Source organism: Schistocerca cancellata, chromosome 10, assembly GCF_023864275.1.
Source record: "Schistocerca cancellata isolate TAMUIC-IGC-003103 chromosome 10, iqSchCanc2.1, whole genome shotgun sequence".
NCBI classification, from domain to species: domain Eukaryota; kingdom Metazoa; phylum Arthropoda; class Insecta; order Orthoptera; family Acrididae; genus Schistocerca; species Schistocerca cancellata.
In genome coordinates, this window is record NC_064635.1 from 67,322,929 (window position 1) to 67,611,286 (window position 288,358).

The 288,358-nt window shown below is 42.6% G+C and overlaps 2 protein-coding genes across 4 annotated transcripts; one reads left to right on the top strand and one right to left on the bottom strand.

Annotated features, from left to right (window-relative positions):
• Positions 1 to 18,242: 18,242 nt before the first annotated feature.
• On the bottom strand, positions 18,243 to 126,394 carry LOC126106703 (eukaryotic translation initiation factor 5). Of its 3 annotated transcripts, none has more exons than XM_049913082.1 (11): positions 126,261 to 126,394; positions 125,988 to 126,116; positions 65,358 to 65,469; positions 64,773 to 65,139; positions 56,870 to 57,154; positions 54,682 to 54,842; positions 47,478 to 47,771; positions 34,126 to 34,263; positions 26,218 to 26,406; positions 26,006 to 26,135; positions 18,243 to 18,891 (listed from the first exon to the last, which is right to left on the bottom strand). In XM_049913082.1, the coding sequence occupies exons 4-10, from the start codon at positions 64,927 to 64,929 to the stop codon at positions 26,010 to 26,012; spliced, it is 1,350 nt and encodes a 449-aa protein (XP_049769039.1). In that variant the 5' UTR covers positions 64,930 to 65,139; positions 65,358 to 65,469; positions 125,988 to 126,116; positions 126,261 to 126,394; the 3' UTR covers positions 18,243 to 18,891; positions 26,006 to 26,009. The 3 variants fall into 3 exon arrangements, with proteins under 3 accessions (XP_049769039.1, XP_049769040.1, XP_049769041.1); XM_049913083.1 differs by having other exon boundaries at positions 126,213 to 126,296; XM_049913084.1 differs by lacking the exons at positions 125,988 to 126,116; positions 126,261 to 126,394 and adding exons at positions 69,679 to 69,778; positions 79,410 to 79,538.
• Positions 126,395 to 126,548: 154 nt separating this feature from the next.
• On the top strand, positions 126,549 to 157,939 carry LOC126106704 (zinc finger protein 622). Its single transcript, XM_049913085.1, has 3 exons — positions 126,549 to 127,583; positions 128,005 to 128,121; positions 157,227 to 157,939. Exons 1-3 carry the CDS (start codon positions 126,730 to 126,732, stop codon positions 157,336 to 157,338), a joined length of 1,083 nt encoding a protein of 360 aa, XP_049769042.1. The 5' UTR covers positions 126,549 to 126,729; the 3' UTR covers positions 157,339 to 157,939.
• The last annotated feature ends 130,419 nt before the right edge of the window (positions 157,940 to 288,358 follow it).

The following is a 288,358-nucleotide window of genomic DNA, read 5'->3' on the forward strand; positions in this document are numbered from 1 at the left end:
TTAAGATTTATTTGTGCAGGTGTGCAGGGAATTTGTGGCTTTAGCTGTTGTAGTTTTACAGGGGGGGGGGGGGGGGGGGGACATGCAGGGTGCAGGTGCAGTCAGTTTGGACCAATTCAAGCAGCCAGCTGAAAAAATATCTTTTAGAAACTAACTAACTGTAGAATGTGTTGTCATCACATACTCCTGCTCTCCACAAATCTCTTTCCATCATTCCGAATCGGAACCGGCTCTGAAAACTGAGTACCACCCAGATGATCAGATTTGGATTAATAATAATAGAATTTTGAGCAAGCAACCGTCGCCGTTTGGTGATATTTTTGGTGATCAGTCTGATGTGTGGACAACACAGTCAAATCCAACTGTATTTTTATGCACTGATTTTAGTTTACCACTCTGCTGCCTTGTGAAATACTGAAATATTTCAACCGATAAGTTCTACCAGTCTCCAAATATCAACTCCAGCGCAGACTCATCTTTGCAGGGACACGAGAATTAAATTGGGGTAGAACGCCTGGGTTTTTCTCTGAAAAGGAAAATTTGAAAACGGATTTATGAACTTCTAGTTTTGCTTCGTTACCATTAGTCCCATTCCTCCTCTCTCATCCATGAATGTCGGGACACACTTTTTGTCCCAGCTGGTGCGTCTTCAGTTTCTAGTGCAGCAGACGTGGACACATTACACATCTGAATTGAAATCATCGTAGAACGAAAATGGTATGTTTGTGTACATAGCTTCCTGTTCAAAATATTGCATAATCACTCCTCTCTACAACTTGGAAGTTAGTAACGGAAATTTTGGAACACCCTGTATTTGTAACTTATTATAACGCTAGTGGACCAATCAAAATTGGTTTTCTTCACTCTTGTTACAAACTTACACATAATTAGAAACTAAGAGAATAGCACAAAGCAATAAAAAAATTAATAATAATTACAAATGACAGCTCTTATATTACATTAAACTGCAAGTAAGAATTGAACTGTTAACAAAACAAAAACTGAACTCAAGCAAGGCCAATAATTTAGAATAGTTAAACTAAACTCCTCCCGCACATCCAATGAAGGCCCAAAGGTACCCACTGCTCGCAGTGCCATCCTCAACCCACAGGCATCACTGGATGCGGAGATGGAGGGGAATGTGGTCAACAGACTGCTCTTCCGGCCTTATGTCAGTTTCCGATACTGGTACTTCTCAATCAAGTAGTTCCTCAGTTTGCCTCGCAAGGGCTGAGTGCACCCTGCTTGCCAACAACGCTCGGCAGACCGGATGGTCACCCATCCAAGTGCAAGCCCAACCCGACAACGCTTAACTTCGGTGATCTGATGGGAAATGGTGTTCCACCGCAACTAGGCTGTTGGCTGTAGAAAAGTTGGTCTTAGCTAAAGTAGGGATAGGTGTAATCCGATAGCGCTGTCGAAATATCGATAGTTTAATTGCATCAATAGCCTCGTTGCTTATTGATAGTGTGTATCTATTATTCGTTGTATGACTGAAAGACAAAATATAAGAAGTGAACAAGAAGTTTCCGTTCGATGGCCGTACAGTCCAGAATAAGTATGCCACTCAGGCAAAACACCGTGGCCAATGGAGAAGTCCCATCGACGCACCAGGTTGAAGATTCCCATTTGGTAAGGCGCTGCACACCATCGTCCGACAGCAATCGTCGACCCTTCAAGGGCTTTTGTAAGCGACTGAAGCTGTGATAACCACGTGAGGAGAGATCAGAGAACTATAGGCTGGGTGCTCGAGTGTCTCCCACTTGTTACCGTAACTTCTTCGTTATATTTGCGATGTGGGGACGCGTGATTTCATGAACCAGCAGCACCCCTCGTCACACAATTTCACAGCTGTGTTTTCGACGGACATACTGTCCCACACACACATTCTTCATTCTCCGGTGGTTGTCAAGTAATATCCGTTTTTCACCAGCTAAGAAAATAACAACAGCACATTGCTTTTGTTTGGACGCATTTGGTTATAACATTGCCTTAGTTCACGGTTCCGCAATTACTGGCCGCACGCCGGAAAGATGAATACCAGACTAATCACTTGCCTACACATCGGTGCTTGTATACCGGCATCGGAGCCGCGCTGCTACAGCAACGTCCTCAGATGAAAACTTTTTGATCGTCCCTACACACTGAAGATGCAAAGAAACTGGTACACCTGCATAATATCGTGTAAGGTCCCTGCGAGCATGCAGAAATGCCGCCACACGATTTAGCACGCACTTGACTAATGTCTGAAGTAGTCCTGGAGGGAATTAACACCATGAACCCTGCAGGGCTGTCCATAAATCCATAAGAATATGAGGGGTGGAGATCTCTTCTGAACAGCATGTTACAAGGTATCCTAGGTATGCTCAATAATGTTCATGTCTGTGGAGTCTGGTGGCCAGCAGAAGTGTTTAAACACAGAAGAGTATTCCTGGAGCCTATTCATAGCAATTCTGGATGTGTGAGGCGAAGCATAGTCCTGCTGGAATTGTCCAAGTCCGTCGAAATGCACAATTGGCCTTGAATGGTTGCAGGTTATCAGACAGGATGCTTACGTATGTATCTATATGTATCAGTGGTCCCATATTACTCCAACTGCACACGCCCCACACCATTACAGAGCCTCCACCAGCTTGATTCATGACGTCTCCATACCTGTACACTTCCATCTGCTTGATACAAGACTCGTCCGACCAGACAACATGTTTCCAGTCATCAACAGGCCAATGTCTGTGTTCATGGTGCCATACGAGGTGTGAAGCTTTGTGTCGTGCAGTCATCAAGGGCACATGAGTGACCTCCCAGCTCTGAAAGCCCATATCGATGATGTTTCGTTGAATGGTTCGTAAGCTGACACTTAATGATGGCCCAGCACTGAAATCTGCAGCAATCTGTCACGTTGAACGATTCTCTTCAGTCGTCTTTGGTCCCGTTTTGAAGGATCTTTTTCTGGCCGCAGTGATGTCGGAGATTAGATGTTTTACCGCATTCTTGATATTCACGGTACACTCGTGAAATGATCATATGGGAAAATCCCCACTTTATCGCTACCTCGGAGATGCTGCGTCCCATCGCTCGTGCGCCGACTATAATACCACGTTCAAAATCACTTAAACTTTGGTAACTTGCCATTGCAGCAGCAGTAACCGCTCTGACAGAGCCAGAAGCTTGTGTTCTCTACATCTACATCCACACTCCGCAATGCATCTGACGGTGTGTCGTGGAGTGTACCTTCAGAAGCTCTATCAGTTCTCCCTTCTATTCCAGTCTCGTATTGTTTGTAGAAAGAAAGATTGTCGGTATGCCTCTGTGTGGGCTCTATCTTTCTGATCTTATCCTCATGGTCTCTTCCCGAGATATACGTAGGAGGGAGCAATATACTGCTTGACTCCTTGGTGAAGGTATGTTCTCGAAACTTCAACAAAAGCCCGTACCGAGCTACTGAGCGTCTCTCTTGCAGAGTCTTCCACTGCAGTTTATCTATCATCTCCATTACACTTGCGTGATTACTAAATGATCCTGTAACGAAGAGCACTGCTCTCCGTTGGATCTTCTCAATCTCTTCTATCAACCCTATCTGGTGCAGATCCCACACCGGTGAGCAATATTCAAGCAGTGGGTGAACAAGTGTACTGTAACCTACTTCCTTTTGTTTTCGGACTGCATTTCCTTAGGCCTTATATAGGCGTTGCCGACCGCAGCGCCGTATTCGCCTGTTTATGTACACTATGTGATCAAAAGTATCCAGACACCCCCAAAAACATACGTTTCCCATATTAGGTGCATTGTGCTGCCACCTATGGACAGGTACCCCATATCATTGACCTCAGTAGTCATTAGACATCGTGAGAGAGCAGAATGTGGCGCTCCGCAGAACTCACGTGACGGCACATTGTCAGCAGTGTATCCTGGAGTGGGCGTACTATATAGGCCCGCACCGAGGTGCGGGAGATGTTCATATCGAGTGAGCTTCTCCTGATAGGAGCCGAAGCGCCATCCACAGTCCACGTCGATCGCTGGAAGTGTTCACGTCGTCGTCACGGTTACGTGGTCTCCGATGGTGCTCGTCCTGCCTTGCTCGAGTAACTGTTTCGTTGATTAACTTTTACGGCTTGGTCGAACTTCTATCTTGCGTAGTGATATTAAGTTGTGTTTGAACTAGAACAATTTTCTGATTTAATTTATTTATTGTTGGCCTCGGAAGTAGTTAGCAGAACGGTTACATTTTGTGTCTGAAGAATCTTTCTGTATGGACATTAGACATGTAATAAAATACTTTCTTTTTCTGTTCTTAGCCAATTGACATAGCACCCTCAACTTCCGAACCCCCCCACCATCTTCTTTGGCTACGTCCTTGCACTACATTGCAGATTTTTTCCCCTTCAATTCACAGTAGCAGTATGTATGGACAACCTATGTTAAGTGGTGCTGCATGTAGAAAGATGGCTGAAGAAAATAGACACAGGGATAACAAACTTTTATCGGAAATACCACGACTGGATTCATACTTTAGTGTTAAAATCGTAAGTTAACCGTGTCGTGTGACTGTGAACATTCAGGGAAGTTGCGATTCAAAACAGTAACAATGAACAGAGTAGCTCTGTAAGTGCAGCCGAGATTAGAGTTCTAAATGGTAAACAGAATGCAATATTTCTAACTTTCAGAGTTCCAGAAGGATTTCAAGAAGTCACATGTTCTATTGGGCAAACAGTGACCAGACATTGGATTATTTGGTTAAAATGGTAAGAATCAAAACAAAAAATGTTCATTTTTCTATGTCCTCACAGCGATACACTACCGGATCTCGGTGATTTTGCAGCAAAAAACTGTTTCGGAAGGTTTTCGTGAGTGAGGAAATTATCTACAATGAATATCTTCTATGTTCTCCTAGCCAAGGATCGTGGTTCTGTGCATATTGTAAATTTGTTAGTGTAGCATCTCAATTTGCAACATCTGGTTTCAGTGATTGGAGCCGTGTAGGAATACAAATAGCTTAAGTGTAAAATTCTACCTGGTCCTTATTGAAATTGAAAACTAGAGGAAATAGGATGAACAGAACTGACAGACGGTCAACAACATGGAGTTACAGATTGGAGAAACGTGCTAAAAAGAGTTGTTTCTGAAGTTAAGAAGCTAGCTACTAGGGATCTAGCATTTCATGGAGGCAAAGAGGTTTTTAGCTCTGTGCAAAATGAAAATTTAAAAATTTGTAACAATAAAATGAATCAGCCATCTAAAAAAATTTTTATCTCAACAATTGAAAGGTCTGGTCATATTTCGTTCGGCGCCGTCCTTGAAACGGTCGCCATTGAATAGTGGCAGAATAGGTGGGCGGATAAATAATGGAAACTGATTAATAATTGCTGCTTGAATAATTAAAAAAATAATTGGGAAGAATAAGTGAAAGAAATTGGAAGGTACACATATCCTGGGTGAACTATAACTGGTACTAATATCAACAGACCTTCAATGTCAATACATTTAAGACCAATATTCATCATTGAAGTTATGTACTTCTTCACATTAACTCCATTGTGTGTACTCCTGATTATAGCAATGCCGATGCAGGGTTGCTCGTCCGTTGCTGCAGCAAATTCCTCTTGTCTCCTCCGAACCTCCTGATGCAGGATTCTCGGCGCGGGCGAAATGATGAACAGACAGGTGTGGTCGATGTGAATATGTGACGAAAACTTTACTTTCCTAATAACTTTTTCTAACACTTTTAATGTACTCTTGAAGTACACATTTTAAAATAAAACTGGTGAGGTGGATCTCGTCATACGTCCGCCTGCTACCACTTACAGAAACAAACAGTTGAAGGTACACAAATTAATCAATTGAAGAGCATATCTCTTCTCTTTTTTTGTATCAAAACATTATCTCTTCCACAAAGCGACTCGTTAATTTACCTTTGGCTTTGTGTATATGTAGCTTACATATACAACAGGAAACGAACGAAGAAAGAAAGCCGGCCGGAGTGGCCGAGCGGTTCTGGGCGCTACAGTCTGAAACCGCGCGACCGCTACGGTCGCAGGTTCGAATCCTGCCTTGGGCATGGATGTGTATGATGTCCTTAGGTTAGTTAGATTTAAGTAGTTCTAAGTTCTAGGGGACTGATGGCCTCAGAAGTTAAGTCCCATAGTGCTCAGAGCCATTGCTCTGTGCTTGAACCATTTTTGAAGAAAGAAAAAATATGATTTATTATACCATATAGCAAGGTTTGGTAACCCTGGAAAGTATTTACTTTATACTTGTCACCAGCAAATTATAAAGATTTAATACATCTTATGAGGAGGTTAGTGACCCAAAAAATACATAATGAAGTTATTTCTTCAAAATATTTTTCAGTGATAGGTTCTGTACCAGATTTATCACTTAATGACTAGTTCACTGTAATAACTGGATATGTAAATGAAGATGGACTCGCAGTTGGAAGATTCCTGTGTTTTCTAAGAAATTTTGGTCACACTGGAGAAAAGCTTTCTGAAGCAGTTATGGATTGTTTATAGTTACCAGTCTCGCATCTTGAGGAGGAGGGGGCAAACCAGAGTATTTGACCCTGGCGGCAATTTCATGGGGGCGTCAAATTCGTATTCTTGAAGGGAGAAACCTTGTTTCACAAAGTGCCTAGCACCCAGCGCACATTCGTCTATCGATTGTTCAAATGATTTTGAAACGCATCCCTGTTGATTTCTGAACACATTCTAAGTTGAGATCTGGACGAATCACGAGTTGATTTTTGAATGCGTGTCTAGTGTTACGTGATGTCTCTGCCAGGAGAATGCCCCTCACATCTAGAAATAAAAAACTTTACCGCAGACAAAAGGGGACAGGGCTACACGAGCTGAGCCAAATAGATACGAACAAGTGAATGCTAATCGCTGTGTTTTATATGGTTTATTGGGCGGGCGAATGATAAGCATTGTTGTAATTACGAGGGTAATCCCGAAATTTTTTTTATAAGTACGGAACTCTGTTTGTGTGGCAGTTGGTCAGACTGTTACGAAGAGTGCTTCACGCGCTGTGTGTAAACACGTGCGCGCCGCGCTGAAGCGCTGTCTTGGCTTGGCAGCCATTGAGAATGGAGCTCCAGTTGGATGTTACCGCCAAGTGCGAATTGCGCGCAGTTATTCGGTTTTTGAACGCAAAGGGCACTGCACCGATTGAAGTCCATCGCCAATTGACGGATGTGTATGTTGAGTCGTGCATGGATGTCAAAAATGTTCGTAAGTGGTGTAGAGAGTTTGCAGCTGGTCGGACAGAAATTCACGACGAACAAAGGAGCCGGAGACCGTCAATTTCTGAGAAGATAGTGTTGAAGGTTGAGCAAAGCATGCGTGAAGATCACTGCACGTTGGTTCCTGAGGTTTCCCGAAGCACCGCTCACAGAATTTTAACGGAAACATTGCACTACCGGAAGGTGTGCGCAATATGGGTGCCACGCATACTGCCTGAGGACCACATGCGGCAACGAGTTGATGCATCCCGCGCATTTCTTCACCGCCTTGCAGCCGAACAGGACAACTTTCTGGACTCAGTTGAAACCTGGGCATACCACTTTACACCTGAGACCAAGCAACAATCACGCCAGTGGCGTCATGCTTCTTCGCCAAAGCCGCTGTAAACTGATGTAAACCATTGTAGAAATAAACAGGTGTATGTATAAAAAAATAGACCTTATTTTTGGGATTACCCTCGTACTAGCGAAATCCATGGATTCAGATTACCAGAGTGGAAATAAACGAATAACCGGTAAGAAAGATTACACATTAATGTCTTAGTGTATCCAAGAAAATGAAATTTTGACAGATCGCTACAGTGATAGTCCCCGGTTAGCAGCCGCTAATTCCATTCTGAGAATAGCGCGGATAACGCGTTGTGCGAACACGTAATATCGCCTAACCGGAGAATAAACGCGGGATAACTAACAGGCGATTCTGGTGGATTAGTGAAGTTAACCGGAGAATATGTTTCACTGGCAGGAAAAGTTACAGAATTTATGATGACAAGATTGATTGTAAGAAAGAGGAAAAACAGGGACATCACACAAATTATAGGGAAGAATATGACGATTCCAAATTCATATAAAAACTTCGTACTACTACTTGTACTTTTCGATATCGTGTTTGAGAATCTAGAGAATATGAATGAAATATGAAACTATTTCCTAATATAAAACTTTTTGCTTGTTGCAGGCCTAATAGGCATTTGATATGGGTACTTCTTGAATTATATTCTGTCGTGTTATTTATGTAAATGAAACAGATAAAAATGGCCATTTGTGCCAAAGCAGCCTCCCTTATTTGGCGTGTGTTACAATTGCTGCAGAATTAGAAAGGCCCATTTCGTTTTATCTAGCAGATAGTGACAAAATAGAAGTAATCAAATTGAGGAACCACACCAGTCTTGAGTACTATTCGTATTAACAGATTTTCAATATTAGACAGCGACATTTTCATTTCTCATGTAGCAAAACTTTTTTCGAACTTTGATGAGGTCATAAATTCTTCCACAGAAAGAAAAGCACTCAGTTTAAAAACTGTAGCAAGATAAGAGAGAAAAAAGTGCTGAGACCTAAGGATTGAAGAATTGTGTACTGTCTTACTTGTCTCGTCTTTATTGCTTTTATGACTCCTATATTTAATTTTGTCACACAGAAGAGAAAGTTATTAGCTAATAATAAAGAGTGCAAATTTTTTGAAGAGTTCTTATTCTTCCAGTCAAAAATAATCCCATCCAGTATTAATTGTGAGACATTTTCAGTTCCACTGTCCTGAATATAGATTTGATGGCTTCCTTTACAAAATATACACGTTTGAATTCCACAGAGTGAAATACAGTGACGGGTGATAGAAGAATGTTGTGTGCAGAGATGTGGCACTGCACTTTGGCACAATTAAGACCCTAACATGTATGTTTTATATATCAAACTCTCCAGAAAGATTTGCGCCAGAAAATGAAGATACTTTTGAAAAATCGATTATTTTTTAAATTTTTGACATTCTATCTCAAACGCTTGAAGGGGAGGGGGGTCGCAATTATCGAGTTTCCGCCCCAATTTGGAAATGTCGTAGATCTAGGGCCGATAGTTACACGAACTGAAATTTGACTATCGGTACCATAGAGGTCAGGCATACATTAATGCAGCAAACATGTCTATACACATTCAGACTTGCAAGCAAAACTCTAGGACTGAAACACTCTAGTTTTCTTCAGTTTGTGTTGGGGTCACTCACTGTATCTAGTTGGCTCACGAGATGTAAAATGTTGCACATCTGCAACGCGGTTTTTTGAGTTAATTCAAGGTATATGCAACTTATTTGCAGATTCTACAGGCCGATAGAACGTCTTCGAAAGTATTTTGATCCTGCGAGTGTAACAATGAAGTCACTGTTTACAACACGATGGTGTGTAAGTGAGGATGCTTGTAAGAGTGCGAATGCAGATTGGAAAGCTGTGTGTGGTATCGATAACTACGATGCCAGGGTGTGGGTGCAAGTTTTTAAGTTTGCACTACGACAAACACCGATGACAGCACCCTCTAGCTAGCACTATGGAGCTCTATGAGCTCCGCTCCAGATTCAGCCCATTTGATCAAGAGCAGACGGTCGGGACACTCTGCTTCGTATATAGACTTTACACTACTTACGACAGTTCTAAGGCTTACTCATCATTGCAAAGTTATTTAAACATTTATTAACTTGTTTTTGCCTATAGTAAACATCTGTAATTTGACACACAGTACCGACGTGTTTTACCTTTTCCTGCTCCCACTCACTTCCTACATTCGGTCTACCCTCCAGTTTACAGGAGCAGACCCACGCGCCGCCTTTCAGGTGGGATACAAAACTGTGTTTTATGCACTAAGAACAATTTCAGAAAATGAGTGGTAGTGTTAGATGTGAAGCACAAGATATTCTTAGAAAATTAAGCAATATTGAGGGAACTTTCATGACATCAGTGAAGGGTTGTGTTCCGCAACAGTTTGGCAAAGCAATAAAAAACTGAAAGCTGAGGATGTAGACATTTCTACTTCTGCTGAAGTGGATGAAACTCTTGCAATGTTTTTAGCTTAGCTTCTCAGACATCTTTTTTATTTCTCAAGGATTGAACGGAAAAGGAACTTATGGAGATCAGGAATTCAGACTCAGTTCCACTTCCTTCCGCTACTGCGAATCAAGAAAGGAAATGTCAAATTAAACATTAGAGGTTCTTTGATGAATCATCTGACTCAGAAGATGACCACAAATGCCATGGATTAGATTTTGTTGAGATCTGGAGGAGAATGAAAATCTCATATTAAGATTATGCAAACTCTTCAGGGTAAATTACAGAAGAGTTTATGTGTACAGAGAATATTGCTTAAGATTTTCATTTCTCTCGACCATCATCACTGAACTAGAAGCTTTTCAGATATATGATGCTGCATAGAAACATTGAGCCCTCTATAATTCTGTCATAGAGAATATCTTTGGTGAAGAATGAATACATTTTAAAAGCTAGCTGTTTTCTATGAAGAAAAAAGATAGTGATTTCTGTAGAATGTTGGTTAAAAAAAAAAAAAAAAAAAAAAGAGAGAGAGAGAGAGTATGCCTATTCAAGTGTGTTCACAGCACCCAAGATTCACAGCTGTATTCCAGCAACGAACTGTTCAGCTGAAATGTCTTTTTCTGTTTTAAAACGGATTTACGACTGACTTCCTACAGACAACAGAAAAGAATTACTGGTACATTCTTTAGTACTAGCCATAGAGTCAGCCATGTTAGTGTGGATTTTTGGAAAGTGGTAAATGAATTCGCAGATGCAAAAGTGGGAAGGAAGTTATTTCTCTAAGTTCGCTAAATTTTGGAAAAGGTCAGTTAAATGGTATTGTATCATGTATCTGGGACTGACTAAATTTCACATTTAAGTATTTTTGGTATAGCATATTGAACTGTAATATTTTCTTAGTATTTTTGTCATATATTGTTTCCAAGTTTGATGTTTCTGTGATAATTTTTCAGTAAAAAGATGATACTGAAATGCAGTAGTTATTTCATTATTTTTTAATATTCAACTCGGTGCACATCCTTTGTGTTCCCGCACATGTTATTTCAGTACTTCAATAAAGTTTAGAATTGAAGTTAATGATTGCACAGCTTTAATTTCTGGCAGTCCATAAATGATTAGCAATGCTGAAGTTTAGAAACAGGCGGCATAAAATAAATAACAGCAAAGAGGTGTCGCATATCCTAAATATGACCCTGGACAGGAGGATAATGTCCACCTGTAGAACAACCCCACATTAGCTGTTCAAAACTTGATGTATTTCACAGTCAATGTAACCAATACACTTTGAATCTTCGGTGTGGTTGTACCAGATTTCACTATAACAGCCTAATAAATAACTCTTTACAGCCATTTTTATTGTAGATACAAAAAGTTACATGTAACTGAACCAGCACCAGCTAATGTATCTGACTGACCACGTGACAACTCGTGTCAACCTTCTATGAACAAAGCTATCAGCAGAGGCCACAACACGTCTTCCCAATTAAACTTCACCCTTTGATTTTTTGTTGTCCTAGTAAGTGTAATTTTATCCCCATGTAGTTTAGAAATGTTTATTTTTTACTTCCAACATACCAATAGTTAGGCTCTCCATTGCTTAAACATAGTATGGGGATGTCCGTTCAAGCCTCCGATGCCATGATGCTGCCTGTAGATACGGACGCAACCAGCTGCTGCTGTTCTGGATTCTTGTCAAATACAAAAAATCGATTGAATACCTGATTGGATAATCAGGTAACGTATCAGGACAATCGTCACCTTGTCCAAATAATACACTAGCTATATTTCCTTACACTAACTGTTCGAAGTCAGCTCTGCGACCACTGACAATTTGTTCAACAGCGTCTCGAGCAGTGTTAACAGCAGAATTGCATTTACCAGCCAAAGTTTCAGTAACTGATTCTCATCTACAGTCATCATCATCATCTATCTGATGTACCAAAAAGAAATGTATTGGAAAGGTCTATCCAATCTAACCTTCATAGAATGTCGTACTGAGTTACTGTCCTGAATGATTTCAAAGTGGAACAAACACACAAATCCAGCTGTGGCAGAAGCAAATGCCAGACTGATTTATTGTAAGAAATCTCAGATCCTACTTACAGAATAAAGTAATTTCATAGAATGCACCCATTCAACCAATTTTCGATGGCCTGTGGCTGTTTCCAGCAACACGTCTTGCCAATGGTTTTTTCAACAGTTATTACACTCCAAATATGTCATGAAATGTGCTACTTCCTCACACACAGATTTCTGAGTAAGGACAACACTGAAATTGGATAAATTCAAGCTCAGACAGGTATTGACAATCTCACTCCCTGTGTACCATATGTGAATGGATTAAGAACAGAGGGTAAACAAAATTACTGGTATGCCATATACCCGCTACTAGTGTGTGTTGTGGAGTGCAGATTTCTATGATCTCCACATTTCTATGAACACTATCACTTGCATACTGCACTTACTTGCACTGCTGTAGAGTAGGCCAGGCCACATTTTCCCTCACGCAGTTATTGGCACCCCGTGAGCACAGCAATCTGCTCAGTGCTCCAGCTTCCCCAGTCACTGTGCTATATGTGAGAGAGACATATATGCCGAAAGAACACTTGTTTGCAACACAGTGCAACTACTTCAGATAGCTGAATATTGCAGCATACTTTAAGGAGAAGCATTTTTATCCCACGTGTTTGTTTATTTTCAACTTTTTACGGACCCATCTTTCACATGTTGAATCAAACACTGAAATAACATTAGGGCCCCGTGTGCAGTCGAGATGTTTAGGTAGCTGTATATCTGTATAGACAAACTAGATGTAACAATTCATACAGGCGCCAGCTGAATGCGCCAAAAACACATTAATTTATTTTACCCGTATTAATGTAATCTGTGAGGGTGGCGGAAAAATTAGAAACGATATACACTATGTGATCAAAAGTATCTGGACACACCCAAAAAACATACATTTTTCATGTTAGATGCTCTGTGCTGCCACCTACTGCCAGGTACTCCATATCAGCGACCTCAATAGTCATTAAAGATCGTGAGAGAGCAGAATGGGGTGCTCCATGGAACTCACGGACTTCGAACATGGTCAGGAGATTGGTTGTCACTTGTGTCATACATCTGAATGCGCAATTTCTACACTCCTAAACATCCCTAGGTCCACTGTTTCCGATGTGATAGTGACGTGGGAACATGAAGGGACACGTACAGCACAAAAGCGTTCAGGCCAACCTCGTCTGTTGACTGACAGAGACTGCAGACAGTTGAAGAGGGTCGTAATGTGTAATAGGCATACATCTATCCAGGCCATCACACAGCAATTCCAAACTGCATCAGGATCCACTACAAGTACTATGACAATGATGTGAGATGTGAGAAAACTTTGATTTCATGCTCAAGCGGCTGCTCAAAAGCTACACATCATGCTGCTAAATGCCAAACGATACCTCACTTGGTGTAAACATTGGACGATTGAATAGTGAAAAACCATCATGTCAGTCATTCATCAGAAGACAAATGCACATCATATCCTTGTAGATGATGCCGTATTGACATTCCAATAATTATTTTTCCATCTCATAATAGGTGGCATACTAAATACTTTGCATGGCCTTGAAATGGCACAAAAGTAAAGCACAGCTATTCCCACGTGGCACTGAATGAAGTGACTTCACTTTTTCTTCTTTGGATTAATGTGAAGTATAGAGCCATAGCATTCCTACTACAGAACAAATCTAACACAAGTAGTGTTATCGGCTAGCTGCACAGTATCTCGTAAGCAACTGCTTTGCTGTAGCAGCATCCGGCTGCATCCTTATTTTACAGGTCGTCCTCAATCTTCAACCCTCCCTCACCACTGTGCTATGAGGCTAGGTACGAGTACAGCCTGAGCTGTCGTGCTCACAGAGTGTTGTTTGGTCAGGCAAAGTGCTTATTCAGGACTCAACGAAGAAAACAGTGAACAGTCCATGAATTTTGTATGTGTCGCAGTCGATGTGCAACTTCAAACACCCACTCCTGTACATATATGGCATAGGGAGCATGACAGTGCTCTGTATCATGTGCAATATTCTATAGACAATGAAAATTGTGTTTGTTGCCTTACTAACACTAAGAAGCTTTGGGTACACATAACACCGATTAATAAGGCATAGGTGAATAATCCTATATCAATGAACTCAGGAGATCTATATAGCTATGTTACAGGGGTATAAGCAGAGAAGAAAAGATTTCCGGATTTTTCCCAGTTAAAAATACACTATACCCACGGTCAAAGTATATTTTTCCATGTTAAGTGACAGTATACTTATCCTTGGAACTGTAAAACTTACAAATCCTCTGAATGGGCAAGTTTTTATATCTTTGTATATAATTTCCTGGCACTGTAGGAAACTAACCCCAGCAACTGAATATTTCTGACAAGCACTATCATAAACTTCAATGCTATGCACCTAATATTTCTTCAGTTACCCAGCAAAATAAATGTTCCGTCCAGTGTTTCAACTTCTCTGTAGTTAAGGATAATTATACTTTTTGCCACTGTTAGTGTGTAATTTGTAGTCTATAAAAGAACTAAAATAAATATGGAAAACTCTCCTTGAAGCTTGGTCTTTGATAGCATGCATTACCCCTTAAGAAATATCAACCACAAATGCACCAATAACTTTTAAATACTGCCATAAATGGCCGGTCCTCAGTGTTAAGTTTTGAATCAGTTTCAAGCAGTTTGTGCTTTAACATATTCATGGCATATTCTTAAATGTAACAACTCATCTTGTGTAAAAGCAATTTTACTTTAAAAGTAATGCTTCTCAAACGACCATACCCAATATTTCCCCATGATCTATCAGAAATTTAAACAGTTTTAACATCATGGTCATTGATAGTTCGTTGTTACAAAGTATTGCACTCTTCATCCTAAAGCCTTTAACACATTTTGCTGTTGGCAGTCACTTTTATGTGCACCTTCTTTTATTTATGTAAATGACACGTTTTCTTGCAACTAAAGTTTTATTTTGGTGTTCTCTTGTTTATCTTTTATTGCTGCCATATTATCGTGTAATAGTGGACTAATGTAAAATTCTTTGTTAGCGCATCAGTTCTTACCATTCAAAACACAAGCATTTAACTCAAAATTTAAACAATGAAAAATTACCAGAATTCTAAAAATTCCCATGTTTTTCCTGGATGAAAAAATTTCAAGAGTTTTCTTGTGGTGTATACACCCTGTATATTTTCATGTCAGCACCAATCTTACAAAAAAATCTATAATAAATTTTGAAGTTCCTTTTTGGAGGGAAAAAATACAGACACTAGAGTTGGGTGCAACACTATTCTGATTGTCATCTTAGTAGCGTTCATGTGGGCTATATTTTATGGCAATATTTGGCACCAACAGCTTTGCTGTCAACACCAGTGCAATTTAATGATATTGCCAGGGAATAATGCTGATGTTGCAGGTTGTCTGCATAGGGCTACCGTTTTCTATTGCAGGAAACAGCTCTGTTCTTGTTGTAAATGCTACCCTATTACTGGCAGTACTGCAGTCGTATGTCAGTGAAAATGGATATTTTTTTTCACTTTTGTCCAGAAGTTTGTGTACATAAATACAATCACCTGTTTTGTCAGTCGCTTGATGTGAGTTCATTATGTACTGCAATGAAGTGAAGTGAACAAAAAGAGAATTACGAATTGTGTGATTCGCTTACAACCAGAACCCTGGGATGTCAATACCCTTCCCTCCAGGGATTCCCATTTCAGTTACCAAAGCTTCTCTGTTACACTTAAATGTTGTTTGAACCTACCAGTAACAAATCTAGCAGCCCACTTCTGAATTGCTTCGATGTCTTACTTCAATACGACCTGATATAGATCCCAGACAATCTAGAATATGTCATCCCAGCATCTTTTACTGGTATGCTGTCTCCTTTACAGGTTAGCCACTCTTTCCTAAAATTCTACAAATAAACCGAAGCTGACCACTTGCCTTCCCTACCACAGTTCTTGCATGGTCATTCCACCTCATATCGCTTTACAACATTTTTCTTAGACATTTAAATGACTTGACTGTCAAGCAGTACACTAGTAACACTGTATCTAAACATTACAGATTTGATCTTCATACTCATCCACATTAACTTACTTTTTTCCACATTTAGGACCAGCTGCCATTCAGCACAACAACTGGAAATTTTGTCTAAGTCATGTAGTATCTTCCTACAGTCACTCAACTTCAACACCTTACCATACACCACTGCATCATCAGCAATCCCCACACTGTACACCAAATCATTCATTTACACAGGTAACAGCAGTGGTCCTATCACACAGGAGTGACCCACTCCTGATGATGCCCTTGTCTTTGATGAACCCTTGCCGCTGAAGACAACATACTGGGTTCTCTAATTTAAGTAGTCTGAGCCACTCATATCTTTGAACATATTACATATATTCCTTTGTCAACAGCCTGCAACAGGACGCCATGTCAAATGCTTTCCAGAACTTTACCTGTTGCCCTTCATTCAGAATTCTCAGTAGACCATGTGAGAAAAGGGCAAGCAGAGTTTCACACGAACGATTTCTAAAAACCATGCCGATTCATGGACACAAGCTTCTGTCTCAAGAAAGTTTCTTATATTCGAACTGAGAATATGTTCAAGGATTCTGCAGCAAACAGAAGTTAGGAATACTGGTCTGTAACTGAGGGTCCATTCTTTTACCTTTCTTATATACTGGAGTCACCTGCATTTTCTTCCAGTCACTTGGGACTTCTGCTGCAATGCTGTAGAGCACTCTGTGAAATCTAATTGGGATTCCATATCTGGTGATTTGTTTCCTTTCAGATATTTCAGTTTCTTCTCTACACAAGGTATGCTTATAACAATACCATCCATACGGGAGTCTGTCCAAAGGTCAAATGATGGTAGGTACGATTCTCTTGTGTGAACGATTTCTTGAATGTGAAATTTAAAACTTTGGCTTTCATTTTGCTATCTTCAACTGCCACACCAGATTGGTCAACAAGGGACTGAATGGGAGCCTTCGATCCACTTGGTGATTTTACATATCAACAGAATTTCCTCGGTTTCTCTACCAGATCTTTTGCTAAGGTGCGACAGTGATGGCAGTTGTACATTTTGTGCATAGATATTTTCAAAGATGCACAAATCTCTACTACCTTCGCTTGTAGTCATTTACACGTTTCCTTCTGAACCAGGAGTGCAACAGACTGATTCCTCAGCTTCTGCCAAATTTCATTACTAAACCAGGTGGGGAGGGGGGGGGGGGGGGAGAGAGCGTTTCCATCCTTTATCCATTTACTAGGTACACATTTCACAAGTTAAAATTTTTTACATATTTTGCTTGCTTAGAAATTAAGAACATATCCGCTAAGCCAGATTCCTCTTTTTCTTCCTAATGATTCCTAGTAAAAAAAAAAAAGGGGGGCTACGCACTTTTCACTAGCTCACATTCATCCATTTTGTAGGAACAGTATAGCCCTGTGTAAACACTTCTGACCACGAGATGTATTGCTTGGCAAGAATGTCTAGTAGTCCTGTCTCACATAGGCTGCAACTCGTGTACTGTAGTGTTGGTGACAACGTTGTCCAGTTATATTGTCAGCAATGTGGAATTTTTATAGTTCCTGAAACATACCTTTCCACCAGACCTTATCCAGCAATCAAAATTTCAGAGGCTAAAATCTCCAGCAGTCCAATGCTTAACTCAGGCTTAACTGTGTAAAAGCCTAACAAATTCAGTTCATTGTCCTGTTGCAAAGTATGAAGTTAATGAGATAAAAGTGAAGTTCTATTTAATGTTGGGTGACTTCTATGGGTATTGACTAAGACTTTCAGCATTTTAAAGTAAATTCTTAGGAAATGTACGGAGCCAGTTCTTGTGTTGCTGCAAGATGCTTTGTGTTGTTTCACAAGACCATTACATAGTACCATCACACAGTATTCTTTTAATTCATGAAAGGCGAATCAAACAAAAATTCCACACTATCCACATATGATCCCATGATATTTGTGTTCGGACATTGTTAAGACAAACAAAAACAACAGCCAATTTTGACCAATATTTTGATGTGTCCTTACTAGATGTACATTACATCTTCTATGAGGTATTTATTAAAGATAAAAAGCAAAAGTGGGAAGAGAGTGAATCTCCAAATATGCTGTTAGAACTATCTTTACTCTTGGATATTTCTGAGAAAAATTTTGTAAAATTTTACCTCAACACACTAAAAATATTTGGTCTATGGAAATATGTAGACACTTATTAACAGGCAGAACATTTATTTTGCTTAGAGCTCTTCCTCACATATTTCAGATTCTTCATGTACAGAACCTTTAACAGAAAACACACACTTCTCAAAAGGAATCTTCTACATTGTTTCAGTAAGTTTTTAAGTACATTTCCACAAAAGTTACAGCCAGTTAACCATAAATACTATGTCCTTTAAAACAAGTATATTAAATCTTGTCTGTCAACACTTAGGACAGCTTTCAGTGGTACTTTTCAATGATTCCAAACAGCAAATTTGTACTATTTAGTAAGGAGTACAATACATTACTATTTCACACTACACAAATGCCACACAGGTTTTAAGATGCAATAATCTTTATTGACAAATTAACCTATTCTTATGAATTACAATAAAAAGGAATCACCAACTAACGAGCTGAAGTGTATAAATGCACAATAAGCAACAAGAAAAACAATTGTGTGTTAATAAAAGTTTTACCAGTTAAAGCTATGTATATTTATATTCACTTTAAATATTTTTCGTAATTTGCTATGCAACCGTACAGTAATGAGGATTCCAAATGTTATCTGAAACAAAAAAGAAAATTACATTAAATTCATTACACAATTTAAGAGGTTCAACTGTAAAAATTTGAAAGACTCCAGAACAGAAACTTTCAGTAGACATGTTTGACTAGTTAAAACTGTACCAGTCCACCTAATCCAGCTGCAGATACTGGGAACACAATTACACCTCACAAACTGCTTTAAAGCTTAGCTTTTGCGAGGAACTCTGTAATGGCAAGCTGAAACTTTTACTTGTTGTCAGGCACAAGTGCCAATTCATTTCCTGCAAAAATCAGTTGTCTTGGTTAGAGAGAGTCCTGTACACAGTTCTGACCTGTGAAGATGAAGATCTGTAAAATAAAACAATTCCATCCATGAAGGCCTTATTAAAATGGGAGAGAGAGTAAATAAAACAGCAACTACCTACTTAAGAATTTTGTGAAGTATCTAATACAAAGCCAGTGCTTTTGCGAAAGAAGAAAATGCAAACAATTTTCACCCACTAGAACTCTCTTCATTCCACATGAATATTCTGGGACACGGTCTAGATGTGAAATATTTGTACAGGACAATCTCGCAAAACTGCATATAACATGCTACATTTCATGTCTGCATGAACAACAAACTAGATGTACAGGAGGCCCCACTTCCCAGACACGGTGCCACCGAATGAAGCAATAACTCTGGGAGAACATATTCGAAGTTGAAGATGCAATCAGTACACAGCAATGCAAAGTTCTTCGCAGTCTACCATGTGTAGTGGTTGCAAAAGTCTACCAGTTCACAGAAAAAAAGCTGTGCTAGGTGCATCATTGAAACTGAAATCCACATTGAAACAAGGGGCCGAAGCAACTGGTGTATCATTTAATTCCATTTGGCAAATCGAGAGAATTGATCTGAGTCCAGGAAGATGAATCTCGACATTTTCAACACCTTATAAGGAAAGGCTAAGAATATCTTGGAATGCCAGTTTAGACAGATTGTCATTTGCCGGATGGTGAATATTTCTACAGTTCAGATGAAAGACGACCCATTTGAAAGTAAATTCATACAAAGTTACAAAGCTTAATAAATTTTGAAGAAACTGTAACACTTCGCACTCTAAAATTTAGCTGGAAGAAGATGGCAAATAACCAATGAAGTCTCCAGGACCAGACCAAAACGTACTGCTTACTTAAAAACTGAGTGCAAAGACGAGTCATCCAACTGTCTATGTGGATGAGATATGTACACATTTGTCATACAACATCTGAAGGGTGGTGTGACAATTTACTACAGGGCCTCTTGAAACCTGTTTCAGAAGGAAACAACATCCATGCAAAAACTTCTTAAGGCATCATAGATCAAGCTAGATGTCCGTCACAGGACACAGATGGCACTGATCCCGAGTTCTGACACATTTTGGTGTGTCTGAGGTCATGGGGTAAATTGCTGGGCCTGTATTGTCAAGCAGGTCGCTGCATTGCTCTCTGCTTGGGAGTGAAGTGACAAGCTGTACCGACGGACTTGCACACGGGACTTTGATCTGATTTGGTAAGCCTATTAATTCTGTCTGTTTTGGTTAATGGTTACTCATTATCAGACTATATTCTGCTGGATTGCATGCACTCATATGGTTTTTTAAAAAAAGTGGGAGAGAGTGCCGTGTGCGCATCGTTTAATTATTAGAGGCAGTTATTTTTGTGCCTGAGGCAGCCATGTTGAGGTGCTCTCAGGGAACATTTAAGTCACATAATCTAACTAGACCTGTCCTCTGTTTTAGAAGCATGTGAAAATAGGTTGGCATGATACAAGGCTATGAAGGAACAGGCAATGTTTGAGTCTAGTGGTTGAACATACCGGTGGGAACCCTGTATCCCATCACTGCTGTGGGAACTCTCCTGAGGTGTCACCAACAGAGGATATTGGTTGACAATCCACACTCCATTTGTCACTGGAATGACAGTGTGTACACACAGACGAGAAGAAAATTTCCAGATTTTCCTGGTGATAACACACTATACCCCCGTCTATTTTGTTTTAGGGCACAATAACAACTAGGGTCATATGCGCCCATGTCAAAACTGTGAAAGACAAAGAGAAGAGTTAAAAATGACTACACATCAATCTTGATCAACTGAAGAGAAGATAGCTAAAAACAGGGATGCAGGGAAAAGTCTAAAACATGCCATAGAGAAATGGCAACCCAGAACTAAAAATTAAATGGCCTTCGCCATATTGCTATGATGGACAAAAACTAAAACGTTGTCAAGTCATTTGCTAAAATGGCCAATAACTAACATGGAAAACCCAAGCAGGAACGTAAATGGTTAAAAAATGGGTGTTCTGTCGTGAAATGGACAGTTAAAAGTTGGGCGCAATGCATATAAACTGGTGGGGGAGCACCACTTTAATTGTGATGGCTAGTAAAGTAGTGCCATATATGCAACTTTGTTAAAATGACTACCTCGTGGCAGGATGGCCAAAAGGAGGTCATCCAAGTTGCTGAGAGAGGCTTGGAGCTTATTCCTGGGAAGGGAGGACCAGTGGTGATGCCAATGTGACACCACCTCCTGACAGATGGCAACACGGGAATCACTGGAGGGAATATAACAACTAGTGGGCTGAGGTAGGTGGTCTGCAGCCTTGGCAGCAGCATCAGTAACCTCGTTTCCTGTCAGACCGACATGACCAGGGATCTACATAAACAGCACAGTGGACCCATCAAGAGTGAGAAAATGCCAGTTTTCCTAGACTCATTTCAATAAGGTATAGATGGTGTACAGCACACAGAGGCTTTGAAGGATGCTGATAGAGAGTGAGCAGATGACAATTGAAAAGCCTGTGTCACTGGATGTACTCTGTAACCTGATACGGGGCAAAGATTTCTGCTGTAAATACTGCACAGTGTACCTGAAGCCAATACCCGGGAAATGTGTGCCAATGACAAAGTCACACCCTACACCACAGTCAGTCCGTGGACCATCCTTTTACACTTTGTTTCAACCCTCCTGAATTCGATATTTATTTTTTGATCAGGAAACTTTTTCTGAATACTACTGGCCACAGCTCTCAGTCCGATACTTTAGGGTACCCAGCGTCTCCAGCACTTGTGTCTGACACTGAGTGAAAGATTGTATGCCATTCAAATTTTAAGGACACACAGACTGGCATTAACTTTATAAATTACATAGACTAGCTATTGTCGGAGATCCTTAAAGCCATGAACTTTGTACTGGTCAATATGTAATTTTCAGTCTCCCCAGGGACAACAAACATCAAGGTGTGGGGTGTATCCACACACTGTTCTCAGTGAACTGCTAGGGAGCCTCTGAAAATGACCATGGAATGTGCAATAACTATGCGTCCTTTAGTGACATCAGCAACTACAACTAACATCAAATCTTATGCAACTCCTTTATAGAAGTGGCTAATCGTCAATGAAGGCTCAAAGTGACCTGTTCTGCATTGTCTAATGGGAAACAGAAGTTTTGAACATTGTTTGAAAACTAAATATTCATTGTATTTGTATGGAGGAATAAGCACCGAGTTCTATTAGATGTGAAGTATTAAGTGATGACAGAGCACAGTATACAAGTCCGGTGATCAATACAGTAACAAAATCATAGTTGAAGAGAAAAATCAACAGCCGATAGTGTTTCGTTAGGGAAAAACTGCAACAGTGTCGATCCCTCACAGTGTCTACCGGTGTGCCTCCTCAGAGGATCACTAAGCTTTAACGGAATGTGCATTGCCACTTTACACAACATATCATCTACAATGGAACTTACCTGCTGTACTGGTTTGCACCAGGGCCGAAACATTTATACACTCTACTGCTGTCATGAGATGTAGACAACAGAAGATCTGCTTCGTAATGGTTTTCCAGTAAACACCACACACTTATTAGGGCTACCAGTTACCCTTGGGAGATGGGAATAGAACTGTGCACTGCTTTTTTGGAGGCAAGTGGAATGGCTATATTAACTCTTGACACTAAAGACTGTCTCGACACTGTCAGTTAGGCCTCTAGACGTCCACTGAGTGAAGTACACTTCCCACACCATCCACTGCAGTGTGCAAATAAGGTAGAAAGGGAAAGTTTGGAAAGTAATTTGGATCACTGGTATCGTGGCCTCTTCAGTGATGAGGGCAAGACTTTAATATTACAGTCTGAGAAGAGTGTTGAGGCAAGCTGGCATGACATATGTATGTATTGGGCGTGCAGCCCCCCCAAGTTTATCATGAAAGTGCGTTTGTGACATTTTGGGTCAGTACCATGTACAGGAGTTTTACTTCTCTCAGCACTATTGAGTGCCATCTGAGATCTGTCCAATATCTGGACAGGATCCTCAGTCATACCATTCAGCCCCACAATCTACAGATTAGTCTTTCAGTGTGACAGTGCAAAAGCACATTAAATCCACCTCCAGGAGGTGTGCATAAAATATCATACCAAATTGTGCTACACGTCTGAAAATTATTTCAAGCAGTTAGTTCACGAGCCCACGAGAACAGTAAATGGCTGTAAAAACACAAATAATCCTGAGTTAATAACAAGCATTAAAACCGATACAGGGATTGGTGAACACAGGGTTGTCTTAACGAGATTTAATACTGTAATCCCCAAAACATCCAAAGATAAGTGAAAAACATACCTATTCAAAAAAAGCAGATAAAAATTCACTTGACGCCCTCCTTAGAGACAATCTCCACTCATTCCAAATTAATAACGCAAGTTTAGACCAGACGTGGCTTGAACTCTAAGAAATATCTGCAGGAATTGAGATTTATACCAAATAAATAAAGAACAGAGCTGGTCCTTCTTGGTACATAGAGCGGGTTAGAACACTGCTGCAGAAGCAACAAAACAAACATGCCAAATTTAAACAGATGCAAAACCCAAGATTGGCTATCTTTTAAAGAAGCTCAAAATTTAGCGCAGACTTCAATGCGAGATGCTTATAACAGTTTCCACAACAAAACTTTAGTCTCTAAACCTGGCAGAAAATCCAAAGGGATTCTGGTCGTATGTGACGTTATGTTAGCGGCAAGAAACAACCCATGCCTTCTCTGTGAGATAGCAATGGAGATACTATTGAAGACAGTGCTGGCAAAGCAGAGTTACTAAACACAGCCTTCCAAAATGCCTTGACAAAAGACGACTAAGTAAATATTCCAGAATTCGAATCGAGAACAGCTGCCTACATGAGTAACATAGAAGTAAATAACCTCTGAGTCGTGAAGCATCTTACCTCACTTAATAAAAGCAAGTCTTCTGGTCCAGACACTATACCAATTAGGTTCCTTTTGGAGTATGCTAATGCATTAGCTCCATACTTAACAATCATATACAGCCGTTCGCTCAAAGAAAGATCTGTACCAAAAGACTGAGAAATTGCACAGGTCACACCAATATTCAAGAAAGGTAGTAGGAGTAATCCACTTAATTACAGGCCCATATCGCTAACATCGATATGCAGCAGGATTTTGGAACATATACTGTGTTCGAACATTATGAATTACCTCGAAGAAAACAGTCTACTGACACACATTCAACATGGGTTTAGAAAACATTGTTCCTGTCAAACACAACTAGCTCTTTACTTACACGAAGTGTTGAGTGCTACTGACAAGGAATTTCAGACTAATTCTGTATTTCTGGGTTTCCAGAAGGCTTTTGACACTTCACCACACAAGCGGCTTGTAGTGAAATTGCATGCTTATGGAATATCGTCTCAGTCGATTTCCTGTCAGAGAGGTCACAGTTCGTAGTAAATAATGGAAAGTCATTGAGTAAAACAGAAGTGATTTCTGGCGTTATAGGCCTTTTGCTGTTCCTTATCTATATAAACGATTTTGGAGACAATCTGAGCAGCCGTCTTTGGTTGTTTGCAAAGGACAGTCGTTTATCAACTAATAAAGTCATCAGACGATCAAAACAAATTGCAAAACTATTTAGAAAAGATACCAGACTGGTGCGAAAATTGGCAGTTTACCCTAAATAATGAAAAGTGTGAGGTCATCCACACGAGTGCTGCAAGGAATTCGTTAAACTTCCGTTACACAGTCTAATCTAAAAGCTGTAAATTCACCTAAATACCTAAGTATTACAATTACGAACAACTTAAACTGGAAGGAACACACAGAAAATGTAACAGATCTAAGGAGACTGCCTACACTACACTTGTACGACCTCTGCTGCACGATGTGGGATCCTTACCAGATAGGACTGAAGGAGTACATCAAAAAAGTTCAAAGAAGGGCAGCACGTTTTGTGTTATCGTGAAATATGGGACAGTGTCACAAAAATGATACAGGATTTGGGCTGGACATCATTAAAAGAAAGGATGTTTTTCATTGTGGCAGAATCTTCTCACAAAATTCCAATCACCGAATGTGAAAATATTTTGTGGACAGTGACCTACGTAGGGAGAAATGATCAGTATGATAAAATAAGGGAAATCAGAGCTCGTACAGAAAGTTATAGGTGTTCGTTCTTTGCGCGCATGTACGCGCATGTACAAGATTGGAATAACAGAATTGTGAACGTGATTCGATGAACCCTCTGCCAGGCACTTAAATGCGATTTGCAGAGTATCCATGTAGATGTATACGACACCTTCCTCCTGTAGGGAGAAATAAGCAGTTTAAACAAGAAGAGAATAGAAGCTTTTTAAGTGAGGTTCTACAGAAGAATGCTGAAGATTAGGTGAGTATATCTAACAGCTAATGAGGTACTGGATCAAGCTTTGGAGAAAAATTTGGCCCAACATGATTGGAAGAACAGATTAGTTGATAGAACACAATGAGGCATCAAGGAATTGTCAATTAGGTATTGGAAAGAAAGTGAGGGGGTGAAAACTGCAGAAAGACCTTTAGACACGAGTATAGTGAGCAACTTCAAATGGATGTAGTTTAGAGTAGATATGAGGATTGCACTGGACCAAGTAGCACGGACAGCTGCATCGTATCAGCCTTCAGACAGATGACACACCTGTCAATAACGAAAACTGAACCTCTTGCTAACTTCGGAACTCCGAAATCTTTCAGGAGAAACTAAAAACCACATTATCAAGCTAGTTCTCACAGCATCAAGTTACTGGTGTTTACTAAAGATTTTATTTAGTTACATGTAATCAGTGAATATGCTTACCGAATTAGATTGCATCAATATCAAGGTCATCTCCTTCCTCCTCTGATTCTTGTGCTGCAGCTACAGGCTTTTGCACCGGTTTCGGCTGCTCCTTCAGGGGTGATGCCTTTGCACGGTCATCATATTCAATCTGGTGAAATGAAAAATTTATAAGATTAAATTTGCTAAAAGGAGAAACCTGCTCATCAGATTGGTCTCTAGCAGACACGCACCTCCAAGTCATCTTCCTCCTCCTCATCGCTCTCACTCTCCTCCTCTTCTGCCTCGCGCAACCAACGGATGAATGGTTCTGCACGCTCATGGATCTCGTGGCTTAGTTCTTTGCTCACGTATTTCTTGCTTTCCTTGCCTGCCCACTCCAACAGAACCTTTTCTTCCAAGATATCAGCATCGTAGAATAGCTGCAAGTTAACAAATTGCCAAACATTACAGCAGCACTGAAAATCTTAAGCTAAATTAACAGGAATGGTGGGAGCAATCCAAGCCAAATGAACCAATTTCAAGGAAGTTGGCACACGACCATCAATGAATTTGCTGAAATTGTGTGAACATTTCCACTTGTTCCCAGTGAACATGGGTAAAGTTTTACTTTCCCCAATATCATACTTTTAGAGATTAGCCATTTGTTTGAGCCAATAGCACAGCTATCAATGCACCCTAAAGTCTTCGGCAACTTTGGGACGTAATATCTCTGGCAATATTTTCTTGAAAGAAAATTAGACCACCTTGTACAGCTTTTTACACTCCCTGCAGGGGAAAAAATAATGAAGATGGAGAAATTTTCCGACAGATAATTCGAAGCAAAGTCAGCCAAACAAAGACACTTGAGATGGAATGGAGTTTCAGTGACTTCTTGTCTAATGAAGATTATCTGAATTTTATGCTATGTTTAGCCCACTGATGTAATTGTAAATGGTAACTACCTGGAAAGCAAAAATGCTTGACTTAATTTCGTACATAATAACTGAAGCTTTTGTGAAGCCTGCAACTGTATTACTGATTATTTAAATAATCAAACAATGCACCATGTTCACATTTTTTCACGCACAGCACGACATGTTTCAGAAATTTATTCTCATTAGCAAGTGCAAATATTTATACAAGTATTTTGTGTGATGTTGGCATACACGCAGTTCTGTCCCTCGTGCACTGTAGTCTTTGAGATCCTCCAGTATCCAGAAAATAACATCCACACACAAACAGTCACACACAGTCTGTCTGCAGATCATCACAAAAAATATTTACATAGACGCCTGCACTTGACAATTTGCAAAATTTGTCTTTGCAAAATTTATCTCTGTAAGCATGAAAAAAATACATAACTGGTGCTGTGTTTCATTAGTGAAGGAGGTTAATTTGAACAAAAAACAGCAGTTCAAGGAACACAAAGGCACAAACTAGAGCTAGAACTAGCCATCCATCCCATCTAATGAACAAAATTTAAATTCAAGTAATGCAAAGGTGTCATGACGATCACGAGAATCTTAGAGCTGTGCATGTGCAGTAAAGAGTTTGGAAACTGTAGTGATTGGCCAGAACACCTATATGAATGAACGTAGTTATTTTCCTCAACCTCCACGTTGAGTAGAGCTTGGCAGCGGCACAAATTGTTCCAACTTACTGAATCGGATCAGCTGAGTAGAGCACCCTAGTGTCAAGAAACTTTGACACACAAAGGTTGTAAACATTGCTTGAAGCCCCACTTCCCGACAGTGTTATTTATATAAATTGAATCAATTTCTTCTCCAACAACATTGATAGGCAAATAACACAATGCGGGAAAATTATAAATATTTTCTTGCAAAATCAGGTGCAAATTGACATTGTGAATGTGGAAACTTTGTTGGGAGTGAAAGAAATTTTGTGAATGGCAGAACATGTAAATTCTGAAATTTAAGTTATCCTTTACCAAGGCACTGGAAATCATGGTAGTAAAATTCTTGCAAAACAGATGCAACACTTAACTGTCTTCGTATTTCACACCTTTGTCACATTGTGTAAGTTGTGGTAATTTGTCATGTTTTTGGACATAACTCATGGGAGAATTGAATATGTCTGCTGTGCAATGCTATTGACATGCTAGTTTAATTCTAATTTGAAGTATAGCATATTTTGTTTTCGCTTAGTCTGTGGTTTACGTAGAACTTACTGTACTTACAGAAAATTTTACACTCTATTTACCCCGAGTATAAGACAAACCCCCCCCCCCCCCCTTTCTTTAAAGGCTTCTTGAGAAAAATTATTTTTAGCGTATTCTGACTAATCAAAATTACATACCTTTATTCATGTAAGGGATCTCTCTAAAAAGTTAATATTACAACTACGCCAAATTTATGGCACTTTTTGATTGTCCACATTTTGATAGTACGAGAAACAAAATGATAAATGGTTTATATTAATTTGCAGACCATTTTCTTTTTTTTATCTCTTAATTATTAACTCTTGTCTGTGGTATCACTGTTTTTACAGTCATTGTCGCAAGTATTTGGCTCTTTCTACCAAATATGTGGCGATTTCCGAGGTGGTTGTTTCGGTGGGACCAGAGAACACAGCTTTCAGGCACATCTGCCCACCATCCTCACACTAGCTGCTTGGAACCAGAAGATGGCACACCCCATTCCATCCCCATCAGACATCTTACGATCATCGACAACATTACAGCATGAAAAACTTTTACAGTCTCCTGCAAAAATGAATATTAGTATTGAGCAATTGTTAATTTTTTTGACAATTCAGACTGCAAATGGATTCAGGTTAACTGCAGTTTAAACACGGTAGATTCTCCTAAAAAGCAAAAGTATGTGGTATACGTTCCCATGGTTGGCACCACAACAATTTCCTGCCCACTCACTGCTCCACTCCCTACACTAGTCGTAGTTCCCACCCAATCTAGTGCACAGTTCATCCTATAATCCTTCTGTAGGAATGTGCTTGAGCAGCTGTGAAACTGCTGTATCTTCTAGGGTGAAACTTGTGTAACAAAAGCAACTACATAACTGAAAGATCACAATTGCAGTTCAGTTCAGTCCAGTCCAGTCCTTGAACTTCCACTCTTCCCGCAAACTACTCATGCTACTTGAAAATAGGCTTATAACCCAAGACCTAGGTTGTGCACTAACATTAATAAAATATGTGAAAAAAGTGTTTAGTTGATTTACAACATTTAACCAAAAACCTACAATTCGTTCAATTGATATTCTATACTAAGCCATTGCATGGGTCGATGTTGCACATTTATTCCACAATTACGTCCCGAGATAAAGAAATCTCAACTTCACATTTTTGTATTCATATGAAAATTGCTCAACAAATAATGTATTATATCACTTTAAAGTAAGATAGATGGCCTAGTTTTGCTTCTTTCAAGAATATATTGCCAGAGACATGTATCAAAGTTGTCAGAAATGCAAACGAGCACTGTTTAAATCTGTGCAATGGCGGGTCAAAGAAATGACTATCTATGTAAGTACTGATATGGTGATTGTGCAACTTTAACAGTATTTATTGGGAATATGTGTAAATATTCACACAAAATATTGTCAAGAACCCCTGAGTCATGTAGGAACCTCTAGACCATCTGCCATGGAATGACCCAACAACAACAACAACAACAACAACAACAACAACAAAAGTCACTCAAAATAACATACTGAACATACAAGTCAATGCATATAAACTGTGGGTGAATGACCACATTCAGACTTCTGGCACCACAACGAGGCGCTAAGAGAGAGGAATGTCACAAAAAGCAACTAGCTAATAAAAAAGCTGCTAGCACATCATCCTAGGTTGGACTATGGAGAATGTTCAGAACTAAAGTAAATTCACAATGAAATCAATGTACAAATGCACTTCATTAAAGACTTAAGTAATTAAAATAATCAGACACAGCCTTAAGAAATAACTACAGAGAGCTGTTATGAAGTTGGCAATGATACACGTCAACTTGGTGTAATCCACAATCTCTCATTTCCAGGCTGCCCAATCTTCAGGGAGTAATATTGAAAAGTCAATAAAGAATACTCACACCATTAGAGGCCAATATGAAAAATACATTTGGGCACTGGATGTTCCCAGTACATGGTATACAACATACCTGGCAGTAGAGAACAAAGCTACTGTTTTTTTTAAAATCAATACAACACCACTGCTGAGACCAATATTGCACAGCAGGCAGAGAGATGGAGTGTGTCTAAGTAACAAGGCTGTCCCACACACAGCCAACAACAGACAGTATGTGGTAGATTCAACTGTGAGACATGGTGTCTCCAGATCATTACCTCACAACTACAGAGTTGTTTCGAATTCCAATATACAGCAAAGCCAATGACTAATGAGATACATTATGTGTGGAATTACCCGTTTCCCACAATATATGAACTGAGAATTTGATACCCAAGATGGTTTGTTGGGGAGTAATGGACCAAACAATGAAGTCATCAGTTAATCCACAAGTGGTATATCCAAAAGCAGATAGATTCGCTGCAAACATTTTCTGATCTAGTCAGGATATACGTAACAGTAAGAGAAAATGCTGAAAACTTAATGGATATCTTTTGTACTTTCAATAATAAAAGCAAGATGAAGGGAAGAAAGGAGTCTGCCGGGGGTCACCCCTCGGGGAGACTGCATTCAACACTGACTAGTCATGAGCACCCATTACTTGACAAAGTGCGACACCCAGAATACAAAATTGGGCATGGCAGAAAGGAAGCAAACAATCGAAGTTATTACAACAGTGCGAAAGAGAGATGAAAGAGTAATGTGGTCAAGGAGGTGTGGCCAGGGATTATATTATTATGATTAGTAATTAAGAAGAAAATGTATTTTATTGGAAAATTATCATTTAGTATTTGTTAATTAGCATTACTATTTGGAAAAAGTTGTGTCTAGCAATCATCAGACAAGTATCCTCGCAACTTTAAGACTAGAATAACACAGCTACACACGGGACTTTTTAACAAAAAGCTATGAAGCTCTTACACTTAACAACATTCTGATCATCTTGTCTTCCAAGTGTTTTGGAGACTTGCATGATGGCTGTAGAAGGGAGATGTCTGGGCACCATCATTTAAAACCTTTAAGTATGAAAGCAATGCAAGAGGGCCAATTCTTAAGCTGTCTCCCTGTATGAGATGTAGCAGGCAGCCAAATGGCTATCACAACTGAATACTCGAGGCTCTCGAGAATTGGTCATATCAAATTCCTGGTTCTGTGACTGAGGCAATTGGACCAGAATGCAGTCAACGTTCCGCCGAAGTTCGGCACATGACACTATTCAAGTGTCCCACAAAAGTCTTCGCCCTATTGCACATGGGTTTTCACTAGAGGCCCTACCATGACTAACTATTTCCGAGGATGTTGGTTTTCTGGCTCAGGAAGAAGACTGACTGGAGCAGTGGACTGAATGACATTTGTAATTGTTTCTGGCCAAGACATACCAACTCAACTCATTATTATTATTATTATTATTATTATTATTATTATTATTATTATTATTATTATTATTATTATTATTGGAATAAACTGCAGAACTTTAGGATCACAAAAGTTAATGGAGAGAAGAATAAATGAACAACTGGTACGCAGCAGGATTATCTGAAGTACTGCAAAGAAATGAAGATTGAATAAAACCAGAAGAGAGCCATAAATTTTACTATACTTCCCCATTTTCATGATGGAGAAGACATGACTAATTTGACTGTAGACCAACTCCAGTGGGAATCTTTCAGTAATGTATCAGCAAATACAGAGCTCACATACTGCTACAAATTGTCAAGAAAATCTGATTTTACTGAATACAACAAGTAAGGAAACAAAAGGAATACAGCAAGAACAAAATGGAAGTAAAAATGAACTAAGTTGTAATTTATCCAAGAATTAGGCAACTATACATATTTAACTGTCTTAAAGCTATTCATAATTTTGTTGGGCGAGGATCACAGTCAAATTTTAAAGGTCACTATTGTCATTTTTGACTGTTTAAATTACTTTATTTATAAACTAAAACTGCAATTTCAGCATCTGAGATATTTTCAAGCTGAACACTTTTGTACTTTGCATTTCTAAATAGACAAAGAAAACTGACTACAAAATGTCTCAAAGGCTGAAATTGTAGTAATAGAGTTCATTACAGTAATTTTAGCAGTCAATGGAGATGACGGTATTCAATAAACAAGGAATCTTTGCTTTTTTTAAAAAACTTTCAAGCAAATTTTCTTATGGCAAATCAATCATCTTTCTTTATTTTTTGTCTATAGCATAGATATTCTAATTTCAATTTAACGCTCCACTTATGCTGATCTACATAGTAATTAACATTGAAGGTTGAAAATTTTACATGTTATGAAGTCTTAATCATCCTAAAAAAGCACAAAATGTTTCATGAGGGCCATTCAATAAGTAATGGAACACTTTTTTACCTGAAAGCAGGTTGGTTTTATTCAAGATTCCAATATGCCATGTTATTCCCCACTTTTGGCTATTCCACCCTATTTTTCACAATTTTCATTCAATGTGAGAGCCTTACACCACCTTACAGGGAGGGCCCATATGTCCACATGGTACCATTCTGCTTCGACATCAGAGCTGAATTCTTGCTGCATCAGTAACCTCTGTTTACCACAGCGTGAATCCTTCATTGGTCCAAATAAGTGAAAGGCCAGAGAGAGAGAGAGAGAGAGAGAGAGAGAGAGAGAGAGAGGCAGGCATTTGTGATCTGTCATTCAGCTCAAATGAGAGTAAAAATGTTCCAATATTGCATGGCCGATCAGCACGCAGGTTTGCATGACCTTGTTGTGATGACAAACCCTGCCCAACAATGCAGCATTCTTTTGTTCACTGTCAGGAACCCTCTGAAATTCTGGAAGTGCCTATGAATATCTGAATCTCTAGTTTTCCAGAAAGGGGGGGGGGAGGGAGGGGGGGGAAGTGTGCAAAGTGGAACAGTCACCCTTGATGACACAATGACAGCTTTCTGCTTGCAACACACCTGTGTTACAACACCTTTTTTGAAGGTTAAGTAAAATGCTCCATCCACTGGAACTTCATCAAACTAAGAGCTGAGGCAGGAATAATCCTCTTATGTCCCACAACAAATTTTGCATTTTTTTCAACTGAAACTGACTGACTGAGAAAAAAAGAAGTGTTGCATTAGTTACTGAACAACACTCTTACAATAAGCATTTTTTCCAGAATGATTGGCCTGTTACATTTGACATTCCACCTACCAATTTTTACTATAAATAAAAGCAGCACACACAAGATGTAAATTACATGAATTTCTAAAGGTGTAACAAATTATTTTAAGTTCCATATAATACCAATTCAAATATTTATAGATCAGTTTGTTCAACCCATGGAAAAGCTGGAATGGAATAATGACAATATTATGAGAAGTTTAGTTGCTACTCTCCATATATCAGAGATGCTGAGTCACAGATCGGCACAACAAAAAGACTGTCAAACTTTTCGGTGAAACAGGCCTTCATCAGAACCCCCCCCCCCCCTTACACACACACACACACACACACACAACCACAACTACCAGAGACTGTGTGTGTGTGTGTGTGTGTGTGTGTGTGTGTGTGTGTGTGTGTGTGTGTGTGTGTGTGCGCGCGCGCGCGCGTTATATATTCTGACAAAGGCCAGTTTGGCTGAAAGATTTGTTTACGTCTTTTTGTTGTGCCTTTCTGCGACTCAGCATCTGCAGTATATTGTTGATTAGTGACTATCCTTTTCATAATATAGTTTGTTCAACCTGATGTTTCTGCTATTGCCCCAATGCTTTCTATAACTTTCGTGCATTTTTGTGTAAAAGAAGAGGAAAAGAAGGTTTACACACTAAATTCTCCATATGTTAACTGATTTTGTTGAGATAAATTTCCTCAGAATGCATACGTAATCTGATGCTAAAGCTACTCTGGAATGCAACACTCAACCAGTGATAATTGAAGTAAAAATACTAAATTTTTCTGTAAAAGAAATTGCAACCACTATCAATCACTTACATTAACATCTATTTTAGCAACCCTAGATCCCATACCAAAAGTTTTAACACAAGCCATTTTCAAGAGTTGCAGATGTAATATGTAATTATTAATAATCACACTGGAACATACCTTTAATATGCCAGACACTTTCGGTAAGAGGGCATCTTTGTGTAATCCTATGACTTGTTCAATGCCGCCAAGGAGGTACTTCTGGGCCTTGTGATCATCATGGGTAAAACGAAGAAACAGCACGCGGTGTTTTTTAATCTGAAAGTAGTAAACAACTTTCAAGTAATTACTACACATCACCTTACATATTCATTCAAATTTTCTGTAATTTTACACTTTGCACATCTTTCAACCACATGAAAACTGTGCACTCTTACTGCCCTACCTACTTAAACACAAATAATTCTCATGGAATGTGAAAACAAGTCTGTCAAAGTGATGAATTACTTTCATTCTATTTCTGTACTATATACAGGGTCTAAATGAACCAGAAAAAACACAGACAATACCAGTCGGCTGCTAAAATATCTGCCATTAAGTACTCTCACTAGTGGTGTCAAATATACACACTTTACATTTCAATCTTATTAGAAACTGAGTATCATTCTGTCCACTCCACTCTGTATATATTTATGCAAAGAACCAGAAGAGGAGGAGGAGGAGGAGGAGGAGGAGCCTACCTTTGATTTAAAAGGAATGTGTTTATGACACTCAGTAAAAAACAAGAAAATTCCAAATTTACAGTTTGCTGACTTGGAAAAACTTCACACACATACATTTTCTTTATTTATAAGAATAGTTCACACAAAATGGTGCATTCCTGGTAGTTGACCAAAGTGGTGTCACACAGCTTTTACGCACCCACACATTGTCAAAGTTCTGTCACCCTCATTCAAGAACTGATGTTAGAGAAATTTCACTGGAAGTGAGAATTTCAGACAAATGCATCTCATAAGATTTGTCTCTAAACACCAAGAAAAGTTAAGAAGTAGGTAATGCGTTTGCCCCTCAGTACAACCTTTCTCCCGTCAACCTTACATATTTACATTTGATGCAATCATACAGGGGAAACATGTTAAAGTCATTGTGGCATGCCTGGAACCACAGAAAGATATATCTGTCATCAACATGAATGTAGGTTTGAACATTTCAGTTCTTCACTAGGCACAGTTGTGTTGGAGGTGGTAGGCCGTTTCCTTTCTTCGACCTACATTTCCGAGAAAGTGGCCATTAGGTAGAATTATCATCTAGGGCTCTGCTGAGCAGTCCCACAGTAGCAGCTACGCATGATCGGAAAACTTACTGCAGTTGGTCCTACTTTCTGAATGTTTTTCAGCTTGACGTTGACGGTTTGCAGTTCACTGAATTAATGAGAATACACTTGGGTTGGTGCAGATCTGAATATCAACAGAGAGTTATTGGCATCAGGGAAGGATGGACACAATTTAAAAGAGGCAGGAAGGGACCAAACTGTTAGGTCATCGGTCCCTTGTTCCGAAGAAAATGCCATAAGGGTGAGAATAAACCAACGAGACTGACAACACAAAATGGAATGAAAGGAAAAACCACAACAATAATGGAGGGGCAACAAACACTTAGACAAAATGGAATAAGAAAACACAGAAATGCAAGAAACAGGTAGAGGATCTTAAAACAAGAAAGGTTACCACGGCTGGCTGACCACGAGGATAAAAAGGAGAAGCCAGCCACTCAGCAACACATTAAAGCCTCCACCCTAAACGCATTAGGGTGGAGGACACACACGGACAAAGGACACATGCTAAAATTTAGATCAAATGATAGAACATAAAACTATATTAGCCGACAAAGTGTTTTCAGATAAAATTAGCGGCAACGAGTACGGTAACCCAAGATTTGATCGCAGGGCAATCTAAGTGGGACAGTGCACCAGAATGTAGGCCACTGTCAACCAGGCACCACACAGACACTGAGGTGGGTCTTTACAGTGCAGGACATAGCCTAGTGTCGCCCAAGTGTGGCCAATGCGGAACTGGCAGAGAACCACGGAGTCCCTGCAAGAGGCCCGCATGGAGGACTTCCACACATTCGTAGTCTCCTTAATGGCACGCAGTTTAGTTTGCATACTGATGTTATGCCATCCCATCTCCCAAACCCAAAAAACCTTGCGGCTTAATACTGAACGCAGGTCAGTTTCAGATGCGCCAATCTCCAGAAGTGGTTTCCATGTAGCCTGTCGGCGAGTTCATCGCCCAGGATTCCAACGTGACCTAGGGTCCAGACAAACACCACTGGAAAACTGGACCATTCCAGGGCATAGATGGACTCTTGTATGGTCACTACCAAAGGATTATGAGGGTAGCACTAGTCGATAGCTTGTACGCTGCTGAAGGAGTCAGTACACAGAGGAAACAACTCCCAGGGCATGAGCAGATGTGCTCAAGAGCACGAGATATAGCCACCAGCTCTGCAGTGAAAACACTGCAGCCATCAGGCAAGGAATGCTGTTCAGTATGTCCTCCATGGGCATACGCGAAGCCGACTTGACCATCGGCCATCAAGCCGTCTGTGTAAACCACTTAATGGCTGCAGGACATTTTAAGAATCGAGAGGAAGTGGCAGTGAAGATCTGTGGGGTTAACTGAATCCTTAGGGCCATGTGAAAGGTCCAGGAGAAGCCTTGGCCTAGGTGTACACGATGGAGGCGTACATGAATGGACCTTAAATATAGGTGGTAAAGGCAAGGACTCCAGTTCGGATAGAAGGGATCGGACGTGAACTGCAATTGTAAGCCCTGACCTGTGCCACCAATGCAGGAGATGAAGTGCCGTGGGTGGGGAAAGGAAAACTACGATGTGTGCAATGTAACTGGCGAGAAATTGTGCACGCTTAACTTTCAATGGAGGGACTCTGGCCTCCACCAGGACACTGGTCACCAGACTTTTCCTAAAAGCTCCAGTCGCTAGTCAAACACCACAGTGGTGTACTGGGTTGAGTAAATGCAACACTGAAGGTGCCACCAAACCATACACCACACCCTAAAGTTAAGGCAGGATTGAACAAGGGCTCTGTAGAGCTGCAGCAGTGTAGAGCGATCTGCACCCCAGTGTGTTGCTCAGGTAGCGGAGGGCATTCAGGTGCTGCCAGCAATTCCACTTCAGCTCACGAAGGTGAGGAAGCCACGTCAATCGGGTGTCCAAAACCAGTCCTAAGAATTGATATGTCGCCACTACAGTGAATGGCTCATCATTAAGGTAAAGTTCTGGTTCCAGATGAATGGTACAACACAGACAGAAGTGCACGACACATGACTGTGGCTAAAAACTGGAAACTGTGGGCTGAAGCCCATTACTGGCCCTTATGGATGGCTCCCCTGTAGGCACTACTCAGCAACACCCGTACTGATGGAGCAGTATGACATACAGAAGTCGGCCGCATACAAAGAAGGTGAGATGGGCAACCTTACAGCTACTGCTAGACCGTTAATGGCCACTAAATATAGAGCTACACTCAATATAAAGCCCTGCGGGACCCCTGGATATGGGGAGGAACTATGGGAGGCACCAACTTGGAAACGGAAACTACAAAGCAACAGGAAATTTTGGATAAAAATCTAAAGTGGGCCTCTGAGAACCCACTCGTATAATGTGGCAAGGATATGACAATGCCAGGTCATGTCATATGCTTTTTGTAAATAAAAAATAATGGCAACCAGGTGTTAGCGTCCGGGAAAGGCTGTTCGGATGGCAGACCCAAGGGAAACAAGATTTTCAGTGGTAGAGCGACCTTTGGGGAAACCCCTGTGGCAAGGAGGCAATAGGCCACGTGACTCCAGCACCCAACCCAACTGCTGACATCATATGTTCAAGCGGCTTACGAAGAACATTGCTGAGGCTGATGGGCCGATAGCTATTCACATCAAGTTTTTACTGCGTTTGAGCACTGGAATGATTGTGCTCTCTCGCCATTGTGATTGAAAGACGCTATTGTACCAGATACGACTGAAGATGACTAGGGGATGTCCCTTGTAGTCATATGAGAGACGTTTAACCATCAGACTGTGGATCCGATCTAGCCCAGGAGCTGTGTTGGGGCAATGTGCAAGGGTACCGAGGAGTTCACTCTGTAAATGGGAAATGGGGTGTCGTAGGGTTTACTGTGGTGTGTAGTGAACAAGAGGACTTCTTTACTTTACTTTACATTCCATTCGCCATTTGCGGGTGCGAAAGGCTAGGGGGATAGTTCGCTGAGCACTATGCTCGGATAGCTCGCGCCTCTGTGTCAGAAGTGCTCGGCAATCGCGTTTGATAACGCATCACTGATGTTAACGCCAGGGACACTTGTTGGGGTCAGGTACCCAAAAACACATCCTATCTTCATCCAAACTTGGGAAGGTGACGTATAGCACCCAATGGTTGTGACTTATCTTGACCAACACTACTGTTTCTGTCTTTTTATAAGCTGGTGAACATGTGGTATGGAGCTGTTTATAAGGCTATTAGATGTTCTACAGAAGGGTGCTGCTTATGTCGCTGAAGAGCTCGCCAAAGCTCTTTAATGGCCTCAGTGACTTCTGAAAGAATGATGGATCGTGTTTTCCACCGCAAGAATGATCGTTTTAATGCCCTGCTCAACCACAACATCAATGGCACTATGGAGGGGAGATTCAATGGTGACAGCAGAGATGAAAGCGTCCCAGTGCCTTGTTGAAAGCCCATCTGGGTAAGCATCTATGGGCATGACACACGGGGAGCGACAGGAAGATGGGGAAGTAGTCACTACCGCACAGGTTGTCATGTGCTCTCCAGAGGACATGTGAGAAGTCCTGGGCTGCAAAGGGATAAATCAATGGCCGAGTAAGTGCCTTGAGCCACAATGAAGTGTGTGTGTGTGTGTGTGTGTGTGTGTGTGTGTGGGTGGGGGGGGGGGGGGGGTGGGAGGAGCAGTATTTAACAGGCAGAGGTCGAATTGACACAGTGAAGAAACTTACTGTCTGATTAAAACTGTGTGCCGGATTTAGACTAACTCGGGACCATTGCCTTTCTGCAGGCAAGTGCTCTACCATCTAAGCTACCCAAGAACGACTCACATCCCTTCCTAACAGCTTTACATCTGCTAGTACCTCGTCTCCTACCTTCCAAACTTCAGGCAATGGTCCAGAGTTTGGGTCTCGATCAGATGCACAGTTTCAATCTGCCAGGAAGTTTCATATCAGTGCACACGTTGCTGCAGAGTGAAAATCCCAGTTTGAGACAGTAAAGTTTCGACATCTCTGCCTCAGCCAATAAGCATGGTGCCACCTCACAAGGGGTTATGAGCATTAATATCACCAAAAAGTAGGAAGGAGATAGGAAGTTGATCAATTAGTGCAGCCAATGCGTTCAGGGGTACTGCAATATCTGGAGGAAGATATATGTTGCAGACAGTTATTTCCTGTGTCATCCTTATCCTGACAGCCCCAGCTTCAGAAGGGATGTGAAGGGCCACAGGTTCACTGCATACTGAGTTCTGGACAGACACAAACTCCACTTGACACTATTATATCCGGTATGGTTCTTTTAATAACCCCTATAGCCGTGGAAGGCAGGGAACCGCATTGTCAGGAACCAGGTTATCTGGATAGTGATGCAGAAAGCAGGTGTTAAGCTAAACAGTTTCTGTAGCTCAGCCAGGTGGTGGGAAAATCCGCCACAATTCCACTGTATGATGACATTCTTGAGACTGTAAAGGCACGAAACACTATGAGGCTGCTTACACCAGAATCTCCACTTCATCCTCAGACACAGAGCTTGTAGGTAGCAGTGGTATGAGTGCCACCGCAATATCTGGGTTTTGGTGTGGGTGGTCATCTTTTTGGTTTTCTCTTGCTTCACCTCTGGCTGTTCTGGCTGGGAGGGCTTCACTGAGTGTCTCAGGGACTGAGGAAGACTGAAGCCTTACGACCAGCTACCTGTGGTTGATTCAGCCACTGGCAGGTGTCCACTTTGCTACTGGTAGTTACGTGGGAAGGGAGTGACCCAATGGACCCCTTCCTAGCTAGAGGATCCGAAGAAGATGTGGGGTATGACAGCTGAGAGCTGTAAGCGTTAAGTGGATGTCATATGCACAGGACGTAGCCCCTCATATTTTTGCTTAGCCTCAGTATATGTCAGTCCGTCCAGGGTCTTTTACTCCATGATTTTCTACTCTCTCTGTAAGATCCTGCAGTCTGGCAAGCAAGACGAATGATGCTCTCCACAGTTGACACAGATAGGGACTTTCTCAGTAATGTGTCACCCTCTAAGGCCAAGATGAAGGCACCAGTGGCAACCTAATAGCCCTCTGAGCCCTGTGGACACACCGGATAAATGAAATGAACACCTCGCTACTCTAGACAGGTGTGCAGATCATCAACAGACTGCAAAAGAAGGTCCCTGCAGAATGTAATACCCTGGACCATATTTAAGTGCTTATGGGGCATGATGTTAACATACATCCCCAACTTGTCACAAGCTAGTAATACCTGTGACTGGGCATAGGATGCTGTTTTTGTCAAGACTGACTTTGACCGCATTTTGGACAAGCCCTCCACCTCTCCCAACTTGTCCTCTAAATGCTCTACAAAAAACTGAGGCTTCATCAAAACTAAGGAATCCCCATCAGCTCTTGTACATACGAGGCACCGGGGTGAATAAGCTTGGTTGCCATGCTTAGCCTGGCCTTCCTCTGATGGTGTGGCGAGGGAGATGAACAATTTGGGATCATATTTCTTAGCAATGAAGTAGACTGACCGTTTAGATACTGCTGGTGGTTGACCACCAGCAAGAGATGATGTACTACACTTCATGGCATGTCATCCGCCCTCATGCCACCCACTCCGACCAGGTGACCTTCCCACGGGTGTCACCCACGATCAGCAAGGGCCACCTGGCAGGATGGACACTGCCAGGAGTCCCAATGCCCCAGGGAGATGGGCATTTATTCCTTGGCATACTTGGGGAGTTAACGGTGCAGGCATCAGCAAAGCGATCCCTATTTAGTCAGGGGGCTACAACCAACAGCAGCCCCACCGCAACAGCCTGGCTATGAGGTGCAAAGAAGTCCATGGTCATCATTGTCACAGAAAACACTGCATAGTGGATGGAGGAAAACACACCCATGGAGGTGTCTCCACCCAAGAGATGGAGTACGAGTGGGACTGCAATGCCACGACGAGGAAGTGGGCAAAAGTCTCAATGCACGAAGGACACGATGCACCATGGAAGGCGCCCTTCCCCAATTGGCTCGATCTTTGGGAAAACTTTGAAGAATGGAGGTCAAAACCTACAGGCCATCACATAAAGGCCGAAAGGTGTGAGACAGGCAGGAATATCTTTGACCCGCAGGGTGGGGGGCCGGATCGACAGAAATTTCAAGACTCCAATATCTCTATGTGATTAGATTTTTTTCATCATCATCATCATCATCATCATCATATTACAATTTATTAATACGATGGGCTCAAGCAGAATCAGAATTTTCCTTGACTTGTCCATTTGTTCTAGGAACATTTTTCATTTGTCACACAACTACACTGTTGAAACCTTATTTTACAGCAAAGCTATCTAAACTGGTGCCAAAGATAGGGATTCACGAGACAGTGTTCTGGATGTGTTGTCCAAAAATTATTTTGGGCAGATAATAAGAAAACCAACTCTTGAGGGTTATATCTTAAGACGGGCAACAGACCTGAATGTATGTAGTCAGCTAACATTGATAAAGTACCAGTGATTAGAAGACTGTGTTAGCATCTATGACAAGGGGTCTGACAATGTTAAGGGTAGGAAGATATTTTTGCTTAGCAGGGTTGACAAGATACAAATTTCAGATTATCTTACAGTCAGCATCAAATATTTGGTGATGAGGGCGAAGATGTGGAAAACTAATGGAAAAAATTCAGAGGAATTGTGCAATAAGCCCTAGACAAGTATGTTCTGAATAAGGTGTTAAGGGATGGGAAAGACTTGCCACTGTTTACTAGCCATGTTAGGAAACTCTTATGTAAACAACTAAAACTTTCTGCTGACAAAGTTCTGTTTGCGTACACAGCTGTTTTCTAACACGGCTATTAAACAGTGGTGAGTCTTTCCCATCCCGTAACACCTTATTCTGAACATACAGAAGACTAGTAAAAACCTAGCTGACAGATAAAAGCTGAATGAAGCAAAAGGAGTATTGAGAGAAGCATAGAAACGTTCAATGACTTTAGAAGTAAAACTCTGTCAACTGATCTGAGTGAAAACCCTAAGAGGTTCTGGTTGTATGTAAAATTGGTAAGTGGGACCAATTCACCTATTCACTCACTCACTCACTCACTCACTCACTCACTCACTGAAACAGAAGATAACAGAGATAAGGCCAAAATACTTAATTCGGTCTTCACCATGGAAGACCCCTTCTATCAATAATTTATCATTGATCAGCTTGAGCAACAATGGGTACCTAGTTACTGTAAGGAAGTGCAAGTCCTCTCCAATTTAAGAAGGGCCATGAACAAATGCACACACTTTTAGACCTATGTTGTTGACATTGATCTGTTGCATTGTGGAACATGTTTTATGTTCAAAACGTATGACCTTGGGGAAGGAAAATCATCTCTATAAAAGTCAACATGGATTATGCAAAACTCTGCTCCTCCATAAGATCCACAGCACTGTCAACAAGAGCATTCTTGTTGATGCTGTGTTACTAGAATTTAGGAAGGCATTCGAAACAGTCTTGCACTGCCATTTAGTGGAAAAAATATGAGCTTATGAAGTACTACAGCAGATTTGCAACTAGATTCACGACTTCCTTGCATGCAAAACTCAACAGGTCGCTCTTAATGGAATAAGATCTACAAATGTAGCTCTTAATGGAATAAGATCTACAGATGTAAAGATTATACCCCTATTAAGTGTGACAGGAGCATTACTGTAGAAAGCGTCGGATGCTCCCTAAGGCTTTTTGCTGATGTGGTTGTCTGTAATAAAATGGCAATGCCAGAAGACAGTAACATTTTGCAGAATAACCTCCACAGAACTGACGAATGATACAAGCTCTGGCAGTTGATGCTGAACATAAATAAATGTAACACGTTGCACACACATAAGGAAATAAATCCATTACTGTGTAGCTACACTATCAATGACAACCTGCTGGAAATGGTATCTGTTGTAAAATAATATTCTGGAGTAACTATCCAGAGCGACCTTAAGTGGAATGACCACATAAAACAAGTAGTGGGAAAAGCAGATACCAGACTGATAAACAAGAGAGAAGATCCTACAAAGAGTGGATCGTTTCATCATGGGATTGTTACGGGGATGTTCAACAAAGTCTATTAGCAGATGTTACAAGAAAGGCATTGTGCATCATTGAGATATTTACCACTGAAATTTCAGAAGATCACTTTCCGGGAAAAGTCCAAGAACAAAGCGTATTGACCACGAGAAGAAAATTTGAGAAATTAGAGCCAATGCAGACGCTTCCCGACGATCATTCTTCCCACGCACTATTCACAAGTGGAACAGGGTTGGGAGGCTCAGTTAATCCTCGGCATACATCATTACGTGGCTTGCAGAGGATTATGTGGATATAAGGTGAAAGTATTTTTAATTTTGATTTGAAAATCTGTCTCGTTTTGTATAAATCACTTTTGCTACCAAGGATTTTCTTAAATTGCATTAAAAAGCAATTATTTATAGTGTAACCTTGTATAGAATCACTATAGACTGCATTAGAATTTAGAGTGGTAAGTGTTCACTTAAAAATGCTAATAATTAATACTAAACATGTATGGTAATTTAATTTCCTTTTGGGGACTTTACGTGAAGTTCTTTCTGACATGGGGCAGAACTACTTTTATTTTCTCCTTCACCAGTGCCATCTCTCAAGCATAACTAGTGCCATCTCTCAAGCATAAATAAGTAGTCAAACAAGTTTGCATTCTACCTTCTCTGGTATCTCTCTGCCCTCTCCTTTACGTTATTATGGAACTTTGGTTGCTCACAGACATCAAGAAGGTTTGCAGGAAGAAAATGTGGACCTAGAAAATGAAGCTTCAGATGCATGTTACATACTAATTCCATTAAACACTGCAGTATTCTTTTAACTGAGACTTTATAATTTGGATGTTTGATGTCCAAAAACTTGGCCATAACTTCTTTAAACAAAACCCAATCCCTTTTTTTACTGAATTCTTTGTACTTTCAAACTGCCTTTCATTAAATTTCTGGTCTGTGGCCCTTCGAAGATGCTTTCATTAAGTTTATAATAATATACTTTTCGAAATCTTGTTACCATGTACAGAAAGCGATCACCACCTTTTGGAAGTGTTTTAGTGAACTGTTTCATCAATGAAAGCTTTATGTCAAGAATAGTAGGAGTATCTTGCTTGGTTGAACAATCTGTTCATTTATTACATCCTGTGAATGAATTCAGAGGGTTCATCTTTCAGACCACCTAGTTAACTTCGAATACCTGTATTTCGTTACGCTGTCCCACTCACAAATTAAACTATGTTTTGTAGCTGGATTGTTGGCCAAGCAAAATGCCAACTACTTTCCAATCTCCACCGAGAGGATTCAGTGAACATCTTTATTACCTCATTGCTGGTCTTCAACGAAGAGAAGTACTGAAACCCCGACTCTTTGATAATAATCCTTATGGCTGTAGAAGAACTACTTCTATCGAAACCAGGACTCAACAACTCTGATTTATAGGAAAGCTTTTATTGTGCCTTTAATTACTACATTCAATTAATATTAATTATCTCTGTACAACTCTTAATGAAATCAAATCCCCCCCCCCTAAAATAAAAAACTACACCGAGCATTAATCAGTATGTACATTATTACAATCTTCTGGTCATTGGTATTCTTAACCCCATGGTTCATGCAGAAGATTATATGCCCTCTCCAATTACTTTGCATGTCGTGATGCCAAGTGCATCTTTTAACGCTCTTGGGATGGCACAGATCCCATGCAGAATACCTCTGACAAATAACAAAACTTATGAATTATGACTTGCTCCTTCATACATCCTCTTACATAATAATTAGTAGTTTAAGTTTTAGACAATTTTTTTTTGGATAAACAGAACTGCTAATAAAGCATGTTCATTTACATTTAATGTCTGTACGAGATTTCACCTTCAATCAATGAAATGATTTATTTCTAAAAACTTTGGCTACGAAACATCCTGACGATTTCTTACCTTCATGCCACATATTGTCTAAGAATTTTATCATACATAATTTTTCCAACACAGTTTTGAGGTTTCATGTATCTGCTTATGATTCAGTGAATGGATAACAGGTATTGAGCCAAGCAAATTCTTACTATAGAATATTACACTTCTCAGGCTACAATTTGTCGTGTGTACGAACAACCTCCTTAGATCCTAATTGGTTTTGAAAGTAGTTCAAAACCTCATATTGGTCTTTAAAGAATTTTATCAATTCCATTTCTCTAGGTACCTGAGAAAACAATACTCCACATACACCATTTAGTGACATTTTATGTCGTGCTCAAATCACGAGTCACATCATTCAGTGTGTTTTGACAAATTATGGTGAAGAATTTTCTTTCAGTTTGTAATCACCACCATTATCACATTCATTTCCTGATCTGCTATCTTGTTGCAAATCTTTATTTTGTATCTTCTTACTTTTTGCACTCTGATCTTCAATGTTAACAACACACCAAACCATGGAAATTCCCATTTTCCATAATCTCAAGCCTCAACACATGCATGGTATACTCTGTGTGGTGCCCAGTATGGTTTTTACTTTTTAATTTTTTTCAAACTATTAACTTTCCTGGTGTTGCATTTGATTAACTCTTGCCTTTATGTTACTGTTTTGGTATTATTTTGGTCTGGTCATGTAAAAACCTCCTGCACCCAATACAATTTCACGCATATGCTATGGGAAAAGCAAACAATCCATTTGCTTAGCACAGTGATTCCTTAATGTTCACTTCTAATAGCATTCATTTTATTTTCAGATTTACACGTCATTTAAAAGTGAAGGATCCAAATCGGCAGAAATGGCTGAAACGATATGGACAGCACAGCAGAAATGAAAGACATAAATGAGATTCTGTGCAAAATACCTCCTTTGAACAGGCAGACTGCTGGCATACATTGAGTTATATGATAAACTTACAAGAGTGACCAGAATGAGATTTTCACTCTGCAGCGGAGTGTGCGCTGATATGAAACTTCCTGGCAGATTAAAACTGTGTGCCCAACCGAGACGCGAACTCGGGACCTTTGCCTTTCGCGGGCAAGTGCTCTACCAACTAGAGCACTTGCCCGCGAAAGGCAAAGGTCCCGAGTTCGAGTCTCGGTCGGGCACACAGTTTTAATCTGCCAGGAAGTTTCTTACAAGAGTGAGCTGACCATATAAAGAACATAGAAAAAGGAAGCTCAGCTTTTTCCAGAACTTAAGGAATTCTTGTTATTTCTACACAGCAAATTTATGCTAAGGTTGACAACTCTCAAGTGTTCCAAAATTGTAGAAAGTTGGGAAATAAAATGCTTAAAAAATCTTAACATATTTTCAATATTATAAAACAGGATGGAAACTGGCTTTGCAGAGAAGACAAAGAACTTTGAAGAAATCAAACAGGAGGCCAAGTGGGAGATCCATCCATCAAAATGTCTAAGATGCTCATCAGATCAATCAACAAGCCAAGAGTTCAGTAATAGTAGCACTGAAGTAGACGATGCTAGTGGCAGCAGCATTGATCACGATATTGCTGAAAACTGTCTTACGAATTTAAAGTATCAACCTATAAAATCTGCAGCCAAGTTTGTGTCAAAAGTGTCTTGTCAAGAAGAAAACAATTTCTTAAAAACTTTGCTATTAGATGTGCCTACATCTTAACAATCTGGGACTTGGCGTAAAGTGATCCAGAACACAGAAGTAGTCTCTCAGTACTGAGAATACAGAATATCAGCTAGTCTGAGGAACTCTCCAAGAACTCTGCCTCTCTGAATTTTGATCTTTGCAACCGGATGATCTGAGGTCATGCATACCCGGTTGCAGGCCCTTATTAATGAATACAATGCCTGGAGGCATGTCATGGTTATTTCAGACACCAAAGCAGTCAATAGGGGGCACAAAAGTGGTTTAGTTCCTACACTTTTTTTAGATAGCTCAGACAAAGATGACTATAAGAGCCTCAGTTTATAGGGTGAATATCATATTCTGAAGCTGGTTCTATGGCACTTGACCGTTTCACAGTCACTGACAATCAGTCACCCCAACATTGACCACCAGTCCACTGAAGATAGTTTTGACATGATACGAAAACTTACAAAGAAGCTATTCTGGCTCTGAAAAACACACACACACACACACACACACACACACACACACACACACACACACACACAAAAAGAGAGAGAGAGAGAGAGAGAGAGAGAGAGAGAGAGAGAGAGGTGATGTCCAATTCCTATTGCCAACATCCTCCATGAAGAAGCTTACCTGCTGTGGCATGTTCTGGTTGAACAGAAGCTCTGCCAAGACCAGTGGTGCCTTGGACCGAATCTCCAACCTGTCAGCCTCTACGACAATTTCCTTGTCCGCTCCATCCAGTGTCCCGGCATCACGCTTGCGTTTCACCATCTCGTACAGCAAGTCCATCCGCTGCTTCTCAGTCTTCTCCAGGTCATCACTCACGGTGAGTCCTTTGGCACCGTCTGTAAGGTCTTGCATGCGTGCCCTAACTGCCTCTTCTGAAACGTCCACTGCCCAGTGCTCGTTGTCTTCTTCCTCTTCCTGGAAAACAATAAAAGATTTTGGCACCTCCAACTGGTATTACTCTGTACTGTCACTCACACTATGTATGTGCTAAACTCTTTAGATTCTAGTTTTACTCAAGCCGCACACATGTGGAATGAGCAATGCTCACACTATCAGACTTAGCACAAGTTAAAAAAATCCCATATCAAGCAAGTGATAATCACATGGCTATAATTAGTGTCACTTGCAGTTGCCAATTTTATAAATCAAGCAATGAATTTAAGATTATTGCTTTGCTGTCCACGAAGTTACCACCAGCTTCTAGTCACTTTAAATTTGCAACAGTGCAGAGTTCCCTTTCCAAGAAAAAAATTGAAGGTGCCTGAAAATATAACACCAGCAGCACCTAATGTATTCTCATCTGTCAAATTTGCCCAATGAAATGTGTGCACGTTAAAACTACCACAAGGAAGGAAAACTTCCAGCATGCAAGCTCCATCATAAGGGCAAGTGTTTTAACTGTTCCAAAGTGCATACTGCTAACACAATCTGCTGTTAATATAAGTTGAAATTTCCCTGATATTTATGAAGGTGAAAGCTCCAACGGATATCCAAGCTAGGGGACAAGGTGGCCTCTCAGAAGCCTAATATAATTTAGTTGAGCACAATCTGAGGAATAACCTTTCCAACATTTTATGTAATTTATGTGTCACCCACTAACATGCTAAATAGACACTGCTTTCTTTCAGGGATGTATCTCTTTTTTTGTTTTGGTTTTAGGGCGCAAAACTGCTATGGTCATTAGCGCCCGGTCTGTGACTTAGGAAGCAGTAAAAAACCGAAAACGGAAACCAGCAGCAATGGGAATGAAAGTCACAAAATTGGAGAATCTAAAAGCAGAAGGAAGGCTTAAAAATCCACTGCAGAAGGGGGTTGGTTGTCCCAAAAAAAACAAACTTCAAATGACTGACGTCATTTCACTGGCACGAATGAACTCTAGAACGCGATCGGCCGAGCACGTGTCATCTGCTAAATTTGACGATATATCAGGCGACAGCTGTAGACGGGCGCGTAACGGATTAAAATAGGGGCACTCAATTAAAAGGTGTTTTACCGTCCACAGCTGAGAGCAGTGGGGACAGAGTGGAGGAGGATCACCGCTTAAAAGATGCCTGCAATTTATTTTGGGGAAGTGTCGACCAATGCGCGTGCCATAAAAGAACAACACGACGACATAAAACGCTCCGTAGATCGGCGAAGGGAAGCGATTGAATAGCTGGCCGAAGAAGAAAGACTGCAGCCTTGGCTGCTATATCGGCTGCCTCATTTCCGCAGATACCAACGTGTCCCGGGAGCCAGAGGAACGCCACCGAGACGCCCCCAGGTGGAGCAAGTGCAGACAGTCCTGAATCCGGTGGACCAGAGGGTGCACAGGGTAAAGAGCTTGGAGACTGAGGAGAGAGCTGAGAGAATCGGAGCAGATAACGTACTGTATCCGCTGATGGCGGCGGATGTAGTGGACAGCCTGGAGTACAGCGTAAAGCTCCGCAGTATAAACTGAACACTGGTCGGGAAACCGAAAGTGATTTGGGGTGTCTCCAACAACAGAGGCACTCCCTACACCTAACTATGTTTTCGAGCCGTCGGTGTAAATAAATGTGGCGTCCATCATTTGTGCACATAGAGCAGCAAATGCCCGACGATAAACAAGTGAAGGGGTACCATCCTTGGGAAATCGACAAAGGTCGCGGAGCAGGCAGATCCGGGGACGGAGCCAAGGCGGTGCTGTACCCCAAGTTGTCAAGAAGGTTTTAGGAAAGCGGAAGGAAAGAGAATGGAGCAGTTGACGGAAGCGGACTCCCGGCGGTAGTAGGGAGGAGGGGCGGCCTGCATACCCTACATCAAAGGAGGTGTCGAAAAATATGTCATGGGCTGGATTAGCAGGCATGGAAGACAGATGGCTGGCATAACGGCTCAGAAGGACTGCTCGCCGATTGGACAGCGGAGGTTCAGCAGTCTCAGCATAAAGGCTTTCCACAGGGCTGGTGTAAAAAGCTCCAGACACTAAACGCAATCCACGGTGGTGGATAGAGTCGAGACGCCGAAGAATAGATGGCCGAGCAGAGGAGTAGACTATGCTTCCATAGTCCAATTTCGAGCGCACTAAGGCGCGATAGAGGCGGAGAAGGACCACTCGGTCCGCTCCCCAGGAGGTACCATTCAGGACACGGAGGGTGTTGAGGGATCGCAGACAGCGAGCCGAAAGATACAAAATGTGGGAGGACCAGCATAGTTTTCTGTCAAACATAAGACCCAAGAATTTAGCGACGTCTGAAAACTGAAGGTTGACAGGTCCTAGATGTAAGGAGGGTGGAAGAAACTCCTTACGTCGCCAAAAATTAACACAAATGGTCTTACTGGGAGAAAAACTGAAGCCGGTGTCGATGCTCCAAGAGTGGAGGCGATCGAGACATCCTTGAAGACGTCGTTCAAAAAGGCTGGTCCGTTGAGAGCTGTAGTAGATCGCAAAATCGTCCACAAAGAGGGAGCCCGAGACATCAGGAAGGAGACAATGCACAATTGGATTGATGGCAATGGCAAACAGTACAACACTCAGCACGGAGCCCTGGGGTACCCCGTTTTCTTGGGAGAAAGTACGGGAGAGAGTAGTGTTCACCCGCACCCTAAATGTGCGCTCTGCCATAAATTCGCGAAGAAAAAGGGGCAGCCGACCTCTAAAGCCCCAAGAGAACAGTATGCGGAGGATACCTGTCCTCCAACAGGTATCGTATGCTCTCTCCAGATCAAAAAATATTGCTACTGTTTGGTGTTTCCGGAGAAAATTATTCATGATATAAGTGGAGAGAGCAACAAGATGGTCAACTGCAGAACGATGCTTTCGGAATCCGCATTGGGCAGGTGTTAAAAGACTGCGGGATTCCAATCACCAAGCTAAACGGTAATTCACCATACGCTCCAAAACCTTACAGACACTACTCGTGAGAGAAATGGGGCGATAACTAGAGGGGAGATGTTTGTCCTTTCCAGGTTTCGGAACAGGAACGACGATAGCTTCCCGCCATCGTCTGGGAAAAGTACTGTCGGCCCAAATGCGATTATTAAGGCGAAGGAGGTAATGCAGACTATGGGTTGATAATTGCAGCAACATTTGGATGTGGATACCATCCGGTCCTGGGGCGGAGGAGTGAGAAGAAGAGAGTGCATGTTGGAGTTCCCGCATGGAGAAAACAGTATTGTAGCCTTCGCGATTTTGAGAGGAGAAAGCAAGAGGTCGCACTTCCGCTGCACGTTTCTTCGGGAGAAACGCTGGCGGGTAATTTGAAGAGCTCGAAATCTCAGCAAAATGCTGACCCAATGAGTTGGAAATTGCGACAGGGTCCACTAATGTATCATGCGCGACAGTGAGCCCAGAGACCGGGGAGAAAGTAGGGCACCTGAGAGCCATCGAAGCCGACTCCAAACTTCCGAGGAGGGAGTGAAAGTGTTAAATGAACTAATAAAGAATTTCCAGCTTGCCTTCTTGCTATCGCGGATGACACGATGGCATCGCGCTAGGAACTGCTTATAGCAGACACAGTTGGCCAAAGTAGGATGGTGGCGGAAAATGCGGAGAGCACGTCGCCGCTCACGTATTGCGTCACGGCATGCCTCGTTCCACCAAGGAATTGGGGGGCGCCGGGGCAATTCGGAGGTGCGTGGTATTGAACGTTCCGCAGCTGTAAGAATAACGTCGGTAATGTGTGTGACCTCATCGTAGACGCTGGGAAAGTGACGGTCATCGAATGTCGCTAGAGACGAAAAAAGTGTCCAGTCGGCCTGGGCAAACTTCCAGCGTCTTGGGCGCATATATGGCAGTTGAGGCTGCAGTCTGAGGACACATGGAAAGTGGTCACTCGAGTGTGTATCATCAAGGGCGAACCATTCGAAGCACCGAGCTAGCGGAACAGTACCGACCGCAAGGTCCAAATGAGATAAATTTGTCGTGGAGGCAGACAAAAATGTAGGGACCCCAGTGTTGAGGCAAACTAGATCCACTTGGTGGAAGACGTCTAGCAATAGTGAGCCACGTGGACAAGGATGTGGAGATCCCCAAAGCGGGTGGTGGGCATTTAAGTCCCCAACCAGCAAATAGGGGGGTGGAAGCTGACCAAGAAGATGAAGGAGATCAGCTCGTGCCATTGGTGTGGACGATGGAATGTATACAGTACAAAGAGAGAACGTGTATCCAGAAAGGGAAAGACGGACGGCAACAGCTTGGAAGGAAGTGTTTAAGGGGATTGGGTGATAATGGAGAGTATCATGGAGAAGAATCATGAGTCCTCCATGGGCTGGAGTGCCTTCAACAGAGGGGAGATCATATCGGTCGGACTGAAAATGAGGGAGAACAAAGCGGTCATGAGGACGCAGCTTTGTTTCCTGAAGACAGAAGATGACCGGCGAGTAGGATCATAAGAGGATCGACAATTCATCCCGATTGGCTCGAAAGCCGCGGATATTCCAGTGGATAATGGACATAGGGTGAACAGAAAATGGAGGAATGTGACCAAGGTTGCTGTCAACTCAACGACTGCTCAGAGCTTGCGACCGACAGCATGGAATGGCATTCAGCCGAAGGCAGAAGATCCTGATCCATAGGTTGTTCAGGAGCAGCTCCTGCCACCAGCTATCGGCCGGTTGATCGGCCGCCAGCAGTGCGCCTCGGCGACACAGAAGACGGCCGAGGGCGATTTCCGCCAGGTGGTGCTGTAGATGGGACACGCCTTGGCGGAGAAGGAGATGAACTGGGTTTCTTTGTAGCCTTCTTGGAATTATGATGGTTAGATGAAGGAGGAACCAATGGTTGTGAAGTTGGGGTACGTAAAAAATCTTCACGAGTATGCTCCTTTTTCGAAGTCTTGGTGTCTGACTTTTGGGCTCGAGATTTAGCAGAAGCCGATGAAGGGTGAGCCATAGAGTGGGCAGGCAAAAGTGGTGAGGTTGAACGAGCGATCTTTGCGCTGGCCGATCTGACGACCGTGGCACTAAAGGTGAGGTCGCAAGTCTGCCTGGCCGCCTCCTTTGTTGGCCGAGAAGAAGCAAGGACAGTGCTGTAGTTTCCTGTCTGAGGCACGGTGGGCTGTCGACTGGCGAATAATTTTCGAGCAGCAAAGGTCGACACCTTTTCCTTCACTCTGATTTCCTGGATGAGCTTTTCGTCCTTAAAAACGGGGCAATCTCTAGAGGAAGCAGCGTGGTCACCCATACAGTTGATGCAGCGAGGGGATGGAGGTGGACAAGCACCCTCATGGGCATCCTTGCCACAGGTAACACATTTGGCCGGATTGGAACAGGACTGGCTGGTGTGATTGAACCGCTGACACCAATAGCAACGCGTAGGGTTTGGGACGTAAGGGCGAACGGAAATTATCTCCTAGCCTGCTTTGATTTTCGATGGAAGTTGAACTATGTCAAATGTCAAGAATACAGTGCGGGTTGGAATGATGTTCGTGTCAACCCTTTTCATAACTCTATGAACAGCCGTTACGCCCTGGTCAGACAGGTAGTGCTGCATTTCTTTGTCAGAGAATCCATTGAGGGAGCGTGTATAAACGACTCCACGCGAGGAATTTAGAGTACGGCGCGCTTCAACCCGGACAGGGAAGGTGTGGAGCAGTTAAGTACGCATCAATTTTTGTGCCTGGAGGGCACTGACTGTTTCTAACAACAAGGTGCCATTCCGTAATCTGGAACAAGACTTTACAGGACCTGCAATTGCGTCGACACCTTTCTGAATAATGAAAGGGTTGACCGTGGAGAAGTCGTGACCTTCGTCAGACCGAGAAACAACAAGGAACTGTGGCAACGATGGAAGAACCGTCTGTGGCTGAGACTCTGTATACTTATGCTTGTGAGCAGACATAGTGGAAGGTGAGGAAACCATTGCAGAAGAATCCCCCATGATTACCGGCGTCTCCGATGGCGCGCTCCTCCCTTGTGGGGGCCCTCTCTGAGGGCACTCCCACCTTAGGTGATTGTTCACACCTCAGGTCACACCTCCCAACAAACGGACGAAGGGACCAATCGGCACTTTCGGAAGGTATCAGCTCGGGTAATCACCCCTCCTTGGGCCTGGCTGCTACCAGAGGGTACGTAGGAGTCCTACCTGTCTACCCGGGGCAGGAATTATGCGTTACCCCGTCACCAGCTACGCACAAAAATGCGTGGGTAGGCCTTCAGACACGCACAGGGAAGAAGAAAGAGAAAGGAAAGGAAAGGAAAGGAAAGAAGAGAGGTCTTAAACGCCGCAGCGGAGAAAAGGGTAAAGAGAAGAGGTAAGGAAAAGAGAAGGACAAAGGAAGGAAGAAGAGAGACAAGCAAAGAAGGCGAAGAATGCGTTACATTTTCGAGCGTCCGTCTCCGGACGTAGGCACAAACCATACTCCCAGATGGGGAGAAAGGGAAGGGAAGGAAAGAGCCAGAGGTGAGGTGAGGTGAGGGGAGGAGGGGCGAAGATGGGGGATGGGGAAGGATGCGGAAAGGGAAGGTATGCAGCCCGGAAAGGAAGGAAGGCCACATTAGCTCGGGGTCCCGTGCTCGTATCCACAGAAGAGTTGTGGACCCCCTGGGGGGAGGGATGTATCTCTGATTATCCAAATTAGAATAAGGTCAATCAGCCACTGCAAGCACCTGCATTTTGATCACTGTTACTTTTCTCCATGCAAACAAAGCCAAGATAGTAATATGAGGAAATATTTTATGTATTTTAGTTTGATGAATTTTAAGTTTTCCTTGCAAAAATAACAACACTTTCAAATTTGCTCACAATATGATTTTACAAATGTAACATCAACAGAATGTTTGTTACAATGTCATTTTTAACCTACCCAAGGATATTAATTTAGAGGAAAACATGAATGCTTTGCCTCATCAACAGTTATAGACTCACGTTTTCTTGGGCATGCTTTTCTGGTGCTTCCAGAGGCAGGTCTCCACCATCATCAGACAAACGGTTCTCACCATTTGTCTCACCATTTGTAGCACCCTTCTTACCACGTTTTCCTCGTTTGCCTTCTGTAAGTGATGAGCCTTGCGCAGCAGGGTTCAGGTCTGCAAAGTTAGTGAATAATGTGCAAATATACAACTTTAACTATTTGTCACTAGTTTAATCATATGAAACCGTGCCTCATAGTCTGCCTTATAGAAGGTGTCTTCACAGAGTCAGATATGTATTATAATCATTGAACATTTGCAAGAAATACCATAAGATCAAAATAGGAAGGTTACACTATCACTGACAAACCATTACCAACGCACCAATAAAGTATTCTGTTAATGTTGCACCTGATTGGCTTGGCACTAAAATTGCTTATATATAACTTATGTCAAAAGCATACAGTTAATCATCTTTACAAGTTTATGCCGACTTTAAGGAAACCTCAGACAATGTCAGTTTTTGGCATCCAAAAATCAGCTGACTTTCATTTTTGTGCACAATATTTAGACAGGTGTGTGTGTGTGTGTGTGTGTGTGTGTGTGTGTGTGTGTGTGTGTGTGTCTGTAAAACTCGACATTGCATCTTCATGGCAGGTAGCAATCTACCCTTTTTCTAATATCATTGATACTCCAACTTTGAGTTTCCAATGTACTTGTACGAGATAATTAATTAAGTTCTGTTGACACATACATTAGAACAAGTCTGTTCCAGATGTATGTAGGCGAGCAAGAGTGCTCATGCTCGCTGGCTATGTGGGGAGTGTGTGCTCGTGGTAAAATGGAGTGTCAGACCATTACACAGTGCAGGGCAATGCAGCCAATGTGCTTCCTTCAAAAGAATGAAAACTTAGTTCAGCATAGCCTCACATGTGAACATACACACTCTGAGCACAGTGCTTTAAGCGCATAGTAACTTACTTCTTTAATCTCTGAAACTTAGCTTGGTGACCAGGTTAGGAACTTCAAGGCAAAAATTCACTTTACGATTACATTACAGTACAGTACAGTACAGTATATTACAGTACAATACATTACAGTACAGTACCTTCCATGCAAAAGATTGTGGACAATTCAAGGCAAAGAGCAAGTAGCAGAGACGCATTATATAGAAGCAGAGGAATAAACATCAGTAATTTTTCCCTAGTGTTTTCATTATGAAAATACATTTTTGTTTTGAGGAGGAACTAAACAAATGGTTCTGCAGTTTAAGCACATTACCGTATTTCATTTCAATTTGCAAAATGTGCAGCTTCACTGATTTTCTGTTGCTGTTGACACTGGAAACTGAGCTCAAGCAACTTTTTCTGCAGCAAAGATAGTGAAATCCATCCACAGCCGCTCACTGACACACTTACTTATAAAACTTATCTTCAAATTAACAATGCTCAAGAAATAGTATCAGACAGCATTAGTGAGTAGCAATCAAGAACGTTTGTCATTTTAAATTTCACCCTAAGATGGCATTTATCAGAAAGCTCCACCAGTCTCAAGAAATATCCCGTTCATACTCAGCTGCCCTGTTTTCGTCCCTTCATCAAAATATTGAAAGGAATGTTCCATTTCACTGTTACTTCTCATTAATACAACAGTCTTAGATCATAAATTTGCCATAGAAACGAGATTTGTTGTGAAGCTATCTTCTTCAGATCCTCTTCCCCCCACAATACACCTATGTGTCACAGTAAGCCAGCCAGTTGGTCACTTATGTTGTAAGTAAGAGCCAGATCATGAGAGCAGATTAGTGAACAGGCCTGTCTTAGATTTTTAGGTAACTAGAATTGATAAATATCTGAATAAGTTTAAGAAGAAAATTTATTGCAATAAAATAACCACAAAATAAAATAGCTTAACCAGCTATGAAGTGAGTCATTTTCAACAGAAATTGCCATGAAAGTGGTACTAAAAAATGACTTCTGAAAGTAGGTTAGACACTGAAGTATGTTGTGCAAGTATTTTAAGAACACAAAAGAACATTGGCAGCAATGTGTTCAGACTTTTTCTGCCTTTCTGAACAAGCAAGCCTCAATAATAAACAAGAAGGATATGTAGTGCAAGGTGACAAGATGAGGGAGGAAACTACTTAAAAACTAAATATTAAGCAACTGCAGGACTACTAGCACTGTGCACAGCTGTTTACTCACTCGGAGGATTCTTCAGAATGAACGTGTTCAGCTTGTGGTTGAACTCCAAGGGCCCATGGAAACCGCAGGCCTTGCACGACTGACTTATCAGGCCCTTCTTCTGGCTTACTGACAGGATTGTTTCAGGGTTCTCACAACTGGGACACAGCACAAACTTGCGGATAAAGCCATCCAACAAGTCTTGCAGTTTTGCTGCATCGTGTGACCCGTTCACAATGAAACGGTCATTTTTGAAATCGAACTGTGTCTGGGCACCCAACTCACAGCCAAAGTACTTTGTTGGATCTGCAACAAAACAATGAAGGGTAAAATTAAATCTGTTAGAAGATACCAGCATTGTCATTTTTGTCCACAAATAAATAAAAATGTACAGAAAATAAGTTAACGAAGCAAAACAAGATTATAGTCTACTATAGCAAATGGCAAAATAACATTGACATTTTAAAACAGAACATAAAATAACTAACATACTTTTGTGTTCGGAGCTCTTAGACAATATGTAAATGGTGCAGAGAGAGTGCTCAAATTTAATATTCCTAAAAATTCATGTAGAAGCTGAAAGTATATGTACACATAGTGATTGACAATTTTTATATAAAATATACTTCAAGTAAAATGGTCTGCTTAGGTCCTTAGGAGAAGAAGGGACTTGCTTCTGAGAGCACTGACCTATTCTGTGAGGCACTGAGTCTCTAACCAGAATGGTTACAAAGGCATGTAACTCAAACTAGGTACATAGTAGGGGACTTCCCTCCCATGCCATCCCTTCAAAAGTGCCACATCAATTGCTTATAGGCAAGAAGGGGAATCATTTTTGGGGTTCTCACACAGCTCGATAAAACTAAGGATCCAAACATGAGGAGTTTTCTAAAACTGAAAGACATCTAGTCCAATGTCCTCAAAATAACACACAACACTCCAAAGCTGGGTATTGAGACCCGTATCTGCAGATAGTGATGCAACTGCCCCCAAATGTTCACCCCTTATATTCCTCTTCCACTCACTGAAGATGCACAAATAGTTCTCCTCTTACTAGGGTTGTTGGTCAACCAGTTACGCTGTAAACTTACGCAGAGGGGTGGGGGGAGAGGAAAGAAAGTAAAGGAACTAACGACATCACCTTTCTTGGGATTTTGCCAACTAACAGCAACGAATGAGAATGTGTGCCAGAACAGGACTCGAACCCATGATCTCCTGCTTACTAGGCAGTTGTGTAAATCACAGCAGTAACTGGACATAGTGTTTATCACAAATGCATAGACTGTCTCGGCATGCTTCCCAACCAACATACTTCAACCTAGCACCACCTATCCATATGTCCTCCATGCTCAATTATTTCAGATTCCCTCTTGAAGTCTAACGTAAATGTGCACCGAAACTGAAGGTTGTGGATTCACTGCCCATTGAGGCAAATCAATTGTGCATCATTCCGTGCCAAGTGATCTAGAGGTTCTGCATGACCATGGATTTTGATGGAATTTTGTATGAAGAATTATGTTCCTAACCAACACTGATAATGTTCCATGATCATTAATTCAATACCTCTGGAGAGAGTCATTTGTTCGATCCCATAGTGCAGGAATCCAAAGTTTATCCCCTAGTTTTTGGCAATTTGTGACATTATATTCTTGAATGCAAATAAACTAGGTCTTCTTATATAACCTTTGCACACACTGAAGTGAAATAATAAATATTTCCTGGGCAATTTGCATATGGATAAAGAAGTCCTGAAAAGAGTTTGCAGAAGTACCATGTTCTAAACCACCTAGAACACTATGCAACAATATAAGGCACCAGAAAACAACTATGTGTATTGAAAATGGGGCCCATATTCTACTGGTACGCAAATCTGATATCTTATTATGTTCTACAATTGTTTAGTACTATCTGAGAAAGGCAATATCAGAAGTATTTACGACTATGAAGAGAGAAAGTCACTGCTCATCTACATATTTCAGTTTTATCTGCTGTAGCTACAGAATGACAGTAGTTATAAACTTCACAATTTAACAGTATTACCAAGGCAGTGGATATGGTAGTCTAACTGTTGCATGACAGCTACAGCACACATCCTATATATAGCCTGCAGGTTTTATACCACTGCCAAGTCGTGTAAATTTTGGTGAAGTTCACACCAGTCTTCCTGACATTTTTTGGAATTTACACTGTTTACATGCTAGTTTTATTCTGGCTTAAAATATAGTTTACTTCTTGTTATTAAAGTTTGCAGTTAATGTGCAACATTACTACACAGAGGAAATATTGCATAAATGTGTCAGAATGGTTCGTGATGGCTTAACCAGTGCTCCTTCCTTTTTAAATGAGAAAACTAGCATTGCCATCACCAGAGAGGCCATGCCCATGAAATGTGCAACAGCAGGCGCAGGTGACTTCTTACTACAGGTTCCCGAACCTGATACGAATTTCTTCACATGGAATCCCAAGCTGATGACACATTTCTATATAGTGTCAGAAGACTAAGCTAGACTGTCTCTTTCAGGATCCTACACTTAGTTTAATTCGAGCTACTTTAATTTTTTTTTTTTACAGGTTTCATTAATCTGCTGTAAATGTCTTGAGGGTAAGTATACTGCCGGCCAGATGATTTCATTGATCCACTAAAGAGAGACCTATTCTTTTTAATGGATTTCTTGCTTATTCCATGAGTACCAGCAGAATGTGGCTCCATTATCAATTCACATCCACCTTGACAATCCTTTTTGGGCCTTATTATACTCACATTGCAGAACCGAATTAGTGTTTCAGGTAGTTTAGAACATTGCTTTCTAATGAAAGAACATCTTAAAAATTTCCCATAAAGTTTTTTTGGCATTTTTATAAAATCATCAACTTTGCCCTCAATTTGTAAACTACACAAAAGCAGTAGAACAATGAAATTTTAAAAGACTGTTTTGGTAAGTAAGTTGTTATGTGCAAAGCTTCGGGTTTATCCAGCAATCACTTTTGGAGACACAAAAATCTGAACTTAACGTCTATTTCAAGGAAATTTTTTCGGCCAACTTTGCTTCAAATTACCCACATGCACACCACTCAGGCAATCCTTTTTTATAATAAAATTTCACTTAAGAAAGCACAATATGTTAAAGATGTCCTAGTTTTGTTTCTTTCAAGACAATACTGCACACGAGTCCTAAAATTGCCGAAAACTCAAGAGTGCACCGTTTTTAACTGCACTGAGGAGTAAAACACATGCCCATCTCTCTGCAAGTGATAATTTGGCTAAAGTAAATCTTTCTAATGTTCATTGGGAACATTGTGCAGATGTTCACACAAAATTTCAGCAAAATCCAAGACAGTAATGTGCAAACTTTTTCTGAAATTAGACCACCAGATGGCCCTTATATAAAACCATGGTGTGTCTTTTGCATGTCTCAAACAAGAGACACTATGCATTCATGTAACTGATTTGCCTCAACGGGCAATGAATCCAGTCTTCAGTGCAGATGCGCTTCTACGTTTGACTTCCAGCAGGAATTTAAAATTAGCAAGCACGCAAGACACAGACAGGGACTGCAGATAAGTGGCGTCAGGTGGGAATATGAGTCTGCTGTGGAGTGCACCAAGATAGTCTGCACAATTGCGATAAACTCTGTCTGGGCGGCACAGTGATTAATGCAACTGCTTAGTACGTAAGAGATCCCAGGGTAGAGTCCCAGTCAAGCACACATTTTCATGTAGCACCACTGTTTTCTGTACAAATACTCAATGAAGCAGATATTAGTGCCTTCCCTTTTCTTTCTAAGAAAGAGAAGACACCATGCAGTCATAACATATGTTTTGGTGATTATCAGTACAAACAAAGTCATTTTGAATTGTGCTTAGTGTGGCAGCCAATGACCTTGAGAATATTTTCATAAAACTATCTGGAATAAAACAATCTGTAGTATTTAACACCTATCAGTGAAAGAGAAGAATTCTATTTCTACAGAAGAAGGAACTGGGTAGATGGCTTCTACTTGGTGAGTGGCAATTTGTATCTTATTCATATTATTATGTTCCATAGTTTCCATTGTCTGATTACATGTGGCTTCAGCAACATATCATCAGAATCCCAGTGTCTTCACAATTGGTAGAATCGACTTTCACACCCATATGCCCTAAAATCAAAATGCAGCTGGGAAATCTAAAAAGTTTTACGAACTGGAGCTGACTTCTGCCCCTCTTTATAATTCTTTACTAACTTGCTTCACTGATTTTCACTGCCTCCGCTGATCTCTAAGCTTTCCACTATAGTTGCCACTACAGGTGAAAATCAACTGAAAGATTAAATTAGCTAAAACACACTGAAAATTGTCAAGGAAAACATTCCAGATTAAAAAGTGCCTGAGAACTTGTTCTTTTACCATCAATGCTGCATCCACTGTGACTGCATTATCATTGATACCGGTTAAAAGTGACAGAGCAATTGACATCTGAACCATTCCATAAAACTGTTTATTGTGGATATAAAAAAGATCGATATAGCAGTACACTGTAAGATCATCCAAGTAAAGGTCCCAAAAACAGTATCATTTACTGACTGTTATAATGGCCAGATAATGTTAAGAACAGAAGTTGGTTGAAACCATAAGTGAATAGCAATTAAGTCCTAAGTTCAGATTAGAATATTTATCTTCAGGATAGGTTAGTCACCTATGGTGGCAGCATATTTATCGCAGTAAAGTAGTTCATAATAGTTAACAAGATTATCATGGATTCCAAATGTGAATTAATCTGGCTGAATTTAAGCAACAAAAGCCAGTCAAAATTGGTTATCTGATGCTTTTATAGACCACCTGAGGCAGGAGCTATAGTACTTGAGAGAACTTGCAGAAAATCGTCAACAGCTTTCCTGATTGGCCATTATAATGGAGGACAACTTCAACTAGCCATGTACAGATTGGGAAAGTCATGCTGTCAAAACTGGTGCTAGAAACAGATTCAAATGACATTCTGAACATCTTGACGTTTACTTTGGGCAGATAATTGTAGAACCAACTTGAGAAGGTAACATCTTAGACCTCCAGCAAACAAACAAACCTGAACTTGCACTCAGTTCACATAGAGCAAGGTATAAGTGATCCTAAGGCTGTGATAGCAACTATGACTACAGGTATTATAAGCCATGTTAAATGGTGAATATATTTGCTTAGCAAGAGTGACAATACGGATTGCAGAGTATCTGAATAGTCAACATAAAATGTTAAGCACTGAGGACAAAGATGGAAAAATTCAAAAGCATCACTAAGTCTTAGCCAAGTATGTTCGCAGCAAGGTCTTAAACCACAGTGTCTTTCCAATCTCTTATGAGCAGTGTTAGGAAACTTCTGTGTTAAATAGCACCAGATGTAAGGTAAGTCAACACACAGATGACGTAAGTTGAAAACAAAATGAGCATAAAGACAGTAATGAGACAACTGTTCCACAACTTGTGAAGTGTAGGCCTAATCGTTTCAACCCATCTGATTAAGAACCCTACGAGTGTTTAGCCTACACAAAAAACCCTAAGCACTTCAAAATCATGCATTCAGTCACACAGTGACCATGAAGGCACTGAAACAGAAGTCCAAAACACTGAATTCGGTATTCAAAATTGTTCTTCCATGGAACAGTGTTACTGTCCTTCCTTTCAGTCATTGTATGAACACCAAAATGCCAGAAATTGAGATAACCGATCGTGGAAAGCAAAAGCACCTACAATCCTTTTGTAGTGAAAAGACATGAGATCCAGTCAGATGTTACACAGATAATGCAAAAGAATTTGCTCCCCTATTAGCAACAGTTTATCATCCTTCACTGGAACAATGGAGTAAATCTGGGAGACTGGAAAAAAGCGCGTGTGTCATTTTTGAGAAGGGCTGTAGGGCAGATGTCCATAATTATAGGCCCATTTCACTAAAGATCTGTTTTAGAATTATGGAACATGTTTTACAACCAAGAATTATGACGTTTTGGAGAACAATCAACATAGAATCCACAAACAGAACTCTTGTTAAACTCTGCTCACCCTGTTCCTCCCCAACTTCCATAGTAACTTCCAGAAAACATTTGCGGACATCCTACACTGCCGTTTGGTGAAAAAATAAGACATTACCAAGTATAGGGCCAGATTTGTGACTGGATTCATAACTTCTTTGCAAATAGAACTTAACATGTTGCTCTTAACAGAACAAAATCAATAGGTGTACAGATAATTTCCTGAGTACTCCAAAGAAATGTGATAATATCATTACAGTTTACAATGCACATGAATAATCTAGTAGAAACTGTTGGAAGATCTAAGACTGTTTGCAGATAATGTGGTTGTCTATAAGAGAATAGCAGTACCAGAAGTACTGATAGGCAGAATGACTGCAAAGGATTGATGAATGGAGTAGAGGCTGGCAGTTGATCCTGAATATAAATTAAGGTAATTTCCAAGAATGCTTGCCTATAATAGCCGCGAGCTCCAAATGATAGATATCGAACATACAATACTAAATCGATCACGCACCTATGGTGGCGCGCGTTATGATAAATTATTTACGAGATGCTAGAAAACCCAAACAATTTATGATGGTAGTGAGTGGGATATCTGGTATTTTAGACGCTTCTAATTCCATGCTTATGCAATGTAGAAAATAGTTTGAATTTTTGTCGGAAATGTCCCATTTTACCCATATTTTTGCTTGACACTTTCAGAGTCTACCCAGGATACGGGGAATTCTTCCCATAGCATATACATCAAATGGATTTCCTCATGACGACGACGAGTGAGGTAAGTTGTTTCCTTTGTAATTACAACTATTATAGTAACACTCTTCTTTTGCCATTGCTGCAGTGACCACTATAAACAAGCTCAATGCGCGCCACCACAGTGGCATGATCGATTTTTAATCGCACATTCGATATCTATCGTTTGGAGCCCATGGCTTCGATAGGCAAACATTCTTGGAAATTACCTAAATTGAAGTAAGATACTGGACATACACAGAAAAAGAAAGATTGATGACAAGTTGCTGGAAACTACAGTAAAATATTAGAGTAACAGGCGGATTCATAGAAATGTTAATCATCCTTGAAGGAAATGGCTTCCAAGGCACTCATTCCACCAGTTGGTGAGTACTTTTCATCATGGGATCTTTGGCAGGTAGGACTGATGTATTATTTGATGTGAGAGTGTTACAGACATGCTCAACAAACCCCACAAACCACCCGACACTCTGTGGCAGAGGATACATCTGGTACCACTAACTGAACTCCCCCTCTTGCAAGAGGCTTTGTGTATCGCAGAGAGGTTTATACTGAAATTTCAAGTGAGTACTTCCTGGAAGAAGTCTGACAACATATTACTTCGTACCACATAGATCTCATGAAATGAGAACAGGGAAGCTCGAAAAAAAAAAATTAGAGCTAATGCAGAGGTTAACCAATGATCATTCTTCCCACATACCAATAGAACAGGGGAAAATGGGAGGGGGTGTGTGCGGAAGGGGGGTAGAGGGTGGGGAGTTCAGTTAGTGGTGCCAGAAGTACCTTCCACCCCACAATGTCTAGGTGGCTTGTGGAGTCATGAAAAAAGGTAACTTTTTTCTATGTTTGTTGAGCTCTGAATCTAAATCCCTAAAATTTCACATTGATGTTTCTGGAGGTTACCAGTTACAAGAATTATTTTTGTGTTATTTCTTCAAAGCTCTGAAGATTTTCTATGTTAAGAAGAATGAACTTACTACAAGTGTAATGGCCGGTAATAATTCAGAGGCAAATTTCCACAGCGCTTTTTAAGTAAAAATTGTTTTCATCTATAATTCTTGACTAATAAATATTCACATATATACTAAGCTGAGACAAGCTAATAAAGCCAGTAATTTACAATTCATATTCTTAGAGCAAACAGTTATTTAACATATATCAAAGAACTCACATGTTGCAGGACGTCCAATGGCTTTTGCAACTTCTGCCATATTTACTATGACTGTCTTGATGCCGTTGCCCTTGCCTTCGACTTTTGCCATAATCCGGGGCATCTTGTAGCGATAGAACGCATCGCTCACGTTCCTGTTTACGTTGACACTTCCCATCTTGCTGGGTACACAGTCGCGAGCAGGGGGTCAGATGGGACGAAATGCTGGCAGTTTTAGGTGTCGGGGATAGTGCAGGGTGGGGTTACCGCCTCAAGGCGTGTTCTAGCGCGTCGGCACGAAAGGAGGGAGAGAGCGAGAGAGAGGGGCAGTCACGTTTCTCTGAATGGCTGCAGCTTCCTGTGCCGATTACTGGAAAATTTTGATGTCCTGCAATTTAAATGAAAAAATTACTAATTGTAACACTGAAAATAGCACAGCAGCAATCGCACATTAATAAAATACATACAAATCAGTGTTACCATGCTTTAATTACTTCTAAGTCTCTCAGGCTGCCTTATCAAGTACATAAATCTTCATAGTATATCGGCCTGCCAGTATCATCAGTGAGACTACATAGGACAGGAGCCAACATCCATTTTACTTACCTGTAACTTATAGGTTCCTGCCGCTTAGATGAAATCATACACCTTGAGTCTAGGCCACGAACTGGCTCTAGGGCTATGTGGAAACTCCCAGATTTTCTTCTGGATAATGTCTCTGTAACAAAAGTGAAGCAGTTAACATTTCAAATTTAAATAAGGAGGTCACTGATTGTCATACACACTGACCTGAACTTTATTCTTCTGGTCTCTGTACAAAAATCTAGGCTATGGTGTTTCAAGAAAGTGATTATGCAGGAAGTCTACGGAGAATTATTTCAGACATTGATAAACTTGATATTTTTACATTTGGTTTAAAATAATATTAAAATCAAGCGCATTCTTTTGTCGAAGCTGAACATCGCTGTGTCCTCTCAGTCTATATCCTAACTGATAAAACGCCATGGAATTTTGTTAACTTGTGTATCTTTCTTTCATACGTGTAGCCGTTCACTTCAGTCTTTGCGTCTTAGTCTCCCCCAATTGCAATTAGGAAAATCTCCAATCGAAGTTTTTCCATCGAGATTTCGAATATACTCGCTCCGTCACAGGCATACAACTGCTTTTCGTGGCCACACTCATTCATACGCATCAACATTTATCGTATTAAGTCGACAAGAATATTTTACGGTGAAAAATGAATATCTAAATGAGATTGTTGTCAAAGATTATTCTTGCGTCCTAGCGAACATTTGAATCTTAACACACGAAATCAGAGATGTACGGATTAACTACCAGCAACGACCTATAACTTCCATGCTGAGCACAATTTTACATGAAAGTAATGCATAAGTCGCAAGGCGGAATTTGTTTTCGTTTGCGATCGAATTCTGGACTTTTTCTGTTAAAGCGCTAAGAGTAGAGTTAGAAATACTGAGATTAAGCGACCTCAACAGCGTGTTTGCAGCTGTCATGTGTCAGTGAGCAGTAATTATCTTGTTTGCCACGCAAACCCATAAATAAAATTTGCTGTGGCGCTTGCTCACGTAAGTTTTTATCAGTTTATTCAGACAACATTACGCAAGAATGGAAAAAAAATTCACAAAGCTCACGACATTCACTGAGGAATGCAATTGCTTGTGCGATTTAAATTTCATAACCTATTTTAATAATTTTTGAAGAGAAAAATCAACGTTGCAGGATCTGTGTAGTATTTTCAATGTATTTCCTATTTACAATATGTTACAAGCATTGTCTACTGTCTGTACTCGCCGACAATGCATGACGTCATTAGGGTACAGTGAAAGGTGTAAACTGCCTCCTAATTTAGCCAAATTACTGCCACGCAATTCGCAGTGTTACTTAATGGCGGCGACCCACGTTGCAACGGCCTTGGGCAAACCAGCTGGAATGTGAGATCAGGGCTGAACAAACTGGCGCGGCAGGCGCTCGTCCACTGTGGACTACGAGCACTGCGTACTTTTAACAGCGGAAAAGCCGGCCACGACAGTTTTAAGTATACCACATTTTTACAGCCACCAGGATCTTATTTAGTGTTGGGAAAACATGTTTTCAAAGGTGAATACAACAAGAGATAGGTAGTAAGAGACAGCATTAATGAAGGTTTCGAAATTAATTTCATGGTTTCAAACAAAATACTTGTATTCGTCTGCTCTTACTATTTTTTTTTAGTCCTCAGCCTGATACTGCGATTAAAAATCTTATCCATGGACTAAGAGAGGTGTTATAAAGGAAATAGCATTTGACAAGCAAACGGCAGTTTTAAATATTCTGCTTTAATGTAATATACCTTATGATTCTGTACGAGGACTTTCACGTCGAATGTTTGTTATGGAATTATGCATCTACTTGTCATTTACGTAAGTTACGTATAACAACTTAACGCTTCATATACTGTAACCTCAGGCACGTTTTCATTCTACACGCTCTAAACTCGCTGAAGCCACATACAAACACAACACGTTAATTTTTTGAAATATGGAAAGATTCCGTGACTTCACGATAAATACTGCATCGCAATTCGAAAAATGATAAAACGCTTGTTCAGGTGGATTGCTGCACGAACGTTTTAACAGTGACTAAATCTGCAGTAAATGCTTCACTTTTTACCCGACAACTGTTTTCAGATCGCTTCCATTCTTTTATGTGGTTGACCTGTTTGCCTTCTGAATGGTATTCATTAAAATGCACAACTGTATAATGGCAACATATGATTTGTTTACTTCGTAGAAAGAACTGGTATCTAATTAATGGATAAGCAAAATGTTTCGTTCCGCTTACATACGTTGCAAAATGTAAACAAATGTACGTTGGGGTTCATAACATTTGGGCAGGGTCTCGTGTTAACGGGACTTCAATTACTTGGCTGCTTCTAGCCATTGAAGGTAGTGAATTTATTAAACCCAAGTTCTCCTTTACCCTGTCTACATTATGCAGCAGCTACAGAAACTTCACATTTTGGAAGAGTGCTCGTAGTCTACATGCTGTATACGAGACCAAACCCATGCTTTAGATCATGGCAAACATTTCTTCTCAATACGTATATTTATTGCCAAAATATTACAGCATTGTTACCGCATTGGAGGTGAACTGCAGCTCTATAAACAGTTTTAAATACAGAAATTCCATCTTGCGCTTACAGAGACAATGCACACTTAACTCTGTCGACCTTTCGCATTTTTGAATTAACTTTCATTACAAGCGGAATTTTATGAATGACGAACACCAAGTGCCTTGGTTATACCCACACGAGCATAGACGGGGGCAGACTGTGTGGGAGGTGTTTGGGCACCACCCCGCCTACGGGAGTAGAGTTTTTATTTATTTAAAGGAGTCTAGAAATAAGTTCTCCGGGAGGCCGGAAGTTGGATATCATCTATAGACTTTGCTCTGGTGACAAGAGAAATGTCGACAATGTGCAACTCGTGAGAAATGTGTGTGTACCGAACCGTTGTACCGTTTGGGTACAACATGACCATCGACGCTACTGCAACGAAGTTTTTTGCAGCCGCTTCATTTCGAGAAATTTTTTGAAGGATAAAAATACATGCGTGGATGATGTCTCATTTACACCGCTAAAGGAAAGTGTATTTTCGTTTACGGTTGCAATTTTCCATGTTCAACACATGGCATAATTTGAAGTAGCGAATCATGCCCGCTGGGTATCTGCAACATTTAGGAGCGTCGTGGAGTCAGTATTCCAACTATCTCCCACCCCCGCGAAACATTGCCAATAAATATTTGCTAACCTCCGAGTGTCTCCAACAACTACATTCTCTATTTTTAGCCTCAAGCTGTCTTTGGTATTTCACGTATTATTCTAACTATCAGTTCTGGGATCTGTAATGGCCGTGTTCCCTCAATACTCATTTCTGTTTACTCCGCAGGGTACTTCGATCCCTCAAGTTTTGTAGCAGTAACTTTGTGAATTAGCACTTTCGCTTTTCCCAGTCTCTCTAGGTACCACGTGGCACCTTGAGGTACCACGTGGCACCTTGAGAACTATTACTCTACCGTATGCTTTTATTTTAAAGTAATCTACTGTAACGTGTTCAAGTTCGCTCACCTATTTTTATCATTTATTATGTTAAAAAGTAATGGAGGATTAGCATTTGTTTTTCTCCGCCGATTCAGTGGTTTTCATTCCTTTGATTGGTTTGAAGGCAATCAGGCTAGTCTACACAGTTGTGTGTGTGTGTGTGTGTGTGTGTGTGTGTGTGTGTTTTCATATCCACCGAAGAACGAAATATTGTGCTACGTACCTGTTTATCTGGCCATTTTTACTATTTTCAAATGTTATCACATCTTAAAGGCGTCTGTTCTCAATTTATCGTCTACTTATCTCTTCCCTGTTTCAGAAACCTATTCTTGCTACAGTTGGTCAAAGTTTTAAATCCTCTTCACTTCCACAGCCTCATTTTGCTACAAATATAAACAGCGATACTTGTTTGCTGCTTTCAACGTCTCACTTCCTCATCCAATTTCCTCAGCGTCGCATGACTGCTATTACACTCCATTACCTCATTTTATTTTGTTATTTTCAAATCACCACATGCTACGCGTTGGCAAAACTGCACTCGGCCACTACTTAGTCAATCACGGAATTATTTCACTAACTGTAATAGGAGAAGTTTTAACTGACGTTTTAGTCTTATTATATGCCTGATAGCGCCCGAATTTCAAAGAGGGTTCTCCACTTTCTCCAGGACAAACGGAATTTACGAAGTTACTACAGAAAGAAGAAAGATTTTGGGTGTGACGACGCGAATGAGCTTGCTGGCGCGGCCAGGCGGCAGCAGGCGGAACAAGCGCGAGCGCTGGTGCCCCATTTGACCAGACTACGGACCCAGACCCGTGTCCCGCTCACCTGGTGTCCGCATAGGACGGCGCGCTGGGGCCCGCGGCGCCGCTTGCGCAGCCGCGCCTCGCCGGTGACGCTGCCTGGAGCCTCGTCTCGTCCGTGATGCCTGCCCAACACATCCAGTAAAAAACCGAGCTCGCACTCACTACCAACAACACATCGGCCGCCCCGGCTAGGCTAATGCTGCTCTGCGCTCACTGCTCTGCTGCCAGCCACAGAGGGAAGTACATAATACCGAAAAGGGGCGACGGCTAGTTATTAAAGGTCTCTTCCCGATATGTGACGGCGGAACATGATTGCTTTGTATACATGATTGTATCATGAAACTCAGTAACAGCATGAAACTGTACTAGCTCTGTTCGTTCAGAAGATTACAACGGTATACACACATGGACTTTCGTACATTGCACCGTAGTAAAGTATGAACTACTGAATAACTGTACAGGAATGCGACTTATTGAAGAATCCCTGATTAATCTGCAATATAATACATTTGCTTATGATGTGGGTCAACTGGAAAGCCCAACAAGTGTTAATCCTTCCAGGTCTTCCTACTATTTAATTAAGTTTTCCAGCGTTGCTACTAATCCATACATAACAGTACATCAGAGAGAGAGAGAGGGGGGGGGGGGGTGCGTTGTATTTGCTATGCACACTCATCACAAAAAAGCTGGTCGGATATTAGGCGGCATCGCGGTTTGTCTCTAACGCCTTTTGGAAATCGACGAACATCAGCTTTAATCACCAGAATCTACCTTTGTGGGGGGTCTGACAAAACGGAACGACCTCAGTCTTTACACGATCGTTGTTTTCGAAATAAGTAAGGTTTCTTACAGGGGACAATTTTGTTGCAGGGTCTCCTAACATGCGAACATAACAAGCGTTGAAAAGTTGGCAACTGGGCAACGTCAATGATGTACACAGGTTTATAGTAGTAAGGGTAAGTCCGACGGTCCTCTTTCAAAACGGGAATTACGAGAATTTTTTGTATCTCTTGGTATACTTCGTTCCAAGAGCGAGTGCCACGATTGTTGGTATAAAAGGGAGCTACGTTCTTGTTATGGCGTGAAGTCAAGCACCGGCACGCCAGTCGGGAACGATAAGAGATGGCTGTGAGAAGACTTCAGCCAACCACACTCTGACCAGACCTCCGTGCAGGACGACAAACTCGACAGCAGCGGCCCCTATGTGAAGAGAACGTAAGCGCCGCGACAGACTAGTGACGGCCGAACCTATAGCAGCCTCAACTGTTAGTCACTTCGGAAATTTGTGGTAACGTCTTATGAGACCTAACTGCTGAGGTCATCGGTTCCTAAGCCTACACGCTACTTAATCTAACTTTAATTTACGCTATGGATAACCCACCCATGCCCGATGCCTAAGTGAGGACTCGAACCTACGACGGGGGGGGGGGGGGGGGGGGGGGGGGGGAAGAAGGAGACGCACGGACAAGGCGCCCTAGACCTCGCGGCGAGTCACTTCGCTGATTCTATTTAGCACAGACTTTGAATTGATTGTACTGAAGATTTATTATTTTGCATGTCGCCCTTTGCTTGCGGTACATCTTTGTAATTGCAAAAGTACTGTAATAATTCATTAATAGACTATTTGATTGATTGATAGCGAACCGAGTACGCAGGATTCCTAGACACCAGTTATTTTGTGTACTGCATGTAAATCGAAACAGGTATGCCATCAGTTCCACTTCCCATTGGTTTTTTGATGATTTTTCCATCCCGCAGTCACATATTTTGGTATTCGCATGGAGGTTCCAACTTTCAGTCATTCTCACAAATGCAATATACGAAAACAAAAGTATTGTACGCGCAAACAAAGTTGACACTAGGCGCGGTGGCGGATAGGAACGACTGCAAAGGCATTTCTCATTTACACCCGCTCCCATCAGCCACCGCGCCGAGTGTCAGATTTGTTTGCTCGATTAAAACACTATTTCCGCCTTCTGTCATCCTCCGCTTTGGGGCCAGTATGGTCTTGATAAGACTCCAAATTACAAATGTAATAGCATACCCTGGAAAGCCAATCTAAAATACGTTGGGGATGAGATACAAAATATACCCCAAATAAGCATATCGGTATACATTTGGCCAACAGGGAATTTATTGTGTCCAATAATAACAGCGTCAAAATTAAGAGAAACATTTTCAATGTATTCGTTCTCTCAATCAAGTATGGCCCAAATTTGGGTGCTTGCAGCTTAAAACCAAGTATACAAAACTGAGTATGCCTACCCATTATCACCGTAAAATAACAATTTGTTAACACTTAGCAACAGCTCGAAAATTCCTATCAACACAAAAAAGGAAACCTACTCCCAGAACCTCGCTCTTAACGAAACAGTGTCACAGGCAACATTCCCCTCCAATCCTAGGTTCAAGTTATCAGTTGTGACACGATGGTTACTATCATCCGACATTTTTCAAAATGAACTTTGATAGTGTTCTAAACTGGACAATGACGTGAAGGTATACATAGTTTACTGTTCACGGAGGGTCAAACCAAGAAATCAAGTTGACGATGGAAAAAGATACAACACTGATCTAGAGGATAGGGAAGAAAGAACAATGGTATAACCATGTGAGACTATGCATGCTAACAAAACTTCAAAGTCCAGTTCCGCATTTCAGTCCTTCCTAGAATTCTCCTCACCCACAGAGATTGTGCATAAACAAAAGACAACTGGAGGACGAGTAGATAAGCCTGGAGATTGAGTGGCGGTAGACGGCGAACGATGCTGTAACAACCGCTGCACTATCCAGTGTATGGTCCTACACCGCCCATTTAATAGATGTGAATATCTAACTCCCAGCAATAACCAATACCAACATCAATTTTTCGAACCGCAACCCTCCAATCCCACCCCGGCTCAGGCACGACAGGAGACAGAAGACTCCTCAGGTTTCGAAAAACACCTATGTGTGGTTGAGCTCAACAGACCTGAAGCTAGCGAAGCTGTCGAAATATCGCGAAAAATATGACAGCAACTCTGCTCCGAACTCCAGACCGCTAATGTTGACGAGGAAGTCTGAAAAATCTAAATTTGCAAAACAGGGCAATTCAGTACAGTATAAGAAAGGTCTGCACACAGATGAGGGAAGCTGATGCATCGGCCTGGACACCAAATGAGCTACTCTCACGGTATACGTCACGGCCGTATATTGATTGCGCCCGACCGCCCACGAACTGCTTCAAAGTCGCTTCACACTTGCCTTTATGCAGCGTGGCATTCAACACTTCCACTGGCCATACACTGTGCAACACGTTGCGAGAATGGGACAATGTGGTGCCTGCACCAAATTTTGAATTCACCAGACTGACAGCTTTCGTTGCTCCTTTAGAGAACTTTTAGCGTAGGTAATAATAAAACAGCTTCCAGTTTTTCAAAAATCCAGCAACGTGAACGAAGAAACGCCTAGTTGACGCAAGTTTTTTCGTTCACAGCCGAGTTCTATTTTCACTTGGTATTTTGACAATCAAAATGACATATCGAGATAGGTAAGTGACTGCAGGATAACCAACTAAAATCGCACAATGGAAATATCTAGACAGGTGTGTCTGAAGTATGCTAAAGAACTAACACCTGTTACCAGCGATCTGCAGAAGTTAAATGTCAGCATCATCAAGTGGCGACCAGGTCTCCCAGTAGCGCGTGCTCTGCGGTCCAGGCACCAGGGTCAACATAGGCGTTTCGAAAGCAGTCACTGCAGAATGAAGGGGTTGCGAGTGAAGTGTTCTGAATGGAACGCTGCAGGAGGGAAACTAAGAGCAGCAACCTTTTTGTACACTGTAGCTGCATTCACACCAAGTCGCGTTTCGGGTTTTCACCCCTCTTCAGTTTGCGTAATGCACTTCTCAACATTACTACGAGCTTGTTCCTATGGATTAGTCATCTGACACACACCTACAGGGCTATATCGTTGATAACCCGTTGTAGAATTTAGAGATTTTTTAAGCTTACCATGACATTTTCGACGGAAAATCTCTGAAGGAATCAGTGATTCCGCAACAAAGGATCCTGTGAAACTTTTCTCGCTTTGTTCGTCCACGAGATCCACAAGGCAACAAACAGACGCCCAGTTCGATGTTTAGTTTCTTTACTTCCTGAAAACGTCCGACAGTTTTGATGTGTCCGCTAAAGTAATACGGGCTTCTGGATTATCGGACCAGTTTCCTCTTTGGACTTTAGTTATTAGCAAAATACAGAAGTAGGGAAGCTGACGAAACATCGTGTAAATAAAAAAATGGCAACTCTTCTGCAGTTTGCAAATCAATGTCACGAGGAAAACGATCTCAAACAGAGCATCTTGCTATCTTTCATGTTTCAAAACTACGTTATCTGGGTACCGTTTTAAGAGTTAATGTTTTACCAATTTCTGACATCCAGATCAGCTGTTAACTAAATTTTCGTAACAGCCTTTATAGAAGTATTTTCTCGTCTGTTATTTTTTTTAAGTCTTTCTACGTCATTTGTCTGCGTCTGTCATTCATTCAGACAGTTCGCACTTGCTTAGCAAAGGCTTATCGTATCAGAGGTCTCTTACTGGCTGGTTCGTGTGCACTCCCGGCCTAGAGCGAACAGTTGTCGCTCGCAAAAGCGTTTATGGGGCGTACGCCATCTACCCACTTCAATGGTTTCACCCGGTAGGGGGATCGGAGCAGTCCGTCGCCAGAGCTTGCGCTGTAGAAGCAGAAATTAGTGGAAAATTGATTGTAAAGGTTACAGGATACTGGGCGATTTTTAGGTTTTCATGAAACAATGACACTATTAAACTTTTTAACTTCGAATTACAATAAAATGTAAATAAAATTTTAATTCTAACATTTTTGGGGCGTACGGCGGCAACTGTGGAGCTATAAGGCTATGATTATGATGGACTTAAGTCGTTCAACAGCCTCGGCATCAGCGACCTCAATGGACAACACAGACGTCTCGTGGTTGGAACGATATCTGTTCCCACAAGCCTAACAACTGCGACCATTGCCATGGAACATTTAGCCAGGTATTCTATACGTAAGTCCCTTTCACACAGTCTCCCCCCCCCCCCTCTTTTTTTATTTAAATTCCTAGCACTCAACTATCCCATCTATGCGCAAATCAACTGACACGTAAGTCGCAAAAAACAGTTTTTCTATTCCTTCACTTCCCTGCAGTGTGCAGAATAGTCAAATTTTATACGAACCCGATTACGAATTTTACTTTCATCTTAAATGAAACCACCTTTTATCACCGTTAATTCCGTAATGATGAAACAGACTCAACATTTGTGTTTACAACAGCAAGTGCCAAGAGTCAATGGATAGGTTCTCTGTTATCCAATCTATTCATAAAATCTGAGCTGCAATGTTTTCCGTCAAACTGACTCACGTCCTTCACTCAGAGGACGAGAACCGTAATGACTGACTCTTTCGAATGGGAATGAGTACAGGCATGAAACTTGTAAATTATGAACGCCATCATTGTCGAGATGAATGCTATACCAGCAAGCAATTTTGAAAACATTGTCTCAAAGAAAAATGGTGAATGAGAAGCATTAATTCTGGTGTGGGCTACGCATTTAAATTAATAGAAAAGGGTATAAAAATGTCCTAATTCGTAGCTCCATGGATGGATAACTTTTTTATTAAATTGGGTGGCTGATAGGAATGGAATTGAGAATACCATTCCAAAATCTGGATAATGGAGACATTTCCATCGCGAAGTGTAATTTGGGGAGGCTGGGATTGGGTGTATGTGGTTTCCCATGGGAGATGCATCTCTTTGGGTGTAAAGACCACGCTATGCAGTGCGTCCCGCGACGTGAGTTCGGAGTGCCTTTTCTCCTCCAACTGTTGTTCCCCTTCCCTCCCCAGCAGTGATGATACTGCGTACAGCAGCTGCTACGGCGGTCGCGTTTTACGTTTTGACGAATGGCAGGCACACGGTGCTAATGGGGTGTAACATTGCTATTTCTTTAGGAATGGCACCTCATGAAATGGCCGGGGACTTTTTTAGAGTTAGAGAGCGTTTAAAAACTGTCAGGACACTAACTCTGCGTGAAGTTTTCAATGGTTGAAAAGTTAGAAAGCTTTCGTGGTCATATGAAGTACTGCATTCGTAAGGTAGAAGTGATACCGTTGCTTAGAGTGGTGCAAAGTACTACATATATTTGATCCTAATTACTGTATTCAAGCCTTTGTCTCCCTCTAAAATTTATCCTCCCCTCACCTTTCATTATCAAAACTGACAATTACTTGATGCATCAGGATGTGTCCTGTAAATGAATCCGTTGTTTTACTGGAGTTGAGCTTTATCACTTCTCCCCAACCCACTGAGTATCTTCAAGAACTATACAATCACTCCGCATTCTCCTGTTGCTCCACATTTTATATGTATTCTCTTCTTGTTTCAACTTTCCTGGACCACATTTCACTTCCGTAGAAAGCTACATTGCAAACACCTTCGGCAAAGTCTTCCTAGCACGTAAATTTACATCTTAAAAATTCCTTTTTATAAATTTGTTGTTACTGTCAGATTACATTTTATACTCTTTCTACTCCGAACACAGTTACTTTGTTGCCCAAATAAAGCTCATCTATTACTTTTACTGCCTCGCTTAATCTAATTCTATCATAACCTGATTTACTTCGACTAAATTCCATTAATCGAGTTTAACAATTATCAATTTAATCTGAACAATTTTCAAGACTCTCCATTTCGCTAAAATGGTCAACGTTCAGATAGAATGACTCACTCACTCCGTGTTTGATGTCTTTAGACATGTCATAATCCTGGTTTCTGGACAAGCTGCAAATGTTCTGCTTCTTGTATTTTATCCTCGAAAACTGTACAATTTGGACGTCTCAGGAGCTCTCTCTCACTCTACAATGCTAAAAATATAGAGCTTGCGTTTTTCACGTCTAAGATTCGGCGTGCAATGACGTAACAAATGTCTCGGGATAGTGGGGCACACATGGCACACGTGAGTTGTATGCGCACCACACCACTACTTTACCAGCCAAAGCTATATAGAAGACCTTACAGATGGGAATTTCGATTTCGGCGGTGATGCAGGAATTCGGCTTCACCTGTTCAACCTTGTCCGAGGAGTCGTGAATGGTTGAATGAGGGTGTCACAGTCGACAACAGACTAACTATGGGCCGTCCAGCCGTGACCGGCGACATGTGTCCCAGTGGATAATCCGAAGAAACATGCTTTCCATGGCGTATGGGAGCCGACGCCGTACAAGGGTGCCACTGTCAACCCTTTCGTCATCGGGCACAATGGCTTGCATTTGTCGCAAATCACCAGTGTGTGGACACTGGAACAGATGACGTAATGTGATACTGTCGCACCAAATCACGATTTCAATTGCACCACGGCAATGGGAGGCACTGTGTTTGGCGTAGACCACGCGGATTGATGGATGCCACGTCAAGAAGGTGTGGCCTGAGGCTGTGGTGTCATGTCTGGGATACGTTTTCCTGGGACGGATTGGGCCCCCTAGTTCTGAAAGGGAGTTTGAATAGACCGCGGTATGTTGAGCTGCTTGGGAATCATCACCCATTATCGCCCTTCCAACACCCCGCCGGTTCTGCAGAGTTCGAAGACTATAATGCGCCGCCAAATAGCTCAACGTCGTCCGGGAATGGTTCCAGCAACATGCAGTGGAGGTCCAAAGACTGAGACGGCCATCGTAGAGCACACATTTAACCCTGTCAAGCATATCTGGAACCATAGATCCAGCACCCAAGAATACACCAGAATTGGCTGCCACTCTGCGAATTATTTGGTGTCCGCCGATTCCAGAGGAGTACCAGGGACTCTTAGACACACTTCCACGCCGTCTCAGGTCCACCCGATATTACGTGCCTATTTCCAAGACATGTGCTGCCATTGTAGTTTCCTACATGTCTCCTGAAACGCATCTTCCCCGATCTGCTACAAGTCTCAATTTTTGGGTGCAAAAGTTGATTGTATTCTGCAACCGTAAACAACTGATGGTTCAATACCATTCATACCTCTCACGACGGGGATAAGGAAAATCGTGGAGGATTTGCAAAAAATCGGGTGCGCAGCTATGGACAGACAGACTCAGTGTAAATGTCAAAAGAACGGCGAAACAAAACCAGGGAGGAGGAAACAGATACAGCTGAAAGTTGAACAAAATGGCTCATGGACCTCGCCAGAGCAGCTCGCGAGTGCAACGTTACACAAGGTTAGACAACTGTTTGTACAGACCTGCCTCTTGTGGCGCCAGTGGAGACATGCTGGCGCTGCCGGCGGCAGTGCCAGTATTGATTGCACGCGGCCAGCGCGTGGGAGGGAGTTGCTGCGCGTAGATCAATGGGGACGTGCCCGCCACTGGACACCGGCGCATCACCGGGCAGCTCCGCGACTAGATGGCAGTCTTAGCACGACCAACGAAACCATCTCAGCAGCGACTCGCTTTTCCTGACTTCCACGAACAGGACTGTACAGCGATTGCGGGAAGTTAGCGAGATACCGCCGAGATATAGACTTCTAGCAACAGCTGGAGAAGACAGTAGAAACGGTTCGTGTGCCCAGTTCAACGATCGCAGTGCTTCCTACCAGCACACAGTCGCCAAGAGAACCTCGTACAGGGGTTCTCAGTGCATAAAAACTGGCACTTACCTCTCACGAAGGAAACGGTACAATTCCATCGTGCACCACGAAAAGAAACCATCAGACGTGGGGAATCTCATCCGAAACATTGAGAAATAAGTAAGCTGATTTTGCAAAAAGCCTGTATAACACTACTAATTACGATTCAACCGTTTTTATCAAGGCTCCTACCAACTTCTGATATGGTTTCACAGTTTACTATAATACCTAATGGTTTTTATAGTAACAATGATATCCAAAAACTGCAGCAAAAATTAAATGACACGGTGTGCACTACTATGGCAATGGCTTAAACGAAATGCTTCAATTTCGTACATTTCTCGGTAACATTGACTATGCCCTCCTCCTACTCTGGGCAAAAGTAAGAACGTCGTACTAAAATGATTTTTCAGCCCAAGCACAGTTTAATTAAATGGAATGCAATACACAATACAGACATGTATTTACTTATACAAACGAAGTGGGTTGAAGACGCGCGGTAATAGGAAAGCTACGTCATTAACGAGAAGTCAAGCTTTTATGGAAAGAAGCTGAGAGCGAGCTACTGAGAAACACAAACTTATCCGCAGACAGGAGACTTTTCATTGTACGCCGAGACTGCAGGACCCACATGAGCTACCAGTTTAACTTTCGCCAGCGAAATCAAGCTGGTATGATTACCAGTTGTAGCGAAATTGGTATTCCACAATTCGATATTCTGGTGAAGTAATACCGGTTGGAATATTTCAACTTGTTGCTAAGTCCGATTAGCAGCTTTACTTCTCAGCAGCATTATTACAGACCATCATTCTGCACTATCCCATTGCGTTCTCTGTCATTAAGAAACCCGTATATGCATACGTACTACGCAATGGGCATTAGGTAAAGTGTAAACCAGATATAAGGAGGTAAAGAAGTCCGACGGTCCGCTCGCTAGCTTTTCTTGTGACAGATCCGCCGCGGATAGCGCGCTATTCTGGACACACGGAGTCACGACGAGGGAGAATTTCGCCTCCACAAGAACCGGCACGTTTCACGGCGAATACATCCGACTGCCTCCGCGCTAGCAGTGAGCGCAGCCGGGGCGGCGCCTACGGCTACCGGGCGCCAGCCAACCTGCTACATCCAAAGCCGCAGCCTTGGTCGCCACACATAACCTCGCTCCCGCGCCGGCCGAACGGACGGACGGTGGTGGTGCCGCTGACTGCTGACTGACTCGCTGCAGGCCGCCGCTCCGCTCCTGCCGCCACTGCCCTCCGCCGAGCCACTGGCCGCAACCCCCGGGGAGGCCTGCCGAGCGAGCGAGCTATCGATCCATCGACCGCCGCCCGGCCAATGGGGTGCCAGCCCAGGGGGCAGCACGGTCGACGGTCTGGAAACGTCGCTAACGCCCACGCTCCGCAATTGCCTTAAACGCTGTTTCCCGAAATGCTGCGCCAACATAAAAGGCACACAATCCTTTTACTACTCATTGTGTGGTGGGGGGTGCTTTGAGCAAATATTAGTCACTCCCGGCCTATTCTGTGTGTGTGGTGAGAGGAAACTAACTATCCGTGCGGGTCCCGAACAATCAGATTGCCTGACACAAACTAAAATCAATCAGTCAGGCTCTGGCTACGTCACTCCCCCCGAAATATCCTTCCTGCAAGATATGCAGAAGCACTACCGTTAAGTTTAGAAGGCGCTGGCGCTGTGAGGGCGTGTCGTTGGTCGTTCTTTCAAGTTTCCTCCAACTAACAGGTCCCCAGCGGCAGGATGGACTTTTGGAAACAACTTATACATACGGTGATGCAGGCTAAGTTCGCAGTTATCACAACCTGCACTCTGCCTCATTCACTCTTGTGGGCCCTCGTTTGCGAGTAATCGAGGAAAAAGTATTTTGGAATTTCGCGTGATGCACTAGAACTTTCGATTAGTAATGTTATTCTGACAACTGCCGTAGCTGGACGGTTATGCGGAGTTCAAACACTGAAGTTTGTTGGTTCGAATCTACTTAGGTGCATCGAAACTATTCTATAATAGTATCAACAAAAAATTGTTATTTATATTCAAGTAACTTGTTTAAATGACATTTTCATTTCTATTGCTTTGATACGTCATTTTAATCAGCGTGTAAACTGTTTCCATGGCTCATTTTTTCTTCCTATTTTTGTTTTTCCACTTGTAATCTTTGTGCATGTGACTTATTACTGTTATGTATTGATATATCACATTTCTCCGCTTTTATGATTTTATATTCTTGCCCATGTTATTGCATTCATTCATTCATTCATTCATTCATTCACTGTTTTTATTGCTCATTTTTCGGGGATTTCGTTTTACTTATAATTCCTTCTCACACCTTCACCTGCGGTATTTTGTGCACAGTGCAACAAGAATTTATGTTTTAAATGTTTATGTCCATTGTCACTCAAATATCTACGTAACGAAAATAACTTTTCTGGCACCACTGGACTGTCAATATAAACAGATTAGTTCGTATTTTGTTCTAAGCGATAAATAGACTTTTTTTAGATGTTTGGCTCTTATGACAAAAATAATGAAATTCACGTGGGAAAAGAGTGATAGGAAAAGATATGAAAACGAACAGTCAATACTCTTATTAACATGACGTGAGACCTACTGGCAGCCACGGGAGAGCCAGCCATGAAACTCTTCCATCTGCTGTGCAAGATATGAGAGAGGCGAAATACCGCCACATTTCAAGAAGAATGTAATAATTCCAATCCCAAAGGGACTGCCGATAGGTGTACATATTACCCAACTATCAGTTTACTAAGTCCTGGTTACCTAATACTAACTACTACTTTACAGAAGAACGGAAAAACTGGAAAAAGCCGATTTCGGTGAAGATCAGTTTGGATTCCACAGAAATACAGGTACACGCGAGAAAGTTGATTTGAATACTTTTTGAAATTCTGAAGGTAGCAAGAGTAAAATACACAGAGCGAAAAGTTATTTACAACTTGTACAGAAACCAGACGGCACTTACAAACCAGAGAATATGTGACAATGAATTAGATTCAGGACGATGAAATAAACCTCTGAGGTTTACCGACGGCATTTTAATTTTGTAAGAAAGCAAAGAACTCTGAAGAGCAGTCGAACGGAATGGGCAGTGTCCAAGACTGGGTATAAGAGGGACATGAAAGCAGTCTAATTAATCAGGCGATGCTCAGAGAATCAGATTAGGAAACGACACACTTAAAATGGTAGATGAGTTGTGTTTAGGTAGCAAAATAACTGATGATAACCGAAGTAGAGGGGCTATAAAATTGAGACTGCCAATGGCAAGAAAAGCGTTTCTAAAGAAAAGAGATTTGTTAAAATCGAATAGAGACATAAGTGTGAGGAAGTCTTTTCTTAATGTATTTGTATGGAGGGTAGCAATCTATGGAAGTGAAACATGGACGATAAACAGTTCAGACGAGAAGATAAACTTTTGAAACATGGTAGTACAGAAGAATACTGAAGGTTAGGTCACATAATGTGGTGTTATTGAATAGAATAAGGGAGAAATTTGTGGCTCAATATGACTAAAACAAGGAATCGGCCGATAGGACACATTCCGAGACAGCATGGAATCACCAATTTAATACGGGGGGGGGGGGGGTTAAATCGTAGAGGGAGACCAAGAGACGAATACAGTATGCAGATACAGAAGAATACCGGGTGCAGTAGTTATTCAGAATGAAGGTACTTGCACAGAATAGAGTAACATCGAGAGCTGCATCAAACCAGTCTTCAGATTGAAGACCATAATAACAAAGACAGTTTCTACAACTGTTTGGTTCCTCTTTAGTACTATCGCGATCTAACCATCTAATATTCAGCATCATTCTTTAGCAACATATTTCAAAATCTATATTGTTGTTGTCTGAACCATAGTCACGAAACTTGTTTTTAAAGGAGGGGTTACATTATTGGCTACAATTCCCATAATATATTCTCCAACTGTGTTACATTAGAAAATGACTTAGTTCGTTAAAACCGGTAATGTAACCCTTTTTTGAAGAAAAATTTTATTTGTCATGACTATGACTTAACTATTACAGTGTCAAACGTTTAACATATATTTAGTCACATTCGTTACGAATGTTATGTCTGAATATAGATTTACTGTCTAACTTGGATTTTCATGTAAGGCAACATTGCAGAAAGTAGTCTTCATATTGAACGTTGAAGAAAACTTTTTCGGAAGCGCTTTTGTTGTTACTTCCGATCTGCATTTTACATCGTTTGTACTTCGACCATGGCCAATTATTTTGTTGCCCAAACAGCGAACTCCATTACTTCAGTGTCTCATTTTGTAATCTAACTCCCTCAACGTTGCCTAGTTTTGGTTACTTTTTCATATTCCCCTTGTAATATCTTTTCAATATATTATCCATGTCAAGTGAGAGTTGACATGGTTTCATGTCGGCGGTAAATTAATTTTTTTCCTCCATGAACTCAATTCCCTTTTCGAAGTTCTCCTCTGTCTCCTTTACTACCTTATCAATGTACCAAAGGCAAACTACAACCTTGTCTCATTCCTTCCTGAACACTGCTATTTTATGTCCTTCCATTCTTATAACTGCAGTCTGGCTTCTGTACACGTTGTAGATAACCATCCGGTGTCCTGCAGTTTATTCCTTCTATCTTCAGTATTTTGGAAGATTGTATTCCACCCCACTTTCCCAAAACCTCTCACTAAATGTAATAATTGCGTAAATTTAGATTTTCCTTCTTTTGGCCAATTCTCCAAGTAAAGGTCTTAATTGTCGGCATGGCCTTGCGCGATCGTACAATCCTCCAGAACCGAAACTATCGCTCCAGCATGCTGCAGAAAATTCTTGTTATTTACAACCGTGGCTTATTAAACTAATGATTCGGTAATACACAGAGTCGACTGGGGTGATTTGAGTATAAATGAACATTTTTTCATAACAGTTAATCTGATCTTCCTATAATCAAAATTAATATATAGTCATATATTCTACGTTTCACATGTGGCTGTAATATGGTGTAAATAATGTGTTTGACACAGTGATAGTGCCATTTTGAAATATTTTTCTTAAAAATGGAATGAAGACATACAATTTTAGTTGAAGAGGCAGTGTTGAGAAACCATCTGGGATGCAGTAACCAAACATAATTCTAGTGAACTTAGTAATATCACTAATAGTTTGTTAGTTATTTACAGTTTATAAATGCGGGGTAATTTCGGTATGATTGCACGCTAGGATGGACAATGAAACTTTATTTTCGTTTCCTGATCATGCCACATGTATATATTAAGAAAACGACATCTACATATAACAAGTGATCTTGAGAAAGATAGGAAGTCAATGTCTTCTTCTTCTTCTTCTTCTTCTTCGTGGTCAATCCAAGGATTGGTTTGCAACAGCTACAAGGCCGCTTGTCTCCATTCTGTGAGTCTTTCAGCTTTTCTCTTCATTTCTTTACAGGTGTTACATCCCACATCTTTCACGATTTGATCCATGTACCTCAGCCGTGGTCTTCCTCTTGGACTTTTCCCTCGACATATCCCTGTATGATTGTGTTCAGTTCTTTATGTCTTAATAGATGGCCTGTAAATTGCATTGTTCTTTTAACAATGCAACTCCAGAAGCTCTTCTCACCTGCTCTTTCCAGAACTACTTGCTAAAAAATTCAAAATTCCATACGAAGTACTAAGATTTTCTTTGCTAGACCTAGTGACGGAAGTGATGAAACCAAAGAAAGAAAAATGCCTTAGGTTGAACTACAAAAATTAACCCAAATTCAGGAATAATAATAGTTTGTGTTCTAGAAAAAATTTTAAGGATCTGGAATCCTGAGCTAAAAAATGACAAAATTGAACCAGTAACTCTGGGAAGGAAAACAAATGGAATTAATGTAAACTGCTTAGCTTTTGCTCATTATTTTCAGAAACTTCTTTTGACTAATGGCGAAGTGAAGAAGCAGCACACTCCCCAGTACAGCCAGACTACTACTTTACTCCACCTATACTTGCTTCATGCAGCCAGAAAGACTGGATGTGATGAAATTTGAAGGGAGGCTCCTCCTAAAAGTGGAAGTAGAATGACGTTCATTACAGTTTCAGTAGAACAACTTCAAATATTTCTGGAAAATTGTGAAAAAATATGAAAATATAGGCACTCGATATTGCCAATTCGATATCGATATAACGGTGGAACCATCTTTTGGAAAAATGTCGATATATATTTTATCAAGAGCTCTAGTTGTTATTCCAGATTGACGAGCAATATGCAGATATTGGTACAACGAGTGCGTGTTGTAAGCTACTTCCTTTCTTGATCAACTGCATTTCCTGAGGATTCTTCCAATCTATCTCAGTCTGGCATCCGCTTCACTGGCGATAATTTTATGTGGACGTTGCATTTCAAATCGCTCTGGACGTATACTCTTAGATATTTAACGCCGACACCTTCACATTGTAACAGCTGCTTGCTCTAGCGTTTCTGCCGCTGACCGAGGAGGGCAGTTACGAGAACAGAGCGATAACGCCACCTTATCACTGTCCGTGACGTGCGCCCGTCCTCTGCGACCATACAGAACGCTGCTCTTCACGTTTCTCAACCTCCTACGACTCTAACCACTGCTAACTGGAGTAGCAAAGTCTACTGGCCAATGGAATGTTGCTGAAGACTTCATAAGCGGCCCCCTCAACCTGTTCGTATGCTAAACAGAATCTGTCTAACATTTCTACTTGGCTCAGAACATATCTTCACATCTTTCACTGGTTGGCAACAATGACGTTACCTGCACGGCTCCCGCTTTGTATTTATTACACCCGACATTATGGCTTGCCCTTCAGTGGTGTTCTGGTTACAAGTTCTACCAGAGAACAACATTTGTCTACAATCTCCGTATCGAGGTTGACGAATATCAAGCCTATACTCCCATTAAAATTACTTGATAGTTGACACTTTAGTAGGCATCGGAGCTGGTACCCATCACTCAACGTCACCCCCGAAGCGTTCGCCGTCGCCTAACTGCCGTAACAACTGGTCAGTTCTTGATGCGTTTGGATCCCAAATCATGGGACACACACACACACACACACACACACACACACACACACACACACTGTTGTCATAAGCACAAAGATCCGTTTACATCTGATAAGCTTCACACGACATTGTGTCAAGCCGAATTTAAGGCTACAATTTATCGTTGCAACAGGGTCACCATACTCATAAATATTACAGTAACTTATGCAAGATTGCGGCGTAGCGCAAGGTTAGCTTATTAACCCGACATGTAAAAGGTCGTAGGTTCGTATCTGAAACATAGCGAGTTTTTTTAGTTATAAGTATAACAGAGCTTGATAGTTACTTTTATTCAATTAATTGGTTTAAGTTCTTTTTTATTTCTAGTTCTTTCCTGCGTCATTTTCAACATAGTATTTTTCCTCTCATCGTTCCTTTTTCGTTTGGAATCTGCTCGTGTCGCCTATAAACCAAACGAGGACTGCTCAACGATTGATAACGTGGCAGCTCGTGTGGCCCATGTGAGGAAAGTTTCAGATAGCTAATGACGGCGAGAAATTCTAGTTTGCTCGTAAAGATTAGATTTAACCGCTGTGAACACAGCAGTAGTGATTATAGTTCTGCTGCATATTGTTGACCGCCGTTTTCTCGAATACATTACACTTCACGAAGTTATGGTTGGCTTAGGACATCAGTTTAAACTCGGGGCTACAATACGTGTCATCTGCCGTAGTTCAATCACTGGTCGACAAAGCATCCCATTTCCGCCATACCTCGAGACGGCCGCTTCCAACACTGCACAGCGTTACATGTAAGCGACATGTACTAGGTGAATCGCCGTGTGTGCGTGTCGCCTATGACCGAACATAAGCTGGCAGTGTATGTGGAAATATTGTAGAAGTAACGGACTTCAACTATCAAGTTTTTTATCAATTATAGAGCAGCTTGCTCACTGCATTCTTTTTTGTATGAAAACCTAGCGAGAGTACTATTTGTTGGCAATTCGCCACATTTTACCGAAGCTTAGAAATAGTTTTCTGAACTGGCGCAACGAAATGCTGGAAATACGACAGAGAAAATGCAAGAACTGTGCAGCAAGCAAGTGTTTGGATGTTCTGAATGGAAACCAGCAGTGGTTCGTCCGCGGAGTCCTTCCAAGGCAGTCACCACTTTTTTCTCCTGTTACAGTGAATGTTTCACGAATATTGCTCTAGAGGATAAAATAACATTTAGTACTGTGTGGTGAATGTCCAATTTTTGGCACAGTTTATAGACGAAATCAAGAAAACAACCGAAAACGTCGCATCATTCTTCTTCGTGAGAATACGGACGGCCACACGGCAGGCCGAACTGAATGAACACTCAACGGAGAACACACAACCAACGCCTCCCTGCCCACATTCATCTTATTTGTCGCCATTGGGTATTTTTTCGATAAAAAAGAGTGTGTAGCGATTTCATCACCTCCAGGCCAAATTGAATCCTTCGAAAACCATGGACATCACAGTGTAATAGGCGTTTTTCAGAACTGGTTCCGAAAAAATTGAGGGCGAATAATTTCAGAAAAAGCGATTTTTACGCCTCACTGTAGTGTGTTTCCGCGGTCGACCACTATAAGAGGGCTGCGACCAGGCGGCGCCACACGTTGCTGTCCCCTCCTGTTGTCGATGCAGCAACACTGGACGCTACTGCACCTAAGATTGAAGGGATCTACACTAGATCATAATGCTAACAGTACATAAAAGAACACACTAGAATACAGTTACCAAGGCCTCCGGAACGAAAAATGCTTACAACAGCATCTCACATTGTGATTAAACCGGTTTAGGTTATATAGGAGTCATCAGATCATGAACATCAACGCACAGGGCTGGGAGTCAAAGATTTTACAAGATCTGACAATGGACACGTGTTTAAATAGATGAAACTGCGACAAACTGTACTACTTCGTTTATTTAGGTATCTACGTTACTGGTGTTCCTCTAATGGTTCCACTAGCTGCCACCTCGCAAACATTCGGGAGGCTCTCCAGGAAACTAGTGGTCAAATTGCGGCCAGCATAAAGTTTTCTCAACGGTATTTAGTAATAATATGCGTCTACAAGAAACAATCTAATCCGAAAACAACTAACGTTAAGATCTTCCCAAAAATGCAGTTTCAGGGCTCAGTAACAAAAGCCATTCAAGGTATCACCAATTTAGTATTGCTGCATAAAACCAGTCTTCGGACTGGAGACGACACCGACAACAAATGCTTGCCGAGATATAAAGATGCGCTTAATTTTAATTGACGTCTGCGAATACGGCCGCGAGCTAAGTAAAGGTGATCTCGTGATAAAGGGGAATCTAGGGCGGCCTATGCGGGCTTAGAGGATGTGGTACGAATTTGGAACAGAAGTAACAGATTGAAGAACGAGCATTACAGAGACGAAGAACGAGCATTACAGAGACGATTGTCTTCAAATTCGGTATATATTTATAGCAAGAAATCTGAAATAAAGGCTATTGTAATAAAATTTAGCGAGTACAACAAAATTACTTTCTAGTCTTCAATAAAGATTTGTGGTTGCGTCTCCTGTAGCATAATGCATTTATAAGTCAGCACTATTATAGTTATTAATCATGCATTTATAAATAAGCACTACAACTTATTAATCATCCGCTCGCACACAACACCACAGTCAGACAGTGCCACAACTTTTGTATCGCTGTAGGTCGCAACAGTCTGAAAAAGAACGGTCGATACGAAGAATTCCGAATGGGTGCCGGCTTAAACGTCAGTACCTAGGGGTGTGTTCCACAATGCCAGTATTGCCTCTTGAGCAAACAGTGACGACCATTGTTCTAGCCCGTCTTCATTCTACGGCGGAAAGGCCATATGTTTACGGTCTTTGAACTGAATGTTTTTAACATAAAAATTACAACAGTTATCTTTCCGAGCAATTGATTTTGTGCAGTGTTTTCCCTGCAGTTCACAAAACTAAAAACTTAGCATCCTATGAATACAACATCGATGAGGAACAACTTCAGTCAGCAATATACTAACACGTAACAATCTTGGGGGGGGGGGGGGGGGGGGGAGATGATACGAGATGGCTCAGTCGTAGATAAGGCAGGTAGTTCGTTGACACGCTTTTAGGAAACACTAGAATAATGCTGTAATGTTGAGCTGTGTGGGATCTACATTAAAATAGTTCTAACGGGGGATGTTGAAGGGCGGCATAAACGGCTACTGGTTTATTTTACTTACGGGAGGGCGTCACCGAGATAATAGACAGGCGCCAAGTATCCTGCGAAAGTCTACTTGAAAAGTTTCAACAGCCAGCATTAAGTGATGCATCTAGCAATAAGCCACAACCTTCTACACATCGCTCCCGTAAAAGATTAAGAAAATTACAGTGCGCAGAAAGGCGTTTATGCAATCATTCCTCCCATGTTCCATACGTCAACGGAACTGGAAAAACCCTTGTAACTGGCAAAAAGTAACTACCCTATGCCATCTACTTCACCGGAAGTGAGTCTACCACGGAATCTCGTGACCAGAGTGTTGGCGAAAAACTTCCGGTTCCGCTTATCTGAATGCTCACTCCATACATTTTGTTACTGTCTACGGCCTTGAGGGTAATAAGGAATTTCATTTAATGAAACTTGTATGACGCGCTGAATCCATTGTGTACAGATCTGAGTGAGAGCACACCGTGACTAACAGAAGATATAAACTTTTTCCTTCAATTTTCTGAGCTCATTATTTCGTGTCACAAAGTTGTACTGCTGTTTCGACACCATGTAACAAACAGCAGCAGATGTCCTGCGTCTCAAACCTTGCGAACCGTCAACTCGGTCAGATTTTCCTTCACTTTTACAAGTTTTTCAGTCTGTTCAAGTAACATTCTACCAATGTAAGAAATGCGGGAATGTCTGTAAAGGGTAGCACTCAAGGAAGACTTACAAATCGTTGTCGACCTGATAGTTGAGACAAACCAGCGTCAGGGTCTCCACTACATCTGACACGATTCCTCTACTCAGTCGGTTCTTAAGGTCTGAACACGAAACCGACGAATTAGAAATAGGGCATCGAAATATTACGTGGCCGAAATTCTTCCAGCAGTGAAATACGGGTTTTGCAGAAAGAACTTTATAGACTCAAATGGCGGCTTTGACTTTAGGCAAATGACCTTTATGTGACCGTTCAGGCTGTAATGAAACGTCTGACTAACCCAACTCCTGTATTCTAAAATGTCAACTCATTTTTACACTGATCATTCGAATGCGTTCGTGGTTAACGGACGCATCATACGAAACTATGTCAAGTAACTCATATCCGCTCGGTGTCCCCTTTAAACAAATACTTTAATGCAACTAAATTGGATTTTAACTGCGATTCATAATGATCATAAACCTTAACTGATTACGCGAATGGTATACGCAAGCAACCTCCACAGCGGCCATGCTAAGTTAAGCACGTTGTCTTCTCAAATAGTGCGACAAAACTTTGATCACAGCGGACGAGTGTGAAGAATGGAATTACGTATGTTCATTCGTGCCGTTCACATCACGCAGGGCGAGTGAGTGCGAAAAAGCCGACCTCGCGATGGTGTTAAAACAACCTACAGCAGTGGGGCCACCGCTCGCGGCCGAACTACTCCCAGCCTGCCTATTACGGCTGCTACATCTTCCTATGTGTTCACTCGATAACCTCTTGCTCTTGTTTACCAAAGCCGTGGGCGCTGTTTGCTACGAAGTCACAGCACTGTAGATTTGCTTCATGTATGCGAGATTATACAGGCACACATCGGCAACACCTTACTTCTAAAGGCGGCTTCCGTCATGTTGCAGCCGTCTTAAGTATGAGTGCCTTCATGAAATGCCGCGAGGCTGGGAAAACGACACGACTAGGAAGAGGGAAGCAAGATTCGACAGAAACCTCTCACCGATGACGGGGAGATTACAAACGAGACGAGTCTAGATACGACGCGTATACGAATTCTCTTGTATTAAGAAAAAACACCAGTATCAGACGAGGCAATTCTATCACACCAACACTGCTCTCATGACCTGATTCTACTTTTGGTGCGTGTGCAGAGTATAAGAACAGAGCGAGCATGATGCACAGCGCACAGCGCCATCAAAACTTGTCCCGCGACTTAAACGTTTGTTTACATTTTGTGCTACGGCAAACTTAATATTACATGTATTGGAAGTGTTTTTACCGATTTCTTTATTAGTAATCTCAGTGGTGAGGAAATTACCTATTTCAGATGCAAATCACATACGTGAAAGGTAGAACAGTGACTTCACAGTGCAATATTTCTAGCTGTACGGCCATCATATTCAGCTACAAGAAGCTGCTCTTTGACGAGCTTAGAAGGCAGTAGTGGGAGGATGACGTAATATAGTTTGAGGTACCGGGTGACAAATGATTTATTCAGCAGGTGTATCGTGTGAAAGACCGCCTAAATTGTGCTGCTGCTCCGCGATTGCTGCTGTGTTCGGAGGTAGCGTGCCAAAATGACACTTTTGTTAATATTAGAAAAAATAAGCAGCGAATTTACTTGCATTTCATATAAAACCATCTCAATAGCGGGCTATCATTCCATTATTTCTAAAATGTTAATTGCAAGCAGAGTATTAAATGCAAAATGCAAAGGCAGAAGAATCAATTAGGAGATCTTCGGGTAGCGCCTGATTTGGATGGCGGGCAACACAGTACTTCTGAGCTGGTTCAACAGTCTGACAACAGCGATGTTGTCTGCCGCGGTCGGTATTGGTTAATATCAGCAATCTCTGGTTTTTGGACACGAAATTGAGAAAGTTTGACAGTACTTACTTACGCAAACACGCAGTTCACTATTTTGTTTATTCTCTGTGAAAGTGTGAAGAATGGAAATTAGTGATTCATAAATCGGACCATAATTGTGCAGTTTCTCGTATTCCGCCAATAAAAAGCGAGTAGCTCCTCGTTTAAACAAACGAATTCATACTTTATTTATACAAGTTGTTAGCTAACAGTTTATTACCTCGTCAAGAAAACTGATTCACGGCCTACGTGCTGTTTTCTGCGCAGGGGCGACAACTATGGAAGAATGCATATTTGTGAACATTATTCAGAACTTGGGAATTTCACTCAGTGCGGTGGAATCACCTAGGCACCATGCGCGTACTGCAATCTCAGTACAAGGTGTCTCAGAAGAAAGTTGATATTTGAAGAGCTCTATGCGCATGAGCTAGAAATCAGAATGGTGAGTACGTTAATCGCTTACCTGACCTTTTAGGAATTCAGCTGATGCAGAGGGCTTCTCGGCAAGGGATCGCGCGTTCTGTGTGCGAGAATTTTACACAAATGGCTATTCGGTGAATGTAGCACGGAGGAAATTTTGCACCGATCGTGTATTGCCTCATTTAAATTATTCTGGAAATGATCCCCTTATCGGAAAATGGATCGGAACGTTTTAGCAGAGCTGTTCTACATTGGCTAAAATCGAAATACGGGCGACCAACATCATCGTTACGATCCTAACCTCCCCATTCGTTGGCGAGCAAATTTTTTAAATGTGCGTTAATGACTGCATCGAATTCTGCAAAATGTTCTTAAACTGCACGCTTGCAAAATCCGAACTGGTGCAAGATTTAAAGCCTCAATATGACAAGACAGTACGTTAATGATAGTGACTGAGTGCTCTTCATTTAACCTCTGGTTTTCTGACGAGGCTCATTTTCACGTAAACGGTGACGTCAATAAGCAGAATTTCCGTTACCGGAGTGCAAAGAATCCTAAACAAATGAGCGAGAAACTCATTTGCCCAGAGGTTCTCTATGGGCTGCGATGTCGACTCGAAGTTATGTGGCGATGTTAAATGACTTTAGTGCCTAAATTCAAAACTCTTTATAACCAAAGAACATGGCTTCGAGATGGAGCCACTGCGCACCTCCAATGCGTCTATACTATGAGTTCATGAAGTTTTCCCTGGCAAATTTATCTCCAGAAGGATGACAAATTGGCCCCACTCAATGCAGATTTGAGTCTCATTGAGTTTTTCTAATGGGAATACACCAAATTGAGAGAGAGAGAGAGAGAGAGAGAGAGAGAGAGAGAGAGAGAGAGAGAGAGATTTCTCTGGAGCAACTGAAAGAAAATATCCGTAGCGAAGTGTCTAGATGCCGTACGTCATGCGACATTTTGTTCATCTGTTAAACGAGTGCCGTAGACGTGTTGGAAATCACTTTAATGACATTTTTAAGGAGTAAATTCCTAAACTGTACACTTCAATTACAAAGATTTAGTCGATAGACTTCAACCTCTTCGACACATCAAATATAAACTGAGACATTCTGTACAAATGGGATGAGTGACGTGACGTGTGTGTTAACACGAGGTGGTATGAGGTGAGGGAAGGGATTGGTGTCCGTGTAGTGACGCGTCACCCAGTCGTGGAGGCTGCCACGCCTGGTTGGTAATTGTCACCGTTATTCTCCCTTTCCATTGCGAACACAGCAGCTCTAAGGTGTCACTGCGTCCTTTGCTAGGAAAGGTTATGCCCTCCTCCACAATTGAGTCACCGTTACGTAATTTAGCCATACTGATCTTTGCACACAGTTACATACATATTTTAAAATAAGCTACCACCACCACCACCACCACCACCACCACCACCACCAAACCACCACCACCAATAAGCGGAGAATGTGTTCACCTACCTATACCACGTGTTGTCCGTAAGTTTGAAGCATCGCTACGTAAAATAATAAATGTTTTCAGGTCATGTGTTCTGTCTTGGTACATTTTCGAATAGCACGTCACCAGATTAGTCTACACAAGGTTCTTCGTTTACTACATTTGAAAAGTAAGGAAGCTGGGTTTGTGAAATTATACGGCAATATTACACCATCACGTGATGGTTTAATGTTTTCGTTGGTTCGGCAGCTGTATCAGTCCAGTCAACTTAGCATCGTAACCGCACGGACTAAACTTTGATTAGAACAGCTTTGTGAGTGACGTTGCAGAGTGTCGAGACGTGCTCTTTCTGCTGTCTATTTTGCAGGTATCTGCAGAGCCTTCTCAAGCATGGCTGGCGGCATGCCGACAACGCTGCTCCCCTACCACTGCAATCGGTTATAGTGCTGTGTGTATCAGTACGACCCTGAGACCAAGGAGCAAAACCTGGAGTCATCACCGCCGAAAAAGGCCAAGGTGCCGTCACAGTTTGATGTGGACAGATTACGTCTCTTAAACCGTCGGCACACGGACCGTGCTATGGAACGTCAACGCTGAGCGTGCCGAGTTCAACGTCTACTGAACTCGGAAACGATGCGACTTGTGCCTAAGTCTGCCTCAACGTGCTATACGCGATGGCAAAGCGCTCCAGCGACAGTTGTCGGCTCTGCGACAAATTCTTACTTTATCAGTCTTCCTATTCAGCAGCAGAATGTTTGCAACATGTGAAATACAACACTTAAATGAAGAAAGCGCAAAATATCTTACTGTAAGTATTGCGAGCTGTCTTTTAGATTAAGCCAATGGAAGAAAAAACCTCACTCCTCAGAAAGAGCTCACTTATTTACATAACATCGAATGTTATACAATATACTTTTAGTGCACTAATAATAAAGTATCACAACTTACTAGATAACACGAAAGCTAATAATTTTTCGATCTATAGGGGCGCGAAACAACACACAATTATTACCTTCCCATTTCACGACTACTAATTGCACTATAACGACAATGAGTGCTGAACGAACATACTTTGCATTTTACCGCACATCGCAGATATGTCACGGACTTTTAACAAATGGAATTAATAACATTGCAGTTACTATGGATGCTCAGTGTGCCATTGCCTTGAAACGGCAATTTCATACACAGAAGTTACAATAATTTTTAACCACCAATACAACGTTTCCTGTCATTTTAATACAACAAATCATACAATTAACGGCGGGTTTTCGAGAGATCAATCTGCTGATACTTAGACACGAGATATATACATATGGGCTTCAACTGAAAGCAAATATGGCGTCCCTCCACCTCATTGGTCAATGTTCCAACGCACGTTCAGAATATCTGTCACGCTAGATTTGCTCTGCACGTTCGGAAAGACTCCCAACGCGCCTTTTCCACGCTATGACGTCAGAAAGTCTGCACGTTCAACGCTGGAATGCACAGTACGTGTGCCGACTGATTAAGAAGCATAGGAACGCATTAGCGAAACAGCGACGAGATGGAGCGGATCCGTAAACCGCTTTTTCTCCTGGCATGGCAGCCGGTAACTCCTTTGATGAAGAACCACTGCGTGGCACCCATTTCCAGAGTGATGGCGAGCTGATTTTGGGGTAGATTTTTCCGAACAGCAAAAATTGTGACTAATATCAAAAGTCTCAGTCATCCATAGCTGTGAAAAATGTCTGTTTCTAGTGTGAGTATGTAGAGGAAGACTAGCCTCGACACCAAATTTGATCGTCTCAACTCTTTCTTCGAGGTGATAATCAGAATTCAACGACTTCCCCTACACTTACTAAGGCGTAATTTGTCGAGGTTCTCCTTTGTAAATTCTGCTCTATCCATATGAAGTCCGATGTAGAAAGTTAGAGAGGAACTACAGAAATACGTATTTAAGTTCCATAAACCGTACGAGACATTTGATTTGGAATGAGCCATTGGAATAAACCTTGTGGAGTTAGCCCTTTAGATCTTTAATGTACGGACTTCAGACATGGAGGCATTAAGTACCTGTAAACTGCCACGTGGGAAAGAAATATTTATCGTTGAATTGGCAACCATTTCAGAAATGCTGAAATCACAATGTAAGCGACATGGCGAGAAATGTGTGCCACGCAGGGACGACCGCTACCCGCGAGCACGCAGTCTTACCGTTGCGCTGTCACAGCACCACTCAAACTGTCACAGCCTTCCACTTAGGATTTGAGGGCAGTACAATCACGGGTTCTCCCAGAGGGTGAGAGAGTAGTACTACTGGAGGATGGCGTCTTATCAACGATATACACCAACTGACCGCGTTACATTCATTCAGTCGCCTACGCACCAACTTGCACCGTCTTGAAAATCGGTTCTGCCGCCCAGTGGCCCTTTTGTCCCTGACTAGCGTTAGCAAATTATTAGGTGCCAACACCAATGACAAGAAATGTGCGTCAGGTCTGGAGACTATTACATAGCTAGAGCCCTGCGTAGATAAGAGACTTATGCGGATATCGAAGCACTTTAATTCGTGTGATAGCACGCCTGAATTTTTTACTGCTACAATCTGATTTGTTGGTAATTAAACTTTGGACTCTTACATTGTTGCAGATGTCTGCAGTCCTCGACACACAGCGTAACCATTCTGAAGAGAATTAACAGACCATTGATAGAAGCATTTTGATTTTCACATCATGGTGTTCAAATTTGGTATCTTTGTGGTTACGCAGTTTGGATGATCAGCCAATGATTCGGTTTGCTCCAGGCCAAGTGCGCCATAAATTGTTTCTGAAGTTACTGTTGTCATTGCTGAGAAAGCTGGACAAAATGTGCAATATTCAAATAGTACACGGGTTGTCACAACACCGGTCGACCGGTCGAAAAGTGCTGCGATAATTATCTGCGAAATGGTATCTGTAAATTTCACATTACTCACGAACTTTTGCCGTGTGATGCAGACATTCGAGTAGACGTCGCTCTTACGTTTCTTGCAACGGTTTAGACGGGCTTGTGACGTTCGAATATTTTGTGGAGTGGTGACGCACACTTTACATCCACAGGTGCAGTGTATTTGGGAATCGTCACCGTCACCGTCAACGAACGTTTATGAAGTTCCCCTGCACAGTGAACGCCTCACTGAATTTTCAACTGCTACAGTTTGCTCTCGACTTCGAAGATTTGCTGGGAACTAAACGTTGGACACACACACACACACACACACACACACACACACACACACTGTTGGGGATATCTGCAATCCTCTACACATAGTGTAACCATGCAGTTCAAGTTCATGATCGGTCCATTTTTTTTTGGGGGGGGGGGGGAGGGGAGGAGACCATTACATCAATGACCAAGGACGTCCACGTTGCCGAGATCGGCTTCGCCAATTATGTGCGCCATGCTCTACGGGAGCCAACTGTTTTGGAGATCCACCTCTCACTGCTCGTGAGTTAACTGGTACTCCTCAACACATTTGGTGGAAACTTAATCATTCGCCGATCTATTCAAACCGCGTAACTACCAAGAACAAATTTTAACCACTCGTGTGGAAAATGTGTCTTTCAATGGTTTATTCGTTATTTCTCTTCCCCATGTCCTTACAAATGTTTCATTGTCCTACGATCGCTCGTTTATCATGGGTCATGCGGTGCCCCCTCTAATTAGGACCACCTCGTACACCTCGTGCCTTCGTGGCACCAGCCTGTAAACTCCAACGCGCAAACAGCACCGCCAGTCGCAGTCCGTACAAGCAGGGGCATGAGCATTAACCTCACGCAACAAACGACCGCCATCAGAAAATGGAGGCAACGGCCACGGGGTGGGAGACTTGGCTGCATTCCACCGTGCCGTGCCGTCTCGCCGGCAGTGCGGAGAAACTGCTGCGAGCAGGCGCAGGCAGTGTCCGGGCCGCATTCCTCCCGGTCTGGAAGCCAAGGCCACGTCACATTTGCTTCCACACTGCTTAACGACACGCTTATCGGCTTCTTGTAAGAATGTGACCAAAGAGTTTAGCCTAAGGTCCCTTCTCACAAGCAATATTCTTGGAGCAATGGTCCGTTCGACACAGACTTTGAAGGCTTTTAGGAAATGACGGCATACAACGGTGTTTTGAAACTGAAAGGATGGGGAGAGGCTGGCGTGGAAGGTTGGGGGCGGGCATCTTAAGTCATGCTTTAATAGCTAAATCTGTAGAGTACTTTAACATTTAATTTCAAACTAGCGCACACTGCCGCAGAGCCAAATATTTCTTGCTAGACAGTGACTGCTTAACACGTTATATAAGGAAGGATAAATGACAGGCATGGGAGCGTGTATGTCCACAGGCACGTCCATGATAGGGATGGGGAAACCGACTGATTAAAACAGATACCGGTATTTTAGTTCTGAATAACCGGTATTTTTCGGTATTTATATGACCTGTTACAACAGGTTTTAGCAATTAACCCGATGAAAAATTTTAATTAGCCATAGAGCAGGGTTAATTTTTTCCTTTTTACATAAACCTTGTTTTGAAAAAGAGTAATTTCTTTGTAAAATCTACATTGCTTTGAAATCTTGCGTTTTTTTATAATATCGGGCGTTTTTAGAGAAAACGGGAAAGCGATCAATGCTATTTTAATAACAATGCCGACAGAAACGAACACTGGGCTTAGAAAGGACAAGATGGTCTGATCCTAGACTGAAAGTGATAGTGTCTAATAAACCGTTACAGATGTATATTGCATAATCCAGTTATTAACATTATCAATTTATTAGTAGTTTACAATAAAAAATAAATTACCAGATTTACCTTTTACATGGAGTGACAACCACCAAACATCTTGGAACGCAATTTCTCTTATTTACTCTGGCGTTAATACAGGTCCAGTATCTTCAAACTGAGTCAAAATTTTTCACTCTTTGTTCGATATATACGTTTACAGGAGATAATAGAAACAACTTAAAATTGGTTACTTCACAAACCTGTTATTGTGAGAAATTTTAACAACCAGGTTAAACTGGCATGGAGAGAACCTATATAACAGAAGATAGTTTGTTTCAGCAGTAAACGCCATCCCTAGTCCATGCCCATTATTCACATTTGAAAATAAAAATAAAGTAGTATCAGCTGGAAAGTGCTACATGTGGCTGGCTTACCATTAACAAAAACATGGAATATGCCCGCCAATGTGAGCACAAGTAAATGCTCGCGAACAGTCCACACGTTAAAGTAAGAGGAGAATGGGGCCGACAACGGCAGATTAACAGGGAACACCTCAGCATTCGCATGGGAAACTAGGATCACAGAAAGGTCGCAAAATGTATTACTGCTCAATACGTATGTGCGGTCGTCCAAATGATTTTCACAGTTCTCACAGAAATTTTTCTTCGTTTATGTACTGCAGCGACCCCATTTCCCAATTTCTGTTCTATAGCACTTGCACTCACTCAAAAGCAGACTGAAAACATTAAAATTTGTTGCTATATATGTTCGCAGTACAGGTTACAAAAGACTAGTTTACGCCGTGAAAAAATTACGGGAAGATACTACAAGGTTTGAAATGCGTTGTGCCGTAATAAACATGTGACCGCTGCACACAATACGGTGGCAGTCACCGAACTCAACATTCGAATCACGGGGAAAATGGGCACGCAAGAAATAGGGAACTATTTCTCTGACTTCACGGCACATTTACGGTCATCGCAAAAAAGTGGACATAAAACAGTTATCTGTGCGCCTGTACAACACTAATACATCCAAGCGCCACGTGACTATAGCTAATTACGTAACTGTACCATGACATTGACTTCTTGTCGAGCACTAGGACGGTGATTTGTGTAATGCCAGCTGCGATATGGGCCTCAACGTTGCAACACTTATCAGCCGCTATCTATTTTAATATCTAGTCACGTTAATTAAATCGCTTGCCGGATAAGATAACAGCGTCGGCAACCATGTCCAATTTATAATACAGAACATGACCGTTTTACTTCACCTTTCTTACGCTGTTAAAATCTAACGCGATTAATCGGTGTATTTAGGACAACTAAACCTTCGCTTTCCACCACTCATAACTTCACTACTATGCGATACTGTATGACAAACTTTTAAGCTGTCAAGTAAGGTTCGGATCCGCTCAATGCTGATATTTTACAGCACGTAAGTGAGCCACAACCGCGATGCTCTATTTCTATGTTCCAGAGCTAGTGAAAGAGACGTAGCAACATTTCTTTCATAAACCCCAGGCATGTAGCAACAAGTATGACCTATTACTTAACAGCGATGAACATTGTAGCAAAAGCGTAGCTGTCAGATTCAGAGATTATCAAAGAGGAGCGAAGTTTTCAACCACTATCAACGTTGATACCACATCGCCTACACACGTCACATAACCGTGTGCGGCAACGAACACCGGTCCGCTAATCTGACCTCGCCAGGTGGTGTATTTGTTTTAACAGAAGTAGCGGCTTTCGAATTCTGAACTAGTCGCGCGATTCAGCACTGGCGTGGCCGTAGCGTCCGGTTTAAACCTTACAGACAAAGTGCACGGATGCTCAACGTCAGTCTGAAGCATTTTCTTCAGAAACACCTCCAGATGCCCTACCTACCTCTACAGTACCTCTAGCGCCGGTCTTCACGACTCACGTCGCACGAAGCATCCATGTCAGAAATTTCCTCGCTCACGCAAGCGTGAAGGAGAAATTCTGTGAGTGAGTTCTGGACAGCATCCTTTGAAGACGACTGAATTCCAAAAGGTGAACGGAGAAGTTCCTGGCGTCGTTCAGTTACGCCTTTGCACAACTAAAAAAAGAAATCAAGTGAAACTTCCATTTTCTTTGCAACACTTTGTCTAAAGGTTGACGATAGTCTGTTCCAAGTGTGGTATTCACAATAAACGTTATGAATGGAATGTGTCCGTAGAATGAAACATTGCGGAGGCGACCGCAGACACGAAGGTACTCCGCATGTAACGCGAACTAAAGACTACTTTGAAATGAACAGTTTTTGAAAAAGCCAAGTGGTGCCGTATAATACTATCCTGTAGTGAACGAAAACGTGCAAATGCAGAAGAACCTCGCAAATGCGTCTCCTGCGAGACCGGGAGCATGATCGGAACGCAAAACAGGTGGGATTATCAGAGCAATACTTTTCTTAACCATATCACCATACAAGCAGCGCAACCTAAATTTTCAACTGGAAGTACTGTCTGAAACACTGTTTCATGTCACAGCAGCTACAACACGAAATAAAAACGTCGACACACTGAAGAATCTTAAAAGTCTACTGTACAGTAATGCCTGTACTGTAAAATAAGTCTGTATCGTACAGTACGAAGTTGTCAATGTGGGCGAAAATTTAACAATATGTATTTTATTACAGTACTGCATTGACACACAACCGACTCATTTTCTGCAGCTAGATTTCTCGTGGGCAGCATTTTGTAGTTCAAGTCTGACTCGTGAATGTCATACAAATGTTCGGGGAACAGGTTTTAAGCTCTAAGTTTTCAGATTTCGGAACAAATTCATTGGCAGCTGTTTCGCCAGCAAACAACTCGCTGGAATTACATTTCGCATGCCATTTCTTCCACCGCCATTGCCAGCTTCCACTCTATATAAACTTCTCATTTTCACTGTCGCCATCTAATTTTTCCTACAAAATTAGTGCCTTTTATTACTGGTCCCGATGACAATTCTTTTCCATCTCTCCTGATAAAACCATCCTCACAAACCAGTGTGTTTCACTTTTAGGGTTCTGGCATAGTTTCACTTCTTTGTTGTCACCAATCGTCATCGTGTGACTTTCAAGTTTTCCTAACTTTTCTCCAGTCTTTAGGAGTTGTTACGCCAACCCTTACCTCATAGTGTTTTGAAGAGACTCAGCTTTGTCTAAGTTACAAATACTTTCTCCGTTGAAGACAGCTTCAAGTGTTTACGTTTAGTGATACCATAATTTAATTTTACACACTTTAATATGTAAGAACAGCCACTAACGTATAAAACGTGTGTGCACAACAAATTATTTCATACTAAAACTGATCGAACTACCGCACCTATCATCGGTCAAACTGCCTACTGATCCGTACCGCATATGATGAGTCACTGACAAATCCAAACATCGGAAATGGGATGGTCTGACTAAGGCTGCGTTCACAGTGGTACAGACAACGGTTGCCAGATGCCTTCGCCTGACGTCGGCCGACTGTTGTCAGAATGCGCCCTATCTCCGTCACTTTTTGGTGGCGTCAACGTTAGGTTAGACTAGAACCTATTCTATGTGTGAACTATGTTAGGTTTTAATCTCCAAGGGGCGATGGATACCAGAACTCCTCTGTGCTTTGAGTGCTACAACGCAGCTTTTGCCACTAAAAAGATGCTGAATGCATGTGAATGAGCTTTATCTTGGAAAGAAAATGGCGACAAATGTATACTTTCCGTCAGTTAATAGAATTACCAGATAAGTTTTGCAAATATACGGGGTAGAGGGAGAAACGTTCCGTTACATAATCGGGATGATTCGTAGAGACGCTGCAATACTCAAACACACTTTCGTTGAATATTTGCAGTTGTGCAGACATATTGAACCTTAAATGACTTGTTTCAGGATACATGTCAAAGACAAAATTGAGAATAAGATACTCTTAACACTTTTCGCACTGAAGAATGGAAAAAATATGCAACACATTTTCAAGCAATCTAACAGATTTACCAGCCAGTTGACAAAAACGCCAGTAAGCAGTAACAATTTACACGCAGCTAATGCCCACCAAGCACAACCCAAAGAAGATTCAATGCAGTAACTAAGATACACTATCCCTCATTTCAAGAAATTATTTTTTGAGGTTATAATTTATGCCTAATATTTTTGTTAAAGATTTTGCCTGCTTGTTTTTTCCAATAAACCTGCGATTTAAGTCCATAGATTCCGAACTATATCCCGATTGTTATATTTTTCATACTTCGGATACCACCACTCCTCTAAACTTAACAGTGAGACAGTCGCTGTTTTCATGTTTTGTGGGCCAATATCACCGAAGAAAAAACACTAGAATTTCACCTGTTGTCCGAAGTCTGTATATTTGGTCGATGAGACTGGGTGCAGTGTGACTGCGCGGGTAGTGGCGCACTAATTTGAACAGATCAGCCATCTCTGGCCGATGTCGGTCGTCGGCGGAATTCAGCGATATCAGTGCCAACTGTGACCGCAGTGTAAGCGGTGACTGATCATCCCAGATGGGATTAGTGAGGCTCTACTGTGTGTTACCTTGCCGATTTCTAAGTCGCCAAGTTGTCAGTTATTCTTACGCCAAAAGCATCTACTCGAGCCACTACAGAGCAGCAGTATTTAAAATGCATAGCGACATGTTACGGGCGCTACACGGGCGGCCCTCGCAGTGTCTGCTGCAGGCGAGGCGCCCCCTATAAATAGACGGCCTTCGCTGCCGCCGCCTGCATGGCCACGGAGGCGCGGCGCCCCGGTCAAAAGCACGCCGCCGCCGCCGCTGCACCGTCTGCTCCGGAGGCCTTTCTCTAACACAAGCACAACTCCTTTGGAACTACCAGCCTTTTCAAATTACACAATCCACAACATGATTCTCATTTCTTACGCTGTGCGATAAGCACACAGGGCAGATAGCCCTTAAAACGGACACATGGGTCGCTTCGAAGCGCCGTACGAGGTGTACAAATGGTAACAGGCGGCCACGTCAGCCTTATAGCGCTGATGTACGTCCAGAGAATGGTGTGTCCACTCGGGTAAAAGAGGTCATGCGATACGTCCTAATATCGCATCAAACCACCTTTTGCCCTGCGTAGTGAAGTAAAGCCGTCAGCACACGGACCGTGCATACCGACGTTGACCGTGCCCAGTTTCTGACGTCATAGCGTGGAACAACACGTTGGAAAATCTTCCCGAACGCGCTGAACAATACCTGGCACGTCAGGAAATCAGAACATGCGATTGATCGTTGACCAAGGAGATGACAATGTCACGTGCACGCCATCTCCCTTCTATGCAGAGTTGTGAGGCGCCATATTGGCTTTCAGTTGCTGCCCGTATGTATATAAGCCATTCCTGAGCACCACCAAACTGAGGAGCAACCGAAAACCCGCCGTTAATTTCAAGATTCGTTGTTATAAAATGACGAGTAACGTCATATTCGTGGTAAAAGAATTTATTGTAACTTGCGTATTATGAGAGTATACCCATTTGGAGGTGACGGCACGTTAAGGATCTATTAAAAACGCATTGTTCTTGGTACAATGTTATTAAATTTCAATTAGTAATATAGTTACGATTAACGCTTACAGGACATGTTAAGAAGCTAGATAAGGACATATTTGAACTGTCGTCGCTCTGCCGCAATAAGTTTAGTCACATTTTCACAACCGTATTTATGATCGGATAGTGGTAAGCGTCCCGCTACTTCCAAACAATTTTTTTCTAACCTTCGCATTTTAATACGTTCCATTACATTCTTACTAGTGTAATAGAAGTACATACTATCATATTCGATGTTACGTAAATCGAAGTGCGCTCCTTCTGAGGAGTACGTTCGATTGGCTTAATCTACAGAACACGTTCCATTGCTTTCAGTACGGTATTTTGCCTTTTTCTTTTAGGTTTCGTAATTCACGTCGTAAAGATTCTGCTACTGAGTAGGAACAGTGATCATGTAAGAATTGCATTGCAGTTTTAGTAAAAAGTGGGAATGATGAAAATTATTTCATCTTACATGGGGAACTAGACTTATCGCACTATTTGTAATGAAACATATAAGCCAATGTATAATTTGTTTTGAGCGGACATGGTACTTTTTGCCTTATAAAATGTTCACTGATATTTAAGTTTATGTACACAACAGACAAAACCTGACTAGCATACGGACAAGGGAGGAAAGTACGTTTTAACAGCGCTAATACAGAAAATGTACGCCCGTCAATTCCGTAAACAGTGTGACGCGCGAGCCAGATACAGCAGACAACTGCCGCTGGAGCGTGTTGCAATCGCGTATACCACGTTGGGACCTACGTACTGTAGGCACAAGTCGCATCGTTTCTGAGCGTTCTGCAGCACGTTGCGTTCGACAGCACGGTCCGTGTGCTGACGGCTTAATTCTTCGTGACGTGCACTCGATAAGTCGTTGAAACTTTTTTCGTAACAAGCAGAAAGTCTGCGACAGCCAGCACTTTACTGGTAACCAGCACGATCGAGCTGTTGCGGCGCGAGGAAATTTGCGAATGCCTGCGCAAGCACCAGCAGTTCCCAGCTATGCCGGGCCGGTGCAAGCAACAGTCTGGCTGAGAAGCTATGCCGCTGCAGTCGGAGCCAAGTAGGGCCAACGCTAAATATACTGCCCGGTCGCACTGCAGCCCTGGCGCTCTGCCCATCCCACTGCCCCCTCCTTAGCACACACCCACCGTTTATCTAAGCACGAATTTTTTGCAGTTTCGCAAATGCGGCATCAAACTTGCATATCCTGCTTAAAATATCGTCACGATATTTGTTTGTAGGCGCTCTAGAACTGTCCTCATCGCGGTCACAGAATCGTCATCCACGTGTGCTTAGGTTTGGAATTTACCTAGCGCTCAGCTCATCTAGATTACGCAGGATATTGCCAGCCTACGCGTAGGGATGCCCTCCCTTAATAGAAGCATCTATACTTTGCCGTACGCAAATGTCACGCGACCGATGCTCAGCCTGCTTAGATTTCTCTCCGTGCCAAGCACACTGCCTCATTTGTTGCTGTTAACCTCTTCCTCCCCACAAGCCAGCTGCCGCAGCCATCCCTCCGCTCGCCTCCGTGAGCACTTTCGTCTCCTTGACTCACATTACAATGAGACTCACTTCACACGAAGAGGGAAACAGTGTGTCTGCTACGTCATTCATAAAAACAACCCGTTCTAAAAAATTTTCGAACACTGTTCCAATAAAAACAGCGATCTATTATTACAACTTATTTAATAAACAGAGTTTCCATAGGTAAGAGATGATCAGATCTACATTACTCGATTACAGTACGAATCGATGACGTGGAGCATGTCCGCCTGTGCGGGCCTCGAGAACACTGCTGCGCTAACCACATGGCTCGTGTCACGTCCGGCCCGAGCCAAAAATGGTATTTTTCCTAAACTCTTAGCCATATGGAACTCACTTCTGGCCACTACTGTAAATTTGGACGAAATCTCTGATAGGGCGCAGTACCCTTGTGAACAAACAGTAAAGGAAGCAAAAGAGAATTGGGAAAATGAGTTAATTTCAATTCTTCTCCTTGAACTTAGTTTCCCCTGAGATAATCCTTTCAGGAGCTAAGCTGTGCCGTTCTTCCGAGGTTAAAAGCTTTTTTAACTTATTTAATATACACGGTCGAATATCATCGCGACAGAGGAGACGACCGTCAGTCGGCCATACGGCCGATGCAGAGCCCTCAAAGGACGATTGCGAGAGGGCTGCACGGACGACCTCCACAAACTTAGTCTCCTTTATCGCCCATTGTTTGGCGGAGTCAGAGTATGCCAGTCCGTATTGCAAATCTTTATTACTTGATGGCGTACACTGATTCAGGGCCTCATCCTGGAATACCAATCTTAAGAGGCAGCTTGCTCGTAGCCAATTTGGCCAGCCTGCCAGAGTTCATTTCTCGGGAAAAAGACCACTGAGCATCCACATTGCTTGGGGACAAAATCCCAGATAGTCAGGATAAAGGGGTGGCCACAAAACGGCTCAAGAAGAGGCTACAGATGAGAAAGGACTCACTGGTGCAGGAACGCATTTGCTCTAAAGCACGAGGGATGGCTACCGTCTCTGTAGTGAAAACACTACAGCCATCTGGCAAAGAGCAGAGTTCACTACGTCCCGCTTGAACGTAAGCGAAGCCAGTGTGACAGCAACGATCGAACCATGAGTATGGACTACTTCTGAACCCCGAAACACGCAGAGAATGGAAAAGAATTGGTGGCACAGGGCCTCATGTGGAACTGAGTCTTTTGCACCTTGTGGCAAGTCAACACAGAGCTGTTTGCACCATGGAGATTTACATGAAGTGCCTGGAGAAGAGGTTGTAGAGGCAGGAATGCTGCAGTTCCGAAAAAAACGACCAGTTGCAACTGGGACCTCCAGATCTGGGCCACTGTTGCGGAAGGCAGATCTCTGTACCCCGAAAGAAGAGAGTACTTCAAGTGCACCATGGAGCAGCAGATGCTCGATACATGAGTGATCAATTGTTGTCGCTGCAGAACATGAAACGGTGCAACCTCTGCCTCCACTACGAGGCTTATAATGGAGCTAGTCTTAAAAGTTGCCAGTCGCCAGTCATACCTTATAATGGTGTACTGGGTCCAGCATCTGTAACATCGAAGGTTATACTGAGCAGTATGCAAGACTCAATCTAGATTGGACTGGACCACTGCTTTGTAGAGCCGTAGCAGAGTAGAGTGGTCTGCACCCAAGATGGTATCACTGAGGCATCGCAGAGCGTTGAGATGAGACCAACATGTCTGCTTTCGACGTACACGGGGAAGCCATGTCCACTGGGTATCAAAGGTTAGTCACAAAAACGATGGGACCTGCCCCATCAAGGGGCTGGCCATCAAGCTACTGATCTTGATTGCAATGTACTGTAAGGTAAAGAGAAATGTCTGAAGCAGTTCTTAGAAGCCGAAAACTGGTAGCAATGAGCGAGAGTCCAGAATTGTGTTGCTCCCTGCAGTCTGCGTTCAGCAATGTTCATCGCGGACAAACAAAAATAAATGCGTAGGAAGGGGGACACGTAGGTCCTGCGCCTGCACCTGCCACCAGATCACTGACCGCCACTAAAAAGAGGGACACAAAAAACCCTGCAGAAACATTCTCCTCCGGATTGGAGATGCTACGTGCTACAGGAGGTGCCAACCTGTACCTGGAATGCGCACACAAAAGTATGTTTCGGATAAAAATCGGAAGCGGGCCACGGAGGCCCCAGTAGTGTAAGGTGGCAAGAACATCGTGGCGCCATGTGGTATCATAAGCTTTGTGTACATCAAAGAAAACTGCAGCAAGGTGCTGACACTGGGCAAAAGCTGTTCGGATAGATTCCAAGTGGGCTACAGTATCTGTAGTAGAACGACCTCTGCAAAAACCAATGGACGGCAGATGTCCATTTGAAGAGGCAGTTTACTCAATTTCAAAGCTGAAATAACTACACTGTCTCGCCAATGGCGCACGAGGAGAATGTGGGCCACAACAGTTCAGGTACTTGGGCAGTGGGGTGCAAGGACTCCCCATATGGAGAGGGCGGCTGCCGCAGTAGATGCAAGGAGTAGTCTCGTCACATCCGTAATATGTGAGACCAAAACGGAGACCCCTGAAGCAGTGCATGGGAGGTGGGATGCAGGGTTTCACCTCACAACGATAAATCTTAACTTTTTCCGGAAGGGTATCGCTCTCAAAAGTGGGGGTGGCAGCCTACATCCCTGTGACTAGTGCTTCACTTTCATGGCCGTGTGGTCTCCGCTACCTTCTGGCTTTCAGTGGACCGTGGCCACGACAGTAGATACGGCCGACTGACGCCCGCGCCGCATTCCTGTCCGCGCGGTACGGGCGGCAACGCTGCGCATGCGCACTCTTCCCTCCTGCCGAGGCGCCAGGGCTTCCTCTGCTGACGACAGCATAGCTCTAGCAGTTCACGCTAAGTCTCGGGCTCGGTTCGAGTCACTGTCTATACGGGACACTTTGCGATGGTAGCTATTTTATTTCTTTATAGCTTTCGTCAAGCGGCAAATTTCTGGTCTCAAACTTGGAAACGAGACGCTGGCACCGAATTACAGCAACAAAGGAATAAGGCTATTCAGGTTTCTAACAGAAAATAATCAGAGAGCAAAGTGATGACAAAAATGTACAAGAGACCACAGTGGAAACCAACCATACATTAAATCTTGTGTCAGAAGTTTAATTTTATAATTACGGCTGTAACTGAATTTTTCTGTAGAGGAAAAGTGCATCACTAAAGAAGTCCTGCATTGCTACTGATTTTCTAAATTTTTAGATGATACAGTTCCAGTGTTGTTGGAGTACACATTGTTCACTCTGAAGATTGCGAGGATACAAATTTAAAACTTTACAGCCCAAGTTCATTAATAATATCTCGGAAAGTAATTAACTCTAAGTTTTCTGTTTTCCTAATCATGAACAAATTTCTCGACATAAAAGCTGCACTAGCAATGTGTATCTAATTTACGACACTGTCCCAATGCTGTACTATATACACCATATGTGACAACCACACCTCGATGGTGTCGATGGTTATGGTAAACTACGTGAAATGTGGAGGTTTGGGACTTTTCCTGGAACTACAAAATCAGCTTGGTATGATGTATATGACCAATCTACGAACTTAACGCAATTTCCAATTCAGAACTACCAAAAAAGGCGCTATGTTGTCTGCTTTAGCCCCAGAATGATGCCTCCATAAGGAAAATGTTGTCCAGACCCCTCTATGCAGATTTCGAAAGTACCGCAATTTTGCGCCTTCTGTCGGTATTAACTCCACACCTCATCTTCCTTTATTTTATTTTCGCGATCGCATAACGAATCAATAGAATGCTGTTTTACTTTATTATATACTTAATTTCTAATTACTCTTCTTTCTCCTCCTCCTCCTCCTCCTCTCATGCCAATGTTCAGCATCTTTTTTCCAAGCCTACTTGTGTTTTTCTGCTCTATGAACAGAGGCCGCGTAATTTCTCTGCATCGTAGTTGGTAAATCTTAGGCGCCAGTAAACAAATGCAATGTTTTTCTTGTGCTAAGCTGTATCATGTGGTTTCCTTAGCTAAATTGTTTTTCCTTTGGCATTCACACATGGTGTGCCACACAAGCGCGAGGCATTTTCGTGGACTAAGACCGGCACTTTCTAAAATGTAGGTGCTGCTACAACCCTTGTGAGGAAATTGTGGCAACCCCTATGACTTCACAGGCCGGCGTCAGAAATCACACCTCGTATTATTTTTATTCAGGAATTTTCCTCCGTCATCTCATGGTAGGTTAGGGTGACAGACTAAAATTACAAGAAAAAGAAACCCTATGGGGCAGGCATGATAACATCAGCGACAAAGAATTTCCAGTATGCTTGGAATCCTGACTTCAGACGAAGAGTATTTCGAAATTTAAAAACATGAACAGTAGTAGTCACTAGCAGCTGAAGATAACTGGTAAGGAGTGAGCAGAACCCTCTACTGATTCTGTTTACATATTAACAGTTTCCTAGCTCCAGCAAATTAAGTTTCAGTAGTCCTTTTGCTCACCAAGTATCCAACACAATTTAATTTATGTGAAAAATGTTCAGATGAGTATATGATTTGTTTAAGTTGTTTCTTCACATGTACTGTGCTTGAATTACCTCAGATTTTTTTGAATAATTTCTGACTGCAAAGTCTCTTGAGACTAACTAGTGTAAGGTCACTCAAAATTTTTCTTTCTGTTATTGTCAATCTTATATTAGTGTGTGGTTTGGAAATCAGATGAAACTTGTTACAAAAGAAATTTGTCTTCAGACTCTTAGTAACAGAAACAATGATTATACAGGGTGTTCATTTGAACTGAACCAATGAAATAGCTCGACAACTACATATCAGATCAAAAAAGTTAATTTCTATCTGAGGACATCCAATGATACCACACACTACCCACTGCCCTATCCCCTGTATGGTAAACAAATCGTCATGAGAACCCCATTTTTATTGTAGAACAATTCTACAGTAAAATCTACTTCCCATTTTTCTGAAGAATTTTCTTCATTTCACCACAGATGGCACTGTCACCTGAGGACTTGAAATGGGTACACAATTTACGAAATGCTACTCTATGGCCCTTTAATATCCAATGGCTTGTGGGATCACATCTCCCATGTTATGAAGGTAGGACAGGCCACTATTTTGTAACTAAATATAGACCTGATATCTTCTTTAGAATCCAGTTCATAACCCATCCTTTTTTGTGCTATTATCTGTATCCATCACCCAACACATTCACAATACTAACACAGCAGCAAAAGCTGAACAGACTATAGTCTACTTTGACGAAGTAACTCTTTCATAGTCCACTTTTCACTATAAATCTCTAGATACTCTAGTCAGTATGAATTATACGCCTGACTAGTGTGGGGAGAGGGGGGGGGGGCAAATGCACAATTTCATATCCACACACTTTGGGAACACAGCTTTAGCTGATGATTCATTCTTGTATGTGTGTATGTACATGAGCATATCTTATCTGTGTTAGGGAGGCAGTGCTAATTTCTGGGCTGATTAACTTGTGCAGGGGCTGGGGAAGTGTTGTGGGAATTGGTAGGGTGTTGGATGCATTCTTTTGAGCACGGGAAGTGCATGTACAACATAGTGACAACAGTTCAAGTATTATATGGTACTACTCTGCAAAGGTTAACCATGATCTTATTAGACCCGAATAGTGCACACACTTATCTCTGCTGTGTTAAGGTTCGAAACAAATGTCCAAGTCATGTGGCAGAGTGAATAGGTGAGTTTTTGTCAGTGTACACTGAAGTTGAGCCAACTTAACATTTTTCATTATTTATAGCTGAAAAAGGGCAAATCCTTACCTCCATATTACATATGTAGTATTACAGCTAACCTAATTTCTCTGAAATTCTCAACACTAACGTACTGTGATATTATTCTTCTATACGTTTGGCCAGGTGAAATTGTAATAAATAGTTTGAAAGATTGTACTAACTGCTCTGAAAGATTTCACCACTAATAAAGGAATCTTTACTGTACATTTAATATAAAGGAAGGTTGAAGGCACTGGTGCAATAACAAGACAACTCCCATTTGCACACATTCAAGTAAAACAATTGTCAACAGGAAAAATTTAACTGGTCTTTTCCAACTTTTATTTAGTCCAGTAAGACACTAATAGCTTATTAAATAATGAAACAATGCTTTATTAAGATACTTATTTTTAAAGAACTGGACTTTATATTGTGCAAACAATTTATCATTTCACTTTGCCTTCTCCTCATGTTTCACTGTACATGTAGAAGTAACTCTTCCCGAATCTGGAAACAGTTCCTAATTTGCTATACTAAATACCCACACACGACACTTCAGAAGTACCTGCATTATATGATACTACTATCACATACCAGAATATGATTACTGTTTGGTGCAATAACAAGGCAAAGCCCATACACATTGTCTGGTTCTTGCCCCAAATAAGCAATGTTCATTCTCTACTTTATTCCGAATTTGCCACGTGGACAGGTCTCATTCTTAGACCATACGATCGAGCTATTTCAAACCAAGCAATAGTAATAAATTTGCATTATCGGCCAGATGTGTTATTGATTATTTTGCCAGTGCTCATAATTTAATTGTACTCCGTAAGTGTTCAGCAGAAGGGTGGCGCCACTCATCAGCTAATCGATATGGTTTCAATACAATGACGCCCTCTACTTGCGGAAGCCTACGTTGTTGGGTCACCGCCGAGCCAAAGGAAACTAACGTCAACAGCACGGCGGACGTACTGTGCCTGAATAACGTAGAGACTGCGAAAAACCACGCTCGGTAATTTAACAGAACAGCCTAGAACCGGTGGTTAGAGGACGGGAATTTTCGTGCAGGCACGTGCCTGGCTGGTCGCGCGGGGCAGAGGGAAGAGGCCCATCTCTCAGCTAATGGCATCCGCCGGCTGCGCGCGGATGTTGCGCAACGCTTACGTCATTGCGCGGGGCTACCTGCCCCGCGTCACAGCCTTCTGCCGCCACTCCAATTCTCTGCCCTTCTTTCATCAACCATAAGCGTCAACTCGTCTGCATATATACCTCTATCTTATTTGGTGGATTGTCAAAACCTGCGGAATACCAGAACAAGCATGATATCCGAGTAACTGAATCAATCCGTCAGAAACGAAGTGCCGCGTGTAAGGCCAGTAAACCTACGTATCTGGCATTTGTAGACTTAGAGAAAGCGTTTGACAATGTTGACTGGAATACTCTTTCAAATTCTGAAGGTGGCAGGGGTAAAATACAGGGAGCGAAAGGCTGTTTACAATTTGTACAGAAATCAGATGGCAGTTACAAGAGTCGAAGGACATGAAAGGGAAGCAGTGGTTGGGAGACAGGGTTGTAGCCCATCACCGCTGTTATTCAATCTGTATATTGAGCAAGCAATAAAGGAAACAAAAGAAAAGTTCGGAGTAGGTATTGAAATTCATGGAGAAGAAATAAAAACTTTGATGTTCGTCGATGACATTGCAATTCTGTCAGAGACAGCAAAGGACTTGGAAGAGCAGTTGAACGGAATGGACAGTGTCTTGAAAGGAGGGTATAAGATGAACATCAGCAAATGCAAAACGAGGATAATGGAATGTAGTCGAATTAAGTCGGGTAATGCTGAGGGAATTAGATTAGGAAATGAGACACTTAAAGTAGTAAAGGAGTTCTATTTGGGGAGCAAAATAATTGATGATGGTCGAAGTAGAGAGGATATAAAATGTAGACTGGCAATGGGAAGGAAAGAGTTTCTGAAGAAGAGAAATTTATTAACATCGAGTATAGATGTGTCAGGAAGTCGTTTCTGAAAGTATTTATATGGAGTGTAGCTGTGTATGCAAGTGAAACGTTGACGATAAATAGTTTGCACAAGAAGAGTATAGAAGCTTTTGAAATATGGTGCTACAGAATAATGCTGAAGATTAGATGGGTAGATCACGTAACTAATGAGGAAGTATTGAATAGAATTGGGAAAAGTAGTTTTTGGCACAACTTGACAAGAAGAAAGGACTGGTTGGTAGGACATGTTCTGAGGCATCAAAGGATCACAAATTTAGCACTGGAGGGCAACGTGAAGGGTAAAAATCGTAGAGGGAGACGAAGAGATGAATACACTAAGCAGATTCAGAAGGATGTAGGTTGCAGTAAGTACTGGGAGATGAAGGAGCTTGCACAGGATAGATTAGCGTGGAGAGCTGCATCAAACCAGTCTCAGGACTGAAGACCACAGCAACATTGTCTCATTGTAATGATACGTCGTTAAATTAGTGGTGCAATCCGTCGACCAAAATTTACGGATGAGTACTACATGGTGATATGTAGGCACAATTCACAGCGCTGCAAGTTCTTTTCCTGTGGGGCCCCTCTTTTTCTTCACTTTCGCGTTTTTCAAAATATGGTATTTCATTTATTTAATAGAGATATTTTCTGTAATATTCGGGAGCGCACTGTCAAGAGCGAGTTTGTTCCATTTTGTGAGTGTCATGTTTTCACGAAAAAGACCTTACACAACTGTAGGATACGCAACTCCTTTACAAATCGCACACACAAATTACAGATAATACTGCGGCAAATAAATGGTTATCTGACTATTTACAACAGATCTCTCACTACTTGTAGTACAATATTTTGCGCTTTAAATAAAGTCTTATTTTACATGTTCCAAAACTCTGCTACCGATTCGAAGCAGTCATCTAGGAAGATCACTGTTCTACTAAAAAGTGCTAGCAACGAAATGCTCGTCTTATGTGGAAGACTACTGTATTTTTATCCCAATATTTTTGTAAGAAGTTTTAAATTTTATATCCCCACTGACTGAGTATGGAACTTTACTTGTAGCCTTAGCCTTGTGTGATGTTCATGGGCATTGAAGTTTTTATTTGCGTGTAGTGAAATAATACAAAATCTCAAATTGCCGCCATATGTAGATTTACTGCTACAAGAATCAAGCCAGGAGATTACAGAAAAGTACCAGAAAATCGACAACCACGCACAGGAGACTGGGCTAAAGGTGAGTCAAGGCGAAACAGCAATCATCCAATTAGGAACAAAAGAGCAGCACAAATTTCTTACGATAGGTGTCATGAAGTTTAAGATAGCTCACCACTTTAAATACCAGCAAAAACGGCATAAAAATGGGCATCAAGGAAGAATATCAGTGGAAATCAAAACCATGTATTTCCTCAGGAAGACGATCAGCTCGAAATCAACTAATACTAATATAAGAACCTACAGTATTGGCCATTAAAAAAGCGACACCACGAAGATGACGTGCCACAGAAGCGAAATTTAACCGACAGGAAGAAGTTGCTGTGATATGCAAATGATTAACTTTTCAGAGCATTCACACAAGGTTGGCGCCGGTAGCAACACCTACAACGTGCTGACATGAGGGAAGTTTCCAACCGATTTCTCACACACAAACAGCAGTTGACCGGCGTTGCCTGGTGAAACGTTGTTGTGATGCCTCTTGTAAGGAGGAGAAATGCGTACGATCACGTTTCCGACTTCGATAAAGGCCTATCGCGATTGCGGTTTATCGTATCGCGACATTGCTGCTCGCATTGGTCGAGATCCAATGACTGTTAGCAGAATATAAAATCTGTGCGTCCAGGAGGGTAATACGGAACGCCGTACTGGATCACAACCACTAGTATCACTAGCAGTCGAGATGACAGGCATCTTATCCGCATGACTGTAACGGATCGTGCAGCCACGTCTCGATCCCTGATTCGACAGATGGGACGTTTGCAAGACAACCATCTGCACGAACAGTTGGACGACGTTTGCAGAAGCATGGACTATCAGCTCTGAGACCGTGGCTGCAGTTACCCTTAACGCTACAAAAGACAGGAGCGTCTGCGATGGTGTACTCAACGACGAACCTGGAAGCACGAATGGAAAAACGTCATTTTTCTGATGAGTCAAGGTTCTTTTTACAGCATCATGATGGTCGCATCCGTGTCTGGTGACATCGCGGTGAACGCACATTGGAAGCGTGTATTCGTCATTGCCATACGGGCGTATCACCGAGCGTGATGGTATGGGGTGCAACTGCTTACACGTCTGTCACCTTTTGTTCGCACTGGCGGCACTTTGAACAGTGGACGTTACATTTCAGATGTGTTACGACCCGTGGCTCTACCCTTCATAGATCCCTGCGAAACCCTACATTTCAGCAGGATAATGCACGACCGCATGTTGCAGGTCCTGTACGGGCCTTTCTGGATACAGAAGATGTTCGACTGCTGCCATGGCCAGCACATTCTACAGATCTGTCACAAATTGAAAACGTCTGGTCAATGGTGGCCGAGCAACTGGCTCGTCACAATACGCCAGTCACTACCCTTGATGAACTGCGGTATCGTGTTGAAGGTGCATGGGCAGCTGTACCTGTATACGCCATCCAAGCTCTGTTTGAATACCCAGGCGTATCAAGGCCGTTATTACGTCTAGAGCTGGTTGTTCTGGGTAATGATTGCGTGAAAATGTAATCACATGTCAGTTCTAGTATAATATATTTGTCCAATGACTACCCGTTTATCATCTGCATTTCTTCTTTGTGTAGCAATTTTAATGGTCAGTAGTGTATAACAGTTACATGCCCAGCAGTCATGTACGGCTCAGAAACCAGGAGCATGAAAAAACTAAACGAAAAAATATTAGAAGAATGAGAAAGATATGAGGACTAATCCTAGACAAGAGAATGAAGAAGGGGGGTGAATGGCGTAATCTACCCCTTGATGCAATTACCAATAATACCACAGAAGCAGAAGAGCAAAAGAATTCAGTGGGCATGGCATGTAGCCCGCAGGCCAGACGAAAGACAGGCTACGAAAGCATTTGAGGGGAAACCGAAAGCCTCACGCGCCACTGGTCGATTAAAGCAGCACTGGATGGAAGAACTGGCAGCCCTGGAGACTGAAGACACTTGGGGGACTGGGCACAAAACAAAGGAATGAAGGCGGTTTGTGAAAGCAGTGCGTGGTCTCTAGGGCTTGTGACCCCTGGATATGACTGACAAAACTTTCCCCGTGATGTGTACCCCAGTGTGCAACTACTAAGAAGGGAACCACGTCTGGCGTGCCCGACGCTGAGACACGCCACACTAGCGAGGGATATCGGAGCGGTGCAGTGGAAGTGTGCCGTCGGCTACAGCGATCGATACTACCCCGTGGCGCTGCATCGGTTGACGTCAGGCTCCGTGCCTGCAGCTGTGCTGGGCTAGCCGGGCATCACTAGCGGCCCTCTCTTCCCCACTCTGTACACTAACCCCACACGCATAGCATTGTTACCTCTAAATCATGGCCGACGAGTCCGCTTACATAATGGAAGAAGAGACTGATGAGCTCACCAACGACCCCATGCAGAAAAATCAATGAGATTCACTGAAAGGTTTCAGAAACCTTCGCCACCAAAACCATCAATTTTACTGAGCTCTTTGCAATTGGTTGCATAACAGATTAAGCCCCGATCAGAGCGACCACAAACACGACTGGAAACTTGTATGGGTGCTGCAGTGCCTGTCCAGATTTCGTCACAACATCTGTGTTTAAGTGATCATAGGAAGAGTTGCATACTAGACATAAAAAAACATGTCTAAGGATTTTAATGTACAGGCATTTAAACCGTGACTTGTAAACGAACTGAGTGAAGATATGCGAAAACTTCATCAGGCCTGTGGGTGAATGCTCGATGTCTTTACAACTCTTCCTTTAAGGGGAAACTTTCTCAGATGAGCGTTCAATATATAGCGGTGCAAAAGCGAGAAACTTATTTCTGCATTGAAGGAAACTCACATTTTTATGAAAAATAACTCATCTCATCTAGGCTGCAATGTTTGCAGCCCACTTTGTAGGTCCATATTTCTTTAAGGGTGCAGTGAATCACATCGCTTATCTCACCATGTTACGTGCTTTGTTTATGCCATATCTGCAAGGTATGTGACTGCTCAGTCGTGTATGGTACCAGCAGGATGCAGCAGCAGCCCATTATGTATTAAGAGAATTGCCTGTTACCCAGTACTCCATCTCTGATGGTCTTCCTACATTTCTTCTTCCAGTGCATTCGTAACAGACCTCCCATATGGTCTCCATGTTTCATTTTCCCTATTTCCCTTTACTTTTCGTTTAGGTTATTTAGGGTGGCACGGTTAAAAGTAGCCCCTCCCCTTTTGTATGCGAATGCAATATTTTGGCTTCTGAAATGAACAGTTACAACAATGGGCAGTTTTATGCAATGAGCGATTGTTAGTATTCTTCTGTCAACATTTCAGTTTATTTGACCAGTGAAGTTCGATGTTTCTCTTTGCAGTCTGCAAAGCCTCCTAGATAGCTGAAAGAACGGAAATTGTAGAATCAGGTTCAATTAAGGAACCTCACGAAATTTCTGGGGGTCAGGTATCCAGATGGAGGACTACCAGTAGAGAGCAATACAAAGTGTGAATAAAAGTTGGTGCAAGACTTCCTTCAGTTCACACACCAGAAATTATTGCAAACATTTGCCAAAGAATTATTCACAGCCCAAGGAATTCTACAAGTAAATTCGTCCAAATGGTGCATATAAATAAGAGTTGCCAGCAGATATTGAATAGTTAATTTGAAGCCACACTGTTTGACAGCCATACAGCAATTACAGGTGGATGACAGACATGTAGATTACTGCACATGGCCTTTGACTAACATCAACAATGGTTTGTTAGACCATTTCCATTGCATCATGCCTGATGACATGGTTTCATCTTTCTGGTCATGTGAATTCACAGTACATGAGGTAATGGACACCAGAGATCCCTAACACTGTGTCAGCAACCACTCCATGATGAAAAATCTGCATTTCATGCTGTGTAACAGGAACTCACATAACTGAATCAATATCTGATACTATCCTCAACACAGTCACCTATATGGAAATTTGATACATTTTGAGCTCACCTTACTGAATATGAAAGACAATACTACTTCCAGCAAGATGTAAAACATGCCACATGTCTAAGGTATCCCTGCCATGAGTCAACTATGTCTTCACTGAGGAACAATGTGTCAGCAAACATTTATGGCCACCATGTTTGTAAAATTTAACATGTGACTTTCTGTTGGGACACCTGAAGAGCAAGATCTGTGAAACAAATCTACACACAATACAGGAACTGAAAGACAACATCAGCCATGAAGTTGCTGCCAGTGATAACTTCACACTGGATGTACCTGAATTTGCTTACACATGTACAGCTGTGTATTTCCGTTGCAAGGGATCACTTTCAACATCTTGGATAAATGTACTTTTCACTGAATTTTTTCATTGTAAATAAATGGTAGGCCCATTTCAGCCCTTCATTTCTGTAATTTCACTGCATTTCCTTTATACTTACACAGGCTACTATTATCTGCACCCACCTGTATAATCCTAAATCTTTCCTTATATCTTTATTTCTTTTTTGATCTTTTCTTGTAAACCATTGCACTCTTCTTAGAAATCTTAGTTCTTCATGCAGTATACTTCCTTGGTGTTTTGTTCTTACCCATGTTTCCATTTCATAACTGAAGTTTGGTACTGCTACTGTTTTGTAAAACTTCAGCTGGGTTTCTTTCCTGGTTTTATTTTGCATACTTATTATGATGGTTCCACATATGGAAATAAGCTATTTAATGTTTGGCCCACACCATGGTTACATTCGTAAGTGATGACACTATATATATAAATTCAATGATAGGCTAAGTATAACCACGAGTAGAGCTGGGTGCAGATACCCCATCCCCCACCCCACCGGCAAACAAAGTGGCAGGAGGTGTCCCCTTCCAAACTGCATTCCATAGTAACTGGTTTAAATCCAGGAATAATGTTTGCATTCCCTTAGGAAGGTTAAAACCTTGACTGCTTTAACTGCATTGTCAGTCAGGATGTGTGGTAATGACTAGTCAAGGCATAATCTGCACCGTAGAGCTATGGAGTCTGGACATGCCTCAGGTACGTGGCCAACACCCATGGCCACACCACAGGTGCACTGAGGTATGCACCAATGTGTTGGTTATGACAAATGCTGATGGAACCTAAGACTACAGCTTTCTTGATTACTTTCGATCAAGTATTTGTGGGTCCGCAGCTGACAAAATGTTTCTTTTGGAAACATAAGTTCCACAGCTACACTTTTTATTTTATTTACACTTCACTCTTTGCTGCTAGTTTCTCAAGCTGCAGAACTTTTATTTCCAAAAACAATTACTTTTTCAGCTACCAGCTCAACAGCTTGGCTGCAATGAGTGCTTGAGAATCGTGCTGTGGCTATGGCACTTACTTGCAAAACAACTATCTTCTCGTTGTGAGAGGCAAAGTGCTGTTCACCACCTTAAGTAGTCTTATCCTCCTGGGTTTGTTTCTGATGTGTCATCCACTCTTCTCCCAATTTGTAACTTATGGCATCTGACATGAGTCCACAACTTCTGGGATTTCTACTGCCAGCAGGCCTATTGTAGGTTCTTTCTCACATAATGCATTAGGTAAGCATGATCACATCCCCAGCTGACTACATAGTTTATGTCCAGCGAAATACTGCGGTCATATGATGATCGTGAATAACAGACCAAACGATGAGTCAGTAATTTTCAATCCTTCACATAATATTGCCATCATTCCATCCTGTATTGCCTAAGTTTAGAAGTTTTTTCATATGTTCCCAAACTCTTCCAGATCCAAAAATTTCACAGCTCATAACAGACGGCAATGGAAAAAACGCTACATGCCATGTGTTTTGGGTGCAATGTACATCTAGCCTTTGCATTCACCAAAAAAAACCTAAGTTTGCGCACATCGCATTTTAATTGACACAGCATACCAGATATTCGTCACGCGAGGTTAAAAAATGCGTTCCGAAAGCGCACGCTATTCCGCACCTGCGTCACACCAGCACGAACGCACGTTAGCACGGCACGGTTACGTCACGGCTATTGAATTACAACGGTCACGTGACCACAGGTAGTCATTCACGCGCCGCATGTAGCAGCTTCTCCGCCAGTACACACACTTACCTTATAGTTCCTCCGTCAACATTTCATTCAAAGCATACAGTCGCTTCGAATGCAGTGACAGAACACACGGCAACCTAGTCCTACTGGTTCCTGTGGCTCAAAAATGAAATCAGATTGTGTAACTGTTTTACTCTTGCAGTTGGATATAGGCTCGGTCTCCTCTTACTTTATTCGACATTTTCTGAATTACTTCAGTTCTCTCTATCTTACGACGGGGAACTGGCGAGAATAGAAGTTCTTATGTGGTCTTAATAAAATTGCTAATTCTTGTAGTTTTTCAACTTTTTGCATGTAACAACGTCTTCATGTACCTTAAAATGCAAATGACAGGCTGAAATACGGGTAAATAAAACTACACGTTTATTGCAGTTTTCATTGTGAAATGAATTAATATTCATTGCTGCAAGAGTAATTTTTTAGGAAACTGTCTTTAAAGCAACTTCATCCACAGCTTCGGTAAAAATCGTTGCATAAACAGTACTCTTATGTACATAATAAAGTTGGCTTTAAAAATGAAAAACAATGCACTGATAAATCACAGTCTAAAGTTGTTTAAGTGCCACCACGATCTCAAAGTGAAGAGACTTAATGTGGCCTCAAAACTGGATATACCTGGCTTACTTTTGTACAAACAAAAGACTGCATATTGGGAAGAGAACGAGGCAGTGCGAACACATGCCTTCTTAATAACATCACAGAGATGGCAGGCGTGAAGTACATGGCTAAGTTTCATGACGTAAATTGTCTAGACCACTATTTAAATCTATTACTGTATATAACACGTTTCAGGTTTCTAGGACGCCTTTAACTCGTCTATTAGTTCAAGGTCAGTAACAGACGCACAACTTTTCTCTATCCGACCGTGACCGTTCTAATGAATCTTTCTTGAACGATTTCACATTGTTTCTAGACTGTTAGCCGAAGACTTATTCGTGCCTGTAACAAACTGGGTTGAAAGACCTACACCAACAGCAGAAAAATGTCTACGACCTGAACACGAAGGCAAATCGTGACAATTACAGAACCGCTTTTCCTTCTTTCTACGCCAAAGGCAGCATGTGAACTAGAGAACAAGGTTACAAAATGTGATTGATGATCCTGCAAAAGGCAGAAAACACCTTATGCGTCTGGCAACAGTTATGATTTAATTTTTTTTAGCTGTTTCGGTCCGTAAACTGATCGCACTTCACAGTATCAACGTTCTTCAGTCTATGGCTCTTATTCCCAGGATACGCTCTACATAAAGGCGTTATGAATATAATATGCAGTACGATTAATTCACCAAACAGCTCTTCGATTAAGACAGCAAACTTTGGCTAAAATGTCCTTGTTTACCAATGAAAATTGCAGGACAACGGGTACAACACACATTAATGCTTATATTTCCAACGACATTCCTTGTATCTATTAAAAGAGAAACAATCATTGTCTGTAAATTTATGAAATGCGGCTACTTGCATTTGGCCCGTAGGACGACTTCTTAAAAGAAAGTTCAGATTTTCACAACAAGCTTTTTATCAGCTGATGAAATAATAATCAAAAAGTAATTACGCAACCTTTCGAGTCCTCTCTGGGGAAGGCTTTCCAGCCAAAGAAAGATTACGCTTTCTCCGCGTAGCCACATCAACTTCCCAGAGAGATTTCAACCGTACAAATCAAACTGCGGCACGTTAAAGGGTTTCTTCAAATGGGTCGTTTCTTGCATGAAACTACTATTTACATAGGAAACTCCCCATCGCACCCCCTCAAATTTAGTGGTAAAGTGGCCCAGTGGATAGCCCTTCGGAAACTGAACACAGATCAAGCAGGAAAACAGGAAGAAGGTGTACTGAATTGCGGAAAAAAGCAGAATAGAAAGAGCGTACTATCCAAATTTAATATTTGCAATATCGAGTGATGTAAATGACAGCTGTGTACTGGTTGTGTAATCACTGTGTTAAAGCCTGCGAGAAGGGACATCCAGGTTCAAATCTCCCTCGTATCCAACTATTTTTTCACAAAATTACGAGCTGACCGTCCTGTCATTTGCGTCTCTGTTAGCTATATTAAAATTTGTGTGTCGTGGCGTCCGTTCGCAACAGCGACGTTTACCGATGGGACCTGTAGACATACGTGTCTCCTATTTGTTCTACACAGGTACCACACATTATACCTCTTGCGTTTCGTTTTGGAAGTTTTGACTAATTCCTTCGTTGTAACATAGTTCACTATCACAGGATGAGTCACGAGGTAAGAAGATCTTATCGTCGCAAGTAAATGTGATAAATAGTGAGAGCAGGCGAGATGCTACAGAGAAATGAAAACAAACGTGTGTATGCGTGTCAACTATGTCACAACGAAGAAATTCAACTTAGTTACACGTCACTGTTGCAAACTGACAATGACACGACACATACACAAAACTAAATACAGACATGGCAGTTCGTAATTTTGTGAAAAAATGGTGCACGACGGAGATTTGAACCAGGATCTTCCACTTCGCAATCTAACACCGTGACCACATAACCACTACAAAACTATCATTAACGTTGCTCGATATTGCAAATCATAAGTTTGGACCGATCACTATTTTTCTTCTTTTTTCCACAGTTCATTACACCTTCCTGTTTTCATGTTTGATCTGTCTTCAGTTTTTGACGGGCTATCCAATGCGCCAACTTCCCACTAAATCTGAGGGGTGTGCGATGGGGAGTTTCCTTTCTTTGGACGTCTTGGTATGTCGACAAGAATGTTTTCACGCGTCTCCTGGACGCAAGCTCGACATCTTCGAAATTTTCCAGAAAGTGCGTTCTCACTGCCACGGGACCTGTTTCCGTTGATACTATATCAACATGTCAAGAGTGACAGATTTCACTGTCATGTTCGGTTGGCTGAATTAATTTAAAAGCTTGCACTAACTACACACAAGATTTGAAGCAGCTGTTTTGTAATGACCGGCTGCTGTGTGTGTGTGTGTGTGTGTGTGTGTGTGTGTGTGTGTGTGTGTGTGTGTGTGACTGCATACCTATTCTGGCACTAGAAGACTGACTTTTCAGTTCGCAAGGAGTTTTACGATCAATGACTTAACTTACACCAACGAGGAGAGGTCCCGAGCGGTGGGATCGACATTGTGAAACGATCTATATGGCGACATACGTTAAAGATTCCAGCTATCGCACCCTACAACCTCTGGTGGGGCCTCGTCTGATGAAAAAATGGAGGTTTTGCTTGACTGGACATTGAAAAGGTAATGTGTAGGGTAACACCTTTGCGTTAAGGTCGTGTGTTCAAATCTTATTTTGAAATTTTTATCAAAATTACTTTGATCAGTTTTAGCCAATTAATTGGTTTAAGTATTTTTTATTTCCATTGCTTTGTTACATTTTAATCATATCAACTTTTCTCTTTCTTTGCTCTCATTTTCCTTCCTACCATGCTTTTTCAGTTTGAAATTTAGTTTATATGATTTAAATCAGTCTCATGTATAATTTTGGTTTAAATTCTATTGTTTTATTCTATTTTTGTCCATGTTACTGCACTAATTCCTATTCTTCATTTAACTTAAATTTCATTTACAATCCCTTCTGTCGTTTAAATCTTGATCTGCATTATTTCCTTCGTAGTGAAATAGGAATTTTGGTTATGTTTTATACCTTTTTAGGAGGCTTGTCATCCAAAACAAATTTACTTCTTGCAATGAAATATACATTCTGACACCATTGCAGTCAATATGAGTACATTATTCCGTCTTGTTTTTAACAGACAGATCGGCATTTTCAAATATTTAAATATTTGAACAGATGAATAATTAAATTCACATTCACAAAATTCCAAGTGGAAAAAGAACGACAAAGAAAAATGAGAAATGAAAATCCATGTGGTTAAAACGTTAAAAAGGAATAGAAATAAATTACGCACATTTAAACCAATTAATTGAATACAAGTAATGATCAAAGTCATTTCGATAGGTTTAATTAAAAAATTTTAAGCACCGGACGAAATTCAAACCCACAACCGTCAGCACACGAAGTCGTGAACCGAGCCACTAGCAGTCCTCACAATCCCTCCCTTTTAACGCTATTTCCGTTCACGTAAGATTCCGAATATATTTTCATCGATTACTCTCAGAAAGAAGGCCCGTCAAGGTGAATGGCAGCAGTATGTGATAGCTGGGATCTTCACTTACATCACCATACAGAGGTTTTCAAAAAGTCTGATCCCACCGCTGAGGACCTCTCCTTTTACGTTTGAATTTTTAATCTTTGAGTAAAAGAACCGCAGACTGTATAAGCAGCTGATTTTTGAATTTTTAAAGATACTTATTTCTTGCTTATTTATGTAGGTAGTCTGCTACACGATCTGTGCACTGGGGTATCCAAATCGTTGTCGTGGCAATATTACCTCGTCTGAAACAGATTTCCGTATAACACACGAAGTCCATTAAGGAGTAAGCTCACGAGGAAACTAAACCTAATAACAACCTGCGGAGGCCAATGCGAGGCGGACGATTATACACTTTCATAATGCAAAATGAGAATTCCAAGTGACAACGAAGGGAAACTATGCGAAAGAAGGCAGTAGTATACTTTTCTGCCACCAAGCCAGCACGGAGACACTGAAAATATGCAACAAGTTTAACATTTCTCCCCAGCAAAGGCAACCAACTTGTCAAGCGAACTGCACGCTCTGATTTCTAGCAGCTGGTCGGCTTTCACACGCGTGTCTTTCACTTTGGGATTCAGTCAGCTCACTAACCAGCCATCAACTTTTAAGTAATAAGCGTGATATTGCAATAGTTGGAGGTAGATGCTCCTCAGTTGTCTTTCCTTAATTACAGCTGCTAATTCACTGTTTCCTCTATATATTTTGAAAGTTTAAATCGCTGTCAAAGCGAAAATCTAAAATACATGCACACAAACCATGTTCTCGATACGTTTCTTTTGGAGTACAATACTGATTCGGACTGTTTTACAATGAGACCTAACCGTATAGGAAATTTTCCTGCCTGGGCAGGAGGCAGTATGGTAAGGCAAGCCAATTACGGAAGACCATTCCACCAGTTCAGTTCATGCATGTCTGGCTGGATTTGCAAGAACAAAAAAGCAAATTCTATGGGCAGTGGCATCAAGCATTTACGAAAGCCGCTAACTTGCTTTGCTAGCAGCAACGTGTCAAGTCGCCTGTTTCACGTTGGGCCACAGCTTTCTCCTGAGCGAGGCGTACTACCAGCTGTGCAACTAGTTTCAAAGCGCCAAGAATTTATCACGCCCACACAGCATTACAGCGAAGAAAAAACTTCAATACTGGTTTCAGCAAACCGATTCTACAACTGAGGGCTAACGCCCCATTGACTTAGTGGTGGGTGAACACTGCTTGTAATTTACGAAATCTATAGAGTAAGTTTGAGCAAAATCTGCCAACTCCAATTTAGACTCACATTTAAGCAGAATGACGTTTGGATCAGCAGTTATCCCACCAACTGTATTTATCCAGGAAAATTATCGCTTACAAAGATATAGGGAAAAACATTTTAAATGAAGAAGTGACTATCAACTTCGCTTAAGTTGGGGCTATTTATAAATATTATAAATTTCAGACTAGAGCTAAACTTAAAACTATTGCCCTAACTGATTACGGCTGCACAGTTTTAGAATCCCCTTACAGTACATCAGTTTTATGATACCTATATCATGATCAGCATGGTACCATCTAAACTTTTAAATCAACACTACATGTAAATTATGCGACTGTATAACTTCATGTATGACTCTCGACAGCCATCAAGAAAAATACCTAGCTTACGATGAATTCTTTGGCGAACTAATATCTCAACAAAATTTAATGCAAGAATAGGGAGAGGGCGGTGGCAGGTGATGACACTTTAACCTCAAAAATAAATTCTGCAACACCACTTTGAGTTCAACGCACACGACATCATCAAAACAGTGAGTCTGAAGCTAGTTACTAGCAACTCCACATCTAGAAGCCTTCCACATCAAACCTTATCAATATGGCATCTTAATAGGGCCTACTACAACGGAGTCTTTTTTTTTTTTTTTTTTTTTTTTTTTTTTTAAAGCCAAAAAACCTACTTGAGTCTTTCCAAAATTAGTCATCAAAATTTTAAATTACACAGCACATAAAATTAAGTAGCTTCAGTTTTGGTCCGATGTTAAAGTATTCCAGACTTTCCTCCAGGAAGAGTAATTACTAGTCTTTTAATATGGTAAGAACTAAATTTTTTGGACACTTACCTCCGCATGTAGGTAATAAAGTCATATAAAATGGTGTCGCCCAGCGGGACGGTAGAAAACTCCGATAAAAAGCAAACCCGGAGTCGAGTACCGAGATTAAATGGTGAATCCGTTAGGACCCACCTACACCTACAAAATAAGAACCTTAATCAGTAACTACTGCCACTATAAGGCTTCAGGTTCAGTCTACTACGTAGCACGAAGCATAACCAATTTAAATATTACTATTATTTTCTAAAATCGTTCACGTCCACTAACACACTTCCTACTCACTTTCCAGGTTGAGCCAGAAATAACACGCAATCTAACTTCGAGATGGTAACACGAGCACGCGATGGGCCACGTTCATAAATTCTCTGATACTGCTGAGTTGATTAAAGTACTTAAGCACTCAAATTCTGTTTAAATAAAATGCCATTGTTTCGTGTTAAACAATATAAAATAAATGTTTCATAGATGTTGAAACCATCTAGAGTTTTCGTAATTAAAAAATAACAATTCTGTAACATTTCAGAAAGCACCCAGAACAAAACAGCTTCGGGTGTCTACGTAGCGAAGTCTCTGGTAGTGTGGTTGCAAGTGATAACATCATTCATAACAAATGACTACGAGTGACAAAGAGTGGTTGTGTAAGAAGTGTGGAAATTGTGTTCAGTTTTTTATTTAATTTTTTTTTTAATTTGGGTGTGAAGCATAGTCTAAACTATTATATTCTCCGTTTATCGGCACCAAAACGTTTGACATGAGTGGAAAATACACATGTATCACTTGTCGTGTTGCGTTTAGCAGTGCGGAAATACAACGAATGCACTATAAGACTGACTGGCATCGATATAATTTGAAAAGAAAAGTTGCAGAGTTATCGCCTGTGACAGCTGAGGAATTTCAGCGAAGAGTACTGCAGCAGAGGGAAGAAGATAATGATTTAAATAAGAACTGTTCTTTTCATTGCGATTCTTGCAGAAAGCTTTTTAACACTAAGAATGCTTATGAAAATCATTTGAATTCGAAAAAGCATCAAGAAAGTGTACTAACTAATAGTTTTAGCAGTCCAGGAACCCCAGAAAAGAAGAAACCTGAAAATGATACAGATTCTGAAGATTCCGAGATCGAAGAGGTTGATTCAGACGAATGGGACGAAGATTCTGAAGATAACCCAATACTGAATAATAATTGCTTATTCTGTTCACATCATAGCAGAAACTTAATGAAAAACTTGAAGCATATGTCTGTTGCTCACTCGTTCTTTATACCAGATGCTGAATACGTTGTCGATTTGAAAGGTCTCTTAATGTATCTGGGTGAAAAGGTTTCACAAGATTTTATGTGCCTTTGGTGCAATGATAGAGGCAGAACATTTTATTCTGCTGAAGCGGCAAAGCAACATATGCAAGACAAAGGTCATTGTAAAATGTTGCACGAGGGTGAAGCACTGACAGAATACGCAGATTTCTATGACTACAGCTCAAGTTATCCTGACCAAGATAAAGATCCAGATGAAGAAGTGGATATCACAGCTTTAGATGATTCTGATTACCAGCTTGTTTTGCCTTCTGGGACAGTAATAGGTCATCGGTCTCTCTTGAGATACTACAAGTTAGTATTGAAAATATTAATTATAAATAAATTTTAAAAAAATATTTGTTCTATTTTGCTTGTTTCACACTTCTGAGTTTTAGTGTATGGTAGCATTGTCAAAAAGGAATTGTACTGCAGGAATTAAGTGCCTTCATTTCACAGCACAGGAAAATATCCTGTCTGTTGCATGTTTACTCTCACTTTCTAGTCCATTAGCCCTTAAAGCTTTTTCAAACTGATAATAAAAACATGTTTCACAGGAGCTGTTATTGACAGTTATAATACAAAAGTAACTGGCACGTGCACTTGACTATCTCTGTTGGCCCGAGATTTTTTTTCTGTAATGCGTTTTAAAAGTCATTAACAAACTGAATGCAGACACAGGAAAGAAATAAGCATTGCCACTCCTGCGAGTTATTTAATTTGTGTCATGTTCCAGGCAGAACTTGAAGCCGGAAAGTGCAGTTGTGACGCCTCACCAGAAGAAGCTTCACAGAGTTCTGGCACAGTATAGAGCTCTAGGTTGGACAGAAACACAGCAGGAACTGACTGCAAGGTAAGATGCTCACAGAGCTTACCCATGTTGTTGTTAGGACCTATGCTTGGTCCTCAGGAAATCCAGTTTTGCTGTAGCTGAAACTGTTGAGAATTTTATATGTAACTGCAATCAGTAGGCCTATACTATTTAATAATTTCAGAACATGGACATTACATCCTTCTCATATTTCGTTGGTACGTTAGGGTAAGAACAAGATGTAGTTTACAACAATAAATGTGCCTGAAAATAGTAATATTTGGACATCTCATTTGCACTATGAATGTAATAAGTGTATTGATTCCTGTATATTTAATATATCATTAATTTCAGACGTGTTCAAAAACAGCTTTTCCTTCTTCAGAGAATCTTAGCTGTTCTGTGTTGACTTACGTTCTGCACTATCAATGAGCCCCCAGTGAGTGTATTAGAAAATTAGACTTTCAGTCTGCAGAAGAAAGTACACCACTATTAAATTGTTGGGTAATTGAAATATTATTGCAGACTGAGAATCAAACCTACCTCTGGCTTTTGTGGGCAGTGTTTCAAGAAATACGCACTCCACAGTGGTCAATGGAGGCATCCAATCCCACCTGTCGGCTCTGAACCATGACATAAGGGTGTTGTTGTGTGTGACATCACGACGGTGTGGAGTTTAGTTTATGAGAGTGTTTGTAGATGTTGTTTTGTTGCAGTCAGTGGTGGTGTGTTTATGGTTCACATTTTATGTGGTGTATTGGGTTCATTTTTGTATCACTGCTTGAACTGTTCAGTTGTCAGTTGTGAAGACTTTTCAACAGAAATTGATTTCAGTGAGTTAAGAATTAAGTTTCTGTTGTGTTTTAGTTATTGTAGTGTTGTTTGTTGTATGTTGCGTGGTATGTCATTTAATTTAATTTGTGGCTGCTTTTGTTAGGTATGGATGTGACTGATAAATACAGTAGTGCTTGTTTGTGGGCTGAAATGGGGGATTAAATTCTTGCAATTATTCGGGCTGCTGGCTGAGATTGTGAAATGCAGCATGTGTCAGCAGAACATGCAGTTGGCCAGAGTTCCAACGTCTTGGACCGGGGACTGTTACATGTGGCGGTGCCAAAGGGACAACCTTTGGCGTTCTATAAGGCATGGTACCTGGTTCTAGATGTCTAGGTTGGGCATGAGAGAGATAGTTTTGATGACATATTATTTTTGTTATAGATCCTCCCATAGTTTTTGTGCACATGAGACTGGTGGGAGTGATAGGAAGGTCTTTGACTGGTTTTCGTATTGTAGGGAAGTTTATTCTGAATATATTAAGTACAGGGGTAAGTTGGGTGGGCCTGGGGTGGTGGTGGTGGTGGTGGTGGTGGTGGTGGTGGTGGTCGTCGTCGTCGTCGTCGATGAGTCGCAGTTTGGGAAGAGGAAGTATGGGAGCGGTAAGGCTCGAGTTGGTTTGTGGGTGTGGGGGAGGGGGGGTTGTTGTTTCTGGGATGGTTATTCAGATTGTGTTTTTAGGGTTTTGGAGGGACGTATAAAGAGGAAATCGATGGGATTAATTTTAGAGGAGTATATAGAGGAAGGAAGTACAATAGTTTCCGATGCTTTTCCATCTTATAGGGGATTGGGCCAGATGGGTTATGATCATTTAGCTGTTAACCACAGTTTGGAATTTGATAATTATGAGACTGGGGTGTGCACAAATAAGATAGAGGGGTTTTGGTTGTTAATATTTGTGGACGTAGGTGGGTGGGGAGTGGTGGTTGTTTTAGAGATTATGTTGTGGAAGATCTGTTTTGTTGCAGTTGTTTTTGAATTGTAGTGTGTGATTGAGATTTGCTTATTTTTTGGTTTTTATTTGTTGATAGATTTTTGATTTTGGGGGAAGGGTGAGGGTTGTTTGGGGGGGGGGGGGGTAGTAGGTTGTGGGTGGGTTGAGAGTTTGTTGTTGGGGGGGCTGACCTAGAGTGTAGCGCCGGAACTTTGTTGCGTTTCTGGGGTGTATTTTTCGCGTGTTATGATGTTTGGTGGAGTATTTCTGTGTTTGATCAGTGGTATTTACTGCATTTGTTGGTGGTTGATGTTTTGGTATTGGCAGTTGGGGTTGATTTATGTATCTTTTTGGAACTACTTGATTTAAATTTTTTTGGTATTGTTAGTTGTTTTTGAGCTACATAGGTCATTAGAAGTATCAGATTCCAACGTGTCGTAGCTATGTGTGTTTTCGTATCGTGAGCTGCTGTTGACCTATATAGGTCAAGGGATTCCAATGCGCCGTCGTAGCTATGTGTGTTTTGGTATCGTGAGCTGCTGTTCTTCTATATAGGTCAAGTGAAGTGTTCCATTCCAATTTTGCTTGTTTATGTGTTGGTTTTGTGGTATCGATGGTGGTGATGGAGTAATTTCTGGAGTTTTTGGAGTTTTATATTGCAGTATTGAGAATTGCGGTTGAGCTATGTAGGTGAAGGGAAGTGACCAATTCCTGAGGATATTGTGAGTGTAGTGGAATTTGGAAATTTTTTGTTCTTGATTTATGTTGTCGTTTTGTGTGATTTGGGATGCTGGTGTGTGTTTTTATGTGTTTGTACTTAGTTTGTCCCCACCCAAAAACCCCTAATTTCCCACACTGGTCCTGTTAGTTTGATGATATTTTTGGAGGAAGTGTTGGTTGTTTAATCCATTTTTGTTCTTGTTGTCATGTTTACGTAATGACGTCATAGGCGCCATATTGGAGTCGTCGTGAATTGTCGTTTCTGCCATATTGGTGATGTCATTGGTCAAAGCAGACAGGTGGAATTGGACACTTCTGTAATTCCCTCCACAGTTCAACTCAGTGCTTCAGTCTTTCCTTACAGCTCTTTTTTATTTGTTGCAAAACTTTTGAGTCACATCATGAGGTACAGTTAGGTGCGTCATTCGCAATTTGGTTCTTTGAAACAAATAGCACTTGTATGTACATATACAGAGTGAAGTAATGAATGAAAATTTGTGCGTGCGAAAATGTGCTTATTTTTCATAAGTTTCGTTATAGTATGACCTCCAGCTTGTGACCAGATCAAAGGAAATGCAGATGCCAGCCAAAACCTCGGTTAACTTAATTACATAGAAAATAAGACTTGAACTGTTTTATAATCTACAAATATCACATAGCAAAACAAAACTGTATCATCGTTGATTCCACTGAAGATGCCTTAAAGGAAAAGGCAAAACCCATCTAGAACAAATGAAATGATTGCAGCAAGAAAAAGGCTCATTTTTATTTACAAAACGAATAATCTCGTAATTGTCCAGCCTATGGCTGCACAGTATTTATAATCGGGAGAACTTTTTACACACTGCAGTCTTAAAGTCGCTAATGTATGTCTTTATTGGCTGCCCAAAACAATCTAAGTATTATTTTTTCTCGTAATCTAACAGTATGCTTACTAGCACAGAGCCTCAGATTGCTTCTTTACTTAAGTTTTTAACACATTATTATGCATATTCTGCTTGTTCTGTAGATGGTTGCTTTCCATCTTCCTTCCAAAGATCTAAGTAAAATTACATAGTTAACATCCTTCCATTTTCCGTAGTTAATGTACAATATATGTAAACAATGCTCAGAATACCCATGAGAATCTTGTACATAAGCTGAATTTGCCTTGCAGTGTTCAATTTTCCGATGAAACTTGTATTAAATATGGTAGAATTGTTAAATATGGCGTGAACATCAACATTAGGCTGCACTAAGGTTCATCAGATTACTGTAACCTCTATTTGTCATTCACATTGATTGGATTTGCCAGCATAAAACCCCTCAACCTACTCTAGACGTTGGGGTGCACTACAGGTAAGTCTGCCACCACAAGGAGGGGAGGGGGAAGGGGCTTCAATACCACACTCTATCCAAAATTGTTATTGTAGTGTATATTTAAGGTTAAAATCTTGATTATGAACCCTAGATCACAAAGCCTTTTTGTATAGTACATAAACACAAATCCACGTAAATTTTGTTTCTTTTTATTGGTTTCATAAAAACACACTACAGTAAGTTGAAGCTATAATGAAAATTGTATAATGAAAATTGTATGATTGAGAACAGAAACGTCTCTGTAAGTATTTTGTTGCACTTTTGCAGTTATTATTGTCTCATTTACAAGAGTTTGTTCACAGATTTTCTCAATATTCTTTGCAGTAAGCACAACATTCTCTGTGTGCAATACGTGACTCTCATTCTTTCTTTTTTAGAAGGGCAAATGTGACAAAGATTTCTCTTGCCAGTTGTAGGTTGTTCTTGCCTTTGTTGTGGTGAATCTTTAATTAGGACATATTGTATGACTACTCAAAGATGTGTTCATAGACTGGGCATTTCTAGCCTCCTCGTCATTCAGGGTTTGGCGAGTTCTTCACCTAGGCATATAAGAAAGTCTTTCTTTCTATTGACTCTTAGCTGCTGCTGATTGTGGGTGTGGATAACCCAAGCATTCACACACTCAATATTTTTGATGTCATAAATCACATGTAGTGGCCATTTCCTAGTTTTCCGACTACATGAATAGGTGCTGCACATTTTGTCCAGCACGTCTACTCCGAACTTCTGTTTTATAAGGACAGTAGCTCAGACAGTATTTCAGGTTGGAGCAAATAGTGTCAACCAGTGAGAGTTTATCTTTCAAAACATCATCTGCCAGTTTCACTGAAGTAAACCAGTTGTTTGCCGAGATGTTTCTATTTGACCTTCGAAGAGTCTTGGTCGTTTGCTCTACATAAAATTCCCCAAAAGGCATTCCATTTGTTTCTGTGCATTTTCCTAAGTAAGGAGACGCATCAACCATGTAGTTTGTTTTTGTGTCACAGGCCATTACTATTTTGATCCCATATTTATTTGGTTGATACATGCAGAAAGGACATTGTCCATGAAAACCCAGCAGTTTCTCACCTACAGTAACAAATGGGCTTGGCTTATAACAGATTCTGCATTTATGAGCAAACTGTTCCCAAATTTCGCATGTTGGTGCAAAATAATTGGTTTTTCTTCCAGCTTGACAAGGTTCTTTGTTATCAAATTTCAAGCATGAGACTAAAAGTTCAAACCTTTCGAAACACATTGTGGCTTTGCACAGGGGACCGCATACACTTTATTGAACATTTTTCTTACAGACAGATTTTCAAAGCTGCTGTTATTACAAGTATTCCAAGAATAGCATTTATCTCTGCTATGCAGGTTTGATTTTGTGTTTTTGTGTGTGATGCTGTTTTTGTATCTTTATTTCTACCTGTGTATTTCTTCATTGGTATGTGTCACTATAGCATTTACCATCTCAGCTGTGGCGGGGGGGGGGGGGGGGGGGGGGGGAAATCATCCTAAGTACCCTTCGCTGCCATAGCCTGTCTAATGGATGCCTGAATGAAGTGGATAATGTTTTTGCTTTGTTTGCGACAACTTGAGCGACTGGCAGATATTGCGGACCAGCACTGATTGTTCTTACCTTTTAGATCTTTTCTTGGTGGCAACAATATTGAGGAAATTCCATCATCTTCTTCACTTTCAGATGTGGATTCATTAGAATTTTCAGATTCAAGCTGCTTCTATTTCCATCCAGTTTGTTGAGAACACAATTGTCGGTAGGAGTGCTTCGACCCGTGTCAGTATTTGGCCAGATCTTTACGATCTGAGTCAGTCATTACTATTTCATCAGTCTCTACGCCATCAATTTCTTTGCTGGAGCCAGCATCACTGCCAGATCCATTTTCATCTATTTCTTCTTCAAGCCTTTCTGTAAGCTTTTCTTTGAAATTTTGGTTGTTTCGATGCAGAATACTCATAAAAATTCAAATACATACCAGCACATATTATGCACACTATACTATCGCATACATTTAGTCAACCAATATTATTCCTTGAAATAGTTCCTGCTGTTGCACTTATCTTACGTAATTCTGGATACATAGAGACAAACCCTCAAAAAATTTACAACATAGCAGGCATTACCACTGAATCAGACAAATGAATTATGACAGAGCATACTCACTGAACAACCACTGTGAAAGCTAGGAAGCTACAATGAAGTATGGCAGTGTAATGCAAAAAACATAACAGATAGAGCAATATTAACAATCGTGCATCATCAAAATGATGAGGCTTTCTTTTCTAGGGTCAGGTACTTTCGTGTTCTAATTTTTCAGAAGAAAATGGACCTTCAGGTGTGAAAATGCACATTGCCTTTTCAATGAAAACCACAACTGTGACTGAGGGGGATATTTTTTCCTTCTTTTTTATGATCATATATCAGTTTTTTCTTCAGCAGCAACCATCAGAATAAAAATAAGCTAGAATAATTAAGTAAAGCTTTCACTTTATCTTAATTGGTTAATTCTTACATGTACATCACCGCTCTGCAATTCACACTTTGGTGATTGGCAGAGGGTTCATCAAACCACTTTCAAGCTATTTCTCTGTTGTTGGGGAAAAACAAACAACTAAATGTTCCATACAAGCTCTGATGGTGTCTCTTATGTAGGTGGGAGTCAATGAAATATTTTGGCATGTACTGGAGGAAGCTTACTGAAGTTTTGTGAAAAGATCTTACTGAATTGAAAAATGCTTTTGTTTTAATGATGGGCACACCATTCACGTGTCACATTCATCAGATGTGCATCCCTATTTGACAGTAATAAGAAACGAACTGCCTGTTTTCAATTTTTTTTTTTTATGCCTTCTGTCATTAACATCTTTTAAGGATCCCAGTAGTGCATGGCAATCTTCCAGAAGAATACAGCCTAGGCAGTCTCTTTTATTAAGTTTGTTGCAACTTATAAGTGTTCTTTTAATAAAATACTCTTTGATGTGCCTTCCCCACAATATTTTCTGTACAATGGTTGCAATTTAAGGAAGGGTGTTAGATTTTTTTCTTGTTGAGGTTCAAGTGCCGTATTTTGCAACATGCAGGCAGCTTGTCTGCATTATTTTGCAGTTGCTTTTGATCTTCTGATGACTTCACTTGATTGGAAATGACAGCAACATCTGCAAACAGTGTAAGAAGGCTGCTCGATTGTATTATCGATTTGTAGGAAAATAAGTCAAGTTTTGTCTCACGTATTTCACTAATGCCGAATCGCACTGTAAGTAGCGCTAGCGGCAGTTGTGTTGAAGATGGTTGCCTTCACTGGACCTGAGTGTGCTAGCTGTGTGTTTTGGTTTGAAGAATCGAAGTCGGTGACAACAGTTCAGCCTACATTCTATACCAAGTACACTAAAGGTCCTCGTAACAGGCCTACAGTTTATGAGTGGCATAAATGTTTTGTTGATACAAGGTGCTCAGTGAGACATGAGAAATCGTCAGGTCATCCAAGCACATTTGACAACTTTGTTGAGCGAGTGAGACAATGTTTTGTCAACAGCCCTATGAAATCGACATGGAATGTATCTCGCGAACTGCAAATCCCACATATGACTGACTGGCATGCGATGAGAAACCATTGATGATCGTACAAGCGATAAAAGACACAGATAAAATTGAAACTTCCTGGCAGATTAAAACTGTGTGCCGGACCGAATCTCGAACTTGGGACCTTTGCTCGCAAGAACTTCTGTGGGGAATGGTAAATTGATTACATGAGGATGAACATTTCTTGGACAAAATCGTCTTTTCTGATGAGTCGACTTTTCACTTAAGTGGCAAGGTTAACACACTTAGTTGTAGGATTTGGGGCAGTGAAAGCCCACATCAAATATTGCAACACGTAAGTGATAGTCCTAAACTGAACGTTTTTATGTGCTGAGCAAGAACAAAGCGCACGGACCCTTTTTTTTTCCATGAGAGAACCATCAACAGGATAGTGTACTTGGATATGCTACAACAATTCTTGATTCCACAGATTGATTGGGATGATGAAGAACTAAATGTTTACTTCATGCAACGTGGTGCTTCACCCCACTACCTGGCTGATGTCTGGGATTTTCTCAGTGACCACTTTCCAGATCATGGCCCCCATGTTCCCTACACCTGACACGAAATTGACTTATGATGGGATGTGTGCAGGATAACCAGCGGAAGCCACGTACAACATCTTTAGTTTAGGGTATGAGGTAAAAAAACTGGATGTGTTTTCCTACAAAAAACGCTAAACCCAGCCATATATCTTCTGTCAATAAATTTATAAGAATTTTTAAAATCATAGTCCTTTCTGAAACACCCTGTACAGAATATGTTAACAACTGCTGTGACCACAAAAAATTAAGACAGGGATGTGCATTATTGTGTCTTCTGTTTAATATAGCACCGGAAAAGGTTAAAAGGTTAAAGTAGATGTGGACATCAATACAAGGGAGACTGTTGTGTAGGAATCAGTATAGGTGCTGGCATATGCAGAGATATTCATATAATTGAAAGAAAGCCAAGAGCAAAGAAAGTAGCTCCCACAAATCTCGAAAAGTGTGCTAGAAAAAATGAATCTACAGATACATAATGACAGAAAATGTAATAAGAGTGTTTACCAATAATTAAGAAAGGTTATCCAAATGAGCTCCCACTCAGAGTAATTAGTTCATGTAAGTTTGATATCTTGCAGTTTCACTTACCTTGGATCCAAAGTAAACTGTAAGAACAATGTCAGCTCGGAAAACCAAAAATGAATATTGTCCACCAATAAGTGCTACCAAGGTCTCAAAAAACATCTGAAATTTTTGCCACTGATTCAGGAAAAGTAAAGTTATGATGTATGGGGGTTGCCCACAAAGTAATGCATTGCACTTTTTCCCTCTGCCAAAAGCAGTGCTACAAATGTGAAACATTACCTATGTATTATTTGAAGTGTCCTGAGTGAGCGTGCCAAGTTTCTGTCACTTCTGACAGATAGCATAGCCATAGGACAGTTCCTAAATATCGTCTGTAGATGATGTACGTTACAAGCAATATGCCGTCATTGAATTTCTCAATGCAGAGAAAGGAATATTCACGGATGCTTGTGCAAAGTCTATGGAACATCTGCTGTCGACAGAACTACAGTTAGTCCCTGGGCACGGTGGAACTCCACGATCTGCAGTGGTCGGGGAGACCATCCATGGCTGTCACACTGGACAGGTACATTGTGACTCGGCAGTTGGTGCTGCATCTGTCAATCAGTTAAGGAAGTGGGATTCAATTATCTGCACTCTTAGATTCCAGAAGTGTGTGCACTATGGTTCCCGTGATGTCTAATGGTGCATCACAAATTTCATAAAAAAAAAAACATTTGTCTTGATTTGTTGCAAAGTTTTGAAGCTGAGGGGAAGGGCTTCTTGTCCCAAATTGTGACAGGTAATGAAACCAGGGTTCACTCTTTTGAACCCGAAACAAAATGACAGTCGATGGAATGGCGCCATTCCCACTCCCCAGATGGGCAGATATCACTTCTATTATTTTACTCAATGAGTTTGTGTCGGTTACTAGGAACAGATTGATGGTGACTGGTATTTGGAACTGTGATTAAGCAATTTCAGTTTTATACAGTATATTGAAAGTTAAAACTTGGAAAATGTATATTACAATACTAGACAGGATTCAAAGGTGAAATAATAGGTACTCTCCATATTACTTTGTACTCAATCGTTTGGAAACAGCAGTTGGTAGAACACCAGTGACCACCACATAGACAATGTTGGAATTATCGGTAGTAATTCTTGTCTCTCACAATGTAAGAGGCAAGTGAATCCAGCACTGGTCACCAGCCAAACATCTAGGTGTGACTCTGGAGTGCATCCTGACATTTGAATAGCATTGCATCAACACAAACAGCTCTATACTAGGAGCATTATCGTCAGGTGACTGATGGCTAGGACACGATATGCCACACATGACTGTCGCACATACCATGCTGTGTGAAGAGCATCTGCATGTGTGAAGAAGATGGACGTTGAAACTTTCTGGCAGATTAAAACTGTGTGCCCGACCGAGACTCGAACTCGGGACCTTTGCCTTTCGCGGGCAAGTGCTCTACCATCTGAGCTACCGAAGCACGACTCACGCCAGGTCCTCACAGCTTTACTTCTGCCAGTATCTCGTCTCCTACCTTCCAAACTTTACAGAAGCTCTCCTGTTAACCATGCAGAACTAGCACTCCTGAAAGAAAGGATACTGCGGAGACATGGCTTAGCCACAGCCTGGGGGATAGGCTAAATTGCAGGACTGCAGAGGGAGCATCGAGCACAACATAGGCGTAAATACCGGAGTTGTTCCACACTGGAATCAGTACCAGACAGTACCTGAATGAGACTGTGAGTCATGCAGTTGAAACATCATGTGGGAAAGACATGAATAACCGGCAGAAACCCAGTTATTCAGCATGACAATGCCTCATTGTGAAAGCCTGGAGAATTACGTTAGGCTAAACCCCCCCCCCCCCTCTCTCTCTCTCTCTCTCTCTCTCTCTCTCTCTCTCTCTATTTCTATTTCTTTTGCTCCCTATGTTTTATTCCTGCTGCCCTTCATAATTTCAAAGAGGACATTCCAATCAACATTGCCAAAGGTGTTGTCTAAATATGCAAATGCAGTAAATGTAGGTTTGCCTTTCTGTAACTCCCCCAAGTTGGCCCTTACTATTTATTCCTTTATTTTGTGGTTCATTTATTTCAGCATTTTAAAACCACGACTTACTAAATGGTGGTTTGGTAATAATCACACCTGTCAGTACCTGCCTTCTTGGGCACTGGTATTTCTGCATTCTTCTTGAAGTCTCTAGGTATTTCGCCTATTGCACATATTCTGTATGGGGAGAATTCATATGGTTGGTTCTCCAAGGATTTTAGTAATTCTAAGTGAATGTTTTTTACTCCAGGTGCCATGTTTCGACTTCTGTCGAAGCATTTTTTATACTTTCTTCTTTCATTGTTTAAATTTGGAAGTAATACAGATCAAATTTAATCTCTCTCTCTCTGTCATACAACCATTTTCACTGTCTCTTGTGGTTTTGACTGCTTGCTCTTCTATTGCCTTCACTCTTTCATCTCTTGAAGCTACCCGCCCATCTTTTGCCTGTTTCAGTCAGTCATTTGCCGATATTCCTTTCACAACTCTCTACAATATGTTAGATTCAACTTGCCATTGTCCCATCTCTTTGATTCCAACATTTTTGCAGTCTGCAACTTAACATGTCTAAAAAATTTTTAGAGTTTATATCTGCTCCTGGAAATGTTTTTCAGTTTAAAGTCTTCATTCCAAAGCTGTGAAGCCTTCCAGTGTGTCCAGGTCTCTTCAGTGTGTGCCAGCTTCTTTCATAATTCTTATAGTCTGCAAAATTCATCACCCTCTGTCGTACTGAATAATTTCTTTTGCAGTTTTTCAATCTCGTCATCTACAGAGCTGATAGTCATATATTCCCATATTTCTGAAGTCTGTCATACTTTTTATATTGTTCAGAGCAGTTTGCCTGAATTCCTCTTTTGTTGTTTATTATTAGATATGCTCCTGCTTTACCTCTGTTTGATTCTGCTGATAACCTCGTACTTAAGTGACCAGAAATCTATTTCTCCTTGCCACAACACTTCACTAATTTACAATACATTGAGCTTCAACTTATCAGTTTCTCTTTTCAACTTCTTTAATCTGCCTACCCAACTAAGGCATCTCAACACATCATACTCCAGCTCAGGGTATTCCAGTTTTGTTTCTCCTCATGTATGTCTAATTCGAGTATAATGACTTTTCTGGAGACTAGAAATCTACTCTGTAGGAATCAGCATGGGTTTCGAAAAAGACGGTCACGTGAAACCCAGCTCGCGCTACTCGTCCACAAGACTCAGAGGGCCATAGACACGGGTTCACAGGTAGATGCCGTGTTTCTTGACTTCCGCAAGGCGTTCGATACAGTTCCCCACAGTCGTTAAATGAACAAAGTAAGAGCATATGGACTATCAGACCAATTGTGTGATTGGATTGAGGAGTTCCTAGATAACAGGACGCAGCATGTCATTCTCAATGGAGAGAAGTCTTCCGAAGTAAGAGTGATTTCAGGTGTGCCACAGGGGAGTGTCATAGGACCGTTGCTGTTCACAATATACATAAATGACCTGGTGGATGACATCGGAAGTTCACTGAGGCTTTTTGCAGATGATGCTGTGGTGTATCGAGAGGTTGTAACAATGGAAAATTGTACTGAAATGCAGGAGGATCTGCAGCGAATTGACGTATGGTGCAGGGAGTGGCAATTGGATCTCAATGTAGACAAGTGTAATGTGCTGAGAATACACAGAAAGATAGATCCTTTATCATTTAGCTACAAAATAGCAGGTCAGCAACTGGAAGCAATTAATACCATAAATTATCTGGGAGTACGCATTAGGAGTGATTTAAAATGGAATGATCATATAATGTTGATCGTCGGTAAAGCAGATGCCAGACTGAGATTCATTGGAAGAATCCTAAGGAAATGCAATTCGAAAACAAAGGAAGTAGGTTACAGTACGCTTGTTCGCCCACTGCTTGAATACTGCTCAGCAGTGTGGGATCCGTGCCAGATAGGGTTGATAGAAGATATAGAGAAGATCCAACGGAGAGCAGCGCGCTTCGTTACAGGATCATTTAGTAATCGCGAAAGCGTTACGGAGATGATAGATAAACTCCAGTGGAAGACTCTGCAGGAGAGATGCTCAGTAGCTCGGCACGGGCTTTTGTCAAAGTTTCGAGAACATACCTTCACCGAAGAGTCAAGCAGTATATTGCTCCCTCCTACGTATATCTCGCGAAGAGACCATGAGGATAAAATCAGAGAGATTAGAGCCCACACAGAGGCATACCGACAATCCTTCTTTCCACGAACAATACGAGACTGGAATAGAAGGGAGAACCGATAGAGGTACTCAAGGTACCCACCGCCACACACCGTCAGGTGGCTTGCGGAGTATGGATGTAGATGTAGATGTAGATGTATGTGAAGGAGTACTATTTTATCCCCATAATATTATAGCCTAGAAGATGCCATCATCAGTAAGTCATACAGTACAGCTGCATGTGCTTGTGAAATATAATAGCTATAGTTTCCTCTTGCTTTCAGACATTGGGTACCAACGTAGCTAGGCCATTTGGTTAATGTTATGGGGTGAGACTGATTTATTTGTTCTCCATAGAGTCAGATTGTGCACATATGATGCAATCATGTCATAACTTTCTGGGATCAGTGACAAACCAGAGATATATCTCAGTATTACAAACAGCTGTCTTCCATAGTTGTTACTCCAGCTACGTTTCTCATGTAGACAGCAACAAATATTACATACCTTTGCAGCTGAATGTTTGTTTTGTTTTCAGTTGTTAAGAAACATTCAGTGGCAAAATATGGATAATATTTGCTACCGCCTAAGTAATAAACATAAACACTGTATCTCGATTATTTATAAATATGTACAGAATGTCTAAGGTAGGCGGGGAGCATCAGGATTGGAGGAGGGTTTAGGGCTAGTAAGAAGGCATAGATAATATTCATGTTGTTTATTCGTAAAGGGGTGTATGGAACCTACAGAAAATATCAGTCTCTCAGCCATCGGGATTTAGCATCAGTCTGTCCCTGGTTGAGACTGATGTCAGAGAGAGCTAGAAGCCTCCCAGGTAAACCTCGCACAAATTGATTGTGAGGAGCGGGCCCCATTTCCGTGTCTTGGCCTAGGTGGAAGGATCACAAGGTAATGACACTGTTACAGTATAGTGGAGATGTTGAGTCACAGACAGGCACAACAAATAGAATGCTAAACAAGTAAGTTTTTGGTCAAAACGCCTTCTTTTGAGTTAGACAACATACACACACACATTCACACAAATGCAACTCGTACATGCATGACCATTGTATATAGTTTCAAAATTTGTTAAATAATTTTATACCCATGTGATAGGGGCTCTTAGTGGCACCTTTTGTGTTATACCTTGGCAGTTATAAGCCCAATCACTCCTAGTGGTATATACACACACCAAAAAAAGTTTTGCATCACCCTGGTTGCCAGAACTCCTGAAGATAGACGTTGACTGTGGATGGTGTATCACAGACACAGTCCCTTTGACTGTTCAGAGCTGTCACTAAACCCACCCAAAGATGTAAACAACCAGCCACGAGCAGCACCTGTTAGTCAGAGGGGGTCCAACAGCCGATCAGTTCCAGTCATTTGACCAGGAAGGAGGTACATGGCTCATGTTGTCTTTAGTTCAACCATGCATAGATGGTCAGTACCCCAGTTTCATTGTGTTCGCATTGTTACCTTGTGCCAGGAAGGGCTCTTAACAAAGGAAGCATCCAGGCATCTCGGAGTGAACCAAAGCGATGTTGTTCAGACATGGAGGAGGTACAGAGACACAGGAACTGTGAGATGAAATGCCTTGCTCAAGCTGGCCAAGGGCTACTACTGCAGTGGTACCTACGGTTTATGGCTCAGAGGAACACTAACAGCAATGTCATAATATTTGCAATCATGACACTATGCAGCGCAGTACAGATGGGCCCAACAACATGCTGAATGTACTGCTCAGGATTGATATCATCTTCTCTTCACCGATGAGTGTCGCAGATGCCGTGAACCAGACAGTCGTCGGAGATGTGTTTGGAAGCAATGCGGTCAAGCTGAACACCTTACACACACTGTCCAGCAAGTGCGAGAAGGTGGAGGCTCCCTGATGTTTTGGGGTGGCATTATGTGGGGCCAACGTACGCCGCTGGTGGTTGTGGAAGATGCCATAACAGCTGTACGATACGTGAATGCCATCCTCCAACTAATAGTGCAACCGTATCGGCAGCATATTGGTGAGGCATTTGTCCTCATGGGCGACAATTCGCGCCCCCATCATGTGCATCTTGTGGATTAATTCCTTCAGGATAACGAAATCACTCGACTAGAGTGGCCAGCATGTTCTCCAGACATGAACCCTATTGAACATGCCTAGGATAGATTGATAAAGGCTGTTTATGGATGACGTGACCCACCAACCACTCAGAGGGATCTACGCTGAATCGCTGTTGAGGAGTGGGACAATCTGGACCAACAGTGCCTTGATGAACTTGTGGACAGTATGCCACGATGAATACGAGCATGCATCAATGCAAGAGGACATGCTACTGGGTATTAGAGGTACAGGTGTGTACAGCAATCTGGGCCACCACCTCTGAAAGTCTCGTTGTATGGTGGTACAACATGAAGTGTGTGGGTTTCATGAGCAATAAAAAGTGTGGAAATGATGTTTATGTTGATCTCTCTTCCTATTTTCTGTACAGGTTGCGGAACTCTCGGTGATGCAAAACCTTTTTTGATGTGTGTAGTACACTACAGGTGAAATGTTTTTCCTCACATATCACAACTATGGAGTGTCGTTAAAACAGGGATTTTGTTTTGAATATTCTGTCATATACCTCTTCTGATAATAAAATAATTATAAACAAGTAACGATGAAGTAGTGTATTTGGCTAGTAGTTAGCAAAGAGGGAAGTTGATGAGTATCCATGACAACACTGACGTGCCTCTACCTAAGTCAGTTCCATTCCAATAGGCCTCATCCAGCTTTCTATGTAGCAGTCTGTTTGCATTAGTTTACAGTACATAAAAAAAACACTGTAATTGTAGCTCTGCATCAGAAAGGCTATTCTAGTGGAACAGTAGCAACAAAAATTGGCGTAACGCAAACTGTAGTGCTGTATATACTGCAGTGGTTCAAGCAAACTGGTGCCAATGCAAGTATTTTGCAATCTGGATGACTCCATGTGATATATATGGGAAGTAGCAGTTCATATGTGCACAGAGTAAACATCAGAGAACTCTTACTGCATCTGAAATTTGCAAGGAAGTAACTAGTATGCAAGCAACTCCAATCTCTGTCTCACAGTGCAACACCATCTTCATGAAGTAGGCTTAACCCTTCATCAGGTGCACCCCAAAGAGGGATGTGGTTAGGCATGTGAACTACTGGAGTAGTCCAATTTAAAAATAAATATAAATTTTTACATACATTTTTTATTTTATTTTTTAAATAATGTCAAATATATTTATTATATCAAAACAAAAATGACAAACAAAAATAAAATCTATATAGAAGTGCAGGTGAATAAATAATAAGCCATTAATAATGATGTTATTCTTGTTGGTGAATCATTATGAAAAATGATGTTATTCTTGTTGGTGTTGCTACTTACTTCACCAAAGGAAGAACAATGTCTTCTCCTGAATTGAATTGCTCAACTGATAAGGCCTGGCTGGCTGAATTCCAGCATAGACTTCTAACTTGAATGTGTGTTTTTTAACATCGACTAATACAAACATTTTAATACCATATTTAGCTGGCTTGAAAAAACAGCACCCCCTAAAAGCTGATAGCCACTTATCAGTGGTTAGATATCCACTGGCAAAAAAATTATTTTGAAAATTGGATACAAATATTTCAAAAATAATTAGAGCCACTTGCCTGTTTCTTTCTTTTCCTTTCTTGTGTGAATGTCATCAAATCTTAGACATTGTTGGTGAAATCAAAATCCTTTCACTCATTATGAGGTAACACAAATCTATTCCTGATCTTTTGGAGCTGTCTCATATTTGTTGCAAATGTTTTCTTGAACTTTGGAGGCATCAAGTAATAAATAGGATTGCTACAAAAGCACTAATTTCTATTTCATCTGTACCTCTTGAGTCATGACACCATAAGAACTTTTCTCTAATCGAAGCTATGCAAATGTTGGTGCATGTCATGATTTTTATTACTGTGTCACCAGTCGAAAATAGTTTTATACATTGAATTTTATTTTTCACATTCCTAGTTTTCATTTTAGGGCCTGGGAAATTAATAATATTATGGGCACAGGTTCTCACATTAGCAATAGGTAGATCTGTGGTGTCACCGCCAGACAACACACTTGCTAGGTGGTAGCCTTTAAATCGGCCGCGGTCCGTTAGTATACGTCGGACCCGCGTGTCGCCACTATCAGTGATTGCAAACCGAGCGCCGCCACACGGCAGGTCTAGAGACACTTCCTAGCACTCGCCCAGTTGTACAGCCGACTTTGCTAGCGATGGTTCACTGATAAATTACGCTCTCATTTGCCGAGACGTTAGTTAGCATAGCCTTCAGCTACGTCATTTGCTACGACCTAGCAAGGCGCCATTACCAGTTACTATTGATGCTGTAAAACATGTACCGTCAAGAGCGATGTTCACCAAATGGATTAAAGTTAAGTATTCCAGCAGCTACGTATGTTATTGGCTATTATAATTACCTTGTCCTGTTCCAGACCTCACGCCAGCCTGCGTGGGCTTAAACGCCTGCCTTTCGGCTTCCTCCTAGTGGATTGGCTGTCTTGCCAGTCCACAACAGATCTTTTCTCCATTTTGTTTTTACCAAAATAATATTTATCAGAGTCACTATTATCTTCATCACTAGCATTATTACTTGAATTTTCTTGAGGTTTGTTTGTATTTCTGATCCCATATTGTGTTCACTTTCCTCATAACAGTTCTCATATGACTCATCATCATCATCATCATCATCATCATCATCATCATCATCGGTGTCCCATGCATTCGGCCATTGCAGAATGATATTTGAATCACTGCAGAATGATATTTGAATCACTAGTACCTTCAACTTACTATTTTTTGGAGTCTGACATGTCTTACTGAAAATAAGAAATACTTTAAATTTAGAAAACAAAAGACCCTGATTTTTCTTGGGGGGGGGGGGGGGGGTGATGGTACATGCTTAGTTTACAGAGAAAGAATGTGTTCATATTTACTACAGCTGACTAAAACAGAAATATGACCCAGAGTATTTAAAATAGAAATAATAAAACCCATTAATATAGAAGCAGAAAAATCATACTCATCAAAAATGTTTACTCTGAAATGCGTGTGGACTACAGTTGTAGCAATTTTATTTTCGAAGGGCACGAGTTAACTCACCGGAGGTCAGACCTACACTCGCTTAAACCTCACCCCTCTACAGGAAGCTATTAGATCCAAGACCTGTCTGTGCCTTTCTAGAGCAGGTACACTTATAGTCTGTGTGACTAACGGAGGGTCAAAGGAGTGCGAAAAGATTGCAATTGGCATACCAACATAAGAACTGGAGCATGCCTCAATGGTCCGAGGTGTTATTCACGGATGACTCTAAGTTTGAATTTGAAAGCTACTGTCAAATGTTTGTTTATAGACTTCGTGAAGGATGAGAATAAATGGAACATTACAGAAAGAAGGATATCACAGGATACTGATCAACAATGCAGTTCCATCTGGCAAGAGACTTATTGATTGTGGGCTTGTTCAACAGGAGGACCATGATCCCCAACATGCTTCTAAATTGTGCACAGGGTATATGGCAATAGATAAGACCTGAGGTCGTCTAATGTTGGAGATCTATGCAACAAATTACAGATGTTATACTGCAGTATCTGGAGAAACACTTCAAAATCCTATCTCCAGAATGCTACGACATTGTACTGCTGGTTCTGAGGGCAAAGGGTGAATGCTCTGGAGAGGCTAAAATCTAAACCATATTGTATTGTACTTAATGATGAAGAGAGAAAATATTTGTTTTGTTGGGCTGTTTAGTTTGTAAGGTGCGTTTGTAGATCGAAATGAAGTATGTAGTTCTTATTGATGAGTGATCAAAAACTTTTGACCAGTAGTTTCTGTACGTATTAAACACTGCTAAGGATTTGATGTGATTTCCTCTCATTTATTAAAATAATCACCAATCTAAGGCACCAGAGTATTGACACTGTTCAGACAATCACGAGAGATGCACGAGTAAATGAATTCCACTAAGCACCTGCACCCTCCACAGGTCATAGCAGGAGCAAACAAAAGTGCCCTTCGCATGCATAATACCCTTCAAAAGAAGCATAAACACCTGATGTGAGGAAGTTGAGATCACTTCCTGAGACCAGGGAACCACCAGATTCATTTATGCTAAACCAAGGTTCTGTCAAGGGCTGATTGTTACTACATCCCAGTGTACAAAAAGAGGTCATCAAATTAAAAAATGAATAAAAATCAATAATAAGTTTATCAGAGAACAGAAAAGACATGAATTATGACTGGCTGTAGTGCCAAGTAAAACTAACATAACAGCACCAGCTCTTCCACTGAATTGTTTCCGGGATGTACATAAAGTGTGACTTGATGATCTTCAGTGGTATTCGGATGGTGTCGCATCATGTTGTGCAGTAACAGATAACAGTTCACCTGTTTTGTGTAGAGGAGTGAGTAAAGTGCATATTGTATTCATCTTTTTAATGCACGGTCTGGTGCTTGACATCTCAGATATTGATCATTTTTGTACCTTTATAGTAATAGCTGTTTGCATGTAAAATTTCAAATTAAAATTTTTTGGGCCATTCATTTTTAGTTATTAATTTTAAAACTTCCAAAAACATTTGATTTTTGGTATTTTTTACAACCTTCAAATCATCATATCTCAAAAACTGTTTGACTTAGACCTTAAATTTGTACTATTTCTTTTTTTTTTCAGTTTCTCGTAAGTTTTAAAAGTATGGACTAATTAATGGTATTCATAACACTGCTGAATTTTCCCAGATGAAATTATTTATTATTTTGAAAATAAAAAATCAGAATTTTTATTTGTTTTGGAAAAATGTGTGTTACTTGTACATTATTTTTTAAGGTGTGTGCCAAATTTCATGATGGTGCTCCGGTGAGAACATACAGGGTGTCCAGAAAAGGGCTCCCTGATTTCAAAATTAAATATCTCGAAAACAAAGATCGATAGAGGAATGCAGTAAACGGTATGTTTATTGTGAAAGCTGTAAGAAGTTTATACAGCAGTTTGAAATAATAGTTGCAAAAGCTGCTAACAGATGGCGCTGTACACTGTACAGCTCATATCAGCATACATAAGTGAAATAATCGTATGAAAACAATCTTTGCAAACAATCACATCACAGTGTTTTCAAAATGTTCACCATTGGCACTACAGAGGTGGCACAAATGAAGAATGAAATTCGCCATCACATTTTGTAGTGTCTCAAGAAAGCGAAACACTTGTTCGGTCCGATGTGGTCGGGCTCCATCTTTCATAAACCATTCAGTACCTGGTCGATCCTCTAACGCTTGCTGTGTGGCGACAAATTGTTCCAAAATTACAACGTAACGTGCACCAGTGGCCGTTTCTCGAATGAAAAAAGGGCCAATAATGCCTCTGTTCATACTGCAGCCCACACGGTAACTTTAGGAGAATACAGGGGTTTCGCTTCACACCAATATGGCTTTTCGGAACCCCAAAATCGCCAGTTCTGCTTATTCACGTATCCATTCAGGTGGAAGTGTGCTTCATCTGTAAACCAAATGCAGCCAACATCAAATCCTTCACTATCAATCATTGTGAGCATCTGATTAGCAAAGGCAACCCTTTGTTGCACAGCTCGTACGGGTATGGCCTGGTGTGTTTGAATTTTGAATGGAAACATGTGTAGGCTCTTTCTCAGTATTTTCTGCATGCTGGAACGCTTCAAACCAGTCTCAGATGCAATTCTACGGATGGATGACATTGGATTTCGCTGAATAATTCCAGAAACTGTGGCGATATTTTCAGGCGCAAGTGCGGTTTGCTTGCGGCCAACATGCCCCACTAGATCATCAGTTACGCTGTCTGTTTGTTGAAATTTTGCGAAGAGCGTACGAATGGTTTTCGCGTCGGGTCCTTTTGGAACATTAAATCGTGCTTGAAAACTTCGCCTTGTTGCCGTAGGACTCTCTTCTAACCTGTGGTACTCTAGCACCAGAAAAACACGTTGTTCAATGGAGTACATGGTTTTAATCTCTTCCTTTGGTACGCTAACCTCCTTTCACGTTTCAATAGTGGAACTGATCGCTCTGGGCTTCGGATCACTATTTATACTAGGCATTATGTATGGCGATTACAGCGCCATCTGTTAGCAGCTTTTGTAACTATTATTTCAAACTGCTGTCTAAACTTCTTACAGCTTTCACAATAAACATACCGTTTAATGCATTCCTCTATCGATCTTTGTTTTCGAGATATTTAATTTTGAAATCGGGAAGCCCTTTTCTGGACACTCTGTATTAAAATAATTTGTATTTTATTGGGTAAGTGCAGTACTTTGTGCATAGTCTGTAGGGATTTGGACTTTTAATATGTCAAAAGCCAAATAAGGTTGTAAAATAACTATTTTTCTTTAGTTACAATCCGCTTATTACATTATTAGATTTATAAACTTAAATTGAAATTTACATTTGGCTTTCCAGTGTTAACTGTGAAAATATTTCATCATTATAACAACATATGCTCAAAAAGATTGAATAATTTACTTGATTATACCTTCATTTTACATGTACATTAATATGAATCATCATTATTAATTAAACAATCGTGTAGCTGTTAAATAATAAGTCTGTTATTTGAGTGCCTTGCAGAGAGAAATGTTTTACTCATCTTCAACAGAACGCAGCACAGTGGTTGCAGCTTGGTAGATCACATGACAGCCTTCTCAGATAGCCCTGAGTTTGATGAGAAAGGTGATGCTTGTGACTGGACTGGACTGGAGTAGGTGGTGGTGGTGGTGGTGGTGTAGAATATGTGGGATAGGTCTTACATCTATTTCTGTTACAGGAATATGAGGCTTGAGGTAAGGGGTTGGGAGGAAGAATAGAATATGGATGGAAGTGGATATTGTAGGTTCAGTGGGGAGCGAAATACCACTGTAGGAAAGGTGGGAAGGATAGTAAGTCGGACATTTCTCATTTCAGGGATACAAAGAGAGGCAGTCATAACCTTTGTGGCGAATGTGATTCAGTTGCTGAAGCCCTGGGTGGTACTGAGTCACAAGAGAAACACTCCTTTGTGACCGGACAGTGGGACTTCGGGAGGTGGTGGGTCACTGGAGAAACAAGGCACAGGATATCTTTTTCTGTACGAGGCTGGAGGGGTAGTTTAGGTCTGTGAAGGCTTGTATATATGGAGAGGGATGCTTGTCACTACAGATGTGACAGCTATTGGTGGCTGGGCTTTATGGAAGAGGCTTCTTGGTATGGAATGGGTGGCAGCTATTGCTGATGGTTGGCAGATTTGATATTGACGGAGGTACTGATGTAGCCATCTTTAAGAGGTGGAGGTCAACATCAGGGAAGGTGAGGAGGACCCGGTGAAGCAAACGCGGAAGGTGTTAAGGTTCTGGAATAATGTGGATAGTGTCTCCTCATCCTTTATCAAGATCACAAAGATATCATCAGTGAATCAGAATGAGGTGAGGGGTTTGGGACTCTAGGTGGTTAGGAAGGATTCGTCTAGCTGTCCCTTGAATTGGTTGGTGTGCACTGTGTGGTTACCTGTTGCTGCACCACAGATTTGTTTGTAGGTGATGCCTTCGAAGGTGAAGTAATTGTGGGTGAGGATATTGGTTACCAGGAAAGGTAGTGCTCAATAGTGGCAAGGCCACCGGCATTAGGGATGTTAGGTAAGGGGAGATGGCATCAGTAGTGACAAGCAGGGTGCTATGAAGGAAATGGTTGGTGTCTTGTATATGGGAGGTAATGTTGTGCTTGATGGGCTGAAGGTATTGGTCTACAAGAGCAGACATTCTGTCAGTGGGAGCAAAGTAAGCTACCAAAAATGGGATGTATTGAGTGGTTGGGTTTATGGATGTTAGGAAACATTTAGGAGGTAGGAATGGAGGGAGTGGTAGGAGTGAAGAGAGGGAGAGACACAGATGAGAGGTTATGAGATGCACCTAAGGATTTGAGGAAAGACCGGAGATTCTGTTAGATTCCTGGAAAGGGGTCACTGTTGCAGGGATTGTAGGTGGAGCCTTCATCAGCAAGCAGGATTATCGACCACGATCAGTTTTCAGGTGGTGGATTACAGTTCTTTCTACGGATATAAGGTTAGCATGCTTGTTGAGGGATTTGGAGAATGATGGCGAGGCAAGGTTTGAGGTTAAGAAATTTTGTAATGTTAACAGGTTGTGATTTGGGAGTAGTGAGGGTTTGTCACAGTTGGATGGAGGAGTGAACTGAGTCAGGTAGGATCCAGAATTGGTTTTGGGTTGAGTCTGATTGGGTAGGGTTGCTGGCGAAAAAGTGTTTCCACTGTAGGGACCAGGACGAGGAGAGGAGGTATTTAACAAATCCAGAATGATTGGAGTGGAACAAAAGGTAAGGCCTTTGGGAAGAATTACTATTTATGTGGGACTAAGGCTTTTGGATGTGAGGGGATGTGCAGGAGGTGTGGAGGCTGTTGTACAGTTGGTGGATAGTGGTAGCCCAAGGCAGGAGTAGGTGGTGAAGAGGAAAGAGGGTTTTTTGAGGTGGCATTGTGCATGCTGCTCTAGTTCATTGAGGGCAAGAGATTCAGTATGAGAGATGAGATACAGAAATTTGGGGTTGTAAAGAAGGAGAATTTTGCAGATGGAGGTGTTGCAATGAGGTTTGAGCTTGATTTGCATAGTTTTGCAGAACTATGTTGGTGAGGGCTAAGGACTGGCAGAATATGAACAGATGGAGGCCTTTCTGGAAGGAGATATTGCAGTAAGAGGTGGGTAATTTGATGGCAGGCCATTCGTGGAGATTCCATGAACCATATAACAATGCAGGAACAATAGTGGGGCTGGGTTCTGGCTAGGGATAAGGAAACATTTCTGTATTGACATTAGATGGAAGGAGCAAGAATCTATGGTGGAAGATGAAAACAAAAGAACTACATGTTGTTGTTGTTGTTGTTGTTGTTTTGTTGTTGTTGTGCTCTTCAGTCCTGAGACTGGTTTGATGCAGCTCTCCATGCTACTCTATCCTGTGCAAGCTTCTTCATCTCCCAGTACCTACTGTAGCCTACATCCTTCTGAATCTACTTAGTGTATTCATCTCTTCGTCTCCCACTACGATTGTAAATAGCCTTTCGCTCCCTGTATTTTACCCTTGCCACCTTCAGAATTTGAAAGAGAGTATTCCAGTCAACATTGTCAAAAGCTTTCTCTAAGTCTACAAATGCTAGAAATGTAGGCTTGCCTTTCCATAATCTTTCTTCTAAGATAAGTCGTGGGGTCAGTATTGCCTCACGTGTTACAACATTTCTACAGAATCCAGACTGATCTTCCCCAAGTTCGACTTTTACCAGTTTTTCCATTCGTCTGTGAAGAATTCACGTTAGTATTTTGCAGCTGTGACTTATTAAAGTGATAGTTCAGTAATTTTCACATCTGTCAACACCTGCTTTCTTTGGGATTGGAATTATTATATTCTTCTTGAAGTCTGAGGGGGTTTCACCTGTCTCATAAATCTTGCTCACGAGATGGTAGAGTTTTGTCAGGACTGGCTCTCCCAAGGCTGTCAGTACTTCTAATGGAATGTTGTCTACTCCCGGGGCCTTGTTTTGACTTAGGGCTTTCAGTGCTCTGTCAAACTCTTCACGCAGTATCATATCTCCCATTTCGTCTTCATCTACCTCCTCTTCCATTTCCATAATATTGTCCTCAAGAACAATGCCCCTGTATAGAACCTCTATATACTCCTTCCACCTTTCTACTTTTCCTTCTTTGCTTAGAACTGGGTTTCCATCTGAGCTCTTGATATTCATGCAAGTGGTTCTCTTTTCTCCAAAGGTCTCTTTAATTTTCCTGTAGGCAGTATCTATCTTACTCCTAGTGAGATAAGCCTCTACATCCTTACACTTGTCCTCTAGCCATCCCTGCTTAGCCATTTTGCACTTCCTGTCGATCTCATTTTTGAGACGTTTGTATTCCTTTTTGCCTGCTTCATTTACTGCATTTTTATATGTTCTCCTTTCATCAATTAAATTCAATACATTACCCAAGGATCTCTATTAGCCCTCGTCTTTTTACCTACTTGATCCTTCACTATTTCGTCTCTCAAAGCTACCCATTCTTCTTCTTCTGTATTTATTTCCCCCATTCCTGTCAATTGTTCCCTTATGCTCTCCCTGAAACACTGTACAACCTCTCGTTTAGTCAGTTTATCCAGGTTCCTTCTCCTTAAATTCCCACTTTTTTGCAGTTTCTTCAGTTTTAATCTACAGTTCATAACCAATAGATTGTGGTCAAGGTCCACATCTGCCCCTGGAAATGTCTTACAATTTAAAACCTGGTTCCTAAATCTCTGTCTTACCATTATATAATCTATCTGAAACCTTTTAGTATCTCCACAGTTCTTCCATGTATACAACCTTCTTTTATGATTCTTGAACCAAGTGTTAGCTATGATTAAGTTATGCTCTGTGCAAAATTCTACCAGGCATCTTCCTCTTTCATTTCTTAGCCCCAATCCATATTCACCTACTACGTTTCCTTCTCTTCCTTTTCCTACTCTCGAATTCTAGTCACCCATGACTATTAAATTTTCGTCTCCCTTCACTACCTGAATAATTTCTTTTATCTCTTCATACATTTCATCAATTTCTTCATCATCTGCAGAGCTAGTTGGCATATAAACTTGTACTACTGTAGTAGGTGTGGGCTTCGTATCTATCTTGGCCACAATAATGCGTTCACTATGCTGTTTGTGGTAGCTTACCCGCACTCCTATTTTTTTATTCATTATTAAACCTACTCCTGCATTACCCCTATTTGATTTTGTATTTATAACCCTGTATATAGACTTGACCAGTAGGGATCTGACATTCCACGCCAGTTTTCTTTCTCCTGATAACGACGTCCTCTTGAGCAGTCCCTGCCCGGAGATCAGAATGGGGGACTATTTTACCTCCGGAATATTTTACCCAAGAGGACGCCATCATCATTTAATCATACATTAAAGCTGCATGCCCTCGGGAAAAATTACGGCCGTAGTTTCCCCTTGCTTTCAGCCGTTCGCAGTACCACAACAGCAAGGCCATTTTGGTTAGTGTTACAGGGCCAGATCAGTCAATCATCCAGACTGTTGCCCCTGCAACTACTGAAAAGGCTGCTGCCCCTGTTCAGGAACGACATGTATGTCTGACCTCTCAACAGATACCCCTCCATTGTGGTTGCACCTATGGTACGGCTATCTGTATCATTGAGGCACGCAAGCCAAAATCCAATATATAATACAATATAAGGAAAAGGAAGAGAGGGATTAGGATACAACTGAATAAATTAGAGCTTTGGTGGTAAAAGTATGTAAATTAGCTTTTTATTTCTGTGTGAACATGGTATTTGGGAGGAGTGGATAATGTTAATGTTTGTATGTTCCAGTGACTTGCAAGAAGCCACAGTTACACACTTTACAGTTTGTGTTCTGAAAATGTAGTTTGTGTGTGCTAGTCACTTTAACAGTCAGCTTGGGAATGTCTTGAGTGCTGTCCAATTTGGACTTTGTTAGAATGTGCTGTGGGCACTGTGTGATTGTGTGTGGGGTTACATATTCAAATTTTCACTTTCTTCAAACTGAATTAAGTGAAATACATTTCTTGGCAGGGAGAACTGGCTTTCAAAAACACAAGCTGTTCTTATGGTAAACTTTGCTCTTTTTCAGTCGCTCCAGGACCTGCACAGTTACACTAGGATCTGTTCCACCTTATTGTGTATGAAAAGCGAATGATGGCTTTGACTGATGAAGAAATTTACCTATCAGATCAACCGAGGACTTATTTGATGAGCAAGTGTGACTAAATGCTTTGTCAAGACATCACTAATGAAACATTTATTTAACAAGTTTGAAATTGGACCACTGCAAGCTAAAAGTGGCAATAGAATCTCTTCCATTTTATGGCACGGACACAGCCAAATGTCGTCATCCACAGATGGTAGGACTACCAGAGGAACACCCAGCAGTAATTGTGACCACCTCAGCCAACGAACATCAGACTGGGTGTTTTAATATTTACAGCTCAAAGATGAACATTGTATATGTGCTGGCTCCAGCGGAATATTCTGTTAATGCCAGCATCACTGATGGTCGTGAAAAATGCTAAAGTTCTGAAATCCTTTTCTAGAAACTACATTGCCAACCACAGGTGAAATAAATAAATGAATGACTACAGTCCTCCACTAGTCTTGCCTGTGTGTCATTTGGTCCACTGAGATAAATACCAGAGATGATAATGAAAGACCAAATAAAGTTTCAGTTTACAATTCGATGATGGTACCAAATTAGTGACACAAAAGTGATATGTGGACAACCTATGATAGTACATAGTAAAGTTCAATCCGTTTCATCTGTACTCGTTTTGGAGAATATTCAGAACTAAGTGGCAAGGTAGAGGCCTCAACTTTAACATCTGTAAATAAGAGCACACAAGAAGCATCTACACAGCTAGGATTTGCTGTCAGTGGCAATGGGGAGGAGGAAGATGAGGGTGTAACACCTTATCTATAATGAGATCATTGTAGGTGGAGCACTAGTTTGAATTGTGGAAGAAAATTGACTGTGCCATTTTGAAGGAACTGCCCCAGAATATATTGTTCGTGATATAAGAAGTCATAGAAAACGTAAATCTGTTTGGCCAGATACGAATATAAACTGCCGTCGTAAATAAGAGTCCAGTAATGCGACTTCCCACTGCACCGTCTATCATTGTTTCCGCTGAGACTCTCGGGATCCCATTAGCGAGATTGTGTTGAAAAAACAGTCACATTTTGACAAGCGTTATATTCATGTTCTACTGGTGAAGTGATGAGTATCAGCATTCTTATGTCAGCTCACTTATTGCCCATAATTGATATATGATTTGTGTGTTTCCAGACCTATGAAAATATTGCACTTATTTATTCTTTAGCTACACCCACCACATTACAAATATTTAGACTTTTCTTATTATTTAACAGCCATTTGGTCCACTAATCGATCTACTCATAGTATTGCAAAGATTTAATATCCACGGGACCAGCACTTCTTAATCCTCTTATACAGCGCCGCCGCCCCCCCCCCCCCCCCCCCCCCCCCCAAGAAGAGAGACCTTAACTCCTAGTTACTCTTGGTTTGAAACAAGTCCTGTTTTAGAAGTATTAAATTTTGATAAAGAATATAATTAATGACTTAGCCAACTTCTGATACTTAATGGTTTTTGACTGTATAATTAATTATACGAATGTTTGCAGGCTCACCTCATTTGAGGAACAACGTCATAAGCAAGGATTTTTTTTTTTCTTTAATCACCACCAGAAGTTACTGTGCTATTCAGTTGTTGATTTTGTCAGTTGCTCACACAACTGACAATGATACTCAATTGAGCACTCAACCAAAATTGATGAACTGTTGCTTTCTGCTCTAGCAGTTCTATTACAAAATAAAAAGTTTTCAGCATTTTTATTAGTTATCTTCTGGTGACAGGCAAGTGTATTCTTTATAGTTACACAGTTTATAACTCATTCCTGCTCTTTTTACACCAAAATACTTTTCTATAAGAGCATCTCAGCGATGTGCTATGAAATCGCACATCTTTCAAACTTTTAGCAAATCTCGCAATTTTAGTTTTCAGTAAACACAAATATTATTTCAATAAAATCATTATTTATTATGTACAGTACCATACATGGTGTAGGTGGTGAAGTTCTTGGTGATAGTGTCTAAATTCTGTATTGCTACACCCTTTCATTCGTAAGTTCTGTTTCTCTCCAAATGCTGCTTTCTGAGAAATTTCAGATTGTAAGAAATACAAATGTGCGGCATACTGCCACCACCACAGAAATATTAATTACCTGTATATCCTTATAATTTCTCACCGATACAGCCTTCCACTGCTTTTCGGTGATGACCATACCAGAAAGTTCTACTCTGTGCCTGGCATCAGCACATTCCCAGCTGAAACGAGAACCTGTGAAATATAAAATCCTCTTCCTCCATATAACATTAGCAGACTTCCTACAGAGAGACAGTTGAAAAGTGTCAGCCATAGACTTGCAATTTTACCTTACACACACACACACACACACACACACACACACACACACACACACACACACACACCCTTAGAACCATGTTAACTGGCTTACATGCAGGCCACTATACAGTTCTACCATGCTGATTCTTTGAGAAGAACATCATAACCAAGGAAACCATGGAAGGTGTGTGTATGGAGAAGGGATTGGTGCTCCAGGAATACGTATGTTTGTTTGTTAGCATGTTTGTGGCGAATGTAGCATTTACTTCTTTCATTATTTGTATTACATCCAGGACTTCCAGATTGAATTAACATATTAACATTGAACACATGCTACAATTAAATACTCATTTATTAATTGAGATTTTTTTTTTATTTATGTTGCAGGAAAGCCCGGGATATACATTACATGAAACGACTGCAAGCAAAGTACAGCACCAAACTGGGTATGCAAAACAACAAGCTGCAGAAGCACTTCCGGCCACAAGTCAACTTCTGAGATGTTGGGTGTCAGTTGGATCAGTGCTGGAATGTCTTCAATTTTTTGTGTGTGTCTAACTGAACAGTAATTGAGCTAAGATTGCTTTGAACTAGTGTGAGAAAGTTGTGGGTGCTGCAGAGTCATCAGATGTGAGAGTGGTTTTTTGTCAGTACAGAGCCATACTGTGCATTTCAAACAACAGCACCCCCCACAGAGAATATTCGAGACAGTGATAAGTTTGCCATTCATGTATGGTGTGATGAGTTGCAACCAGGATTTAAATACAAGTAGTTTTTATATTTGGACAGTGTAATTATCAAGCAGTTAAAGGTGTTTGCAACATTCTTTCAGTTAGTACCCTGAAGATGGGTTCTTATATTCTGAGCGGTACTCTGTCATATGTTACTTCTAATTGTTCATAGTAGTATCATTACAATTATGTTAACTGTGTTTGCTTTTACATTACCTGAATTGTTGCACCTCATTTAAGTAGCTGTAAATGTATATATGAAACTGATGTATATCACATATTGTTTATTTATTGTGAGTGGAATTGTATGTTGAAAAACAACTCCCCAATCTGTAGACAAGGTGCTGAGCTGTAGGGAGATCATGGGTGGGAGGGGTGGGGGTGGGGGGGGGGGCCTTGTGTTCAGTAATTAGTTTACAGTGTTTCTCTTGTTGAGATCCTTATGTACTGCTTGTTGCAGGAGTTGAATGGCTATATTTTTTACATATTTGTCAAACATGTGTTCTTCAAAACTCAACCAATTGTTGGTTGTATTTTGTTGGGGGCTATTGTTATTCTGAATTGTGAAATCTTCAATTTTGGATTAATTAGCACATTGGTTTTGATGCTTCTCATATTGTTAAGACTAACATGTGAGTCTGCAATGTTTATAAGTTGAGCATTTCACAAACTACTGCATTCCTGGTATGGGTGTGTACTTAATCTGTTTATAGTGTGTGTGTTGCTGAGCTGTGCGCAACACATGTTAAGAGGTGATAAATATTTTGAAAGTTTTTGTATGTGTAAAATTCATTCTTGCTATTGTATACTTGGTACATGAGACACAATGTGTTCCTGATATTATGGTTTCATTCATCAAATACAGGATTAATGATGGTGCTGATTGTCACATGGATGTCATAATAAAGATGCAGAATTATTTTTGAATTGAATTTTTTATATGTATCTGATAATCTTTTATACTGTTTCCGAGGAGGAAACACTAAATAATGTGACCTGCTAAACCATCACTTCATAAGTCACACTCGGAGTGCACTGGAAACTGCTGGAAGTCTCAAAACTAAAGAAAGAAGAAGAAGAAGAAATCTCCTGTAGAACATTGGCATGTTTAAGTTAAACATACAAAGATCTTGCTTTCGTTATTTTTTTTTTTTATATATTGAAAGCACCTGAAGATCCATCCAGTTTATATGAAAACCCTTCTTTTGCAGTGTCACTCAGCAACTAAATGGTGATGATTAACACAGCTCCAAACAGGATCAGGAATTTATCTCACATTAAAGTCTTGAGGAAAATAGCAAAATCTCATAAAATATCTTGAGGAATGATAAACCATGTTGCCCTCTCTTAATGGGCATGTAATGTAAGAACTACCCTGGAGTGCAACAAATGGGTTAATTGTGTGTCAATGAGCTATCTGTCATGGTCTTCATGCAGTTTCCCGCGTGCTTGAAACGAGCAGTTGACATCTGGCTTTCACTCACACCTGATACGCTGCTTCAGACAGAGAGCTTCTATGAAGTTTGGAAGGTAGGAGATAAGGTACTGGCAGAATTGAAGCTGTGAGGATGGGTCAGGAGTCGTGCTTGGGTAGAGCTCAGATGGTAGAGCACTTGACCACAAACGGTAAAGGTCCCGAGTCCAAGTCTTGGTCCGGAACACAGTTTTAATCTGCTAGGAAGTTTACATCAGCGCACACTCTGCTGCAGAGTGAAAATATCATTCTGGAGCCAGATTTTTGGTACATTTGCCAGAACATCAGCTCAAAGTGAAAGTGGAAACAATGGCTTATTTACAAAAAAGGAATTATGTAGAAGAAAACTCGGTTTGGATGGTGATCAAAAAGATGTCCTAATGCTTAGTTAATAAGGCAAGTATCGCAAGGACACAGTTGAATAAGATGTTAATGAAACTATATACTATTTCCCATTGCAGAAATTTAACTTGCTGTTACAACAAACACATACAAAGCTGTAATCCGAACATGTATTTACTTTCCTTAATTATTTTTTCCACGAGATTATATTTGTGATATTGTATGTTATAATGATTTTAGAAGAAGCATATACCTTTTTGATACATATCAACATAAGAGTACACATGTCAACATAAGTATTAACTGTAACTACCGTAACACTGAATACTGTTGCGTTGTGGGCAAAATTAAAGTTAGATTTACAAGGAGGTGCCAAAAAAAACCAGTATTATTTTTTAAAAGCTACATATTTTCAAATTGTTTACAAAACAACCTTGTCCCGTTCAATGTACTCTCTATTATAACTAATACATTTGTCCCACCTGTTTGAAAAATTTTTTTATGGTCATCTTTAGAAATGGCAGACAGCTCCTCCCTTGTTTGTTTGTTTGTTTGTTTTTTTGCTTGATTTCTTCAATGTTGTCAAATCAGAATCCTCACATACCCCTTTTCATGCATGGGAATAAGAAAGAGTTGCACGGAGCCAGGTCAGGCAAGTAAGGTGTGTGGGGCAGCGGAACCGCGCCATTTTTAGCCAAGAACTGTCTTAACAGAGACATCTGTATGTGTAGGTGTGTCATCGTGGTGGAAGAACCAGTCTCCTGTCTGCCAAAAATCAGGTCACTTTTGACGAACACTGTTGTGCAATCTTCTTCTTAACTTCTTAAAACGGTCTGTGAGCACAAGCTCTCCAATTTTTTCAATATTTTCATTGATTTGAGCAGTTGATGGACGATCAGAATGAGGTTTGTCATCAATTGACATGTCGCCGTTTTTAAATCGAACAAACCACTTGTACCTTGAGTCTTTTGCATAGCACCATCTTGGTAAGCTGTTTCAACAGTAAAACTGTTTCAACAACATTTTTACCGAATAGAAAACAATCCTTGAATAACAAATTGTAGGATAATGTTCTGCTTTTGTAGTGCAAAATTCTACATCTAAAGTCATACAGTACAGAAGGACAAACCGTCGAAAATAATGTAGGAATTGCACACAATGAACAATCAAGTGTTCAATGAGAGCAAATGCATAGCATTCAAGTGAGGCAGGAGCTGTATAAGGTTAAATGTGGTTGAGTCACTGTGGAAGAGGCAGGTATGCAGCTGACCTCGGGACGGTATTGCCAACGTGTTAGTACGTTACTAGTGAGCTGTGTACGAAGTGTTTCTGGAATCCTGTTGGCAAATGATCCCAAACTTGAGATCTAGAAGAGTCCTAGGTGGCTGCCAATGTCTGCCAAATACGTGCCAGGTGTGCAAACAGATCCAGGTCCGAAGACCTTTTTGGTAAATCCGTGCAGCTGGTGTCTTTCTGTTGTGTCTGGCTTCTTGGAAACTGAGGTGGATAGTAATAACACAGTTAATTAGAACACACTGAATACATAATACTTTGTTAATTACAACAAAACTTATCTTTGCTTACCAGGCTTAGCTGTAGCCATGAAACTGCACACGAGACTTGCAGTTCATAACACACTAAAGGAGTCACGATTACTGAGTGGAGAATTGATACAAGTTCAGAATGGACATACTGTTGCTTCACTACAGTCACTAGATAACATGAGTTAGTAGACACTTGTTGACACAGTTCTGATAGCACTGGTGCGTAGGCCAGTTCATGGGAGATGGAAGTCTCTTCACTTCCTGACGGTCCGCACAGGCTGTGACATGGTGAGTAGGCAGCACAACACCACCAATCCGACAGGAATTTCCTGAAAGTGGGCAGGATCCGACCTTGACCAGAACTGCACTTCTGGGCTCTGGCGAACTATTTCGGTGCCGAGGTGTGGCAGTGGCACCTCAGATCTACGGGAGGCACGGATTCTTCCTAGCATCTGATTGGAGCCTCGTGACACTGCTTTGCCATGCAGTATCTGTGCAGTGGTCACTTCGCTCTCAATGTCACCATACTTTCCTCACGACACAATCGCCAGTCACAGCGGTCAAATGCTAGCAGGCGGTGTCATCCGTGAAGATGAAGGCAGTGCTACCTGCAGTTCAGAACAATTACAGACGTCAGCAAATTACATCTCCACTGGCAACTGACACATTCGAATCTACCCCTATTGCTCACCGTCTGCGAAGCCGAGGGGCTTGCCGAGCTGCCTTCGGGTTGTTTGTTTGGTTGGTTGGTTTAAAAGAGGGTGGGGAGGGACCAAACTGCTAGGTCATCGGTCCCTCATTTCGATTAAAATAATTCCATAAGGATGGGAGTAAAATAATAGAGACATACAAAACACAGATGGAAGAGAGGAGAAAACCACAAGAATGACAGAAGGCCAACAAACACTAAAATAGAAAAAAATGGACAAGAAAACCACAGAGAGATGCAAGGAACATGTAGAAGAGATCAAAACAAGAGCTGATTACTGTGGCTGGCTGACCATGAGAATAAAAACAAGCCAGCCATTATGCTACACATTAAAACCTCCACTCTAAAAGCACTGGGTTGGAGGACACACAGGGACAAAGGACATGGACTAAAATTTATATCGAATGATCCACCCTGACGAATCAAACATAAAACTAAATGAGCCGATGGACGACATTAGATAAAATTAGTGGCAACGAGTCCAGTAACCACAGATTTTGTCGCAGGGCAAAGTGAGACAGTGCACCAGAATGTGGGCCACTGTCAACTGGGCGTTGCTCCAACACTGAGGCGGGACGGGTCTTCACGGTGCAGGAGGCAGCCAAGTGTGGCAAATGCGGAGCCGGCAGAGAACCACAGAGTCCCTGTGAGAGACCTGCATGGAAGACTTCCACACATTCATAGTCTCCTTAATGACACACAGTTTGTTGTGCATACTTTTATGCCATTCCGTCTCCAGGACCCGAAAAACCCTGCGGTATAAGACTGATTGCAGGTCAGTTTCAAAGACACCCATCTCCAGAAGCAGTTTCCGTGTAGACTGTTTGGCCGGCCTGGGATTCAGACGTGTCCTGTGGTCCACACAAGCACCACTGAACAAAGGGGCTGTTCCAGGGCATAGATGTACTCCTGAATGGACGCTACCAAAGGATGGCGAGGGTAGCACTGGTCGATAGCTTGTAGGTTGCTCAAGGAGTCAGTACACAGAAGGAACGACTCACGAGGGCATGAGTGGATGTGCTCAAGAGCACGATATATGGCCGCCAGCTCTGCAGTCAAAACACTCCAGCTATCTGGCAAGGAGTGCTGTTCAGTATGTCCTCCATGAACATACACAAAGCCTACGTGACCATCAGCCATCGAGCTGTCAGTGTAAACCACTTAATGGCCGCAGTACATGTCAAGAATCGATAGGAAGTGACAGCACAGAGCTGCAGGTTTAATGGAATCCTTAGGGATTCCCAGAAGAATCTGCAGCCTAGATGTACACCGTGGAGGTGTACGTAAATGGACCTCGAGGAAGGGTGTTAGTGGGAAGGACTCCAGTTCAGACAGAAGGGACCGGACACGAACCGCAATCGTAAGCGCTGACCTGGGCCGCCGATGCGGGAGAAGAACCGTGGGAAAAGGAGACAGTAATTCAGATGTGCAGGAGAACTATGAACATGTGCAATGTAACTGGCTAGCAGTTGTGCATGCCTAATCTTCCATGGAGGTACTCCGGCCTCCACCGGGACACTGGTCACTGGACTCGTTCTAAAAGCTCCTGTCACTTGGCGAATGCCACAGTGGTGCACCGGGTCGAGTAAACGCAATGCTGAGGGCACCGCTGAACTGTAAACCAGACTCCCATAGTCAAGGTGGGATTAAACAAGGGCTCTTTAAAGCTGCAGCAGCATAGGGCGACCTGCACTCCAGTTGGTGTCTGGCAGTGGAGGGCATTCAGGTGCTGCCAGCACTTCCACTTAAGCTGACGTAGGTGAGGAAACCGAGGCAATCGGGCATCAAAAACCAGTCCTAAGGATTGATATCTCTCCAGTACAGTGAGTGGATTGTCATTAAGGTAAAGTTCCGGTTATGGATGAACGCACGACTTCGCAGCTGAAAACTGGAAGCCGTGGGCAACAGCCCGTGACTATGCCTTGTGAATGGATCCCTGTAGGCACCACTCAGCAACACCAGTACTGGAAGAGCAGTGCGAAATGCAGAAGTCACCTGCGTACAGAGAAGGTGAGACCAATGGCCCTACAGCTGCTGCTCGACCATTAATAGCCACTAGAAACAGAGGGACACTTAATACGCAGCCCTGCGGAACACCATTCTCCTGAATACAGGGGGAACTATGGGAGTCACCGACTTGGACACGGAAAGTACGGAGCAACAGGAAGTTTTGCATAAAAATTGGAATTGGCTCCCGGAGACCCCACTCATACAATGTGGCAAGGATATGATGTTGCCAGGTTGTGTTGTATGCTTTTTTTTTTGGTCATCAGTCTACTGACTGGTTTGATGTGGCCCGCCATGAATTCCTTTCCTGTGCTAACCTCTTCATCTCAGAGTAGCACTTGCAACCTACGTCCTCAATTATTTGCTTGACGTATTCCAATCTCTGTCTTCCTCTACAGTTTTTACCCTCTACAGCTCCCTCTAGTACCATGGAAGTCATTCCCTCATGTCTTAGCAGATGTCCTATCATCCTGTCCCTTCTCGCTATCAGTGTTTTCCACATATTCCTTTCCTCTCCGATTCTGCGTAGAACCTCCTCATTCCTTACCTTATCAGTCCGTCATTGGTTATTTTACTGCCTGGATAGCAGAATTCCTTAACTTCATTGACTTCGTGACCATCAATCCTGATGTTAAGTATCTCGCTGTTCTCATTTCTACTACTTATCATTACCTTTGTATTTCTCCGATTTACTCTCAAACCATACTGTGTACTCATTAGACTGTTCATTCCGTTCAGCAGATCATTTAATTCTTCTTCACTTTCACTCAGGATAGCAATGTCATCAGCGAATCGTATCATTGATATCCTTTCACCTTGTATTTTAATTCCACTCCTGAACCTTTCTTTTATTTCCATCATTGCTTCCTCGATGTACAGATTGAAGAGTAGGGGCGAAAGGCTACAGCCTTGTCTTACACCCTTCTTAATACGAGTACTTCGTTCTTGATCGTCCACTCTTATTATTCCCTCTTGGTTGTTGTACATATTGTATATGAGCGTCTCTCCCTATAGCTTACCCCTACTTTTTTCAGAATCTCTAACAGCTTGCACCATTTTATATTGTCAAATGCCTTTTCCAGGTCAACAGATCCTATGAAAGTGTCTTGATTCTTCTTTAGCCTTGCTTCCATTATTAGCTGTAACGTCAGAATTGCCTCTCTCGTCCCTTTACTTTTCCTAAAGCCAAACTGATCGTCACCTAGCGCATTCTCAATTTTCTTTTCCATTCTTCTGTATATTATTCTTGTAAGCAGCTTCGATGCATGAGCTGTTAAGCTGATTGTGCGATAATTCTCGCACTTGTCAGCTCTTGCCGTCTTCGGAATTGTGTGGATGATGCTTTTCCGAAAGTCAGATGGTATATCGCCAGACTCATATATTCTACACACCAGCGTGAATAGTCGGTTTGTTGCCACTTCCCCCAATGATTTTAGAACTTCTGATGGAATGTTATCTATCCCTTCTGCCTTATTTGACCGTAAGTCCTCCAAAGCTCTTTTAAATTCCGATTGTAATACTGGATCCCCTATCTCTTCTAAATCGACTCCTGTTTCTTCTTCTATCACATCAGACAAATCTTCACCCTCATAGAGGCTTTCAATGTATTCTTTCCACCTATCTGCTTTCTCCTCTGCATTTAACAGTGAAATTCCCGTTGCACTCTTAATGTTACCACCGTTGCTTTTAATGTCACCAAAGGTTGTTTTGACTTTCCTGTATGCTGAGTCTGTCCTTCCGACAACCATATCTTTTTCGATGTCTTCACATTTTTCCTGCAGCCATTTCGTCTTAGCTTCCCTGCAATTCCTATTTATTTCGTTCCTCAGCGACTTGTATTTCTGTATTCCTGATTTTCCCGGAACATGTTTGTACTTCCTCCTTTCATTAATCAACTGAAGTATTTCTTCTGTTACCCATGGTTTCTTCGCAGCTACCTTCTTTGTGCCTATGTTTTCCTTCCCCACTTTTGTGATGGCCCTTTTTAGAGATGTCCGTTCCTCTTCAACTGTACTGCCTACTGCACTATTCCTTATTGCTGTATCTATAGCGTTAGAGAACTTCAAACGTATCTCGTCATTCCTTAATACTTTCGTATCCCACTTCTTTGCGTATTGATTCTTCCTGACTAATGTCTTGAACTTCAGCCTACTCTTCATCACTACTATATTGTGATCTGAGTCTATATCTGCTCCTGGGTATGCCTTACAATCCAGTATCTGATTTTGGAATCTCTGTCTGACCATGACGTAATCTAATTGAAATCTTCCCGTATCTCTCGGCCTTTTCCAAGTATACCTCCTCCTCTTGTGATTCTTGAACAGGGTATTCGCTATTACTAGCTGAAACTTGTTACAGAACTCAATTAGTCTTTCTCCTCTTTCATTCCTTGTCCCAAGCCCATATTCTCCTGTAACCTTTTCTTCTACTCCTTCCCCTACAACTGCATTCCAGTCGCCCATGACTATTAGATTTTCATCCCCCTTTACATACTGCATTACCCTTTCAATATCCTCATACACTTTCTCTATCTGTTCATCTTCAGCTTGCGACGTCGGCATGTATACCTGAACTATCGTTGTCGGTGTTGGTCTGCTGTCGATTCTGATTAGAACAACCCGGTCACTGAACTGTTCACAGTACACACCCTCTGCCCTACCTTCCTATTCATAATGAATCCTATACCTGTTATACCATTTTCTGCTGCTGTTGATATTACCCGATACTCATCTGACCAGAAATCCTTGTCTTCCTTTTGGAAAGCATGGGGGCTATGTAAGTAGGCTGTTTATGTTTTCTTTATGTAAGTAGGCTGTTTATGTTTTCTTTATGTAAGTAGGCTGTTTATGTTTTCTTTATGTAAGTAGGCTGTTTATGTTTTCTTTATGTAAGTAGGCTGTTTATGTTTTCTTTATGTAAGTAGGCTGTTTATGTTTTCTTATTGGCAATGCCACGTAGTGCTCTGTATGAAAATCACTGGCTGTGCTGTGTGCAGCCTGTGGCTAGTTTGCATTGTTGTCTGCCATTGTAGTGTTAGGCAGCGGCAGCTGGATGTGAACAGCGCGTAGCGTTGCGCAGTTGGAGGTGAGCCGCCAGCAGTGGTGGATGTGGGGAGAGAGATGGCGGAGTTTTGTAATTTGTCATGAACTGCTATATATATTATGACTATTAAGGTAAATACATTGTTTGTTCTCTATTAATATCTTTCATTTGCTAACTATCCCTATCAGTAGTTAGTGCCTTCTGTAGTTTGAATCTTTTATTTAGCTGGCAATAGTGGCGCTCGCTGTATTGCAGTAGTTCGAGTAATGAAGATTTTTGTGAGGTAAGTTATTTGTGAAAGGTATAGTTTAATGTTAGTCAGGGCCATTCTTTTGTAGGCGAATTCTGAAAGTCAGATTGCGTTGCGCTAAATAATATTGTGTGTCAGGTTAAGCACAGTCGTGTATAAATTGTATCCCCTTAGAACAATTTGTGGGGGAGATTCAACGGTAGAGGTAAAGGCTTCCCCATCTGCCTTTTTGAAAGCCCAAGTGGGTAGGCATCTGTGGGCATGACACCAGGGGAGTGACAGGAGGATGGGGAAGTGGTCACTACCACACAGGTCACCATGTGCTCTCCAGTGAATAGATGGGAGATCAATGGCCGAATATGTGCCACACTGAAATGTGTGGGGAGACCTTTATTTAAGAGGCAGAGGTCAAGCTGTGACAGTAAATTTTCGACCTCCCTATCTCGGTCAGTAAGCATAGTGCCACCTCACAAGGGGTTATGTGCATTAAAATCTCCCAAAAGTAGGAAAGGTTTCTATTATAGTCACTACGGGTCCTGCAATATCCCTTATAGCCGCAGAGGGCAGGGGTCTGCATTGCCGGGAATCAGGTTTCCTGGAGGGCAATGTAGAAAGCAGGTGTAAAGCTTAACAGTTGCCATAGCTCAGCCAGGTGGTGGAAAAAACTGCCGCAGTTCCACTGGAGGATTAAGTGATCGTGAGACTGAGAAGGCATGAAACACTCAATGAGGCTGTCTATGCCTCAGAGTCACCTGCTGCCACCAGATGTGTACCTGTGCGATCGACATCCATTGTGTCTGAGGGCCCAGCGAGACCTAGGTCCTCACCAGATGCCAGAACCTCCACCTCACCCTCAGACACAAGAGTTTGTAGGTAGTGGTGGTGGGGGTGCCACCACAGTGCCTTGGTTCTTGGGGGTCTTTTTCTTTTTAGGGGTCCCCTGCTGCTCCTTAGGTTTGCCTGGCTGGGAGGGCTCCACTGATTCCATCTCAAGGACTGAGGAGGAGCGTAAAGCCCTACGACCAGCTCCCTGTGGTTGCTTCAGCCACTATTGGATGTTAGCTTTGCCATTGGTAGGAACCTGGGAAGGGAGTGAGCCAAGGGATCCCATCCTGTCGAGAGGAGCTGAAGAAGATTTACACTTCTCCACCTGAGAAATGAGGACTGACATCCCCGATGGTTGGGGAGTGGGGAGGGGGGAGGTGCTGCTCCTGAAGTAGTTGTGCAGGAGCAACAGAGAGGAAAGTGTCCCGTCCCCCCCTCATCAAGGGGACAGGTGGAGCTTGATGGGGTCTGAGAGCCAACTGTACACAGCGGAATGGAAGATGGTAGAACCGTTGTTGTAGCGGCGGCGTAGGTTGAATTCATATGCACAGGATGTAGCCTCTCATATTTTCTCTTAGCCTCAGTGTAGATCAGTCTGTCCAGGATTTTGTATTCCATTATTTTTCTTTCTTTCTGGAGAATCTTGCAGTCTGGTGAGCAAGGTGAATGGGGCTCTCCGCAGTTGACACAGATGGGAGGCAGGACACAGTGAGTATGGGGATGTGAAGATCGTCCACATTCCCGACAGGTTACGCTGGAAGTACAGCGGGAAGACATAAGGCCGAACTTCCAGCACTTAAAGCACTGCATCGGTGGAGGGATATATAGCTTTATGTCTCAGTGGTAGACCATCGCCATGACTTTCTCGGGTAATGTGTCACCCTCGAAGGCCAAGATGAAGGCACCGGTGGCAGCCTAACTATCCATTGGACCCCAGTGGACGCGCCAGACAAAATTGACACCTCGCCACTCTAAATTGGCACACAAAGGACTGCAAAAGAAGGTCCCTGTGAAATATGATACCTTGGACCATATTTAGGCTCTTATGGGGCGTGATGGAAACGGACACATCCCCCAGCTTGTCACAGGAGAGTAGTGCCCGTGACTGGGCAGAGGATACTGTTTTGATCAAGACTGACCCTGACCGCATTTTGGACAAGCCCTCCACCTCCCCAAACTTGTCCTCTAAATGCTTGACAAAAAACTGAGGTTTCATTGACAAGAAAGATTCCCTATCAACTCTTGTACATACGAGGTACTGAGGTGAATAAGTTTTGCTGCCATCCTTAGCCTGGCGTTCCTCCCATGGTGTGGCCAGGGGGGAGGGGGGCCGCGATTTGGGGTCGTACTTCTTGGCACTGAAATTAGTTCTTGATCGCTTAGAGACTGCTGGTGTTTCACCACCAGCAAGAGATGACATACTACGCTTCATGGCATGTCATCTGTGTGGTGTCACCGCCAGACACCACACTTGCTAGGTGGTAGCTTTTAAATCGGCCGCGGTCCGCTAGTATACGACGGACCCGCTGGTCGCCACTGTCAGTAATTGCAGACCGAGCGCCGCCACACGGCAGGTCTAGAGAGATGTACTAGCACTTGCCCGAGTTGTACAGCCGACGTTGCTAGACATGGTTCACTGACAACTACGCTCTCATTTGCTGAGACGATAGTTAGCATAGCCTTCAGCTACTTTTGCTACAACCTAGCAAGGCGCCGTATTCCATTGATTTTGAGATTCTATTAATGTATCATCAAGAGCGATGTTCTACAAATGTGGATTAAAGTAAAGTATTCCAGAAGCTACGTACTTTTCTTTATAGCATTCATTACGTATCCTGTTTCAGACCTCACACCAGCCTGCGTGAGTTTAAGCGCGTGCCTTTCGGCTTCCTCTCATTGTGTCTAGGCTGTCTTGTCTAGACACAACAATCTGCCCTGATGGCACCCACTCTGACCAGGGGCCCTCCCCACAGGCGCCACCCAGCTGCAGCAGAGGCCACCTGGCAGGATGGCCATTGCCGGGCATCCCCAAGCCCCAGGGGATGGGCATCTACTCCTTGGCATATGTGAGGAGGCATCAGCAGAGTGATCCCTGTGTGGTGAGGGAGCTACAACCAACAGGGTACATGGCGGCCCCACCACAATGGACTGGCTACTGTGCTGGATATCAGGCGCAAACAAGCTGGGAAGTCCATTATTGTCGACTGCGCAGAAAGCGATACTGCACAGAGGATGGAGGAAAATGCACCCAGGAGGGTGACCTTACCCAATAGCTGGAGAATGAGCAGAAGTGCAGATCCACATCGACAAAGGATACGAGAGGTCTCTGCGCATGATGGACACTATGCACCGTGTAAGGCGCCCTTGCCCAAATGGCTCGCTCTTCGGAAAAATTTTGAAAAATTGAGGTCAGACCCTACAGGGGGCAACACATACAGGCCGAAATGTGTGAGACTCCTTTTAGTCGCCTCTTATGAGAGGCAGGAATACCTCGGACCTGTTCTTAACCCCGGATCTACAAGGGGGCGCCTTCAGGTATTTCCGTCACTTGGGCAGGTGGACTGCACGACACCCGGGCCGTGCTGCTGACAGAGAAAGTAAAGTGGAGAGGAGGAGGCCTAAATGACCAGCAGGTGTCACTTTGTCGGTGCACAACTAGCACTCGGTGGCTCGTCCCACTAAGCTCCGACTGCGCGACACGTGGACGGCCCAGCAGAGGGATCGGAGCTCTTTTCACCTTTGCAACATGGTGCTTCCCACTGTAGTACACCACCAACCCCAGAATGTCATATCATTCTGTGAGGATATGATGAGGGTCACCTGTGAAGAGCTCATCTTCCCCCACCCGTCTCCCCCCGACCCCACAATTCGTTTGCTACATCTCCACACTGCTGACTCTGCCACTAGTGATCCCGGCCCAGCCTCCGTGTTACTGTGAGTGGGATCCTAACTGCTGGATGCCCCAACTTCCACACTCACACAGCAGCTGCTCTCAGGATGTCTGGTACAAAATGCACCACACTGCAATGTGTAGGGGGAGTGCAGCTGCTGGAACCTCTAGTGTTCTAAAGGGTGGTATTTCAGTAAAGTCTTTGGAGATGAGAGGGAGTAGAGGGTCTTCTCTATCAGTGAAGAGCTTGGTCTTATTTGTTCAGTTAATTGTAGAAAGTTGATGGGGAAATGGCTATCACACTTTTAATCAGGAAAGCAATTTACACAGCCATAATAGCTCTTCTAGCTTCAGATTAACTATCATATTACTTCTTCAGAAGCAGCATAATCGACTTCTCGTTCCTGTAGATTGTAATCCTCTGTTTTCGAGAGCAGCCAAAATTTGTTTCTGAAGTGTAATCTATAGACACATTTGCTCAAAAACAACAGTGAGACCATTGTCTCCAAGGGAATGGCAGTGGCCAGCTTGTTTTCTTAAGAGTCTGTGTGGTGGTAAGTGCCAAAGCACAAGTCTAAAGGATTGTTTATCTCACTGCTTTCACCACTGCAGTGATTTAGGAATACTGAATTACTGTCTGGTTTGAGGCTACATCGAAGTGTGTCTTGCCGTATAAATGACCCAATTTGAACACTGGAAGGAGGCAATGTTGCACCATGCATCATGAGTGAGTCTGGTGTTAAATCTGACCTTTGGGTTGTTAACAGCTTTGCATCTCAAATGTCTGCACCAGAACTTGTACGGTTATACGGTTACTGTCCTGTTTTGTGCCTCTTCAGTCTTGTACATATTTTCACTCTTGTCACCAATCCTCTTCATCTAATCAATAGATGATTTGACGCACAATATTCAATGGAACACCACTGAGATTACTTTTCGATTCACTTACGTTCATTATTTCTTAACACACAATGATCAATTTTCTGAGAATCTGTTGATATAAATTTCAAAAGCACTTAGTTTTTGTGAATTGTAAATTTGGTATATATCTGTAAATAAAATGTTCCTACATGAACTATTTACCCTACTGTCATCAGCTGTTTTGAGTAATCAAGTTTAATGAAGTACATTGTGGATAAAAATGTGGCAGTTTTAAATACTCTTGGTGCCTGCATTAGTCGTGTGGTAGAAAACAGAACAGAAAAAAAAAAAATGATTTAATGAGTAGAACTGTAACTGGTGGAGGTATTACGCCTCAACACATGCTACGGACTGCTGTGACACATCTGAGTTGTCGATGCTGCAGACCACTACCTGCCTGAATCGCGGTGTAAACTTCACAGACACACTTCACAGAGATGCTTCACTTTCATCACAGATGCAAAGTACGAGACAGTTTGCTTGTCCACATTATCTGGTTTCAGGGCTACGAGATTGTCATTTGGACTGCAAGTAGCAAAACCATTGTAGTGCTGGTGTATTCTTATGCCACACAGCTTTTAGTAAGTGAGGTCATTCGAGATAATATGTACCTGTTTCATGTATCTGAGGAAGCAACACCTTTGTCCAAACTTGTGCTTTTCCTGTGAATTTTAGTTGGTTGAATTTAGTTCCCCCCCCCCCCCCCCCTCCCACCTTCCATGAACCATGGACCTTGCGTGCCTCAGCGATACAGATAGCTGTACCGTAGGTGCAACCACAATGGAGGGGTATCTGCTGAGAGGCCAGACAAGCGTGTGGTTCCTGAACAGGGGCAGCAGCCTTTTCAGTAGTTGCAGGGGCAACAGTCTGGATGATTGACTGATCTGGCCTTGTAACACTAACCAAAACGGCCTTGCTGTGCTGGTACTGTGAACGGCTGAAACCAAGGGAAAACTGCAGCTGTAATTTTTCCCGAGGGCATGCAGCTTTACTGTATGGTTAAATGATGATGGTGTCCTCTTGGGTAAAATATTCTGGAGGTAAAATAGTCCCCCATTCGGATCTCCAGGCGGGGACTACTCAAGAGGACTTCGTTATCAGGAGAAAGAAAACTGACATTCTGCGGATCGGAGAGTGGATGTCAGATCCCTTAATCGGGCAGGTAGGTTAGAAACTTTAAAAAGGGAAATGGACAGGTTAAAGTTAGATATAGTGGGAATTAGTGAAGTTCGGTGGCAGGAGGAACAAGACTTCTGGTCAGGTGAATACAGGGTTATAAATACAAAATCAAATAGGGGTAGTGCAGCAGTAAGTTTGATAATGAATAGGAAAATAGAAATGTGGGTAAAATACTTCAAACAGCATAGTGAACGCACTATTGTGGCCAAGATAGACATGAAGCCCATGCCTACCACAGTAGTACAAGTTTATATGCCAACTAGCTCTGCAGATGATGAAGAAATTGATGAAATGTATGATGAGATAAAAGAAATTATTCAGATAGTGAAGAGATATGAAAATTTAATAGTCATGGGTGACTGGAATTCGAGAATAGGAAAAGGAAGAGAAGGAAACGTAGCAGATGAATATAGAATGGGGGTAAGAAATGAAAGAGGAAGCCACCTGGTAGAATTTTGCACAGAGCATAACTTGATCATAGCTAACACTTGGTTCAAGAATCATGAAAGAAGGAAGCCTGGAGATACTAGAAGGTATCAGGTAGATTATATAATGGTAAGACAGAGATTTAGGAATCAAGCTTTAAATTGTAAGACATTTCCAGGGTCAGATGTGGACTCTGACCGCAATCTATTGGTTATGAACTGTAGATTAAAACTGAAGAAACTGCAAAAAAGTGGGAATTTAAGGAGAAGGAACCTGGATAAACTGACTAAACCAGAGGTTGTACAGTGTTTCAGGGAGAGCATAAGGGAACAATCGACAGGAATGGGGGAACGAAATACAGTAGAAGAAGAATGGGTAGCTTTGAGGGATGAAGTAGTGAAGGCAGCAGAGGATCAAGTACGTAAAAAGACGATGGCTAGTAGAAATCCTTGGGTAACAGAAGAAATATTGAATTTAATTGATGAGAGGAGAAAATATAAAAATGCAGTAAATGAAGGAGGCAAAAAGGAATACAAACGTCTCAAAAATGAGATAAACAGGAAGTGCAAAATGGCTAAGCAGGGATGGCAGGAGGTAAAGGCATATAACACTAGGGGTCAAGTAGATACTGCATTCAGGAAAATTAAAGAGACCTTTGGAGATAAGAGAACCACTTGTATGAATATCAAGAGCTCTGATGGAAACCCAGTTCTAAGCAAAGAAGGGAGAGAAGAAAGGTGGAAGGAGTATATAGAGGGTCTATACAAGGGCAATGTACTTGAGGACAATATTATGGAAATGGAAGAGGATGTAGATGAAGATGAAATGGGAGATATGATACTGTGTGAAGATCAGTTTGGATTCCATGGAAATACTGGAACACGTGAGGCAATGCTGACCCTACGACTTATCTTAGAAGAAATATTAAGAAAGGCAAACCTACATTTCTAGCATTTGTAGATTTAGAGAAAGTTTTTGACAATGTTGACTGGAATACTCTCTTTCAAATTCTAAAGGTGGCAGGGGTAAAATACAGGGAGCGAAAGGCTATTTACAATTTGTACAGAAACCAGATGGCAGTTATAAGAGTCGAGGGGCATGAAAGGGAAGCAGTGGTTGGGAAGGGAGTGAGACAGGGTTGTAGCCTCTCCCCAATGTTATTCAATCTGTATATTGAACAAGCAGTAAAGGAAACAGAAGAAAAATTTGGAGTAGGTATTAAAATCCATATAGGAGAAATAAAAACTTTGATGTTCGCCGATGACATTGTAATTCTATCAAAGACAGCAAAGGACTTGGAAGAGCAGTTGAACAGAATGGATAGTGTCTTGAAAGGAGGATATAAGATGAACATCAACAAAAACAAAATGAGGATCATGGAATGCAGTCGAATTAAGTCGGATGATGCTAAGGGAATTAGATTAGGAAATGAGACAATTAAAGTAGTAAAGGAGTTTTGCTATTTGGGAGCAAAATAACTGATGATGGTCAAAGTAGAGAGGATATAATATGTACACTGTCAATGGCAAGGAAAGTGTTTCTGAAGAAGAGAAATTTGTTAATATCAAGTATAGAGTTAAGTGTCAAAAAGTAGTTTCTGAAAGTATTTGTATAGAGTGTAGCATTGTATGGAAGTGAAACATGGACGATAAATAGTTTGGACAAGAAGAGAATAGAAGCTTTCGAAATGTGGTGCTACAGAAGAATGCTGAAGATTTGATGGGTAGATGACATAACTAATGAGGAGGTATTGAATAGAATTGGGGAGAAGAACTTTGTGACACAACTTGTCTAGAAGAAGGGATCGGTTGGTAGTACATGTTGTCAGGCATCAAGGGATCGCCAATTTAGTATTGGAGGGTAAAAATCATAGAGGGAGACCAAGAGGTGAATACACTACACAGATTCAGTATGTACTGAGAGATGAAGAAGCTTACACAGGATAGAGTAGCATGGAGAGCTGCATCAAACCAGTCTCAGGACTGAAGACCACAACAAAAACAACAAATTTAGTTTGCTCTCCCCTCTCCTATGAACTGCAGATCTTTCTTTGGTAGAGTGGGGTGGCTTTGATGCTTCACCAACACAGATAGCTGTACTGTAGGTGCAATCAGGTTGTGGGAGGAAGGGGTATCTGTGGGAAGGCCAGGTTAGCCTTTGCTTTGTGAAGAGAGGCAGCAGCCTTTCCAGCATCTGCTACAGGAATGCCTGAATCAAGTGATAAAGTGACCCATGGTTTTCAGCTGTGTGTTGTAGCTTAATAATATGCAGCTAACAATTAATACCTGAATTCAATACTGTCTGCTAGCTTTAAGAACTTCTTCAGGTTGTACTTTTTCTGCTCAGCAATGAACAAAAATACGTACAGGCAGAGTAATACTGTATTTTTAACATGTGCACAATTTTAATTGATAGTAGTGAATTCAGCCATGAGCTAAGTTGGCCACTCACAGGAAGAGAGACAAGTAGTGCAGCCACTACGAAGTTAGAGGATGTGATTGAGAGGATTTTTTATTTGACTTTTAGTGGTTGTGAGTCAGGGGTGTATGCGACTTGTCCTGATCAGCATACAGAAATAAAATGAATTTGGGAGTGTGCATTATATAGAAAGTCAGTGTCAAATGCAGTACATATTTGTAGCAAGAAATATAAAATTAAATTAAGGGTGTTGTAACTGAATGCAATGAACAGAAGAAAAATGACATTCACAACACTTACCAGTTGCAGAAGTATGAAACTGGAATTTGGTTGCAATAATTAGACATCTGTTGTCTGAAACTGATAAACTATGTTTTATTCAAAATAATCTCCATTCCTATTTGTACATTTCTCCCACCTCTCTGGCAGGCTTGAATACCATGCCAAAAAAAGAGTTCTTTTGAAGCGATCCAGTCAGCGAACCATTTTCGTACGAGCTGAAGTGTTGTTCAGCAAGAGCGTGTCCCAGTGATGCAAATAGGTGATAATCGGGTGGAGCCAAGTCTGGAGAATAAGCCGCATGCCCTAATATTTCCCAGCTTGAACACCTCAATCGTTTCCCTGACCGTTTTGCTCTGTGTGATGGGGCATTATCATGGAGCAATATGACTTTGTGGTGCCTTTTTCCATATTCTGGTCATTTTTCACGTAATGCTCAATTTAAATTAATCATTTTCTATTGGTAGTAATCAGTGTTAACAGTTTCATGACATTTTAGCAGCTCATAATAGATGACACCCTTCTGATCCCACCAAACACAGAGCATTGTTTTCTTTCCAAAGCGATTTGGTTTTGCTGTGGATGTTGATGGTTTGCCTGGATTCACACGAGTTACAATGCTTAGGATTCTCAAAATATATCCATTTTTCGTCACCTGTCACTATTCGATGGAGAAACAACTGTCGTTTGTATCTGGTGAGCAGAATTTCACAAGTGGTTTTTCGATTTGCTTGTTGTCTTTCATTCAGTTAATGTGGAACCCATTTTCCCACTTTCTGCACCTCTCCCATAGCTATCAACTGAAGAGAAACGGCTTTCTGCATCACATTCAATTGTTCTGTCAGTTCCTGTTGAGTCTGAGTATCATCTTCATCCAATAAGGCCTACAATTTGTTGTCTTACAACTTTTTCAGCAGTTTCCAAAGCTTGTTGTTTCTCACCTCAAATTACCACTTTTGAATTTTTTGAACCACTCAAAACACTGTGTTTTCCCAAGAGCATGTGCACCAAAAGTTTAAACTAGCATTCAATGCAATTCTTCAGCAGTCTTCTTAAAATGATAACAGAAAACCAATGCTGTCCACAAATCGTAGTTTGTAGGCACAAAACTTGACATTGTTGCTGGTTTGAAACAGATACTGATGTATGGAACTTGAGTTACTGTGTGTTGGCATTCATCGTCAGCTGTTATGGGTAGCAGATGGCACTGCAGACATGGTTTCATGGGTCCTACACTGATGGCTAGCACCATCTATAGGGGATTTACAGTTTCATACTTCTACACATGGTACTATACATTTGTATAGTACATGATGTGTAATGCATGTAAATATAGCTACAGTTACTGCTGTTAATCAGTTAATGATCCACTCACACAGCCAACATACCAACATTTTATCAGGAAATTATAGTGTCACAACTTTGGGGTTGCTGAGGGTGGCAGCAATCTGAAACAAACAACAGTCGACATGAAGTGTTCCGAATGGTATAGACATTAAAACATTAGTAGTTGATGTTGGCAGATAACTTATCATACCCTTACTATAGCTAGCTTATTGAGATCTCATAACATACTAATTTATGTAGGTTGTCATTCGATAACCAGGGTGGTACATGTGCTGCCAAAAGTGCTGCACAACAGTGTCAGCATTGGCTCCTCAACAGAAATGTTTGGTGACCACTGGTCTAGATGATTTACATGGACCTGTAACTTTAGCCATTGTGGCCTTACTGTGTTTGTACTGTGAACAGATGGAAGGAAGGGGAAATTACAGCAGTTACTTTTCCAGGGCATGGAGCTCTATTGTATGTCTTAATGATGATGGCATCCTCTTGGGTAAAATATCCTTCATTAGGATCTTCTGTTAATAACCACTCAGGGGGATATCATCATTAGCAAAAACAAAACTGGCATTATATGGTTTATAGTGTACAATGTTTCATCCCTTAACTGTGTAGGTAGGTTGTTTTTGTTGTTGTTGTTGTTGTTATCTTCAGTCCAGAGACTGGTTCGATGCAGCTCTCTGTGCTACTCTATCCTGTGCAAGCTTCTTCATCTTTAAGCAACTACTGCAACCTACATCCTTCTGAATCTGCTTAGTGTATTCATCTCTCGGCTCCCTCTACGATTTTTAACCTACACACTGCCCTCCAATACTACTAAACTGGTGATCCTTTGATGCCTTAGAACATATCCTACCAACTGATCCCTTCTTCTAATCAAGTTGTGTCACAAATTCCTCTTCTCCCCCATTCTACTTAGTACCTCCTCAAAGGTTACGTGATCTACCCATCTAATCATCAGCATTCTTCTGTAGCACCACATTTCAAAGGCTTTTATTCTCTACTTGTCTGAATTATTTATCATGCATGTTTCATTTCCAAGCATAGTTACACTCCATACAAATAGTTTCAGAAAGGATTGCCTGACACTTAAATCTTTACTCAATGTTAACAAATTTCTCTTCTTCAGAAACACTTTCCTTGACATTGCCAGTCTACATTTTATATCCTCTCTACTTTGACCATCATCAGTTAGTTTGCTTCCCAAATAGAAAAACTCATTTATTATGTCAAGAGTCTCATTTCCTAATATAATTCCCTCAGCATCACCTGATTTAATTTGACTACATTCCATTATCCTCATTTTTCTTTTGTTGATGTTCATCTTATACCCTCCTTTCAAGACACTACCCCTTCTGTTCAACTGCTCTCCCAGGTCCTTTGCAGTCTCTGACAGATTTACCATGTCATTGGCAAACCTCAAAAGTTTTTATTTCTTCTCCATGAATTTTAATTCCTACTCCAAATTCTTCTTTTGTTTCCTTCACTGCTTGCTCAATGTAAAGATTGAATAATATCAGGGATAGGCTACAATCCTGCCTCATTCCCTTTCCAACCACAGCTTCCCTTTCATGCCCTTCAGCTCTTATAACTGCCATCTGGTTTCTGTACAAATTGTAAATAGCCTTTCACTCACTCTTTTTGACCCCTGCCACCTTCAGAATTTGAAAGAGAGTATTCCAGTCAACATTGTCAAAAGCTTTCTCTAAGTCTACAAATGCTAGAAATGTAGGTTTGCCTTTCCTTAATCTATCTTCTAAGATAATTTGTAGGGTCCGTATTGCCTCACACATTCCAACATTTCCACGGAATCCAAACTGATCTTCCCCAAGGTCGGCTTCTAACAGTTTTTCCATTCGTCTGTAAACAATTCATGTTAGTATACTGCAACTGTGACTTATTAAACTGATAGTTCAATAATTTTCACACCTGCCAATACCTGCTTTTTTGGGATTGGAATTATTATATTCTTCTTGAAGTCTGAGGGTATTTCACCTGTCTCATACATCTTGCTCATGAGATGGTAGAGTTTTGTCAGGACTGGCTCTCCCAAAGCTGTCAGTAGTTCTAATGGAATGTTGTCTACTCCCTGGGCCTTGTTTTGGTTTAGGTATTTCAGTGCTCTGTCAAATTCTTCCTGCAGTATTGTATCACCCATTTCATCTTAATCTACGTCCTCTTCCATTTCTATAATATTGCCCACAAGTACATTGCCCTTCTATAGACCCTCTATATACTCCTTCCACCTTTCTACTTTTCCTTCTTTGCTTAGAACTGGTTTTCCATCTGAGCTCTTGATACTCATACAAGTGGTTTTCTTCTCTTCCTTCACTATCTGAATAATTTCTTTTATCTCATCATACATTTCTTCAACTCCTTCACCATCTGTGGAACTTGTACTACTGTGATGGACATGGGCTTCGTGTCTATCTCAGCTGCAATAATGCATTCACTATGCTGTTCCCTATTTTTTTATTCATTACTAAACCAACTCCTCCATTAGCCCTATTTGATTTTGTATTTCTAACTCTGTGTTCATCTGACCAGAAGTGTTGTTCCTCCAGCCACCAAACTTCACCAGTTTCCACTATATCTAGCTTTAACCTATCCATTTCCCTTTTTAAATTGTCTAACCTATCTACCCAATTAAGGGACCTGACATTCCATGCTCTGATCCATAGAATACCAGTTTTATTTCTCCTGATAATGACATCCTCCTGAGTAGTCCCCGCCCGGAGATTAAAATGGGGGATTATTTTACCTCCGGAGTATTTTACCCAAGAGGACGCCACCATCATTGAACCATACATGCCCTCGGGAAGACAATTTTGGCTGTAGTTTCAACTTGTTTTGAGTTGTTCGCAGTACCAGCACAGTAATGGTTAATGTTATAAGGCCAGATCAATCAACCATCTAAGCTTTTGCCCCTGTAACTACTGAAAAGGCTGCTGCCTCTCTTCAGGAACCACATGTTTGTCTGGCCTCTCAACAGATACCCCTCCATTGTGGTTGTACCTACGGTACGGCTATCAGTATCGCTGAGGCACACAAGCCTCCCCATGAATGGCAAAGTCCATGGTTCATTGGGGGGGGGGGTGTTAAAGAATTTAAAAAGAGGGCTAGAGACTTTAAAAATGGAAATGTTTCGACTGAAGTTATACATAGTGAGGATTAGTACAGTGGGGTGATGGGAAGGATGTGCAGGACATCCAATTAGGTCAGTAGAGCATTATCAACGCAAAGCAAAATGGGGAGATTGCAGTAGCAGACCTAATACTAAATAAGAAAACTGTGATTTGGGTAAGATACTGTGAACGGCACAGTGAATGCATTATGGTAGCTGAGAGAGAAACAAAGCCAGAGCCAACAACCACCACAGTAGTTTTAGTGTATATACTTTAAAATTAATCCAGTGACTGAATTCTTTGGGTCAGCTGTATTAGTTTTAGATTTACTGCGCACTGGTGACAAATAAAAATTTGTGTGGGCAGGGACTCGAACCCGGATTTCCCACTTATCGTGAGTGAATGCCTTCACCCCTTCATGCATCCGTGCACAAATTTTCATATGTCACTATTGGGTAGTAAACCTATACATAATACCGTTGATGTCAAGGAACTTACACTCGGAGAATTAACTTTGAAGTATTTCGTGCAGTTGTGGATCATCAACAGTGTTCTTTCATATGTACATTCAAGTTCATATGTCTACTAGTTTTGCAGATGACAAAGTGATTGAAAGACTGTATGATGTGATATAATGTAAGCAGTTACTCAGACAGTTAAGAAAGACGTGAAAATGTAATTGTGATGGGGGACTGGAATTCAGTAGTAGCCTCTTCGAAAACCATTCAGAGAAACCATGTAGTTATTTCTTGATGTGGACACTCTTCATCTCTGCAACTGTTTGAGATGAAACAAGTTGAGTATCCAATCTCATCTGCTACATAATTTTCTGGTTCACAAGATTTTCTAAATTTTTTCTTAAACTAAGATAATGACAATATGAGAGCGTAGCTATTATCCAGTGAATGCATAGCAATTTCAGATTCCTAAAAATAATCTTCCGTTGCTCATTACATACTACTTGCGAATATAGTTGCAGTGATCTAATTAGCTGAAGTTTGTTAATTATGAAGTATTGTTAATTGAAAAGGTACATACGATATGATCTCACATATTTAGTGAATAGTAGGAAACATATTCCGGCATACTGACACCTATCATTTGAAAATATATATGTCCAGCTTTTCCGAAAGTTACCTAAAATTATCTGAAATTTATTGTTTTCCAAATTAATTAACATGAAAGTTTCAGATCACTGCTAATATCATATACAAATAATGTCAAAAAAAAAACTACTTGTTTCTGAACTCTGGCAGTATAATTTTGTTGATATATATTTTTATGTTCCATTTGATAGGCAGCATTTGTTAATTAGCTCACTAATTAAAAAGTTCAGTATTTTGAAGGCCATAAAATATTTTATTTAAGATGGCTGCCATCAATAATGAGTAATGTAAAACACATTGTTTACAAACGGAACTATATACAGGGTGTTACAAAAAGGTACGGTCAAACTTTCAGGAAACATTCCTCACACACAAAGAAAGACAATATGTTATGCGGACATGTGTCCGGAAACGCTTACTTTCCATGTTAGAGCTCATTTTATATTACTTCTCTTCAAATCACATTAATCATGGAATGGAAACACACAGCAACAGAATGTACCAGCGTGACTTCAAACACTTTGTGACAGAAAATGTTCAAAATGTCCTCCGTTAGTGAGGATACATGCATCAAACCTCCGTCGCATGGAATGATGCGCTGATGCAGCCCTGGAGAATGGCGTATTGTATCACAGCCATCCACAATATGAGCACGAAGAGTCTCTACTTTGGTACCGGGGTTGCGTAGACAAGAGCTTCCAAATGCCCCCATAAATGAAAGTCGAGAGGGCTGAGGTCAGGAGAGCGTGGAGGCCATGGAATTGGTCCGCCTCTACCAATCCATCGGTCACAGAATCTGTTGAGAAGCATACGAGCTCCATCGTGCATGAACCACATGTTGTGTTGTACTTGTAAAGGCACATGTTCCAGCAGCACAGGTAGAGTGTTGGAATGAAGCCTCATCCGTAAAGAGAACATTTGCACTGAAATGAGGATTGACACATTGTTGGATGAACCATTCGCAGAAGTGTACCCGTGGAGGCCAATCAGCTGCTGATAGTGCCTGCACATGCTGTACATGGTACGGAAACAACTTGTTGTCCCGTAGCACTCTCCATACAGTGACGTGGTCAACGTTACCTTGTACAGCAGCAACTTCTCTGACGCTAACATTAGGGTAATCGTCAACTGCACGAAGAATTGCCTCATCCATTGCAGGTGTCCTCATCGTTCTAGGTCTTCCCCAGTCGCCAGCCATAGGCTGGAATGTTCCGTGCTCCCTAAGATGCCAATCAATTGCTTCGAACGTCTTCCTGTTGGGACACCTTCGTTCTGGAAATCTGTCTCGATACAAACGGCTATTGCCCCATGCTAATCCATACATCAAATGGGCATCTGCCAACTCTGCATTTGTAAACATTGCACTGACTGCAAAACCACGTCCGTGATGAACACTAACCTGTTGATGATACGTACTGATGTGCTTGTTGCTAGTACTGTAGAGCAATGAGTCGCATGTCAACACAAGCACCGAAGTCAACATTACCTTCCTTCAATTGGGCCAACTGGCGGTGAATCGAGGAAGTACAGTACATACTGACGAAACTAAAATGAGCTCTAACATGGAAATTAAGCGTTTCCGGACACATGTCCACATAACATTTTTTCTTTATTTGTGTGTGAGGAATGTTTCAGACACATTTCCTGAAATTTTGGCCGTACCTTTTTGTAACACCCTGTATAGACCCAACACATCTGAAGTCAAGTCAAGTTGTCTGCAGCTGAGAGTAAAATGAGCGACACCTGTGTGTCTTGTCATGAGCAGTGTGCCATAGTCTGATAACTAACATTGTGAAATATTCACATATATTGCATACAGGTTACCAATACACCCTGACGAAGGCATCTTGCAGTCGTCACCAAAACTTCAGAATTTCATAGCTGACAAACCCAGAAGAATTTAATTGAATATTGCACATAGTTTGCTTTCTTCACTCATGAGTTTAATTCTTGACTTTTTTGACAGTAATTTCTAATTAATTCTGAGTGAGGAACACAGTGATAATTGATTTCTATGAACAATGACTACTAGCAGGGCAGTGTTTATACACTTACTGATTATTTTTGTGCACTATATTAATTGTTTTGAGTTCCTTAAATATGTATGAATATGGTGATGTGGTGAACTGATATATAAAATTTTTGTCACATGTGAATAGCTTTGAACCACTGGACTATGTTGTGTGATTACTACACTAGGACAATTTAACAATCTATAAACTAGTGTAGTAGGTAACAGTCTGCTTTCCTTTAATTCGAACTATATACAAGTCCTGAAACTGATGATATCAGTAAATACTTTACATGACGAGGGTCATTAAAATATTTTAAATCTACGTCTGGTGTTGACTGCGATATTGCTATGACTATTAGTCAGTTTTGTGGCTAGCACAGCTACCGAGAAGAACAGAAGAGGCTTATGGAGAAGCAGAGTCTGTGTCGCCTGGCCACCAAGAGCTGTTGCATAACGATTTGATTCACAGATCCATTTATACGGCTCCTTCTGTGTATATCGATTTTACGACTATGACATGTAGTGCCTGAAGATGGCATCAATGTAATGCCGAAACTGGTAGCACATAAGAAGTTTCTGCAATAGATACGGCTGTCAGTAAATTATTGCATCAATAAATTTAGAGAAGTAGCTGGAAGGTGTGGCTAACTGTTGCAAATAAAAAATGTTTGAGTTTCACTGTGGTTTCCATTTCGCGACCTATCTTATCTTACTTTCCGAACAGCCCTCCGCCACACATCATCACGTGGCTTACGGAGTATGGATCTAGATGTAACTAAAGTACAGACGAGGCAGTGAGAACCATTAAGGGCAAAGGCACACTGTATTTGATTCCACATTTAAGTGAATTTCAGAGAAACCAGTGAGGCAGCTTTTAGTGAATGTTTATATATACAACATGTGGCATACAGCCCAGATAAACCCTGATAAAATCACCCTAAGATCAATAGGTGTCAGAAGCACGAATAAATGCTACAGTCTCACAATCGAAAATGATGTGCTTTACGGTTCTCAGAGACTGAAATGGATTACTGCATGATAAAATCCAAAACTTTATGTGCCATATTTCATTCAGAATCCCACAAAATAGGTTTTCCTGTCAGTATAACTATGATGTATACTGATGTCCAATCTACTTTTACTATATAGTGAGTGAATTGGCATATCTGAGGATTGTGGTACCATCTAGTGCAGCGCTTCACAACATACGTGCTCGCGAAGCAAGCTGTGAACAGCAAGGCGCGAGCACGGAGCAGCGCGAGCACGCTACCCCCACTACCGGACCAGAGCGGAGAGTGGGGAAAGTCACGTGGGGCACACAACAGCTGCCGCCAGTCAATGTAAATCCGCGGCCACCTGCAGGGATATCACTCACGAATTATTACTGCGACAAATGAAACAAATAAAGGAGAATGTACACATGCCACATAATTTTATTAACTTAGTGTATGCCTCTACATTCGCATTAATTTGTGAACTGTTACACAATAAAAGGTGTCACTGAAGTGTGGGATTCTCGGTTATCTTGTACTTTTTGCCCTTTACAATTGCATCTATGTTCGGAGTAATTGTTCTTGTGCATTTTAGGCGCAGCGTACAGTTTAAATTTCGATCAGACAATGCGTTTCTCAGGCGCGTCTTGTTACATTTCATTGCAGAGAACAGTTGTTCACAAATATAAGTGGAACCGAACATTGATGTTATTGTAGCCGCCAGTTTGTGCAAACGAGGAAATCTATCCTGAGGGAAGTGTCTGTAGAATTCCAAAAAGTTTTTCTTGTTCTGAAATTTGTCTCTGTATTCTCTGTCACACTGCAGGTCAATAATTTCTTGCTGCAGCTCAGGACGAATCTCTTAAATATTCGCCGAATATGGAGAGAACAGATCAAAATCACTGTCTAGTGCTGTCAGATCTTGAAAGTGCTGATCAACTAAACTATGTGAATAACGTTCACAGTCTTTGTAAACATCTTGCATGGATGATAATTTAGGAAAATGAGCTAGGTTTCCTGTTTCCAGCTGACTCATCCAAAGTGTCAATTTCATTTTAAAAGCTCGTATTCGATCTATGAAATGAATAATTAGCAGATCTTTACCTTGCAGTGAAATGTTCAAAGCATTCAGATAGCTAGTTAAATCTGCTAAGAACGCGAGATCACATTCAAACGTGCGCGCGCATTTCCCCTCCCTCCCTGCTCCAGTACCTTGCAACTGCTCGCGAGCACGTGCCTGAGCAGACGCGAGTACTCGCGCTCAAAACAGGCCAGTTGTTAAGCCCTGATCTAGTGGGATTTATGCCAAGCAAAAGAATGTAAACGTCTGCTGCAGTGTTCTACCGCCTGATGGCACTGATGTAAACTTGTAGTTGAGCAGTAACTGTGCACTTTGTTTATCAAATTCTACGTATTTGGCCTGTAAGGCAATTTCGTCATGCCAGTTGCGCAAAATGGCTCTGAGCACTATGGGACTTAACATCTGAGGTCATCAGTCCCCTAGAACTTAGAACTACTTAAACCTAACTAACCTTAGGACATTACACACATCCGTGCCCGAGGCAGGATTCGAACTTGCGACCGTAGCAGTCGCGTGGTTCCAGACTGAAGCGCCTAGAACCGGCTCAAATGGCTCAAATGGCTCTGAGCACTATGGGACTTGACGATGAGATGAAGAGACAGCTGCACAGGAGGGAAGAGTGGAGCTGGAAGTAGACAATGAAACCAATGAGGCAAGAAAGCCAACACTACAAGAGGTCTCCCAGGCTGTGCACAAGTCAAAAAACAATCGAGCCCCTGGGGAAGACAGCATAATTGCTGAATTAATAAAAACTGGTGGTGAGGCTGTAATAAAGGAACTGCACACATTAATATCAGATATATGGGAAACAGAAACTATGCCAGATAATTGGAAAATTGGAATAATAGTCCCCATTTATAAGAAAGGGGACAGAACAGCATGTGAAAACTATAGAGGTGTAACACTCCTAAGTACAGCTTATAAGATCTTCACAAGTATATTAAACGAAAGGATACAGAAGTGTGCAGAAGACATACTAGGGGAATATCAGTGTGGCTTTCGACCAGGCAGAGGAACAACTGATCAAATATTTGTGATAAGGCAAATGATGGAAAAGTTCTATGAATACGATATAGATCTGCATTTCTTATTCATAGATTTCAAACAAGCCTTTGACAGCATAAATCGGCAAGAACTATATAGAGTACTGAAAGAAGTTGGTATATGTGCTAAATTAATAAGACTAATCAGAATGACAATGACAGAGACAAGAGCAAAAGTAAAGGTCCCTAGCAGAACAAGTGATAGCTTTGACTTTAATAAAGGTGTGAAGCAAGGGGATAGTCTCTCCACTGTCCTATTCAACATAGCCCTGCATAGTGCAGTAAATAAAATCAACAAAAGAGGCACCATATTTATGAAAACTAGCCAGATATGTGCATACGCTGATGACATTGCTATAGTAGGAAGAAATACCAATACACTCCTAGAAACATACCGGGCAATGGAAACATAAGCCTTAAAAATTGGCCTCATAGTAAATGAAAACAAAACAAAATATATGGTAATGTCACAATCTGAGGCCAGAAGAACCCCTAAAAACCTAAACATCAATGGGAAATGCTTCAATGGAGTGTCCTCTTTTAACTACTTGGGAGCCCTAATAACAAATGATAACAGTATTGGAAAGGCTATAAGGGAAAGAATACAAGCAGGAAACAGAGCTTATTTTGCAAATATGCAGCTCTTCAAAAATAGCCTTGTTACAAGAAAAACTAAACTGCTAATATATAATTCCCTAGTCCGCCCAGTTATCACATACGGCTCAGAGGTATGGACGTTGACAGAACACGATAAAAATGCTCTAAGAAGCATTGAGCGGAAAATACTACGCAAAATCTATGGGCCAATAAGGGAGGAAGAAGGCTGGAGAATACGCTACAATGCCGAATTACAAGAGTTAATACAAGGCAGGGACATAGTAAAATTTGTGAAATCACAGCGAATACGATGGCTAGGACACTTGGAGAGAATGGCAGAGGATAGAATTCCAAAGAAAATGATGTAAGGTATGATCCATTCAGTTAGGCGAAAAGGGAGACCTAGAAGAAGATGGATCGATGAGGTAATAATGGATATCAGCAATATGGGAGTCCGGGGGTGGAAAAGAGCAGCAAATAACCGAGAAGTGTGGAGGAAGATTGTTGAAGAAGCCAAGGCTCACCAAGGGCTGTAGAGCTACTGAAGAAGAAGACTATGGGACTTAACTACTTTGGTCATCAGTCCCCTAGAACTTAGAACTACTTAAACCTAACTAACCTAAGGACATCACACACATCCATGCCCGAGGCAGGATTCGAACCTGCGACCGTAGTGGTCAAGCGGTTCCAAACTGACGCGCTTAGAGCCGCTCGGCCACCGCGGCCGGTGCAGTTGTGCAAAAGCTCCTTAAAACATGCACAACTGAAGATATGCTCACGACCCTGATGCCAAGTTACACGGACTCTAGAGGAGTAGTAACATGGCATAGGGTAGCAGATTTAGTGCCATGTATTTCAGATTACCAAACCTGTGTTACCCTTAACAGCATTCAAAGAAAAATAATCAATAAATCCGCAATGTATCAAATGTTAGGTTGTTCATATGCTCTTGTGCTCTTATACAACAGCCGCCTCGGGTTAGAGCAAGGACGTAGCCAAAGGAGGTGAGGGGGAGGGAGGGGGGCGAGTAGGATCGAGGGAGTCCAGACTCCCCTATCACCTAAATGAAATTACACACGAACTAGTTACTATGTATTGAAACTGAAAGTATTTGATTTTCAGCCGTGCAACGAAAAAGTGATATGCACCTACGATTGTCAACAACTGACAGATTTAAATTATCTGTATACTGATAGCATATCAGCTATTGCTCATCCATACTTCATTCAGGATCAACTGCTGCAAATTGCTGGTGTTGTTTGAGCTCAGTTGTTTTGTTTTATTAATTAGTTCAGTTCCTATTTTGCAGCTGAATTTAATGTAAGTGCTGCTGTTTATTCTTTCTGTTCTGTGTGCTGTCGTGATAGTTTCTTGTGCTAGTGTAAGCTGTCGCCAGCACATAAGGCGGCAAAGAGGTTGCGAAAAGATTGATAGGCACAAACAAAGCGCTTAGCAGGAGAGAGGCCAACAACAGACTCACAAAGAACGCGCCGCCAACGCCCTCTCGACCGCCGATATTTAGATCGCCACTGCGAACCGGAGGGCCCAGTCGGTCATCCAGTGAGTCACAGTCGCAGTTAGCTCAGCCTCTAGCTCAGAGTCAGTCAGTACCCAGCGACCGGAGTAGTGTACGTAGTGGGACTTGCACTTCACCGTCAGTGAGGCTAACATGGACCATTACAGTAGAGCTTGTACCACAACACCTGGACTATCATGTAGATGAAGATTAAATGGGAGATATGATACTGCATGAAGAGTTTGACAGAGCACTGAAAGACCTAAGTCGAAACCATTCCATTAGAACTACTGACAGCCTTGGGAGAGCCAGTCCTGACAAAACTCTACCATCTGGTGAGCAAGATGTATGAGACAGGTGAAATACCCTCAGACTTCAAGAAGAATATAATAATTCCAATCCCAAAGAAAGCAGGTGTTGACAGATGTGAAAATTACCGAACTATCAGTTTAATAAGCCACGGCTGCAAAATACTAACGCGAATTCTTTACAGACGAATGGAAAAATTGGTAGATACTGACCTCAGGGAAGATCAGTTTGGATTCCGTAGAAATATTGGAACACGTGAGGCAATACTGACCCTATGGCTTATCTTAGAACCTAGATTAAGAAAAGGCAAGCCTACGTTTGTAGCATTTGTAGACTTAGAAAAAGCTTTTGACAATGTTGACTGGAATACTGTCTTTCAAATTCTGAAGGTGGCAGGGGTAAAATACAGGGAGCGAAAGGCTATTTATAGTTTGTACAGAAACCAGATGGCAGTTATAAGAGTCGAAGGACATGAAAGGGAAGCAGTGGTTGGGAAGGGAGTGAGACAGGGTTGTAGCCTCTCCCTGATGTTATTCAATCTGTATATTGAGCAAGCAGTGAAGGAAACAAAAGAAAAATTCGGAGTAGGTATTAAAGTCCATGGAGAAGAAATCAAAAAGTTAAGGTTCGCCGATGACATTGTAATTCTGTCAGAGACAGCAAAGCACTTGGAAGAGCAGTTGAACGGAATGGACAGTGTCATGAAAGGAGGGTAAAAGATGAACATCAACAAAAGCAGAACGAGGATAGTGGAATGTAGTTGAGTTAACTCGAGTGATCTGAGGGAATTAGATTAGGAAATGAGACACTTAAAGTAGTAAAGGAGTTTCGCTATTTGGGAAGCAAAATAACTGATGATGGTCGAAGTAGAGAGGATATAAAATGTAGACTGGCAACGGCAAGGAAAGCGCTTTTGAAGAAGAGAAATTTGTTAATATCGAGTATAGATTTAAGTGTCAGGAATTCGTTTTTGAAAGTATTTGTATGGAGTGTAGCCATGGATGGAAGTGAAACGTGGACGATAAATAGTTTAGACAAAAAGAGAATAGAAGCTTTCGAAATGTGGTGCTACAGAAGTACATTATGTCTAGTGGAACCACCATAATTTCTGATGCATATGTGACGACACTGAAGAAACGTCAAGCTCGACTGAGTCGTGTTCGAACACATCGGCAAAAGCAGGATATTTTGCTGTTGCACGACAATGCACGGCCACATGAGAGTCAAGAAACCATGGAAGCGATCCCAAAACTCGGATGGACAACACTGAAACACTCGCCTTACAGTCCTGACCTGGGTCCATATGATTATCATCTCTTTGGGAAACTGAAAGACGCTCTTCGTGGCACAAGGTTTGAAGATGATGACTCCCTTGTGCACGCTGCCAAACAGTGGCTCCGACAGGTTGGTCCAGAATTTTACCGTGCGGGTATACAGGCGCTGGTTCCAAGATGGCGTAAGGTTGTTGAGAGGGATGGAAATTATGTGGAGAAATGAAAATATTGTTCCTAAAGGATGTATCTACTCACTGTAAAACTTTCAAGCATGTAGAATAAAAGATGGTTTATAAAAAAAATAGTGTGCATTTCTTTTGGAGTGACCCTCGTAAGTGGAAGTTCGAGGGCGGTGTTGCTCAGACGGTTAGCGATTGCTTCTTTTTTCCTAAAGTGCCACAGTACAGGCTCCATTTCCACATTCTGCCGTAGGCCAGTGCGGTAGTGTACCGTACCTTGCGACGGTCGGAAATTCTTAATTGTATTTTTAAGTGTCTCTTTGACATTGGAAAAGAGGACTATATCCATCTCCCTGTCCTCCAGAGATTTTGCTGTAACAACAGAGTTGTAACTCTCTGGCTCTGACGTCTTTTAGAGTACAACAGTCCCGTTCCATAATTTCTGCTGATTTCTGGTTGTTTCGTTTTAACCAGTACAGTGGTGCATACTTTCGTATGTATAAGACGAGTGGACAGACTTCCATTATTACCCTGCGACTTGTGTCCGCGTGGATCTCGGGCCCGCATGAATTTTGAAAAACCCTGAAAGTTATTATCAGGAGAAAAACGGATGTAAAAAACTGAAGGTGGAGCTGTCAAAAGGGCGCAACGGTAAAGAACTGATGTGTTTGTATGCACAGATACAGTTATATGAAGCATGAAGTATGTATGAACAGATCTGGATCGGTTAACAGCCTAGTGTTTTAAAGAATTTCTTTTTATACAGCATTTTATGCTTTGTCCATAGCAGCCATTATAAGCAAATTATCTGAGCTATCAACGACAATAGTTACACGAATTGTAGAATGGATTCAAGAATTAAAGAAGTTAAACGAACGAAGACACTAATACGAAATCACAACAATTGTATCACTTCAATTACATCGATAACATACGATGGACACCTCTGAAGAATGTACGAAAGTGATTTTCTGTGTCAGCTTGACATACTTATCAATGGTAGTAGGTTTCTGGTGCGAACTCGACAAACTTATCAACGATAATACTTACACCGATTCCAGAATGAATTCGAGAATGTCTATGAGTGTCGGGATTAAACTGTTAACCTTATATATATTTTGGAACATTTTGTCATTTATCATTTCGATCTTGGTTTACTTACCATAGTATTATAAAACTTCTGCTTTCCCAATTGTTTTCTTCCAGTATACTGCAATGGAATGATCCTTACACGAAACTGAGTCGATCTACATAAAAATTGCCAGTTTGATTCATTTTCATGGACATCTGATGCTTGACTAAAAATTTGGTTATGGCAAAACTGACTTCACAAAAAAGCACGTGAAGATTCCTAAGAGAGTTCCCTTGTATTTCCTATGGATTCTGGTTTCCCACACCGACCCAATTAAAAAAAACACACTGTATGTGTATACAGGGTGTTACAAAAAGGTACGGCCGAACTTTCAGGAAACATTCCTCACACACAAAGAAAGATAATATGTTATGTGGACATGTGTCTGGAAACGCTTACTTTCCGCCTCTACCAATCCATCGGTCACCGAATCTGTTGCTGAGAAGCGTACGAACACTTCGACAGAAATATGCAGGAGCTCCATCGTGCATGAACCACATGTTGTGTCGTACTTGTAAAGGCACATGTTCTAGCAGCACAGGTAGAGTATCCCGTATGAAATCATGATAACGTGCTCCATTGAGCGTAGGTGGAAGAGCATGGGGCCCAATCAATGCCTGCCCAAACGTTCACAGAACATCTGTGTTGATGACGTGATTGCACAACTGCGTGCGGATTCTAGTCAGCCCACACATGTTGATTGTGGAAGTTTACAATTTGATCACCTTGGAATGAAGCCTCATCCGTAAAGAGAACATTTGCACTGAAATGAGGATTGACACATTGTTGGATGAACCATTCGCAGAAGTGTACCCGTGGAGGCCAATCAGCTGCTGATAGTGCCTGCACACGCTGTACATGGTACGGAAACAACTGGTTCTCCCGTAGCACTCTCCATACAGTGACGTGGTCAACGTTACCTTGTACAGCAGCAACTTCTCTGACGCTGACACTAGGGTTATCGTCAACTGCACGAAGAATTGCCTCGTCCATTGCAGGTGTCCTCGTCGTTCTAGGTCTTCCCCAGTCGCGAGTCGTAGGCTGGAATGTTCCGCGCTCCCTAAGACGCCGATCAGTTGCTTCGAACGTCTTCCTGTCGGGACACCTTCGTTCTGGAAATCTGTCTCGATACAACCGTACCGCGCAACGGCTATTGCCCCGTGCTAATCCATACATCAAATGGGCACCTGCCAACTCCGCATTTGTAAACATTGCACTGACTGCAAAACCACGTTCGTGATGAACACTAACCTGTTGATGCTACGTACTGATGTGCTTGATGCTAGTACTGTAGAGCAATGAGTCGCATGTCAACACAAGCACCGAAGTCAACATTACCTTCCGTCAATTGGGTCAACTGGCGGTGAATCGAGGAAGTACAGTACATACTGACGAAACTAAAATGAGCTCTAACATGGAAATTAAGCGCTTCCGGACACATGTCCACATAACATTTTTTCTTTATTTGTGTGTGAGGAATGTTTCAGACACATTTCCTGAAATTTTGGCCGTACCTTTTTGTAACACCCTGTATAGACCCAACACATCTGAAGTCAAGTCAAGTTGTCTGCAGCTGAGAGTAAAATGAGCGACACCTGTGTGTCTTGTCATGAGCAGTGTGCCATAGTCTGATAACTAACATTGTGAAATATTCACATATATTGCATACAGGTTACCAATACACCCTGACGAAGGCATCTTGCAGTCGTCACCAAAACTTCAGAATTTCATAGCTGACAAACCCAGAAGAATTTAATTGAATATTGCACATAGTTTGCTTTCTTCACTCATGAGTTTAATTCTTGACTTTTTTGACAGTAATTTCTAATTAATTCTGAGTGAGGAACACAGTGATAATTGATTTCTATGAACAATGACTACTAGCAGGGCAGTGTTTATACACTTACTGATTATTTTTGTGCACTATATTAATTGTTTTGAGTTCCTTAAATATGTATGAATATGGTGATGTGGTGAACTGATATATAAAATTTTTGTCACATGTGAATAGCTTTGAACCACTGGACTATGTTGTGTGATTACTACACTAGGACAATTTAACAATCTATAAACTAGTGTAGTAGGTAACAGTCTGCTTTCCTTTAATTCGAACTATATACAAGTCCTGAAACTGATGATATCAGTAAATACTTTACATGACGAGGGTCATTAAAATATTTTAAATCTACGTCTGGTGTTGACTGCGATATTGCTATGACTATTAGTCAGTTTTGTGGCTAGCACAGCTACCGAGAAGAACAGAAGAGGCTTATGGAGAAGCAGAGTCTGTGTCGCCTGGCCACCAAGAGCTGTTGCATAACGATTTGATTCACAGATCCATTTATACGGCTCCTTCTGTGTATATCGATTTTACGACTATGACATGTAGTGCCTGAAGATGGCATCAATGTAATGCCGAAACTGGTAGCACATAAGAAGTTTCTGCAATAGATACGGCTGTCAGTAAATTATTGCATCAATAAATTTAGAGAAGTAGCTGGAAGGTGTGGCTAACTGTTGCAAATAAAAAATGTTTGAGTTTCACTGTGGTTTCCATTTCGCGACCTATCTTATCTTACTTTCCGAACAGCCCTCCGCCACACATCATCACGTGGCTTACGGAGTATGGATCTAGATGTAACTAAAGTACAGACGAGGCAGTGAGAACCATTAAGGGCAAAGGCACACTGTATTTGATTCCACATTTAAGTGAATTTCAGAGAAACCAGTGAGGCAGCTTTTAGTGAATGTTTATATATACAACATGTGGCATACAGCCCAGATAAACCCTGATAAAATCACCCTAAGATCAATAGGTGTCAGAAGCACGAATAAATGCTACAGTCTCACAATCGAAAATGATGTGCTTTACGGTTCTCAGAGACTGAAATGGATTACTGCATGATAAAATCCAAAACTTTATGTGCCATATTTCATTCAGAATCCCACAAAATAGGTTTTCCTGTCAGTATAACTATGATGTATACTGATGTCCAATCTACTTTTACTATATAGTGAGTGAATTGGCATATCTGAGGATTGTGGTACCATCTAGTGCAGCGCTTCACAACATACGTGCTCGCGAAGCAAGCTGTGAACAGCAAGGCGCGAGCACGGAGCAGCGCGAGCACGCTACCCCCACTACCGGACCAGAGCGGAGAGTGGGGAAAGTCACGTGGGGCACACAACAGCTGCCGCCAGTCAATGTAAATCCGCGGCCACCTGCAGGGATATCACTCACGAATTATTACTGCGACAAATGAAACAAATAAAGGAGAATGTACACATGCCACATAATTTTATTAACTTAGTGTATGCCTCTACATTCGCATTAATTTGTGAACTGTTACACAATAAAAGGTGTCACTGAAGTGTGGGATTCTCGGTTATCTTGTACTTTTTGCCCTTTACAATTGCATCTATGTTCGGAGTAATTGTTCTTGTGCATTTTAGGCGCAGCGTACAGTTTAAATTTCGATCAGACAATGCGTTTCTCAGGCGCGTCTTGTTACATTTCATTGCAGAGAACAGTTGTTCACAAATATAAGTGGAACCGAACATTGATGTTATTGTAGCCGCCAGTTTGTGCAAACGAGGAAATCTATCCTGAGGGAAGTGTCTGTAGAATTCCAAAAAGTTTTTCTTGTTCTGAAATTTGTCTCTGTATTCTCTGTCACACTGCAGGTCAATAATTTCTTGCTGCAGCTCAGGACGAATCTCTTAAATATTCGCCGAATATGGAGAGAACAGATCAAAATCACTGTCTAGTGCTGTCAGATCTTGAAAGTGCTGATCAACTAAACTATGTGAATAACGTTCACAGTCTTTGTAAACATCTTGCATGGATGATAATTTAGGAAAATGAGCTAGGTTTCCTGTTTCCAGCTGACTCATCCAAAGTGTCAATTTCATTTTAAAAGCTCGTATTCGATCTATGAAATGAATAATTAGCAGATCTTTACCTTGCAGTGAAATGTTCAAAGCATTCAGATAGCTAGTTAAATCTGCTAAGAACGCGAGATCACATTCAAACGTGCGCGCGCATTTCCCCTCCCTCCCTGCTCCAGTACCTTGCAACTGCTCGCGAGCACGTGCCTGAGCAGACGCGAGTACTCGCGCTCAAAACAGGCCAGTTGTTAAGCCCTGATCTAGTGGGATTTATGCCAAGCAAAAGAATGTAAACGTCTGCTGCAGTGTTCTACCGCCTGATGGCACTGATGTAAACTTGTAGTTGAGCAGTAACTGTGCACTTTGTTTATCAAATTCTACGTATTTGGCCTGTAAGGCAATTTCGTCATGCCAGTTGCGCAAAATGGCTCTGAGCACTATGGGACTTAACATCTGAGGTCATCAGTCCCCTAGAACTTAGAACTACTTAAACCTAACTAACCTTAGGACATTACACACATCCGTGCCCAAGGCAGGATTCGAACTTGCGACCGTAGCAGTCGCGTGGTTCCAGACTGAAGCGCCTAGAACCGGCTCAAATGGCTCAAATGGCTCTGAGCACTATGGGACTTGACGATGAGATGAAGAGACAGCTGCACAGGAGGGAAGAGTGGAGCTGGAAGTAGACAATGAAACCAATGAGGCAAGAAAGCCAACACTACAAGAGGTCTCCCAGGCTGTGCACAAGTCAAAAAACAATCGAGCCCCTGGGGAAGACAGCATAATTGCTGAATTAATAAAAACTGGTGGTGAGGCTGTAATAAAGGAACTGCACACATTAATATCAGATATATGGGAAACAGAAACTATGCCAGATAATTGGAAAATTGGAATAATAGTCCCCATTTATAAGAAAGGGGACAGAACAGCATGTGAAAACTATAGCGGTGTAACACTCCTAAGTACAGCTTATAAGATCTTCACAAGTATATTAAACGAAAGGATACAGAAGTGTGCAGAAGACATACTAGGGGAATATCAGTGTGGCTTTCGACCAGGCAGAGGAACAACTGATCAAATATTTGTGATAAGGCAAATGATGGAAAAGTTCTATGAATACGATATAGATCTGCATTTCTTATTCATAGATTTCAAACAAGCCTTTGACAGCATAAATCGGCAAGAACTATATAGAGTACTGAAAGAAGTTGGTATATGTGCTAAATTAATAAGACTAATCAGAATGACAATGACAGAGACAAGAGCAAAAGTAAAGGTCCCTAGCAGAACAAGTGATAGCTTTGACTTTAATAAAGGTGTGAAGCAAGGGGATAGTCTCTCCACTGTCCTATTCAACATAGCCCTGCATAGTGCAGTAAATAAAATCAACAAAAGAGGCACCATATTTATGAAAACTAGCCAGATATGTGCATACGCTGATGACATTGCTATAGTAGGAAGAAATACCAATACACTCCTAGAAACATACCGGGCAATGGAAACATAAGCCTTAAAAATTGGCCTCATAGTAAATGAAAACAAAACAAAATATATGGTAATGTCACAATCTGAGGCCAGAAGAACCCCTAAAAACCTAAACATCAATGGGAAATGCTTCAATGGAGTGTCCTCTTTTAACTACTTGGGAGCCCTAATAACAAATGATAACAGTATTGGAAAGGCTATAAGGGAAAGAATACAAGCAGGAAACAGAGCTTATTTTGCAAATATGCAGCTCTTCAAAAATAGCCTTGTTACAAGAAAAACTAAACTGCTAATATATAATTCCCTAGTCCGCCCAGTTATCACATACGGCTCAGAGGTATGGACGTTGACAGAACACGATAAAAATGCTCTAAGAAGCATTGAGCGGAAAATACTACGCAAAATCTATGGGCCAATAAGGGAGGAAGAAGGCTGGAGAATACGCTACAATGCCGAATTACAAGAGTTAATACAAGGCAGGGACATAGTAAAATTTGTGAAATCACAGCGAATACGATGGCTAGGACACTTGGAGAGAATGGCAGAGGATAGAATTCCAAAGAAAATGATGTAAGGTATGATCCATTCAGTTAGGCGAAAAGGGAGACCTAGAAGAAGATGGATCGATGAGGTAATAATGGATATCAGCAATATGGGAGTCCGGGGGTGGAAAAGAGCAGCAAATAACCGAGAAGTGTGGAGGAAGATTGTTGAAGAAGCCAAGGCTCACCAAGGGCTGTAGAGCTACTGAAGAAGAAGACTATGGGACTTAACTACTTTGGTCATCAGTCCCCTAGAACTTAGAACTACTTAAACCTAACTAACCTAAGGACATCACACACATCCATGCCCGAGGCAGGATTCGAACCTGCGACCGTAGTGGTCAAGCGGTTCCAAACTGACGCGCTTAGAGCCGCTCGGCCACCGCGGCCGGTGCAGTTGTGCAAAAGCTCCTTAAAACATGCACAACTGAAGATATGCTCACGACCCTGATGCCAAGTTACACGGACTCTAGAGGAGTAGTAACATGGCATAGGGTAGCAGATTTAGTGCCATGTATTTCAGATTACCAAACCTGTGTTACCCTTAACAGCATTCAAAGAAAAATAATCAATAAATCCGCAATGTATCAAATGTTAGGTTGTTCATATGCTCTTGTGCTCTTATACAACAGCCGCCTCGGGTTAGAGCAAGGACGTAGCCAAAGGAGGTGAGGGGGAGGGAGGGGGGCGAGTAGGATCGAGGGAGTCCAGACTCCCCTATCACCTAAATGAAATTACACACGAACTAGTTACTATGTATTGAAACTGAAAGTATTTGATTTTCAGCCGTGCAACGAAAAAGTGATATGCACCTACGATTGTCAACAACTGACAGATTTAAATTATCTGTATACTGATAGCATATCAGCTATTGCTCATCCATACTTCATTCAGGATCAACTGCTGCAAATTGCTGGTGTTGTTTGAGCTCAGTTGTTTTGTTTTATTAATTAGTTCAGTTCCTATTTTGCAGCTGAATTTAATGTAAGTGCTGCTGTTTATTCTTTCTGTTCTGTGTGCTGTCGTGATAGTTTCTTGTGCTAGTGTAAGCTGTCGCCAGCACATAAGGCGGCAAAGAGGTTGCGAAAAGATTGATAGGCACAAACAAAGCGCTTAGCAGGAGAGAGGCCAACAACAGACTCACAAAGAACGCGCCGCCAACGCCCTCTCGACCGCCGATATTTAGATCGCCACTGCGAACCGGAGGGCCCAGTCGGTCATCCAGTGAGTCACAGTCGCAGTTAGCTCAGCCTCTAGCTCAGAGTCAGTCAGTACCCAGCGACCGGAGTAGTGTACGTAGTGGGACTTGCACTTCACCGTCAGTGAGGCTAACATGGACCATTACAGTAGAGCTTGTACCACAACACCTGGACTATCATGTAGATGAAGATTAAATGGGAGATATGATACTGCATGAAGAGTTTGACAGAGCACTGAAAGACCTAAGTCGAAACCATTCCATTAGAACTACTGACAGCCTTGGGAGAGCCAGTCCTGACAAAACTCTACCATCTGGTGAGCAAGATGTATGAGACAGGTGAAATACCCTCAGACTTCAAGAAGAATATAATAATTCCAATCCCAAAGAAAGCAGGTGTTGACAGATGTGAAAATTACCGAACTATCAGTTTAATAAGCCACGGCTGCAAAATACTAACGCGAATTCTTTACAGACGAATGGAAAAATTGGTAGATACTGACCTCAGGGAAGATCAGTTTGGATTCCGTAGAAATATTGGAACACGTGAGGCAATACTGACCCTATGGCTTATCTTAGAACCTAGATTAAGAAAAGGCAAGCCTACGTTTGTAGCATTTGTAGACTTAGAAAAAGCTTTTGACAATGTTGACTGGAATACTGTCTTTCAAATTCTGAAGGTGGCAGGGGTAAAATACAGGGAGCGAAAGGCTATTTATAGTTTGTACAGAAACCAGATGGCAGTTATAAGAGTCGAAGGACATGAAAGGGAAGCAGTGGTTGGGAAGGGAGTGAGACAGGGTTGTAGCCTCTCCCTGATGTTATTCAATCTGTATATTGAGCAAGCAGTGAAGGAAACAAAAGAAAAATTCGGAGTAGGTATTAAAGTCCATGGAGAAGAAATCAAAAAGTTAAGGTTCGCCGATGACATTGTAATTCTGTCAGAGACAGCAAAGCACTTGGAAGAGCAGTTGAACGGAATGGACAGTGTCATGAAAGGAGGGTAAAAGATGAACATCAACAAAAGCAGAACGAGGATAGTGGAATGTAGTTGAGTTAACTCGAGTGATCTGAGGGAATTAGATTAGGAAATGAGACACTTAAAGTAGTAAAGGAGTTTCGCTATTTGGGAAGCAAAATAACTGATGATGGTCGAAGTAGAGAGGATATAAAATGTAGACTGGCAACGGCAAGGAAAGCGCTTTTGAAGAAGAGAAATTTGTTAATATCGAGTATAGATTTAAGTGTCAGGAATTCGTTTTTGAAAGTATTTGTATGGAGTGTAGCCATGGATGGAAGTGAAACGTGGACGATAAATAGTTTAGACAAAAAGAGAATAGAAGCTTTCGAAATGTGGTGCTACAGAAGTACATTATGTCTAGTGGAACCACCATAATTTCTGATGCATATGTGACGACACTGAAGAAACGTCAAGCTCGACTGAGTCGTGTTCGAACACATCGGCAAAAGCAGGATATTTTGCTGTTGCACGACAATGCACGGCCACATGAGAGTCAAGAAACCATGGAAGCGATCCCAAAACTCGGATGGACAACACTGAAACACTCGCCTTACAGTCCTGACCTGGGTCCATATGATTATCATCTCTTTGGGAAACTGAAAGACGCTCTTCGTGGCACAAGGTTTGAAGATGATGACTCCCTTGTGCACGCTGCCAAACAGTGGCTCCGACAGGTTGGTCCAGAATTTTACCGTGCGGGTATACAGGCGCTGGTTCCAAGATGGCGTAAGGTTGTTGAGAGGGATGGAAATTATGTGGAGAAATGAAAATATTGTTCCTAAAGGATGTATCTACTCACTGTAAAACTTTCAAGCATGTAGAATAAAAGATGGTTTATAAAAAAAATAGTGTGCATTTCTTTTGGAGTGACCCTCGTAAGTGGAAGTTCGAGGGCGGTGTTGCTCAGACGGTTAGCGATTGCTTCTTTTTTCCTAAAGTGCCACAGTACAGGCTCCATTTCCACATTCTGCCGTAGGCCAGTGCGGTAGTGTACCGTACCTTGCGACGGTCGGAAATTCTTAATTGTATTTTTAAGTGTCTCTTTGACATTGGAAAAGAGGACTATATCCATCTCCCTGTCCTCCAGAGATTTTGCTGTAACAACAGAGTTGTAACTCTCTGGCTCTGACGTCTTTTAGAGTACAACAGTCCCGTTCCATAATTTCTGCTGATTTCTGGTTGTTTCGTTTTAACCAGTACAGTGGTGCATACTTTCGTATGTATAAGACGAGTGGACAGACTTCCATTATTACCCTGCGACTTGTGTCCGCGTGGATCTCGGGCCCGCATGAATTTTGAAAAACCCTGAAAGTTATTATCAGGAGAAAAACGGATGTAAAAAACTGAAGGTGGAGCTGTCAAAAGGGCGCAACGGTAAAGAACTGATGTGTTTGTATGCACAGATACAGTTATATGAAGCATGAAGTATGTATGAACAGATCTGGATCGGTTAACAGCCTAGTGTTTTAAAGAATTTCTTTTTATACAGCATTTTATGCTTTGTCCATAGCAGCCATTATAAGCAAATTATCTGAGCTATCAACGACAATAGTTACACGAATTGTAGAATGGATTCAAGAATTAAAGAAGTTAAACGAACGAAGACACTAATACGAAATCACAACAATTGTATCACTTCAATTACATCGATAACATACGATGGACACCTCTGAAGAATGTACGAAAGTGATTTTCTGTGTCAGCTTGACATACTTATCAATGGTAGTAGGTTTCTGGTGCGAACTCGACAAACTTATCAACGATAATACTTACACCGATTCCAGAATGAATTCGAGAATGTCTATGAGTGTCGGGATTAAACTGTTAACCTTATATATATTTTGGAACATTTTGTCATTTATCATTTCGATCTTGGTTTACTTACCATAGTATTATAAAACTTCTGCTTTCCCAATTGTTTTCTTCCAGTATACTGCAATGGAATGATCCTTACACGAAACTGAGTCGATCTACATAAAAATTGCCAGTTTGATTCATTTTCATGGACATCTGATGCTTGACTAAAAATTTGGTTATGGCAAAACTGACTTCACAAAAAAGCACGTGAAGATTCCTAAGAGAGTTCCCTTGTATTTCCTATGGATTCTGGTTTCCCACACCGACCCAATTAAAAAAAACACACTGTATGTGTATACAGGGTGTTACAAAAAGGTACGGCCGAACTTTCAGGAAACATTCCTCACACACAAAGAAAGATAATATGTTATGTGGACATGTGTCTGGAAACGCTTACTTTCCGCCTCTACCAATCCATCGGTCACCGAATCTGTTGCTGAGAAGCGTACGAACACTTCGACAGAAATATGCAGGAGCTCCATCGTGCATGAACCACATGTTGTGTCGTACTTGTAAAGGCACATGTTCTAGCAGCACAGGTAGAGTATCCCGTATGAAATCATGATAACGTGCTCCATTGAGCGTAGGTGGAAGAGCATGGGGCCCAATCAATGCCTGCCCAAACGTTCACAGAACATCTGTGTTGATGACGTGATTGCACAATTGCGTGCGGATTCTAGTCAGCCCACACATGTTGATTGTGGAAGTTTACAATTTGATCACCTTGGAATGAAGCCTCATCCGTAAAGAGAACATTTGCACTGAAATGAGGATTGACACATTGTTGGATGAACCATTCGCAGAAGTGTACCCGTGGAGGCCAATCAGCTGCTGATAGTGCCTGCACACGCTGTACATGGTACGGAAACAACTGGTTCTCCCGTAGCACTCTCCATACAGTGACGTGGTCAACGTTACCTTGTACAGCAGCAACTTCTCTGACGCTGACACTAGGGTTATCGTCAACTGCACGAAGAATTGCCTCGTCCATTGCAGGTGTCCTCGTCGTTCTAGGTCTTCCCCAGTCGCGAGTCGTAGGCTGGAATGTTCCGTGCTCCCTAAGACGCCGATCAGTTGCTTCGAACGTCTTCCTGTCGGGACACCTTCGTTCTGGAAATCTGTCTCGATACAACCGTACCGCGCAACGGCTATTGCCCCGTGCTAATCCATACATCAAATGGGCACCTGCCAACTCCGCATTTGTAAACATTGCACTGACTGCAAAACCACGTTCGTGATGAACACTAACCTGTTGATGCTACGTACTGATGTGCTTGATGCTAGTACTGTAGAGCAATGAGTCGCATGTCAACACAAGCACCGAAGTCAACATTACCTTCCGTCAATTGGGTCAACTGGCGGTGAATCGAGGAAGTACAGTACATACTGACGAAACTAAAATGAGCTCTAACATGGAAATTAAGCCTTCCGGACACATGTCCACATAACATCTTTTCTTTATTTGTGTGTGAGGAATGTTTCCTGAAAGTTTGGCCGTACCATTTTGTAACACCCTGTATAACTCGGCTTCTAGGCGGCGTGTATAGAATGAAACATGTACCAGATTTTAAGTTAGAAGGTAAAACTCTGAAAACCGTATCCAGTTTCGCAAGGCAGTTTTTACATGATGCGCCTACAAACATACGGTCAGACAGTCAGATAAACAAAAATTCTAAAAATAGTTGTTTTGACATCTATTGCTGTTAGATAGACCCCTCATATCGTGGTTTCTTAAATATCTTCTGTGTACAAGTACTGGCCAGTTACAATTTCATTATATGTATAGATAGGGCATCTGCTGAAGGCAAGCCGGCCGGTGTGGCAGTGAGGTTCTAAGCGCTTCAGTTTGGAACCGCGTGACCGCTACGGTCGCAGGTTCGAGTCCTGCCTCGGGCATGTATGTGTGTGATGTCCTTAGGTTGGTTAGGTTTAATTAGTTCTAAGTTCTAGGCGACTGATGACCTCAGAAGTTAAGTCCCATAGTGCTCAGAGCCATTTTTTAAAAATTTCACGGCCTCGCAGTATGGACGCATAAGAGGTGTGTGTATTGTGGTTCTGTCTTCCTGAAACCATGTCCTTTGGTTATAACCGGGTAAGTTTTGCAATTCAGGCGCTAAAAAGTCTTTTAGCATCGTCACATACCGTTCCGAATTCACTGCAACTGCCCGACCGCTCTTCTCGCCGAGAAGTACGGGCCAATTACATCTCAGCCCATACAGTAAGTTTTGCCGAATGAAGGAGGATGGTTCAAATGGCTCTGAGCACTATGGGACTTAACTTCTAAGGTCATCAGTCCCCTAGAACTTAGAACTACTTAAACCTAACGAACCTAAGGACATCACACACATCCACGACCGAGGCAGGATTCGAACCTCCGACCGTAGCGGTCGCGCGGTTCCAGACTGTAGCGCCTAGAACCGCTCGGCCACCCCTGCCGGCATGAAGGAGGACTGTTGTAACGTGAATGCGATGCAGGTCTGTACTGTGTTCCGGGACGAACTGTTGTCGTTGCACGCGCACCGTCGTTCGTAGGACCTTTTTTCCTCGATTTCCAGTCAGATTCCTGACTGTCCCTGCAGTTCGACAGTTTTATTAATGCTTAATGTTCTCCCTTTGAAATTTACGTATAAATGTTAAGCCAGGCCGAATTTCTACGGAATCGAGCACTCCAGTTGAAAGCGAGATTCATTAGAGTGCGACTACTGCAGAGTGAGAAGCCGTGACGAGAGCTTGCTGTGCCGGGGGCGGTGGCGGTGGCCGGGGGCGGCCTTCAGAGCGGCTCGTGCGTGGACGCCGGAGGCGGGCGGCGCAAGAAACGAGACAGAGAGCAGAGCAGGAGAGAGGCGGGCACTTTCTCGCCGGCCACAATTCACGGCCGCTCCGGCGCCGCCCGGGTGAACGGCCTGGCCGGTGCAGCGTGGCGAGCCGGCGCTGCCCACCTACACAGGATAGGCGGTCAGCCGCGGCGTCCTTTCTCCACCGCCTCCGGGGGCGGGGCGGGGGCCGACACTTTCCTCGCCGCCCGTCAATCGTCTCCTCTTAGAGGCGGTCGCTTTCGTGGGAGCACAATAGCTCGCGAACGGCAACCACTTGCCGGCTGCAGTCAGCTGCTGCAGGGTGTCTCCGGACGAATGGTCCACATTCAGGGATAACTTCCTGGCAGATTAAAACTGTGTGCCGGAACGAGACTCGAACTCGGGACCTTTGCCTTTCGCAGGCGAGGGCTCTACCATCTGAGCTACCCAAGCACGACTCACGCCCCGTCCTCACAGCTTTACTCCTGCCAGTACCTCGTCTCCTACCTTCCAAACTTTACAGAAGCTCTCCTGCGAACCTTGCAGAACTAACACTCCTGAAAGAAAGGATATTGCGGAGACATGGCTTAGCCACAACCTGGGGGATGTTTCCAGAATGAGATTTTCACTCTGCAGCGGAGTGTGCGCTGATATGAAACTTCCTGGCAGATTAAAACTGTGTGCCGGACCGAGACTCGAACTCGGGATCTTTACCTTTCGCGGGTAAGTGCTCTACCATCTGAGCTACCGAAGCACGACTCACGCCCCATCCTCACAGCTTTAATTCTGCCAGTACCTCGTCTCCTACCTTCCAAACTTTACAGAAGCTCTCCTGCGAACCTTGCAGAACTAGCACTCCTGAAAGAAAGGATACTGCGGAGACATGGCTTAGCCACAGCCTGGGGGATGTTTCCAGAATGAGATTTTCACTCTTCAGCGGAGTGTGCGCTGATATGAAACTTCCTGGCAGATTAAAACTGTGTGCCGGACCGAGACTCGAACTCGGGACCTGACAGAAGTAAAGCTGTGAGGACGGGGCGTGAGTCGTGCTTGGGTAGCTCAGTTGGTAGAGCACTTGCCCGCGAAAGGTAACGGTCCCGAGTTCGAGTCTCGGTCCAGCGCACAGTTTTATCTGCCAGGAAGTTTCATATCAGCGCACACTCCGCTGCAGAGTGAAAATCTCATTCTGGATTCAGGGATAACTCAGGATAGCCGAAAACATAACAAAACATCCTTGGCGAAGTGGGAGCCATCGCAGTCTCTACATACCGAGCTGGCGTGCAAAATGTGTTCATCGTTTAAATAACTGGTGGTGGCGTGCTTCATAGTATTTACGCTGAGGAGCCAAAGAAACTGGTGCACCTCCCTAATATCGGGTAGGGGCCCTGCGAGCGCGCAGAAGTGGCGCAACACGACTTGGTATGGACTCGTCTAATGTCTAATGTAGAGCTGGAGGGAACGGACACCATGAATCCTGCAGAGCTGTCCATAAATTCCTAAGAGTGCAAGGGGATGGAGATCTCTTCTGAACAGCACGTTGCAAGGCATCTTATATACGCTCAATATTTTTCATGTCTGGTGAATTTTGTGGCCAGCGAAAGTGTTTAAAATAGGAAGAGTGTACCCTGGAGCCACTGTGTAGCAATTCTGGACGTTGATTGGCGACTCCATAGAGTGCTGTGAGCACAATGACCATATGCGTGAAATTAGAAGGAAGGTCAGCGTTGGCCGTAATTTTGATGGTTTATTGACAGCAAATCGATTTTCAATCACATAATGATCATCTTCAGCGCTGTAGTGTAAAAATTAAAACTCATAGGCACTGGTGTCAAGTTATTATCAGTAACCAAAGCTATGAAACGGTCACAATATTGTGATCGTTTCATAGCTTTGGTTTATAAGATTGTGATGGTTTCATAGCTTTGGTTTACTGATAATAACTTGACACCAGTGTCTATGAGTTTTAATTTGTGCACTACAGCACTGAAGATGATCATTATGTGATTGAAAATCGATTTTGCTGTCAATAAAGCATCAAAATTACGGCCAACGCTGACCTTCCTTCTAATTCTGGACGTGTAGGGTCTCGCAATGTCCTGCTGGAAGTGCCCAAGTCCGTCGGAATGCACAATCAACACGAATAGAGGCAGGCGATCAGACAGCATGTTACGTGCGCTCTCAGCTGTCAGAGTCGTATCTAGACGTATCAGTGGTTCCGTATCACTCCAGCTGCATGCGCCCCAACATCATTATACACTCCTGGAAATTGAAATAGAACACCGTCAATTCATTGTCCCAGGAAGGGGAAACTTTATTGACACATTCCTGGGGTCAGATACATCACATGATCACACTGACAGAACCACAGGCACATAGACACAGGCAACAGAGCATGCACAATGTCGGCACTAGTACAGTGTATATCCACCTTTCGCAGCAATGCAGGCTGCTATTCTCCCATGGAGACGATCGTAGAGATGCTGGATGTAGTCCTGTGGAACGGCTTGCCATGCCATTTCCACCTGGCGCCTCAGTTGGACCAGCGTTCGTGCTGGACGTGCAGACCGCGTGAGACGACGCTTCATCCAGTCCCAAACATGCTCAATGGGGGACAGATCCGGAGATCTTGCTGGCCAGGGTAGTTGACTTACACCTTCTAGAGCACGTTGGGTGGCACGGGATACATGCGGACGTGCATTGTCCTGTTGGAACAGCAAGTTCCCTTGCCGGTCTAGGAATGGTAGAACGATGGGTTCGATGACGGTTTGGATGTACCGTGCACTATTCAGTGTCCCCTCGACGATCACCAGTGGTGTACGGCCAGTGTAGGAGATCGCTCCCCACACCATGATGCCGGGTGTTGGCCCTGTGTGCCTCAGTCGTATGCAGTCCTGATTGTGGCGCTCACCTGCACGGCGCCAAACACGCATACGACTATCATTGGCACCAAGGCAGGAGCGACTCTCATCGCTGAAGACGACACGTCTCCATTCGTCCCTCCATTCACGCCTGTCGCGACACCACTGGAGGCGGGCTGCACGATGTTGGGGCGTGAGCGGAAGACGGCCTAACGGTATGCGGGACCGTAGCCCAGCTTCATGGAGACGGTTGCGAATGGTCCTCGCCGATACCCCAGGAGCAACAGTGTCCCTAATTTGCTGGGAAGTGGCGGTGCGGTCCCCTACGGCACTGCGTAGGATCCTACGGTCTTGGCGTGCATCCGTGCGTCGCTGCGGTCCGGTCCCAGGTCGACGGGCACGTGCACCTTCCGCCGACCACTGGCGACAACATCGATGTACTGTTGAGACCTCACGCCCCACGTGTTGAGCAATTCGGCGGTACGTCCACCCGGCCTCCCGCATGCCCACTATACGCCCTCGCTCAAAGTCCGTCAACTGCACATACGGTTCACGTCCACGCTGTCGCGGCATGCTACCAGTGTTAAAGACTGCGATGGAGCTCCGTATGCCACGGCAAACTGGCTGACACTGACGGCGGCGGTGCACAAATGCTGCGCAGCTAGCGCCATTCGACGGCCAACACCGCGGTTCCTGGTGTGTCCGCTGTGCCGTGCGTGTGATCATTGCTTGTACAGCCCTCTCGCAGTGTCCGGAGCAAGTATGGTGGGTCTGACACACCGGTGTCAATGTGTTCTTTTTTCCATTTCCAGAAGTGTAGATCCTCTACCAGCTTGAAAAGTCCCCTGCTGATGTACGGGGTCCATGCATTCATTACGTTGTCTCCATACCCGTACGCCTCCAGCCGCTCGATACAATTTGAAATGAGACTCCCCCTACCAGGCAACACGTTTCCAGTCATCAACAGTCCACTGTCGGTACTGATGGGCCCAGGCGAGGCACAAAGCTTTGTGTCGTGCAGTCATCAAAGGTATACGTGTGTGCCTTCACCTTCGAAAGCCCATATCGATGTTTTGTTTCGTTGGATGGTTCGCACCCTGGCACTTGTTGATGACCCAGCATTGAAATCTGGAGCAGTTTGCGGAAGGGTTGCACTTCTGTGACGTTGAACCATTTTCTTCAGTCGTCGTTGGTCCCGTTCTTGCAGGATCTTCCTGCGGTCGCAGCGATGTCAGAGATTTGACATTTTACCTGATTCGTGATATTCACGGTACACTCGTGAAATGGTCGTACGGGAAAATCTCCACTTCATCGCTATCTCGGAGACGCTGTGTCCCCTCGTTCGTGCGCCGAATATAGCACCACGTTCAGACTCATTTAAATCTTGATAATTTGCCATTGTAGCAGCAGTAACAGATCCTAACAATTTCGCCAGACACTTGTTGTCTTATATAGGCGTTGCCGACCACAGCGCCATATTCTGCTTATTTACATACCTCTGTATTTGAATATGCATAACTATACCAGTTTCTTTGGCGCTTCAGTGTAAATGACATTATTTTTAAGAGGTAAATTCCTAAACTGTTTATCTCAATAATAAATAAAGATTTTGTCGGTGGACTTCTACCTGTAATCTATTCTGACGCATCAAAAATGGTTGAGATGGCTCTGAGAAGTATGGGACTCAACATCTGAGGTCATCAGTCCCCTAGACTTTGAACTACTTAAACCTAACTAACCTGAGTACATCACACACTTCCATGCCCGAGGCAGGATTCGAACCTGCGATCATAGCGGTCGCGCGGTTCCAGACTGAAGCGCCTAGAACCGCTCGGCCACAATTTTTACGCATCAAATATAAGGTAATCTTTAATAAAACTGACAAACGGCACGGACGGATTCCTGACTGGAAATAGAGGAAAAAGTTCCCGTGAACATGTGTTCGGAAATGCATCATTGCCACGGCAGATGGCGTTGACGAATGACAGTTCCTCTGACCACGTGCCGTGTGTTCTTTGCGTGTTACAGGCTGTGTCCTTGACGCAGCGTACTCTAAGCAGCAGAATGGTCCGATATTCACGCCGGGAACAAACCGCGGTGGTGTTTGCTTACGGCCAGGCAGATGGAAAAGTTCGAGAGGCCGCGCGGCTCTACCGAAACAAGTAGCCTCACAGACGCCAACCACGTCACACAACATTTCAAACCCTTTTTGGGCATTTTTGAGGGCATGGGTTCTTTCAGACAGACGAACGTGCAGGGAGGAGGCGGGCTGTGCGTTCACCAGATTAGGAGGACCGGGTTCTACAGGATGTTGAGACGAACCCTAGCACAAGTACGATTATATATATACATTGCACGACAACCGCTACTATCTCCGTCACCTACAATCCCACGGAGATCACCTTGGACGTCTGTTGTGATGTGGATGCCATGCAGCTCTGTACTGTGTTCCGGTACGATTTGTTGTCGTTGCACGCACACCGTCCATTTTCGGATACAGTTTCATAGTGTGGTGTCACCGCCAGACACCACACTTGCTAGGTGGTAGCTTTTAAATCAGCTGCGGTCCGCTAGTATACGACGGACGCGCGTGTCGCCACTGTCAGTAATTACAGACCGAGCGCCGCCACACGGCAGGTCTAGAGAGACGTACTAGCACTCGCCCCAGTTGTACAGCCGACGTTGCTAGCCATGGTTCACTGAGAATTACGCTCTCATTTGCCGAGACGATAGTTAGCTTAGCCTTCAGCTACATTTGCTACGACCTAGCAAGGCGCCATTACCAGTATAGATATTGAGATTCTATTAATGTATCATCAAGAGCGATGTTCTACAAATGTGGATTAAAGTTAAGTATGCCAGAAGCTACGTACTTTTCTTTATAGCATTCATTACGTATCCTGTTTCAGACCTCACGCCAGCCTGCGTGAGTTTAAGCGCGTGCCTTTCGGCTTCCTCTCATTGTGTCTAGGCTGTCTTGTCTAGACACAACACATAGCACGTTTTTTTCTCCATTTCCAGTCAGTAATACGTCCCTGGAGTTTGTCGGTTTTATTAATGTTCACCCTGTATAAACTTCCTTTCGAGGCATCTTGTACAGTCGCAGGTTCGAACCTTGCCTTGGGCATGCATGTGTGTAATGTCCTTAGGTTACTTAGGTTTAAGTAGTTCTAGTCTAGGGGACTGATGACCTCAGATGTTAAGTCCCATAGTGCTTAGAGCCATTTCAACCATTTTTTTAATTTGAACATCCTGTACATCAAATGTGTTCTGTCTCGGAAACCATTCGGAACAAGACATATATCTGTATGACGTTTTCTGCTTAATATGACCGTCTCTGACATATTTATTGCAAAATGAAGACCTTTTACCTGTTGTTTTAAAACGGGTCATACATCTTACAGTTTTCGTTTGTCATATTTTTTGTAGTTTTTTTATGTGCAACATTTGACAAAGTGTAAAACTTTTTTAAAATAACAATAATCTGAGGTTGAAATATAATTAAAATTTTGTTTTTTTAAGAAAAATGTAAGAAGATGATGGGACAGAGGAGAGATTTGTTAGTGCCACCACCGACAGTGGTCTTATGTCAAAGCGGTAGGTGGATCAAAACAAAATGTCCAGACACTCTGTGACCAAAATGGTACTGAAACAGAGGATGACAGAATAAAGGCCGAAATACTAAATGTCTTTTTCCAAAGTTGTTTCACAGAGGAAGATTGCACTGTAGTTCCTTCTCTAGATTGTCGCACAGATTACAAAATGGTAGATATCGAAATAGACGACAGAGGGATAGAGAAACAATTAAAATCGCTCAAAAGAGGAAAGGCCTCTGGACCTGATGGGATACCAGTTCAATTTTACACAGAGTACGCGAAGGAACTTGCCCCCCTTCTTGCAGCGGTGTACCGTAGGTCTCTAGAAGAGCGTAGCGTTCCAAAGGATTGGAAAAGGGCACAGGTCATCCCCGTTTTCAAGAAGGGACGTCGAACAGATGTGCAGAACTATAGACCTATATCTCTAACGTCGATCAGTTGCAGAATTTTGGAACACGTATTGTGTTCGAGTATAATGACTTTTCTGGAGACTAGAAATCTACTCTGTAGGAATCAGCATGGGTTTCGAAAAAGACGGTCATGTGAAACCCAGCTCGCGTTATTCGTCCACGAGACTCAGAGGGCCATAGACACGGGTTCACAGGTAGATGCCGTGTTTCTTGACTTCCGCAAGGCGTTCGATACAGTTCCCCACAGTCGTTTAATGAACAAAGTAAGAGCATATGGACTATCAGACCAATTGTGTGATTGGATTGAGGAGTTCCTAGATAACAGGACGCAGCGTGTCATTCTCAATGGAGAGATGTCCTCCGAAGTAAGAGTGATTTCAGGTGTGCCACAGGGGAGTGTCGTAGGACCGTTGCTATTCACAATATACATAAATGACCTTGTGGATGACATCGGAAGTTCACTGAGGCTTTTTGCAGATGATGCTGTGGTGTACCGAGAGGTTGTAACAATGGAAAATTGTACTGAAATGCAGGAGGATCTGCAGCGAATTGACGCATGGTGCAGGGAATGGCAATTGAATCTCAATGTAGACAAGTGTAATGTGCTGCGAATATACAGAAAGATAGATCCTTTATCATTTAGCTACAAAATAGCAGGTCAGCAACTGGAAGCAGTTAATACCATAAATTATCTGGGAGTACGCATTAGGAGTGATTTAAAATGGAATGATCATATAATGTTGATCGTCGGTAAAGCAGATGCCAGACAGAGATTCATTGGAAGAATCCTAAGGAAATGCAATCCGAAAACAAAGGAAGTAGGTTACAGTACACTTGTTTGCCCACTGCTTGAATACTGCTCAGCAGTGTGGGATCCGTACCAGATAGGGTTGATAGAAGAGATAGAGAAGATCCAACGGAGAGCAGCGCGCTTCGTTACAGGATCATTTAGTAATCGCGAAAGCGTTACGGAGATGATAGATAAACTCCAGTGGAAGACTCTGCAGGAGAGACGCTCAGTAGCTCGGTACGGGCTTTTATTGAAGTTTCGAGAACATACCTTCACCGAAGAGTCAAGCAGTATATTGCTCCCTCCTACGTATATCTTGCGAAGAGACCATGAGGATAAAATCAGAGAGATTAGAGCCCACACAGAGGCATACCGACAATCCTTCTTTCCACGAACAATACGAGACTGGAATAGAAGGGAGAACCGATAGAGGTACTGAAGGTACCCTCCGCCACACACCGTCAGGTGGCTTGCGGAGTATGGATGTAGATGTAGATGTAGATGTAGATACTGAAAGGATCATTCCGAAGGAACCCCTCAATTAAAATAGGGGACACAAACATAAAATTAGCACATGTTACGCGCTGTTAAGGGCTACACATAGATAAGAAATTGAATTTCCACAAACACATATGTCATGTTATGTTAACCGGGGACCTAGAAACGACGGAGAGGCTCCGTCCCCGCCGCATCCGCAGTGGTCCACAACCCCATGACGACTACCGCAGTCCACTTCATCCCTCCACCGCCCCACACCAAACCCATGGTTATTGTGCGGTTCGGCCCCCGGTGGACCCCCCAGGGAACGTCTCACACCAGACGAGTGTAACCCCTATGTTTGCGTGGTAGAGTAATGGTAGTGTACGCGTACGTGGAGAACTTGTTTGCGCAGCAATCGCCGACATAGTGTAGCTGAGGCGGAATAGGGGGAACCAGCTCGCATTCGCCGAGGCAGATGGAAAACCGCCTAAAAACCATCCACAGACTGGTCGGCTCACCAGACGTCGACACAGATCCGCCGGGTAGATTCGTGCCGGGGACCAGGCGCTCCTTCCCGCCCGGAAAGCAGTGCGTTAACCCCCACGGCCAACCGGGCGAGCCACGAACACATATGGCTAACAAGAGACAAAGCGGAAAAAATACAGCATAAACTGGCGGGGGAGGGGGGGGCACAATTAAAATAGTACAGAGTACCTATACCAGTGATACGGAGATACCACTGTGCGCTCTTCGAATCAGTACTTAGCTTTGCAGCCAGTACGTGGGCACACGGACTGAACCTGATCACCATCAAAGTTCCAGTCGGGCGAGTGCAGAGAAGTGTCCATAACACTCCCTTGTGGTACAGCAGAGGTTACTTTAACGTCTGTAGACGTCTCTCCGTTGAGAACAACATGCTGTGTTCTGTTTGCTAAAAACTCTTCAATCCAGCCACACAGCTGGTCTGATATTGCGTAGGCTCTTACGTTATCAGGCGACAGTGCGGAACTGTATCGAACGCCTTTCGGAAGTCGAGGAAAAGCTCACGAGGTTGCCGGAGAATGCACAGCGCCGGCCAACTCCCGCCGCCTCCAGTACAACCACGTGGCAACCGCCTCCCGGCCTCAGGCACGCCGTCTTCGCTTCTGCCCGCCACCCAATCGCCGACTCGCGCACCGCCGCGTTCCGTTCTCAAGCGTATTGTCCTCTCTCTTTTCTCCCGGTCGGCACTCCCTTATATCTCGAGCCGGCCCAAGCCCAAAGACAAACCTCTGCACTAGGAAATCGATCGTACTCGTGTCAGAGATAATACTGGCGCCAGTCCCGCCACAACTCCAAAGCTTTTTCCAAAGCTGTTTCACGGAGGAAGACTGCACTGTAGTTCCTTCTCTAGATTGTCGCACAGATGACAAAATGGTCGATATCGAAATAGACGACAGAGGGATAGAGAAACAATTAAAATCGCCCAAAAGAGGGAAGGCCGCTGGACCTGATGGGATACCAGTTCTATTTTACACAGAGTACGCGAAGGAACTTGCCCCCCTTCTTGCAGCGGTGTACCGTAGGTCTCTAGAAGAGCGTAGCGTTCCAAAGGATTGGAAAAGGGCGGAGGTCATCCCCGTTTTCAAGAAGGGACGTCGAACAGATGTGGAGAACTATAGACCTATATCTCTAACGTCGATCAGTTGAAATTTTGGAACACGTATTATGTTCGAGTATAATGACTTTTCTGGATACTAGAAATCTACTCTGTAGGAATCAGCATGGGTTTCGAAAGAGACGGTCGTGTGAAACCCAGCTCGCGCTATTCGTCCACGAGACTCAGAGGGCCATAGACACGGGTTCACAGGTAGATGCCGTGTTTCTTGACTTCCACAAGGCGTTCGATACAGTTCTCCACAGTCGTTTAATGAACAAAGTAAGAGCATATGGACTATCAGACCAATTGTGTGATTGGATTGAGGAGTTTCTAGATAACAGAACGCAGCATGTCATCCTCAGTGGAGAGAAGTCTTCCGAAGTAAGTGTGATTTCAGGTGTGCCACAGGGGAGTGTCATGGGACCGTTGCTGTTCACAATATACATAAATGACCTTGTGGATGACATCGGAAGTTGACTGAGGCTTTTTGCAGATCATGCTGTGGTGTATCGAGAGGTGGTAACAATGGAAAATTGTACTGAAATGCAGGAGGATCTGCAGCGAATTGACGCATGGTGCAGGGAATGGCAATTGAATTTCAAAGTAGACAAGTGTAATGTGCTGCGAATACATAGAAAGATAGATCCCTCATCATTTAGCTACAAAATAGCAGGTCAGCAACTGGAAGCAGTTAATTCCATAAATTATCTGGGAGTACGCATTAGGAGTGATTTAAAATGGAATGATCATATAAAGTTGATCTTCGGTAAAGCAGATGCCAGACTGAGATTCATTGGAAGAATCCTAAGGAAATGCAATCTGAAAACAAAGGAAATAGGTTACAGTACACTCGTTCGCCCACTGCTTGAATACCGCTCAGCGGTGTGGGATCCGTACCAGATAGGGTTGATAGAAGAGATAGAGAAGATCCAACGGAGAGCAGCGCGCTTCGTTACAGGATCATTTAGTAATCGCGAAAGCGTTACGGAGATGATAGATAAACTCCAGTGGAAGACTCTACAGGAGAGACGCTCAGTAGCTCGGTACGGACTTTTGTTGAAGTTTCGAGAACATACCTTCACCGAGGAGTCAAGCAGTATATTGCTCCCTCCTACGTATATCTCGCGAAGAGACGATGAGGATAAAATCAGAGAGATTCGAGCCCACACAGAAGCATACAGACAATCCTTCTTTCCACGAACAATACGAGACTGGAATAGAAGGGAGAACCGATAAAGGTACTCAGGGTACCCTCCGCCACACACCGTCAGGTGGCTTGCGGAGTATGGATGTAGATGTAGATGTAGAACTCACCCTGGTCTCGATATTGTTGAGCCTTTGTGGTCTACTTTCAAGAGAGGGTACATGATCGCTATCCACTTCCATCGTCGTTAACTGAACTGACACTATTCTGCAGGAAGAATGGTGTAAGACTACTGGAAGCTGTTTTGAATGCGAACAGTTTTCCTACATTGTAATGTTTTGTGTTTTTGCTGTTTTCATGTTTTTGGCTACACGCTGTACATAGGACTGTCACAGATTCTTATCATTTGCGAAAGCTGCTTCCAGACATGTAGTGCATGGAGAAGCATTGTGATCTGCATACCCGGCGTCATTCTGTGCTTTCACCCTATGAAGAGGGTCGATCAGGTATCAAGGAGTGGAGCTTCGACCACGCAGTACGCTCAGAGAAGCGGACAGATGTGCGGCAGGTGCTCTTGCACTCAAGCAACGTACACTACTGGCCATTAAAATTGCTACACCACGAAGATGACGTGCTACAGACCCGGAAATTAACCGACAGGAAGAAGATGCTGTGATATGCAAATTATTAGCTTTTCAGAGCATTCACACAAGGTTGGCGCCGGTGGCGACACCTACAAAGTTGCCTGGTGAAACGTTGTTGTGATGGCTCGTGTAAGGAGGAGAAATTCGTACCATCACGTTTCCGACTTTGATAAAGGTCGGATTGTAGCCTATCGCGATGGCGGTTTATCGTATCGCGACATTGCTGCTCGCGTTGGTCGAGATCCAATGACTGTTAGAAGAATATGGAATCGGTAGGTTCGGGAGGGTAATACGGAACGCCGTGCTGGATGCCAACGGCCTCGTGTCACTAGCAGTCGAGATGACAGGCATCTTATCCGCATGGCTGTAACGGATCGTGCAGCCACGTCTCGATCCCTGAGTCAACAGATGGGGAAGTTTGAAAGACAACAACCATCTGCACGAACAGTTCGACGACGTTTGCAGCAGCATGGACTATCAGCTCGGAGACCGCGGCTGCGGTTACCCTTGACGCTGCATCACAGACAGGAGCGCCTGCGATAGTGTACTCAACGACTAACCTGGGTGCACGAATGGCAAAACGTCATTTTTTCGGATGAATCCAGGTTCTGTTTACAGAATCATGATGGTCGCATCCGTGTTTGGCGACGTCGCGGTGAACGCGCATTGGAAGCGTGTATTCGTCATCGCCAAACTGGCGTATCACCCGGCGTGACGGTATGGGGTGCCATTGGTTACACGTCTCGGTCACCTCTTGTTCGCATTGACGGCACTTTGAACAGTGGACGTTACATTTCAGATGTGTTACGACCCGTGGCTCTACCCTTCATTCGATCCCTGCGAAACCCTACATTTCAGCAGGATAATGCACGACCGCATGTTGCAGGTCCTGTGTGGGCCTTGCTAGATACAGTAAATGTTCAACTGGTGCCCTGGCCAGCAGATTCTCTAGATCTCTCACCAATTGAAAACGTCTGGTCAATGATGTCCGAGCAACTGGCTCGTCACAATACGCCAGTCACTACTCTTGATGAACTGTGTATCGTGTTGAAGCTGCATGAGCAGCTGTACCTGTACACGCCATCCAAGCTCCGTTTGACTCAATGCCCAGGCGTATCATGGCCGTTATTACGGCCAGATTTGGTTGTTATGGGTACTGATTTCTCAGGATCTATGCACCCAAATTGCGTGAAAATGTAATCACATGTCAGTTCTAGTATAATATATTTGTCCAATGAATACCCGTTTATCATCTGCATTTCTTCTTGGTGTAGCAATTTTAATGGCCGGTAGTGTATATACAGTGACAACTGAACAGACCACGCACACACTGGCGGAGCCTTAAACATGGGAGTTCAGTACACATCAAGATCGACAAGAGACTGCACGGAAATATCGTGGTAGGCACATTGGAGTTGGGCCGAAATTTCGTAGAACAGTCCACACGCTGGGAGACTTAAGTATCAAGCTAATGTTATAAGGGCTGGTCAAATGAGAACGTGACCAACGGGGAAAATAGGTAAATCTTTTAACAAATTAGGAAAAGACAGATTGCTACTTATCGTAAAGAAGATCGTGAAGCCGGCCCGATGTGCCGGAGTTGGCGGTCCTGTGTGCTTGATGTGTGCTTTCTTGTGTGTGTGTGTGTGTGTGTGTGTGTTGTGTGTGTGTCTCTCTCTTTACTGACGAAGGCTGTGGCCGAAAGCCACACGTGAGTGTCTTTTAATCATGCCTGTCTGCAACCTGACATGTCTTCTTTACGGTAAGTAGCAATCTGTCTTTTCCTGCATTGTTGATATTCCTACCTGGAGTTTCTATTGTTTAAGTAAATCGTTTGTTGTTTTAAAAGTAATTGCCAGAACTGTTAATATATTTTCTCACCCGTGAGGCAAGGCGGGCCGGCCTAAGTGGCCGAGCGGTTCTAGGCACTTCAGTCCGGAACCGCGCTGCTGCTACGGTCGCAGGTTCGAATCCTGCCTCGGGCACGGATGTGTGTGATGTCCTTAGGTTAGTTAGGTTTAAGTAGTTCTATGTTCTAGGGGACTGATGACCTCAGATGTTAAGTCCCATAGTGCTCAGAGCCATTTTTGAAGGCAAGGCTGTGAATGCCGTCATGGAAAAATGTATGAGTTTGGCTACGGAGTCAGACGTATACCTCTTCGTCCGAAACAAATCGACGACCACGAATGTCTTTCTTCAGGTCTCCAACATAGAGGCGGTGTGAGCGCAGGTCAGGACTGTATGCGTGAATGAGTCCATATGTTTCCAAGATTGATTCGGCTAATGATGCTTGTGATGGTTAACACCGAAACGCGTAAAAATGGATTAATAAGTGAAGGGATATTGGTTTCTAGTTTTCTCTGCATTACAATTCCTTCATCTACGACCAATTCAGCGAACTACAGACTATTCAAATTATTATCCACCATCGTCGCCTCCCTCCCGAGTGCATTTATGACACAGCTTTATTGTTTCGACTACGCTGAATAAGTTGCACTGGGATGCGCTCGCACACATTGCATACGGTCCCGATCTCTCCCCACGCTCTTTCCGTACTTTTGGAGCCCTGATGAAAGAGATACGTGGCTGCCTACAGGAAAATTAAAGAGACCTTTGGAGAAAAGAAAACCACTTGTATGAATATCAAGAGCTCAGATGGAAACCCAGTTCTAAGCAAAGAAGGGAAAGCAGAAAGGTGGAAGGAGTATATAGAGGGTCTATACAAGAGCGATGTACTCCCGTACAATATTACGGAAATGGAAGAGGATGTAGATGAAGATGAAATGGGAGATATGATACTCCGTGAAGAGTTTGACAGAGCACTGAAAGACCTAAGTCGAAACAAGGCCCCAGAAGTAGACAACATTCCATTAGAAATACTGACAGCCTTGGGAGAGCCAGTCCTAACAAAACTTTAAAATGGTTCAAATGGCTCTGAGCACTATGGGACTTAACTTCTGAGGTCATTAGTCCCCTAGAACTTAGAACTACTTAAACCTAACTAACCTAGGGACATCACACACACCCATGCCCAAGGCAGGATTCGAACCTGCGACCGTAGCGGTCGCGCGGTTCCAGACTGTAGCGCCTAGAACCGCTCGGCTACCACGGCCGGCGACAAAACTCTACCATCAGGTGAGCAAGATGTATGAGACAGGCGAAATGTCCGAACTACCAGTTTAATAAGTCGCAGCTGCAATATACTAACACGAATTGTTTACAGACGAATGGAAAAACTGGTAGAAGCCGACCTCGGGGAAGATCAGTTTGGATTCCGTAGAAATGTTGGAACACGTGAGGCAATACTGACCTTACGACTTATCTTAGCAGAAAGAATAAGTAAAGGCAAACCTACGTTTCTAGCATTTGTAGACTTAGAGAAAGCTTTTGACAATGTTGACTGGAATACTCTCTTTCAAATTCTAAGGGTGGCAGGGGTGATTTCCCTTGTTTTACTATGACGATCGTAGAGGGAGACCAAGAGATGAATACACTAAGCAGATTCAGAAGGATGTAGGTTGCAGTAAGTACTGGGAGATGAAGAAGCTTGCACAGGATAGAGTAGCATGGAGAGCTGCATCAAACCAGTCTCAGGACTGAAGACCACAACAACCACAACATATTTTTCCGTCGGAGCTCTGATTTCCCTTGTTTTGCTATGACGATCGTTTCTCCCTATGTCGATCGGCGTCAACAAAATATTCCAGCATTTGGAGGAGAAAATTGCTGATTGGAATTTCCTGAAAGATCCTGCCACAAGGAAAAAACCCTTTGTTTTAACGATTTCCACCCCATATTGTGTAACATGTCCGCGACACTCCCTTCCGTATTTCTCGATAGTACAGAACGTGCAGCTATTCATTGAACTTTCTTGATGTACTCCGTTAATCCTGTCCGGTAAGAATCCCACCCCGCGCAGCAGTACTTAAAAAGCGGACGGACCAGCTAGTGTAGGGAGTCTTTTTAGTAGGGCTGATGAATCGTCTAGGTGTTCTAACAATAAAACGCGGTCTTTGGTTCGCGTTCCCCACAACATTTTCTGTCTGTTCTTTCCAATTTAAGTTGTTCGTAATTGTAATTCTTCCGTTCAAAAATGGTTCAAATGGCTCTGAGCACTATGGGACTTAACATCTTAGGTCATCAGTCCCCTAGAACTTAGAACTACTTAAACCTAACTAACCTAAGGACGTCACACACATCCATGCCCGAGGCAGGATTCGAACCTGCGACCGTAGCAGCAGCGCGGTTCCGGGCTGAAGCGCCTATAACCGCTCGGCTACCACGGCCGGCGTAATTCTTCCGTATTTAGTTGAATTTATGACCATTAGGTGAGGTTGATTTGTCGTGTAACCGAAGCTTAACGGATTCTTGTTAGCACTAATGTGGATGGCCTCATACTTTTCATTATTTATCGTCAATTGACAATTTTCACACGATACAGATATCTTACCTAAATCGGTTTGCTATTTGTTTTGCTCTTTTGATGACTTTACTAGACGATAAACGACAGCGTCATCTGCAAACAACCGAAGTCGGCTGCTCAAAATGGTTCAAATGGCTCTGAGCACTATGCGACTTAACTTCTGAGGTCATCAGTCGCCTAGAACTTAGAACTAATTAAACCTAACTAACCTACACACATCCATGCCCGAGGCAGGATTCGAACCTGTGACCGTAGCGGTCGCTCGGCTCCAGACTGTAGCGCCTAGAACCGCACGGCCACTCCGACCGGCTCGGCTGCTCACATATCTCGTAAATCGTTTATATAAATACGGAACAGCACGATGGCTTCCCGACTGTTACTACGAACTTTGCCCTCTCTGACAGGAAATCACGAATATAGTCGCATAACTGAGACGGTATTCCGTAAGCACGTAATTTGATTATAAGCCGCTTGTGAGGTACGGTGTCAAGAGCGTTCTGGAAATTTGAAAATACGGATTCAACTTGAAATCCCTTTTCGATAGCACTCAGCACCTGGTGTGTGTGTGTAAAGAGCCAGATTTGTTTTAGAATAACGATGTTTTCTTCACCGAAGTGCCGAAGAAACTGGTATAGGCATCCGTATTCAAATACAGACATATGTAGGGCGCTGCGGCCGGCAGTACCCACATAAGACAAGTGTCTGGCGCAGTTGTTAGATCGGTTACTGCAGCTAAAATGGCAAGTATCAAGATTTAAGTGAGTTCGAACGTAGTGTTTTAGTCGGCGCACGAGCGATGGGACACAGCATCTCCGAGGAAGCGATGAAGTCGGGATTTTTTCGTTCGACTATTTCACGAGCGTGGTTATCAGGAATCCGGTAAAACATCAAATCTCCGACATCGCTGCGGCAGGAAAAAAATCCTGCAAGAATGGGACTGACAACGACTGAAGACAGTCGTCGAACATGACTGAGCCCCTCTGCATATTGCTGCAGACTTCAATGCTGGGCTGTCAACAAGTGTCAGCGTGCGAACCATTCAAGGAAGCATCACCCAAATGGGCTTTCGGAGTCGAAGGCTCGCTGGTGTACCATTGATGACCGCACGACACAAAGTTTTACGCCTCGCCTGGGCCCGTCAGCACCGATTGGACTGCTGATGACTGGAAACATGTTGTCTGGTGGGACAAGTCTCGTTTCGAATTGTAGCGAGCGGACGGACGTGTACGGGTATGGATACAACCTCATGAATACCCCAAAACGGAAGTAAGAGTAATCCGCTGAATTACAGGCCTATATCACTAACGTCGATTTGCAGTAGGGTTTTAGAACATATACTGTATTCGAACATTATGAGGTACCTCGAAGAAAACGATTTATTGACATATAGCCAGCACGGATTCAGAAAATATCGTTCATGTGAAACACAACTACCTTATGACGTAGTAAGTGCTATCGACAGGGGATGTCAAATTGATTCCATATTTTTAGATTTCCAGAACGCTTTCGACACCGTTCCTCACAAGCGTCTTCTAATCAAACTGCGTGCCTACGGAGTATCGCCTCTGTTGTGCGATTGGATTCGTGATTTTCTGTCAGAAAGGTCACAGTTCGTAGTAATAGACGGAAAGTCATCGAGTAAAACAGAAGTAATATCCGGCGTTCCACAAGGAAGTGTTATAGGCCCTCCATTGTTCCTGATTTATATTAACGACATAGGAGACAATCTGAGTAGCCGTCGTAGATTGTTTGCAGATGATGCTGTCATTTACCGTCTTGTAAAGTCATCAGATGATCAAAACGACTTGCAAAATGATTTAGATAAGATATCTGTATGGTGAGAAAAGTGGCAATCGACCCTGAGTAAAGAAAGTTATTCACATGAGTACTAAAAGAAATCAGCTAAATTTCGATTACGCGATAAGTCACACAAATCTGAAGGCTGTAAATTCAACTAAATACTTAAGGGTTACAATTACAAATAACCTAATTTGGAACGATCACATAGATAATATTGTGGGTAGAGCAAACCAAAGACTGCGATTCATTGGCAGAACACTTAGGTGCAGCAGGTCTACTAAAGAGATTGCTTACACCACGCTTGTCCGCCCTATTCTGGAGCACTGCTGTGCGGTGTGAGATCCGCATCAGGTGGGACTGACGGATGACATTGAAAAAGTACAAAGAAGGGTAGCTCGTTTAGTATTATCGTGAAATAGGGGAGGTAGTATCACAGACATGATACGTGAGTTGGAGTGGCAATCATTAACACGAAGGCGTTTTTCGTTGCGACGGGATCTTCTCATGAAATTTCAATCACCAGTTTTCTCCTCCGATTGCGAAAACATTCTGTTGGCGCCCACCTAGATAGGGAGAAATGATCATTATGATAAAATAAGAGAAATCACGGCTCGCACGGAAAAATTTAAGTGCTCGTTTTTCCCGCGTGCCGTTTGAGAGTGGAACGGTAGAGAGACAGCTTGAAGGTGGTTCATTGAACCCTCTGCCAGGCACTTTATTGTGAACAGCAGAGTAATCACGTATCTGTAGATGTAGACCCTGCATGTCAGCAGGGGGGCTGTTCAAACTGATGGAGACTTTGTAATGGTGTGGGGCGTGTGGAGTTGGAGTGATTTGGGACCGTGATACGTCTACATACAACGCTGTCAGGTGACACGTACGTAAGCATCCTGTCTGATCCCCTGCACCCATACACGTTCGCTGTGCATTCTAACGGACTTGGGCAATTCCAGCAGGATAATGCGACACCCCACACGTCCAGAATTGCTACAGAGTGGCCCCAGGAACACTCTTCTGAGTTTAAACACTTCCGCTGGCCACCAAACTCCCCAGAGACGAATACTGAGCATATCTGGGATGCCTTGCAACGTGCTTTCCAGAAGAGATCTCCAACTCTCGTACTCTTACGGATTTATGGACAGCCCTGTAGGATTCATGGTGTCAGTTCCCTCCAGCGCTAGTTCAGATATTAGTCGCGTCCATCCCACGTCGTGTTGCGGCACTTCCGCGTGCTCGCAGGTGCCCTACGCGATATTAGGCAGGTTGTAACGCTGGAAATGCATATCCTCCTATTTCCATCTATTGTACTATAATTTTTTTCCTTGTTTTGTTACCTCAAGGTATGACATTTCTGTCTCTTTATATATTGTAATTGTTTTACTGTTTGTATACATATATTTATGCATTTATGTCGATGTATAATTGGTTTGTTTCGTAAATATTATTTGTATTTTTACGCTGGGTCTTGCCTAGGGAAAACTGCTATCGAACGATTACATCGATAGGTCGTGTGAAGAATCAAAGTGTGTAGGATCTTTGGTAGTGTTGACTCTGCCGCGTGGAGCGCGGGCTGAGCAGAGGGAGTCTGGCTGGGGTAGTGCAGTGGAGCAGGTGTGTTGTGTGACGCTCCCGCGAGTTGCCGCGCATTCGGGGTTTGGCAGCATGTAATTGTGCTCGACTCGCGATGATAGTTTCTGACATGGTGTCGCGGACGGGAAGCATTAGCTGGCGCACATCAAGAGCCCGTTTCGCCTGGTGACCGTGTCGAGAAGAAGGCGCGCCAACATCCAGCTTCTGCAACAGCGACGGCCGACAATGAGTGACTGTCGCCACCTCCTCGATCGACGGCTTCAAACCTTCAATCAACCAACAAGGAAGACTGGAAGCACGTAAAGTTTTAGAACTGTATGGCAGACCTCAGCTTTTCAAACTGTACCATTTTCGTAACTATAATTACAGCAACTTAGCGTGAACATTTGTTGCTCATTGTCCCAATTGCATTACCAAGCAGGGTCCCTTCCTTTTCCGGAATGAAACCGAGTGTCGTTGAAATTGAAACGCCAGCATTAAAGTACTATAATTCGATTTCAATGCTTTAATTTCAAAGTTCAGTTAAAGTATTCATAGCTGGCTACAATATTTAGATTACACAAGCACAAATTAAGAGTGCGAGTTTTGTTACCGTATTTTAGCTTACCTGTGACTGTAGCTCAGCTTGGTACGTACTAAATTTTACTATTGTTCAGAATCATTTAATTCAAGTTCAAAGTTAAATTTCTTATTTCTAAATCGCGTAGATTCAAGTAGCTTTTGAAATGATTGTTGAGGTAGTCCAAGACTAACCGTATTTTACTGAATTTCGTTGTGCTTCAGAAAGAAAGCTCACTATTAACTTCAGTCACTAAATTAACTTTCGATTTTTCGGTTTTATTAATTCTTTTGCTAAATTAAGTCAGAGTGTAGCGAAATTTATTACTTCTGACAAACTTTCAGTTTTCACACTACGCGTGTCAACCTTCAGTTGCCACGCTTCTAGTGCTAATTATATGTGTAATAACCTTTCTTTTTCAGTTACTATAGTAATTGTCCTTAGGACTGGCGGCCGTAATTTCCCCCAAATCTCAGATATCTAATTAGCGCCAATTAATTGTTAACGTGACGACCGCACATTTACTTTCTTTATTAACTTTACCCCTTTTTAAAATTAATTTCCACCAGTTCCATTTGCATTTTCCCTTTCATTAAGATGTAACCCTTTCCTCCCTCGCCCGCATCTCGTGGTCGTGCGGTAGCGTTCTCGCTTCCCACGCCCGGGTTCCCGGGTTCGATTCCCGGCGGGGTCAGGGATTTTCTCTGCCTCGTGATGGCTGGGTGTTGTGTGCTGTCCTTAGGTTAGTTAGGTTTAAGTAGTTCTAAGTTCTAGGGGACTTATGACCACAGCAGTTGAGTCCCATAGTGCTCAGAGCCATTTGAACCATTTCCTCCCTCTTTACCGACAGATTAACTTCGGTGACGATTGCTTTTTCCCAAATTTCCATTAGGTACACGCGGTTTAATTTTTCACTGGCATTAAGGTCGATAAGTGAGGGGGAGGTTACAAGGTGTACCAGTTTCTTTGGCTTTTCAGTGTAAATCCGTGTTGATTATGTCAGCAGATCGTTCTCTTGTTTACATTTTCAGGTGAAATGTGCTAACGGCTTATTGTCCCCCGAATACTGAGCAGCAGGCCCTCTGCATCGTGTGTCGCGCGTACAAAGCGGCCCTGACTTGTTGCTGCGGTGTGACGCGTGGACGCCGCAGTGGAAGCTGGGCCGGGGAGCCTCTCCGCCCTGGGCCACGGCCCGCGCTGTTCGAGGTGCAGCCCAGCGGTGCATCCGGCTGATCGCCGCTCACCCGGCGTGAGTCAGCGGAGCCCTCAACGAGGCTACCGCAGAGGTATGCACAAGCGACAGCGACCCAAGCTCAGCCACAAGGATCTGAGTGCAAAGCGAAGCACTCTAGCCAGACTGTACGATTGGGCAAGCACCTTCACTTTTGGAAACTGGTTCGTCGCTGACCGGTCCTTTTTGACACCTGCTGATTTTCACTCTTTCCCTGTGCTTTGTTTCTATTCAATTGTGGTTTGAGTCATCAGTCTTCCGACAGGTTTGACGCTGCCCGCCGTGAGTTCTTCTCCTGTGCCAACTTTTTCATCTCAAAGTAGCATCTTGAAACATCCCCTTAGAAAAATTAATGAATGACAGGCTGGTAAACCTCTTACGTTATTCGATTTTCAAACAGCTGAGCGGAATTGAACGTACTCAGACATTTCTCTATTCCAAAATTGTTAAGGCTTTCGTGGCCACTTGTTGACAAACTGCCTATTGGCTTCTGTCTCGGGTTCTTCGGCCGACGTTCATCTAATGATTTTTCTGACGTTTCGCCAGCACGAGTGGCTGGCATTGTCAAAGCTTCACCCTCCATTGCCTGCATTAGTGAACTGGAGCCGAGCTCGCGGCCGCAGGCTATATGTACCTGGCGCGGCAACGTCCGAGGACTTCTCCGCGGTCATTTCCGGTGCGGTTCTCCTCTTGCTACCTGCGACGGTCGTTCGCTGCAGTACGGGAAGCCAGGACCCGTTTACCTTAAGGCTTTCTCTATTCACTTATTCTGACCAACACTAAACTGACACACAATATCTTTTAGCGCAACGCAATCTTACTTTCAATAATCCCTACAAAAGAATGGTCCTGACTAATAATAACCTATACCTTTCATGAATCACTTACCTCCCAAAAATCTTCGTTACTCGAACTACTGCAATACAGCGAGCGCCAATACTCCCAGCTAAATAAAAGATTCTAACTACTGAAGGCACTAACTACTGATAGGCATAGTTAGCAAATGAAAGATTTTGATAATACTCAAAAGTCATCATATATATATATATATATATATATATATATATATATATATATATATATATATATATATATATATATATATTAGTTCATGATATACAGTATTACAAATTTACTCTTTCTGATGGAAACACGTCCACATCGTCCGCTCTCAAAATTCTGCCATCTCTCTCCCCACATCCACCACTGCTTGCGGCTCACCTCCAACTGCCCAACGCTACGCGCTGTTCACATCCAACTGCCCAACACTACAATAGCTAAAATTCCAACAATGCAAACCAGCCACAGACTGCACACAGCACAGTCAGTGATTTTCATACAGAGCGCTACGTGGCGTTACCAACATAACAACCTAAACAGCCTACTTACATAGCCCGCATGCTCCCCACAAAAAATTTTACAAATTGTTTTGGGCAGTGCCCCATACAGATATGAATTTTTTTTTTCATAATTACAATTACAAAGATATCAAATGCACACATTTATTGATACAGTGTTGGTCATAAGCAAAAATTGTTCTCATAAAGACAGTCCTGATCATTCATCACAGTAATAATTGCATTGCGCAAAGTCTGATCAGAAAAAGAAAATGCACATGGAAGTAGTGGATTTCCATGCAGTCTTCAAGAAGTAGTGTTGTCCTTCCAACGGAAAGACAGTGCTGATTCTTGACATGCAGACAGGTAATGGGCCACAAGAATGCAAACCAGCCACAGACTGCACACAGCACAGTCAGTAATTTTCATACAGAGCACTACGTGGCGTTACCAACATAAAAACCTGAACAGCCTACTTACAAACTGTAACCTACTTCCTCAATTATTCGCTGGATGTATTCCAGTCACTGCCTTCCTCTACAGTTTTAAACCCTGTACAGCTTAGTGCCATGGAAGTTATTCCCCAATGTCTTAACAGATGTCCTATCATCCTGTACCTTTTTCTTGTCAGTGTTTCTCAAATATTCCTTTTCTCGCCGGTTCTGCACAGAACCTCCTCATTCCTTACTTTATCAGTCCACCTACTTTTCAACATTCGTCTGCCGCACCACATCTCAAATGCTTCTTTTCTCTTCTGCTCCAGTTTTTCCGCAGCCCATGTTTCACAACCACACAATTCTCAGCACCAAACGTGCTGATAAATTTCTTCCTCTAATTAAGACCTATGTTTGATACTAAAAGACTTCTGTTGCACAGGAATACTCTTTCTACCAGTGCTAGTCTGCTGTATTATGTCCTTCTCGCTTCGTCCCTCATTGGTTATTCCGCTGTCTAGGTAGCAAAATTCCTGGACTTCGTGATCCCGAGTTCTGATGTCAAGCTTATCGCTATTCTCATTTCTGCTTTCGTCTTCTATCGATTTACTCTCAATCCAGTTTCTGTACTCATTAGACTGTGTCATTCAACACAACCTGTAATTGTTCTCCACTTTTAAAAAAATGTTCAAATGTGTGTGAAATCTTATGGGACTTAACTGCTAAGGTCATCAGTCCCTACGCTTACACACTACTTAACCTTAATTATCCTAAAGACAAACACACACCCACCCACACCCGAGGGAGGACTCGAACCTCCGCCGGGACCAGCCGCACAGTTCATGACTGCAGCGCCCTAGACCGCTCGGCCTATCTCCACTTTTACTGAGGATAGCAATGTCGTCAGCGAGTCTCATCATTGACATCCCTTCACCATGAATTTTAATCCCACTTCTGAGCATTTCTTTTATTTCCTCTATTGTTTCTTCGATGTATAGATTGAACAGCATGGACGAAAGACTACATCTCTGTTTTACACTCTTTTTAATCCGAGCATTTCGTCCTTGGTCTTCCGCTCTTTTAGTGTTCCTTCTTGGTTCTTGTTCACATTGTATGTAACCCGCCTGTACCCATAGCTTACCCCTATTTTTCTCAGGATTTCATACGTCTTGCTCTCTTGGTCGTGCGGTAGCGTTCTCACTTCCCACGCCCGGGTTCCCGGCTTCGGGGTCAGGGATTTTCTCTGCCTCGTGATGGCTGGGTGTTGTGTGCTGTCCTTAGGTTAGTTAGGTTTAAGTAGTTCTAAGTTCTAGAGGACTGATGACCATAGATTTTAAGTCCCATACTGCTCAGAGCCATTTGAACCATTTTTGAGCCATACGTCTTGCGCCATTTTACGCTGTCGAACCTTTTTTTCCCAGGTCGACAGATTCTATGAATGTCTCCTGATTTTTCTTCAGTCTTGTTTCCGTTGTCAACCGCGAAGTCAGAATTGCCTCTCTGGTGCCCTTACCTCTCCTAAGGCCAAAATGATAGCCAACTAACACATCCTCAATTTTCGGTATAAAAATGTTTCGTATATTGAAAGGAATTGTAATTAAAAATAGAAACACACTATTTTATGAAAACATTGCATCTAATAAGCGACAGTCAATTTCAATTTGTTAACATACATATCTTAGTCACCGTTGACTGTATGAAATATTTATTATTACGATTACAATTTCGGCAGTAGGGCCATTTTCAAGTAACTGCAAAAGTTACTTTGTGATGAGTTGCTTGTGGTGTGATGAAATGTTTATTATAACATCCATTGTTAACGATAGGCAGTTCTTGATTAGGGAGCAGGTTGAATAGATTTGGACCACACACTATCTCTCATTAATTCCAAAATCTTCTTGCGACCAAGTACTGTGCTCGTACACGTTCTCGGTCATTTTATTTTGCCTTAACACGTATTGTAACACGATTTGCAGCACAATCTACATTTGGCATTTTCGCGCCAATACACACGTTGTAGCAAATCTATTCAACATGCTCTATAATCAAGAAGAAGCTATCGTTAACAATGAATTTTATAATACACATTTCATCGCACCACAAGCACCTCATCACAAAGTAACTCTTGCAGCGTTACTTGAAAATGGCCCTACGGCCGAAATTGCAGTCAAAAAAATGGTTCAAATGGCTCTGAGCACTATAGGACTTAACTTCTAAGGTGATCAGTCCCCTAGAACTTAGAACTACTTAGCCGGCCGTGGTGGCCAAGCGGTTAAAGGCGCTACAGTCTGGAACCGCGCGACCGCTACGGTCGCAGGTTCGAATCCTTCCTCGGGCATGGATGTGTGTGATGTCCTTAGGTTAGTTTAATTAGTTCTAAGTTCTAGGCGACTGATGACCTTAGATGTTAAGTCGCATAGTGCTCAGAGCCATTTGAACCTTAGAACTACTTAAACCTAACTAACCTAAGGACATCACACACATCCATTCCCGAAGCAGGATTCGAACCTGCGACCGTAGCGGTCGCGCGGTTCCAGACTGTAGCGCCTAGAACCTCTCGGCCACACTGGCCGGCAATTGCAATCGTAATAATAAATATTTCATACAGTCAACGGCGACTATGAGGTTTTTTAAGAAATATTATATGACTGTGAATCCCAACCATGAGAAGTTTCTCAACAGTGTTCCCAGAAAAGAACGTCGCCCTTCCTCCACGGATTCCCATTTGAGTTCCAGACGCATCTCTGTAACACTTGCGAGTTATTCGAACCCACCAGTAACAAATCTAGTACCCCGCCTCTGAATTGCTACGATGTCTTCCTTCAATCCGACCTGGTAAGGATCCCAAACACTCGAGTAGTACTGAAGAACAAGTCGCACCAGCGACCTACATGTGGTCTGCTTCACAGTGGAACCACTCTTTCCTAAAATTCTCCCAATAAACCGAAGCCGACCACTTGTCTTCCCTACCACAGTTCACCCAAGCTCGTTCTACCTCATATCGTTTTGCAACGTCGCGCCCAGATATTTAAACGACTCGACTGTGGCGGTCTGCTTCACAGTGGAACCACTCTTTCCTAAAATTCTCCCAATAAACCGAAGCCGACCACTTGTCTTCCCTACCACAGTTCACCCAAGCTCGTTCTACCTCATATCGTTTTGCAACGTCGCGCCCAGATATTTAAACGACTCGACTGTGGCGGTCTGCTTTACAGTGGAACCACTCTTTCCTAAAATTCTCCCAATAAACCGAAGCCGACCACTTGTCTTCCCTACCACAGTTCACCCAAGCTCGTTCTACCTCATATCGTTTTGCAACGTCGCGCCCAGATATTTAAACGACTCGACTGTGGCGGTCTGCTTCACAGTGGAACCACTCTTCCCTAAAATTCTCCCAATAAACCGAAGCCGACCACTTGTCTTCCCTACCACAGTTCACCCAAGCTCGTTCTACCTCATATCGTTTTGCAACGTCGCGCCCAGATATTTAAACGACTCGACTGTGGCGGTCTGCTTTACAGTGGAACCACTCTTCCCTAAAATTCTCCCAATAAACCGAAGCCGACCACTTGTCTTCCCTACCACAGTTCACCCAAGCTCGTTCTACCTCATATCGTTTTGCAACGTCGCGCCCAGATATTTAAACGACTCGACTGTGGCGGTCTGCTTTGCAGTGGAACCACTCTTCCCTAAAATTCTCCCAATAAACCGAAGCCGACCACTTGTCTTCCCTACCACAGTTCACCCAAGCTCGTTCTACCTCATATCGTTTTGCAATTTAAACGACTCGACTGTGGCGGTCTGCTTTACAGTGGAACCACTCTCTCCTAAAATTCTCCCAATAAACCGAACCCGACCACTTGTCTTCCCTACCACAGTTCACCCAAGCTCGTTCTACCTCATATCGTTTTGCAACGTCGCGCCCAGATATTTAAACGACTCGACTGTGGCGGTCTGCTTTACAGTGGAACCACTCTTCCCTAAAATTCTCCCAATAAACCGAACCCGACCACTTGTCTTCCCTACCACAGTTCACCCAAGCTCGTTCTACCTCATATCGTTTTGCAATGTCGCGCCCAGATATTTAAACGACTCGACTGTGGCGGTCTGCTTTACAGTGGAACCACTCTTCCCTAAAATTCTCCCAATAAACCGAACCCAACCACTTGTCTTCCCTACCACAGTTCACCCAAGCTCGTTCTACCTCATATCGTTTTGCAACGTCGCGCCCAGATATTTAAACGACTCGACTGTGGCGGTCTGCTTTACAGTGGAACCACTCTTTCCTAAAATTCTCCCAATAAACCGAAGCCGACCACTTGTCTTCCCTACCACAGTTCACCCAAGCTCGTTCTACCTCATATCGTTTTGCAACGTCGCGCCCAGATATTTAAACGACTCGACTGTGGCGGTCTGCTTTACAGTGGAACCACTCTTTCCTAAAATTCTCCCAATAAACCGAAGCCGACCACTTGTCTTCCCTACCACAGTTCACCCAAGCTCGTTCTACCTCATATCGTTTTGCAACGTCGCGCCCAGATATTTAAACGACTCGACTGTGGCGGTCTGCTTTACAGTGGAACCACTCTTTCCTAAAATTCTCCCAATAAACCGAAGCCGACCACTTGTCTTCCCTACCACAGTTCACCCAAGCTCGTTCTACCTCATATCGTTTTGCAACGTCGCGCCCAGATATTTAAACGACTTGACTGTGGCGGTCTGCTTTACAGTGGAACCACTCTTCCCTAAAATTCTCCCAATAAACCGAAGCCGACCACTTGCCTTCCCTACCACAGTTCACGCAAGCTCGTTCTACCTCGTATCGTTTTGCAACGTCGCGCCCAGATATTTAAACGACTTGACTGTGGCGGTCTGCTTTACAGTGGAACCACTCTTCCCTAAAATTCTCCCAAAAAAACGAAGCCGACCACTTGCCTTCCCCTCCATATTTCACCCTAGTTCGTTCTACCTCGTATCGTTTTGCAACGTTACGCCCAGATATTTAAACGACTTGACTGTGTCAAGCAGGACACTACTAATGCTATATCACAACGTTATTCCTACTCATCCGCATTAACTTAACATTTTTGCGCATTTAGCGTCATAACACCAGCTATAAATTTTGGCTAGGTCTTTTGTACCTTTCTACAGTCACTCAACTTTGGCTCCTTACCGTATACCACGTAAGTAGGCTGTTTATGTGTTTGTATGTTGGTAGCGCTATGTGGCGCTCTGTATTAAATCTCTGACTGCACTGTGCGCACTCTGTGAGAGTCTCTCTGTGGCTGGCCGGACTTGCAGTTGGAGGTGAGCAGTCAGCAGTAAGGGAAGTTGGAAGTGAGTAGTTGGCATTGATGGATGTTAGAGGTCTAAAGAGATAGCGCAAGCTGAGGATCTGGACGTGTATCTGTCATGGAAATGTAATATTGTTGATGATTATATAATTTTGGAAGTGGATGTCGCGTACGAATATATATTTTTTGAACTGGTTGACACATTATTAAGGTAAATACATTGTTCGCTCTGCAACAAAATCTTTCCTTTGCTAACCACATGCCTATCAGTAGTTAGAGCCTTCAGTAGTTAGAATCATTTATTTAGCTGGCAGTATTGGTGCTTGCGGCATTGCTGTAGTTCGTGTAATGAAGATTTTTGTGAGGTAAGTGATTTATGAAACGTGTAGGCTATTGTCAGGATATCTTCTCATTCAGGGCCATTTTTTTGTCAGGTTATCGTTTTTGGGCAGTCAGATTGCATTGCGCTAGGATATTGTGGGTCAGTGTTGAGATGATACAGAGTAGTAAAGAGACAGTATAGTCAATTTCACTCAGCAATATAAGGAGAAAAATTAAATTTAGAAGTTTCAACCACGGCATCATCAGAAAACAATCGCAGATTGTTGCCCACCCTGTACACCAAATCATTTATCTATATAGCGAACAACAGAGGTCCTATCACACTTCTCTTGGGACACCCCTGACGATACCCTCATCTCTGATGAATACTCGCCTTCGAGGACGATATACTGCGTTCTATTACTTAAGAGGCCTTCGAGCCACGTACATGACTGTGAACCTATTGCATAAGCTCGTACGTTTAACAGCCTGCAACGGTGCACTGTGTCAAACGCTTTCTGGAAACCTAGAAATATGGAATCCGCCTATTGCTCTTGACCCATAGTTCACAGTACATTATGTGAGAAAAGGGCAAGCTGAGTTTCGCACGAGCGATGCTTTCTAAAACCATGCTGATTCATGGGCGTAAGCCTCTCAGTCTCAAGTAAATTTATTATATTCGAAATGACAATATGTTCCAGGATTCTGCAGCAAACCGATGTTAGGGATATTGGTCTGTACTTTTGCGGGTCCGTTCTCTTGCTCTTCTTGTACACAGGATTCATCTTGTAATGGTACTTGAATTACGTAACCATTACGGCACCTCACCTCAACCTCTCGATACCAGCAATATTCTACTGTGTTTCTGTAAAATAGTTAACATATTTCTGTGACAACATTCAGATTTGATTTCTTTAATGTAGAGGTACTTCGATACATCGATATGTATATATTGCAATGATATTATTCTTATGTGTATTCTCTCTTTTGTCACTATGATCATTGACGTACTTGTAACTCTGATTTTTGGACGCGTAAGCGGTTATTAGGGAGTCAAGCTTTGGTCGTCATGTTAAAAAGACGCAAATTGTAGTCAGTTTATAAAATGTGAACTTTAACAGAGAGGAAGATGTTTTCAAGTATGTTTTATATTGTGAAGTGATGTTTTGGAACGAGTTACGTGATATTGCAACAAAAGTAATAAAAAAGAAGTGTAACTTAAATTCGGAGTGCTGATTACTTTTTTTACATCACCATTGTCCTAACTTGCAAAAGTTTTAATCTTCAAGAATGGTTTATGAAACGCATCTATAAAACTTTTGAATATCACAGAATAACACCTAGGCCTCTTTGCATCCGAGCTTGGAATAATCACTACCTAGATTTTCGACGATTGAGCCATGAGTTAACAACGAGACCAGCGTGGGATACACGAAGAGATGAGTGCCTAGTTTATCCATTATTTCAAGAAATGACTTTATTAACTGTGCTCTAATGACACCTGCCACATAATATAACTTTGTTGTTGCCCGAAAATGCAATATTTAGCAGCGTGAGCAACACTACAATCATAATTTTTGACCTTTGTTGTGGTTGGGTTGTTGGAACCTGCGCTTTTTTCCAGTCGTTTGGAACTTTGCGCTGGGGGAGAGATTCCCGATAGTTGCAAGCTAGGTAAGGGTCCAGTGCCGTAGAGTACTCTTTCAAGAACGACGGGCTTGAAACAGTGAGAAAGCACTGCATAAGTGTCGAGTCAGCGTCCTCCACGTACAACATGTAGGGAAGGAGGTGATACTTTGCTGGGTACCAGTGTAAGTGGGAATTCAGGGCAACTAACTGGAGGACGCAGAGAAGTCAAGTAGACCTGAATGGCGCCTACAATGGTTTAATGCGAGTCGCTCTAGATGTGGTGGTATCGCTGTTTGGACAAGTGACGCAGCAGTGTTGGGAAGAAGAGAGAGAACGAGTTCTGGCCGGTGGAACCGTGGCGCACTTCCTCCCTGTCATCGCGCGCGCTTCCACAACGGGCCTGGCTCACAGGTTTCCCCTCCAACGTGCGGTGCTTGCCTGCTGCCACAGACTGCACGCCTGATTTTATGTCCTTTATACTTAAGTTGCTAATTTGAGATGCTTGTAGTGGTTTTCACATCGAAACTCTGTCTCGAGACCGGGTAGAAAACCCAATCAGATTCTGGCCATACATTAAGTACGCCAGTGGCAAGACGCAATCAGTACCTTCATTGCACGATAACAATGGTGATGTTATTGATGACAGCGTCACTAAACGAGAGTTACTAAGCACCGTTTTCCAAAATTCCTTCACAAAACAAGACGAATTCAATATTCCAGAATTCGAATCAAGAACGGCTGCCATCGTGAGCAGCTTAGAAGTATTCAGGGTGAGTCACCTAACGTTACCGCTGGATATATTTCGTAAACCACATAAAATACTGACGAATCGATTCCACAGACCGAACGTGAGGAGAGGGGCTAGTGTAACTGGTTAATACAAACCATACAAAAATGCACGGAAGTATGTTTTTTAACACAAACCTACGTTTTTTTTAAAATGGAACCACGTTAGTTTTGTTAGCACATCTGAACATATAAACAAATACGTAATCAGTGCCGTTTGTTGCATTGTAAAATGTTAATTACATCCGGAGGTATTATAACCTAATGTTGACGCTTGAAACCTCCGACCGTGGCCCGTGTTTGTTACAACACGCAACTGCATCGTCACCGCTTTCACCCGTTTCATGTGTCGCTACATCAGCAATTACATGGTGACGACTTTAATCATCGAGTGCAATTCTGTCAATGGGCATTAACAGAGAATGCGTTGCAGTTCTACCTGTTTACCGATGAAGCGGGTTTCACAAACCACGGGGCAGTGAATCTACGGAACATGCATTACTGGTCCGTGGACAATCCTCGCTGGCTCAGACAGGTAGAGCGACAGCGACCGTGGACTGTAAATGTATGGTGCGGAATCATTGGCGACCACCTCATTGGTCCTCACTTCATTGCAGGGGCCCAAACAGCTGCAACATACATCGCGTTTCTACAGAATGATCTGCCAACGTTGCTCGAAAATGTCACACTGGAAACGCGTCGACGTATGTGGTATCAGCATGATGGTGCACCTGCACATTCCGCAATTAACACTAGGCTGACCCTTGACAGGATGTTCGACGGGCGTTTCATAGGACGTGGAGGACGCATAAATTGGCCAGCCCGTTCTCCTGATCTTACACACCTCTGCACTTCTTTCTGTGGGGTACGTTAAAGGAGAACGTGTACCGTGATGTGCCTACAACCCCAGAGGATATGAAACAACGTGTTGTGGCAGCCTGCGGCGACATTACACCAGATGTACTGCGGCGTGTACGACATTCATTACGCCAGAGATTGCAATTGTGTGCAGCAAATGATGGCCACCACATTGAACATCTATTGGCCTGACATGTCGGGACACACTCTATTCCACTCCGTAATTGAAAACGGAAACCACGTGTGTACGTTTACCTCATCCCTCATGGTAATGTACACGTGGGTCAGTGAAAAAGACCAATAAAATGGTGTTAGCATGTGGACGTAATGTGCTGTTCCAGTCTCTTCTGTACCTAAGGTCCATCACCGTACCCTTTGGATCCCTACGTAATTCGGTGCTCTCCGATACACACGATCGAACAGCGGAGGAGTGGTACTCAAGCGTCATCTTTAGGTTACAATATCTCCGGATGTAATTAACATTTTACAATGCAACAAACGGCACTGATTACGTATTTGTTTATATGTTCAGATGTGCTAACAAAACTAACGGGGTTCCATGTAAAAAAACGTAGGCTTATGTTAAAAATCATAATTCCGTGCATTTTTTTATGGTTTGTATTAACCAATTACACTAGCCCCTCTCCTCACGTTCGGTCTGTGGAATCGATTCGTCGGTATTTGATGTGTTTTACGAAATATATCCAGCGGTAATGTTAGGTGACTCACCCTGTATATCCTCGATGTAGTGAAACAGCTTAAAACACTTGAGAAAGGCAAGGCTTCCTGTCCAGATTGTATACCAGTCAGGTTCCTCTCAGAGTACGCTGATAAAATAGCTCCACACTTACCAGTCACATACAACAGCTGCCTCGTAGCAAGATCCGTACCCAAAGACCGGAAAATTACGCAAGTCACATCAATACCCAAGAAAGGAAACAGGAGTAATTCTTCTAGGCGCTAGAGTCTGGAACCGCGCGACTGCTACGGTCGCAGGTTCGAATCCTGCCTCGGGCATGGATGTGTGTGATGTCCTTAGGTTAGTAAGGTTTAAGTAGTTCTACGTTCTAGGGGACTGATGACCTCAGAAGTTAAGTCCCATAGTGCTCATAGCCATTTGAACCATTAGGAGTAATTCTCTGAATTACAGATCCAACCACTACCATCGATTTTCAGTAGTGTTTTGGAACATAAGGTGGCAGGGATAAAATACAGCGAGCGAAAGGCTATTTACAATTTGTACAGAAACCAGATGGCAGTTATAAGAGTCGAGGGGCATGAAAGGGAAGCAGTGGTGGGGCAGGGAGTGAGACAGGGTTGTAGCCTCTCCCCAATGTTATCCAATCTGTATATTGAGCAAGCAGTGAAGGAAACAAAAGAAAAATTCGGAGTAGGTATTAAAATCCATGGAGAAGAAATAAAACTTTGAGGTTGGCCGATGACATTGTAATTCTGTCAGAGACAGCAAAGGACTTGGAAGAGCAGTTGAACGGAATGGACAGTGTCTTGAAAGGAAGATATAAGACGAACATCAACAAAAGCAAAACGAGGATAATGGAATGTAGTCGAATTAAGTCGGGTGATGCTGAGGAAATTAGATTAAGAAATGAGGCACTTAAAGTAGCGAAGGAGTTTTGCTTTTTGGGCAGCAAAATAACTGATGATGGTCGAAGTAGAGAGGATATAAAATGTAGACTGGCAATGGCAAGGAAAGCGTTTCTGAAGAAAAGAATTTTGTTAACATCGAGTATTGATTTAAGTGTCAGGAAGTCGTTTTTGAAAGTATTTGTATGGAGTGTAGCCATGTATGGAAGTGAAACGTGGACGATAAATAGTTTGGACAAGAAGAGAATAGAAGCTTTCGAAATGTGGTGCTACAGAAGAATGCTGAAGATTAGGTGGGTAGATCACATAACTAATGAGGAGGTATTGAATAGAAATGGGGAGAAGAGGAGTTTGTGGCACAACTTGACAAGAAGAAGGGACTGGTTGGTAGGACATGTTCTGAGGCATCAGGGGATCACCAATTTAGCACTGGAGGGCAGCGTGGAGGGTAAAAATCGTAGAGGGAGACCAAGAGATGAATACACTAAGCAGATTCATAAGGATGTAGGTTGGAATAGGTACTGGGAGATGAAGAAGCTTGCAAAGGATAGAGTAGCATGGAGAGCTGCATCAAACCAGTCTCAGGACTGAAGCCCATAACAACAAGAACAACTACATTCAGAGGTACAATTTTTTTCTACCAGTTCTGAAACAGAAACTTGTCCATGAAGTAGAAGGAGTTGTCCAAAAGAAATGATTTTAAGCTAGAATTAAAACTTGATTTGCTACCTGCGAGACACTTTATGTTGTTGGGCAAATGATCAAAGATATTTGTTGCTGAATAATGTACTCCTTTTTGAGCAAATGACAGCTTCAATAACGGATAGGAAAGGTCATTTTTCCCTCTAGTGTTGTACGTATGAAAATCACTGTTCTTCGCGAATTGTAACATTTGGAACATATACTGTGTTCGAACAGTATGATTCATGGAAGTGAAGTTAAAATCTTCTGGGTTATTAGGCCGCGTTATATTACTACTAAAATGATCGACGTTTCGACCCCTCTTCTGGGATCTTCCTCAGGATCTTCCGGTGTCCACTACTGCTAGAACACTGTCAGAGTCGAATGTCACGTCCTGTCATAAAGGGGAGTTTCTCGCAGAATTACATAATATAAATCATCTCGAAAAAAACGATTTATTGATGAATAGCCAACACGGATTCAGAAAATATCGTTCTTGTGCAACACAACTAGCTGTTCATTCACACAGAGTAACGAGTGCTATTGACAGGGATGTCAAATTGATCCCATATTTTTATATTTCAAGAAGACATTTGCCACCGTTCCTCACAAGCGACTTCTAATTGAGTTGCTTGCCTATGGAGTATCGCCTCAGTTGTGTGACTGGATTCGTGATCTCCGCTTAGGAATGTCACAGTTCGCAATAAATGACGGGAAGTCATCGAGTAGAACAGAAGTAATATCTGGCGTTCCAAAGGGAAGTGTTATAAGCCGTCTGTTGTTCCTCTGATCCACATAATGTTATGGATTACAGATTAAAACGGAAGAGCTTTCAGAAAGGTAATACATTAAGGAGATTATCCAAGAAAGTTTTATGGTGGTGTGAAGGTGAACATTAGGCAATGACTGATAGAAACAGGTGAACAAATACACCCGAAGTCAAACAGCTAGCTTTGACAGATGAAATAGTGAAGGCAGCGTTGAGTGAAGTATATAGAAAGGGAATTCTTCGATAACGCACGAAAAATTGAATGTAATTGAAGATACAAAAATGCCAAAACTGAAGCATGAATAAGGGAATGAAGGCATCTAAATAATATTGACACAAAGTGGGAACTGGAAAAGCATGGTAGAGGACAAAAGTAATGCTGTAGAAGCAATTGTATTAAAATCGTCGGCTCAGGTGGGAATCCAGTACTAAGTAATAATGTAAAGGGTGAAAGGGTGGATCGAATATATAAAAGAGCTACATAAAGGAAAGAAGCTCGAAGATAAAATTATGGAAAGGGAAGAAGAAGTGGGTGAAGATGAGACGAGGGATGAGATATTGCGAGGAGAATTTGACAAAATACTGAAAGATTTAAACCGAAACAAAAAGAGATTCATAGGAAAACCAATTATACAAAACTATTTTACCTGGTTTTTAACGTACACGAGACAAGGGAAACACTTTGAGATTTCAAGACAAATTCAGTAACTCCAAAAATGGCACGCGTTGTCAGGGAAGAATATGACAGAACCATTCGTTTAGGAAGTCTTGGCTGCGAAAGTCGTGAGTCCAACAGTATGAGAAGGGAGGGTGGTAGGGTTGTAGCTTGTCCCCACTGTTACTCATTCTGTACACTGAGCAAGTGGTGAAGGAAACAGAGGAGATATTAGGACAGGTTGTTGAAGTTCAGGGAGACGAAATAAATAACGAAACGTTTGTTGATGACATTGTAATTTTGTCAGAGTCGGCAAACGGTTTGAAACACAAGTTGAACGCAATGAATAATGTCGTGAATAACGATTAGAAAGTGAATGTCAGTAAAACTAAAACAAGAGGAATGGAGTGTACCTGAATTAAAACAGGTGACGCTGGGGTAATTACATAATGATATGAGACGTTGAAAGTGGTAGACGAACTTTGATACACTACTGGCCATTAAAATTGCTACACCAAGAAGAAATGCACATGATAAACGGGTATTCATTGGGCAAATATATTATACTAGAACTGACATGTGATTACATTTTCGCGCAATTTGGGTGCATAGATCCTGAGAAATCAGTACCCAGAACAACCACCTCTGGCCGTAATAACGCCCTTGATACGCCTGGGCATTGAGTCAAACAGAGCTTGGGTGGCGTGTACAGGTACAGCAGCCCATGCAGCTTCAACACGATACCACAGTTCATCAGGAGTAGTGACTGGCGTATTGTGACGAGCAAGTTGCTCGGCCACTAATGACCAGACGTTTTCAATTGGTGGGAGATCTGGAGAATGTGCTGTCCAGGACAGCAGTCGAACATTTTCTGTATCCAGCAAGGCCCGTACAGGACCTGCAACATGCGGTCATGCATTATCCTGCTGAAATGTAGGGTTTCGCAGGGATCGAATGAAGGGTAGAGCCACGGGTCGTAACACATCTGAAATGTAACGTCCACTGTTCAAAGTGCCGTCAATGCGAACAAGAGGTGACCGAGACGTATAACCAATGGCACGCCATACCATCAGTCATTGGATCTCGACCAACGCGAGCAGCAATGTCGCGATACGATTAAACTCAATCGCGAAATGCAACAATCCGACCTTATTAAAGTCGGAAACGTGATGGTACGTATTTCTCCTCCTTACACGAGGCATCAAAACAATGTTTCACCAGGCAACGCCGGTCAACTGCTGTTTGGGTATGAGAAATCGGTTGGAAAACTTTTCTCATGTAAGGACGTTGTAGGTGTCGCCACCGGCGCCAACCTTGTGTGAATACTCTGAACTAATGATTTGCATATCACAGCATCTTCTTCCTGTCGGTTAAATTTCGCGTCTGTAGCACGCCATATTCATGGTGTAGCAATTTTAATGGCCAGTAGTGTATATGGACAGCAGAGGAATGTGGCGATCATTGAAAAAAAGAAGATGCAAGACGCAGACTGGCAATGGCAAGAGCAGGATTACTGGAAAAGGAAAAAAACTGATTATATCAAATATGAATTTAACTTTTAGCAAGGCTTTTTTGAAAGTATCTGAGCGTGGAGGCAAACCGTGAAGGAAAAATTGTACAGTAAATAACTGCACCGTGATACTACGAAAGAATTCTGAAGATTGCATGAGTATCCCGGATAATCAGTTTAGTTTTAGTAGATCATTTACCCGATTATTTTATCGATATGATGTGGAACAAGTCAGATTACAAGATATATATATATACACACACACACATGAATAGTGCTAATATTAATATTACTGAAATTTTTAGTTCTACACATGCAACTACATTTAGAGGTACAATTTGTTTTCTACGAGTTCTGAAACAGAAACTCGTCCATGGAATAGAAGGAGTTGTCCAAAAGAAATGATTTTAAGCAAGAGTTAAAACTTGATGTGCTTTCTGCCAGACACTTTATGTTGTTGGGCAAATGATGAAAGATATTTGTTGCTGAATAATGTACTCCTTTTTGAGCAAGTGACAGCTGATGTTTTACAATGCGATCCTGCACAGTACGCGCCGTTTGCCCTATATAAGATTTGCCACATTCACACAGAATCCTGTAAACACTCGCCTTGCGCAGCGGCATACTCGCCTTCTTCAGCCTTGTAAGTCTGCCATCGCCGAACACTGTATTTCCACTGGTCATGCGATGAATAACAATGAGACAAAAATTGTTGCTCATACGTCTAACTTTTGGAGTTCTATTATGAATGAATCCGTGGAAATACGGTTGTGTGACAGTGAGTTCTTATTAATCTTGAAGGCAACCTCCAATTGAATTCGGCATGGAATCGAATCGTCGAAAATCTTCGTGTCCTCCGTAGCCGGCATAGTTCTGTGATGGAGCTGCGGGAAGACAATCGAACTGATATCGATGCGGCGAGTTTTCACCACGGATGGCGCTCGGCGCAGCAGAATCGAACGCGCTCAAGTAGCGCACGCGCAACGACAAGTGAATCCACCACGCATGTGTCGGAGAGGCCTTAAATACCAGAGATCAGGGAGTTTTCGCTATTATCACCTGAAGATGGCCAGAAGACTGTGCGCCGAAATATTGTGGCAGGAAGTTGGAAACATCTGGCAGTTCGCCCAAAATTTTGTTGGGTTGTTTGGGAGAAGAGACCAAACAGCGAGGTCATCGGTCTCATCGGATTAGGGAAGGAAGTCGGCCGTGCCCTTTCAAAGGAACCATCCCGGAATTTGCCTGGAGAGATGTAGGGAAATCACGGAAAACCTAAATCAGGATGACCGGACGCGGGATTGAACCGTCGTCCTCCCGATTGAGAGTCCAGTTGTCTAAACACTGCGCCACCTCGCTCGGTCCCGAAATTTTGTGGAACAATATGTACGCCGGGAAAGTTTTAAATCTCACATGTAATGCGAGTTGTTTACGAGATATCGTATTTTGAAAACTTCCCAAACCGACACTTGTAAAATATCGGTGGTAGCACACACTAAAGAATAACATAGGTTCTTACAAAAAATAGTTATGTGGATTTTGACCAATAACGCGACAACTGACCATCACAGGTTGTGTTCCAAGTGACCACCGGCAGCGGCAGTATACGCTTCTAGTCTGGTACGGATGGGCTGCTGCATATGTACCAGCATTTCAGCCGCGATACAGGAGTGGGCTGCAGAAATACGTCATTGCATATCATCGGGTGTAGTTGGTATGTCATTGTAGACAGCGTCTTTCAGATTTCCCCCAGAAAAAAGTCTACAGGCGTCAAATGGTTCAAATGGCTCTGAGCACTATGGGACTTAACTGCTGAGGTCATCAGTCCCCTAAAACTTAGAACTACTTAAACCTAACTAACCTAAGAACACCACACACACCCATGACCGAGGCAGGATTCGAAACTGCGACCGTAGCGATCGCGCGGTTCCAGACTGTAACGTCTAGAACCGCTCGGCCACCCCGGCCGGCAGCTGTCAAATCCTGGGAATAGACCGACAAAGGTACAGGCCCTCTGCGTCCAGTCCAACGATTTGAAAACGATTCGTGAAGACATGCTGTAGCACTTCGCGCAGTATGGACTGGACAGCCATCATGTTGGTACCAAAGATTCCTCTCAGTCCGCAGAGGAATGTCTTCTAGCATCTGTGGAAAATTCTCCCTTAGGAGGCTGCGGTACTAGTGCGCTTTCAGTGTTCTGCCTATGGAAAACGGTACTGTGAGCTGATGGTTAACTATCCCACATCATACGTTTACACTCCATGGACGCTGATGTTCCACCTGATGAAGCCACCGCGGATTGTCAAGAGACCAATATTTGGGAGGTTATTGGTTATTGGAAGTAGGTGGTAAGTTACTATGCGACCAAACTGCTGAGGTCATCGGTCCCTAGGCTTACACACTACATAATCTAACAAACTAACTTACGCTAAGGACGACGCACACACGAATGTCCGAGGGAGGACTCGAACCACCGACGGGTGGAGCCGCGCTAGACGTGTCAGAGTGCTGCAGACCGCGCGCTACCTGGCCATGACTGATAAATGTGGTTTCATCACTAAACAAGTTACATGATACATCTGGTATATCCTGTCGTAATGCCCATTTACAGAAGTTGATTCTCGTAATCGTTTCCATGCAGCTGTTGAAATGAAATGTCTACATCTACATCTACATCTATACTCCGCGAGCCACCTTACGGTGTGTGGCGGAGGGTACTTATTGTACCACTATCTGATCCCCCCTTCCCTGTTCCATTCACGAATTGTGCGTGGGAAGAACGACTGCTTGTAAGTCTCCGTATTTGCTCTAATTTCTCGGATCTTTTCGTTGTGATCATTACGCGAGATATATGTGGGCGGTAGTAATATGTTGCCCATCTCTTCCCGGAATGTGCTCTCTCGTAATTTCGATAATAAACCTCTCCGTATTGCGTAACGCCTTTCTTGAAGTGTCCGCCACTGGAGCTTGTTCAGCATCTCCGTAACGCTCTCGCGCTGACTAAATGTCCCCATGACGAATCGCGCTGCTTTTCGCTGGATCATGTCTATCTCTTCTATTAATCCAACCTGGTAAGGGTCCCATACTGATGAGCAATACTCAAGAATCGGACGAACAAGCGTTTTGTAAGCTACTTCTTTCGTCGATGAGTCACATTTTCTTAGAATTCTTCCTATGAATCTCAACCTGGCGCCTGCTTTTCCCACTATTTGTTTTATGTGATCATTCCACTTCAGATCGCTCCGGATAGTAACTCCTAAGTATTTTACGGTCGTTACCGCTTCCAATGATTTACCACCTATGGCATAATCGTACTGGAATGGATTTCTGCCCCTATGTCGTGTGGCTAGGGCCTCCGTCGATTAGACCGTTCGCCTGGTGTAAATCTTTTGAGTTGACACCACTTCGGTGATATGGTGTTGATGAGGATGAGATTATGATGATTAGGACAACACAACACCCAGTCCCTGAGCGGAGAAAATCTCCGACCCAGCCGGGAACCGAACCCATGCTCCTTACCATGACCTTCCGTCGCGCTGACGTCTCAGCTGCCGGTGCGGACATGCAGCTGTTGACAGAGAGAGATGTAGGGAAGGAACCTATGCCATGCCACTTGTGCGATTGCAAGGGAGCTAACGTATGGTCAACTGCAGTGGCAGCACGAACATTAATATTCTTCTCTTCTGTCGCCATTTGTTTCCTTCTGTTACGTTGTCTAGGTGTTACACCACTACTTTCAAGTAACTGATTGACGGGGTTGATAAATAATTGCCGAGATGGTTGTCGTCTTTTGGAAGATCTTGCCGCATACACCGTACAAGAACGAATTGCATTCTTCATACACTTTCCGTACACTATGAGCGTGTCGGCTCTTTCTGCATTGGTAAATCCCATCGTCCTTTCACGACCTACAACTTGGAATGTCACACATTAACTGACTAGCAAGCCGCAACAATATCGTACCTAGAAACTACACAGTTTGAAGGCCACACAGAAGTGCCGGTGTGGGAACTTTTCAAAATGCGATGTCTCGTAAACGACTCGCACTAGAATCCTGCAACGATCACCACTGACATTCTAGTTTACTATAATTTTAGTTTTTTTAATGTCAATAGGCAGTGCTCAATTTAAAAAAAGTGTATGTTTGCACAAAAAGCACACTTCGTAAGTATTATTGCAATATGTTCATCGGCTAATAATACGAGCCCCTGACTACCAATTCATTCTGCGGAAACTGCACACCAGCACCACTTTCCGTTTCCGCAATATTTGCGGCGCAAGTTTTACGTCATTCACCTCGTATATTCTTTCTCATAAGACGTATTTTTTTAGCATTGCATACACAACAATGTATAATTTTGTTTACTTCCTCATTGTTGGTTTTCGCAGTAGACGGAAAAGTTGTGTATAGTGCTTATCCGCTTCTGATTAGAACACTACCACGAAACACGAATTTGCAATAAAAATAAACGAGGCTGAAAGTCAGAGAGAGGAGGGAAGAGCATATAGACAGAGAAGAGGGGAGCGGGAAGTGGACCTAGAGAGGGGGGAAAGGAGCAGTTGGATAAAGAGAGATGGGGGGAGGAGATGGAGAGAGACAGGGGCAGGAGGAAACAGTGACAGGTCGCACAAGGTGGTGGGCAGAGGGAGGCGGGGGAGGGGATGGATAGGGAGGTGGGGGGAAAAGGAGATTAGGCTGTCTATCCGATTTCCGAAAGTATTTAGCAACTGTGAAGCATTGCCGCGTTCGCTAGTTCGGAATAATGTCACACGAATCCCTGTCTCTGTCAACAGTTTTGATAGCATAACTCTCCCAATATATACTGGCGACTTGAAGTCACCCCCTATTAGCACGGCCTCTTCAGATAAATTACGAACAATATTCTGCAAATTCTCTCTGAAGCGCTCTATAATTACAGCTCCGGCCCCGGGCGGTCTATTAAGGCATCCAAATACCATTTTTGAATGGGCCTTTGGAGCTTAAATTCAAGCATGGGAGTCCGTCATCAGATTACTACATACACTATGTGATCAAAAGTATCCGGACACCCCCACAAACATCCGTTTTTCATGTTAGGTGCATTGTGCTGCCACCTACTGCCAGGTGATCCATATTAGCGACCTCAGTAGTTATTAGACATCGTGAGAGAGCAGAATGGGGCACTCCGCAGAACTCATGGACTTCGAACGTGGTTAGGTGACTGGGAAGTCACTTGTGTCATACGTCTGTACGTGAGATTTCCACACGCCTAAACATCCCTAGGTCCACTGTTTCCGATGTGATAGTGAAGTCGAAACGCGAAGGGACGCGTTCAGCACAAAAGCATGCAGGCCGACCTCGTCTGTTGACTGAGAGAGACCACCGGCAGTTGAAGAAGGTCGTAGTGCGTAATAGGCAGACATCTATCCAGACCATCACACAAGAATACCCAACTGCCTCAGAGTACACTGCAGATGACAGTTAGGCGGGAAGTGAGAAAACTTTTATTTCATGGTCGAGTTGTTGGTCATAAGCCACATATCATGCCAGTAAATGCCACATGACGCCTCACTTGGTGAAAGGAGCGTAAACATTGGACGACTGAACAGTGAGAAAACGTTGGATGGAGTGACGAATCCCGGTACACAATGTGGCCATCCGATGGCAGGATGTGAGCGTGGCGAATGCCCGGTGAACGTCATCTGCCAGCGTGCGTAGTGCCAACAGTAAAATTCGGAGGCGATGGTGTTATGGTGTGGTCGCACTCTTCATGGAGGGGTCTTACATTCCTTGATGTTTGCGTGGCATTATCACAGCACCGGTCTACATTGATGTTTTAAGCACCTTCTTGCTTCCCACTGTCGAAGAGCAATTCGGGGATGGTGATTGCATCTTTCAATACGATCTATCACCTGTTCATAATGCACGGCCTACGGCGGAGTGGTTACACGACAATTACATCCCTGTAATAGACTGGCCTGCACAGAGTCCTGACCTGAATCCCTTAGAACACCTTTGGGATGTTTTGGAACACCGACGTGCCAGGCCTCACCGACCGACATCGATACCTTTCCTCAGTGCAGCACTCCGCGAAGAATGGCCTGCCTTTCCCCAAGAAACCTTCCAGCGCCTGATTGAACGTATGCCTGCGAGAGTGTAAGCTGTCATCAGGGCTAAGGGTGGTGTGATAAACCTTTTGCATTTCCTTTATGTTTTCGTCTTCTTTAAAGGCAAAGAGAGAAGATGAAGCGGTAGCCCATCATAGAGCCTATGCCTACCGTCATGTATTTTTTGACTTTCAGTTGTTAAAAAAACAGAGGAGTTTTCTGGTACCAGTAGGAGGAAGGAAGGATTCGCGCTCAGCTAGTGAACGAGGGAGAAGCACGCCATTTTTAGCGAGTAATTGTAGACCGCCATTTTGGGGTCGCTATGAATAAGTGAGGAGTATGTATTTCATATGTGCACCGTTTAGAGAAATACAGTATTGTTTTATTAACAGAAAGGTTGTGTGAGTTGTTATTTCAAATAGTACAATAATTACAAGAACTGAAGCCCACCTGTGTACTTTGGAAAATTACGAAGATCCGATAAGCTTAATGGGAACACGGTCAAGACTTCAAAGGTGAACACGGCGACCAAAGCAGCATTATAAAGAATGGTAAGCACAAACCTACAGCGGAGAAAGAAACTACTTCGCCCTGCAAAATAATATGAACTAATACGAACTTATTTCCAGGCATAGCTCAGCTTATTGTGCTTGTCATTCATGCTGATAAATTAATCTCATTAATTCAATACATTTTAAAAAGCCACGCATTTCAACATTTTATTATCATCTATTCCATTATTTTATTATATTATAAAGTGGCGACAGGTGACAGGCACGATACGTAGTAGGCAAAACTGTGAGTACTAGTATTGTTAGGAAAATGAATATACATGTATGTTAACAATTTCTTTATGTTCCATGTACGCTGATGATGTGACGGAGACGGTGATGTGATACTGAAGAAATACTATCAAATGGAAATAATAAATAAATTAGAAGGAAGAAGGCGACAATACCAAGAGCACACAACAAAGCACAATAGAGGAAGTACCATTTGCAAGACGACAATCAGGTAGGATCGCGCAATGCATATAGAGAATGCGTTCCCAGTGGACCTATTAGAAAATCCATCCACCTATTTCCTAAAATCCAGAACCTAAAGCTTCAGAGATTAACGCTATTGTAGTCAAGTAGAGATAATGACATTTCTTTATTAGTACGGAAAATATATTGATTGAAGAACAGTTGAAACTACAATTACATACAACTATATATGCATTTTTTCGCGTGAGAAGTAGCGCGGAAGTAAAAACTTAAAAAAGAAAATTTTTATTTTGATACCTGCAGTGGTATAAGGATTTCTATAATGGAGGGTCAAAACAATAAGGAAAATCAGAATGCCAATGTAGTGGATGTTCATTTGCAAAATGCAACAATGAGTGATTTGGAGCCGTTTAGCGGTGGTTATTTGGATTCTGGGCGCGACATGCCATTGTTGCATTCGACGCCCGTGAATACATAACATTTAATTACAAGCAATACGTTAATTACAGTAGACGTAACTAATGGCACCTCGAGGCAAGAGACTATTTTAAATGAGAGCAGTACGCGTACTACGGACACAGATACTGACAGGCGTAGGCCGGAAGTGAATACGGAAGATATGCAAGCCTTATTTCGAGCCTTAACAGAATGCATACAAACAAGCATGAATGCAATGACAGCAGACATAAATTACAAAATGTCGGGTTTAGAGACTAAAATGTCAAGTTTACAAACGATACAAGCAGACATGACCCCAGTTAAGTCCGAGATCGAGAAGGTTAATACAAACATGACACACATTTCAGACGAGGTAAAAAATTTGCGCACAGAACTCAATAGTCTGGACACGAAGTTCACACAGCAGATTTCACAAATCTCCACGGAGGTGGATAGGAAAATTAATGGACAAGTACAAATTTCGGTTCACGATATGGGTGAGAAATTAAAAGGCATAATGGACGAAAAATTTGAAACACTAACACACACGTATCGACAGGAGCTATCCGGAATTAGAGAAACCCAAGAGAATTTACAGGCAATGCAAAAGAATACGCAGGTCAACTTAGACAATGTACAATCAGAAGTAGCGAAACTACATTCTTTCTGTGACGACCTGCCAGAAAATGTAGAAAAAACCACATTGGAGGTAGGATTACACAAGTTAGAACACAAGAGGATCAACTCAGACATTGTATAGCTTTATGAATCGGTAAAGAGCGATGCAAAGGACGAAAATACAACGTTCGCAGAAAAATGCGTACGTGAACAGCGTACCTATGTGGAAGCGGTAAAGGAAGTAATGGGGGACAAGGAAGAAGAAATCTTAAAACGCGTAGGACACGATATCAGACAGTTAGAACAACGGTTAAGAGACGAAATAGTTAACAAACGAAGTACGGTAATATCATCGCCTGGGGCGGTAAGCGGAGCGATAAACAGCCATCCGCCAGTGGAAGAAATCAGTGGCGCGGACAACAATGCCCAGCCCACGCCGCGCGACCGCATGTCGACGCGCGACGCGAGCAGCGGGCAAAACTTTGCTGAAACAAATATACCATCACCGCAGGGAAATGCTGTTCCGCCGTGCTGGACAGCGTTGTTAATGGATGAGAGCTTAATAAAACATCGACAGTTTCCTGTATTCTCAAATGAGAAAAAGCGAACGCACCCGGTAGTGTTTGTCCGAGCCTTTAGAAATGTACTGCCCAGGACTTGGACAGAAGCTCAAAAGACCAGATATGTAGTAGGACACACCGAGGGTTTTTTGATGATGTTTTGGTTTTTGTGGGGCGCTCAACAGCGTGGTTATCAGCGCCCGTAAAATTACCCAATCTTTGCTCAGTCCAATTGCGCCACTTTCCTGGATGATGATGAAATGAGGAGGACAACACAAACACCCAGTCATCTCGAGGCAGGTGAAAATCCCTGACCCCGCCGGGAATCGAACCCGGGACCCCGTGCACACCGAGAGTGATGCCCTTTTGTGGGCTACGGAGACGTCAGAACTTTGCGAGACATATGATCAGTTTGAGAATGCATTTTTAGATAAATACTGGTCATCAGCTATCCAGGAGAGGTTAAGACGAGAGGTATTTAACCCAGTACCATACCATTCAAAATTCAGGGGGCTAAGAACCTATTTTGAAAAATACCTAAACAAGACCCGTTACTGGAATAATCCGATATCTCATGTCGATGTACTGAAAATCTTAAAGAACAAGTTACCTGCAAATGTTAGGGAAAAATTAATAACTGTTCGCGAATATGATCTCGAGTATTTTCTTTCAGTGCTCGACTCAATAGATCTGATTCATGAGGATGGGCAAGCCGCGTTTAGTTATCGTAACGGTAATGGGCACAACCCAAACGGGAAGAACTACGGTAACGGCAATGGCTTTGGAAATTATAACGGTCGTGTGCGTATGAATGAATGGCATCCGTAAAAATGTACCCACACTACCTGTAGAGAACTGTAAGATCGTAACGGCGATGGGAAGTAAATCTTAAGTTATAAAATTACACCGATGCTAGTTATCAGGGGCTCGGTGTGTGCCTGTTTCAAATAAAAACAAAGGATGGTAAGGAAGAAGTCAATGTAATCAGTTTTGCCAGTAGAACCCTCACAGAATGTGAAAGATCTTATTCCGTAACTGAGCTAGAAGCGTTAGCAGTAGTTTGGGCGTTTCGTAAATTTCAATATTACCTTTGGGGAAAACATACCAAAGTTTACTGTGATCATCAAGCCTTGTCCTTTCTTCTGACGTGCAAGTTGTTACATAAGAGAATAAAGAGGTGGTGCATGTATATCCAAGAGTTTGATTTTGAGATAGTGTACATAAAAGGGGGACAGAATGTTTTGGCAGATGCACTATCACGGTTACCGCAAGGTCTTACCGATTTCCACGAGTTAGAGGAACAAACATCAGACTTCAAGGTGCTTTTAATAAATGATGGAACTTTTAAACCACATTATATTAAAATGTGCAAATGCATGCAACGTTTACAGGAAGAAGGCCCGAGATGGAGCAAGGTAAGGAAAAAATTGCAGGCTAGAACACACGAACGTTTAGAGCAGTATTACATTGTACATAATGGCGTCCTCTTTCACAGAAGAGATCGACGAATGGATAAGTGGTGTGTGTGCATACCTCAGGAATATGTGGAAAACTTAATTCAACACACGCACCGCACATGGGGGCACTGTGGAGTGCTGAAGTCTGCCGCCAAAATTTCTACGTATTGTTATTTCCCTAATATGAGGCGACGTATAGAGCAAGTAATCAGACGCTGTGCGGTGTGTCAAAAAGGTCAAACATCAGAATAGGGCATGTCTTAACGTACTAAACCCAATAATACCAAAGCAACCAAGAGATCTTGTATCTATTGACGCCGCAGGACCTTACCCCCAAGCCCGCGGCGGAGTTAAATACATCGTAGCCCTGTATGATGTTTTTAGAAGTATCTCCAGCTGTACGCAGTCAAAACAGTTAGGCCAGGGACAATTATAAGGCGAATTCTGGAAGACTACATACCACGCATTGGGAAACCCAAAGCAGTCCTAACTGATAACGCCTCAAATTTTACATGTGACCAATGGAAATCATTTTTAAAATCACAAAACATACGTCATATTTTAGTATCCAAGTTCCACCCGGAAGCAAGTCCCGTCGAACCGTGCTTCCGTGAATTTAATAGGTTTATCCGCACATATATACCACAGAACCAAAGGAAATGGATAGAATACCTGGGTCCTTTTCAGCACATAGTAAATCACCTACCACACGCATCAACAGGGCACACACCGGCCGAACTAATGTTTGAAAAGGTGGAGCTAGATGAATGGGCAAGACCGATACCTAAATTACGGCACAAAGACGTAGTCTTAGATGAGAAAGTACGGCGAGCGCTAATAACATTGGAAGAGCAAGCTCAAATAAGGAAAGAAATTTACGACAGGAAATTGAAAAACGTAACAGAATTCCAGATTGGACAGGAGGTACTACTAAGAACGCATCCGAAATAATCGAAATTAAAGGCATTGAATAAAAAATGGCAATTGTTATATGTTGGTCCGTATATCATTGTTGACAAGCCACATCCGGGGTGCTACTTGATAGGAAATATAAAAAATGCTAAAATAAAAGGCATGTATCCACATAAAGATTTGCGGACATTTATTAAATGAAAATTCAAATCTCATTCTGTCCTTATCTGTTGCATCAGTAAAACGCAAGAAGGTAGGAGGTTTGTCGCTCTTTGACGAATAAACCGACTGGCGCTCGGTTCCTCTCCAGCTAGGGGGTATAATATTTATATTTCCGGTATAAATGGAAATGTCGTGTGGCTAGGGCCTCCCGTCAGAATCTGTACGATGCGCAAAGACACACTGCGCACCGCGACGGAAATCATTCTAGAATTTAAGCGAATCGGCATCCACGCCGCGCAACCAGCTGGACAAAAGGGAAGCGACACGAAGTGGGGTACCTATCAGCTAGTTACTCTGACGTCGATGAGCAACACAAACTAAACGAATGGAGATATTTATTCCTAAGTCGTGTGGCTAGGGCCTCCCATCAGGTAGACCGTTCGCCTGGTGCAGGTCTTTCAATTTGACGCCACTTCGGCGACCTGCGCGTCGATGGGGATGAAATGATGATGATTAGGACAACACAACACCCAGTCCCTGAGCGGAGAAAATTTCCGACCCAGCCGGGAATCGAACCCGGGCCCTTAGGATTGACAGTCTGTCACGCTGACCACTCAGCTACCGGGGCGGACTATATTTCCGGTGCCCTCTCCCTTTTCTACTATCATGCTTAATCAATAAGGAATGTTCAATTTTCTTTTACTATCTAACATGCAGAGAGTGAGATGCAACCTAGTGAAAATAAATTTTCATTGTATTTTGATATTGTACTTTCTTAAGACTTAATTCACAGCGCGCGAGCTTTAAGCGAGAGGCATGAGCGATGAGGCATACTGAGCCGTGCTGCCGCGCTTAAAGCAGAGCCTACTTCAACAATTATACACGAAGCGGCTAACAGCTGATCGTAGGGGCCAAGTAGGCAAAAAGCAAGGTGGAGTTCAGTGTCCCCTGTACGATGCGCAAAGACACACTGCGCACCGCGACGGAAATCATTCTAGAATTTAAGCGAATCGGCATCCACGCCGCGCAACCAGCTGAACAAAGGGAAGCGACACGAAGTGGGGTACCTATCAGCTAGTTACTCTGACGTCGATGAGCAACACAAACTAAACGAATGGAGACATTTATTCCTAAGTCGACGACTATACTGTAAAGAGCACTAATTTTAAGAGTATATCATTAAGTTAAGCATATGCAGCTTTAAGAAAATGAGCGCATTGACGCAAGTAAACTATAAGGAGAGTAGAATACGCTAAATTTGTGAACTTAACACAATCCATTGAACGTACATAGTTATACTTATTTCTCAGTATTCAACGCAGAACAGAATAAACACAGGAAATGACCTATCCGACTATATACAACAGGATTAAGACAAGTTGAAAAGGGAAGTAACAACATGTGCATTTGAAAGAACGCGATTAGCACATAACTTAAGAACTAAGCGACTTACCTACAACACATAAATGAGCGACGATGTGAAAGGTAGAATGAGATATAAACACAGAAAAATGCGTGTGACTGAGACGTAAACTATAAAATAACATATCGTACAAGATTTAGCGAGAGGAGCAGTTGTACACTTATAGAACTACACTTATTTACAGACAACATTAGAAGTAGTGAGCTTAATGTACAGGGAGATTACATATACACAAATTTGTTATTACAGAACTCACCTATCTTAGTTGCTATTAATTACACGATACCTTATAGTATAAGCAGCAAAATAAAGCTGTAAACATGAATTGAACAACACGCGGGAGATAAGCTAAGTAAATACAAAAACCAACCAATTCGGATACAACGGAATTACATGAACTTTAAACAAAAGAACTGAGATAAGTACTGTACGTTTACAAAAGCGATATGGAGAAATAAATGAAATTTCACTGCTGGATAATATTTTGAAGTAGAGAGAGTGAAAGGTTTTATTAGATTCGATTGAAGGTATTTATTAGTTAATCTACGTTTGTGGTGACGTACCGTGCATGGAGTGAATCTAGGAAGGGAATGAAACTGTATTAGACTAATACGAGTTCATTTATATTTGTGGGAAGAAATAAATAGGGCGGTGGTTCTAGTGCGAGAACCCTGTAGGTAGGTTTTTTTTTTTTTTTGGTCATCAGTCTACTGACTGGTTTGATGCGGCCCGCCACGAATTCCTTTCCTGTGCTATCCTCTTCATCTCAGAGCAGTACTTGCAACCTACGTCCTCAATTATTTGCTTGACGTATTCCAATCTCTGTCTTCCTCTATAGTTTTTGCCCTCTACAGCTCCCTCTAGTACCATGGAAGTCATACACTCACGTCTTAGCAGATGTCCTATCATCCTGTCCCTTCTCCTTATCAGTGTTTTCCACATATTCCTTTCCTCTCCGATTCTGCGTAGAACCTCCTCATTCCGTACCTTATCAGTCCACCTAATTTTCAACATTCGTCTATAGCACCATATCTCAAATGCTTCGATTCTCTTCTGTTCCGGTTTTCCCCACAGTCCCTGTTTCACTACCATACAATGCTGTACTCCAGACGTACATCCTCAGAAATTTCTTCCTCAAATTAAGGCCGGTACTTGATATTAAAATTTCTTCCTCGAATTAAGGCCGGTATTTGATATTAATAGACTTCTCTTGGCCAGAAATGCCTTTTTTGCCATAGCGAGTCTGCTTTTGATGTCCTCCTTGCTCCGTCCGTCATTGGTTATTTTACTGCCTAGGTAGCAGAATTCCTTAACTTCATTGACTTCGTGACCATAAATCCTGATGTTAAGTTTCTCGCTGTTCTCATTTCTACTACTTCTCATTACCTTCGTCTTTCTCCGATTTACTCTCAAACCATACTGTGTACTCATTAGACTGTTCATTCCGTTCAGCAGATCATTTAATTCTTCTTCACTTTCACTCAGGATAGCAATGTCATCAGCGAATCGTATCATTGATATCCTTTCACCTTGTATTTTAATTCCACTCCTGAACCTTTCTTTTATTTCCATCATTGCTTCTTCGATGTACAGATTCAAGGGTAGGGGCGAAAGGCTACAGCCTTGTCTTACGCCCTTCTTAATACGAGCACTTCGTTCTTGATCGTCCACTCTTATTATTCCCTCTTGATTGTTGTACATATTGTATATGACCCCGTCTCTCCCTATAGCTTACCCCTACTTTTTTCAGAATCTCCAACAGCTTGCACCATTTTATATTGTCGAACGCTTTTTCCAGGTCGACAAATCCTATGAAAGTGTCTTGATTTTTCTTTAGCCTTGCTTCTATTATTAGCCGTAACGTCAGAATTGCCTCTCTCGTCCCTTTACTTTTCCTAAAACCAAACTGATCGTCACCTAGCGCATTCTCAATTTTCTTTTCCATTCTTCTGTATATTATTCTTGTAAGCAGCTTCGATGCATGAGCTGTTAAACTGATTGTGCGATAATTCTCGCACTTGTCAGCTCTTGCCGTCTTCGGAATTGTGTGGATGATGCTTTTCCGAAAGTCAGTTGGTATATCGCGAGACTCATATATTCTACACCCCAACGTGAATAGTCGTTTTGTTGCCACTTCCCCCAATGATTTTAGAAATTCTGATGGAATGTTATCTATCCCTTCTGCCTTATTTGACCGTAAGTCCTCCAAAGCTCTTTTAAATTCCGATTCTAATACTGGATCCCCTATCTCTTCTAAATCGACTCATGTTTCTTCTTCTATCACATCAGACAAATCTTCACCCTCACAGAGGCTTTCAATGTATTCTTTCCACCTATCTGCCCTCTCCTCTGCATTTAACAGTGGAATTCCCGTTGCACTCTTAATGTTACCATCGTTGCTTTTAGTGTCACCAAAGGTTGTTTTGACTTTCCTGTATGCTGAGTCTGTCTTTCCGACAATCATATCTTTTTCGATGTCTTCACATTTTTCCTGCAGCCATTTCGTCTTAGCTTCCCTGCACTTCGTATTTATTTCATTCCTCAGCGACTTGTATTTCTGTATTCCTGATTTTCCCGGAACATGTTTGTACTTCCTCCTTTCATCAATCAACTGAAGTATTTCTTCTGTTACCCATGGTTTCTTCGCAGCTACCTTCTTTGTACCTATGTTTTCCTTCCCAACTTCTGTGATGGCCCTTTTTAGAGGTGTCCATTCCTCTTCAACTGTACTGCCTACTGCGCTATTCCTTATTGCTGTATCTATAGCGTTACAGAACTTCAAACGTATCTCGTCATTCCTTAGCACTTCCGTACCCCACTTCTTTGCGTATTGATTCTTCCTGACTAATGTCTTGCACTTCAGCCTACTCTTCATCACTACTATATTGTGATCTGAGTCTATATCTGCTCCTGGGTACGCCTTACAATCCAGTATCTGATTTCGGAATCTCTGTCTGATCATGATGTAATCTAATTGAAATATTCCCGTATCTCCCGGCCTTTTCCAAGTATACCTCCTCCTCTTGTGATTCTTGAACAGGGTATTCGCTATTACTAGCTGAAGCTTGTTACAGAACTCAATTAGTCTTTCTCCTCTTTCATTCCTTGTCCCAAGCCCATATTCTCCAGTAACCTTTTCTTCTACGCCTTCCCCTACAACTGCATTCCAGTTGCCCATGACTATTAGATTTTCGCCCCCCTTTACCTACTGCATTACCCTTTCAATATCCTCATACACTTTCTGTATCTGTTCATCTTCAGCTTGCGACGTCGGCATGTATACCTGAACTATATCTAGATTGAGCCTTTGCATTTCCCTTTTCAGATTTTCTAGTTTCCCTACCACGTTCAAGCTTCTGACATTCCACGCCCCGACTCGTAGAACGTAATCCTTTCGTAGATTATTCAATCTTTTTCTCATGGTAACCTCCCCCTTTGCAGTCCCCTCCCGGAGATCCGAATGGGGGACTGTTCCGGAATCTTTTGCCAATGGAGAGATCATCATGACACTTCTTCAATTACAGGCCACATGTCCTGTGGATACACGTTACGTGACTTTAATGCAGTGGCTTCCATTGCCTTCTGCATCCTCATGTCGTTGATCATTGCTGATTCTTCCGCCTTTAGGGGCAATTTCCCACCCCTAGGACAAGAGAGTGCCCTGAACCTCTATCCGCTCCTCCGCCCTCTTTGACAAGGCCGTTGGCAGAATGAGGCTCTGTAGGTAGTACATGAGTATAAATGGCGATTTATGTGGAATATTTTTAATGAACAAGTACACTCCTGGAAATGGAAAAAAGAACACATTGACACCGGTGTGTCAGACCCACCATACTTGCTCCGGACACTGCGAGAGGGCTGTACAAGCAATGATCACACGCACGGCACAGCGGACGCACCAGGAACCGCGGTGTTGGCCGTCGAATGGCACTAGCTGCGCAGCATTTGTGCACCGCCGCCGTCAGTGTCAGCCAGTTTGCCGTGGCATACGGAGCTCCATCGCAGTCTTTAACACTGGTAGCATGCCGCGACAGCGTGGACGTGAACCGTATGTGCAGTTGACGGACTTTGAGCGAGGGCGTATAGTGGGCATGCGGGAGGCCGGGTGGACGTACCGCCGAATTACTCAACACGTGGGGCGTGAGGTCTCCACAGTACATCGATGTTGTCGCCAGTGGTCGGCGGAAGGTGCACGTGCCCGTCGACCTGGGACCGGACCGCAGCGACGCACGGATGCACGCCAAGACCGTAGGATCATACGCAGTGCCGTAGGGGACCGCACCGCCACTTCCCAGCAAATTAGGGACACTGTTGCTCCTGGGGTATCGGCGAGGACCATTCGCAACCGTCTCCATGAGGCTGGGCTACGGTCCCACACACCGTTAGGCCGTCTTCCGCTCACGCCCCATCATCGTGCAGCGCGCCTCCAGTGGTGTCGCGACAGGCGTGAATGGAGGGACGAATGGAGACGTGTCGTCTTCAGCGATGAGAGTCGCCTCTGCCTTGGTGCCAATGATGGTCGTATGCGTGTTTGGCGCCGTGCAGGTGAGCGCCACAATCCGGACTGCATACGACCGAGTCACACAGGGCCAACACCCGGCATCATGGTGTGGGGAGCGATCTCCTACACTGGCCGTACACCACTGGTGATCGTCGAGGGGACACTGAATAGTGCACGGTACATCCAAACCGTCATCGAACCCATAGTTCTACCATTCCTAGACCGGCAAGGGAACTTGCTGTTCCAACAGGACAATGCACGTCCGCATGTATCCCGTGCCACCCAACGTGCTCTAGAAGGTGTAAGTCAACTACCCTGGCCAGCAAGATCTCCGGATCTGTCCCCCATTGAGCATGTTTGGGACTGGATGAAGCGTCGTCTCACGCGGTCTGCACGTCCAGCACGAACGCTGGTCCAACTGAGGCGCCAGGTGGAAATGGCATGGCAGGCCGTTCCACAGGACTACATCCAGCATCTCTACGATCGTCTCCATGGGAGAATAGCAGCCTGCATTGCTGCGAAAGGTGGATATACACTGTACTAGTGCCGACATTGTGCATGCTCTGTTGCCTGTGTCTGTGTGCCTGTGGTTCTGTCAGTGTGATCATGTGATGTATCTGACCCCAGGAATGTGTCAATAAAGTTTCCCCTTCCTGGGACAATGAATTCACGGTGTTCTTATTTCAATTTCCAGGAGTGTATATGGGTATACGGCGATGAATATGAAGATTAATATTACAAGGGTACCTAGGAAAGGGCCACGAAGCCGACGTAAGAAAGAATACACTATACAGTTTTAAGTCTTAGAATGAATGGTTGTATGAGTGTGGAAAGCAAAGTATGATGATGCATGTACGGTAAGTAATTATGAAAACGAACATCACGAAGAAGCAGTGAGGAGCATAGAAGAAACAGTGAAGTCGATAGTAACAATGGTACATGATAACATTTAAAACACACCACAGCACAGTGATTTGCTACACAGACATCAGAATGTAAAACGACCTAGTATGAAAAATATTTCCTTAGAGGCTAACTGTTACAGCTCGAGAAACTATAAGGTTAATATAAATGAAAATATGATACACGATTCGTATGAGGAATGAACACAAAATGCAGTGAAACAATATTTTCTACACTGAGTTCTTGACGCACGCAGGAGCGAAAGCATTATTTTAGCACATGCGCGTTCTTATTTAGCGATAATGAATTATGAGTGGAGCTACACATGACAAAAATACCGTAAAATCATCGGTCACACGTCGCAAAGGTAAACATGTACATGTCGTCAAATCAATAAGGCAGAAATATGGCTTGAAATATGTGTTCACGAATGTGGAATATTACGACGATTAACAAGCAGTGATGAAGTCAGGACTGTCAAGGGATAAAACATCCCCCACACTCGCTCACGAACGAGCACTTGTAAATATTATACATAGTATGAAGATTTATCAAATGCCAAGGATAGAATAAGTACACTAACGACGCACTACAAATAGCAATCCTAGAAGTAGCTTGATCTCTGAAGCAGACCTTAGCGAATCCTGTTTTCCATGTAGTGAGTAGTGCTGGAACGTATTTTCTATGTGTATTTGTGATGGTAAAATCGCGCAGGAGGTTGGGCCTGCAAGTCAAGAGAAAAGCAAAAATTCAGAACAAATGAGAGATTCCTTCTAATTTACTTATTAGTGTGTAAGATGGATGATGCCTAACATGGTACCCACATAGGAAATATGGATGTGACTTGTACATTTATGTGTCAACTTTACTATTGCCAATGTCGATGTCTATGAAAATATGTATGTAGTATTTTCTACTGTAGTTGTGGATGTAAAAACGCGCAGGAGGTCGGTCCTGCAAGACAATAACAAGAAAGAGCAAACATTCAGAACAAGTGCAAGATTCCTTCTAATTTACTTATTGCTGTGTCAGATGCTGCTTAACATAAGAGTCCATATACGAAATGTGAATGTGGATTGGACATTTATTTGCCAACTATATTATTGTTAATGTCGATGTCTATGTAAAATGTATGTATGTACTCTTTTCTTCTTTTCTATGTGTAGTTGCGGACGTAAAAACGCGCAAGACAAGAATAGAAAATGCCAATATTCAGAATAAATGAAAGATACCTCCTGATTTACATATTAGTGTGTAAGAGGGTGCATGTCATGGAGTCCGTATATGAAATGTGAATGTGAATTGTAAATTTATGTGTCAACTCTATTATTGTCAATGTTTATGTCTATGTATGCACTATTATCAATTTTATGTGAGATTTTATACTTGAAGAAGAACAACTTACGTATATATGTGAAGTGCAACGCGACGGACGAGTAAAATACTCGCACGTGTGAAGTGATACAAAAATATTAAGACCTAATAATGTTGAAAATAACGGCGCAGCCGTAATATGAGTAAACGCTACAGTCTAGCAAAGTGAATACAGAGAGTGTGATGCGTGTGCGACGGAGATATCAGAGGAAATCCGTATAACCACGAGTTGAGGTGTGAGAACTGCTGAACTATAATGCACTACGGAAGATAATGCCGTATCCTGCAGTGCGGCTCTTACCTTCAATGTCACTGACCGAAAACCTCGCCCAGGCGCGAGATGAGGTATTGGTGTTCTTCGGGTTGAGCGTTGGAGCTGAATCCGTCGTATCCAGTCTCCGGACTGGAGGGCAAATACAACACCGAATGTAATGAGCCTGGAGCGACATTACAGTGTGTGCGCGGGCAGTGCTGCTGCTCACGTGGCGCTTGCGTCACTGCGTCGGGCGCGTTAAACAATGAGCTGCTGCTGGCCATAAGTGCAGCGAACAATGAGATAACGTGTGCCGAAAGGACAGCTTCTCAGAATGGCTAATGAACCAAAAGCGAAGGAGAAAAACGCTTTTTAAAATATAGTGAAAGGACAATTTAAGGAATGTAACATTTTCCCCCTGGTAATACTGCTTAACAAATGTAAAGAGAAATAAGAGACTACGACGTTAGCACGCCATGGACGTGCGATATGTAATATGAATATATGTGAATGTAATTACGTGATATAAGTATATGTGAATGTATTTATTTGTATGAATTTGTAATGGCCGAGAAAATGAGCTTTGTAAATATACTTGTAGTAGCATAAGGGTATTAAAACTCCATTGACGTGCACCAAGTGACTGAACTATGAGCCCCAAGGTTAATAAGGCTACTGTACACTGTCTCCCTAAATAAAGAGACTTATTTCCGACAGTATACAGTAGGGGGGAATTTGTGACAAACCTTTTGCATTTCCTTTATGTTTTTGTCTTCTTTAAAGGCAAAGAGAGAAGATGAAGCGGTAGCCCATCATAGAGCCTATGCCTACCGTCATGTATTTTTTGACTTTCAGTTGTTAAAAAAACAGAGGATTTTTCTGGTACCAGTAGGAGGAAGGAAGGATTCGCGCTCAGATAGTGAACGAGGGAGAAGCACGCCATTTTTAGCGAGTAATTGTAGACCGCCATTTTGGGGTCGCTATGAACAAGTGAGGAGTATGTATTTCATATGTGCACCGTTTAGAGAAATACAGTATTGTTTTATTAACAGAAAGGTCGTGTGAGTTGTTATTTCAAATAGTACAATAATTACAAGAACTGAAGCCCACCTGTGCACTTTGGAAAATTACGAAGATCCGATAAGCTTAATGGGAACACGGTCAAGACTTCAAAGGTGAACACGGTGACCAAACGTAGCATTATAAAGAATGGTAAGCACAAACCTACAGCGGAGAAAGAAACTACTTCGCCCTGCAAAATAATATGAACTAATACGAACTTACTTCCAGGCATAGCTCAGCTTATTGTGCTTGTCATTCATGCCGAAAAATTAATCTCATTAATTCAATACATTTTAAAAAGCCACGCATTTCAACATTTTATTATCACCTATTCTATTATTTTATTATATTATAGTGGGCCAACACCATATTGAATTCCAGCATTACCGTCGGAGGGCACCACGAACTTGTAAGTCATTTTCAGCCAGGTGTTCGGCTACTTTTGACCTCATAGTATATTACTCTTTGCTGCAATAAGTACGCCGCCACCATAGGCGACTAATGTATCCTTAAGATAAATATTCCAATCTGTACTTAGGATTTCGTTGCTACTCACTTCCGGTTTCAACCAACTTTTTGTTCCTGATACTGTCTTCGCAGTATAAGCTTCAATAAGTGATACTAATTCTGGAACCATTACTTGGATTCTCCGACAGTTTACTACTCTGCTGGCCATGAAAAATGCAACACCAAGAAGGACCGGAGATATCACTGTCAAACTGATTTGGGAGATAACAAGCCGTACAAAGGTCACACGAGTGAAAATACAGCCAGATGTGAAGTGAGAAAGATGATGAAATCAGTACTGAGTGTTACCGCCATTGCTGGATATAACCTCTGCTACACGGTTCAGTATTGAATCAAATACGTCCTGGATGCGTCTTCCGGGTATGGCAGTCCATGCTGCTTGCATGTATTGCAAAAGTTGATATGGTGTAGCAGCGGGTGTTGTATCCCAGGCCAGTCTTTCCTCAAGCATCGACCAGATGTTTTTGATAGGTGCGGGATCGGGAGAACAGGGAAGTCGTGCAATCCGATGGGCGACGAAGAAGTCTCGAACACTGTGTACCAAATGTGGTCACACGTTATCCCGTTGAAATGTGGCGGTCGGCAAGGTGCTGGAGGACAGCAGGCCCCGACACTTCAGAGATGTAACGCTGGCTGGTTAGTTTACGGGCAGCGCGTGTTAGTGGAGTGTGGGAGTGGAATCCAGTACCACCCCCAACCATGATACCGGGTGCAGGACCAGTATGGCGACGCATAAGACAACAGTCCACCAGTCAACACGGTGTCTCCGGACTGTAACCTGAGCATCGAGGTGGTGCAGACAGAATCGGGATTCGTCGGTGAAAACAGTGTCGTTCCATTCGGCCGTCCATGTCCGTCTGTAACATCCCCCCTCACTTATCGACCTTAATGACAGTGAAAAATTAAACCGCGTGTACCTAATGGAAATCCGGGAAAAGCAATCGTCACCGAAGTTAATATGTCGGTAAAGATGGAGGAAGGGTTACATCTAAATGAAAGGAAAAATGCAAATGAAATTGGTGGAAATTAATTTGGAAAAAGGGTAAAGTTAATAAAGAAAGTAAATGTGCGGTCGTTACGTTAACAATTGACTGGCGTTAATTAGATATTTGGATTTGGGGAAAATTACGGTCGCCAGTCCTATCGACAACTACTATAAGAACTGAAAAAGAAAAGTTAATACACATATAATTAGCACTAAAAGCGTGGCAACCGAAGGTTGACACGTGTTGTGTGAAAACTGAATGTTTGTCAGAAGTAATAAATTTCCCTACACTCTGACTTATTTTAGCAAAAGAATTAATAAAACCAGAAAATTGAAAGTTAATTTAGTGACTGAAATTAATAGTGAACTTTGCTTCTGAAACACTACGAAATTAAAAAAAATAAGGTCAGTCCTGGGCTACCTGAACAATCATCTCAAAAGCAACTTGAATCTACGCAATTTGGAAATAAGAGATTTAACTTTCAGCTTGAATTAAATGATTTTGAACAATTAACAATAGTAAAATTTAGTACGCACCGAGCTGCAGTCACAGGTAAGATAAAATATGGTAACAAAACTCACACTCTTAATTTGTGCTTGTGCAATCTAAATATAGTTCTGTTTGGTTATTGTAGCCAGCTATGAATACTTTATCGGAACTTTGAAATTAAAGCAGTGAAATGGAATGATATTACTTTAATGCTGGCTTTTGAACTTCAACGACACTCGGGTTCATTTCGGAAAAGGAAGGGATCCTGCTTGGTAATGCAATTGAGACAATGAGCAACAAAGGTTCATGCTAAGTTGCTGTATTTTAATGAAGCAAATTGAACAGTTTGAAAAGTTGAGGTCTGCCATACAGTTCTAAAACCTTACGTGCTTTCAGTCTTCCTTGTTGGTTGATTGAAGGTTTGAAGTCGTCGATCGAGGAGGTGGCGACAATCACTTATTGTCGGCCGTCGCTGTTGCAGAAGCTGGATGTTGGCGCGCCTTCTTCTCGACACGGTCACCAGGCGAAACGGGCTCTTGATGTGTGCCAGCTAATGCTTACCGTCCGTGACACCGTGTCAGAAACTATCATAGCAAGTCGAGCGCAATTACATGCTGCCAAACCCCGAAAGCGCGGCAACTCGCGGGAGCGTCACTCAAAACGCCTCCTCCACTGCACTACTCCAGCCAGACCCTCCTCTGCCCGCGCTCCACGCGACTGAGTTACCACTACCAAAGATCCTAAACACTTTGGTTCTCCACACGACCTATCGATGTAATCGTTCGACAGCATAGTTTTCCCTAGGCAAGACCAAGCGTAAAAATACAAATAATATTTGCAAAACGAACCAATTATACATTGACATTGTAAAACAATTACAATATACAGGGTGATTCAAAAAGAATACCACAACTTTAGGAATTTAAAACTCTGCAACGACAAAAGGCAGAGCTAAGCACTATCCGTCGGCGAATTAAGGGAGCTATAAAGTTTCATTTAGTTGTACATTTGTTCGCCATTTCAGCCAATAAAGTTTTTGGTCCCTTTTTCTTCGAAGGTGCTACTGTAACTGGACTACAGTATCTGGAGATGTTAGAGAATTGGCTGTTCACTCAGCTCGAACAAGAAGCACAACAATTCATATTTCAGCAGGATGGAGCGCCACCACATTGGCACTTATCTGTCCGTAACTACCTGAACGTCAACTACCCGAGGCGATGGATCGGCCGCCAGGCAGCCCGTGACAGAGCACTTCATCACTGGCCTCCAAGAAGCCCTGATCTTACCCCCTGCGATTTTTTCTTATGGGGTATGTTAAGGATATGGTGTTTCGGCCACCTCTCCCAGCCGCCATTGATGATTTGAAACGAGAAATAACAGCAGTTATCCAAACTGTTACGCCTGATATGCTACAGAGAGTGTGGAACGAGTTGGAGTATCGGGTTGATATTGCTCGAGTGTGTGGAGGGGGCCATATTGAACATCTCTGAACTTGTTTTTGAGTGAAAAAAAACCTTTTTAAATACTCTTTGTAATGATGTGTAACAGAAGGTTATATTATGTTTCTTTCATTAAATACACATTTTTAAAGTTGTGGTATTCTTTTTGAATCACCCTGTATAAAGACACAGAAATGTCATATCTTCAGGTAACAAAATAAGGAAAAAATTTATAGTACAATAGATGGAAATAGGAGGATATGCATTTCAGGCGTTACACGTCGTTCACCGAACCACCGTCGGCGCAAACGCCTGTGGCTTAGTGGTAAATGCACCACGAAAGCCTTGTGAACAGTCCACTCTGCTGTAAACGCCGTCGATGGTACGCGCCGACACTGCTTGTTACGCAGCAGACCGAATTTGTAGTGATAGGGCGCGCGGTGTGGCAGGGAGGTCCATCGCTCCATTTGCGCAAAACGCCTGTCACCACGTGTAGCGGGGGAACGGGTGTGGCCGCAGACGCTCGCGTCGGTCCGTCGTGATCCGCTGCATCCAGCGATTGCAGACCCGCATCACAGTCGCTCGATTCCGTCCGACACGATCACCGATTTCTCTGAAGGAGAATCCGCAATCCCCAGAGGCGACTATTCTTCCTCGGTCGAACTCCGAAACGTGCTCCAAAGACACCTACTGTCTTCTACGAGAGATACTGGAGCTGGTTGCACGAAACAACCGCACGAAATAACAATACCAGTACCCCACAGGGCCGTACATTAACTCCCGTTTATACAGCACGTATGGTGGCGCCTGCGCTGAAATCATAATCGTCTGCATCTGCCGTCGCCGCGAATACATGTTGAAAATTACATATTTGGACGCTTCTTTCAGGGTGTTGCATTTTGGGCCAACAGTGTAATTTGTTGTTGTTGTTATAGTCTTAAGTCCAGAGACTGGTTTGATGCAGCTCTCCATGCTACTCTATCCTGTGCAAGCTTCTTCATCTCCCAGTACCTATTGCAACCTACATCCTTCTGAATCTGCTTAGTGTATTCATCTTTTGGTCTCCCTCTACGATTTTTACGCTCCACGCTGCCCTCCAATACTAAATTAGTGATCCCTTGATGCCTCAGAATATATCCTACCAACCGATCCCTTCTTATAGCCAAGTTGTGCCACAAATTTCTCTTCTCCCCAATTCTAATCAATACCTCCTCATTAGTTATGCGATCTACCCACTAATCTTGAGAATTCTTCTGTAGCACCACGTTTCGAAAGCTTCTATTCTCTTCTTGTCCAAACTATTTATCGTCCATGTTTCACTTCCATACATGGCTACACTCCATACAAATACTTTCAAAAAAGATTGCCTGACACTTAAATCTATACTCGAACAAATTTCTCTTCTTCACAAACGCTTTCCTTGATATTGCCAGTATACATTTTATATCCTCTCTTGTTCGACCATTATCAGTTATTTTGCTCCCAAAATAGCAAAACTCCTTTACTACTTTACTACTTTAAGTGTCTCATTTCCTAATCTAATTCCCTGAGCATTACCCGACTTAATTCGACTACATTCCATTATCCTCGTTTTGCTTTTGTTGATGTTCATCTTATATCTTCCTTTCAAGACACTGTCCATTCAGTTCAACTGCTCTTCCAGATCCTTTGCTGTCTCCGACAGAATTACAATGTCGTCGGCGAACCTCAAAGTTTTTATTTCTTCTCTATGGATTTTGATACCTGCTCCGAATTTTTCTTTTGTTTCCTTTACTGCTTGCTCAATATACAGATTGAATAACATCGGGGATAGGCTACAACCCTGTCTCACTGCCTTCCCAACCACTGCTTCCCTTTCATGTCCCTCGACTCTTATAACTGCCATCTGTTTTCTGTACAAATTGTAAATAGCCTTTCGCTCCCTGTATTTTACCCCTGTCACCTTCAGAATTTGAAAGAGTGTATTCCAGTCAACACTGTCCAAAGCCATAAACGTGGGTTTGCCTTTCCTTAATCTATCTTCTAAGATAAGCCGTAAGGTCAGTATTGCCTCGAGTGTTGCAACATTTCTACGGAATCCAAACTGATCGAGGTCGGCTTCTACTAGTTTTTCCATTCGTCTGTAAAGAATTCGCGTTAGTATATTGCAGCCGTGACTTATTATACTGATATTTCAGTAATTTTCACATATGCCAACACCTGCTTTCTTTAGGATTGGAATTATTATATTCTTCTTGAAGTCTGGGGGTATTTCGCCTGTCTCATACATCTTGCTCACCAGATGTTAGAGTTTTGTGAGGACTGGCTCTTCCAAGGCTGTCAGTAGTTCTAGTGGAATGTTGTCTACTCTTGGGACCTTGTTTCGATATACTTTCCGGGATGTGAGGTCGTGGTCCAAGAACTTTTCTGCTCCTTACGTTTCGTCCAGGACTGCGCTGGACTTCCTCAGAGGCGCTGCTACGCTGAGTCTTGCCGACTGACTGGTCGGGTGTCTGAGAGCGACTTATATATTGTGAGAAAGGGGGGCGTGGTTCAGGTGACACGTGATGAGCAGTGATAATCCATAGCAAAGATAAGGTTGACTATCGATTACCACCTTGTCAAAGATAAAAATTGTTAGCAATTTTGTAGAGCCACTGATCATATATCGCTGAGTTTCATAGCCTCCTCTTTCCTATTAAAATTATCGTGATGTTTATAAATTTCGATAGCTTCTCTATAAAGCCGTGGATAGTAATTTAACGTTGTAGATAAAACCTCGGTATCCGAAAACTTCACTTGGTGGTTGCCTGGTTGAAGAGCACGTTCCACTACAGCTGACTTTTCTATTTTTCCAAGTCGACAAAGACTTTTATGCTCTTTCAGTCGCGTGTTTACGCTTCTTTTGGTAGTACCAATGTAAACTTTACCACAGGTACATGGAATCTTATACACACCACATGTCGACAGGGGAGGGCGTTTATCCTTCACAGATCGTAATACTTGACTTATTTTCTTTGTTGGTTTAAAGATCGGTTTTATGTCATGTTTTCGTAAAATCTTACCGATCCGATCTGTTACTTTTTTAATAAAAGGGAGAACTACTGTATTTTTCTGTCGTTGTGGTTCATTCTTATCTTTTGGGTTTCTGTTCCTTGGACGCAAAATTCTATTTATCTCTTTTCTTGAGTAGCCGTTTTTTTCAAAAACCTGCTTCAGATGTTTCACTTCAGCATCCAAATGTTCAGGTGTACATATCCGTTCCGCTCGATCGACAAGACTTTTTATAACACCTCTTTTTTGTTGAGGATGGTGATTAGAATTTTTATGTAAATATCTGTCCGTATGTGTTGCCTTCCGAAAAACTTTATATTCCAAGCTTCTATCGGGCCGTCTCATAACTAAGACATCCAAGAAAGATATTCTGTTTTCCTTTTCTATTTCCATGGTAAACTGTATTTTTGGGTGAATTTTATTTAGATAATCAAAGAAATCGTCCAAGGCCTTTCTGCCATGGGACCAAACCACAAATGTATCATCTATATATCGATACCAACGAGATGGTTTGTTATTAGCTTTGTCTAGGGCTGATTGTTCAAATTTTTCCACATAAAGATTGGCAATCGCAGGGCCTAATGCTACTCCATCAAGTTGTTGATAAGATTCATTATCCCACTGAAACTGACTTGATGTAAGACAATGTCTGAAAAGAACAGTCAAATCTTCTGGAAAAATATCCGCTATGAAAATCATAACTTCGTCAACAGGAATCATTGTGAATAAGGACACAATGTCAAAACTTACAAGAATATCTTCAGGGGCCAGAGTTAGTACCTCTAGTTTTTCAATAAAATGACGCGAATCTTTTATATATGAGTCAGTTTTTCCAATAAATGGTTGTAAACAAGTTGTTAAATATCTTGCTATTTCATAAGTGGGAGAATTGATGGCACTGACTATGGGTCTTAAGGGAAAATCTATTTTATGAATTTTAGGTACACCATGCAATCGAGGACACATAGCTTCACTTTTCAATAAAGTTCTTTTATCTTCTTTTCGGATAGAGGTAGATGACTGTCAGTTTTCGTGACCGGAGCCGCTACTTCTCAGTCAAGTTGCCCCTCAATAGGCGTCATAAGAGCTGGATGCAGCCCGATTGCCAACAGCGCTCGGCAGAACCAGACGGCGACCAATCCACTTGCTAGCCAAGCCCGGCGACCCTTAGCTTTGGTGCCGGCCGAAGTGGCCGTGCGGTTCTAGGCGCTGCAGTCTGGAACCGCGAGACCGCTACGGTCGCAGGTTCGAATCCTGCCTTGGGCATGGATGTGTGTGATGTCCTTACGTTAGTTAGGTTTAACTAGTTCTAAGTTCTAGGGGACTAATGACCTGAGAAGTTGAGTCCCATAGTGCTCAGAGCCATTTGAACCATTTGAAACTTAGCTTTGGTGATCTGACGGGAACCGGTGTTACCACTGCGGCAAGGCCGTCGGCGTAATTTACCGGGTGATCAAAAAGTCAGTATAAATTTGAAAACTGAATAAATCACGGAATAATGTAGATAGAGAGGTACAAATTGACACACATGCTTGGACTGACATGGCGTTTTATTAGAACAAAAAAAAAGTTCACAAAATGTCCGACAGATGGCGCTTCATCTGATCAGAATAGCAATAATTAGCATAACAAAGTAAGACAAAGCAAAGATGATGTTCTTTACAGGAAATGCCCAATATGTCCAATATCATTCCTCAACAATAGCTGTAGTCGAGGAATAATGTTGTTAACTCCACTGTAAAGCATGTCCGGAGTTATGGTGAGGCAATGGCGTCGGATGTTGTCTTTCAGCATCCCTAGAGATGTCGGTCGGTCACGATACACTTGCGACTTCAGGTAACCTCAAAGCCAATAATCGCACGGACTGCGGTCTGGGGACCTGGGAGGCCAAGCATAACGAAAGTGGCGGCTGAGCACACGATCATAACCAAACGACTCGCGCAAGAGATCTTTCATGCGTCTAGCAATTTCTTTTGGTTCTAATAAGACCCCATGTCATTCCAAGCAAGTGTGCCAATTTGTACCTCTCTATCTACATTATTCCGTGGTTTATTAAGTTTTCAAACTTATACTGACTTTTTGATCACCCGGTATATTAGTTTTTTGTACGTGTATGTGGTATCTGAGGACGATCATTTTGTAAGAACATCGTGTAACTTCGGTTTTGGCAGGCAATTCGTTTCCCATCCCGAGGGGACCACAGGCGATGGGAGCGGCCTGGCAGTCGCTGCGGACCAGCTGCGGCTGCGGCTGCGCCGTGCCTACGGGCCGCGTGGACGAGGCGGCGGCCGACCTCCGTTCTGCTGCCAGTCCCCCAACTTCCAGCCGCCGTCAGCTGCTGGAAGGGCAGTCGCCTTCAGCCGGGGTCACGAGGCAAACGCCGCGAACGCTCCTGGAACCTGCCCAGCTGACCCACTCGCCGCGCACCGGAGAGAATTCAGGTTTCTATAGCCGCTCCCTACCTCAGGAGAGAATCCAACACTTGGTAGTCCCTCGCCACACTGGGTGCACCGCATCCTGCTCAGGCGGAAATGTCGCGCAGTGGCTCGGCCCACGACGACTTGTAGGAAATTGTTTGTTGTACATCATGCGGCATTAACTGTTCTTCAAATTCAAATGGTTCAAATAGCTCTAAGCACTGTGGGACTTAACATCTGAGGTCATCAGTCTCCTAGACTTAGAAGTACTTAAACCTAACTAACCTAAGGATATCACACACATCCATGTTCCGAGGCAAGATTCGAACCTGCGACCGTAGCAGTAGTGCGGTTCCGAACTGAAGCGCCTAGAACCGCTCGGCCACAGCGGCCGGCAACTGCTCTTCCGTCCTCTAATCCTTCCTTCCTTCCAATTTGACTACGTGGCTTAAAATCAATGAAATAATATCGACGGCAACTGAGAGATAGACAGGGTGTATCAAAAAGAATCATCCGATCTGGCGTGTCTATATTTCTGAAACTAATAAATATGTACAATGAATTTTGTATTTTGATGAACAGGAAACTCAAAAAGTTTATTTTCATACCTTTTCATAGGTATTCAGTATGTCTCCCTTGAGATACGCGGCATATGTCAATGCAGTATTCAAATTGTCCCCACTGCAGTGAGCATTTCTTGAGGTACAGCCCCCACGGCTATTGTTAAGCAGCCGGCCGTGGTGGTCTAGCGGTTCTGGCGCTGCAGTCCGGAACCGCGGGACTGCTACGGTCGCAGGTTCGAATCCTGCCTCGGGCATGGGTGTGTGTGATGTCCTTAGGTTAGTTAGGTTTAAGTAGTTCTAAGTTCTAGGGGACTTATGACCTAAGATGTTGAGTCCCATAGTGCTCAGAGCCATTTGAGCCTACTGTTAAGCGATGTCCCAATTAATTCATTGTTAAATGGTAATTAATTGAAACCCTCAGCTGCCGACACGGGAAGCGTGCAAGGGATAAGTCCCTGCAGTCGCGCTATTCATCTGTGTCCTCGGTGGCTCACATGGATACAGCGTCTGCCATATAAGCGGGAGATCCCGGGTTCGAGTCCCGGTAGGGGCACACATTTTCAGCTGTCCCCATCGAGGTATATCAACAACACCTGTCGGCAGCTGAGGGTTTGGATTAAGTATCGTTTATTCTAGAGAAGCTGCACGGTCATCAGTGGTATCTGTTCTTTCGAGGACAGTTACTATTTCCATATGTAGTTAAATGTCTACCTGGCCATTGAGCTTCGTCTGTACGAATACGCACAGGTTGCCCGAACTCTTACGGGAATCGTCACCTTAGTGTGCGCGAGTAATGAGTGGATGGGCAAAGAAGCATTACCTTGAAACGTATCTGTGAAGTCCTTTCATAAGATGCTTGTCGAATTCGGTACAACTTATTCACTTTACTACCTGATTTTACCTCAATTTATGAACTCTTCGAGAAAGACTGAGCACTCAGATAAGGCCTATCGAATATTATGTGTGTTTTAATGTGGGTTTCGGTTTTGTTTTGTGGGAATCGCTGAGTTGGTCATCGTCTGCTGGGAGCAGACGATGTTGCTTCTCGTTCTAAGGAGAGCACAGGATGACCAACTTCGGTTTCCAATACCTGAATACAGAGGTTTACCCATCTTAGCCGAAGGCTGTTTTTGTGTGTGAGGTTGGTGACGGAGGGCTACCCCTCTGGTAGCTTCGGCTGCACGGGGAGCTAGGTAGTCTCGAAAGAGAAAGGGGCACTCTTCGGTGAACGCTTGGTGAGTACGGATCGTAGCTCTTAAGGGGAATTTCAGGTGATAGGAATCAGGTTGAGTTAGGACTTCGTTATGTTTAACTGGTGAAATATTTAAGAATTTGAGCTTAACTGAAGCGTGTGAAGCGAGTTATTTTTTTAAAATGGTTTTTAATCTTATATTTTGTGGAAATTGCTTTTGTCTTTGTGTGTCGATTTTGTGCCACGTGTTTGGTAACCAATGACCCTTCTGGTCCACCATGGCACCGCAGTAGGCTTTATTTTAACAGTTTGCTTGTTTAATGAGCTACAATTTCTGCAAGAATATCTGTTCTTTTGTGCGCTTTCTACAAAGCAGCACAACGGTTTGATTCGGAATGCACCACGTGCTCTAGTTCGGCCGTTTGCAAGCGGCAGCCGCAGTTAGTATGTTGAATAATTATCGCACAACCTTGTGTACTGGTTAAACCTTTGTCCAGAATAGTGCACGCGTAGTATCGTAACGCGAATCTCACTGAGATATTTTTATGGTATGAATGCAAAGGAGACGATAGTATCATTGTCTTCCACCCCCGTTTTTTGTTTTTCTTCTTGCTGTAGTTAAATTCAAAAATGGTTCAAATGGCTCTGAGCACTATGGGACTTAACTACTTTGGTCATCAGTCCCCTAGAACTTAGAACTACTTAAACCTAACTAACCTAAGGACATTACACACATCCCTGCCCGAGGCAGGATTCAAACCTGCGACCGTAGCGGTTCCAGACTCTAGCGGCAGGAACCGCTCGGCCACTCCGGCCGGCTGTAGTTAAATTGTGCTCTGTTACATTATCGCGTAATTCTTACTTAAATATTTCTAGTCAGGCACCAGTTATGTGTAGTTAGTATGTGCAACCAAATACTTAGATACAATAAATAATGTACGTGAAAAAATAAGTTCTGTGGTGCTCATCTTACCCACTTACTCCGATTTCCAATGCTGAATTAATCAAGTTGCTTCATGCACGACATGGAGTGCTATTTATGTGGCTACTTAAAGAAATTTGCATACTTGTAGTTTTATGATTATAGTAATTAAACTAATAATTTTCCAGCTCCGTTTTTTTCTAAATGGCTAGGAAGGGCTTGGGCTGGTGGCGACCCTGAATTTCTGAATTTTTATCATTATTTGTGTGCGGGAAGCAGCTAGAAATGCGAGATAACGTATATGGCTCGATGAGAAACGTCGTAAAGATTGTAATACGATACAGCATATGTAAATTGTGGACTGTCGGGAATGTGGGTCCCACGGGGAGCGTATGTCCTCGGTGGCTCAGATGGACGCCGGCACGGTAGCTCAGCGTGTTCGGTCAGAGAGCTGGTTGACCTCCGTAAAAAAAAAAAAAAAAAAAAAAAAAAAAAAAAAAAAAAAAAAACTGAGTGGAAGGATCAACGAAACGAACTTGACCGGATGTCATGTGACGTTCACAACGACCAAACACACACACACACACACAAAAATTATGGACAGAGCGTCTGCCATGTAAGCAGGAGATACCGGGTTCGAGTCCTGGTCGGGGCACACATTTTCAGCTGGACCCATCAAGGTACGTTAACAACACCTGTCGGCAGCTGAGGGTTTCAATTAATTATCATTTATTCTAGAGAAGCTGCACGGTCATCAATGGTATCTGTTCTTTCGAGAACAGTTACTATCTTCATACATAATTCATTGTTGTTGGTAACGGAGGCACATAAAGAGAGACTTTTATAAACCGCCATGAGGAATCATCACATACATTCAGGTCCCTTGGAGGTCAGTAATGTAAGGGTGAATCATTTGGTCCAGTGCGACAGATCCATCGTTCAGTAATCCTTTGATTTAAAAATTCCCACACTTCCGGATGCCAGTGTGGCGGTGCCCCATCCTGTTGGTAAATGAAGTCGTTCGAATCAGTCTCCAACTGTGGGAATGAAAATTCTCAAGCATATCGAGATAAATGCTTCTTTTAACAGTGATCTCGGCAAATAAAAATGGACCACACACCTTTTCCTGTTAAACTGCACAAAACACATTAAATTTTGGAGAGACACTCTCATGTTGTACAACTTAATGTGGTTGGTCCGTATACCATATTGTTGCATTATGACGGTTCACCTTCCATTTAAATGGAATGTTGCCTCGTCACTGAACACTAAGCGTGGGGTTTCGTCTTCCATCTTGCGTAGAACGAAATTACAGAACTCCACACGTTGTTGTTTGTCATCTTCACGAAGAGCTTGCAGTAGCTAAATTTTGTACGGTTTCATGCGTAAACGTTGGCGCAACACACGCCAGACGAAAGTCGGGGGCATGTCGTGCTGTCGAGTTGCACGGCGAACGGATTTCGGCGGTCTTCTTGTGAAACTGTGGCGGATGCGTTCGACGTCTGTGTCAGACACTCGGGGACGGCCCGGCGATTTCCCTTTACACAAACAACCTGTTTCTCGGACTTGTTCGTGCCATCGTCTAATGATGTGTGCTGTAGGAGGATCCACACCATACCTAGTACGAAAGCCGGCCGCGGTGGCCGTGCGGTTCTAGGCGCTTCAGTCCGGAACCGCGGGACTGCTACGGTCGCAGGTTCGAATCCTGCCTTGGGCATGGATGTGTGTGGTGTCCTTAGGTTAGTTAGGTTTAAGTAGTTCTAAGTTCTAGGGGACTGATGACCTAAGATGTTAAGTCCCATAGTGCTCAGAGCCATTTGAACCATTTGAATCTAGTACGAAACTCACACTGAACAATTATTACTGTCCCGCACTGCGCAAAACGTAGAACACAAAACGCTTTCTGTTGTCCCGACACCATTTTTAGTAGAACTGAAGTCGGCGCACACTTCTGCAACCTAGAGGGAACCATGTAAAACTCGAGAGTTAGGCCTACCTCTTTCCAACGGTACGTTGTTCACGCACATATCTCAAATAACATAATAATTACAATTTTTTTTAAATCGGATAATTCTTTTTTATCCACCCTGGGTACCGAATAAATGAATAAGAGATGATACCGATCCCCCATGGTACACGTCTGCAGCTCGTGGTCTAGTGGCTAGCGTTGCAGCCTCTGGATCACGAGGTCTGAGGTTCGATTCCCGACCGCGTTGGGTATTTTTCTCTGCAAGGGGACTGAGTGTTTGTGTTGTCTTCATCATTTCATCATCATCATCATTCGTGACCATCGCTTAATTGTATTGTGTAAAAATTGGACTGTGAAAAAATTGGGACTTTGTACGGGCGCTGATGAGCGTGGAGTTGAACGCCCCACAATCCAGACACCATTATCATCACCCATGGTAGACAAAACAGGTAAGAACACTGTTGCAGAAACAACGAAGAAACCATGCCAAATTAAAAAGACCGCACAATTCCGGATATCGGAGAAATTTTACAGAAGCTCGAAATTTAGCGCGAACTTCAATGTGAGATGCTTTGTCTCTGTCTCGAAATGGGGCAGAAAACCCAAAGAGATTCTGGTCGTATGTAAAGTACACCGATGGCAAGACACAACAAAGACTGCGAGATAACAATGGTGATGTTACTGATGACAGTGGCACTGAAGCAGAGCTACTAAACACGATTTTCCGAAACTCCTTCATAAAAGAAGACGAAGTAAATACTGCAGAATTCCAGTCATGAACAACTGCCAACGTGAGTAACTTAGAAGTAGATGTCCTTGGTGTAGTGAAGCAGCTTAAAATATTTACGAAAGGCAAAGTATCCGGTCCAGATTGTACATCAGCCAGGTTCCTTTCAGGGCATGATGGGACAATAGCTCCATGCTTGTATACAACCGCTCGCTCGTAGAAAGGTCTGTACCTAAAGGCTGGAAAGATGCACAAGTCGCATCAGTACCCAAGAAATGAAGAAAGGAAATAGAAGTCCGCTGAGTTACAGACCCATCTCACTAACATGGACTTGCAGGTTTTTGGAACATATACCGTGCTCGAACATTGCGAATCATCTCGAAGAAAACGATTTATTGTCAAAGAGCGAAGGTGGATTCAGATAATATCGTTCTTGTGAAACACAGTTAGCTCTTTATTTTCATAAGGCAATGAGTTATACAGATACGGGACGTCAGATTGATTCCATATTTTTAAATTTCGAGAAGGCTTTTGAAACCGTTCCTCATAAGCGACTTTTAATTGAATTGTGTGCCTGTGTAATATCGTGTGAGTGGATTCGGGATTTCCTGTCAGAAATATCACAGTTAACAATAAATGACGGAAAGTCGTTGAGTAAAACAGAAGTAGTATCTGGCGTTCCCCAGGGAAGTGTCGTAAGTCCGTTGTTCTTCCTGATCTACATAAACGACTTATGAGACAATCGGAGAAGTCCTCTTAGATTGTTTGCTGATGATGCTGTCATTTGCCATCACTTAATGGCATGAGATGATCAGAACGAATTGTAAAATGATTTAGACAAGATATCTGTATGTTGGAAACGACTCTACGTCATGAAAACTGTGAAGTCATTCACATGAGCACTAAAAGGAATCCGCTAAATTTCAGTTACACCATAGATCATGCAAATCTAAAGGCTATAAACTCGAGTAAATACTTAAGGATTACAATTACGAATAACTTAAATTGAAACGATCACATAGATAATGTGTAAGTAGGCTGTTTAGGTTTTTATGTTGATAACGCCACGTAGTGCTCTGTATGAAAATCACTGACTGTGCTGTGTGGATTGTTTGCATTGAAACTTCCTGGCAGATTAAAACTGTGTGCCGGACCGAGACTCGAACTCGGGACCTTTGCCTTTCGCGGGCAAGTGCTCTACCAGCTGAGCTACCCAAGCACGACTCACGCTTTACTTCTCACAGCTTTACTTCTGCCAGTACCTCGTCTCCTACCTTCCAAACTTAACAGATGTTCTCCTGCGAACCTTGGAAGGTAGGAGACGAGGTACTGGCAGAAGTAAAGCTGTGAGGACGGGGCGTGAGTCGTGCTTGGGTAGCTCAGTTGGTAGAGCACTTGCCCACGAAATGCAAAGGTCCCGAGTTCGAGTCTCGGTCCAGCACACAGTTTTAATCTACCAGGAAGTTTCATATCAGCGCACACTCCGCAGCAGAGTGAAAATCTCATTCTGGTTTGAATTGTTGGAATTTTTGCTATTGTAGTGTTGGGCAGTTGGATGTGAACAGCGCGTAGCGTTGCGCAGTTGGAGGAGGTAAGCCGCCAGCAGTGGTGGATGTGGGGAGAAGATGGCAGAATTTTGAGAGCGGACGATCTGGACGTGTGTCCGTCAGAAAAACGAAATTTGTACGACTGGATGTCATGAACTGAGATATATATATATATATATATATATATATATATATATATATATATATATATATATATATATATATAAAGACTTTTGAACAAAAAAATGGTTCAAATGGCTCTGAGCACTATGGGACTCAACTGCTGAGGTCATTAGTCCCCTAGAACTTAGAACTAGTTAAACCTAACTAACCTAAGGACATCACAAACATCCATGCCCGAGGCAGGATTCGAACCTGCGGCCGTAGCGGTCCTGCGGTTCCAGACTGCAGCGCCTTTAACCGCACGGCCACTTCGGCCGGCACTTTTGAACACTATTAAGGTAAATACATTGTTTGTTCTCTATCAAAATGTTTCATTTGCTAACTATGCTTATCAGTAGTTAGTGCCTTCCGTAGTTAGAATCTCTTATTTAGCTGGCAGTATTGGCGCTCGCTTTATTGCAGTAATTCGAGTAACGAAGATTTTTGTGAGGTAAGTGATTCATGAAGGTATAGCTTATTGTTGGTCAGGGCCATTCTTTTGTAGGGATTATTGAAAGTCAGACTGCGTTGCGCTAAAAATATTGTGTGTCAGTTTAGTGATGATCAGAATAAGTAAAGAGAGAAATGTCTGAGTACGTTCAGTTTTGCTCAGCTGTTTGAAAATCAAATAACGCAAGGGGTTTATCAGCGGAGTAATTCATTCATTTTTATAAGGGGATGTTTCAAATACTGTGGGGAAAGCAAACCAGAGAATGCGATTTATTGGCAGAACACTTAGAAAATGTTAAAGGTTTACTAAAGAGACTGTTTACACTAAGCTTGTCCGCCCTCTACTGGAGTATTGCTGTGTGATGTGGGATCCGCATCAATTAGGGCTGACGGAGGAGTTCGAACAAGTTCAAAGAAGGTGAGCTCGTTTTGTATCATGGTGAAACAGGGGAGAGTGTGCCACGGTTATCATATACAAATTGGAGTGGCGGTCATTAAAACTAAGACGTTTCTCCCTGTGGCAGGACATTCTTATGAAATTTCAATCAGCAACTTTCTCCTCAGAGTGCGAAAATATTTTGTTGGTGCCCACCTACCCAACTAAGCAATATCAACCCATCACAGATTCGCATAAGTGTGACTCTGCTTGGAGATAACCACAATGTACAAAAGAATAATGAACTATACATTCATCACGACATACCTGTCTTATGAAGAAACAGGCCTCATTCGAGACACCCGCCACTACTGTACGCTGAGCAGCTAGCTATAAGTTAACACCAAAGTAAGAGATCGCTGGAAGAAGAACTGTCAACACATCGGAAAATACCAAGAACGAAAATGGTTCGTGAAATATAACTGTGACACTGTGAGTGTCGAACTTGAGGAAACAATGGGTCAAATTAAATGCACTGAAGCGCCAAAGAAACTGGTATAGGCATGCGTATTCAAATACAGAGATACGTAAACAGGCAGAATATGGCGCTGTGGTCGGCAAAGCCTATATAAGGCAGCAAGAGTCTGGCGCAGTTGTTAGATCGGTTACTGTTGCTACACTAGCAGGTTATAAAGATTTAAGCGAGTTTGAACGTGGTGTTATAGTCGGCGCACGAGCGATGGGACACAGCATATCCGAGGTAACGATGAATTGGGGTATTCCCTACGACCACTTCACGAGTGCATCAGGAATCCGGTAAAACGTCAAATCTCCGATATCGCTGTGGCCAGAAAAAGATCCTGTTAGAATGCGACCAACGACGACTGAAGCGATTCATTCAGCGTGACAGAGGTGTAAACCTTCCGCAGATTGGTGCAGCTTTGAAGGCTGGGCCATCAAAAAGTGTCAGCATGGGGAAACATTCAAGGAAAGATCATTGATATGGGCTTTCGGAGCCGAAGGCCCACTAGTGTAATCTTGATGACTGCACGACACAAAGCTTTACGCCTCGCTTGGGCCCGTCAACACCTACATTGGACTGTTGATGACTGGAAATATGTTGCCTGGTCCGCCGAGTCTCGTTTCAATTTGTATCAAGCGGTCGTACGTGTACGGGTATGGAAACAACATCATGAATCCATAGGCCCTGCATGTCAGCAGGGGACTGTTCAAGCTGGTGGAAGCTCTGTAATTCTGTGGCGTTTGTCCAGTTGGATACGTCCATATATGACTGTGACAGGTGACAAGTACGTAAGCATCCTGTCTGATCGCCTGCATCCATTCAGGTTCACTGCGCATTCTGAGAGACTTGGGCAGTTCCAGCAGGACTATGCGACACCCCACAAGTCCAGAATTGCTACAAAATGGCTCCAGGAACACTCTTTGGAGTTTGAACACTTCAGCTGCTCACCATGCAACCCAGACACGAACATTATTGACCATCTCTGGGATGCCTTGCAAGTGCTGTTCAGAAGAGATGTCCACCACCTCGTACTCTTAGAGATTTATGGACAGCTCTGCAGGATTCATAGTGTCAGTTCCCTCCAGCACTACTTTAGACATTAGTCGAGTCCATGCCACGTCGTGTTGCGGCACTGCTGCGTGCTTGCGGGGGCTCCGGTGCAGGTGTACCAGGTTCATTGGCTCTTCAGTGTAGAATTCGCACTGGATGTGGTCCGTGGTCTGACTCACTCTATAAATAGGCTATTGGGAAGTCTCCGAGTTGTGACTGTGATGCACTGAAACAATATGTCAGACACAGAAGACAGGAGTCAGTCCTACGATCCTATCAGGGTACATCGAATGATTTCACGAATGTCACTGGCACAGCCGTGCAAGGGATCATAAACCTCGATATTAATGTTTAGGCGATTTATTTTTGTTTTGTACAGCTATATTCATTACATGTTCTGCATCTGTGTGCCATACAAATGATGATGTAGATGTGCTATTACACTCCTGGAAATTGAAATAAGAACACCGTGAATTCATTGTCCCAGGAAGGGGAAACTTTATTGACACATTCCTGGGGTCAGATACATCACATGATCACACTGACAGAACCACAGGCACATAGACACAGGCAACAGAGCATGCACAATGTCGGCACTAGTACAGTGTATATCCACCTTTCGCAGCAATGCAGGCTGCTATTCTCCCATGGAGACGATCGTAGAGATGCTGGATGTAGTCCTGTGGAACGGCTTGCCATGCCATTTCCACCTGGCGCCTCAGTTGGACCAGCGTTCGTGCTGGACGTGCAGACCGCGTGAGACGACGCTTCATCCAGTCCCAAACATGCTCAATGGGGGACAGATCCGGAGATCTTGCTGGCCAGGATAGTTGACTTACACCTTCTAGAGCACGTTGGGTGGCACGGGATACATGCGGACGTGCATTGTCCTGTTGGAACAGCAAGTTCCCTTGCCGGTCTAGGAATGGTAGAACGATGGGTTCGATGACGGTTTGGATGTACCGTGCACTATTCAGTGTCCCCTCGACGATCACCAGTGGTGTACGGCCAGTGTAGGAGATCGCTCCCCACACCATGATGCCGGGTGTTGGCCCTGTGTGCCTCGGTCGTATGCAGTCCTGATTGTGGCGCTCACCTGCACGGCGCCAAACACGCATACGACCATCATTGGCACCAAGGCAGAAGCGACTCTCATCGCTGAAGACGACACGTCTCCATTCGTCCCTCCATTCACGCCTGTCGCGACACCACTGGAGGCGGGCTGCACGATGTTGGGGCGTGAGCGGAAGACGGCCTAACGGTGTGCGGGACCGTAGCCCAGCTTCATGGAGACGGTTGCGAATGGTCCTCGTCGATACCCCAGGAGCAACAGTGTCCCTAATTTGCTGGGAAGTGGCGATGCGGTCCCCTACGGCACTGCGTAGGATCCTACGGTCTTGGCGTGCATCCGTGCGTCGCTGCGGTCCGGTCCCAGGTCGACGGGCACGTGCACCTTCCGCCGACCACTGGCGACAACATCGATGTACTGTGGAGACCTCACGCCCCACGTGTTGAGCAATTCGGCGGTACGTCCACCCGGCCTCCCGCATGCCCACTATACGCCCTCGCTCAAAGTCCGTCAACTGCACATACGGTTCACGTCCACGCTGTCGCGGCATGCTACCAGTGTTAAAGACTGCGATGGAGCTCCGTATGCCACGGCAAACTGGCTGACACTGACGGCGGCGGTGCACAAATGCTGCGCAGCTAGCGCCATTCGACGGCCAACACCGCGGTTCCTGGTGTGTCCGCTGTGCCGTGCGTGTGATCATTGCTTGTACAGCCCTCTCGCAGTGTCCGGAGCAAGTATGGTGGGTCTGACACACCGGTGTCTATTTGTTCTTTTTTCCATTTCCAGAAGTGTAGAATGTTGGTAGTACTTTGGAACTCAAGAGCGACTCCTTACGCTGATTTCGTGCGACTTTATGTCAGCACCCTCTGCGATGCTCGACTGTCCCTGTTCGTAGGTACATGCTTCATGCCTGGTCTCGGTTCAGCTACGGTTCTTTCTTCGCGTTCCCACTTGACAGTCACATCACTAACAGTCGATTTGGACAGTCTTAGATGGCTTGTAATGTCGGCTATGGGTTTATTACTGAGGTGACGTCTAATGACTAGTCAGCATTCAGAGTCACTGAGATCTCCCGACCGACCCATTCTGCTCTTAACTGCTTCTGTGCTGAGAACACAACACTCCATGCCTCCTTTTGTACTGCTGGGGTCGTCTCGTGTGACACTGAGCCGTGAGTTCCGCATAGGGATGGCAGTTATAGCTGAAACAACCGGTTTTCGGTTAAATCGGTTCTTTTTTCGACGCCAGTTTACCTCTATTGTTAAAACCGCTCAAAATAACCGGTTGAGACGCCATGCTAAACCCGCAGGACAGGATAGGTAGTTTAAGTTGAGGAAAGGGGCCAAAAAAAGCGACTGTCATTTACACTCGAACATACAACTATATATATTTGAGCGCACATTACAAGGGCAAGGAAATTAAAAAAAAAACACAGCACTAATTTACCGACTGAATGCACCATCCAATCTCATGCCATAGGGGTAAGACCACTTTAATTTAAAATCGGCTGAAGGCCAATAACTTAAGACTCAAAACAAGATCAGAAATTTAAAAGGCAGAAGGCCTTATCGCAAATCAGTTCTTTCAATTGGGCTGAAGGCCCAAACAATCTCACACCTTAAGAGCAAAACAACTTTAATTTAAAAAAAAAACGGCTGAAGGCCTATCTCTTAAGACTCAAACCAAATTTAAATTTTTAAAGGCAAAAGGCCTTATCTTAAAATAGTTATTTAATTAGGCTGAAGGCCTATCTCTTAAGACTCAAACCAAATTTAAATTTTTACAGGCAAAAGGCCTTATCTTAAAATAGTTATTTAATTAGGCTGAAGGCCAAAACAATCTGAACTTAAGAGCAAAACAACTTTAAACTAACATTGGCTGAAGGCCCATCACTTAAGACTCAAACAAAACTAAATTTAAAAAAAAGGCCAAAGGCCTTACCTTAAAACAGTTCTTTAAATTAGTCTAAAGGCCCAGACAACCTTACGCCTTAAGTGCAAAACTAAATTTTAAAAAAAGGCCAAAGGCCTTACCTTAAAACAGTTCTTTAAATTAGTCTAAAGGCCCAGACAACCTTACGCCTTAAGTGCAAAACAATCTTAATTTAAAAATCGGCTAGAAGCCACACAAATACAAACAACAAGAACAAATAAGAAAAGGCGCTACACCCAACGGCGCTCAGAAGTTTCCGAGGGTCGGCCTGGAATTCAAACACTAACGCTCGCTTAGGTGAGACAGGCAGTCGGCTCAACCATTCTCGATCCGACGACAACCCAACCGACAGACAGTCAACGGATCCACCGACAAGATAACTTCCACTCCACTCGACCAGCTCGCAACTGGGAGTTCAATGGAACAACGTAGAAGGTATTGGCGCCCACAGCCAATTATACATTGAGCTGTCAAACTACAAACTGTGCCGGACAGCGACAACACGATGAGGACAATACACTGCCTGAATTTACGTCAACGGCCAGGGCAGGTAACCGGAACGTTAACGGCCACAAGGCAGAAGATACCGCTGGTGCACTTCAATTAAAAACAACCAAGTACAGTTAAAGTCCACCGGAGGGTGGCTAAAATTTTCCATCTCGAAAACACACGTTGTTGCTCGCGGGAATGTCCCAACAGCCGACAACGAAATCCAAACGACGCAATGTGAACAGTCGTGACTTGCTGGTGGATTAAGTCGTGTCCAGGATCGGTGAGCCACGGACCTAGTAGCAATGGGAACCGCACCACAAACAACGACCGCACGTGGACGCCGCCAGCGGCCACGGCCAAACTACGCGCTGCGCAGACTTCCTCGCTGCTCCACGCCAACCGACCAACTGCTCGCACACAGCACAGCCGGAGACTACAGTATAAGCGCCAGGACAAAGATAGTACAAGGTGCGAGTATCGACACACATCGCTGCTGCCACTGGCGAAGATGCAGGAAAACAGCATAATCGCGATAACTGCGGGAGATTAAACACAGAATAGCAATGATGGTTTAATCCAAAGCATAACATAAGCCAGCCAAGGCTCACCGGTTCCTGAGATAACTGATTTTCGGTTTTCCATTCCTATTATTTCCTGTAACAAACGTACTAATCGAACCAATACCGAAAACTTTTGTCTCTGCCTGTTTCAATATCCATAGAATCAAAATATTAAATGAAACGGGCAAATAAAAGAACGTTTGTGTCCGTCCACGATTCCCTGCTTTTCTTGAAAAGTGATAAGTGGTGGAAGCTACAAAAAATTATCTGTATTCTCCTATAACTGTGACTATAACTATGTCGTTCTTGGAGAAAGAAAATCTCCGGTATAAAAATCAACACGGATTCCGCAAACAGAGATCTTGCGAAACTCAGCTCGTTCTGTTCCTCCGTGAGATGCACAGCGCAGTGGACAACGGCGCTCAGGTTGATTCCTTGACTTCAGGAAGGTATCTCACACCGCCCCGCACGTCCGTTTAGCGAAAAAAACAATAGGAGCTTATCGAGTATCGGAGCAGATTTGCGACTGGAGTGCGACTTCATTGCAGATAGAACTCAACAATTCGCTCTTAGCGGAACAAAATCGACAGATGTACAGGTAATTTCCAGTGTACCCCCAGAAAATATGACTCCTTACAATACAGGGCTATTACAAATGATCGAAGCGATTTCATAAATTCACTGTAGCTCCATTCATTGACATATGGTCACGACACACTACATATACGTAGAAAAACTCATAAAGTTTTGTTCGGCTGAAGCCACACTTCAGGTGTCTGCCGCCAGAGCGCTCGAGAGCGCAGTGAGACAAAATGGCGACAGGAGCCGAGAAAGCGTATGTCGTGCTTGAAATACACTCCTGGAAATTGAAATAAGAACACCGTGAATTCATTGTCCCAGGAAGGGGAAACTTTATTGACACATTCCTGGGGTCAGATACATCACATGATCACACTGACAGAACCACAGGCACATAGACACAGGCAACAGAGCATGCACAATGTCGGCACTAGTACAGTGTATATCCACCTTTCGCAGCAATGCAGGCTGCTATTCTCCCATGGAGACGATCGTAGAGATGCTGGATGTAGTCCTGTGGAACGGCTTGCCATGCCATTTCCACCTGGCGCCTCAGTTGGACAAGCGTTCGTGCTGGACGTGCAGACCACGTGAGACGACGCTTCATCCAGTCCCAAACATGCTCAATGGGGGACAGATCCGGAGATCTTGCTGGCCAGGGTAGTTGACTTACACCTTCTAGAGCACGTTGGGTGGCACGGGATACATGCGGACGTGCATTGTCCTGTTGGAACAGCAAGTTCCCTTGCCGGTCTAGGAATGGTAGAACGATGGGTTCGATGACGGTTTGGATGTACCGTGCACTATTCAGTGTCCCCTCGACGATCACCAGTGGTGTACGGCCAGTGTAGGAGATCGCTCCCCACACCATGATGCCGGGTGTTGGCCCTGTGTGCCTCGGTCGTATGCAGTCCTGATTGTGGCGCTCACCTGCACGGCGCCAAACACGCATACGACCATCATTGGCACCAAGGCAGAAGCGACTCTCATCGCTGAAGACGACACGTCTCCATTCGTCCCTCCATTCACGCCTGTCGCGACACCACTGGAGGTGGAGGCGGGCTGCACGATGTTGGGGCGTGAGCGGAAGACGGCCTAACGGTGTGCGGGACCGTAGCCCAGCTTTATGGAGACGGTTGCGAATGGTCCTCGCCGATACCCCAGGAGCAACAGTGTCCCTAATTTGCTGGGAAGTGGCGGTGCGGTCCCCTACGGCACTGCGTAGGATCCTACGGTCTTGGCGTGCATCCGTGCGTCGCTGCGGTCCGGTCCCAGGTCGACGGGCACGTGCACCTTCCGCCGACCACTGGCGACAACATCGATGTACTGTGCAGACCTCACGCCCCACGTGTTGAGCAATTCGGCGGTACGTCCACCCGGCCTCCCGCATGCCCACTATACGCCCTCGCTCAAAGTCCGTCAACTGCACATACGGTTCACGTCCACGCTGTCGCGGCATGCTACCAGTGTTAAAGACTGCGATGGAGCTCCGTATGCCACGGCAAACTGGCTGACACTGACGGCGGCGGTGCACAAATGCTGCGCAGCTAGCGCCATTCGACGGCCAACACCGCGGTTCCTGGTGTGTCCGCTGTGCCGTGCGTGTGATCATTGCTTGTACAGCCCTCTCGCAGTGTCCGGAGCAAGTATGGTGGGTCTGACACACCGGTGTCAATGTGTTCTTTTTTCCATTTCCAGGAGTTTACACTCACATCAGTCAGTCATAACAGTTAAACGACACTTCAGGACGAAGTTCAACAAAGATCCACCAACTGCTAACTCCATTCGGCGATGGTACGCGCAGTTTAAAGCTTCTGGATGCCTCTGTAAGGGGAAATCAACGGGTCGGCCTGCAGTGAGCGAAGAAACGGTTGAACGCGTGCGAGCAAGTTTCACGCGCAGCCAGCGGAAGTCGACGAATAAAGCAAGCAGGGAGCTAAACGTACCACAGCCGACGGTTTGGAAAATCATACGGAAAAGGCTAAAGCAGAAGCCTTACCGTTTACAATTGCTACAAGTCCTGACACCCGATGACAAAGCCAAACGCTTTGAATTTTCGGCGCGGTTGCAACAGCTCATGGAAGAGGATGCGTTCAGTGCGAAACTTGTTTTCAGTGATGAAGCAACATTTGTTCTTAATGGTGAAGTGAACAGACACAATGTGCGAATCTGGGCGGTAGAGAATTCTCACGCATTCGTGCAGCAAATCCGCAATTCACGGAAAGTTAATGTGTTTTGTGCAATCTCACGGTTTAAAGTTTACGGCCCCTTTTTCTTCTGCGAAAAAAAGGTTACAGGACACGTGTATCTGGACATGCTGGAAAATTGACTCATGCCACAACTGGAGACCGACAACGCCGACTTCATCTTTCAACAGGATGGTGCTCCACCGCACTTCCATCATGATGTTCGGCATTTCTTAAACAGGAGAATGGAAAACCGATGGATCGGTCGTGGTGGAGATCATGATCAGCAATGGCCTCCACGCTCTCCCGACTTAACCCCATTCGATTTCTTTCTGTGGGGTTATGTGAAAGATTCAGTGTTTAAACCTCCTCTACCATGAAACGTGCCAGAACTGCGAGCTCGCATTAACGATGCTTTCGAACTCATTGATGGGGACATGCTGCGCCGTGTGTGGGAGGAACTTGATTATCGGCTTGATGTCTGCCAAATCACTAAAGGGGCACATATCGAACATTTGTGAATGCCTAAAAAATCTTTTTGAGTTTTTGTATGTGTGTGCAAAGCATTGTGAAAATATCTCAAATAATAAAGATATTGTAGAGCTGTGAAATCGCTTCAATCATTTGTAATAACCCTGTATATATAAACGGTTATTACAACTGAATGATTTGTAATAACCCTGTATTTATAAACGGTCCCCCCCCCCCCATGAACCATGGACCTTGCCGTTGGTGGGGAGGCTTGCGTGCCTCAGCGATACAGATGGCCGTACCGTAGGTCAGACAAACATGTGGTTCCTGAAGAGGGGCAGCAGCCTTTTCAGTAGTTGCAGGGGCAACAGTCCGGATGATTGACTGATCTGGCCTTGTAACATTAACCAAAACGGCCTTGCTGTGCTGGTACTGCGAATGGCTGAAAGCAAGGGGAAACTACAGCCGTAATTTTTCCCGAGGACATGCAGCTCTACTGTATGATTAAATGATGATGGCGTCCGCTTGGGTAAAATATTCCGG

What these genes read in the sequence shown, in the direction of transcription:
- LOC126106703 (XM_049913082.1), bottom strand. Translation starts at nt 64,929, where the DNA reads ATGGGAAGTGTCAACGTAAACAGGAACGTGAGCGATGCGTTCTATCGC. An exon ending in ACCAGAACATGCCACAGCAG is followed by an intron (nt 34,264 to 47,477) that starts GTAAGCTTCTTC and finishes TACTACTTTCAG; the next exon opens with ATTAAAAAACACCGCGTGCT. An exon ending in AGGAGGAAGATGACTTGGAG is followed by an intron (nt 26,136 to 26,217) that starts GTGCGTGTCTGC and finishes TCATTTCACCAG; the next exon opens with ATTGAATATGATGACCGTGC.
- LOC126106704 (XM_049913085.1), top strand. Translation starts at nt 126,730, where the DNA reads ATGAGTGGAAAATACACATGTATCACTTGTCGTGTTGCGTTTAGCAGT. An exon ending in TCTCTCTTGAGATACTACAA is followed by an intron (nt 127,584 to 128,004) that starts GTTAGTATTGAA and finishes GTCATGTTCCAG; the next exon opens with GCAGAACTTGAAGCCGGAAA. An exon ending in CAGCAGGAACTGACTGCAAG is followed by an intron (nt 128,122 to 157,226) that starts GTAAGATGCTCA and finishes TTTATGTTGCAG; the next exon opens with GAAAGCCCGGGATATACATT.